The 228,945-nt window shown below is 38.6% G+C and overlaps 12 protein-coding genes and 2 pseudogenes across 12 annotated transcripts; 9 read left to right on the top strand and 5 right to left on the bottom strand.

Moving 5' to 3' along the window:
• The first annotated feature begins 2,990 nt into the window (after positions 1-2,990).
• LOC140926769 (collagen triple helix repeat-containing protein 1-like) lies at positions 2,991-4,626 on the top strand. Its single transcript, XM_073376468.1, has 4 exons — positions 2,991-3,013; positions 3,212-3,343; positions 3,762-3,980; positions 4,147-4,626. The coding sequence occupies exons 2-4, from the start codon at positions 3,269-3,271 to the stop codon at positions 4,501-4,503; spliced, it is 651 nt and encodes a 216-aa protein (XP_073232569.1). The 5' UTR covers positions 2,991-3,013; positions 3,212-3,268; the 3' UTR covers positions 4,504-4,626.
• Positions 4,627-20,596: 15,970 nt separating this feature from the next.
• On the bottom strand, positions 20,597-40,129 carry LOC140928073 (uncharacterized). Its single transcript, XM_073377794.1, has 12 exons — positions 39,990-40,129; positions 38,056-38,188; positions 36,727-36,848; positions 35,446-36,279; positions 33,483-33,531; positions 32,247-32,365; positions 31,166-31,460; positions 27,369-27,616; positions 25,950-26,057; positions 24,167-24,257; positions 23,327-23,463; positions 20,597-22,364 (listed from the first exon to the last, which is right to left on the bottom strand). The coding sequence occupies exons 1-12, from the start codon at positions 40,122-40,124 to the stop codon at positions 22,131-22,133; spliced, it is 2,505 nt and encodes an 834-aa protein (XP_073233895.1). The 5' UTR covers positions 40,125-40,129; the 3' UTR covers positions 20,597-22,130.
• A 157-nt stretch (positions 40,130-40,286) lies between these two features.
• On the top strand, positions 40,287-60,552 carry LOC140928072 (VPS9 domain-containing protein 1-like). Its single transcript, XM_073377793.1, has 16 exons — positions 40,287-40,435; positions 42,143-42,215; positions 42,500-42,592; positions 46,215-46,482; positions 47,178-47,298; positions 47,756-47,818; positions 49,435-49,487; positions 51,425-51,512; positions 51,895-51,980; positions 53,065-54,503; positions 56,068-56,197; positions 57,037-57,145; positions 57,362-57,467; positions 57,872-57,956; positions 58,255-58,359; positions 59,417-60,552. The coding sequence occupies exons 1-16, from the start codon at positions 40,349-40,351 to the stop codon at positions 59,496-59,498; spliced, it is 2,988 nt and encodes a 995-aa protein (XP_073233894.1). The 5' UTR covers positions 40,287-40,348; the 3' UTR covers positions 59,499-60,552.
• An 11,572-nt stretch (positions 60,553-72,124) lies between these two features.
• On the top strand, positions 72,125-77,298 carry LOC140926768 (uncharacterized). Its single transcript, XM_073376467.1, has 3 exons — positions 72,125-72,800; positions 74,950-74,983; positions 75,605-77,298. The coding sequence occupies exons 1-3, from the start codon at positions 72,462-72,464 to the stop codon at positions 76,450-76,452; spliced, it is 1,221 nt and encodes a 406-aa protein (XP_073232568.1). The 5' UTR covers positions 72,125-72,461; the 3' UTR covers positions 76,453-77,298.
• A 329-nt stretch (positions 77,299-77,627) lies between these two features.
• LOC140925876 (uncharacterized) lies at positions 77,628-82,491 on the bottom strand. Its single transcript, XM_073375719.1, has 5 exons — positions 82,437-82,491; positions 79,935-80,629; positions 79,312-79,616; positions 78,352-78,545; positions 77,628-78,192 (listed from the first exon to the last, which is right to left on the bottom strand). The coding sequence occupies exons 1-5, from the start codon at positions 82,489-82,491 to the stop codon at positions 77,684-77,686; spliced, it is 1,758 nt and encodes a 585-aa protein (XP_073231820.1). The 3' UTR covers positions 77,628-77,683.
• A 4,710-nt stretch (positions 82,492-87,201) lies between these two features.
• Positions 87,202-91,787, top strand: LOC140925875 (transmembrane protein 145-like). The gene is made up of 7 exons (XM_073375718.1): positions 87,202-87,375; positions 87,523-87,597; positions 88,540-88,611; positions 89,401-89,527; positions 90,810-90,910; positions 91,014-91,047; positions 91,699-91,787. The coding sequence occupies exons 1-7, from the start codon at positions 87,277-87,279 to the stop codon at positions 91,785-91,787; spliced, it is 597 nt and encodes a 198-aa protein (XP_073231819.1). The 5' UTR covers positions 87,202-87,276.
• A 637-nt stretch (positions 91,788-92,424) lies between these two features.
• On the top strand, positions 92,425-102,364 carry LOC140925874 (uncharacterized). The gene is made up of 6 exons (XM_073375717.1): positions 92,425-92,549; positions 94,545-95,360; positions 96,297-96,411; positions 98,505-98,865; positions 100,363-100,462; positions 101,105-102,364. Exons 2-6 carry the CDS (start codon positions 94,636-94,638, stop codon positions 102,195-102,197), a joined length of 2,394 nt encoding a protein of 797 aa, XP_073231818.1. The 5' UTR covers positions 92,425-92,549; positions 94,545-94,635; the 3' UTR covers positions 102,198-102,364.
• A 1,372-nt stretch (positions 102,365-103,736) lies between these two features.
• LOC140925873 (uncharacterized) lies at positions 103,737-105,951 on the top strand. Its single transcript, XM_073375716.1, has 3 exons — positions 103,737-104,302; positions 104,934-105,078; positions 105,523-105,951. The coding sequence occupies exons 1-3, from the start codon at positions 103,737-103,739 to the stop codon at positions 105,949-105,951; spliced, it is 1,140 nt and encodes a 379-aa protein (XP_073231817.1).
• A 1,000-nt stretch (positions 105,952-106,951) lies between these two features.
• LOC140928070 (uncharacterized) lies at positions 106,952-108,115 on the top strand. Its single transcript, XM_073377791.1, has 2 exons — positions 106,952-107,491; positions 107,865-108,115. Exons 1-2 carry the CDS (start codon positions 107,047-107,049, stop codon positions 108,113-108,115), a joined length of 696 nt encoding a protein of 231 aa, XP_073233892.1. The 5' UTR covers positions 106,952-107,046.
• Positions 108,116-108,772: 657 nt separating this feature from the next.
• On the bottom strand, positions 108,773-111,302 carry LOC140928069 (uncharacterized). The gene is made up of 2 exons (XM_073377790.1): positions 110,485-111,302; positions 108,773-109,587 (listed from the first exon to the last, which is right to left on the bottom strand). Exons 1-2 carry the CDS (start codon positions 111,225-111,227, stop codon positions 108,783-108,785), a joined length of 1,548 nt encoding a protein of 515 aa, XP_073233891.1. The 5' UTR covers positions 111,228-111,302; the 3' UTR covers positions 108,773-108,782.
• Positions 111,303-118,379: 7,077 nt separating this feature from the next.
• LOC140926767 (beta-2 adrenergic receptor-like) lies at positions 118,380-130,687 on the top strand. Its single transcript, XM_073376466.1, has 2 exons — positions 118,380-118,438; positions 129,672-130,687. Exons 1-2 carry the CDS (start codon positions 118,426-118,428, stop codon positions 130,622-130,624), a joined length of 966 nt encoding a protein of 321 aa, XP_073232567.1. The 5' UTR covers positions 118,380-118,425; the 3' UTR covers positions 130,625-130,687.
• A 2,607-nt stretch (positions 130,688-133,294) lies between these two features.
• LOC140926766 (short transient receptor potential channel 4-like) lies at positions 133,295-172,960 on the bottom strand. The gene is made up of 15 exons (XM_073376465.1): positions 172,891-172,960; positions 162,318-162,442; positions 161,258-161,458; positions 155,759-155,918; positions 154,342-154,648; positions 152,911-153,267; positions 150,423-150,449; positions 147,690-147,882; positions 146,805-146,981; positions 141,044-141,110; positions 140,179-140,303; positions 137,077-137,205; positions 136,649-136,817; positions 135,887-136,104; positions 133,295-134,972 (listed from the first exon to the last, which is right to left on the bottom strand). The coding sequence occupies exons 2-15, from the start codon at positions 162,354-162,356 to the stop codon at positions 134,787-134,789; spliced, it is 2,355 nt and encodes a 784-aa protein (XP_073232566.1). The 5' UTR covers positions 162,357-162,442; positions 172,891-172,960; the 3' UTR covers positions 133,295-134,786.
• On the top strand, positions 165,749-166,777 carry LOC140927753 (uncharacterized; annotated as a pseudogene).
• A 9,875-nt stretch (positions 172,961-182,835) lies between the features above and the next one.
• On the bottom strand, positions 182,836-184,130 carry LOC140926765 (uncharacterized; annotated as a pseudogene).
• Positions 184,131-228,945: the final 44,815 nt, after the last annotated feature.

Genomic DNA, 228,945 nt, shown 5'->3' with positions numbered 1-228,945 from the left:
TAACATTTGTGGAGGTGAAGCTAAATTGGGACTAAATTGATATATTTTCCATCTTTTGAGCCTAAACTTGTTAGTGGTACATATTTCACTTTCAAAAACGTATTTTAAAAAATATCGTTGTGTGGAGAAGCAAATATTGCTTAGAATTTCCTATTACTAATTTTCTATTTCTAGATGACCGTTCCAGCATTCATGTACAATTTTCGACGCTTATCTCGTAAATTCCCTACCATTTTCTGAAGTTTCATTTTTCACATTTCAATCTCCAGATTGAGTCTATTTTTCGTAGAAAAAAAGGAAACCTAAAATTATCGGATTCCCACTTTCGTAAGACGCTAAATCGCATCTAAAATTTTCTGGAAAATAACACGGAAGACCTTGTGTGATTTCGAAGAGACTCAAGTTTCCCTTGGTTGACCGAACAGATACAATCTTTATAGCACCGCTTAGAATTCATTTCTAGAGACGTAAAAGTACGCTGGATTGCCTGGATAGTTTTTAATGTATTTAGTTGGAAACCTTCGTTGGGTGCCCCTGTGAAAAGCAAATTATATTTACGCACATCTTTTCCCAAAAATCTATGTCATGAAAATGCCCGCCATCACGGACTACATGTTTAAAGCTTTAATCGATCAGTCCTACCTTATTGAAGCTTGTAGCTGGGTAAATTCTTAGTATTAGAATTAAAACTGTGATCATTTTTTAATACAAAATTTCTCGAGGGAACACCGCGTTGATGAGTAGCTATAGCTCATGCATCAAAAGCTCAGTCCTTCGAAGTTTACGACGGCTTGTTCTTTCGGTTCATCCCTTTCTCTTTTATCTTCTTGTATCAAGCAATCTTTCTAAGATATTTTCTTGCAATCCTTGAAATCTTTTTCAAAACAAACACAACAACATATAATTATTTCGTGTAGAGGCAAACTTTAAGATTTGTATCGCTTAAAGTCTAAAGCTTATTTGTGTTTTTTAAACAGTCTGGACCCTAACTTTTTGTACATAATCCAACCAAAACATCAGCAGTTATTTTTATATTTATTATGACAAATTCAGATCATGCATGCTATCTTAACTAAATGAACATTAAAATTGCCTTGTAATCTTGATATCCAGAACGATAAATTAAGGGCTGGCAAAAGGGACCGCAAAAATAATAGGGGCTCTTGATCATTAAAATGTTTAATTCGTATATAATTCAGTTGCCCATCCTTAGTAGCTTTCTTTTAAAAGATTCGAAATGTTAACGATTTGAAGAATTCGTTTAAAAAATGTCAGGTAAAATGTTTTTCTCTGTTAGAAGAAACAAACAGTATAAATCAGTAAAAATCAGATGTCATTTGACTTTTGAAGCAATTTGCGGCTAATCATTGGTAGAAAGTCAAATAATTGATGTGTGGGTCGATGTTGTTTCAAAGACGTGTTTTTTAGTGTTTCAAAGACGTGTTTTTGTTAGTGAGCCAAAATGATCTTCCTTGCACGTTAGGTTCAAGCAGGTGAGTTTTGTGATTTTATCCTTATTGCTTTTGTACATTATTTTGATGTCAGCTTTATATAGCCTTTTATATGGTCCCCATCGTTAACAGAAGTCAATCTGTGAATCTAATTTAAGTTTGCTGCAAAAAACCCAAATCGATTTGCTTAATATACTAAGGTTCTATTGCATAGTAAACCCGGCCGTTATTAATACATATTTCGAAATAAAGATAGTCCTATGTTCTTCCATTAAAAATTTATTAAAAGAATTAGTTGGATGGCTAAATAACTTATTTCATTTTCATTTTTTATTTAACTCTGCTGGGACTTTGAAACTGAGTATTCACTTTTCTTGAAATTGCTTTTTCAACGAAAACAAGATAGAATATATATAGAAAAACAGGGCCAGGTACAAAACAAAATATTATTGTCTGTTGTTGGGTTTATTTTGACGAGAATAGAGGTTAGCGAATCACCGAATATGTAGAACGTTGACTTCCTGTATATTTTGCGTGTTTTAGTACATACCTCCTTTGAGTATCATGATCAAAAACAATATTTATTACGATACTAATAAGCAGAGAAATATTGCGAAATCAACAACATAATATTCTCAATCTCAAGAATTTTGTGTTTAGTTAAACAGAAGAGAAAAAAAATGGAATGTGACTTTTCTGCATGTTACATAAGACGGTGGTCAGCAAATTATTATTATTATTATTATTATTATTATTATTATTATTATTATTACGCACATTATTATTATGATTATTATTATTATTATTATCGTGCATATTTTGTGAGAGTGAAATAAAAAATTGAGTTGGGTTGAGTTTGGAAAACTCGATTCTATTTTTGTAAGAAATAGAACTGCAAATTTGCACAATTGGTTCAAGATACGATAGTATTTGTCTCATCATCGGTTTTACTCTAGCGTTTTTGTTGAATTTGGTTCTGGGCAGACTCAGTGCTTTAAAAGTGAAGAAGAGTTGTGTACTTCTCAGCTTAAAAAAAAAAACGAAGAAGGCAGGCACTGTAATTGTGACCTGATCTGGAATTCTTTCCTTGCGAATGCATTAAACGGGAATTCTTGTCTTGCCTCTCACAGTCTACCTACGTTTTTAATGCTGATGTTGTGGACACAGCATTTTTAACTTTATCCATTCTCACAAAATGTTAAGATTTTATTGGCGGATTTTCCCTATTCTTTTATCATTATACACAAGTCTTTCATAAAATAAGTGAAAAATACTATTAGAAAAAGCGTCATTACATCTCTTGGACCTTGCAAAAACTACGTGCAATTAAAAAACATAGTTGCTGAAATCACAGAGCAAGCTAATTTTCGAGTCTTTTTACTGTCAAAAGTATCAATCGAAATGCTTGACGTATTTTACGAGTGACACGTGATCAGAGCTTGCTCTGAAACTCGTTCAAACGCGAAAAGGGAAGTGGCATTGTGGGAGAGAGATTAATGACTGTGACAATAACGAAAGTTATCATTTGGCTTTCACATTCACCGAGGGAAGGTAGGCTAAAGGTAAGTTACTTTTTTCCTTAGAATATAACCAGCCAAGAGATCAATTTCTTTCTACGGTATTCCATAGCGTTCACGCTAACCATTCTACACCAGACGAATCTTAACTTACAGATTTAAAGTACAATATTCTGAAATTATCTTAAATAATGTTTTCACTTTGAACTAATCAAATTATTTCATTTTTGCTCAACCATTTAGTGAACAAGTTTAAAAACGTTGTTGGTGCGATCAGGAATCAACTTTCAACTGTCCACCATGTTGTTGGTACTGATTTTAACGCTTACTGCCGTTTTATGCTCTACTGCGAAGAAAACAATACCAGACAGCAAGGTAAAGTAAAAAGAGTGCATTTATTTGATAAACTATCACTGCCGCGACACAGGCTTTTACACACTACTCTACTCTTCATTTTATCTTAATGAAGAAAATTTATAGAGAGCTCACTTAATGCCACCGGTTGTTGGTAAGAAAAATCACTCAAAACTTAAAGGTAAATGATCGTATGTACAACAACAGAAAAAAAAAGAAGAAGAAGAGGAAGGAAAGAAGAACGAGAAAACGTCCATTATCAAAACCATCAACATTCACAAATTTTGCTGGAAAAATGAATTCTAATCGAAGTTTAAGGAAGCAAAAAGAATTAAAAATGTAAAATTCAGTAAAATCTTGAAGTTCTTTCCCTTCTGAAACACTAAATCAAAAGAAATAAAAAAGGAAGCTTTTCATTGCCTATTCCTCTCCTTTGCAGCCTGTTTCATCTTGTCCATCTTGTAATAATGGCGGACAAACCGGGATGTGGACATACATGACGTGCGTCCCAGGAGCCCCCGGGGCACCTGGTCGTGATGGACAAAAAGGAGAGCGGGGGGACAAAGGCGACAGTGGAAATCCTCTGATGTCTTCGCACAAAAACTGGAAGGAATGCACCTGGAAAGGAGGAATCGGCAAAGATTCAGGATTGTTATATGTGAGTGAAAACACTCTCTATAATCGAAAAAAAAAATCATTGATATTAATTAAAAGTAAACTCAATAAATACTGAATAAATCATCAAACTAGTTGTGTAAATCAACATTAAAATGAATTGAATATCTTGCCCAGTTTGTAAATAATTATTGCTATTTCCTTTTAAGGATTGTAACTTCGTCAAACACTATGCGAACACTTCGCTCCATGTCTACTTTGCTGGTAACCTCAGGATTCACAGATGTAATCACTGCTGTAGTCGCTGGTATTTCACTTTTAATGGAAACGAGTGCAGTTCGCCTGCAACCATTGAAGGTGCGCTGTACATGCAGACTGGAAAAAACCACAATATTCTTCGTCACCGACACATTGAAGGTCACTGCAATGACATTCCAAAAGGAAAGGTACGAGTGGGATTCTGGGTTGGAAGGTGTAAATCCTACAACAGCGCTGACGCCTACACCAGTGGGCTATTTACAGTGAGTCGCGTCTTCATTGAAGAAGTACCAAAAGGTCAGCAGTAGGATCGTGTCAACAGATCCACTGAACCAGTGTTAAAAATAAGGCCTTAAACTGTTCGTAGGAAGCTAATGAGTAATGTAAATCTATTCTGTAAAAGCTAAATAAAGAAGGTTCAGGAACACTGAATATAATCAGTTGCCTTTCGCTCTGCTGTAAATTTTGTCTCTTGCTTACATTTTCCAAGGCTTACTTTTACCAACCAAACTATGTTGTGAAATTTTAAGCTGCTTTTTTTAGATTCCCTAGCACGTGAAATAACTTAAACAGGGGGCAGGCGGGCACAAAGGCCAGAAAAAAAAATCTTGATCGAACAAATTACAGGCCTTGTATTCATGTAGGAGCCGGTACAGACTCTTCTGATTGGTGCTTATTTTTCAAACTTGCGTTTTGAAACTATGCGTTTTGGCGTTGTTGCTACAGAACTATAATACTGGCATGATTACCTTGTCCCTAAGTGGCTCTTCTGAGGTTTCAAGGTAAAGTTAGGAAATTAATTTAGCTCTATATTTTATCGGAGTGTGGACTTTCAATATCAGAAAAGGACAAATGCAAAACATAGCAGCTTTGAAAGATACCTTTCACTTTTCCCTTTTGGTAAATTAAGCATGCTCTGTGTTTGATCAAAACTATTAGGGAGATACTATGGCACTTTCACTTTAGAGTCGTTTCTGTCAAACTGAAAATCCATTTTTTTTTAGTGGGAGGGAATTTTTCTTCCAATTTTCACATCCGCTTCTATTTGACTATTGAAGGATAGTCTGCGAGCAAGCTATATATAGGGGGCTCTGAGACCCCTGAGGCTCTGAGGGCGGGGAACGAGAGAAACCCCTTCTTTCTTCCCCGTCCCCAGGGTCCCCCAGAGAGCTATTGAGGAATGGAATGGGCCATTACCAATGTCGTCACCCTACTACAACTATCATAATTTATTTCTTCGTTAAATAAATACTAAAATCTAAAAAAAAAATGAAACTAAAACCCAGTCACTTTATGAATGATTGGGGACTAGTCAAGGTGGCCGGCATTGTTGAGGACGGCACAAAGCTTAAGGCAAACGAAAAAATCAAAACAAAAACAGAAATCAACCAGAAACATGTCACATTTCCTCGGTGGGCCCGGGGGATCCGGATGGGGGGAGGGTGCGATAATGTACACCAGCTAATGCTGATTCGTCGGCAGTCGGCACTTAAGAAAGCAGTCAAAATAGGGTACAATACCATGGGGAACGTTGTAATAGAGAGCAATTCATAGCACTGTGGAATACCACGTTTTAAAATCGTATATAATCGACTCTCTAGGACCCACAAACTATTTTATCACGCATTACACGAAAAAACCTAAAATTTTTAGAGATATGAGCTGTTCTTTTAGTTTCTGAATGGTGATCTTGCAGTATTTCGTATCCGTGGTGTAGTTAATGTGCAAATCTGTCACCGAACCACCATGGTGCAGCAATGGCTAAAATCATTCTCCCGTTACCAATCTGGATTTATCCCTTAGAATTGCCTCTTGGTCCCATTGTTTTTATCAGAAAGTGGTTTTGTGACGGGTTTATGGATGATTGAGACCATTGGCCGTAAACTTTACTTGATCCATCTTACTTGGAGTGGTCTCAAAAGTTAATGACCTAACGCAGGCTTGACCTTCGTTCATGTAATCTACTTTTTATTGCATCAAGGCTTAATGCCAAGTCTGATAGTTTAGTTTCATGGCATCGAGAACCTGGTGCCACAGCTGTTGATGCTTTCAGTATTACCTGGGCTAATTTTGATTGTTACGCTTTTCCTCAGTTTTAGTCAGCTGTCTCGACTTTCGGCCAAAGAAAAAGGTAACCAAAACGTGTCCTAAGCCGTCTTCGCCATCTCTGTACGGTTTTATTTGCAGTCACTCGTAAGAAAGCCACTGATGTTATAAAGACTCCTTCTACTCACTGCGCCGCCTTATTAACGCCTGTTGGCTCGGATCTCAATGACCGAATAAAAATAAAACAGCGCTGTCACTTACTTAGGCAGCAGAGTGAAGTGAAATGCCCATAGTAACTTAGTAGATGTCATGGATGGAGTCTTTCCTTCAAAAGAACCTTTTTCAAATAATGAATATCTGATTTTGGGTGCAAACTTGAGTCGATGTAGATCTTCTTGCCGTTGGCAAACTGACCAAAACAACTTTTCCAATGGCTTATGAAGCCAAAAAAGGACGTCTTACCTTCTCGTTTTATGTGGTAAAAAGGTTCACGCAAATATGAGGGTCTTAATGGGGTTAACCGATAGCCGTAAAACGGCCAAAAATTTAGTCGATAGCCGTAAAAATTGAAAAATCTTAACCGTTAGCCGTAAATAGAGTAAAAAAGAGTTAACCGTAAAAGAAACTGTTCCCTAGATTTGCCACTTTTAAGGGAGGTACAAAACTCACTTATGGTTGCGTTTTTTATTTCCCGGCTAGTGTGACTGCGTACGTACGTTAGGTGAAGAGCCTTTTAGGTGTTGACCAAGACCTAGGCTCCATTTCCTCTACTCTCTCGGGGAACTAATTTTTTCCATAGCGAAAGTGTGGCTTAGTCTTGGCTTCTTGCTGGGGATTAATATTTGCGATTTTCAGGAGGTCGTGCCCTCAAAACACCAGTGAAACAACACGCAGAGATGTCACTGTTTGTAAAACACGTTGCCGATAAACCACATCTCCCTGTTTTTCTCTGACGCTACGGTAGACATTGCCGTCCCTGTACGGCGTCTTCACACGCAATCTCGGTCAAGGCATTTCGGTGGCGAACTCGCTACGACCACGTGAGCCGAAACGCATTAGCCACGCGGAATGATGAGGCCTACGAACAAGGCAACGGCAGACAGTCGTTCCGTACAGTCCTTCGCTATCATTAAAAACACTGGACACGGGAATTTTGTTATTGGCCGTTTCACGCTAGAGCTAGAGATGGATTATCCGTCTGAGACTAGCCTGTGTACAGTAGCGCCCTCCCCACAGACACCCCTTCTCCGATTTTTTCTGAGAGGAGGGGGCGGCTGTCCACAGGCTATCTGGAACGGATAATCCCGTCTTGAAAGTGTCCGTCGAAATTGACGGATAAAGTCAGGCGGATTGTTCATTCAAAATTAAAACTATTCCATTTTCAAATTACGAAGTATTACCTATCTCACGGACGCGAATCATCAAACGGATAACCCGTCTCACACGAGTAATCCGTCTATAGTGTGAAAACGGCCATTTCTGTTATAATGAATGTCGCTTCCTGGCCTTGAGTTGGGCGTTTGCGTGTCTGCTTTTGCTTTTTCACAAAGATTATTTTTGAATTGACTATTGACATTTCTACGTATAAAATAATATTAGAAGTAAAATACTTCATAAAAAGTATGATCTATCAAATGTTAAAATTTTTCAAAAGAATAGTTTGTTTCATCCCGAGATGATCTGAAGACCTTATTTCGATTTAAAGATACAAAAAATACAGGTTAATTAATATTTAACTTTTTGAAACAAAGGAAGTTAATTTTTAACTTTTTTGTTAACCGTAACTAAAAAAAATTAACCGATAGCCGTAAAATAGCCAAAATTTTAGCCGATAACCGTAAAAGCTACCACCCCATTGAGACCCTCAAATATTTGTAAAAGTTAATCGAAAAAATGAAAAATAAAAGGGTGTTGGAATCTTATTATAATCTTTTTTACTACCACTTATCATCTTCGGCCGGACTTACTCTTCTCCGAAGCCACCCCTCTTCTATGAAGGGTGTTTTGAATTTTGTTATCACCGATGCAATCGATAGTCAGTTCTGTTAAAGCTCTTTAGAAAGCCAAACTCCGGTGGTGAACAGGTTTCCAAAACGTTAGTTGTGCTTAATTATTGACTTAAACCTACTCTATCATGTCAAAAAATAGATTTTCTTTCAAAACACTTTTTTTAAAGACATGAACTTTTAATACTAACAAAATGAGACATGCTATAATTCTTCAAAAAGAAAATGGGTCCTGCTTAAGTCGAATCGGCATACAATATTACTTGTAATCAAACTGATAAAATACAATTTAATTTCCTTTTAGTGATGTTGGAAAGATTGTCGACCCTTTATTTTTTTACGGCACGATTTTAAGTTGGTACCAAGGTCACACATGTACAAGATGATTCTCAAGTTAAAAAAGCTGACAAACATTGTTTTAAAGAATAATACAAAGAATGGTAAAAGAAGGTCAAAAAGGAGATTCACCCTGTGCAGATTCACCTGATCGGGATTGGGGATCGGCACCTGATCACAGTAGTATCCGTAATAAAGAGGTTAAGCCTATATGAAATTACTCTCTGGGGCCGAGATTTAGTGTCCGTTGTCCGTATTAGAGAGAGTCGGTATTATGGAGGTTTTTTAAAGAAAATATATGAGAATTTCTCGGGACATTGGAAACTGTCCGTAATATAGAGGAGTCGGTATTAGAGAGGTGTCCGTACCGAGAGGTTCGACTGTATTCTTTTCTACCACTAATTATCATGTGAAAGGTTTAAATCCAGGAGTCATTTCAAAAAGTAGGTTGAGTTTCATCGTCCGGGCAACCGTAGTCCTGAATAGAACTGTTGTTGTTGACATTGACATTTACTGATGTTTCGACAACCTGTGCGATCATCTCCAGAGTCAAGGTAAGTTGTATCACGTCAGTTGATGGTATTATACTCTAGTTATAGAGCAAAACTCTGATGGTAAAAAGGTTTCTTTCTAAAATGTTGGTTTTCTTAATGATTGACTTCAAAATACTCGGTCGTTTCAAAAAAAAAATTCTTTCAAGAGAAAATCGTTTTTAAAGGCATCATTTTTTGACACTTTCAAACTGCGACATGCTATGATTCGTCTCTAGTACTCTCTAGGTTGGATCCCGCTTTAGTCAAAGCGGCGTACAATGTTGCTTGTCCTCAACCTAACGGAAACACTTTAATAACTTTATGCTGTGCTAATGATGTTAGACAGAGTGAGGACCCGTTTACCACGGCTTTCAGCGGATACCTAGGTCACGCATGTAAAAGATAACTGTTAAGTTATAGAAACAAATACGAGCTAAAAAATAAAGTTCTAAAGAATAATACAATGAATGTTAACCTGAGAATAGTATGATGAATGGTAAAAGAGGGTCAAAAATGTGACTCTACGTACCGCGCCACGAAAAGCCTTTCCCCTTAATAAAAAAGGAGTTTTAAAGGAAATAGATCTTTCACAGGTTAGCCTAAAAAATTGCTGCATTTGAATGTAAATAAGGTCAATTCTCGACGAAATATGTTTTTTTATGAAAATCGAGAAGAAAGCTTTGTAAGCAGCTCGAATGTTTAAATCGTTGTTGTCGAAGGAAGCACAACGTTCAACAGACAGTCACTATTCTTTTCTACCACCGAGTATCATCTTCGGGCCTTATTCTCTCCCGAAGCCACCCTTCTTGGTGTATAAAGTTTTCATTTAAATTTACTTCAAGCTTACAGAAAGGTAAACATCGGAGGTGATTAGGTGTCGAAATCGTTAGTTTTTCTTTTTATCAGTAGATTTCTTTTCACAGTTTTTTATCCTGGAAAGAATGTCCACACACCCACGTCACCGTTATATATGCGGATAAAAAGTACACGCATCAAAGCAAGTTCAACTTCTTTTACCTTGTAATGACAAATATACTAAGATATGGATTGATTTACACAGAATAATTCAATGAATGGTGAAGGAGGATCATAAACGAGGTTCTACTAACCACGTCCATTAAGAAGCCTTTTCCGTTATTAGTAACAAATTTAAATGGGTTATTTTCAAAGATTTCGCTAAGAATTCACCAAACGTATACAAGAGAGAAATACTTCTCCCAACACGGTTTTTCAGAAAATGGAGGAGTTCAGATGTTTGACTTGTTGAAACGGTTTGAGTAGAATAGAAAAACAGCATTCAGCCGACTGTTCTATTTTACCACTAGTTATCATCTTTGACCGTTCGTATTCTTCTCTGAAGAAAACCGTCTTTGTGTATCAAGAATTTTTGTTTATTCTCAACCATGCAATCAACAGTCTTTCTGTTAAAGATAACAGAAAACTAAAAACTGATGGTGAATAGGTTACTTTCCAAACTGTTAATTTTCTTAATCATTGACTTCAAAATACTCGGTCACTGTCGAGAGAACACCATTTTCAAAGGCATCATTTTTTGATACTTTCAAACTGCGACATGCTATTATTCATCATCGCTAGTACTCTCTTGGTTGGATCCCGCTTTAGTCAAAGCGGCGTACAATATTGCTGTCCTTAACTTAACGGAGACACTTCGATTTCCCTTTATGCTGCGCTATTGATGTTGAAAAGAGTATGGACCCGTTAACCACGGTTTTCAGCTGATGCCAAGGTCACGCATGCCCGAGATATCTCTTCCGTTATAGCAACAAATAAGCTCAAAACTAAAGTTCTAAAGAATACACAATGAATGGTAAAAACGTGAGAATAATTTGATGAATGGTAAAATAGGGTAAAAAAGGTGACTCTACGTACCGCGCTCCACGAAAAGCCTTTCCCATTAATTGAAAAGGAGTTTTAAAAGAAATTGATCTTTTACAGTTTAGCCTAAAAAATTGCTACATTTGAATGCCTGAACAAGGTCAATTCTCGTCGAAATATGTTTTTTTATGAAAATCGAGAAGATAGGTTTGTAAGCAGTTCGAACGTTTAAATCGTTGTTGTCAAAGGAAGCACAACGTTCAACAGACAGTCACTATTCTTTTCTACCACCGAGTATCATCTTCGGGCCTTATTCTTTCCCGAAGCCACCCTTCTTGGTGTATAAAGCTTTCATTTAAATTTACTTCAAGCTTACAGAAAGGTAAACATCGGAGGTGATTAGGTGTCGAAATCGTTAGTTTTTCTTTTTATCAGTAGATTTCTTTTCACAGTTTTTTATCCTGGAAAGAATGTCCACACACCCACGTCACCGTTATATATGCGGATAAAAAGTACACGCATCAAAGCAAGTTCAACTTCTTTTACCTTGTAATGACAAATAAACTAAAATATGGATTGATTTACACAGAATAATTCAATGAATGGTGAAGGAGGATCATAAACGAGGTTCTACTAACCACGTCCATTAAGAAGCCTTTTCCGTTATTAGCAACAAATTTAAATGGGTTATTTTCAAAGATTTCGCTAAGAATTCACCAAACGTAAACAAAATGGAAATGCTTTTTGCAACACGGTTTTTCAGAAAATGGAGGAGTTCAGACGTTTGACTCGTTGAAACATGTTTGAGTAGAATAGAAAAACAGCATTCAGCCGACTGTTCTATTTTACCACTAGTTATCATTTTGACCGTTCGTATTCTTCTCCGAAGGAAACCGTCTTTATGTATTAAGAATTTTTAATGTTTATTCTCAACCATGCAATCAACAGTCTTTCTGCTAAAGATAACAGAAAGCTAAAAACTGGTGGTAAAAAGGTCACTTTCCAAAACGTTAATTTTCTCAATCATTGACTTCAAAATACTCGGTCATGTCGAAAAAAGAAATTCTTTCCAGAGAACACCATTTGTAAAGGCATCATTTTTTGATAAGCTTTCAAACTGCGACATGCTATAATTCGTCGCTAGTACTCTCTAGGTTGGATCCCGCTTTAGTCAAAGCGGCGTACAATATTGCTTGTCCTCAACTTAACGGAGACACTTTGATTTTCCTTTAAGCTGTGCTATGGATGTTGGAAAGAGTGTGGACCCGTTTACCACGGTTTTCAGCTCATGCCAAGGCCACGCAGCACAAGATATCTCTTTTCCGTTAAAGCAACAAATAAGCTGAAAAGTAAAGTTCTAAAGAATAATACAATCAACGGTAAAAATTTAAGAATAATTTGATGAATGGTAAAAGAGGGTAAAAAAGGTGACTCTACGTACCGCGCGCAACGAAAAGCCTTTCCCATTAATAAAAAAGGAGTTTAGGAAATTGATCTTTCACAGCCTGTCCTGTTCTGATTGGTGCCAGAAAACTTGTGTTTTTCTGGCACCAATCAGAAGCCAGAACGGCGGCGACCGTTTGTAACTGGTCTGGTAAGACATTGTCCCAGGGGCTCTTCTCGCCGTTCTTTACTTTTCTTCGTTCCATATATATTTTTCCGCCCGTTTAGACTTTCCCTCGTCCCCACTATCTGCCCCTGGGTCTCCGAGGATGGCGCGGCGTGTGATCTGACCCCTGAGAGACTGACGTGCTAGACTAGACTCACTTTATATCAAAACTCGCACTAGACGTGCGTGGAAAGGGTTTTGGTTGGTTTGTTTTTCGCGCTTTCAAGAGTTATTTTTATTGGAGTTAATTAGTTGTTGGGTCGAAATACCAAAAGGCTGAACGAATGTAGTTTATTTTTCAGTGAAAATTTGCGGAAAATTGCGAACTACCAAAATATTAAAAAAAAACATGGACATCTGGATCTGGTTGTTCAAACGTCGGATAGCGCTATCCAACGTTTGAGCAACCGGGGCCAGGTGCATAAATGCCTGAGATAATTAAACGCGCTAGATGGAAGCAACCATAAGTATGCGCAACCGATTATAAATGTGATTAAAATATGCGGTATCGGCATTTAGACGATTTTCGACGCGGTATTTCGGTATTTGCCATTTTTTCTCACGGTAATGCGGTATTGGGTACCCCCCAATGTCCCCCTCAAGATAACTCTTACGTTATAGCAACAAATAAGCTAAAAAATAAAGTTCTAAAAAATAAAACATAGAATGGTAAAAGCTTAAGAATACAGAAAGAAAAACACAGGTGGTGATTAGGCATCGAAATCGTCCGTTTTGCTTTTCATCGGTAGATGTCTTTTTGTAGTTTCTTATTCTGGAAAGAATGTCGACACTCCCACGTCACCGTTATATACGGCTAAAAAATTACACGCACCAAAGCAAGTTCGAGAATAGTTGACCTTGTAACAACGAATAAACTGAAACATGGATTGCCTTACGCAGAATAATTCAACGAATGGTAAACGAGGATCATAAACGATGTTCTACTAACTATGTCCATGGAAAAGCCTTTCCCGTTACTAGTAACAAATTTAAATGGGTTATTTTGATTCAAAGATTTGCTAAGAATTCATTAAACGTAAAAAAAGAGAAAAGCTACTCGAAATTCGGTTTTATTTAAAAATGGAGAAATGTCTTTGTAAGGAGCTCAGACGTTTGACTCGTTTAAACAGTTTGACTAGAAAAACTGCATTCAAGTGACTGGTCTTTTTTTCTTGTTATCATCTTCGGCTGATCGTCCGAAGCGACCCATTTTGTTGTCATGAAGGTTTTTTTAATCTTTTCTTATCCATGCAATCGTTAGTCTTTTAGTTAAATCTTACTGGAAGCTACAATCCGGTGGTTATGGGCTTCCAAAACGTTAGTTTTCGTAATCATCGACTTTAAAATACTCGGTCATTGCGAAGAAAGAAAATTCCTTTCAAGAGAACACCGTCTATAAAATTCGTGAACTTTTCTGATACTTTCAAACTGCCACATTCTTTTCGATGTGACTGCAGTGGCGGACCCAGTCTAAAACAACATTTTCTGCTCTTCGAGCCTCATTCTGGTCTAAAAATAATGGCCCAGGCCCCTCCCCTCGATCCCCCACTGTACTGTCTAGGTTGGGTCCTGAGGTATACAATATCACTTGTCGTAAAACTTAACGAAGACTTAAATTTCCTTTTATGCTGTGCTATTGATGTTGGAGAGAGGCTGAGTGTGAACCTTTTTACGTCACGGTTTTGAGTACAAGGTCACGAATGTACAAGATGATTCTTAAGTTATAACAACAAATTAACTACTAATAAAGAATAACAATGAATGATAAAAGAGGGTCAATAACGAGATTCTAGTCAACACGCGCAATGAAAAGCATTTCCAATAACAAAAAGGAGTTTAGGAAATGTGTGTTACAAGGTTTACTGAGCCTAAGAACTCGCAACATTTCAATGTGAATAAAATCAATAGTGATTGAAAAATGGTTTTTATAAAAATAGAGGAGAAAGCTTTGTAACGAGCTCTAATGTTTGAGTAGTTGTTGTCGAAGAGGAAGCACAACGTTCAACAGACTATTCATTTCTATAACCAATTATCATCCTCGGGCCTTATTCTTTTCTGAAGCCACCCTTCTTGGTGGATGAAGGTTTTACTTAAATTTATTTTTAGCTTACAGAAAATTCACCGGTGGTGAATAGGATCCCACGTCACCGTTATATGGGGATAAAAAGAACATACATGCACCAAAGCAACAAATAAACTGAAATATGAACTTTTAAAGAATAATAATTACAACGAATAGTAAAAGAGAGTCAAAAACGAGATTCTACAAACCACGCACAACGAAAAGCCTTTCCCAATATTATGAGAGAGGTTAATGATAATGATTGTCAATGAAGTTTTATCTAAAAATCCCCTGCTCTTAAAAAACAGAATCTAGTCGAAACATAGTTGTTTAGAAAATAGAGAAGACGCCTCTGTAAGGAGCTTGGACGTGCGAGTAGTTGTTGTCTGAGGAGAAACGACGTTCAAAAGTTGTTTTTTTTTTTATTACAAATGAATACACCATTTTTTTAAAAAAAACGATTGATATTTATTTTTCTTAATGATCTTCTTTCATCAATCACTTTCCGTCTTCCTGCAACAAGAACAACAACAAATCCGTTATCAACTTCTCTGCTGTATGATATAGTTTAAAAGGAGTTTTAGTGATCAAAGTATTTAAGTACATTGTGGAACCTCGATTTAACATGCAAAGGGACTGGGGAAATGTGTTAGTTAAGTGGAGGGTTTGCTATATCGAACACCTCCATATAACGAATGCTTGGGAAATGTTACATCGTTAAGCGGAGATGAGGTTATAAGGTGTGTATGACTGTGTATATAAACACTTGGATAGTTTGCCAGACACAAGTTCGCAGATCTTTGATCTCTTTCTCTATCTCTTTGGCATGTTCTAGCCATTTCTAATACTTAATCCCGTGAAGGACATCTGTGAGCAATTATTATTGATCAAACCTTTTAATTTCTAAGGCTTAATTTCAGGAAAATAAAATGAACTGTTTGTAAAACTTTAACTTCTAATAATTAAATCTTTTGTAATGGTCTAAAATAAACTATTCTCAAAACAGAGAATGCTTTTAGATCATAGCTGTGTAAATCAAACTGAAACAGTGCATGGAACCTTTCGTTTCCTGTTTTTACTCTCACCTTCTGTATAGAATATGTGTCAAAATCTTTGATCATGAATTGGAATATTTCAAAGAGCTACACAATGACCAAGAATACTATTGACTGACAATATACAGAGGGGGTGGAGCTGTATTGTCAACTATTACTAGAAAATATTTCTTATTTGAGGGAGGTGGTTAATACAGGGATGGCTTTTATTTTAGGAAATAAAATATTTTGTATCATCTTACAATAGAACTTTGATTTCCACTTTAAGGTCAAATCCACAGAGCTAAACCTCCAAGGTTTCCATATTTGTTATAAATGTATGGTTCAGCTACATGTAAGAAAGACTTGCCAAAAAACTTATGAATTACTCAACTTGTTCAGATCTTAAGTGACATTTATATAACGACAAGTATTTGTTATTTTTGCATCCCCTAACACACCTTGTCTGTCTGCCCCCTTCTAATATTGTTGCATAAACTTTGCTTTCAGTATCTCTTGCGGAATGCAAAGTGGTGAATACTGCTCTTCAACAGATATCTTTCCATCATAATGAAACAATTCTCTTCATCGAATTCTCATTAACATAGTCTTAAAAGTTAAATGACTAGAACGCCCAAGAGCAATGTGATCAAACATTGTAAATTAAAAGTAAAAGAGAAATAGTGAAGAATTACAACTTCTAATCAAATCTTTGCTTATATTTTAGAATAAAGTATTCTTGAAACTGAGAATGGTTTGATCTGAGCTGGCTTAAAATCAAACTGAATCACTGCATGAAACTTTTTGTTTTGTGTTCTTATCTATGTATGCAATATGTGTGAAAATATCCAATTATGAATCTATGTTTTTTAAAGAGCCACACAAACAAGAAGACTATTGACCGACCACGATACATACAGAGCGGGGGCAGCTGTAGTGCCAACTATTGATAGATAAAGTATGAAGGAGTGCTGCCATATATTTATTTGTTATGGTCTACAGTTCAAGGTTGCTTTTTGATTTCCATAAATGGAAATCGGCTCATCCTCGGTGTAAGAACCTGTTAAACGCACAAGTGATGTAAAACGGAGGAAACAAAGAAGTCAACGCAGTAGAACGCAGAAAAACAAAAGGTGCGAAACAAAGAAAAAGTTCACAGGTTGTTACACCGAGGTAAACCCTGGAAATCGACAGATTAGACGCCTTACACTACTACATGAAAAATTACTGCAATTTGATTGGCTTAGAGCAGTGGTATTTCAGCTTAATTTGAAATACCTACATGTGAAAATTACAAACCTTTTGCAGGTAGTAGTATAAACAAATAACAGCATGATTTGTACGTGATATTTGGCATAAATACCACTCGTGATATTTCAAAATTGTCTCAAATTTAAAATTACGTATAACAATTTCGAAATATCACTCGTGGTATTTATGCCAAATATCACTACAAATCTTGCTAGTACAAAAACAAAGCTCTTCATGTCATATGTCGTAGTAGCTTGCCCTCGATCATGGAAAAAAGAACACGTTCCCTTTTTAACGATGATCAACTCAGTAGTATAACAAATATGTTAGCTTCCTTGTGAATTAAACGCTTTTTTCATTCCAGAAAATCTGAGGAAGTATTAAAAAGTTGAACTAGAAATCATATGAGCTTACCCCTGATACGCGAAAAGGTGAAAAGGGGTGCCATAACAGAAAACAAACAGAAAGATCTTACCAAATCTTCATCCACTTTGCTGGTTGATGAAGAAGCACCTTCTTTGCTCTTTTTTATTTTTCTCTCCCCGTTATCTCTAAAATCTCTCTTTGCGGGAGAACGTTTTGGCATGGTACAACAGCACCTACAACGCGACGGTTGACAACTGACAAGCGATCGACCAAGAAACAACCCAGCAAGTACGTCATGTAAGGTCACCTATTGACCAATAAAAACTCGGGCTCGAGTATTGGAGGGTCATTTTTTGGCCCTCTATTACAATCTTCCCCATGGTAAAGTACCCCCTTTTTGAACGCTTTTATAGCTGCCAGAAGCTGCCAGTCGTCTCTATATATCGCACGCGTGACCGAAGGGAGAGGGAGCGCGAGAGGTGATGGGAAGGAGGAAAACCTCCTCTTTCCTCCTTCCCATCACCCCTCGCTCTCCCCTTGACCGCGTAATTAATAGTACACTGAGAGACGACAAGGGACGAGTCAGCAGCTAATATACTTCTCCTTTCTTGTGAAGGAAAGTGACGCCTCTATTTATAGAGGGTAACACTTGACAGTTATGATCTAAACTGATAAACTTGTGGCCCTCTCTTGATATAAATCAATAATGTATTTAAAAAATACAACGTCATTATAAAAAGATAAAAATTTACATATATGAAAGCTGTCGTAGACACAATTTAAAAACAAGCAAAAATAGTATTTTGGAACTATCCAGAGTCTTATAAAATTTAACTTATTTTACTACCTACTTAACTATTTAAAAGGCATTCTATATTTCCTGTCTCTCTTTGCTTAGTAATTACAATTATTTAAAAGGAAAAACTAAATTTCTTTTTAAAGTTTTAACTTTCTTTAGATCAGCAGACTGTTCGTTCCAATTTCTAATCGTCCTCACGGTAAAAGTTCAGCCTTCTTTCGTTTTTTCTTCAAAATTGGACAATTAAAATTTAAATCTGAAAAACGAATGGTGTTACGAATCTCAGATTTGGATTTATGTACTGGAGTTGTTCCCTGTAGTCTATTATAACTTAAAAAACATCTACTTACCGTAAATGCTCGAATTAGCGCCCAGCTTCAAATAAGCACCCCGCTTCGAATTAGCACCCCTCCTAAGGCTTAAAATTTGGAATAAGCGCCCTCTTCAAGTAAGCGCCCCCCGCCCCTCCCCCGAAAAAAAAACGAGGTTCAGTACACGGTGCGATATACGAGATGTATACGGTACTTTGCCTTCATCAAGTTCAAAATACCAAATAAAATGTCTACGATTCCCTTTCAGTAAAGGTCAGATCGTAGGGATGTAATTTGCAAAGATGCTACGAGCCTCGGTTCTTAATATGACAATAAAAAAAATCAGCGCCAAATAGCAGAAATAAAGTGGATTTCTTACACATGTCCATGGAGACTGGGCCCTGTTTGGGCAATGGTCCAACCCTTTTATGCTGTGCCCAGTAGAGGGCTATAGTTTTGTGCTAGAGAGACTGATCTCTTGTTTATAAAATCATCGGAACAAGGCCAATGTCTCAAGGCCCCTGTTTTGCATGTGGCCAACTAGTCTGAGTCAGTTGGGTTTTCTAAACATTTATGTCTGCAATCGTCTTGTGCAGTTACAGATGTGTGGTGTATAAATCTCCCAAAAAACTGATTTCGAAATACCGAGAACAATAATCCACACCGCAACTGAACTAAACAAAAAACCTTCCGCTAAATCAAGAAACGCCAATTCAATTTCGACCCTAATTGACACTCTTCTGAGCGTAATTCACTATACCTAATGAATGTGGATTGTTTTTGTTCTATAGATTGTGCCGTGAAAATCATCAATGCCAGTTGGAGGAGGAGCGTGAAAGATTACGTCAAGACGAACTTGCACGCAAAAGAGCAGCTCAACCGGAACCATGGCGACCAAAAACAACCTAGAAACAGGAAAGCCAATTATTGTGGCAGATTACAAAAGTGGTAGCAATCACCAGACTAATTGGACAAGCTTTTTGTAACATGACTTCTTTGCATTGCTAAGTGGTATTTGTAAAATAATGAGAAATGTGTTTATCTAAATAAAGGTATGCTTGATGATTTCACATCTTTCAAAATATGTGGTTAGCCGATATTGTTTCAGTTACAGATCCCCTTACCCTTATGAAAAATTTAAAAAGCACTCCTGGTTCGATTCCAGTGACACATAATCGCTATATTTCTCCCGCCAACTACCAACAGATACTTCAGTTGATTCTGCTAAAAGAAATCAAATCCACTAGAGCTGATACTTGTGAAACATGGGAGAGGAGAGTGAGGATCCAAAAATCATAGTTGACGACCTGTATTATCTCTCTTTATGGTGGAAAAACATTGGTTTCCCTAATCCATATCCGCTGGGTAGTGATTTATCCAGTGCATAGCGTTATCCAACATTATTTGAACACCTAGCACCAGGACTGTTAGAAGGTTTGGTTACCGTTTGACAGGTAGAGGCTCCATATCTATATATAAACAAAAGGAACAAATCTATAAAGTGCACCAAAAACAAATAACCAACTGACTGTCGTCTCCGGGTCTTATGATGAACCCTTCCACGGATTTTTCAACTTTTGACATGGACAAGTTAGGGGAAACTCGTCAACTCCTCTAGAAAAAGTGCCTTTACATTAATAAAATTATCAAGTCTGAAAGTGATCAGTTGAAAACTAACGAAGGTAAAGCTCCTCAAAGTCGGTAAGTTTTACCGAGACGTTTGTTTGATGCGGGCACAAACTTGAAAACACCATACAAACTTCTGCAAATTTTCGCAACTTTGTTGAGCTACATCTTTGGCAACTTTACTAATTTCAACCTTTTTGACAGACCGGGGGGCGTTTGAGGCCCCCTTCGTACTGTGATAGGAGATACAGGGGTAACGCAATAGAGCCAAAAAATAATTGCCAAAAAAAAAAAAAATGAAAGAAAAGAAATAATTGGGGCCAGCCAGTATGGAGTATGCATACTCCATTCTACAACCATTAATGACGGCAAAAGGACAAACAAAAAATCAAACAAAAACAACATAGCAACAAACAAAAACGTGTCGCATTCTTCAGGGTATGGATGTATGCTTGTATATCAGCTGATGTACTTGCCCTTTCCTGTGTAAAAGGCAGAGAAAGAATTCCCTCTTTTTAAACACAACTAAAACCTTTGTTGCAAAAGGCAAGTGACTGGTATTCGTAAATTCATGTTACACAGTTGCTTCATTAAGAGTTCTTTATTGACGGTAAATTCGGTTAAATCTTAGGCAATACTTCAGTTAAACGGTAAAACATAATTATAATTTCAAGACATATTTTCAGTTTTCCAAAATCGTGGGCGAATTACCGGTAGGGTGAGACACCCAGGCATCGTTGCGTGACAATTATACATTCGGTACACGGTGTAACAGAGCGTTTAGAAGAGTGTTCACCCCGAAATATTTGTCAAACGCGGTTCCCACAGAGACGGACAGCGCGCACAGCGCCTAGAAACCAGGAGCAATTTAAAGGAATTTAACAGAAACCTTCACTGGAAAGGTGGAACTAAAACTATTTACAAAATCCCTGTTAGGAAAGAAGAGTGCTCCTGGTTATGGCCACTTTCGCAAAGAAAGAGCTTAAACCACGTTGCCAGAAAAAAAAAAAAAAAAAACACGAATGTGAAAGCATGTTTGGACACAAAAACCCTTCCGTAAAACAAGCGAGGTGTTCTCCGTTTCAGAAAGATCCCTGCACTCTTGGGACATCTGCTCCTTAAAGAGGTCGCCTAGATAGAGAAAAAAGTTCCTTACTAGTGGTTACTTTACACCAGAAGTTAAGATCAGTGGCTTTCCTTTGGATGGTTTATTTTTGATAATGTACAAAATTTCTGCCCGAAGAATTACCTTGCTGAGTGAAGGCCAAACAAAACAAAAAACCAAACAAGACAAAAAACAAAAAACGAAACAAAACAAAAAATCACTGCTTACAATGGGTAAAACTAAATATTTAAGTTTTACAGTGCAACTATAAAGAGCACAGCATCTTTTTTTAGATGTACAAAATTTACCTGAGTGAAGGCTAAACAAAACAAACAAACCACTGCTTCGATTGGGTAAACTTAATATTAAAAGCTTTTCCATGTATTTATAAAAAAACACGGTGTAAATAATCTGTTAGAGTGGTTTTCGTTTGAGTGTCGTAAAACCAAAACCAAAGTAATTACTTTGGCCAATCACATAGGACACAGACAATACATTGAACCAATCAAAACTCGAAGTAATTACATGTGGCTGACGCAAAGCGCGGGAAAATGCATGCGAGCGCGTCACAATTGGCTTTGGTTTTACTTCTGATTGGATGAAAAGGTGGCGCGAATCTTTTAAGCCAATCGCATCGTGTAGAAAGTGCAAAACCAATTACTTTTCGACACTCAAATGAAAACCGCTCTATAACCAGGATTGATGATCATTTCGCGGCGTATGGTAAAACTAGATAACGGTCATGTTTGTTGGAGGTTAAAATCTTACAGCGCAAAATCCAAGTGAAAGTCACTGAGCAGTACATCTCTCTGCATGAAAGTCAGGCTGTTTGTTTTTGTACAAATAGTACGACTAAAACTAGGTGAGACATTTCGGCTATCCTAGGCTATATATCGGATTAAAAGTCAAACCAAACAAATAATCAATATCCGCTGCGGAAAAGCTCTCGGACAGTTCAAAGAAGTGAACAGAATATCTAAAACAATAAAAAGTTTAGTTGGCTCTTTGATATATTTCATCGCCTTCTCGGCCCACGTGGGCTTCTGCTTCTACTTTTGCTTCGACTTCGCTCTCTTCTTGTGTTTCTCGGTGAGCGTGACCGCTGTTTCTGCTGTTCGCGCTCTCGTTTTTCTTTTTCACGTTCTTTCTCACGTTGCTCTTGTCGTTCTTTTCGCTCTTTGTTTTCCTTTTCTATTTCCTCCTGTCGCGCTTTGCGTCTTTCTTCTCTTTCGCGTTCCCGTGTTGCAATCTGAAAACAAGACAGAAGCATTGACTGTAAGTAGGGACCATACACAAGTGGGGCTCTGAGGGGCTAAGGAAAATAGGTCCAAAAACTCACTTTCAAAACGAGGCTGTAAGTGCAAGACCTTTCTTGTGAAAGTGACTTTTATTTTACCCTGTGAGCAGTGGATTCTCCAGGCCGGACGCTACGGGAGAGAAACCTCTCCCGTAGCGTCCGGCCTGGAGAAACCACTGCTCGCAAGGTACTTTTATTTGCAAGTTCATCAAAAATCATTTTTATAACAATAGCTTCGCACTTAGCCTCGCTTAGAAACAGAGGCTTGGGCAACTCGGAAATAGTTTATTTTGGGGGATTTTGACACCCAATAACTGGTCGCCGGGAATTGAATGAGGCATCAAAAATAACCAATTGAATTTTAATGCGCGCGAGCTTTATTTACTTATTTAATTGACGTATGTATTTAGTTTTTTATTTAACGCATTACGTTTCCTTTAGACTGTTTTCGTACTCATTGGCCTTGCCAGTAACTGTTCTCACATTGTGGGTGGCTCCTCCTGAAATGTTCTACATTTGTTATAGAAGTTAATGGCGCCGAAAAACCAATTGTGGAATTGCACACATTTAAGGCATCCTACTGATGAGCAGTTAGGACTTTTAGATATTTTGAACAAAAACAATTTACCGTCCTCTTTAAACTTAACTGAGACAGAGGATGGAAGAGATACAGAAAGGCCAACAGGAGGCATGGACGGGCAAAACTGTCAGATTCAAAAATTAAACGAATACAATAACAGATTGCTTTCAAGTAACTTAAGTGAAGAGTGTTCATAATGCTTTGATACATGTATGCAGCCATGATTCAGTCAATAAAGATCTTGCTTTTAAAAGCAGAATCGACGAAAATACCACAACCTCATCCTGATCAACCGGGCACACTTTGAAAGGGCACACTTTATACTAAAACGTACCTGTTCGTCGCTGAGCGGTAACCAGTATAAACAGGGCGTGGTTTTCGTTTTTCTGAACAGATTATCCAGCAAATTACCAGCGTTCTTTTGATCTTCTTCTTCTTCCTCAACTTCTGCCGCCGGCTTCTCTTCGACAACTTTGGAAAAAAGACACAAGAACACGACTTTATTCAAAAGAATAGTCGCATCATTTGACCACCTACCACATGATCCGATTTGGCTCCATAACCAGTTAGTCCGCTACACAGCCGTTTTTGCGTCTTCTTTGTGTCGTCTTCGTTGGGAGGAGCGTTGCGTGACGACACAAAGAACGGCTGTACAGCAGACTACAGAACCTGCCGCTGTTCAAAAAATGAGCGGCCGCCTGCGATTCCCCCCAGAAAAAGACAGGAACCGAGGAAGCCGCGGAAAGCGAGCCTATAAACTGATTATAAGCGAGCCTATAAACCGCACACATACAAGGACGTAACACTGAAGGGCAGTTCTTTAGTGAGGAGCAAACAAAAAATACATGGATAAATTGGACAAATTCAAATTTAAGCTCTATGAAACAGTGGCAAAATAATATTCAAGGTAAAGTAGCTGTTAGCGCGGGGGATAAAAATACGTTATATCACAGATTTAGCAGGAGACCCTCTTAAAGCTTGTCACGCAGTTGTCTCCAAGACTCGTTAGGAAGGAGTGCGTGACACAACACAATAGGTCTTTAAGCTCACCGTCTCCCTCCACTGTATCAACCAATCAAAACAGATGCTGCAAGTTAGTTTGTCGTACGCACGTTAAGAATCATTTCTAGGTCACAAACAATCCCTGTGTTAGTGTTTGTTTCTCATATCATACCTGGTCGATCCTTCTTCACAACTTTCTCAAGTTTCGACTCTCGTTCCTTTCCCTTGGTTTTGCCCAGGGCTCCCTCAGTATCTCTCGCCATCTGTAGATATACAGAGTTGGAGAACGAAAACTAAGTTCGTAACAAAACATCAGGCACCTATCTTTGAGGATTTTACTTTGCAGACGGGCTTGTTTTGTCTTTAACCGTGGAAGCTAATCTACTATGTAACACGCTCCCCCCCCCCCCCCCGCCCCCATCCAAAATCCGTTTTTCTTTGCTGGAATGAGTTGATGCGTATCTTGAACACTTCTGAAGTTCGCCTCGATGTTTGGGCCAACCCTTGCTTTATCACATGGTTTCAGTGTCGGTCGAAGCCGTTTGAACATTTTTGAAACAAATACAATACAGAATCTAATAGCACTCCCAAAAAATGGCTTTTCAGTGACAATAACCAATTACCTAAACCAATAAATACGTCAAAATGATGACATGTTACAATGATATATGTAAATAGAAAAAAAATTAAGCCAAAAATAGTCGCTTAAATAACAAAATAAAAAATTTATATACAGAAAATGAACGACACAGCGACTCAAATATAGTTCGCTAGCCTACTCCAGGCGTTCCGATAGTGGGGACGGCGTAAAGAGATGCCAGAGGAGAAGACATAGTTAATAGAGGTTAAGAGAGGAAGGCATAGAAAGAACTCTCTCCTCTTTCACTAGCTTCCAATTTTGGACCCTCCCTTCTCAGTTTCGTGCCATTTCTCACAATCTTGCTGAACGGGTGAACCAGGTTAATAGGGAGTTTAAAGGTGATGTTACAAGGGGCAATTCGCAACGACGATTTTTAGCAACATTGTTGCGATATTGCGTAGTGTATTATATAGTGACTCGCATTCATTTTGCATGCAAGTTCCTTTGAAAGGGCAGCGGGCAGCGTTTTCCCATAGTTAGGAGTTTGAGGTCCAGTTCAAACGTCAAACTTTTTATGCACCGAACTTAATACCTATTTGGATCCACCCAAATGATAATATATTTCCACGGTCAATTCAAACGTTGAGCTTAGTTAGTCGGACTCAATTCATTTTCACGATGTACAATGATCTAAAATACTTAACCAGACAAAATAATTTATAGTAATTTATGCATTAGACTTGGCACATGAAAAGTTCAACGACTGAAACGAAGAAGCCCCGTAGTCGAAATTCCCTAGCCTGCGTGGTAGGCGAAAAAAAGGGAGGGGGAGGGGGAGGGGAGAGGGAGAAAAGCGCGAAAGAGGGGAAAAGGGAAGGGGTCCCTTCCCCTCTCTCCCCAATTCCCCTCCCTTTTTTCCTTCCTCCCCATCTCTCTTTCGACGCCTACCACGCAGCCTAAAAATTTCCATGTGGGTCACTCGAACTTTATTAATGGGTCGAGCCAAATCAGACATGTCGGACATAACTGATTCAAACGTCGATCTTTTCATGTACTTAATTGAAGAGCTGGAAAATTCGAAGATTGAACTAGGCCTAATTTCCCGTTTTCCCCACAGTTGGTTAACAAGGGTACGTTTGATTGACCGTGTTACGAAATAAGAACACAGGGAAAGTTGGTTACAGATCAGGGTTTTCGGTGGTGTTTAGAACTACTATATGCAGAGGTTCAGCGGGCGGACTTGCACAGTTCGTACCACAGGAACGAACAAGTGATTTCTAGAAATTATTCCATGATTCATTCTTATTCCGGAATATACGGTCAACCAAACGCGCCTCAAGAAGAACACAAGAGTTATGCGTGAACATGTACTAACCTCGTCATTATCAGCAAAATCAACTGCGAGAATCTTTGGACTTGTTGTTGGCCACTTGATACCATGTAGAGCTTGTCTGCTAGCGGCAGCCTCTTCAACACTGTTGTACTGTGAGAAAGACAAAATGATTAAGGTGCCTATTAATCAACAACAACCGGCACAATTTTAAGTGCCCATAACGTAATTTTTTTTAATTGAAGTAACATAAAGGCGTGTGTAGCCGAGCGGTTAACGTCCGGAGTTCGAGCCTCGCCCGTCGCGTTGTTTCCTTAGACAAGGAACTTTACTTAACTTTGTCTTTCTTCACCCAGGTGTATAAATGGCTACCGGCGACATACTGCTGGGGGATAACCCTGCAATGGACTAGCATCCCGTCCAGGGGGGAGTAGCAATACTCCTAGGCATGCTTCATGCTAAGGAAACCGGGATAAGTTCTGGTCGTTTGGGCCTTTGCTTCGTGTGCGACTTTAGCTTTTACCTTACACATTTAATACTACAAGAGCCCCTGCGAAAAATGTTTGCCATTCGAACACAATGGCATCGTCGAACACAATGGCATCGTTTTAGATATTTTGGCACATCCCATCAGGACAGGCTCATATGTGTCTACATGAGACATAAATCCAGGAACTGAAAAATGGGATTTGTAACATAGCGCGCGTGCTTGCCCTATAAAAGTCCAATTAAACCGCTATAAAAAAAAGAAATCTTTTAAAACTAAATCATTGGATAATGCAATTCTAGTGCCCTGATTGGCATAGCCAGCATGGTATATGAGCCGTTATACCATGCTCTCCAAATATGGTAACTGTACGCGTCTAAGCAAAATTAAAAACAAGATGAAAATCGTTTGTTTTTACAAATAATGTCGAAGAGAGTTCCCGATATTTTGTGGCCCTTTTTTAAATAAAACAATTATTCCACTGGCGCTTGTTGGATATGAGATGATTATAGCCAACTCATACCCAACGCGCACTCGTGGAAAAAATGTTAAATATTTATGCAAGCCCGTGCGTATATATATATAAATAAATAAGATGACGTGTACAGTTTTGTCCATGAAACTCGCATTTCCGTCTGTTTTTCTCAATTAGTCTCCTGTAGCCGAAGAAAATGATGAAGAATTTTCCAGCATTTTTGGAATTGAGCTTCTAGCCACCAACAGCAAAACTGGTGACGATGTTACGTACATTAGTGCCCGAGTCGCTAAAAGGTCTGGCGTGAAGACTGAAATTCAGCTGGAACAAAATCAAGATTCTGGCTTCTTTCAACCTTTCGACGGATTTTCGCTATCACTGGTTCCATTCAAAACTTGAAAAAACCGTGGACGGGTCTATTATTGTGGAGAGGTGAGAACAAACAATATGTAGAAATGAAAATATCAGCCCATGTAAGGCTTTTTTTTCGCACACTTCTTACCACGACGTAGCAATGTGACTTAATCTTGTCAATCCAAAATCCATCCTCGGCCAGTGTTCCATATTTTCCCAAGAGCTCTTTAAGCTGGTTCAGGGTGAACGGTCGCACAAGGTTCTTCACGTGTAGTACCTCGCTCTCCGGGTGTCTTGAGGGTGATGGTGATCGTTCAGCTCGTATGGGTGAAGTTTCTCGAAGAGGTTCTGATGTTCGTCGTGGATGAGGATTATCACTTATTGGAGTTTCAGCTTCTAAACATAGCAAACATACACGTAAAAGGCAGTCAAAAACTGAGGACGGTATAGAAGAAAAAGAAGGACACACAACAGTTTAGTCGCGTTAGAATTAACCTGTAAAGGTTTTACGGCAAACAGAAGGAGAAACACAAAACTCTACCCCACAGTTGTTCTAGTACAGTGCTGAGGACTCCAATACTTTCACTTGACAATTTTTTTCATTCAGCAATTTTGGAAGATACTGTAACTGTCTTAGTGTTGAAATGAAAACAATTACACAGTTAGCTTAACATTGACAAAAAGTTTAAAGCTCGTTTAGCCAGTAATTCAAATTTAACGAGTGGTTATCAAAACCTCCGAGAATTTTAGATATCACATTTTTTTCTCCTTAATCGTCACCGAGCACAGACAATGTACATGTAACTGCCAACTGTTGTGCCTATTTTGTTGACAGTTAACTTGGTTTTACAAAGTAAACTTAATTATGGGGCGAAAGAAAACCGGACGTTAGATCACATTGGTAATGGTTGCAATATCAACAAATGAGGAAATAGAGACTACAACACTTGATATAAATATGTTGAATTCAACGTAGTGATAATGCCAATTGCTTGTAAAAGATTAGACCAGTCGTCAACACATCCTTATATTAGAACAACTCTGGTTGAGACATAGTAGAGTTATAAAAACACATTCGAAAAAAAAAAAATCAAATCAAATAACATAAATACGACTTTAATTTTCAGTCACGCTTCCTTGTTGGCTGAATGATTTGCAAAAGGCCTTCCTTGTGTATTTGACAGTGAAATTAACTTTTTGCACCAAAATTTGACCAACAAGGAAACTTTGCTGAAATTGCGATGTTTACTGGCAATAAAAATCACTGCATGTAAAATACTCCTCTGCATACAGCGCTAGCTAGTACAACACTGTCAAATGGTTTGCGGCTCAAACACAGGAAAAGATGTGGTACGCACAGCCACAGATGACCCCGATGGCTTCTGAACATCATCAAGTAAATTTCAATATCATCACCAACAGCAAATCGCAGGCTAACATTCAGCCACTGAGTCAATAGCATACAAGCGTCTCTTGGTCACCTCTAATGATTATCATATTTCAGGAATAATCAACTTTGAACTCTATGCAGCCCTCGAGTCATTTATATGACACAATGATATTGTTCTCACAGTGTCCTGATCTTAACAGTGCAGTATTTGGATGGACTTCAATTTGCTTGTGACAAGGTTGACACTAGCAAGTCTCTTTCAAAGTAGTTTTGTGTGGTTGCTTGTCAATTCTTACTCCACTCATGTTCTTGCACGTGACCGAAAGTACAGGTGTAAAAGTTGCTCTGTAATTAAATCCCTCAGACAATAATCACAACCTTTTCTTGTCCAGTAGATTTATCAATACTTTTCATTCCACATCATCCGAATATTTTCTGGTTCAGCAGTGTCAGTTTTTTCTGAAGACGTCTTAAAGGGTTCACATTTTCCTTGATTTAAAGACTCTTTCAATGTTGGAAACGTACATGTAAGAACTCGAATCTTCATGAATGCTGCAAATGTAGATCAAAATCAGAGCTGTTCCTTTCCACTTCAAGTTTTCACTGTGTTTTCCCAAGATGGTACGATACCAGTGATATCAAAGGTGTGCTATAAATCATTCCTGTCTCTTGGCTAATCATTTACCAGCAAATTTCTGGAATAAAGAATACAAGTATATTCATCTTCCCATTCCAAGGCAGCAAAACAATCGTCTTTTTTTGGTATTTCCATCAGCAAACACAGCAACAGTGTAGCTGTGGTTGCACTTCAGGCAGGGTAGACAGACATTGCAGTTCTGTAAGATATAACTTTGTTCAGTATTGTTGCATTCACAAAGCTTTCTTTTAATAAGTCCGCACAGTGAGTTGCTGCAGCACTGTCACAGTCCGGAGGTGTAAAACACATTGTATAACAAGCAAATACAATGTATGTGGTATTTTCAATGTTTGGCCTCATAAAACAGTGGCCAGGCAATAAAACAGTCTCGCCACTTCTTGGTTGGTTACTACATCACGATCCTTCACTCTTTTCCTGTGCTCACTCTCAATACAAGAATGCCATTGAATTAGGAACAACATGCTGTTCTGGAAGAACTTTTCTTCTTTCTTTTCTTGGTTATGTCTTCCTTCTCTTTGCTTTGTTGCAGTTCAAATTCAAGTCAGTGTATTACTCTCAGGATACTCTCACTCTGTTTTCTGTTGTGTGTCAGTGAGTCCTAGGTCAGTTCATTGATGTTTTCAGTGGCGTTCATTTATACCCCAGTTAAGTGAGTCATCTGAGACAAGACAGTGTCCTGGGTTTAAAGACCCTTTGCTTTGTTTTTGGTCACAAAACCCAGTTTCAAGAGTTGACAGATGTTCTTTGCTAAAAGAAATCTTCTAGTTTGGCAAACCCACCACGCATGAACAGGTTGTCATAAACATATCTCATTACTCTTTGGTCTTTCAAAACTCATTTGCCATCTGATCATAGCATTGTCCACATTGCATCTTTCCATATTTTCAAATCAGACCACCCAGCTGGGTGTAACCCATAGAAAACCTCCCATACCGCATGCCGTCAGCACAGAAAAGGGATCATCATGTACAGGGAGAGAGAGCTCATAAGGAACTTTACACTTGTAGCTGCTACGGCTGCTGCTGTGTGCACAAGGTTAGATATAAAACAAGGATGCTCAGAGAAAAGACAACTGTTGTTAGATAACTATCAAATGACCTTGCACAATAAGTTTATACTTTAGCTGCAGTGCACGTTGCAGGAGGAGACTTTAAGATCAAGCTATCACCTTCATAAATTTTAGAGTTATGGTGTACACATTTGATATCATTTTAACTTTTGAGTCCATGAACAGAATCTTGCAGTGTGGCCTTTCAAACGAAACCTCTTGGATAGACCTTTTGTGTGGTAATTATTATTATTGATTTTAGTCTGCTCAAAATTCAAATCAGGATTCTTCTTATTTTTCACCCTTGAAATTGACAGTGGTGATCTAACAAAAGAGATGCAAATCTGCTACTGCACATATTTATTATTTCAAAATACATGAAAGATTAATAAGAAACATGCCAGCAATGAACTTAATAAGAAGTCTCCTCTACATTATTCTGATGGTAATTAGGCCATTGCCAACTGCAACGTAAACTGCGGCTACAGTTAAGGTGCTCTGAATGAATGGCAATGATCTGAAGGCCTTCCCTACATTTCATCTCTTGTGAGCTGCGCTAAAAAAAACAAGCTCCAGGTTTACATAAGTCATTGTATCTTGCCAACCCTTTTCCAAACCGCAAGTTAATGACTTTGTTTACAGAAATGCAAGGAAGGCACATTTCACAGCCACGTGAACTTGTCGATTTGGTAGGATGTACAGCTGTAGAAGGTCATTTGAAAGTCAAAATTATGATTAATAATGTCATTAATTCACACACACACATCAACAAGCAGTAACGGCAAAAAAGAAGTAGTTGAGTAAAATAATACAAACACAACAAATTATTCCAGCTGTGTACAACAGTACCTTCTTCAACCTCCATTTTGATAGTTTCCTGTTCCTTTTCAATTACAATAGGTTTTCTCTGTAGCTTTATGGTCTTCTTTTCCTCCACTTTCACAATCCTTTCCTTGCGCTTTTTGTTCTCAGGCTCTGTGGTTTCAGGTGTCTTTACAGGCACCGGATCTTTCTCCTCCTCTGCTTTCTCTTCCATCTTTTTCTCTTCATCCTCTATCTCCTTCTCATCATCATCATCTCCTCCAAGATCCATGACTGCTTCCAGTGCTGGAGTGCTGTGCACCTGTACTCCTGGAATGAGGTCCTAGAGAATTAACAAACACAACTGAACAAAGGCTACCTTGACAGGTTACAAGACAAAGTTTTGACTAGTTGAAAATTCATGTGTTTAGGTCCTCCAATCATATGAAACCATGCTTAGCATGCTTAGCCTTTGAAAGATTTGAACCCTAAAATCAAGGTCAAATTTTCACCAAGCATGGTTGAAAATTTAACCAATGAAGTATGAACACCTTGACTGTCTAAATTCTTTTGTGGCAACGACATGGTTACGTAGATAGATGGTAACTCAGCTGGGAGATGCCAATGTGGATTTCAAGTGGTTTGCACATGGGTAGCCAGTAAAAGGCAAAATTCAACCTTGTTAACCTGTTCTGTGGGGCTTTTTTTGCAGAAAGGAAACATACTGTTGAAAATTCTCTTAATGATTTCCTCTTTAGTTGGCAGAAATCCATTATGTGAAAAACATCCACTTTCCTGGCAGATTCTTTTGTGACTTAAAAAATGTCTGCCATAACAAAACAATTTCTTTCTTTCACCACGACAAAGCCATCTTTAAACAACATCTGGTCTATCTGTGGCTACTATGTGGCTAAGAGCAAGACATTTCCAAATTCCAGTCCCTGAAGAACCACTTTTTCAAATATTACAATGTATCTTTTTGTCCCCGGTAGGCTACTTGTCTTGGATGGAAAAAAAAACCAACAACAAAAGAAACAAACAAACAAACAAACAAACAAAAACAAAACAAAACAAAAAAAAAAAACTTGCCAACCCAACAAAGAAACGTATTGTTGTAGAATGTTTTTACCTTTAAAGAATCTGTACTTATAGAAAGGGATGTTTTCTTCTTGCTTGAAGATGAACCCCATCTTCTTTTCCTTGATCCTGGTGGTCCATCAGAAGTTGGTGTGCTTGGTAAGGATGTTCCTTGATACACAACAACACAGTGCAGCAGTAAGTCATCGTTAAGTCCACTTTAGATGAAAGGCACTGAGATATCTATCTACTTTTAATTACCAACTTTGAGAGAGACAAGTGTATTGGCTACATGATTCCCTGAGTTATAACACAACATGAGAAATTTCTGCAATTGGACTGGCTTAGAGCAATGGTATTTCTGCTTAATTTGAAATACCTACATGTGAAAATATTATTACAAACCTTTTGTGGGTGGTAGTATAAACAAATAATAGCATGATTGGTATGTGATATTTGGCATAAATACCACTTGTGATAATATTTCAAAATTGTCTCAAATTACACTTGCCTAACGGCTCGTGAAATTACATATAACAATTCTGAAATATCACTTGTGGTATTCATACCAAATACCACTACAAATCATGCTATTACCCATACAAATTTTAAAACAAAGCAAACATACATGTACACTGTACAGTACTGACTGAATGATTCATGTATATTAATTAATTGTTTGTCAGTGTCTCACAGATAAATAATTCACAGTCAACTCTCTCTAAACCCTTAAAACCTAAACATCATCCACATACACTATTTACAAATTCTATACAAGGCTGCTGCTTAGTAAATTTTTTTTAGGGCCCTTAAAACAAAAAGTTAGGAGCCTGAGCCATGTCTAGGAGCCCACTGATAGATAACCTTAAATAAGGAGGCAGACGCTCGAAACTAAATTCACGCGTCTCGAAACTTGATTCGTTCGAGTTTCGAATTTCTAGAAAAGTGCTTGTTTGTTTACCTTTATCAGCGGGAATTTTTTGCCTACAGTCAACAAACGCACGTTTTACGTTTTCATTTCAAAAGCGCAAAATGAGCATGGAACTCTGTCGGTCCTTCATTGGAAGTAAGCATACAGGCTATTGCCATAACAATCATAAGTTTTAGGTGTCTGTGCTGGCTCCTTGTTTAAAATTTTAGTTGCCCGAGAGCATATCATAGGAGTCTCTGGTGACCGGGCACCCATTAGGGAGCAGCCTTGCTCCAGACTGAAATTCAAGGACTGACTTTAAAGGGACTTACTTAGGATGCCATTGAGCTACTCCTTAGAATGAATGTAATGACTTACGTGGAATAGATATTTTCCTTTTCTTGGTAACAATAGGAGAAGTTGATTTCTATAAAAAAGTGAATGGCTTTTGTTACAATGAATCAATATGTATAGATTAAGTAAAAAATGCACTTGAAACACACCTTACATGTGTGACTCTCCACGGGAAAACCGGGCTTATGAGTTTTCACGGTGAGGCTTAATTCACGCTAACAACCGTGAAATGCAGCACATTGTGACTGTTTACAAAGAAACCTGTCTTTGCCAAGCAAGGCACCAGACTTACACTGCACATCTCATGTTTTAGACATTACTAACTTAACCACTTGAAACAGTCATGAGAAACCACATCTCTGTCCACGCATGGTATTATAAAATTATGAATGTATGCATTATGGTTAATTCATTTCTTTAGCTCATTATTAACATTGCTTGCCTAGCTGCTGCTGAAGTTCACTAGTGTGGAGCAGTCATATCATGAAGCAGGCCTGTCAATACCCCTTTTCACTTAAACAAGTCATTTACTCTTTCTTGGCAAATGTTGCTTGCCTGTTGGGCAACTTCTGACACTACAGTAAAGGGTTACTCCACTACAATGTAGTTCCAGGCTATTGGACAGCACTTTTGTTAAAGGCCCATGTTCACCCAAACGGCTTTGCGCGCTTGTGTTTTTGTTTTGAAACAATTCTTTTGTCAAATGCAGTGTTTTGATTGGCTTCCACTTTGAGGAGCGTTGTGTGACGATACTAAAAAACGACTGCGAGGGAGACTACAATTGCAGCTTTTTTCACGCTTGACCGAAGCTTAGAGAGACAGTATCAAAGAGGCCAGTAAGACTTTTAATTCTTTTCCAAATGGAGGAAGATATATCGCCGACTTCGTTAAATGTCACCGCAGAAAGCACCCCAAAATTTAAACTGGTAGTGAATGCATATGGATGCCTTGTTGAGTCCGATGAACACAATGAAGGTCATAAATTACGAAACGTCTAAGCGCCAGGTGAGGTTTTCCTGAAGCCCGATTCGACTGTGAAATGTTTTGATTCCTCAATCTATTATTTTGTGTTAATTCTGAAGCTTTTAGGTATGTGTTCTCGAAAGAATAAGCGAGAAGTTGTGTTTGCAAAGCGCCGAATCAGCACTGCATACAGTCTGTAATCGCTGTAATCGCTGTATTACACTTTCTTTAGGTTTTGCTAAGGATTGGTTTGCTAATAAGAGTTCTTGCTACTTTAGAGCCGGCTTTAATCGTGATACGCCAGACGATAAGTTTACGTTAAGGATATCACTCGCTTCATAGGTTAAATTAAATAAAGCATTGTTCATGTTAGATTGACTCGCTTGTTTTGCTTTCAACTGATTTCAACGGGACCTTTGTTTACAATTAAACATTCGATGTAGAGGAACTCGGCAAACACGCTGTCTGTAGAATTTACAGCCAAGAGTTTCTTTCCCATCTCTCCAGGGATTAAAAAAACGGATTCACGGAGACGAATGTACTTCGGCGACCCCCGTTGACGCGGTCTTCCAACCATGCTTCCAACCGTTTGTTTCGATGGAGCCACCATCGAAAGTGCTGCAGTGAAACAAACACTCCCAGAAACAAAAAGGCTCGATACCATTCCAAAATATCCAAAAAGATGTAAAGAAAAATACCAAAAGAACTTGTTGAGACTTTCTTTTAAACCAGATTTAGCAAACTGTAGAAGATTAACAAAGATTGACTTTACACACTAAAGGCAGCGATTTTCAACTACGCGAAATGTTTTTTCTGGAGTACAGGGCGCGCAATGCATCTAGGGTGAACATGGGCCTTTAAGACTCGACACTATAAGTAAACATTTTGCAAAATTTACTGTAAAATCATCCACATGTAATCCTCATGCTCAGAAGTGATTCCTTAACTTTTTGTTCACGAATTATAAGATAAAAGAGACAAGTTTAGACACTACTTGTAAGTATTTTGACAAAAATTAACTCACTGGTGGCGAGGGGACTTTAGGTTCCTCTACAACTGCTTTGTCCTCCTCACTCGGCTCCACTTCAAATGTATTTTCCTCATCTGGTGATGGTTGTTGTTGCATTGCCTCTTCAGGTGGTTCATTCTCCTTCTCATCCTCAGCCTCCTTTCCTTTTTCCTCTGGTAAGGTGTTTTCTTCTTCATCCTCTTCTTTTACTTCCCCTTCTTCCTCTTTGCTTTCAACCAGTGGTCTTATGTCCTCCTCTACCGATGTCTTTTCTACAGCTGAGTTCTCCTCAGCTTCATTTTCTAGTGTTGTCTTTTCTGTACTATCTTCTTGTCTCTCCACATTCTGTGGAGATTCTTCTGTATTCTTTTTCTTAATTGCAGGTTTTTGTTCTACCGGAAATTCATCATTTAACAATGATTTTCGTTGTTCCTGTTCATGATCATCTGTGTCCGCACTTGACGAACTTGACGACTGTTGTGCCGAGTCTGAGGCTGATGAGCTTGGTGACTCTGCCTCGGGTTCAACATGTGATTGAGTTTCTTCACTGGGTGGATGTGTCAGAGGTGCAGGTTCAGGAATTGAAGTCATTTGATTTATAAGTCTTTGGTGTTCTTGTGGCTGGTGATACAGCATTTGAGGCTGTGGTATCTGGCTTGGCGGCATTTGGGCTTGCTGCACTTGGGATTGCAACATTTGAACTGGCGGCATTTGGGGCTGTGGCACCTGGGAATGTAGTACTTGGGCTTGAGGAATCTGGGATTGTGTTCCATGCAATTGGGTTTGTGGCATTTGGGCTTGGGGCCACTGCTCTCTGAATTCCTTAACTTGCACTGGAGAGGTAATTTGCTGCAAGGTAAGAAGAACACAACCGTAAAGATACAAACAAAAACCAAGGTGGACCTTTTTATTGATGACATGCAAAATTGTAGCAGGACTAGCTCAGTTGGTAGATAGCTTGACTTAGCTTGTGAATTTGGTGCTCTGTGCCAAGACAATACACAGGGTAAAGAATTAACTAAGAAATGCAGGGATTGTCTTTGCCTATGTAACTTGACTTCACTTACAAGTTTGGTCTTCTTCACTGAACTAATACTCAGGGTAGAGAACTACACAAGCTGCAAGTGGCTTGGATAGCTCGACCATGTAGCTCCATGGCCCGAATGACTAAATACATGTAGCTCCATGGATTGAATGAAGATGTTTGAAAGAAAAATTCTTAGTAGGAGAAAACATAGTTTTTTTTAAAGTCCAATATTTTTGTCCATGCTAACACCGTAAGCAGCAGCATCATACCTGTTGCTGGTTGATCATCAATTGATGTTGATTCATCATAACATGTGGCTGATTATGCATTCCTTGTGGTTGGTTTAATAAACTTTGCTGCTGAATTCCCATTGATTGCACTTGGAAGCCATCTTAAAAAGTTGCAGGCCACAAATTAATATTATACATGTAAGTTTAAATAAATTATTAACTTTTTAATTTAATCAATTAATGAGGAGGATAGAAAATTATTTGAAACACCCTCACTTTGAAGTTTACATCGTGGTTTTTCGTTTCGTTCCCTGGTTTCCTTAACAGATTAAACTTAATTTTACTTTATTTCATAATGAGATTTCACATGTACAGCTGCATGGTTGAAGAGTCTGAGACCATGGGTACCAATAACATGATATTTTGGGACTGTTTAAGTTATTCCAGAAACATGTTGTACCATTGTATTGTCCATCATCATCATCATCATCATCATCATCATCATCATCATCATCATCATCATCGTAATAATAATAATAATAATAATAATAATAATAATAATAATAATAATAATAATAATAATAATACTGGAGCATGCCAGGACCTGACAAAATCACTATCTTTCGGTGGATACCTGCTGGCACCTTGCACAAGAGTGTGGTTGAAAAAAAAAAATTCTTGGGCGATTTCAAGAATCAGTGGTAAAGCTTTACCGTGAAAAACAAGCGAACAAATTATTACCTCGGTGACCTGTAGACTGTTGCGAATTAAAATTCGCTTTCTGAAGGATCGATATTTCCATATTTATGTAAAACATGCTTTTAATAAAGTCACTTCATCCACTGCACCACATTGAAAACTACCTGTTTTTAAAAAACTTTGAGATGATAGCTTTGCTTGTAACTGCCTGCAGGTTTTGTTAAACGTTTCAAGCTGAAATGAATCATAGACTGATCGGCAATGCTTCCAAAAGTGCTGTCATACCTTTTGGCTTCTTTTGGACAAACAGATGTGCCAGCGAACTCTACTGGAAAAAATCTACGTTGGATATAGAAACCTGTCATTCCATGGAGCTACTTTTAAGTTTAAGCCAGTGAGTTCATTGACGCGCCGAAAAGAGTACAGTGACAAGCTCATTATACATTGTATTTCTTGGGTTGACTCACAATTTCTGCAACTCAAGTATCGAGTCTTAATCAAAACACGAGTGACTGTCAACTTACTTTTGAGTTGTACTGTAAATAACCAGTGGATAGTGGTTTAGGATATATAGGGCTATCCAGCTTTTGAACAACTACATTATTTTGTTAATAGTAGGTTATGCAAAAGCAATAGCTTTTCCAAAATAATGCAACGTAAATAACATACCTGGGCGTTGTTGTTTTTGCTGCTGCTGCATCAGAGCATGTGGCCAAGCATTTGCCACTGGCTGCTGGTGTGTTTGCTGTGGAACAGAAAAACTCTCATAATCTTCTTTCTGCTCCAGCTCCTTGTCAATGGCCTGAAAATAAAAGCGAAAAATACAAGTGCTGCAATGTACATCACAAGTGTTTTTCATCAGTTTTGAAAGAAGCAAGCTACCACCATAAGTGTATAGACACCCAATTTTGCCTTGATTAGATAATAACTTATAATTACATCATGTACACTATACCATTATTATTAAACATGAAATATTGATCATTATCAACTCTAGAGGCTGTATTGGTGTGTTCCTTTGGAATGATCCGGATCAGGATCAGCTCATCTCAGTGATTTTGTTACCTCTGCAACGTGAGTCTCTGACACATAAAAATCTCCCAAAATAATTTGTGACATGTGTCCCGTAGGATGCAAAGATCAAGTGATCAATCTGAAGATGATTTTGTAGAATATCGTGTTCTGTGGCTGTTGTTAAATGGCACATATTTCTTTTAGTCTTTGTTGTGCTTGACAACAGAAGGAGTATATTTTTATTTCAGTAAACTGTATTCAGTAATACAGAGTTTTTGGAGTCGGCGTCTTTGGATTAACTGAGTAGTTACATAAAGACCCAGGGACTCATGTTTTTTAACTGGGACTCATGATTTTTCACAAGATGAGTCCCAGGACTCACCATAACTATTTGTTAGATCACTTGGATCACAGAATATGGCAGGAATCTACAAATCCACCGTAAAAAAGGATTCACTGGTTTAGTTCATGTACCATGATCCGAATGATCTAGGATCTCTGATCCTGATCTGGATCATACCAAAGAAACTCACTCTATGATCTACACCCAGGTCCTTAAAGACTGATTAGTCCTGACCCAGGATTAAAAACTATAATCATCAATATAGATTGGTAAAATGTTGGACTCAAGAGATTGCTGATTGTCAGTCTTTCATCTGAGATTACCCAGGGTACTCAAATATCTTTGCAAGGGCTTTTAGGAATTTACAGGATCTCTCTTGAGGTTTGGCCATAAGATTTGCATTGATTTTTAATGCTTGTGTTCATGATTAGTTCTGCTCACTATTGCACCCTCCCTTACGTAAGTAGATAGTACCTGGGCAGATGCCACTCAAACAGTTGTCATAGTTACATGCTGCACTCAGCTGCAGTTCTTAATTACACGAGCCTCTCCAGCACCTTCCCCAAGCTTATCTGGATCATTATACATTTCAGGGAAACAGCCCACCTACCCCCTCCCCCCTCCTAAGCCAACAATAACAATTACTTCTCACTTAGGGAAAAATGTTGTTTTAGGGGAGGGGTACTTAGGTGGGTAGTTTTCTAGAAACGTATAATGATCTGTTTGCTTTGTTGATGAGTTTAAAATATCATTTGTGCTAACAGATCTGGATCTCGGGATAAAGGATCAACTCTATTCTAAACTTTTAAACTCTAATTGCACAAAATAATGCTATACAAAAAAGGTAAAATTTCCGTACAGCCCCATACATCTATTATGCATGAATCAATCTAATATTTCACACAAATAGATTAGAGTGAGAAGTGTCGAAACATTTAATGGGCTGAGCGGAGACCTTACCCAAAGCACTTCTGCCAGCATGGCAGTGAAGACATTAATAAAGCTTTCAAATCAAACCGGTTTACTTCAATTAAGACAGCCGATCAAACTAGCTAGTTACAACGTTAAAATATGAATGTTAGAAGAGATAGCTGGTTTCTAGCCATACAAACAGTTGTTTAACTGGAATCTGATAAACACACAAACAATGAACAAACACAAAATGCAAAATTATACAACAAAGAAAACCGTTCAGTCAACAGTACCAGTTACTTAGCGATCTAGTACATAACACAAATAAAACTACCTCTTGTAGTCTTTCAATAAGGATTCCTTTGTTACCACTTTTTCTGAGGCCTCGCCTTTCCAGCTCCACTTTGAGTTCATCGACCTTGAGCTGGGAAAGCCTTCGACCACCGATCATTATTTCACGCTCCGCCATCTTGAATTTTGAACCGCGTGAAGCAACATCCGGGAACGTTAGGAGTTATAAGAACTTCTCTGATTGGCTCTAAAACATTGACCAATCACTGTAGCGATTATAAATGCATAGCAACAAATCCCAGACATCTTTGCGGGCCGATTCAATATGGCCGACGTAGGAGGAGGGGTATAAGAGTTTTCGAGAGACCAAACGAGGTTCTCGCGGATAACCTTCCCAAGAAAATGGCTGAAGGGATTGCTGATTGCATGCCTTTAGCACTGCGATCTGTTGGAGATGCCATAAGGCATGATTCGGAAAACAGGACAAAGGTTTGACATTAATTAATTCTTGCACTGATAAAGAGCACGCTTTATTAGGCTTAAGCTTGATCTCTTTATATGACAAGGTTAATAAAAATAAACTAATTTACATTGTTTAAAGGTATAGTAAAAGTTTAGTTTAAAGATCTATTCCTTTGAACTCAGATCATTCTAATCAGCTACATGTGCGTATAAGCAACTATAATTGTAAAATGTCGCATCGTTCTATCGCGATCTTAGCTAATGGACAGTAAAGTTTTATAAGTTGCTGAATGAATGACGTCACATGTGTATTTTTTGACCCAGGTGTTTTGAAATAAACTTCCTTTAATAAAATGGAATCTATCGTTGTGAGTGCAAGTTCAAAAATCACATGCATTCATCATTTTTCACCCGCGACGTAAACAAATTAACTCCTCAGATATAAACATATTTATAAATAATTCTCTCATCACACGTGTGCAGGAAGACAAATTTCTTGGGATTATCATTCATGAAAATTTATCTTGGAAACCGCATATCTCTGCTGTCTGTGATAAAGTCTCTAAAGTAATAGGAGTCTTATGCAAGTCGAGGCGATACTTACCCTTGAATACTTTGAAAACTTTATATAATTCTCTTTTCTTACCTTACATCAATTATTGCAGTTTTTACTTATGCTTCTTACCTTAAACCCCTTTATGTACTTCAAAAGAAAGCTGTTCGTGTAATTACTTTTTCTCCTCCGAGCACATCCTCTAAGCCCCTTTTTTCTAAGCATAATATTCTTTCACTCTACTCTATCTATAAATTCCATGTTGCTTGTTTTGTATTCTCACATTTTAATAGCCTTTTACCTACTCCGGTTTCCTCGATCCTTCATTTTAATTCTGAATATCATGATAATATGACTCGTTCACGTTTTAATCTGCATAAAACCTGTCATAAGTACCAATTTGCTATCACTTGGCAAGCTCCTATTATCTGGAATGATATTCCGTTAACTGTGCGTAATAATCTCACAGTAAGTAACTTTAAAAAATACTTAAGACTGTATTTTTCTGAGTAGTTAATTAGCCTACGCATAATCTGTACACCTTATGGGACTATACTAGGTGTATTTGTTTGTAGTTGTTTGTGTGGTTTATAGGAATTATTAGTTGTTTGTGTGGTTTATAGGAATTATTAGGAATAATAATAGGTTTATAGGAATTTTTAGTTGTTTAAATATTTGAAATTAGTTGCCAAGTATTGTATTTTAGTTGTAAGTTTTTCTAACTGACCTTTTCTTTCTTGATCTAATTGTATTGTAATTGTTTTTGTTAAAGCCTTCTTCTATTCCTGTAAATTCTTCACATCTTTTTTTTGCTGACCTCAGGCCATTTAAGCCCCCGGCTTTGACTGTTCTTGTGTATTTTTTTTTTCTTCCAGGAATTGATTAATTAATTAAACTTAACAATTGTCAATTAAATGTATCATAGTGGGCACACTAATACAGGCGATTACATATCGTTGTTGTAGTTAACATTCATTCTCAGATTAAACTAGAATTTCCTTTGTCTCCTATGAACAATAGGAGACAAACAATAATATTTATTAGGGCTAGGAAACAGAGGAAGTTCTTAATCAAACTATATTGAATACATGTACCGATACTTGCTTAACCTGAGAACATAGAAACTCTCTAGGTTAAATGGAGAAAAAATCAATTAAACTTTTGCTCATTTCCTGAACCAGGAAGCATACTGCCAGTACCTGAGTTCTATGATGTACATTTCACAAGTCCTAAAAGATGATGCTTGGGATAAAGGTATGATCTTTAATCCTTTGTCACTAAACAAGAAGTCATATTTTTATGTTACCTTCCATGCTGAGATTTTGAAGGTTATAAGTAGTTTATAATTTTTTTTTTTCTACGATACAATTCTTTGCCTTAAAATAAATCAGAAAAATGATTATATATTAGTGAAATGCTGGTACAAAGGCGCAACAAATTTTTCTCATACACTGGTACACTTACAGTGTAATGTCTTGGGCAATGTGCATTTCAAGAATATAATATTTACTTGATGTTTAAATTGTTATTCTTCTTAGATTTGAGGCAGGTGTATAACAGTGATACGGCCAAGTTATTTCGATTACTTCAACAGTGCCAGGAAAGAGCTCTGACGATTGTTTCTACACTTGGTATGTAACTTTCAGTGAGCTTGGTCGGCAGCACATAAGAATTTGGTCAGACCAGGAATGCTGCACACTTACATTACAAAAAAAATAAAAATCCCAAGGTTGTAGGGCTGATGTTTTGAAACAAAGTTACATGTAGATGCATGAGAAATAAAAATTAACTACGGTCTATTTCAGGGTGAATAATAAAAAAATTAATACTTAGATTTTACCTGTGTTAGAATGTCTGTAAAACTGTAAGGGTTCGACGTGGAAAAAATTGCTGCAGGGCTGTTGCTAAGATTTCAAGTTGCTGGGTTTATGCAATAGACCTTCTTACCGCTACGGTGGCCATATTGAATTTGTTAGATAATTTAAGGATTATTATGGGATGCCAAGGGGGCATGAACATGATCTGATATATTCGCTCAGTATTTATGCGCACTTTTCAGGCCGATTTTTATTTAAGTTTTCCTAGAAAAAGATTGTAATATTGTTCCAGAAAATATCCACACTACCCCAAGGATGGTATTTTGGTTTGGAAATTCCAGTTTAGTTTCATACCTTCCTTTAAAAAATTTTGTCCTTTAAGACCTCTTCCCCTTTGGAATTTCCTAGGACCATCCTTGTGGTGGGTATGGATATTTTCTGGAAGTACACAATGGGAAAAAAAGATTATTGTGCCATGACTGTTTGGATGTAGCAATAATCGCCTTTTTCCCAAGAAATATACAATGAAGTTCTCTTTTTGTGTGAAAAGTGGGTGTAAATACTGAGGGAGTGTCCCCTGGGCACCCCATAATACTCCTTAAATCTAATAAAATAATTCAATACATAAAACGGTCTATTGGTGAGTAGGGAATTGCAGAGCTGTGGAATTTGGATTTATTTTCCTTTAACCCTTTAAGTCCCAATAGTGACCAACATCAATTTTCTCCTAACAATATCCATAATATATAGATTTAGCCAGGGCTAAAAGCGTAGCTCCCATTAATAAATCTATATTTTAAATCAAACAATAAACTTGTAATCCACAAATCAGTTAGCTTAAGGGAACATTCATGTGACTTTTGAGGGAAAGGATAAGTTATTTTAGAGTGAAACATCTTACATCGAGTTGATAGCCTAAATATACGTACACCCAAAAAATAGCAAACATCTTCTATCACATTCAAGAGCCATATTGGCTCTTGATCACAGTAGATTAGGCCTCGAAAACAAATTCTTGGAAAACAAATCAGGCCGCATTTTTTTGCGTTCGACAGGTTTACTTTACAAATTCTTGCCAACAAATCTTAGGGTGTGTGAACCAACTTTTTATACATCACATCTGAGGTGAAACAGTACTTTTTATCGTACACACCTCGGACAGAATACGGCATTTCACAATTTTTCAATGTTCAGGACGATCAATCGTGGGCTTTTAGCGAAACCGTTCAAAAAATTTCCAAAATCACTCATACGGCCAGCCGGTTCTCATTTTTAGTGCGAGCTGTCAGTGTGGTCGAGTGTTTGAATGAACTTTAATGGAGATACGCTTCAACATAATAACGAATTTATCGTCATTATTTTTTGTTATTTAATGATTCCAGTTATAACGATGTGTAATCTTATAAAGCGTTTGATAAGCGCGACATTTCTAAGTACTCCTGCAAGCGATGTTCAGTGAACGATGAAAACAAACACCACAGACAAGCGATTAAAATTGCAAGAGAGACTACTAACAATCAACAAGAGAAATATAATTCGATAAAACATTTACAGAGACAACAATTTTCATTCACGAAGATAAGTATTAAAGTGTCTCTAAAAATCCTGAGTGTTTAAGCTTAAAGCTTAAGCTTAAGTTTATTTTGTTTTACTTTCAGCCGGCCTCCCGGTGCTTGTTTTTTTTTTCAAAGATGAACTCCTCGAAACAAGAAAATCACTCAAAGTTTTCTTTCTACAGCCAAATTTATAACTAAATATTCTTCGGAACGTTTTTTTTTTCTATTTGCCGTGAGAAAATATATCTGAAGGCCATTTAAAGTTCTGTAAGCTTATATCAAACCTGATACTAGATCAGATCATTGACTCAAATCTCAACAAACGTGCAAAAACTCGCCGCATAAACTGTGTTCGACTTCATGAAATAACATATAACAAAAACAAACATCAAATACAATAATTACTCAAGCTTACCATTCGAGATTCAGTTCCTGAAAGATATCAAGGAAGGCCATAGTTACTTGAGACTTTTAAACCCTCTTACGCATTGAGCAAGGTGAAAGACGAAAACGATGCCATCCGAAATCGGATTACCCAATTTTGACAAGCGACGCATTTCTCAACCAAAAACCCAATAAACAAACCAGCCATGGATAACAGAAGACTCTTGATAGCAGCTGTATTTCATTTTGTACATCCAGTGGAAAAAGATTTAGTCTAGACAGTTAAAAACATCACAAGTTGACACAAAACTCTGTCAGCTTTTGCTGTCAAAGTAAACAACTTTCAAGATGCTGCATAAATTTTCCGCATGAACTCACCTGTCACATTTTGACCAATCAGAGTACAAAAATTGGACGTAGAGCGTGACCAACGCGTGACCATGGTAAGAAAAGGTCTTCCCCGCCTTTATTTTTAAAAAAGTGGCTGAATTTTCGCGTCCGAGGTCAGTTTGAAATCAAAATCTTGACAGTGCGGGGCCATAGTGACATAAACACAACATATTTCATATGAATCATTGACTTGAGAAAATAGACTTGAGCCTGCGAAACTGGTAATTTGTCAGCGGATAACTTCAAACAAGTAATGGACCTCGATGGTCGACACTTGAGCCCGCGGTACGGTCAGGTGATACTGGTCAGCGGATGTCCTGTTTTGACAGCTGTCAATTGATCACAATATTGATGTGCAATAAGTTTTCTATTGGGCTCCCAAACTAGCTAGAAAGTGTGAGAGTAAACATTGGTTCCCCTGTGGTGTGGACGGACGGTCGGGCGTACGGTCACGTGATTACCAAATTTTCTCGGATGGGTAGATTACCACATTTCCTTAGCTATGGGGCTCCGTCCACGCGCGCGCTTCGCGCGCGGGTGGAGCTCCGCTACAATGTCATGAGATGAGGTTATGAGAATTAATAAAATGATCACCGAAGAGAAAATACTTTGATCTTTTATCAAATTCTCTTAACTAATTCTTAAAGGAAATGTATAGAGATTAGTTTGGAGAATTTGTATGTGGATATTGGGGCTTAAAGGGTTAAAAGTAGCTAGGGGTCATGCCCATAGTAGGGGTGGGTTAATTTAGTTGGGGAGGAGAGGGAACCTAAGCCACATGCCCTCGTGACAGATCTAATGGCTGGTTTTCGAGGTGTGTGACATGGTCCAACTACTTTTTCTATTGAGCAATAAAAAAATAATTATCATGATATTATTTTTTGCACAAATCAGTCACACCACGATAAAACCTCACTGTTAAGAGTTGGATACCTACAAATTTAACAGAAGAGCCACTATGTTAAAATACAATTTTCAACTCAGGTATTTTGCAAGTTATATCTTATAATTCTGGTATAAGAAAGCTTGACTACAGCTGCTAAGGGTCTGTTAGCTGCTACAGTGTTTATTGGGGTGTACTTAGCTTTATTCTGTTTTTACTTCAGCAAGTGAATCATCATCTGTGTTGAAACCTGAGGCTGATAAGTCCACGCAGCATCTCCAGCCTCCATCGGATGGCATACAAAAGAGATATTCTGACAGTTCCGAAGCTGATGGCAGGCATTCAGATCAGTCACGCTTGCCACCTCAGAGCCAATCATCTCATAAGCTGTCTGATACAACTGCACCAGGGTCAAGACTGTCAACACCTTCCAATGATGATTATCTTCACCTGCCGTCACCGCCTGGTTCCCCAATGCCACATCATCGAAGGTACCAGAAAATTATGTCTCGAAATTCATGCTTGGGTATCTTTGATAATTTTCATGTGTGTTTGTGTGTGTGTGTTCTTTGCTTCCTTCGTCTCATCTCATGCCATGTGGCTCAAAAATTTCTATGGAGCTTACAGTATTATTATACAATGTAAGATAAAAAAACAACAATAACTAATCCTGGTGTCACATTAAAATTAATTTTTCCATTATTAGTATCTAATAGGTACAAACAAATGTGATAATATTTCATCTGTAAACTTTTATCCACTGTGAGTGTATCCCCTGTAGCATTTCTAAACATGGTTATAGTATTGGGAAAGGTCAAGTCAGGGCAAAAGAATCTTCTATTGACAGAAACAAAATAGTCAAGAAAATCTACATTGAAATACATTTGAGTGATATTGCACTTCCTCTGAGCCCTCAAGCCAAAAAAAATTCACTAATTTTCCTGTTTGTGATGCATAAGCCATTGTCATAATAAATTCTTCATTACAATTTTTTCAAAGAGGCCAGAAAAACCTGCCGAGTTTGTGACATTGCCAAAATAAGAGATAAGGCAAATTACAACAGTTGAATAATACAACCTTTCTTTGCACAGTAACTTATTAAATAAAAGTAAAATACATTAAATGTTGTATTATTGTATTAATTCCTGAAACTTTCCCTTCTTTGTGAATCATCTGCTTACCTTAGAACTGGTAGTTACGATCCTTTAGAGAAAGCATATCACGAAAACAAGAATTTATTAGTAGCATACAGGACAAGAATGCAAAGTTCAACGAAAGGAAGGCGCAATCAGGATGTAATATCAAAGGTGACGACGTTATTCATGATATATATAGATTTTTTTTATGTTTTATGACTGATTATCGTCTTTTCCTCTACATGTAGGAAACTAGTTTAAATTTGTTATCCTAATTTGTAAATACGTTTTGTTTGTTTGTAAGGAGTATGCGTATTGTAGGGAGTAAGAGTTATTTGCTTGATGCTGAAGGCAACTTAACTGAATAGCCCCCTTGCAGGCCATCTGTTCTGTTGAAAGCAGCAGCAGCATCCTCTAATGTTAAATAAAATTGCATGTTCATATTGAGTGTTTTTTGGGTCCAGAGTAAGCAAGACCCTGAAGAGAGAATTAAGCCCTATCCACAAAAAAAGCAAGATTGTTATTTCAATTTTATATTAGCAATGTAGCTTCTTTTGTCAAAACATGATGATAATATTAAAATATTATTATTGATTTTATAACACCAAATTTCTCTAAACTTTAACAGAATCTCAGTTTAATGAGAAGAATGTCTGAGAATCTTGTCATTGCTAAAGCCAGGGAGGATGCTGTATCCTTTTTTTTATTTATAGTAAATCTGTTGATAGTTGTCAATAGAATTCTTTCACATATAATTTATGTCTTTAATGCAAGCAACTATAGAGTAGCTGGCAAGGAAATACTGAGTCCTTATCCAGTTCAATATATGATTTTAGTATATACACACTCAGTGATCTTGGTAATTCAAGCAATCTGATTGGTTAGCTATCTCGGACTATGACGTTATATTCACCGCGCTAGGCGGTGAATATAAAGCCGAACAAAATCGCTGTCGTGAACTGGGTGTTTTGCCAAAGTTTCAAAGTCAAACCTTTTTGAAAATACACGAATATCCAAGTGCTGATGACTTTGAAGGCAAGAAAGGACTTCATGGTGTTTAAACAGCGTGATTTATTGTGAAGTGGTTTACTTTAGCTGACTTTTTGTACGCTCGAAGCTATGTTTACCACTTCAGAGGAAAACGAGGTCGCTTTGTCACTGTTTTGTGATTTCGGGATTTTCTCGCAAGACCAATTTTGCCTATAAATAGAAGTTAATTTATGGAGAAGAGAGGAAGGCAAATATTTTCGAAAATTGTACGTGCCAGCAAGTTAACAAGGCAAAGAACTTTGGAGATAAACAACGCTCACCTTGATCGCAGCCGCTGTTGACAGCATTTGCAAGAAGCGACGAAGAAAACTTTCTCATTCACGGTGAGTTGACAGAAACAAATAAAGCTCTAGATACTTTTCTTCTCAGAATTAGGTAGTAATTTAAATTTTCGGCGTTTTCTTTTAAACCGTTGATGCTACAGCTTACAAAACTCGATACAAAAGGATTAAAACTATCATTTGCCATGTTTGAAGATACTGTAAAGATCTAACTTTTGCGCATCCACTGTTTACGGCTTCGTGTTCACGCATGAATTTTCACCCGTCAATCAAACTAATCGTTTTTTAATGGTAAATAGAAGAAAAATAGAACCAAAAGAAATCTGTAGCCATTTGATTCCCCACCTACTTGTTGTATTTACCTGGCAACTTGAAATCTTGGTGACAACCCTGCTAGACTATTCCATTGTCCTCCACAAACACTTTCCCTGTGAATCAACAGGAAAAATAGGGGGAAATTATGCAAGAATGCCATTATTTTGCAATCAAAATAGGGGCTTAAGGGAGAAAGCCACGAAAAACATGGTGGGTGCTGGGAATGCAAGATGTGTGAGGTAGTTGGTTTAGAGACCCCTGTTTCCATCCCCTTTTTCTCTATTCAGTAAAACCTTTAATATACACTTTAGCAATTAATACCATTTTCTGTTTGCACAATAACAACATGTAAATGTTCTTTTTTTTTTGTTTTGCTTGTTTCTTGGGGGCTTCCTTTTTACTTCACTGTGCACAGTGTAATTAGCATATTTCTATTATTGTTCACATGTATTGTACAAAGTATCTAAGATTATTTTTTTCCCTAAGTCACTAATAAAGTTGGTTTACACGAAAAAATCCCCTTTTTTGAACAATAATCAATGTTCCTGAAAAGTCCCTTTGGGGAGGTAACAATAAAGTATGTATCTATGTATATACGTATTAATTAATTTTTGACTCAGTATACACAATTTGATTAAACATTTCTTAACTCAACACAAAGATAAAGAAAAAACTTCTTGAACGACAACAAAGGCTTCAAGAAGAGACTAATAGGTAAATTTCTTACAATAATTATTTCCAGCAATTTAAATAACATTTTTAGTCTCAAAGGTCTTCTTTCAAGCGTATCTCACTTACTTTCATTTTGTAAATGGGGTTGGCCAAATGAGACTCATCACATAGTAACTGAAATGAGGTTATGCAACAAAAAATGGTGACAAAAAGTGTTAAAAAATGAGGTTATGCAACAAAAATTGTTGACATCTTGTTGAAGGGTTGACATTACTTGAAAGAATACTGCACCTTTGAGAAAAAATTTGTTATGATTTAAATTATTGTTCATTTTCCAAAATCAAGAGTGAACGTTGATAGTCTTTAATTATTTCCTTGTACATCGTACCTTCTTTAAGAAAGGTCTTGTATAGCAGCTCATGCAGACGTTCTTAGCATACCTTCCTTCCCCATTTTCAGGCTAGGTCTAAGAATGAAAAACAGCTTCTACCAATGATTTTAACCGATTTTTAGTACTGCGTGTAGCTCGTATTGTAGTACAGTGGCCAATTGTTTAGGCGCTTTTTCTGGGCAGGAAACTCAGTAAGGAATGCAGGAGTAAATTAACACCGATGACATCATAGATGGGTGTCTTTTGCATAAGTTCACCATTGACTCTGGGAGTGAATGGGTTATATAGGGTGATGTCATCTTCTGTTTTTTATGCTGAACCTTGGTGCAGTGACCTTGTTACCTCTGTGTCCTGCTTCCCTGATGCATAGAAGTGCCCAAAGACGCAAAATAATTCATGGCATGCATCCCGTAGGATGCAAAGATTGATTAATCGATCTGAACATTTGTATAATTTGTAGATATATCCTGTATGTGTAATTTGTGAGAGAAGGTCTTTTAAGGCATAAGAAATACTCCCAAAAAATGATGTTTATTTGGCAATATAATTGTTGCTCTGCAGTTTTTCAATTTTGTAGTTGATTAATAAATTGAAAAAAAAGAAGAAACGATTTTCACACTTGAAAAAATAATTATTTCGCGTTTGAGCTACCGGGCGCTAAATGTAGAACAACCAGAGTTGCGTCCAGCGTCCGTCTTGAAACGAAACTCCTAGAACAAGTTTATTTATTTAAATATTTATTTATTATTTATTACAGAATCACTCCACTACATTACAAGCAAATAATGAAATAAGCTAACACTACGATAAGAAAAAAAGAAAAAAAAGTTGTGGAGAAGGAGACAACCAAAAGCACCAATGCGCCATACTAGGGATGTCCCCACTAATTAACATAATTATAAGAAAAATATATACAAATAGAAATATAAGTGGTCTAGTTAAGTTGAGAGAATTTGATAGCAGATTAAAGCATATCCCTCATAAAGTGATCATTTCACTAATATTGCATTGATATTTTAAGGAGAAAATTGATTTTAATCACTTTTGGGACTTAAAGGGTAAATTATACTATTAGTATAGGTAATAGCATGATTAATTTTTTTTTAGTGATTGTAGTGATGTTTGGCATAAATACCACGAGTGATATATCGAAATTGTTAACGTAATTTCACGAGCCGTTAGGCGAGTGAAATTTGAGACAATTTTGAAATATCACGAGTGGTATTTATGCCAAATATCACGTACAAATCATGCTATTATTTGTTTATACTACTACCCGCAAACGCTTTGTAATTTTCACATGTAGGTATTTCAAATTAAGCTGAAATACCACTGTTCTAAGCCAATCAAATTGCAGTAATTTTTCATGTAGTAGTATAAACCCAAGAAAACTGAAAAAAAAAACGATCTTCCAGTTTTGTTTTTCGGGGCGTATTGCAAAGGCATGAAACTACTTTGCTTTTTACAGTTATGGGAATTCACACGGCAATGAAAATGGTCAGAACAAATTTTGCAGATTGACATTGATAACCATTTTTCGTCATTAAGGAAGGATCTGGGGTTATTAACAAAATTATGTGTTATTTAGGCGCTTTGGACCTGCAGTGTTGTACACAAGAGAAGAACAAGAACAACGTTCATTGTACACCAAGATTCTGGAATTTGAACAGGAGACAGTAAGTCCATAAAATAAAAATGCTCTGCACTGTTAACTCTCTCTAAGGGTGCCCACCATTTGTCAGAAATTGTAGGCCAGACCTACTCATTGGTGAAGAGAATGCCACTAATATCTGTCTAGCCAATTAAGTCTATTCGTAAATACTGTGCGCAGCAGTGTTGAGCTGTTAGCGAAAACTCTCCTAAAAAGCCCATTTCACTTTGAAGATGACCAGTCTTGCCGCTGACTCTTTTGGAAATGGCACTTGAGCAATAACAAACAGAAAGTATAAATGAACACTGAAATGAATAATGTAGAATTACCACTTGTCCATCAAAAGCCTTGACCAGTACTGCAAGTATTGATCTCACGTTTATAATTTTTTTTCGTTTTATTTCAAGGTGTGGCCAAAGCATTTACGTGAAAAGTTGAAACTAATGCCAACGGACACCAAGTTGATCAAAGATATTATAACCAAGATTTTTTGGTAAGGTTAATCACTCTCAGTATTGAATAGTATTTACTGTCATTTTAGGCTTTATCTTACACATGCTCAGTTCTGTTTGGATTGTAAACCTGAGCTTGGCTTTCGGAACAGAGATATACACGTAATTATGTTAAGTGAAGATGGCTGTCAGCAGTCCCCTTGACAACGTATTTTCGCTGTCTTTTGTCTGTTAGGAGTTTCTTGTCCTCTTGATAAACTACCGAGACCTGTGTGGGTTGTTCTTTAGTGTAGTAGTTTTAGAGGTATACTTTGTTCAATAGAGCTCCTCCTTTAGCGGATTAAAGTTCATTCTTAAGTTTAGACTAGACAATACAATGTATGCCCACCATTTCCATGATTCAAGGGCACTCAACGACGATTTCCTCCTAAATGCATTGAAAACACTTTTTAGGCTATCCAGAGTACTTTTAGATCTCTAGAAATGCTTTGTAAGGGGCACTACAAAATTTGTATCTTGTTCAGTCATCTTAGGGGAAGTTGAGTCTTATCGAAATTACAAGGGCTTCAGCAGTATTTTCCCGAAAATTTAGATGCATATTGAAGTCTTACGAAAATAAGATTTTTTTTGATTTCTCTCTCCATCACACTTTTGAATCCGAAAATATTAGGTTTCCTTTTTCTTCGAGAAATAGCTTAATGTGGGTTAAAAGAAAATCGTAGGGAATATATTAGATAAGCTTCGAATTTTGTATGTCAGTGGAACGGTTATCTAGAACTTTTTAGCCCTCCTCGAAATAGGGATAATTCTAGGAGTATTCCCTTGTTAAAAATTAAGTATTCGTAATCGTTTCCACAGAATCGCTTGCGTATCGTAATATTCTTGTTTCTTACCTGAGTGCGTTATATCTCTAGAAGTTTGTTAAATGTTGCTTACATATTTTCACCGTTCATCCTATTTAATCTGTCTTTTTTTTTTCTAACTGCGTTTAAAATAACCTTTAAAATCTACTGAGTCATAAATAAGTTAGAAATGTTTAATCAGTGTCTTATTTAGATGTGATAAACACGACAGTGGTTTTTGCTGTACAATACAATATGTGTCTTTTTATCTCCCATCATGCAGTTCGAATGATCATCCACTGACCCAGTTCCTTTTCCAGTACCAATATCACGTGTACCGGAAACTGGCCCCGTTGGTAAAAGATGTGGGCTTCAAGGACGTGAAAAGCGGACACAAAGCTACCTGCGAGGGAACTGATATTACTTCAAGTGACAGTCAACCGGAACAGATACCTGCTGAAACAATTGAAACTGGCCATGTGGAGGCGGATGAGATGGAAAATACGGAAGTCAATACGGGTTCTTTAAGGGCTACAGATGGTGGGGAAAATTTGGCGACCGAGTTAGACACTGATGAAAACTCAAAAGCTACCCTTCAGCAGGATGAAAGTGAGATAGGTAAATACTTGGCAGACGAAAACGTTGGAGAAGAATATAAAGGTGACAAAAACGATGCTATCCACGTTTGTAACGAAGGAAAAAGTTTGAATACTGATTTAAAGAAACTTAAGAGCTTTCTTGAAGATGGAGCTCCGCTTGAGGGTCCCTCGGAGGATGGACAGCTTGGTGATTCACAAGGTTCTTTAACTGTTGAGGGAACTGATGAATCTGAGAATTTGAAGAGTTATTTTGAAGAGCTTGAGGATGATATGTTTGACTGGGAAAGCAACGAAGATGACGATGTTGAGGAAACTACTGATGTCATAAAGGAATCGCATGAAATAACTAGTGAGGAAAATATTTGTGAAAATAAAGAAGCTAGTGATACACAGATCCAAGTGGATAAAAGTGACGATCGTGTAGAACCAACTGCCTTAAACGACGAAAAATCTTCTAGTGAGTTAGATTCTTTGGTGAAAGAAGAAAAGGACAATTTATCTGACAAAGTCGACGAGGAAGAGACACATGGATCTGATGAGGCTCTGAGAAAGAACGAAATAGAACCTGAAAACGTCGACTCCGATCATAGCGATCAAGCGAAGAGTAATGACTCTGCATTAGACGCAAATCAGGTTGTTTCTAGCATGGACAACGAGAATGATACACGCGGATCTGGTCAAAACGTCTCTCGAAATGGGAACGAAATTGAAACCCCAAACGGTGGTGTAGATCAAAGCAATCAACTGACACATAATTCCAACAAATCGGACTCGAATCAGTGCATTTCTAAGCAGGGGGAACAACGCAGGCAAGGTCAGACAATTTGTAGCGATGTTAGAGATGAAGAAGAAACCATACAAACGGAGCCCCTGACAGATGACACTATAGGTAGCAACGAAGCAGCCCCAGAAGCACTCAGTACAGCAGAATCACCACATGAGGAGACGGAGGATTCAAAGGAGATTGATAGTGAAGGAGACGCACACATGCCCAAATTATCTTTGGTTGAGGAAAGTGATGGTGAAATTAAAAGTGGCCCTGTACTAAGGGATACTTTTCCGCAAGCCGATGAAGTGAGGGAACAGTTGAAGGACATTTTGTTGGATGTGAGATTTTTCCTCGGTAGGTGCACTTTCCAGTTATTAATAATATATATCGCAACTGCTTTTAATTTAGTTATTATCTCTGGCTTAAAGTAGAGCGTCGGAAGCTGGGCGTGATCCTGTCAACTTGTTATTTCTTGCAAAGATATTTACTTTGTATTGCCGGGTTTTCTTTTCTCTTTGTAGAATTTGAGACAAACGATCAGAAAAAAACTATGCTTGTTGGGCTAGGTCGTTTAAGTTACGATCGGGAAATGTTTTAGCATTTTGACCTGTCAGATGAGAGACGTGTCTGAGCTACAATTTCTTTGGCGGTCAACACGACCGGCAACAGTCCCAAATTCATTTTGAGCCCTGACATGTAGTTTCGCTTAGACGCTTGCACCAAGCTCTTGCCTCAGTAAGGTGTGTTGCTGATTCAGTACGACGATGAAATTGCGTGCGCACACGTCCTCCATTTCCTTTACTTCGCGCAGGAAAACGAAGACGCCTATTTATAAACGAATATAAGAATAAAACAAGGTCAACAAAAAGTGTGTTTAAGGCATCGTTCTCACTTTTTGGCCAAGAACGGAACTAATGTGAACACAACCGTTTTTCAAGTACCCACACCAGAATTCGCGCGTGGTGCTGGTGTCCGGGTGCAAGGTCTCTGTCTCGAAACGGGGTACCGGGACCCAGTAGGCATACCTTTTCTTTCACTTCCAAGGCAGTTTCACTGCTTTGTATACTTACAACTCCCTGCTAGTGATACCTTTTCCCTTTTCATTATGCCTTGACGCTACCAAGTTTGTATTACTAAGTATCTTGACACTAGCAGAGACAAAATTGCTACCCAAAAATGCAAAACGTTCCCTCTGGCTGGCTTGCGTCGCTCAAAACCGTTGTTAATTGAGCCCCCCAATCTGTACACCGTAACGACAACACCATTCTGGGCCAGCACCTAAGTACTAATACTCGCGCACCAAATGTGAACATAATCTAAGGCTAAACTGTGTTTTTTTTTACTACGTATGTTTGTATCATTTTTATTTCCATCGCCTTTACCAATGCGCGGGTTCGATTCCTGCTGGGGGCTCGGATTTTTTTTGGGCATTTCTTAGTTGTACTTTATATCTATTTCTAATTTCATCACACTTGGGTGGTTGGTTGCCTTTTCCAGTACGGTTGATTTAGCAGCTATTTTTTGTATATTCTAATATGTCCACACTCTGAGCTTGCTTTGAAACTTCGCCATCAAATAGTTTCCATGGATACCATTTACAATGGAAAACCGGAAATTCCGGCTGGAAAATGAAATGGTTCGCGGCATTTCGTTTGGGAAGCTTCAGAAAATATGGCTGTTATTTGAGGTGAAGCAATATTTCCACTTTTTAAAGTCTATTTAGCTGACTTTTAAAAGGTCGTTTCCCCACCACGTCAAATTCTATAGTTTTATGTTTATGTACAAGATTTCCATCTGGGTGGTTCGTGTAGATGTTAATCATCCCAAGGCTGCTAATTAACCATAGCCTGGAAAGCTATTGTCATCTTCTTTGTTTGTTGTTAAATGGTCTAAGAATATATTTAATGCCTCATTTCAGAAAAACTTCAGAAGTTGTTGGTCCTTGCTTACCAGCCGCTTGACACACCAGCTGGTCGAGACGCGTGTTATTCCTGCGTGGAGTTTCCATTCTTTAAGCCTTTGTGGCCTATGCTGTTAGCGGTCCTCAGGTATTGAAATAAAACTCATTTACAAGAGAGTTGCAAGTCGCACCCTATCGTGTAGTGATTACAATAGGAACAGAATAGTAGTGGTAGTGGCCATGTCAATACAGTAGTGATGACAGTGGAGTAGTAACGGGATCATCTTCAGTAGCAGCAGCAGCAGGAACAGTAGTAGTAGTAGTGGTAGTGGTAGCCGTAGCGGCAGCGGCAGCAGTAGTAGCACTAGTAGTACTAGCAGTAGTACTACCGGTAGCAGTAACAGTAGCAGTAGCTGCAGTAGTAGTTGTACTAAGAGCGGTAGTAGCAGCAGCAGAAGTAGTAGTTGTGGTAAGAGCAGCAGCAGCAGCAGCAGCAGCAGTAGTAGTAGTAGAAGAAGCAGTTCCATAGCAATCGCTGTAGTGATAACGAAAGCGCCAATTTTTCTTAAATAACGGCTCCATTGTTTTTGTATAGACTGTCTAGATAGGACACAAGCACGGGAGCCCTGCCATCCGTTTGGATTATAATAAATGAATAGATAACGTACCTTCATCGATGGGTGGAGTGTCTTTTCTTTGTCGGCCATTTCAAAATTTACCGTAAGCAACAGTCAGTTCGGCGAGCTCTGAAACGGAGAATTCTTCAGGAGCTGCTCGGATCTTCGAAAAATGTTCGAAATGTCCGACTGTCCCAGATGCCCGAGAGAAAGCCCCGAGAAAGCATGTTCACCAGAGAAAAAACACTTCACGCGTCGATAAGTACAAAGAAGCAATCTATTAATTTATTGTTATCTAATCGAATGTGAGAGCACCCTATGCACAAGCTTACAAAATGATGACATGCTTTCATGGTCCTTTTCCCAACAGACAAGTAAATTTTCAGAAGGAAGTTTGTTTAGCTGATGTTATGGCTGCTAACATCAGTAAAGGTCCTTTTGATATGGGCGTGCCTCAACGACTCTGTATGGAGGATCAGGTGTGTGCATTATTAATAACAAAGGAGAAGGTACTTTAAAGGCTTCACCCGGACGATCATGTCCCACCTCCAAATGACTCCTGGATTCAAACCTTTCCCCGTTTTAGTGTAATAACTGAAACACAAACATAAAACTTAACCACTCTTAATATTATTACATTCTCTTAATTGACGAGTTCACTGTGTCACTGATCACCCATTGTATTTTTTTACCAGGAGGTTCTAAACTCCACTGAAAACAAGTATCCATATCAGATGGCTGTTGAAGAACTTCATAAATTAGTGACAATGTTTTGTCCACTGGAAAAACTGGAATGCTTAGGTACCTTGTTATGACGAGTTATGATTTTGCTGCAATGTTCCCATGCTTTTGAAGTAAATAACTAGCTTTTGTTGGGAATTAGAACGGAGGATACGTCGGTTATGCCACTTGATCGATCTAGTATTTCAGCTGGAATTTTTGCTTCGCGATTCACTGTTGTGAGGCTGTGTGTAGTAATGAAGAAGAGAGAAAAAAACAAAGTGGTTTTGTTTGCTTCGAGCTGGACTTCAAAATGTTCCCTATTTTCTTTCCTGACTAATCAAGTGTGAAACAGATTGTGAAAATCAGCCTGTACGCGCGCCTTTTGTGTCGTATTTTTCTTTCTAGTTCAATCCTGCCTGTCCTTTTTAAAAAGCAAATCTGCCTAAGACTATGGTTCACTGTCCTTTCCATTCATTCTACAGTGCGCACGTCACGCTGTATCTGTCAGTGTGTGGAAGATTATTGGGAGAGTAAAGGAAAGCCCCGCCATAGCCCAGAGACTGCCATGTAAGTCCACATTAGTGTTTACAAATTGGCCAATAATATTTTTTGCTGATTGTCACTATATTTTAGCTCTGGCAAGAGGTAGCAAATCAAAGAGTACTACAAGAATACTACATTCTGAAGAGAAGTTCTTGAACTTGAAATCTTAGGAATGTTAAATTTAGGTCTTTTAGTACAATCGGCGCTACAATAGCATATGTAACCTTGACTTGCATGCACTCATTGCGTTCGACGCAGTATTACATCGGAGGGAAAAGAAAAACATTTAAACAAGTATTTTTTTAAAATTATCTTTTGATAGTGGCTGCGATGATTTATTGCCGATACTGAGTTTTGTTATTATCCGGAGTGGGATGGCACAGTTAGTTTCCGAGTGTGATGCTATGGAGGAGTTTATACCCGAGGGGTAAGTATGAATCTTTATATTCAGTAAAAACAGTCTAACCTTTCCACACCTATTTATAAGAACACCTACAGTAGTTATAACGCAGTCGTCCTTATTGAGCGTTGCGTGACGAGTGTTGTACCGAGGGGTATTATTGATTCTTCATTTTCGGTTTATCCTCTCCACACCTCTCCATATGGACACGTATGTGTTACGCGGACGCCCTATTTGAACGTTGCGTGACGAGATAAATAACGGCTGCTTTCGCAAACGGAATGAGCTGTAAGCAGGCTGGCAAAAATCATAACTCAAAATTCAAGTAAAAAAAAGCAAATAGATAGTACCATGTGAAAAAGTACTGCCATGTAGTTTCATTCAAATGGTCATTTCACGGGCGCTTGAGACACAAAAGTTTTCTCTCGATAACACCGCATCATAACGCACACTAGAAATAAAATATTGTCCTAGATATCATACGTCTTAGTATTAGTGTGTACATTTCGTACTAACAACTTCCCGAAAGTGCTAGAATTGCCTGTGTGCTCACGTAGGCCACCGGTAGTAAGCAAAAGAAAAGTAAAAGCTGTTTACGTTTAAAGTTTCCGCCTCCACTTACAAAAGTGGGCACCTATGAGATTGTAAAATTGCAGAGTTTATTTTGTATCTATGGGAGTTCAAACGGTCTGTTTTTGTCAGGGCAACCGTTCAAGTAGAGCTGTCTGCTTGTTAAGATTGGAGGTCAACTGTATAGTTATCTACAACATCCTGATATCGTAGATACTTGCGTTGAAATTATTAGGACTTTTAAACTTTTAAGTCTCACCAGATTGTATTAGATTCAGTTCCTGTTTTTAAGCCCTGCGCTCAGTAGATTTGCTAAGAATAAGTCTTAAATCAAAGTGTGCGAGCAACGAACTTGCAAGAGGTCAAATGGCTCAATAAATCAGGAAAAAAAAAAAGAAAATCTATCGGTGGTTGGTTAAAAAGCAAATGCAGTCCTCACGATTCGAATTTATTAGTAATGATACTACACTCATGTTATTTTTTGGCGTAATTCTTTTTGTTTTTTGATTTCCAGGTATCTTATGGGGGAAGAAGGGTACTGTCTCACGACTCTTGTAACAGCCCTTGCATATCTTGCAACCCTGAAGCCCACGTGATATTTAGTCATCGTGCTTTTTGTGCCTTGAGCAGAATAGTGAGTTTTTGAGCGATTATGTTATGACAATTAGCTGGTGACAAGTGAACGAAACAAACAAACCAAAAAACTTCTAAGGAACTGAGTGGAGGCAAATAAATGGCGTAAAGGACACAAATCTTCGGTCAGTGAGAAAACTATCCTTCCATGCGCAGGATCTTTTATGCGAAGCCGGGAAAACTAATGTCCAAGGTCGTAAAAATATTTTAATTGACTCGTTAACGGAGTTAGTAAATGATATGCCTATAAATCGTAAAATATTTATTCTCAGTCTCTGCCACTCCGGAAAAATACAGAAATACAATTATTGGAACACTTGTTGCTTTAAGTTTGGATCTTCGGTACAGTAAACCAAATGTCTGGTCAGCCACCATGATTTTCATTTTAAAACCAGAGGTACCATAAAATACCATCAGTGCGAAATAAAACTGAATGTGTTCAATGATATTTATAGTAAATCGTAATAGATCAGTGGCAGAAGAAAAGTTACGTTATAAGGTAACAATAAATTGAAAATATAGAACTTTTTTTTGTTAATTTGTGGTGGTTGTGAACCAAAACAGAAGTACTCTTTTGAATAAATAACATTTATTTTTCTACGATGTATAGAAGGAACATTAAAATGATGGTAAATAATTAAGGCAATCAAGTGCGAAGAAGGATTGGGCGTGTGATTGAATTACACGGTAGACCGTGATAGGCCAGCGTAGGGCCATTTTGTGAATAGGTTAATTATAAATTGAATTTAGAGGACGTTTCACGGTTTTGATCGTACAGATTTACTGGAGAGCTAACATAGGAGTCGTGGGTTCTTTTATTAAAAAGTGACATTTACGCTATGTTCAAACTGCACCGGATAGGTTTTTGTGGCTCCACCAAAACTTCAGCCGGTAAAGTGTAAGTAACAACGGCCCATTGCGGCACAAGTTATTCACACACATCAAACGGTTGGCCGAGAGGGTTTGGGGCCGTAAATCCCAGTCCTCACTCTCAAATATTTACTTCCGTCTCAGTGGGTTCCAATGTACTATCCCATTTGTGTGCTTATGTTCAATTAGAGATACAGAATACGTCAAGATGTTTAAAGAACACCGGTCGCCACGAAGTTTTCTTACCGCGTTTCGCGCGTATAGATAAATTCCATTCTTATTGTATTCCGTTGTTCGATGTAAGTAACCCGGCAGCTTAGTGACAGAATTAATACTAGAGACGAATTATCCCCCTGATAGGTGTAATTCGTCTTGGTATAAATCCAGTGTTCAGTCGAATTTTGGGCCAAAATTCGTCTTCGGTTTATTCGTCTGTCAGCCCGTCTTATAGGTGTGCTGACAGGCGGATGATTCATCTGAGACGGTTAGTTCCACCGGACCCATTTATCTATTCCTTATAATATCTGTACTTCAGGCCAATTTCTACTGGATAGAAGATTTTGAAGAAATGATATGTCCTTGGTTGGAACGTGTTGCTGGGAAAAAGATAATAGTGGATTTTATGTCTAGAGTAGCTGCCCCCACCCCCACTTAGGAACTGAATCTTGCTCTATGACCCCACCCAAACTAGGCTGGCTAGCAATGTCTGGACATACGTCTGCTGGGAAACTTCCCAGTAAGTCAGATTGCTGGTTCTAGGTACACCTTGCAGGCAGGGAACCCTTCCATCAGTCTTGCTGAGAGTGAGGGACAGATAAATTTTTCCCAGCAATCTCCCAAAATGCTTAAAATGGCTTCAGAAATCTCAATTCATGCTTTGTTGTTGTTTGTAGGTCTTTTTCTCAAAATTTCCCGTTGGGTTCTCTTGTAGTTAGTTTGTAAATATATATGTAGACGGAACTGACAAAGACAGCTTTTTGCTCAGTTTTGTCTTTAGGACACTGGTACCTTTTTTTCTCCAATTCTTGGGATAGCGTACACTCGGTATGACAAATATTGGGCCAGAGAAGTCCAATACACGCTATTTACATGAGTCTTTCACATCAAACGTAACAAGGTTAAGAATCCCAGCTAGCCATGGTCAGAGACAATCTGCAAGCGTGGTCAAGGATTTGATCTCGAAGGACCGTCAACAAACCCAGCTGGCGGCCAGAGCGGGACTTTGACTCGGGGCCTCCCACCGCTCTAAGCGCTCACCCATGGCTCCGTCACTGGCCGAATTTAAACCAAAGGCGGATTATCTACCCTTGGCAGACTAATAATCCGTCAGATGACTAATTCATCTAAGTCGTGGGACGAATTCACCAGGATTTTTGGTTTTAAGAAAGAGGAAAAACAGGTAGAGAAACGCTTGAGGATCATTAAGGAGGGAGGCGTTAGATTAACTGCTGAAGTATTCCAAAATGAGGTTACATGTATGGTGGCCGAGGATTCTCATCAAAAAGCAATGGAAACGACCGGCCGATTGTCGTTCTCATAAAAAGAAAAAATGAAATCGAAAATGAAAAGCCTGTGAGAACGACCGGCCGTCTAATCGTCTTTTTTTTACTTAACATAAAAATAAAGATCGCAGAGGGCTCTGAGAACGCCAGGCCGTTAGCAAACATCTTATTTTCATTTCGAAATGAAAAAGTTAGAAAAAAGCCGGGCGTTCTCATAGTACTCATGTCTACGCGGTGAGGACAAACGCAGACCGCAGACTTGCATACTGACAGGTAAACATTGTTGTGGCTTTTTATGTCACTTTCATTAATTTTTCGCTTGCGCGTGTTGTGTCCTGTTAAACGTTTTAAGGGGTGGCGAATGGTACCTCGAAAAACGTGGGTCTCGGAAAATTTTGGTAGGATCTCGAAATCTCGGAAGCGTTTTTGATAAGTCTCGAAGTCTCGTTTTTTCATGGTTTGCTTTTACTTTTTTTGAGTCTCGAAACTTTTCACCAAAGAGTCTCGAGCTCGGATTTCTAACTAGGATCTCGGCGTCTCGGCGAGTCTCGGATTTTACCATTCGCCACCCCTGTTTTAAGCAAAGCAGCAAAACATCGTATGAGATGTGACCTATCTCGACGCATTTCTAAATGACGCTCATCATATTAAGTAAATGCATAAATTGGGAATGACGGGAAGATACATAAAGGCGTAAAAACGTTTTAACTTCCTTACTGGGAAGTTATAAAGCGCAGCTGGTATTTGAGAGGATGCCTGTCAAATAATACTCAAATCTTAATAGTGAAACAGAAATATTGCGTTGTAAGTTAATGGCCCCATGCCTATCATCTGGTGAATTCTGGTATAAGTTTTTCAGGGCACAAAGCCTTATGAAACCTTTCTAATTTCTAATTACACCTTCTTTTTAAGGCGTTATTGCGGTATTTTTTGTCATCCTTGTGACAGTTTGTCGATCCCTCACCGCTAATGGTTGCTTTCCTCCTTTTATGAACATGTTAAGTTTATGCACACTCACTGTGACAGCACAGTACAGCTGGAAGAAGATTTAACCATGACTTGTTCGTTCATCTCTTTATCATTGTTACAAGGGTTTTTCTTTTGTGTAATGGCCTTAACCGGCACTGAAAAAAGCCGTCGATCAGCATTCGTCATAACCCGGGAAAACAAGAAACTGGTGGGCCATGCTGTCAAGAAATTTAACCCTTCCAGCATTCTTACGTGCAGCCATTCTTGCTTACAAAACTCGTGGTGTGCGTCTACAAACTTCAAGAAGTATTCTAAAGGAGAAGAAAATGGAATTTGTGAACTCAACCAGCACAAAAACATTTCTTTTGAAGATATCAAGCTTGTTGATCAACTGGAATCGACTTTTTCCATGCTTTTTAAGGTGATCATGAATACATCACATCATTGTTACTAACATAATAACTGTTGTTGCCATTCCTTCGCAGATTTAGGGGTTAAACGAGGGGACCGCGGCCCCCTTTGCTGTGAATTTTTATCATTATTATTGTTGTTGTTGTTAAAGAATTCTTAGTAAAAGAAATAGTATGTATGGCTGGAAAGTGTCCCGACTGCCCCTTTGAATCGTGATAACGTTCAACTGCCCAGAAGCCCGCGCTCTCAGGTTAAATTGAAGGCGCTTTCCGTGGAAGGCGAACTGCTAAAATCATCTCGGAGTGTGAGTCATGAATACACGAACATGATGAACTAATTTTTTGCTTTTACCACATCAATCCTAATAGTCCATTAGCTTGCAAGGTCGGAAAATTGTTGTTTCGTTCAACCCACGGGTCAGAAAAGGTTTGATACCGGATTTTGGTAGAATAAAGCCTTCTGATTATTGTCTAATGATATGTAAGGTCGATTTGTGGTAACGGTTTCGAGTAAACGACGTTTTTCTATCACACAAATTACAGTCCAGCATGAAAAAGAGGCTGGAACCTGAATCACCTTTTACTTTCCAATTCTTTGTTTTTTTGTTTTTTTTTTTTTTTAAAAAAGTAGCTAAAAAAGGATAACTTTTACCCAGTGTTCCATATAAGAAAAAAAGATCCGCATTATTATATTCTCGAGTAATTGATCGCGTAACTCGCACAAGGACAAATCGTGGGAAAATCGACAATTTTCCGACCTCGGCTACTGGATTATAAAGCGCAGTACCGTGAACAAGCTCTATTGTACTGTTTTTCTGCAATTGATCTCTGTATTATTTTGTCCAGTTATAATGACTCGAATCAGAAGAGTACATAAATTTTCACAAAGCTTCTAACTTTTCCCTCGGCCAACAAGAGCTGAAAGTAAATTATACACTTTAGTGTATCTGCTTTTTGTTAGCTTCAGGGAGTCTTTGGAGTAAAATAGATAACTATACTCTATCGAAAAAACTGTTTGAATGCAGAGGTCCACGCAACGCGTAAATTTAACTGACTGGATCCTCTTGCCGGATCTCTACTTAAAGAGATGCTATAGCCAGACGTCACTTTATGTGGAAAATGAAACAAACTGAATTCAGGACTGGCACTACCGAGCTCTGGCCCTGAGAAAGGCTAATTTTGTTAGCCTAAATATTGGCTTATAATAAATCAGCCGTTTGCCGTAGTGCCAGCCCTGCATTCAGTTTATTTCATTTTATACTCAATCAGTTGTACACTTTTACAGAAATATACATTCAGCTTCTTGCTTGATTACAAGGCTTTGTGTATTTCGTCTTATTGTTCAATGTCGAGTTCAAAGTAAGGATAGTCTAACGATGGCAACACAAAAACCCTGAGCGAGGATTCTGACATCGGTGTTGGGATTTGAAAGAGCGATATGGATCTCTTGACGGCCTAGACGTAACAATTGATGGAGTGGATATTCCGCTATTTTAAAGCTAAGCTCTCTTGATATTTTTTCCGAAAGCATATTACCTCTGCTGTGCTTTTTACAGTTTTGGGAATAAACCCCTCCATCTTTTAAACGCTTCCTATCTAATTAAACGCACTTTTCAGTGTATCTCCAAATTTTATCTTAGGATGACTCATGTCGATGGATTGGATGCCACAACAATGGTGCTTGTGTAAAAATAAACGAAGAATATACCTGCGAGTGTGGTGTCCAGTGGATTGGAAAATTTTGCGAAACAAAAAACAGTGAGTATAATTAGCGTTATTTATCCTTAGCCTGCGTGCAAGCTCTTCATTTCAAAATCGTTTACGAGCTAGCGAAGGTTCTTTCACAGCTTGACGGCGCGGGATCTTACATTAGAGAGATTTAGAGTTACGTTTACGGCAAACGACAAACGTCAGATTCAAGTGGTAAATTTCTTAAAATAGAAAACGTGCAGCTAAAAACAGTCCAAAACAATTGCTCTAAATAAAACTAACGTGAAGCTACGAATTTTGGGGTGAAACTAATTAACACAAAAAGTACAAGTTAAGGTAAAACTTGGTCTCTTGGTACAAATTCACGTTTACCGTAAACGTGAGTCTAAATCTCTTTGATCTCCGGCATTATTTTCAAATGAAGTCCCGTCTGGCAAGCATTTCATTCCTGTTTCGTTGCAGTTTTTATTTACAACTTTACTCGGGAAAGGTGCATGAAAATGAAACGGGTTATCATTGAAAGAACAAGAAACGTTACTCGCCTTAGACTCACATTTTCCATTAATTTTGAATGCTGGGGTTTATGTCTTAAAAGGCAGGGCGGTTACCTTTGAAGAATATTCCTTGTTTTTCCGAAAAAAACACAAACAAACAAAAAAACAAAGACATCGTTTTACCGAAGAATTAAGTAAATTGATGGTGTTGTATTAGGTTGCCCTTATAGAGGTGACATTCTTACACGAATTTCGTGTTGCATTTACCATTCAAAAAGCTACTATTGAAATGATTTTCTTTGGCTTCAAAGGAGAAAAAAAACAAACAAAAATTCATGGAAAATGTAAGGCACTGAATTTCGAACGAATGGACTACTTAACGATCACTTTACTATTCTCAAGGAATGGGAAAGCGTAACATAACACACAACTAGGCAAGAGGGATCCTGGGTTCAAAGTAGCTGCGACACGAAATAGGCTCCTGTTTTGAAACATGTTTTGCGTTGTTTTGTAGCTTCATTTGTTTTTATTTCATAACGGGAAGAGAAATTCGATTGATTGAACATTAAACTGTTTCTTTTTCTTTGCCCTCAAAAACACCTCGAATAAAATCATAAATCAGAGACTGCTGATTGGGTAAAGGCTCTCAATTACCAATATCTTGTATTCGGTTATCCCTTTTAACTTTATAATGGTAACGGCTTAATCCTCTAAAAAATTGTAACTTGAAAAAGTGTTGAAACCAATACACCCTTAATTCATGTCGCCTTTTATTAAAAATAATTAGCTGGTTACATCTTGATGTAGCCTTTCGCGTTGCATACTTCAATGCATTACAAATCACAAATGTGAATTCTTCCACCTCATCCCCCGAAATCATCCTACTTCGCTTTTCATTAACTCGCACGCGCATTCTGAAGTTCAAAAGCCAACTGACGTTTGCGTTTTTCACTTTCGCTGCCGTCAATCATCTTAAACTGACCTCTTAGAAAACAGAATTTTACTTCAAAGGGTTCAAAAGGTCATGGTTTGTGATTTGTTTTTGGTGGATTTCGATCCGTTTTGTGTGTTTCAGTGTTTCAAGGTTCGTTGTTTGTGGTGAAAACTATGATTGACGGCAGCGAAAAACGCAGTTGTGAAGGCGGCTTTTAAATTTCAGAGTTCGCGTTTTTTTGAAAAGCACAGTAATCCAAGTTTTGACAGTTTTGGTTCATAACTAGGGTGGTACAACTTCACGACGCTGGGGGCCACAGGAAAAAATGGTCCAGTTAGTGCTGAAGGATATAAAGGCACTCCACTCCAGGAGGTACAAGTCACGAACGGTGTCCAGGAGTGGCAGGTGCCAATCACAGGAAAGTACGATGTAGAAGCTTGCGGAGCATCAGGAGGGGACGGAATTTTGGTCAAGAAAGGAGGCAAAGGAGCAAAAGTCAGAGGCGTAATAACACTGTCAGAGGGAGAGAAGTTAGCCATACTGGTGGGACAAAAGGGATCAACTCAGGATAGAAGTCACCTCGGAAGTGGAGGTGGTGGAACGTTTCTTTATCGTTCGCCGAGTAAATTTAATATAATTATTGCGGCTGGTGGAGGAGGTGGTGGAGGAAAAAAGGATGGTCTACCTGGGAATGATTCACCGGATGGCAGTGGTTCAGATGACACGAGAGGCACTAACGGGGATGGTGGTAAGGTTTGCCGAGATGCAACCTATATACCAGACTCTGGGGCTGGGGCTGGTTATCTTGATAACGGGGGCTGCATTGAAAGAGGAAAGCTTTGCGGGGCATTGCATTGCAGTAAAGGGGGAATTTCTTTGGGTCAAGGTGGAGAAGGTGCTACGAATTGTGATGGTGGGTTTGGTGGAGGAGGAGCTTGTGGTACCTTCCCTGGGGGAGGAGGTGGATATTCAGGGGGTGGAGTAGCACCTGACAAGGTGGCAGGGGGAGGTGGGTCATATAAGGCCGACAGCGTATGGGAAGTGATAAAAGGAGGCTGTGAAGGTGGTGATGGTTACGTTTCCTTTACCGAAAAAGAGTGACTTTTTCTTTAGTTAAGCTTGTCTTACTTTAATCTAAACTAAAAAGGAGGCTGCGAAGATGGTGATTGTTACGTTTCTTTTCTCTTTGAAGATTGAACTGTTTAAAAGTTTCAATCAATTCAATTCAATTCAAATTTTATTGACACTCTTATAAAATATTTACATTATATATCTAGCCGGATTTATGAAAACCGTACCATCGGACTCCTGGAGCCCACACACCTTAAACTGACTCAACTAAAGAAAATATCGCCAAGAAACTCAGCTCTTACCCATGGTTCTCTTAAGGTGACTGTCTTCTTGGTTCCTGATTAGCAAAAGAAACATTCAAGTCCATCAAAAAAACACTCTGGACTTGGCCATACACTATAGCTGCTTAAAGGCGCTAAATGACGGAGGATGCTTGAGACTTAACCAAGTTCTAAGCAGAGAATTCAAGGTTAAATCACCCCCCCCCCCTCCTCTGACTTCCTCCACCCCCCAGCCTATCATGTGCTTGAGGGGAATACCTTCATTGGCCAATGGGCCTCAAACATTACAAGAATTTGACATGACAAACTAAAGGCAGACATGGCCAGTGCACTGACTCTCCCAGAGCAAGACTAACGCAAGGTACCACGCTTTTGCAGCACCCTCCCCCCCTAGGGATTGACATGGAGGCCCCTTTCCAACCCATGGCGAGTTAGCTCAGGGACTGAGTTTGACAATGAGACCAACCAGGACAGCGAGCCCCCTATGTTTTTTCTCACCGCAGTGACCAGAAACCTGGCTATCGCCAGATTCCTGTACGAATATTCTGGCCCGTTTTGAGGTATGTTTTCAAAAATTCGGCTAGATATAGTAAGGTAGGAATACACTAATAAAGGGAAAGAAGAAGGAAAAAAGAAAATTAATGGCTTGGGTAGAAGTGTACGGTGGTTAGAGGAGCTTAGCTTTCGAGCTAACCACCGCTATATTATGAGTGGAAATACATAATTAATGTGCGCTTGGTGCCATGGTAACTATGGACGATTATGTCAGTAGTCATTTTATGTGAAACAGTCATATTACATTGTTACCTTTGAGAGTTAACTAGAATTCGCTTGTATTCTTTTTTGAACTTATGGTAGCTAAGTGTTTTTATCTTAGTAGGAATCTCTTCCCAAGTTTTGGTTATGGGTGCCTTAAATGTGTGTTCGCCGTAATTTGACCTTACACGTGGTACATGAAAGTTAAGATTTGAGGCACAGCTGGTATTGTGTGAGCGTGGATATCAGACACCTTTACGAGGTAGTTTTGAAACACTTTAAGTTTTTCGACAAAGCTGCTGGCGTTAGTGTAGATGTCAGTTGGGTCATTCAGGATGCTACTCCAGTCAGCTGATTTTATGTCATTCAGATAGGTCTCAGAGTCAAAATTTGAATAGTCCCTGAAAGATCTCTTTGGTTTTAGCCCTGCTATCTGTCTTCTAATGAAACAGAAGGTGGGCAGGTGGTCTGATATGTCCGTGGTTACAATACCAGGTATGATTTGCTCAGTAGAAGCGTTTGTGTAAAATTATCAATAACAGTGTCGGTATGGCTTGTGATCCTAGTAGGTTTTGTTATGACTGGGAGGAGGTTACTACTGTATAGCATATCAAGGTTGTCTTCAGTTTTGGAATGTGTACCTACTTATTCATTCATGTCCCCTAGGATAAAGACTTGATGCTTGGATTAGTTTAAGGGACTGACGAGGTTTTCTAGCTGAGAAAAAAAAATTATCAATATTAGACGAGGAGTGAGTACATCTCACAATTATACTAGGTTTGTGTTCCTGTAAGATTTCAATCCAGCAGGATTCTGCCTCAACAGAATTAAAGCTTAAATCTGACCTATGAATTGCATTTATGGAGGATGAGATGTAGATACCAACACCACCAGCCAATGGTTTAGAATCGGTACTGTAAAATTTGCAGTTAGGAAAATCTATGTTTGCTGATAACTTACAATTCGGTACAATTAATTCTAGTTTCAATTACAGCAATTACATGAGGTATATTATCAAAGCAATATAAAAGGTCATGTAAGAGTTCGACGTTTTTTGGTAGACTTCTAATACCACAACGAAAGAGAAAGATGGAATCGTTATCTGTATCAGCTTAAAGGCTACTAGCATTAGTTATGGAATAGTACTCAGAGCTAGGAGTTGAAAACATTAAATCAGGGTCAGATTCATCAAAAGTAAAAATTCCATTTTTGGAGTGCTACACGGGCTACAACTATTTGTAAAGACCGAATCATAGAACGAACTTATTTTAGTACCGAAAATAAATTAACATAAGATTACAGTGCAGGTCGCTCTTACGGCTGCCGCTCGACAAAGTTGGTTTTTCACAAGTTTTTTAATGAATTGACACCTTGATGGGCTCTATATGATGCAGAACCATTCAAGAATGAATACGTTTCTGAGGCGAAGTCGCGCAGTCGGAAAGCTTTCTTCTCTACTCCATCAAAACTGCTCGCTCCTCTGTTAAACATTGTGGGGTGCAATTGATTCTGTATAATTATATAAAATCCATCAAATTGTAAAGTTTGGCAGGGAAAGATCTCAAAGACATGTCAACAGAAGTTGCCGAGTGGCAACAGCAGCGCGATCTTTGACTGTTAATAACAGGGGCGGATCCAGGATTTTTTTCAGGAGGGGGTGCACTCGTCTCTTGCTCTACTTCAACACCAATAAACCACATAGTTTTTTTTTTGCAGAATACCAGTTGTATTAGAAAACCGCAGGGGGGGGTGCGCACCCCCTGCACTCCCCCCCTAGATCCGCCCCACTGCGCGGGAGGCTACGTTTTTCCCGGATGCAATGCCCCCCCTTAATTTTGGACGAAACTGAGGAGACCGGGCCCCTCCCTTATCAAAGGGTCTAAATGACCGCCCCCCAATCCCCCCCCCCTCCCCCTTCCTTATCTCAAAGTCTGGATCCGCCGGCACTGTTGTCAGATTTCACGAACAGTGTAAAAGAGGCTGGTTTGAGGCGGCAGCGTATGATAAACTTTCCAAATCATAATGATAAAACCGTTCCTCTCGGAGAAAATAACCTTGTAACATTATTTAGGCCTGAAAAGAATAGCTGCATTTCCGTACACGGCATTTTGCTAACCTCTTAGGACCATAAGAAAAATTTGTTAGATCGATCGCTAATGCTAAGAGATTGCTTGCCCAACGCAAAAGAATGAAGCCGGAAAGGTTCGACGCTACACTGATGATTTGGCCCAAACACAAAAAAATGAAGAAAGGCTTGACACTACAATTTAAGCCCAGCAGCTTCTCCGTTGTTGTAAAAACATTTACTGATAAAAACAGTTTTTTTGGAAGTGATGAAATATCTCTGACCCACTGCGGTTTGACCGTTGACGAAACAAGAAAAGGTGCTTAGCTAGGAAATCATGCACACTAGGCTATGATCAAACTATACCGATCTATACCGGATAACATTCAGTGCGCCAGCAGGAAAACCATACCAGCCAGGCTTTTGTTCACACATAACTAATCCGGAGGGGTGATTTCGGCGCAATTTCTTTGACGGACGAAGCTGCATGCGCTACGCTGATCTGGAGAGTCGCATATCAGATAGGTACATCTATGCAATGAGTACATCATTTTGACTTCGTCTGCTTTCGTATTTAGCGTTATTGTGAAGAGGTTTCTAGGCGGATTGTTATTATTATTATTATTATTATTATTATTATTATTATTATTCCACTAGAGCGACCACTTTATTTTATCCCGTTCATATTCATAACGGCATCAGCCACAGAGTTGTCTCCTAACCGCTAAATATTATTATGCAATAATAATAATAATAATAATAATAATAATAATAATAATAATAATTATAATAATTATAATAATGATAATAATAATAGAATATCTATCCAGGATTACCCTTCAGTAGAAAGTATTGTTTTCAACGGTTTCCTGCTGACTAAGAATAAAAACTAATAAATAAGAATTACTAAAATATTATGAAATAAAATACATATTCAAAAAAACAAACACGCACTAAGCTAAAAGCCTTATAAAACTACGGTAGAAATTACAAGTAATCTGAATCGTCCAAGGCTTGCCTAAATAAAACTCTAGAATTAATGTTTCTTAATTAAACTTTAAGGCAATTAATTAAAAATCCAGGCTCATAAAAATAAAAACTGCACGGCGCACAAAATACAGTTTGGTGTTTGGCAGTTTCGCTGTTTTCCCAATGTTTCCATTATTTAAAACGTTATGATGCAATCGTTGAAAACTATTTCTTATATATAATAGAAAAGGCAGTCAAATACAAAACAGCACGCTTTCTTTTGTAAAAAGTTGTCAGTTGTTAAATTTCGAAGATCACAGTTCTGCTGCGGATTGGTAGTTGTTTTGTTTTCTCTGCACATGCAATAACTATAACATAATTTCCGTTCGCGCAGGTTGTCTCGAGTCGGTGGAAGGAACACATTATAGCCAGATAAAGGTTTGATGTGTTTACAAATTGACCTCTATCTACGCAATTCAAAATGACACTCGTCAGTTAAAGTAAATTCATAAAGTGGGAATGACAGGTAAATTGGAAGATATTCGAAGGCATAATGAAGTAAATTGTTAAAAAGGAAATGTCCCGTAAACTGCAAGGTATACCAATAAGTAATAATTCGTTTGCTCTCTTAAACTGGAAGTAATTATGCAGGTGATTCAGTAGAAGAACATCTTTCGTATACAACACACAAATCTTAATGGTGAATAGGAAATCGTTTTAAATTTTCTTGTGCAAACGGTGAGTTTGCTTTGTAATTAACAGCCTCAACTCTCATCCAGTTATGAAGATATAACAATTTCCAAGTTTTGGCTTCCGGCAATTTTGTAACGGCTTGTCTTGTTTTCAGCTCTGAAGAATTACTAAGTGTATAAACAGTTACGGAAAGGGAGTTAATATGATTTGGTTCTTCAGCTCAGTCACACTTTTACAAGGGATTTTAGCTGATGTAACTGTCTTGAAAGCTGTTGCGGAAAACCCTCGATCAGCATACTTCATAACCCGAGAAAACAAGGAGCTGGTTGGCTATGCTGTCGAGAAATTTGACTCTTTCAGCTTTTTTTCATGTAGCTATTCTTGCCTACAAAATTCGTGGTGTACGTCTACAAACTTCAATAAGTATTCTGAAGGGAACGAGGAAAAGGGATTTTGCGAACTTAACAAGCACAATGACACCCCTATCGAAGACGTCGATCTTATTGATCAGCCCGGAGCGACTTTTTCGATGATTTTGAAGGTGAATATCTCTTTACAGGTGATAGTAACTTAAGTAAAAGAGAAGAGAGTTTGATAATTACGATTACAAACTTATACTCTGCTAGAATCCATTTACATCCTGCAGGTACCTGACGGTGTAATTTACTTCCTGTTTTGGTAGAATGGGGGATTAAGGGCGTTCATTTGGCCTGTTTCCACTGTTTTAAGTCTGGTTTTACTCACAGTAAAGTCGGAGACAGAGTGCCGTAATCAGAAGCCCAGAGACAGTTATGATTTGTGAAATTTAAACAAACGACGCCGCTTATGACTTCGACGTTGACGATCATCGGAGTCGCAAAGAGAAGCGAAAGAATTAACTATGTACGCGGAAAATAAACCCTGGTTGTTAATTGTGAATAGTCCATTCCGCTGAAGCTTGCGACACCGACAAACTAGTTTAAAATTTAAAGTATCGTAAACGAAGGAATCATAAACGGAGTAGAACAAACAGGGAAAGATTCTTGCGAGTTCTTTTCCTTAGTGCTTATGCCGGACTCCGCTTAGGAATCCGATTCTTTTTTACGAGGTCATATTCAGTCTAGGGTTTCAACAAAGAATTGTGGCACTTGCAAAATTTAAAATGTGGAGAATTTCTGGTGGTACACAGCCAGGGTTCCTGCGTTGTTGGAAGGTGATCACGTTTTTGTTTCTGAATGACCCATTCACAACTAATAAACATTTATTGTATGAGGTTTTTTCTTCATATTCGGAATAATAAAGTCGAGGTAAGTGTTATCAACCTTGGCCTTCGCTTCGGCTGATAACACTTACCGGGACCTTGATTATTTACGATATCACAAAAACCGAATCTAATATTTATTTTATTATACATTGTTTTGAAGAAAGTAACGACAAACACACCGTCGCAATGAACCTGAATTGATATTGTTATTGGAAATCATGCATTGCACGCGCAACCTACAGATTAGTGAGTTATCTGCTAGCAGATAACTAACTAATCTGTCCGTTGCGTTGATTTCCATAATTACCTGTAGGGTCTTAGTCAATGAGAAGACAGATAGTGAGTACAATGTATAATAATATGAATGATCAGAAAGCGCCTCATAAAATATTTAGGGACTGTACGATCCGGCGACGCGACGGTAGCGAAAACGTTGCTTAAAAGTGTATTTGCGTTCTTCCAGTCTTTACTGCGATCATTCCTGCCCACTTAATTTATTAAAAATAGGCAAATCCCCCCGGGAGTTCAATAGACCTTGTCGCGGTTTTCGACGCCATCTTGACGAGTGGGCAAACGCGTGAGAAATTACAGTGTTTGTTTGAGAATCTAATGTCGAATTATTTCCGTAGAATAGCTGTTCTGAAAAAAATATTAATTGTAAACTAAAGCTTCACTCCTAAGGAATCTACTGAAAAAAATAGAGGGCGTTACATGCGCTAGAAGACCTAAAACCACTTTTAAAAATTTTCTTTACATTTGTCTGTATGAAAGTCCGACGGAAAATTACAAACAAATATATCAGTAAAATCTAAAGCAAGCCTCTGGAGAAGATTAAGCACCGGTAACCCACCGCTCCCCCCCCCCCCCCCCAAATTTTTTTGGTACAATCCTTTGTTTTGTAGCTTTAGTTTACAAGTCATATTTTTTTTCAGAACAGCCGTTTTACTGAAATTATTCTGCCTTAGCTTCCCATACAAACACTGTAATTTCTCACAGTTTGCCTACTCTTTCAGACGGCGTCAAAAACCGTGTCGAGGTCTATTTCTAGGATGCCTATCCATGTTTAAAAAGAGAAATAAAATTTCGTCGTCGCTTGTTTGAGTCCTCCATAACATGTAAAATTAGGCAATTTCACGTAGTAGTCCTGCAAAAACGGCAAAGAAAGGTACAAATAGTGCGATGCACGTGCAAAGTTGTTTTACCTTCAAAACCTAGTGATTTTTTGACGTTCTCTTTGCCATCGCGTCGACGTATCGGAAAGTCTCTATAATTATTTTAGTGGCCTAAATAAACAATATTAGTGGGCTAAATAAACAATTATATGAAGCGCCAGAACTGAGTCCTGAGATTCAAACTGAGACATATATAATTTTGTGGTGGCCCCGTCTTAATTATTTGCAAACTGAATCTTTTGATCGAGAACAAGTCTACCCTGTTGTTCTTGCAGGGAAAAGAATCGGCTTCAACTGTTGAAGAACAAGGTGAGACACTTATTGCGTGCGTGGTTATTAATTATGAACAGTCAATAAACTTTATTTTAAAAAAATAAATACGCGTCAGTTTTCGGAAAGCTGATCAAACATACCCGTTGTAAATCTTTTTTTATTAATAATCGTAACAGGACTGAGTGGAGTCCAAATCGGCCTGTAATCCTTTGATTGTTAAACTAAATTGCACCACGTGACGAAAGTCTGACTTAATTAATCACCACCGAGTATGATTATAAAGTTATAATTATGAAAGAGTATGATTAGTATTATTAAGATAACAATTATAATAATTATAAATTTTGCTTAATTTAAACACGACATCACCAGGCGAGATTTTTTGCTGGAAGCAAACTACAAGAACCCATTGAAATGCCTTTGGTTCTATTACAACGCGTGCAATGGTGTCTACTGTTCTATTACACTGCTATATTCTGCTCAGTTCCTATTAATGTTCAAACTTAAGCTGCTGATAGCCAATCAGATTAAAGAATCCTGTCATAGTTTTGACTGGTTCAAAAACTACGTCACAATAAAAACGTATTTAATATTACGCACAGGTTCAAACTTAAAGCCGTGTTAACATGGGATTAGCTTTCTGTCTTTTGTTTCCAGGCCCTAGTTATGTATTCACCACCCTCGATGCAAGGGAAGAAACTGGACCAAGAAGTGTTTCCGGTTATGTCGGAACATCACTGGAAGGTAATGTCATTTTATACAGAGGAATCCAAATTTGGTCCGTTCCCACAACCGGAAGTTACGTCATTGAAGCTCTGGGTGCCTCTGGGGGAGACAGCCCCCGTCAAATTCAGTCCGATCGGCAGAGACTTGGTGGCTTGGGAGCGAAGATCAGAGGAACATTCCAACTTAAGGAAAGAACGATACTTAAAATCCTGGTAGGACAAGAGGGTGGAAATTCTTCAAGTGCAGGCGATTCGCCAGGGGGAGGTGGTGGTGGAAGTTTTGTCACGCTGTTACATAGCACTCCCTTAATAATTGCCGGTGGGGGAGGGGGAGGAGGAACTGCACGTGATCAGTTTACGAATGGAGATCCGGGTCAGGCAACAGGGGATGGGACCCAGTGTGGGGGAAGGGAGGGCGCTGGAGGACAAGTTTGTAATGCTGACACAGGGAGCATTGATTTAAGTCTAAAGTCTGGAGGAGGAGCAGGGTTAAATGGAGACGGGGCAAAGGGTGGTACAGGAATTTTAATAGCCGCCCAGAGTTTTATAAACGGGGGAACCGGTGGGATAGGTCCGTCAGCCAGGGGAGGATTCGGTGGAGGCGGTTATGCCACGGTACTTGGAGGCGGTGGGGGTGGATATTCTGGTGGGGGAGTTCTCGGAAATCTAACAAAAGGCACTGCAGGGGGAGGGGGATCATATAACAACGGTACAGAACAGCTGAACATATCGGCTGTTAACAAAGGTGATGGGAAAGTTATAATCAAGTTCATGAATTAACGTTCTCTTTCACAGTCAGTGCTTGACATATGGGCGGTATATAGTTTATAATAATTATGATGAGTTCTGTAAAAAAAAAAGCTTAAAATTATTTTGTGATAGTAGTAAAAAAGTACAACATGCCAAGCGATCTGATTAACATTGTGATAGAAGTGTGTGAACAAGGGAATTTCGGTCGGGCCTGATGGACAGGTTGGACGTATGTTTTAAATAGAATATATGATAATTAAAAGCCACAGTTCGATAGAGATTTAGGAGGTAATAAAAGGAAGTTACACTCTTAACCACCTCAGACTTTCCGTCTTTTTTTGATTTTTTGGAAATTGTTGATGAGTTTGATAAGGTACTTTGAGCCACCCACTCTATGTTAACGTTATCTGACAATTGGAGTTTGTAGATGGTTTAGTATTGTACTTGTTTTTTTTTTGCAGCTTTTTAAACCTAATTAACGTAACAAGATATCCGGAGAATGACTGACGTTTAGATCCGTCCTGATCTTGCACTTTTTGGGAGAGATAGCTTCTACGCCTTTCCAATTTCCTTCTATGATATAAAGCTTATAGAGGGTTCAAATATTTAAATTACGTATAAAGGAAATAGATAAACATGAGACATTGTGTATCAACGCAAAAATAAAACAGAAGACAACGACAACATAAATATATTTGCACTTATCTGTGAAAACGTTTGGACAAGATTTTAGAAAGGAATTATAAGTGCAGAAAAAGTTCATACAGGCAAAAGAGGTTACAGTGATAATGGTGAAGATGGAGGAAAATAATAATTCACGTATATGTCTTGATAATCAAGGTATTCAGTGTTTTCCAAACTTGAGGTGTCATCACTAAACCTAAGTAAACAAAAACTAATGTTAGAGAAAAAAAATCAGGTCGGAATTGGTGACGGGTCCTATTCTTAAGACGGAAGCATGCGCTGTATTTGGTTGGCTTATGATTATCCGGGAATATATCCCTAAGATGTTGACGTCACCTTAAATTGCACGTGGAAAGAACGTTTTGCGCGCTAGGTAGCGGCAATCTATTTGCGGAGAACTGGACCCGCGCTAAGTGACAGCCTCGTTCCCAGGATTCTATCCTAATAGTAGGAGAGAACCCTGGTTCAGTCGCACCTGTTTTGGGCTCTTCAAAAACTTTCGACCTCCAATATGGTAAATGCACCCTTGACATTGAAATTACCTCTTTAACAGATAGACACACATGAAAGAACAAAGCTAATGCTCCTTCTCGTCACCAACAATCACGTCCTTCGCGACTTGAATTTCATCCAAAAGAGACGACCTTCGTGATTTATCCATTCTATTCTTGATCCTGCGGCGATTATCCTTCGATTGTTCCATCTTTTCATTTTCATCCCAGTTTGGTGTTATTGCCGAACAGGCGGATTGCACCTCTTCCACAAAAGATTTTCGTCTTTTACGCTGACCGCTCGTTGTCGCAGGCAACGAGCTTGACTCCTTAATCTTGCGACGTCGCTCCGAAGCCTTCTTCTCAAACTCCTTGTTTTTTGCGCAGTCATCGATGACTGATTTTGCAACCAACAGGTTAGCAACAAGAGATTCCCTCTTTTCAGAAGTTTGTCTTTGAATGATCTTTCTTCTTTCGGCATTACGACTGTCTCTCATCTTATCTTCAGCAATAATACTTTCCCGCAACCTCCTCTGGCTCGGATCAAGGTATTTCTTTGCTTGGGTATCCATTGGAATTCCACTGGACTGATCACCTATGGGTAGAAAAATAACATTTAAAATCAGGCCATTGTACATGCTACGTTAATAAACCTACCGCGAGGGCACCTCAAAAGAACCATTTAAACGTGAAATAAATTCGTGATAATCTGCACTGAAAGTACGTTAGAATGTAAGGGTTGCAAAAATGCAACCTGGAGTTTGATAAAACTGCTCTGCGGGTTGTCCATATTTGGGCCACTGAGGGATTGAAGCACTGTCGGAAGCCCTTTCAGAAGGATAGCTTCTATCAATCCTGATACTTGTCAATTCATTTCCGCACCCTCCAGTCTCCACGTCCTGCTTCTCCGTACGACTTAATAAATATTGGAAATATTTTCGTACTGGCCTGCAAGACGAAAATCTCATGTGGATACCTAAAATAGTCTCATAAGGAGTGTCCCCGAGATTCTTACACCTATCTTAAATCATAATCCTCAAGATGAGACAATATTTCATCGTTTAAAGGTAACAATTTTACCTTTATGAAAAAGTAACAATGACCAAAAACGAAAATGAAAATTTTCTTTAGAAAAATAACCAAAGTTACCGCTTATAATTAGAATAAGTTAGCAGTTGGTTACAAAGCTGTCATAAGTCTGTTCGGGGAAAACGTTATCCTCTTCAACGACGATGATCATGAATGTGCCAGCCTGATCGTGAGCATACGAAATAACAGCCTTTGTTAATTAATTAGTCAGAGTAGTCACTTACAGAAGGCGCTAACACTGCACAACTCTGAAATGTTACAGTGTCACGCCTAAACGTGAAAGTTGAGCGAGGTCCAAATTAAATTTCATACTTTGCCTTAAGCTTTTATTTATGGGCCTAAAATTAAATTAAGCGAAATTACGCGACAATGGAAATCCACACTTAAGGAGACATACTACAATAGCCATCAAATAATTCCTAATAAAATTGATTTCAATTGCATTATAGATGATGCCGTCACCATTTTTATATATTGGAGGTTGATGAAGCTTTTTTTGCTCATCATCAAATTGTTATAGATACTGAACAGAGGCAACAGTTACCATCGAGTTCAATACATTTACCCTAGCGGCCTTTTTTCTTGGTATACAGTAAAAATTCAGTATTTTTTTCTAGAAACTTACCAAATTGCGAATAACAGAATGATACCCAGCAAAAGAACAAACATTGTTCCTCCAAGGATGAAAACAACGGTTAGAGTTCTCGCCACACCATCACCATCCTCTTTTCCTTGTTCGCGTGTAGCCCGCCTTTCCCTTACATCCACACCATCACGACTTCGGACATGAGCCATGGATAAACCTTTCCAGCGGAGGCCACCAGAAATTGGCAGTGTGAAGGATTTATTCCTGTTTTTCTTGGTTTTCGCTTGATGAGCGCTTTCGTATTCTGGTGCAGCTCTTTTTCGTCTTGGATAATCATTCTCTTTCTGTAAATCGATGGATAAAGACTGCTTATTGGAAAAAAATGAAATAAGACTAAGAATAGCTTTGTTAATCAAATTTAACATGACTATCATGTGAATGACTGAATATAAGGGGGCTATCATCAACTGACGTGGTACAATTCACTTTGACTCTAAAATAAGATGACCACACAGTTTGTGAAAACGTCAATCATAGTCAAAAAAAGATCTATTCGTTCAGGCGTACACTCACCCAGAGGACCATATTCCACCTACTTAAGAAATCGGTATTAATCACCTTTCTGTTGCTCCGACAGGATCTTAGCGTTTAAATCTACTTACGTGTGCAGATGCAAATTGTTCTTCCCCCGAAAAGACCCTTTCCACGGAATCGCTGTTTGTCTCGTCCTCGAGTCCAATTACACCCGTGGAGGTGTCACCTACAGACAGCTGTCCATCATCTTCATCGTATTCCTGAGACTCTCCAGAGCCAAAATTGTTAAGGTCCAATTTATGTTTACCCATTGGAACTCCTTTGACATTTAGTTTCCGATTTGAAGAAACATCCGATTCTGGGGAAAGTAATTTTGTCTCGCCATAAGCAAACCCGGGTTCCTTTTCAAGCAAATGTACACTCTTCCCTTCAAGGGGTGTGAGAAAGACATCTGCCAGTGGCTCTTGTTGAAAATCCTCATCATCTGGCCTGTCCACCTTCTCAGCCTTTTTTTCTCGAGTGCTCATTTTGGTCCTAGTGTGTCCAGGATTACCTGAAGCAACTGGCAGAGAATTCAATAACTGAACCATTTTAGCGAAAGGAGACTTTCCCGCACCGATGATCTTGGAGATAATCTTCATTTTATTTGAGATATCTCCATCTTTGGTGTTTGGTTGAGACTTTTCTCGGCCCCTCCGGGGGAAATAAGGGGATTTTCCCTGGACTAGTCCGCTAATAACATTGCCATCGGTCCCTCCCGACTCTAAAGGCAACGCACCAAAGTCGTCTTCATCCTTTTTAAAACCATATGTCTTGGAATCACCTAGAAATAAAAAAAGTAAGCATAGAGCTAGTTATTTCGAAATAAAACTACCGTAAAGCTCCCCTCTCCCCTCTCAAATAAGCCTCCTTTCCCCCCTAGACTGCACTAATCATTCATGACTGTAAAACTTCGAATTCGTGTGGACTGATCCGGGTTGAATTATTTACCAGCTGGAAGTTTGGATTTGATTCTGATCCTCGGCTGCATGACCTCCAACCTCCTTGTACTTAAGCTTTTCCACTTTGTTTTCTAGTTCTTTTTGGAGACTGATACCTAGGTCTTTCTAAATTAAATATGCCCTCATCTCAAACTCCCACCCCCGGCTCTATTAAGCCTTCCCTCAAATGGGCTTGAAATACTCCTCCACCCCGGGGTTTAATAGAGGATTTACGGTAAGCCGAAATTACGGGATATGATTTATATTGTATCTCTACAAACGTTATATAGTACAGAAGGCGATTTAAATAGCAGATACAAAATTATGGGTCCTTTTAAGAATTAAACCAAAGGAAAACTTGCCTACATTTGATTAATTGGGCGAGGCTACCTAAGCGCAATAAAGTTAAAAAAAAAACATTAAAAAACTGTAATAATAATCTTTTTAGCGACGTTATCGCTCCTGTCGTCGTTGAAGTTGCTTAACTCCATTGTTCCTTAGCCGCGGTTAGGAGGGAAAGGAAGTGGCGGTATTCCCTGGTTAACAATTCGTTGTTTACTTTTTCTTCGTCATTTTTCGTTATTTTTCTTCCCGCAAAACAAGGTCGAATTAGGACGCTTCACGTCTGTGTCGTGTGGAAATGTTCTTAAACGTTTGGCGAGGAAAAATTCACGTTGTCGTTGAAAGGAGAATTCGGCAAAGAAATGTATCAAAAAGGTTGAAGTGCAAGTAGTCATCTTGACATAACAACCTCAAGCGTCAAGCGGCCCTGATAATACGAGAGAATTTTTTTCACACAGAGACGGTTTGAGCTGTTGTTAGTTTATTACAACGGAACGCCCTAGAAGTACAGCAACCTTTCTTCGAAAAAACCATCAGAAGCTGTTAATCTGCCCAAAACAGGTGTTCTGTGAGGAAAACGCATTGTTTAAAAAGTTTTAGCAGAATCAGTGGAGACAAAAACCCTATTTACGTTTTCTAACCCAACCTTTTGCAAACGCACAAACGCGAATGATGAAGACTTTATTTCCACTAAGAAGATTTCAGTTTCCACCTAAACGTTTCCAGCGCAGCAATTCTTCATTGGACTCAAAACAAACTTACGGATTGAACTTGTCTATGGGACTCGGAAATGTAAAGGAAAAAGCTTCAGACGGGAAAGGGAGGCAATTTAATCATACTCATCACTTTTCGAATATGCACGTTTTCTGCGTTCAAATTGCCAATTCAGTCAAACCCCGTTAATAAAAAAAAACGACACTGAGGGCCATAGATAGTGTCCGTATTAAAGGGGTGTCAGTACTAAGCGGTTTAAATTAAGAGAAAATGTAAGGGCTTTCTTCGCCCTGGTACAAGGCAAACTGTCCGTAATGATGAGATGTCTGTATGAGGCGCGTGTCTGCAAAGCGGTGTTTTACTGTATTTGCGATGGGAAAAGTCCTTTAAGGAAAAGGGCAAGAACATTTTTTTCACTGTTGGCAGTGCCGCAAAAGATAATACGAAAGAAGGAGGCCTAAAAATTATATTCGACTGGTGACGTTATTTGAAATTATGAAATCGAGATCAGGCTAGGTTCCGAAACCGACTTATGGTTTTGTTACCCTGTCGCTTTTCAGCTTCAGCTAACAATTCATCAGAGAAGAAACTCACCTTGCGCAAGGAATGCAAACGTAAACGCGATAAGAAATATGCAATGAGACTTCATATCTTATCCTCTTTTTCCACCATTTTCCTCGAAGAAAATTATTCTGAATTGCTTTTCCATTAATTGTTACGTAATATAGTTATAATTAAGACGCGCTTGCTCGACTTACCATAATCCACCGGTGGTGCGATGGAACGTCTCGCGCGACACTTAATTTTGCGTGTGGTCGTTATTAGAGACCTTTATATTCGAGGACTAAAACGACTACGAGTACGAGAATTCATTTAAAGTTTTTTCACATATTGTCAAAAAATAGACACCCCGGAATTCATCATTACACTTTTTTTTCCCAGAAAAGTTGGACAAGGTTCTCTCATTTTGGCAGCTCTGTCGTTCCATGAGCCCTACCAGTTATCAGCTGTGGAGCATTTTGATCACGAACACAATCGATGAAATCTTATCACGAGGAGACAAATAGCGGCTTCCAAGCGCCCCAAACAATCAAGAACGCAACAGAATCGTTTTTGGCAGATAACCTTCCTGTTGTAGTTCACTACTTTTTCTAAAGAGGTGAACGAAGCAACTAGGCGAACAAACTGAATTACAATCGAGGTCATAATTTGCCCCGACAAAGAGCCCAATGAAAAAAGCGATTTGCTTACCGAGGTGGGCAGACTGAATTAAGGTTTTCCTGTTCATGTAAAATAGTTATTTGCATTGATCTCATGAAGTAAAAAAGTGATTACACCAGGAACGAATATATGTACCATTCCGTGACAATTCACTAAACCAAAGATGCTTTCTGAAACCTTTCTTTTAAATCTGTCTTTATTGTGTATTTGTAAATAATATATTGTATCTAAGTTTAGGATATCACATGATCTTCAAAGTTGTAAGATTAAAAAAAGGAGAGAGTAAATTGTTGTCACCCTCCCAGCCGTTTTTTGTCTCTAGCATTGCGTGACGGGACAAAGGGAGACTATGATGTATAAAATACATAGTTGAGTTATTTTGTATTTTTTTTAAGCTTGTTTTTTTTTTCTTCAGCTTTGTATCTGTGACTATAATTCGGAACGTGCTTAATCTTAGAATTAGTTTCAAATAAAAACAAATACTGAGCATAATGCAAGCAATGAATTCCCAAAGATTTCAATCAATAACAACAAGCCTTAATATATCTCACTAATATATTATCCGTATGTTTTTAAAGTAAACGTTGTATAATGAAAGGTTGCATATAAAATGCATACTCAAAAATCAGTTTGGATTATTGATACCGTTCCAGCCCCTTGATATTTCTATACTAAAAATGAATTAATAAACAGGCGGAAGAGAATCGTGCTTTCGCTACCTTCTTTTTAAATATTTGTAACCAGAGGCTCAAGAGGTTCACATAGGGACTTAATGAGGCATGCTAATCTAGCTTTTCAAGGTAAGACCTGTAAGAGTTCGAGTGCGATTGTTGTTATGTGGACAAAGGAAATGTTCAGTCATTAGCATGAAAATTTCCTTAACCTTTCTCTGAAGTATGTTTTCCGCGAGTGTTTGTCTTCTATTTAGAGTTACTCTTGACATCTCCCGAATAGAATTGAACTTTAGGAAGAACGTTATTCACGTTTTTTTTTTCTTTGCCAAACATCGAGCAAAAGTTACACGAGAAGAAAGCTGGTTATCTTATTCTACAAAATTTTAAAGTCTTAGTTTATCTGTCTATCTGGCTAGGAGAAAGCTATAAAAATTGTTGACGGCATTGGTAATTTAAACAATAACAGATTACGAGCTAATCGATTAACAGAAAAGTTGCCTGAGCGTTTCTTTCACAGCTTGCCTCATCTCGCTGATCTTCCAGCAGTACAGCGGGGGATTTAATGATGAATTTAGGAGTACTAAAATGGTTGTAAATTGCCAAGCAATGTAAAGTGATAAAGTCATCCCTGCATGACATGTTAAAGCTTCGGCAATATAATGAGGTAGATAACAAATAATCAATGCAACAAGTACCCATAATGCACTGTACACTCCTTTTCTGTATCGAACCATATTCAGTGGCATTGCTTGTCTCGGTTGCCCTTCAGAAACGTGACTCTGAACATGAATTTGATAACAACGCAGAGCGAGGAAAATTTTTGTGCAAGAAAAAAATAACGTAAATAGACAGATAGATACTGATATGGCAAGATAAGCGTAGCTGAATAGCCCAACAATGGATAAGACCCATATAGCGACTACTATTATATTTGCTCTCTTTCGAGTAACAGCTTCTTTATATTTGAACCCCAACAACAACACGAGAAGTCTGTCCACGCTTATTGCAGTCACTGTTATCAAAGATGCTAAGCACAGTATAACACCTGAAATAAAAGCTGTCAGGCCTGTGTAATAGCAAATAATCCATGTTTCGTTCACCTCGGAAAGCGAATAAGCCGCAATCAAGGGCTGCACAATAACACCAACACAGAGATCAGTTATCGTTAGGTTACGATACAGGATTTTGGACGCTGGTTGAAGTGAGGTTTCCTTGCGTAGAGCGGCTAGGATAAGAGTGTTCCCCAGAAATGCAGTAATGGAAAGAAAAATATTAAGTACTGCAATGAAGATGAGCAGGTTGTTAACTTCAGCAGCGAATTCCGCCTCCGGAAAACAATGCAATTTTGTGTTTGTCAGGTTCCTCTTTTCATTTTCCGTAAAATTCTTGGTTAGTTCTTCCATCTGCCCGCAATGCAAGTACGTGCAAATAAACTGCCGTTCGTTTACGTTTTTTGTCTCCTAATTTTACTTTACAACCAAGACTCCAATATTCTATCTTGTAACGGCAGTCAAACTGCTGGTAGGCCTAGTACGAGAGCTGGTGTTGCGATCGTTATGATAAGCAGAAGGGAGTTCTACTCAATATCTTGGGAAAGGAGGCTTCGTTTCCTTGTAATATAGGTAGTAATGTGTAGTATAGCTGGTGTTGCAATTGTTGTACGTAATTAGCAAGAGGAAGTAATATCCAAAAAAACCATTTGGTAATAAGAAACTGGCTTCTCTGTAAATAGCAACACACGTTTTATTTTAAAAACTGGTTTCGTAGCATTTTTCATATTAATTAGCTGGGATGTCATATATACGTTAGGTATACTGACACCATTCTTCCCCTTGTTCATGATCACTCAAGAAAACTTTTTTGGGTCATATAAATCCTCTACTGACCCTGTTTTTTCGTTCAGAACGGCCTTTTTTACTCTTAATGGACCTCGTGTTTATCTTGGCGAAAGGGAACTTGGCCAATATCATACAGACATCTTGACTTCGCGTTTGGTCAATAAACGTGTCTTGTTCCCTAACTTGTTTTAGAAACAAACAGTGAAAAATTCAGATTCAAATATTAATTTTATTCTTTTAGGCTATAACCTTAAGTTGCGAACTAGAATTCGAATGCTATTGTTTTCTAAGATTTCACGTCACAAATTGGAGAAATGTTTTGTATTTTTATTACGGCACTAAAATGACCGACAAGGAGTACCAAATTTAAAAAAATCCACAAATTCATTCAATCGCCATTTTTTGGCTAAAATTAACTTACAATGGAGAAGCCTACAGGACAGCAATGCTCGTAGTAAGGACACTTTTTGGTACACTTTTTTGGGCACCACTGCACGGCGACGGCTTGAAATTTCCTGATGCGACGTTTCATAGAAGAGGTAAACTCAAGACTTTCGAGGTACAAAGACCTCGCTTTCAAAAAGAGAAAAAGTGCAAAACTTTTCTTATGTTAATGCATGTTATTTGCATGCAAATAAAAATTTGTTCCGATGCGGTCTCCAGTTGAACTTCGTTTATAGCATTTTGCCTAAGTTACCTTATCAAAGCGTAAGAGAATATATTTTTTGTATGTTTTCATAGCGTAACATTATAAACACTGTACTCGAAGTGTTGAGAGAATTCTCGAAAGTTAAACTCCACACGAACCAAATTCTCCCAACATTGGCCCCATGTGAGGTAGAATCCGGGAAATTTTTGCTTGTGGAATCCGCAATCTTAAACCAACACATTATCAGAATGTAAATCACGATAAATATTCAAAAGCATATTATACTTACTTACGAACTAAGCATAAAATATTTATTATTAAGAGATTTTTTGAGGTTCTGAGATTAGCTGACAAATAAATAAAATTAGAAGCTTCACATGGTTCCATCATATATCATAAAAATGATGCAAATAAACTCGAACATATCAGTACTTAACTGGGGTTTTTAGACGTACCTTTTAAATCCTGTCTTTTGAATCAGTTTTTTGCTTTTAATGGTTGAATAAATATTTATCAGCTAAAAAAGGCTCAAATGAAAACACTGTATCTCAGTGCTTCTTATTTTGGAAAGTTTGCAAAGACCTTTAAAAGTCATGTTTGATTAAATCTAGAAATTCTTGAGGCTGATGATAAAATCTTATGGTCACCATTTAACGGAAGTTTAAAGTAAAGTCAATGCAAGTTTACATCTTAACTATCTTAGACCTCCAGATCTCTACCTAAGCGGGTTATTTTAAATAGAATGTGATAAATGTTTTTTTGGTCTATCCCATTTATGATAAAATGAAACTGTTCACGATAAACAAGCCTTTAAGGGCTTACAAAAATGGCTTAGAACCAGGGAGGAACTGAAAAACAGACGAAAGCTATTTGTAAAAACCTTGGCCTTAAGCTAGAAGCACCACAGGAAGGCATGCAAGTAATGCAGTCTAAATAATTTGCATATAGTCAAGCTAAGTTCAACAAATTAGCAAAGAAGCATTCAAGTGCATAATTGAGAAGCAACATGATTCGACTGCTTTCCCTGTAGCTATCCTGGAGTAATCAAAACCATGATTCTTGCATGGAAACATGTTGTTTTCTTGTCCCTGATAGCACTAAAAGCTTCAAGTAGTTTTGTAAGTGAGGGGCATCTCAAGCTATATGGCTATGTAAGTGTCCTTTATAACTCATTCGCTTAATTTGAAAACATCTTAAATCTGTTGTCTTACGACTTCAGAATCTGTTGCTTGCTTTGCTTTTCAAACGCCGGGGAAACCGTCGTGTAACCAAACATCCCTATTTTTTTTTGTTGAAAGAATTTTGCTTTCTTAACAAGCTTCTGTGGAAACGCAAGCGGACCTGTTGTGCAGTACAAACTCTCTTATCCGCAGGTAGTGAAGCAAGTGATCTATTTAATTATCGATTAACTGTCATATACAACTGTTTTATCGCTAAAGATTTTAAGTTGTTACACGCACCCCCTCGGTCCATCTGTCAATTGTTTCTTTAGTTAGAGTCTGTATCTAAAGCTATATAACATAGTTTTATAGGGAATCCACAACAGATCTTTGAACCATTTAAAACAGAGTTTGTAGCCAACCAAAGGCCCATAACAGCTATGTTGTTATTTCTATATCGCGGTATGATTGACAAAATAATTGACATTACGTACAGTTTCGGGACAATATTCTGCACAAATAGAGTAAAGATCTAGTTTAAATCAATTGCAACTTTAATTATTTCCTTGTCTTTCTTTCTTCCTTTTATTTTTAACAGCTGTTACCGAACCTTCATTAATCTGTCAAACAGTACCTTTTGGCGAAGAATAGACTTTAAGATTTGTCAGCCTTATTTATTCGTTTTCCTGTGACAAAAAGTATCGCGTACTGTCTGTCGGAAAGCTTAATTAAGAGACGAACTCGCATAGCAATGTGGGTTGCTACACAGTAGCTACTGTCATAGCAAATTTAATCAGCTAGAAAACAACGTTTCTCGGTCATAATCGCACAGGTAAACGTTTGTGGCCTTTTATACCATTCTATGGCATTGAGACTGCATAATTATGCCCCAAATTACGTAAGCCCTACAAACTCGTCACACACACACACACAAACACACAAGAAAACTGCGATAAATCTCCCCTCCAAGTACAAGCCCCCGGGGGCTTGTACTCGGAAATTGCAATTTGCCCTCAAATTCAAAATAAAACAAAGCAAAACTGTACAGTAACACATAAATTTTTACATTTGACAAAGAACTATTACGTGTGCCAAATGATTGCAGGCAAAATGCAACTCGTGACCTAATTACACATTTGCAATTTATTCTGTTAGGAGAACTGTTGTTACAAGTTGCTCAGTTATTTTCAAGACCAATGGTGGAGAATCTGGCCGCGACCTGAAGTGGTTTGTTCTACACTTTTCTAAAATATTCACTTGACAATTATTATTAATAATTATATTTGATGGTCTAAAGGATATAAATGTCCTATTATATTAAAAGACCGTACATTATGCATGTTTAAAATTTTATTGATGTTTCCTTAAGTGGAAAGAAGTAATCTTAATGATCTTTAATATAGCCACTTTATGAGACCACACGATGAGTCTAACTGAATTCATTTTTGGGGCATGTTTATCACTATGAAGTAAAGAGCAGAGTTGTTTCCATTATCGGGAATTAGTCCATGTCAATTCCTACCCGTAAAGAATTTACCAAGACTTAAATCAGTTGAATTGGATTTAATTCAATTGCATTAAAAAGAGAAATCCCCTCCCCCCCACCACTAAGAAAGGGTTTACAGTCATAAACGATGAAAAAATGTCGACGAGATGCTGATCACGATGGTCAGAAATGGGTGTTTTTCCTCCCACATGGCTCATTAGAGACACATAGATGATTATGAAATATTCCGAATAAGACGAAACTTGGCAGGAACATAGCAAAAGAAAGTCCACATGTATTGATGGTAGTTTTTGGCTCTTTTTGACTCAAGTGGTTGCAATATGATTTCCTTAGGTTTGTTTTCAAAGAATCGGCCAGAATAACAACAATGTTATTAATCACTGAAAAGTTCAGGTGCTGCCAAAAATCAGGGGTTCTTTAGCACAAAAAAATCAGTTTATTTATGTTAAGCTATTTCTTGTCGCACAGAAGGAAGGATTGGATGTTCTACGCTTTATATTTACGTACAGGAATGTCAAGACAAGGTCAGAATCCTGGAAGATCACCACAGTCAAGTTCTTAATTTGACCACAAACAGCTCTCGAGGCGACTGTCGCGTGGTGGTGTCTGAAAATGGTTCAAATATTTTATGCCACGGTAATGTAGGCCTACCGGTTTACTTTCTATAGGATGGTTGGCTTGTAAGAAAGTTATTATAAAAGAAAAGGCAACCAAAGGGAAAGGAAAAGCAAACAAAAGAAAAAATAGTTAAATGTAATTGGGATACATTGGAAATCCGCCATTAAATCAGCTCGTTTTCTAAAAAAACAGTATTAATTATTATTCCACAATATCGACCACTCCCGCATGGTCCTTTGTTGAAAACAACCCTATATATTCTGGAATCGTTAAATTCTTCATGTTATTTTCGTACTTTTAAATACGACGCGCCAGATGCCTTCTGATGCTAGCCTGAATTCAGGAGGAAGAGTAATCGATCTAGCAAACAAAAACGCAATTTATTTCATTTTTTATTGATTCAGTCAGAAATAGGCTTAATCAATGTCAGTAGCCATCAAATAGTTTGGAAATGCTGTAAGAATGATAACGTACTGGGTACCCTAGTCTCTTTATAAAATCGCGCGTTTAATACCACCCAATGTCACGGCCTAACAGTAATTTGCAAGGTTACGCGGGTGTCACTGACAATCAGGTTGAAGTGGAAAGGACTGTTATTGCAGCCATTGTCGGGCAATCGTATTTGTTCTCGTTTCCGTTTTCTACTTAACAAATCGATCACAATTTTCTATGGTCTACATTCTTATAGACCATAGAAATGACGTCATAAAATGTTCAAAACTCAAGTGGAACCACGAGCCGCGGGCGAGAGGTCTAACTGCAAAGTTTGGAACATTTTATGGCGTCATTTCTATAGTCTATAAGAGTGTGGGCCATGGAAAATTGTGGTCGATTTGTTTTTTACAATAACATTTATTTTTTTTTACGATAAACTAGATACAAAAAACAAACAAACAAACAAACAAACAAAAACGGACACTGCGTGACATGTTACGTCTTTTTCATGGTCTATACTCTCACAGACCATAGCTCTCGACAAACCAACGCGCGAGGATTCACTCAGTTATTGTAAAATTCAGAGTGCATTGCAATCGTCCCAAGTACCTGTCGATTCCAGGTACTGGTTTCAAGTTAGTGTAACTTGGATTCTGGATTCTAATTGTTAGTGGAATTCCAGACTCTTTGACTTTTATTCCGTATCCCAAAGCTCAGGATTCTAGATTCCGGATTCCACAAACAAAAATTCTCGATTCCGGAATCCGGAATCCCCTACACAGTGCATTTCAAGCTCTACGATTCTTATGGCACGAGTGTTCTTGACCGTCAGTTATTGTTCGATTTATTATTGTTTGATTCACAGGAACTCAAATGTATCAAGTACAGACTAGTGACTACCTGACAAAAAAATGTTGGTTTTTAGCCATCAGTAACTGCAATTCTACTGGGAGCTCTCTTTTCGAGGTACATTATTTCTGATTACCCCTTTAATGTTTAATGCATTTTACGGCTACATCAGATAATGAAATTGTTCTAAACAGTTTACTCATGTAAACCTTTTTTTCAGGGTATTCAAATGGATTATTTTCTCAATATAACTGGTGAGACTTAATCTGGTGTTTTTTGTTGTTGTTCTTTTACTGCCTGAGTTTTAGCAGTCAAACTCTACGTGGGACGTTTTTCTCTCTTTGTGCTGTCCGCTAGCAGCTATGCAAATGTTTTGGAACTAAAAAGAGAATGTTAAATGAACAAAGGAGAAAAGTTCAACTTGCACACCAAAAGGTTCATTAATAGTCACACTAGGTAGCTTTAGCGACGACTACGGTGAAGGCGAAGAAACCGGCAAAAAGTGATAAGTTTAGACTATGTTCATACTATGCTGGATAGCTTTTGCGCCAGCTCCAAAACCACACTGTAGGACTTATGCTCACACATAAGGAAGGTAGTTTCGGCGCTAGTTTCTGTAACGGAGCGGAAGCTGAGGCAGGCCGAACTCTATAAAGTAGAGAGTCACATATCGGATAGGTTAGGCTACGTAGCAGGCGCTTGGAAGTATTTGGGCGAAAGAAAAAACCGGCGCGCGAAATTCTTGCGCCCACTATTTCCTAGCGCCTGCTCCTAACCTCTACTCTTGCGTGACTCCCTTTCGCGCCCAGTATTTTCTGTCAAATGGTGAGCACCCCAGGTGTGACTGTATGTTCACAATTACTTATCTAATGTGTTTCTTTTCTTTTTTCCTTTTTTTTTTATAGAAGCATCACCGAATGAAGCGCCAAAACGGCATGAGAGAAACCTATTAAGTGTGGCATTGGCTTTTATGGTTATTGTCTTCGTCCACTAAAGGCCAAGAGAGTCGCCAATGGGAAAGAAGAACTTTTTGGCCGAGCAGCAGAACTGACGATTGTTCCAGTTTGCTTTTGGGATAAGAAATATAAAAAAATATATAATAAAAAAACCCTCCACATTTTAACTTGTATGTGGAGATTGGACATTCACGCCCCACCAAGTGATTTCAATATCCACTGTTTTTATTAGGGAGTCTACGAATAGTAATAAAAAAACAAATGTTGCTACTCCATTCTTAAGTAAACGTCAATTTCCAATAATCCCTCCCCAAATGGAAAAAAAACACACACGCACAAAAAAAAAACACAAAAAGAACACAAACAGATAAAGAATAAATAAATAGATAAATCAGTAGTGAATATAATTAAAATAAAATAGTAAGCTCCCCTACACCCGCCAGAGTTCACGCTATAAACACGAGCTTTGTAGGTTCTCTTGCAACAGAAAACGTTCACTGTTTAACCCTTCACTAAACCCTATGACATACTGCCAGATTATGACTTGTGTGATGTCAATGTGAGGTCACGTCACACACTTTTTATGACGTAACTAAATATTTTAATTATGACTTTCGTGACGGCAATGTATTTCGTCACGTCACACTTGATTGATTAGTGTGTTGTATTTCATACACAAAAGACAGATATTGTTTACTATACATTTCTCATTATCTTATATTATACCCGTACAAGAACAATTATAGCGTAAACTGATTAGCACGGAATCTTCAGTTCGTCTGGGGCTTTTTGAGAGAAAGGTAAGTCTTACAAGTAGAGGACCTTTCTTTAAGTATTCCAAAAGAGTATCTTGATCAGCAAGTTTTATGTTACACTGGTATCCAATTCCAGAGTCTTTCTGCTACTAATGGCTACTAGTAAATTCCGCGAATGATTTACTATAATGTGAAACAAAAGCACCACGTTTTCAATGCGGAGTACTTTAATAGAAAAGGGATTTCAGTGAAGACAGTATTGAAAGGGTGCATGCTTCCAGCTTTCAACTTTTTGAGAAACAACTCAAATGCAAAGAATTATTCAAAATTATCGAGAAACCCCCTTTCGGAAATCAGACATTCATCTAACGAGCCAGCTTGGGCTAAATGTTTGGCCCAACAGCATTTTAAACAGTTAGATTTGTAGTTGAAAACGTACTGACAGAAATACCCGTTGATCCCTTTGTGCTGGTATGAAACATGACGATATAAATCTCACGAAAGCGTGGCATAGGTCACTTCGCTTTTACTGTAAGATACCAGTCGGTACCCCGCCGTTGTGTCAGTGAGCTTCCAAACAAATGAGTGTGGTATGGATCATGCTTTGGATTAAAACTAGACTTAAAACGATCGATTGAACCAGCCTCATCTTTTTTTACTCAATTATGTTTGCAAGATTTTATGAAAACCGGATTGTTTTTATAGCATGTAATGAACAAAGTATTTTTTAGATTTTTGTTATCGTAGTGACGATGGAATTTGCTTGCACAGATGTCTGTCTGCAAGAAGCGCTTGCGACAATAGATCACGTCTAACAGTTTTGTTTTGGCCCATTTAACAGATTCTTTAGATAAATCAATGAAAACTGTCATTCAACCAAAAAATGCACAGTTGTCTTTAGCCTGCGTAGCAAGCGTTTCCTCGCGAGGTTCGTCTAGAAAGCTGGGACAAGAGCGAAAAAAAAAAAAAAAATGAATGACGGGGGATGGGGAGGGGAAAGAACGAACCCCCTTCAACCTTTTTTTTTGCTAATACTGGTACAGCTGTTAAGTACTTTTTGATTTTCTAAGAAAATAAAAAACCTTATATAGTAACTCGCTGATTTCTCGTGTATTTACGCCTTTCATAATTTTGTCCCATTAAACAATAATTGACAGAGGGAGAGTTGTGTTTCTGTGATGACGAATGAAAAAGGTCAGTCTCGGACTAGGTTTTAAGTTGACCACGCCGTATTGAAATGACTTAAGCTGGCTCTAAAGTAAATCCACGAGTTTTAATGATTTTTATCTTGGTGAAACAGGAGCGTTACGTTTACAAACCTTGAGTCGACTGCATTACTTTAGAGTCATTATTTTTTTCAACCGAATGGTGGGTAAAAAGTTCAAGATACTGATTAGAAATTAATGATAGTACCTTTTTTGGTTGTAAAAAGACTGATTTATATACCTTAAGTGTTACAATCACTAGATGTTTCTCAAGAGTACTTTTGATTGGCATAGCTTATCAGTTTAGTATCTGTGAATAAATTTCCGATTTTTAAAGCCTGGTGTGAAATAAAAATATCCGCTATCCTCTTCACAGTATATCTATTCAAAACTTGCGGGGAATATGAAGGGAACAGGACATAGATCTGCTTTCCAATATTAGCCCTAGTGTTAATGGCCCTTTTGTTTCAGTTGTACTGTGAATTGGCAATATGAATGGTACAATACATAACTAATCCCGTTTCTTGACAAAGGCTCATTACCATATCTAAACACAACTTCACTTTTTCTGATTCGAAAATTGAACGAGTCATGTAACAAAAGACGTGTCAATAATATGCCCAAAAAATTCATAAAGTATCCTTTTGATTTCATATTAAAGATTAAGCTTTTTTGCTGCTCAAAAACCGTATGAGACATCAGATGAATACTTTAGTTGAAAAGGAAAAGGTACGGAGAGTCAGTGAATTACATTTTTCGCTTTTGTGAATAGCGAGGACAGAAATGATCAGTTGAAGATGTTTAAATATATTTCTCTCGAAACTGTTTATTGCAGGTGTTGGTGTTTTTGACGGGTCAATTACGAAATCAAAGGAAGAGAAAATTGCTCTAGCGACAGTCGAAACTTCTTTTTTTAGGAAAGCAGCATGTCAGTTGTACAAGATAATTTCCAGATTTTTGTCGCTCTGCCGACTGATGATGTTTTTACCGTCAAAGGATTATCGCGCGAAATGTTCGTGTGTGAGCTTAAGTCAAGGATAGAACTTAAAGCGGGTGTTCCAGGGGACATTTTTAGTTTATTCTTCATGAATGTTGAACTGTTAGACAAGGAGGCTCTGAAAACGTATAACCTCAAGCATGGCTGCATTGTCAGAGTAAAAATAGAACAGAACTGGATCGGTCTGTCTGAAGCCTGCTGGCGCGGGGATATCTACGATGTTTTTGAAAATGGAGTTCAGTTCTTGGACGAGAAGAAATTTGAGGGATATAACATTTCTCTTTGGAATAAGTTGGTGATCCGGCGCGCAACGCTCGCTTTATTTATTGCTTGCCATCGTGGTTACCTCGGACTGATACTTGAACTTATTAACCGAGGAGCCACTGATATCAACGGTAAAACCATATTTGGACGGAACGCACTACATGTGGCGGCCTATCAAGGTTTTGTGGGCTGTGTATCGTTGTTGCTTAGTGAAGGCGCTGTTTGTAATCAAATTGACATTCAAGGTAAAACACCTCTTGCACTAGCCAGCGAAAACGGTCATGTTTACTGTGAGAGAAGACTTTGGCTTTATCAGTGGAGTGTACAAACATTTAGACAACCGTCAAGGTGGAGTAAGGAATCAAGCGAATCAAGCGAAAGTGGAGAAAGGTAAGCTGGGTACACGTGACTTCATTTATATGATACTCGTAGGATGTGGTAAGCAAACGACCTCCTGAATCATAGTTTCTTCAAACCATTTTACTTTGCCTAAAATTGACTATATAAACTACAGAATACTTAACATTTAGCGACAGCAACTACCCAAATTATTATACTACAGCATTCGGCACCCTGTAATAATTCGTCAAAGAAAATTTGCTGGGAAGCCGAGAACACAGTTTCAGTGTCAGGTAATTGATTTTCTTTGGAGCAATTGCTCGGTGATTCCCTTGGGTAGTGTTAACTAATCAAGGTATTCAAAAAACAAAACACACTTCAATCTGTGTACACACCCTTTTTGCAAGTTTATGAAATCAGAGAAAAAAAGTCATTTGACCTGCTCGTTTTGCTTCAGGCTTACGCAGGATTATGAGACCTCAACTCTAAGCTTTATATTAAAAGGTCAAAGTGACAGCAAGTGGTAAAATTAATTTGGTGGATTATCTTGTCAGTCTCGTCTTCCAAAATAATTTTGTCTCATGTAATGAAAGCCGGATTCCAGAATCCAAGAAATTTGTGCTTGTGTAATCCAGAATCTGGGAAAATTTGCTCGTGGAATCCGGGATCTTGGGCTTTGGAATCCAAAATAGAGCTCAAGGAATCCGTAATCCTTCTAAAGATTTGAATCCAGAATCCAAGTGTCACTGACTAAAGACTGGAATCCAGTACCTTGAAATCTGGAATCCACGGTGTGGAATCCAGAATTCATGACTGTCTTGGATTCCTTTAAATGGGGCGCCGAATAATTGATTAGCAAAATTGCCAATGCTAAGCAACGATTTTCATTCATCATCTACGAATTTATTCTCAGCAAGGATGCTCATCGCGCCAACGGTTGCCCGTTTCTGTGGAGTTGTGTAACTAATCGGCTTTTTGTTTCACCAGAAATGGGCGATATTCCCAGAACTTCAAGAAGTTACCATTTACACGAAGAAGACCGGACGAGCCTGATAACAACAATAACGGCATCATACACAACAATAATGAACAAGAAACAAAGGTAAGGTTTTTTGAAATTCAAGAAATGTTCACGCCATACCGGATAACTCTTGCGCCGCCATGAAAATCTTATGGGATAGGGCTTCTGTTCACACATAAGAACGGTGATTTCAGCGCGATTTCTGTTACTGAGCGCCGCGCTGGTTTCATAAGTGGAGCGCCACAGATCCAATACGTTTTGGTGTAGTGTGAAAACCTTTTCGGACTGCCGCTGAAGTAAATGGGTGGGGACTGGAATCCCCTAAGACAGAAGTAAATATTCAGGAGTCGGGACTGGGATTTAGCTCACCAAGTTAACCCTCTCGGCCTGAACCGCTCCAGCACGATTAATGTGTGTGAACCACTTGAGCTAGCCCCTGGCCCTTGCTGTTTATACTATTAATACCGGATAACTTTTCGAGGCGGCACGCATAGTGTCAGTAATGCCTCGTTCTTAGGCGTGTCAAGAATGTTTGAAAAAAAGGAAAACGCGACTGCGAGTGATAGTATCGCGTAATGAACGATGGGAACGTTTAGCGTTGACGCAGAGGACGCTGATACCTAGCGCGGAATTGAACCGAAATCGCTCCAGTCGTTCTCGCATCCGCTAGAACGCACCAGGGTACGAGGCAGGTGTCAATATAGCCTTAGTGAAATATGGCATTAACAAAGCCAGAGAAATAATAAGCGTGCAATAAACACTTAGTGGTGACTAGATTCGCTCCGAAATCAACTTGTTTTTTTCGCCGCTATCATCATATTATTTGTCATCCCTTGTTAAAAAAGGAGTACCGAGTGTGTGGGACATATCATGTGGGCGGGGGAGTTCACCACTCACTTTGGCCGAGGGGCCAAATTCAGTTGCTTTCCTTTGCATAAAAAGTGAATTCCCCGGTCAACCCCGAGGGGGTGTCCGGGGACTTCAAATGACAAACGAAATTCAGATATGTTTTTCAAATACCAAGCCATACAAAAACGAAGTTCAAATGCGCTTTTCAAAGTGATGTGAAAACGAAAAACGAAATTCATATCTGTTTTTCAATGTCATGCGAAAACGAAAAACGAAAAATGGAAATGGAATTTGAATTCCATTTTCCCCTGCCATCGAAAAACGGTTGGCACTAAGGTACACGCATTCAACCGATCCATTTTCAACTGCAACGAAAACCCCTGTATTGGGTAATTTATTTAAGTTTAAAAGATTTGCCATCACATTCGCACGGGCATTTTGCCATTGGGGATAATGAAAAAAATAAGACGATTGTCATATTTTCTTCATCTTTATCCCCAAGTGGCAAACTTCTCGTGCAAATGTGATGCCAAGACTAAAAACCTTGAATAAATTACCAAGTACAAGGACTTTCAATGCAGCTGAAAAATGAACAGAAGTACTGGAGTTGATGGCTTTATTTCTCCTCAAAACGGAAACCTACGACGACTCTTGAGAGTTTTTCGTAGATAATAGAATTTGCCTTGTTAAGAGGTTTCGAAAAAAGAGGGACAAATAGGAAGTAAGTTTGATACATAGAAATTCTTTTACCTTGCCCCGCATTCAGCATAAAGTTGTTCTTCTTTTATTGCGAACTGTATTCGCCGTGTGTTTCTGATTACTCAGTTTGTTTCACTGAAGCTTTAGGCAAGAATACCCTTGCAGATAGGAGATAGTCTGCCAGCTGGCTTCCTCTATTCGTGCGTCAACTTTCACAAATGTGTTAGCATTGCATTGACCAGCTATTTGTGCAGCGAGTCCTACGGTCACAATTGACTTCAAACTTGTAGATATAAAACTAGAGAGCTCTGACACTTATTTGCCGAAGTCAGAGAAAAATCTGTCTTAGGGTTTCGAAATTATTGACATTTTTGTAGAAATGCGGTTTTAAACATATGCCAATATCTCAAACATTTCTGCTACACAGCCGTTTTCAGTGTCGTCACGCAACGTTCCTCCGGGGGGAAGCGTTGCGCGACGACACTAAAAACGGCTGTGTAGCAGATTAAGGAGGGCTAGGGTAACTGAAAAAATAAATGATTGTTAATATATCCTCTAAAAAGGCCTGTAAGAATAAGATTGATTTGCTGCCTTTTTATGACCCTTCTACTGACTTCATTCTCCAGGCATCTCGTCTTCAACTTCCTCGCGTTATAAACGACGATGGCAAACGACAGAGCCGTCGACTAAACAGTTATGAACCACCTCAGGTTCCCTTTCCTACTGTGCAAGTAGCTGAGAAGTACAGGAAAGAGTTTCAGGAGTATAACGACGAGACACCTCATTTACCAACCCAGACTCAAAATGGATCAAAGAAGGAAGAATTTGTGGAAGACCAAGACATCAAAGTGCCAGACATAACGACACCCTTAGCGAATGAGATAGAGCTTGTGGGAGAAGTCAACAACAATGCCAATGAGAGCTGTGTGGCAGATTTAAAAAGACAAGTCGAGAGTAACACTCCAAGCTGCGAGGAAAAAAGTGACGGTAAGCTGTAGCCACAAGGCTAGGAAGTTAGGTATCGAAAGAATTACTGTAATTGCATGTCAGTCTTCAGATAACTGGTCCTTTTTAGACCAATTTCATGTTTTGTTTTTCTCTGTAACTTCTTTTATATTTCGAACCCCCCACTTTCCTTCTGCAATGCTATTGACGGCCTTTTTTGTGTCGTGGGCTTGGTGTTTGCATAGTATGCCTTCAGCCGAGTTATTCGTGACTTTGTGCAAGAAACTCCTCCAGAACAAAAAGAATAGCTACAGGAAGTCGGATTCTGAAAGCCGTTCTCAGTAGAAATTTATCTTGGTAATTTTACTATAGCTTAGAGCGTAATTAAGGAGGTGTCATGTATATTTAGAATCACGAAACGTCAGGTTATTTTTACCGATACGGCGGCCATATTGAATTAATTCGATTTAAGGAGTATTATAGGATGCCCAGGGGGCATGAGCACATTTCGTTTGTATTTTCGAGCTCTTTTCGGGACATTTTTTCTTAAAGTTTTCTTAGAATAAGATTGTAATGAGAAAAAAGATCCTTGTGCCGTGTTTGGGTGTAATAATGATCGCCTTTTTCTAGTTTAGTATTAGAAATATGTTCTTTCACTATATATTTCTCGGGAAAAGGGCCATCATTATTACATCAAAACACGGCACAAGGATCTTTTTTCCCATTACAATCTTATTCTAAGAAAACTTTAAGAAAAAATGTCCCATAAGCGCTCGAAAATACAAACGAAATGTGCTCATGCCCCCTGGGCATCCTATAATACTCCTTAAATCGACGCGAATTCTGAAGTTTAAGCCAACTGACGATTCCGTTATTCGCTGCCGTCAATCATCTAAACGGACCTCTTCGCAAACTGAAGTTTACTTCAATGGGTTCAAAAGGTCTATGTTTTGGGATTTGCGATTGTTGGATTTCGATCCGTTCTGCGTGTTTCTTTGTCTCAAGGTTCGCTACTTGTAATCGTAATTATGATTGACGGGAGCGAAAATCGAAATTGAGAAGGCGCCTTTTGAACTTCAGAGTTCGCGTGTTTTTGAAAAGCGTCGTAAACAGAACAAATAAATCTGGCACGAAACTACTTCTCTGCTGCCTTCCCCCTCGAGCTCAGACGCTTTTTTTTCGCACAGAGGCGACCTCAAAACCCAAGTATATAACTGTTCACAAAGCGCTAGGGACCGCGGGAAGGAGAAGCGAAGCACGTCTCTCCCGTTTTCTACTTCCCGCCTTCGTTTGCCCGCATCGAGAGAGAAAGAAACGTCTGGGTAAGAGGCAGACTTTTCTATGAAGAAAATTGAAGGGAAACAAGGTCACGTGCTACAAACTAACGTTCACGTAAACGTGATTTTATATGTTATTTTTTCACGGAGGAAATATATGTTTGTCACTGTTTGTCTGTATGGCTGGATGGTTTAGGCCACTAAATTAAAGAAAAGTCAGCGATCTATTTTTTGGTTTGACTGTTTGTTTTTTGCCGTAAAGACCAAACAAACAAAGAAATTCTCACAGGCAAGCGACAAGCTGAACATCAAGGACAAGATAATCGAGTCACAGAGGAATCTAAGCCCCAAGAGCAAGATAGGTAGCTATGATTTTCGGACCTTTTATTTATGTTTATATTAATTTTGTTGATAATAGTGACCGGATTAATCACTTAAGAATATTGAGGTTTATCTTGATAATATCTTATAGTTTTATTACCACGCAAAAATAATTTTTAAACGCCAATAGAAAGACTGTTTAAGGACGGACTACTAAGGAATTCATCATTCCAAATCAATCAACACTGAATATCGATCCAAACAACACCCTCATAGTTTCTTCTGCCAATGTACCTGGCTTTAAAAGTCCTCTCTGAGAGATGAATATGTTGAGAGAGTGGAATGGTCGAAAGGCAGGGTTTAAAATTACCTTGGCAGAAAGCAATCAGACTGTGACAAATGATAGCCATAATAGTTAACATCTTCTCTTGTAAGATCCAAATTATGTTCAGGCTGACTGTACCTCCATTTACGTAACCTACAAATTCTAGAAAGACTGAGCTACTCAGCCCCTGCGCTTTTCGCTAAAGATTGGTTCGCATCGCTACTTTTACCAGCTGTATTACAAACTAAAGTAGTGTTTTTTTCCTTTTGAAGACATGCTTATGCGATCATTGCATAAGGCTTTCGCAACGTATGTAACCTGTGACGCATCGTAATTTCTATATTTGATCTTATTTTAGCAGGCCTGTTTCAGGTAGATCCAATGGAATCCGTAAATTGGACATCCTGATGACCGAGTCAAGAGTTGAAAAGATGAAAACTGTATCGTCGTTACACGAGCAAGACAAGTTACATGCATGGGATAAAAATGAATCTGAGAGCGAACTAGAACCGCAGCAGGAAAGTACGTTAATCAATCTTCGGAAAGAATACTCTTGTAAGAAACCTTCTCAATCCTATGAAGACTGGCTTCAAATGAAGCGATCTCAAGAGAAAAACAGACCATCAACTGCGCCAACACAGAAAAGCAGGCTTGGAAAGAGTATTGATCCAGAGTCGTTCAAGAAATGGCTGAATAGTAAGCGACACCAACGGACACTGTCGAATTCTGAATCTTCTTATTCTAATAAAAAGACTTTTATTAGTTCTGGAGGATTGACGTTTGAACGCTGGCTTGAAACAAAGTTATCAAACCGTCCCTTTAGTGCTGTAAATTACGTCACCGAGTCACCTGATTCAACGTCAAGGGTGACTAACAAAGTTAGAAAACAAAATATTTCTGGAAAACCATTTGAGGTTTGGCTAGCAGAAAAGAAAATATTGGAGCAGTCTGTTCATGGCGGAGAAAATTACAACGAACAAGACAAAAACACTTCGAGAAGTGGCAAACCGTTTGAAGTGTGGTTAAGAGAAAAACACAGTCAAAAGCAGATTGAGCTGGTGCAAAAGATAACCACAGAGAAAGAGGAACAAAGACTGGCGGAAATAGATAGGTTACAGAAGTGGCTGAATCCACGTTACAAGACTTACGAGGATTGGCTGGCACTTAAGAACCATCAAGCTAGGTTTGAACGCTTGCGAACCCAGAGCGAGCCACAAAAACAACAAGAAGACATTTCCGAGGAGGAAAAACAAAAGGACGCCAAAGTTGTTTATGTCATCTGGCAGACAATGAAGGCACTTCAAGAGCTAAGCGATGAAGACAGGAAATATAAGGAAATGAAAGCAAAGTGGGCTACGAAGCAACGCGCAAAAGAACAACTGAGAAGGCGTAATGTTATAAATAAGGCCAAGCAGTTTCATTTGCGATCTACATCAGCGCCGAAGAGCTGACGTTTGTCTCGAACTTGGTGCGCAGGGGCTAGGGGAGACTCCATCTTGTTTTGTCGATCCCACCCTGCCAGCAGTTCGGCAACCTGGTTCCCAGGGCGGTGGGGCGGGAAAAGGCCGTGCATTGACCGGCCAATACGTCATTTTGATTGGTTGATTGATTTAGGTAATTCATGTAAGAAAATGGCCAAATGATTATACCGAAGTCGAAATGGCGGAAAGTATGTCCACTCCAGGACGACTCCAACGAAGATTTCTGCAAGAAATCCAGTTTGCAGGCTGTGATGCAGGGCGGATAAAGGTTGGGCGGTGAAACGAGCGCTCCGCTCTTCATTTAATGTGTGATGCGGAGTAGGACTGGCACGAGCGCTCTTTCCGCGCTTCCGGTGCGCTTCAAGGCCGGCGAAATTTTCCTTTTTGCAAACCGGAAATCCTATTTTCTTTCTGTAATTTCAGGCTACAATGTCACATAGATAAATTCGTTTCATAACAATATCAATAAACAGTTTCATGTGTTTGTGTCTGTACGTCTATAAGGCAAACTTGTTGGTCGTATAATGCCAAAATGTGAGTTTAATTTGAAAGTGTTGAATACCTCCTCTTTCCACTAAATATCACCTAATCGTCTTTCGCCGTTTCGTTTGCAAAAGCTTAACACTTCTTAACCTCAATTTTTACATATGTTAAAGGTATATATTGATATAGTGGCGTTATATTTCTTGAAACTTTGCTTCTCGGGTGCAACGCGCCATGGCGATTCGCGCAATGCGTTGCAAATCCGGCAACCGCATGTAAACAAAATTTATTGAGGTCAGTTTTAAGGTTTTTTTCTCCGTTTTCTCTCTAAAACAAAACAAGGTAAACAGTAAAAACTCGGGGAAAACTAATTTTGAAGTTTCGAAGAAACAGAAAGACGTATGAGATGTTTTTTTTTTTTAATTAAAAAGAAGGATGATGGTGATTGAAATTAGCATAATTTCACCTTGCACGAGCTGCACGCGTTCATAAAATACACGTCATCTAGTTATGAAACACGATCTGCTGTCTTTTAGTTTTGCCATGGATGACATGGATGAGATTTTCCTTCGTGTTTTAGGCAGTACTTAGATGTTTTTGTTTTGGAATAACATCGATATTGGCGAGTAGCAGAACGAAAATATAATTCAGTGGTAGAGTCATGGAAGTAATAAAAGAAACCCTTTGAAAGCTATGGGGCTTTTTTGCGGACAAAATTTCGAACGTGAATACATCAATGTTTTGTTAAATTCATTATTGTTATGCGTAATAATACAAATTGGAAAATAACATAAATCAATTTCGACCGGGGTACATCAAGTTCGAATGCTATACATCGATGTTGTTTAGCATAAATCGCTTTTCCGAATCATTCGAGCGTGACCGTATACAACTAAAAGATGTTCAATAAAACTAAAAGATGAGGAAGCGGAAATAGAAATGACCGGAAACAGGAAGTGATAAAGTCCGGTCCAAATGACGTTAGTTTTCCCGCGCTTTCGCCAATGTTTGTTCTCTCTAACCAACATGGCGGACCGGGAGAGTAGCTCAGAAAACAACACGAGATCTAGATCTGTCCAAGATTTTGTTCGCACCGTCTTACATGCCGTAACTAATTTACAGACGCAATCGGGAAACCCAAATAGGGCGGAGAACAGTAGCAGTGCGGAATTTTCCTCCGCTGAGGAAGAAATTAATGCAAGGTTTCAGATACCGAGGCATCGCCGGGGAATTCCTAATCGTAGTGCTACTTCAACGAGGGTTGTAGCCTCGACGGCCTACAATCCGAGACAAAACTACAGCCGAGTACAAAGGAACGTCAGCAGGTGCCCAACGAGAGGAAGAAGAAATAATTATACCGCAAATGCAAGAGGCGAAAACCCAACCGAGTACGTTTATAAAGATATCTGTTTACTACCTGACCCTGAATGGATTCAAGTGCCGCGAGGCGCCACTAAGGGAAATTTAGTCCAGCGAGGACTGTACATTGACGCCTTTCGACTAGATAAAAACTGGAGTGAGGCACGTCTTTACTCTGAACTGGCCTCGTTATTTAAAGAAGCTCTTGAACGCCCGGATCAAAATGACATTGGGTAAGTGATGCACCTTCATATTCATGAGGTTAAGTTTGAAGACTTATTTATGGGTTACTTCATAACTATCTAGGCCAGGCCCTCCATCTATTGTTGATATCACAGGAGGGGTGTTTGAAACTACAGTACAAAACAAACTTTAAAAAATAGCGAGTAATTGTAAAAAAAGCCCAGTTCTTGCTAATTGTGCAGAAGAAATATGGGTTATTGACTGAGCTTGTTTGGTCAAGATGCCTGGATATTGGCCAGGTTCTTTTTTTGCGTGTTTATGGAGCTCGAGCCAAAAAAAGAACTTGGCCAATATCCAGCCACCTTGACCGAACAAGCTTGGTCAATAAAGGATTTATTATATGACTTTCAGGGAAATTTTTCTTGCGGGACACAGCGGGTAGTCCCAAGCGGGCAACCTAGCTCCATCTTGCCCCCTCAAGTAGCCAATCACAGTGCAGGATTCGATCATCTTGCCCACTCATGGAGCTAGCCATATAATAACGCAGATTATTTAACAGGACAACTAAATAATAAACCATATATTCTGCTTCTTAGCTATCCGGTATTACGAGAGAAAATATGAGAGTGATCAAACTGTTTCACTCTGGTTGAGTAGTTTCTTTTATAATTTTTTGATTAGGTTTGAATTTGTAAAGAGCTCTGGCTCCCATATTGTGCCTGTGCAAGTACCAAGAGGCCAAGAGAGGAATGCCCGTGTAATAAGACACATATCAGGGCAGGGACCCTTGTATATACGAGCATTGGAAGTTCTGAGTTCTAAAGAGGTGATTGCTTAATAATTTTTAGCAACTGAAATGTTTACTTTTTGTCGTATCATGCAGAAATACAGTATACAGTACACAGCAGCTTTCTTTACCGTATTTGGCATGATATAAAATTAATATTGTGGCACTTCTCCTGGGAATGGAAATATTTTATGAGCATCTCTTTCTTTTTGTCTGATCTTCCTTGCTATCTGGTAAACAATTAATTATACTCTCTCTATAATACATGGCAAGGGATAACATGCTACTCTCTCTAACAAAGGTTCCTTGACTTTTCATTCCTATGAATACTGTATGAAAGATGAATGAACGCAATGCTCCCTCTTGGCCAGCTTAAAGTTCTAACATCCATTTAATGTGTTATGAAGTCTTTTAAAGATCAAACTACTATTTTTCTAGCATCTAAATAATTGTTTTTAATATAAGTATATAATATTATTTCAGAGTGAAGATGATGACAGTCAGGTTTCTAGTGACAAGGACATCAGGGATTACTTGGAAGGAAGTACATTGCTCCCTGTCTTAAATCCTATTGTTGAACCAGGTCCCAGTTGTACAGATGAAGACGTTGCTCCACCATCAAGCTTACAGCAAACTGATGTAGATTTGCTTGTGGTAGAAAAGATGCCATCCTCTGATGTTTACCAACCTTCTAGTAATGTAGATACCACAAATATCATGAGTCAGTCTGAAGCATCAAATGAATTGACCAAAAGGAGGGAATTGGATGTCCTGGTAGAAATGTTTCCTAACTTAAAGCAGGAGCGAATTGAACAGGCTCTGGAAAGTGCTGGTTCAGATTTGGGGAGAGCCATCAACATACTTCTTGAGGAAAATCATACAGGTGTGTTTGTATGTATTTCACTAGGGTAAATAATGTTGGGATACATCAGATGAATAATATTTAGTAATATTTCTGATAATTTGGTTTGCTTCTTTTGTCTTTCTCCATCTTAATTGCCAATTTTATGAAAACTGTAATGTGTCACTATCAGTTGACCATCCTAGCTCATCACCCAGTGTCAAGGCATAAAACAGTGTATGTGGTGTCATTTGCCTAGTTAACTTTCAGTATTTTTCTTTCAGTTTAATATAAATGATGTAGAAGGTCATAAATTATTTATTTTTTGCCCGAGCCAGAGGCTCATGTTTAAAACATAAGACTATAAAACTATCTATAAGTAAAACTATATAAAATATATTAAAAATATATCAAGAACAGAGCAATAAGTGTGCAAAAAATGTAAATAGAATCCAATTGTAGATACTAAAATTACTTAAGGTACTAGAGAAAGGTAGGAAATACATGTACTATTAGGAAACAAATGGAAAATAAATACTAATTAAAAAAATCTATATACAAGAGTTACAATGACAGCTGGACCCTAATTTGCTGAAGTCAAAAGCCTTTAGGTAACTACTGAAGTCACTAAATTTACTTGATGTTTTAATATATGCAGGTAGTTTATTCCATAGGCGACTAACTTTATAGGTAAACGAATTATGAAAGAATTTATTATTATAGCCAGGTTGTTCCAGATTAATGCCCCTACTTCTTAAATTATATTTTGTATGACGAGTGTGAAAAAAGTTCTTGATGTATTGTGGACCATAAGAGTGCATGCATTTGTATAATAAAACAAGAGAACTATGTTTATATGCAGTCTCTTGAACATAGATTTTATAATAGATAGCAAGGTCATGTTGGGTGTTTAGGTTCATATTGTCTTTGGTGACTTCATTAGTCAAAACAAGGTGTACATTAATAAGGTGCAATGTGTCATAGTTAGTGTCGGAAGAAGCAAGATGCCCATTAAGAGAATCCTATTACCGGTACTTGTATTCAAAGAACAGTCTTGCACACAGTAAACGAATGCCAGGATTTGTCTGTAATGTATCATTTTGCAACAAAGTCCAATTTTTACAATATTTGTAATACTTTTCATGCACTAAACTTTTAGTGCAGTTATGGTAATGTTTGTTTATTTAATGTTTCTCTGTGAACAGCTTCTTCAATGCAAAAAAGAATCTTTGGCAGATTTCACCAATCCATCAAGCTCCATGAATATCTCAGAGCTGCTGACATCTGCTGGCTACCCTCATATAAGTGTAACAGAGGAGAGAAGACACCTAGCATATGAGTGCATTTTGTTGTATGAAGTCATCACAAAGCGCATCCCTGCCTTAGATGACTTGAGGAAGGGACTGGCTTCTGTTAAAGTGTCACAAACAACACTCCTCGATTTACTTGGGAAACTTCCTGACGTTCAGCAACGTGTGTTTCCTCCACACACTGGCAAAATTGATATTATGATGCTCAAGTTACATTTGGAGTGGAGAGAAACTGCTGATCCTGTAAACCAAGCAGCTCAACAGTTTTTTCTCCAATATATAGATGAATTACATGAGAAAGGTGATCCTAACAGTATGACTATCTTTATACAATAACCTAATAACCCTGACACTTAGCTAAAATTGATGATGGTGATGATGATGGTTGTCATACTCAGTGATAACTGTATTGGGATTCTCTGTTGGTGTAAATGTTGATGGTTTTCTACAATGATACAGACTGTAGTTTAGTGATTTAGTGAAGAGGCTCATAACAAAGAAAAGTATGATTTACATGGGATCAAGGACTTGTAAAGAAAATTGATAATGTATTTACATGACAAACAAATTCCCCCAAAATTGGAAGGCAGTTAAATTATGAATACAGTGCACTTCCCTGGTTAGCTGGGTCACAAACAAGAAAATCTTACTGAAATTATTTGTTTCAACAACAGATGGTGCTGATAACAATGAAACATTAGAAGACATGGTACTATTTTGGACTGGATGTCCATCACTACCCCCAGATGTAACCACCAAGTTACTCGTGAAGTACCTTGAAAATCATCCCAGCAAAGTTTTGGCAGAGTCCAGCACTTGCACTCTGGAACTTTCTATCCCAGTAGTGCACAACGATTACAGTGTATTCAAGGATTACCTTAATAAGAGTATTTCATATGGCAAACTTGGTTTTGGCAAGATATAGGCATGAAAGGATGCTCCTTACTTACTGGTATATTAAGTTCAGTTAACAGTTGTGTTATTCTTGGACCCACAAACCATTTTTTCTGCATATTGCATAGGACATGAAGAACAGAACACATGAATCATAATCACTAAGGAATTAAATAAGAGAGTTTGATTGAATGAAAGGGCATAACTTGAGGTTTTAAGGAAAAAAATCTATGTAATTGTTACAATTACCCATGATTTTATGTTTACGGGAATGTCTTTGCTCCTTTGGTGCTAGAAATTTCTACTGCTCAAATTAATGCAAAATATCAATTTATTAATTTCCTAAGCTATGGTCAAGGAAAATGTGCCAGTGGACCCTTCATATAAAACAAGAAAATTTTCCATTCTATGTAGGTTACTTATAGTAGAAAATGTTCCATGTTCAAAGTTCAAGTTTCAAGTTACTCAGGAAATTGACTGTTTCGTTAACAGCATGACAAACTCAACAGTAACAATAAGAGCTTACAAGAGCTCATTGATAAGAGTATAAACTTCTCTGCAATAGCCATTACGCATGCAATGTTGCCACAGCTTTGAGTGACTGCAAATCAAGGCTAGATCTCAAGTTTAATAGTAAACAACTTATAGTAACTGTATTTAGAGTTCATATTCCATGTACATGAAGTCAATACTATAAATCATGAACAGCAGTTTAAATAAAAAGAAGCAATCTGCAATACCACTTGGTAGGCTATGATTCCATCATGATCACCAGTTTGGAAGACTGCATCTCTAGCTTCTTGCAGTGACAATTCCTGGTTATGTGTCAGAGTAGTAATTGTGTCAGGTACCGAAACTGCATAGTCACTCTGCACATCAGGTACAGGCCCTTCTTCATCGATCCCATAATGGTCAAAATTAACAGCCTCTCTGGCAGTCACATCTGTAACAACCTGATATCCAGAATTTCTGGAATTTAACATTCCTTGTATCCAGAGCTGATTGGGAGAGAAATTGCATTGTGTGCTTACAGGATGATTATTCCACTGACCGATAAATTGGTTGATTGCATTATTAATCAGTGGAATGTAGACAAGATGAAGACAAAACAGATGCACCTCGTCTGTTGGATCTAAAATTCCACTCTGCTCAAGGAAGAGGAAAATGTTCAAAAAGCGGCTCACAATAACCCTGTTGACATCACACCAGAGTCGCTCTATTCTTTGGTTATGAACGGATTTTCCAGTGATGTGGCTGCCTCTATTTAAACCTCTTTCTTGCAGCATGAAGCGAGCAACTTCTATGTTTTCCATCCCAAGATCACTGCGAACTCTTGATGGTAAATTGTAGTGCTCAACAGCTGACTGGAAATACTGCAGTACAGTTGAAGCCCTGTTATTGGTTGATGCATGTAGGAATACTATCATTCTTGAAAAACCATCTAAACCACCATGAATGACAATTCGGTATGGCTGGATTAGTTTGTGATTGCCATCAATGTGCCTGTTGGACACAACAGAGATTGTTACACTGCACTATCACATGTAGGTTTGGTTAAAATAGGTAAAAAAAGTTTAAAAATCTGCCTACATGAGTAATATTGGTAATGATAAATAATAATAATAATAATAATAATAATAACAACAACAACAACAACAACAAATAAAATAGTAATAATCATGACAACAACAAGAGGCATTTGTTGACCATGAATAACAGGTATGATAGTCAGGAATTTTCAGCATAATATCGGGGGAAGATGGGGGCTGGGAAGCTGGGTTAGGGTGACTAGTGAGGAGTCCAAATAGAATTGGGGGAGGTATTTCAAAGCATGAGATATATCAGAATTTGAATTGACATTAATGTTCATGCATCAAAATTACAGCCTCGCCTCTCTTGTATCACGGATTTAACACCAGTGTTGCTGCTGAGAGAGGAGGGAGGACTCTCATATAAAAAGAACAGGAGTGCTCGTCGGAAATTTTTAAAAGAACCCCTTAGAGGTACCAGGATCCTGATTTGTGTGCGTAGCTTGAAATGTTTTTCACCCCTAAGAGGTAACAATTCTGAAACAACACATTATCTCCTAACTGTCATTTTTTTTTCGGCTCAATACCCTAAAAGATACTGCAAAAGCTCTCCCAATGGACCGTTTGAGGCTGAACACCCTGAGAGGTACCAAACCCGCATTTTTAAACCCTAAAAAGTATGAAGAGAACCCCCCTCCTTTTTTAAATGGGAGTCCTCCTCTCCGGCGGGTGTTGCCCTTAGAGAAATAATAAAGTGCCTGACTGTTTTGAAAAGAGGGGTGGGTATATTGTTAAAGGGGGCCTGTTAAACAAGGAGACCCCGTGAAACAGAGACTCGTTATAAAAGAGGTAATGTATTCTTTTACTTTACCATAACGAATTGGGGCATGGCACACTGTACACTCTACGAATTATCTGCTGTGCTGCTCTTAAAGTGCTAACAACCGGATCCACTCTTCGAATAGACTCCTGAATACGATGGCGCTGGATTCGTAAGCCTCTCTGCCTCAAGCCCCCTTCAACCAGGCGTTGACCAGCGCTTGGTGTCACTTCAAGAATTTCCCTTACGTGCTCGTCAAGGTCATCGTTGGAAACATCACTGAAATCCTCCCCCACACCAACTGGCAACCCAAATTCATGTCTTCGACGGCGCAAAGTTCTCTCGGAGATTCCAAGAATTCTTCCGATATCAGCCCAACGAAAACTGGCGTCATCGTGCAGAGTTTGCAGCTGTTCCTGTAAGATCTGTAGCCTTGGTCTGCCAACTAAACCGTTCCTCGCCACAGCTGAAAGACGGTCGTCTAGGGACGCTGGTGTACTAAACGTAGAACGTTCCGAGTCCTCGACAATTCTGTCAAAGTCCCTTGAAAGTTCGTTCATAATAAAAACAAGTTCGTTTAGATCAGAGATCACCTCAACTTCATTTGGGAAGGCTTCTTCTATTCTTAGAGCCAAAGTGACAAGAGTTCTTTCGTTTTCTCGCAAACGGCGACTAAAAAATTCAGCAGAGTCGTACGACGCAGTGTTCCTTTGCCCTTCTGCACTTTCCAGTAGCCTACCCAAAGACGTAAAAAATCCTTCGATGTTGGGCAACCAAATACGTGTACCCTGCATAATGCTTTTCAAACGTGTGTGGTTCACCTAATCATCTGTCTTTATTTCCGCCATATTGGAAGTGTTAGTTCCCAGGGCCTCTTCTTTTATGTGACTTCCGGTCATTTCTATTTCCGGTTCCTCATCTTTTAGTTTTATGGAACATCTTTTAGTTACGTAATGTCACCCACGTATGAGCTTCGTCTAACGGACGTCCGGTCATTTCTATTTCAGCTTCCTCATCTTTTAGTTTTATTGAACATCTTTTAGTTGTATACGGTCACGCTCGAATGATTCGGAAAAGGGATTTATGCTAAACAACATCGATGCATAGCATTCGAATTTGATGTACCCCGGTCGAAATTGATTTATGTCATTTTCCAATTTGTTTTATTACGCATAACAATAATGAATTTAACAAAACATTGATGTATTCACGTTCGAAATTTTGTCCGCAAAAAAGCCCCATAGAGCGATGTTTGTCTACTCCAACTAAACCTCCCGCAAAAATAGCAACATTTGCCTCTCGGACACAGCGTACCAGCACAAAGGAACAAGGAAGAAGTGCAAGAAAACAAATCAAGCCGCTAAATTCAGTGACAGCGGCAGTGTCTTATGTACAAACCACATCGCAAGCCCTGACCGAAGCCGAAAACAAGCGACATTTCTAAGCAGAGTCCCAGTCCACTGCATCAAACCTTTTTGCTCGGACGCGCTCGTTTCACCGCCCAACCTTTATCCGCCCTGCTGTGATGTGTTCTCAGGAAGTTCTCAGGAGAGTCGCTATATGCTTCGCTATATGCTTCGAATATTCAGCAAGGCCGGCTTATCTAGAGATCAGTATTCAAAAGTTTATAAAACCTGTGGTATAAAAATTTTTTGAGGACGATACGAGGTCATCAGTGTTATGTAGGAGTGGCGTTACATTCGTAGACAAAATGGATCAGTTTATTCGCAGAGCTCAATTTGTAAACAATACGCCGTCTGATCTAAATTCAGAATATTCTGTAAAGCGATGCTTTCAACTTTCACCGTCTTCGCGTCAGCCGTGGAAGCGTCTATCAAGGATATTCCACCCGAAAGCGTCGATGTGGATGAGCCATAAATAAAAGGGGGCGGAAGGCCTACACGACTTTTAACTTACGCCAAAATGCTGCTTGTGCCAATATTTTGTTTTTCATCTGCTGGGTAGAATATTCTCTGGAAGGTTCTACATTTTCACTGAGCAAGTGTGATTTTCTTTCTTGCGCCCACTATAGGTGGTTTTCACGTTACGTCATCGCCGCCATGCTGGTGGACGGTAAACAAAAGATCGCTCATTAGCTCGCTTGGTTTGTCCAGCAGCATTTGTTCATGTCACCATTGTTATTTGTGTCTCCCGAGATTGCATGAAAACCACCTATTTCCAAGCGCCCGCTACGCAGGCTAGCCCCACCTCCAAAGCTAGGGAAAAGCGCCCTGGAGACGAGGTTGCTTTCTCGGCCTACTCGAGAAAGACTCCGCTCTGAGTAAATCGCTTCAAGCGCAGGTTGAACTACTGGGCTGAACTACTTTTCTCGTCAAACCGTATTTTCGAGTGCGAGCATCCGTATCAAGCGTACAGCTATTAGGCCTGGGTTCGAAACTTTAGCCTACCAACACGCGCGCATGCTCATTAGAGATCTTATTCGATTCGTGCATCGATCAAGAAGAAAACAAAAGGAAGCTTCTGCTTGCAGGGTGTTTCGACCCCTTCTTTGCTTAATGCAACGTATCTGTAATGCTGGTATAAGTTTTATTATATTTGAAATGTACTCTAATTCTTTAATCCGAAATTTTTTGCATTGTCACTTTGTATATCGTCCAGACCTTCTTTCGTAAGTTTTGTACAGCTCAGAAACAAGAGTCAGTTTTTACAAAGAAAGCTTATGACGTTGAGTTTGTTTTAAAATGTCACTCCTTCTCATAATCGTTGGTAGTAAAACTGTACCGACAAAAGCAAAATCTAAGTAAATTGAGAAATGATTAAGTGACGCGTACTAACCAAACTTTATTCATCTTGTGACTGCATTCGATTTAGTTATCATGTTTTCAAGCTGACAATTATTTTGAATGAATAAACAACTATTGGATTTGCCTTTCGTATAATATGAAGAATTCTGCTGATCTCGTCCAGTACCTACTACTTATCCGAGCAAGTTTTCTTCTTTTTTTAGCGAGTGCAATTAGTCTAATTCTCTTTTTTCCTGGATATTAGATAAAGCCCTCAGCAGCGATGTAAACCACGATATCATAGTAGATCTTTCATAGAGAACCCAGCAGAGGCTCTCTATTGACGATAAAACAGATGATAATTTTTCGATTTTAATCTTTAAGTGAAATAATTAACTCGTTGGAAGACTTTTATCGTCACAGCCTCCAGGTGCAGTTCTCATTGCCTTTTCCCCGCTACTCAGTATTCTAATCGATCCCTTACAGTCTCAGTGATCTACTGACATAGGAAGGGTTCGATCCCGTTCGTTGTTTTACACGTTTAAGGCTGTGATCAAGGATGCTTGTTTTTCTTATAGAAATTGTGGGGGTGGAGGGGGTGGGGGCGGGGGGGAGTGAGGCACGGATCGGAGAAAGGAAATACTCAATGGACGGGAGGTGGAAGAAATTGGGAGGGAGGGGGTTACGCAAAAATGTTCCCCTCCCCCCGACCAAAGAGTCCGGCCTGCCTGAATATTTTAATTTTCACTGAGCTGTGTTTATAAATGATTTTCACATTCACGTTTAAAGCAAAAGCTACAGCGTTGGTAAAACGGGCAACAAAAACGTTGCAACATTGCTGCAGAACAAGTTGAAAATCGATGAGTAAAACGCACAACATCGCTATTCAACTCGTTTTGCAGCAACTTGACAAGTTGACAAGTTGCATATTTTCTGTTGCTCTTGTTTTTTCGTAGCTTTTAAAAGAAAAGAAAAAAGCCTAATATACCTGAGTAAATAATCATGAAAGAATAAAGAAATAATCAGAAATAAAAATAAGTCTACAACACTGACTAACTCACTAAAATCGTTTGGCTTTCTTTTGAACTGCACTAAAGATTCGAAAAATATACAGTTTTCCTTCTTTGAATGTGAACTTTTATCAATGATAACTGCAAGATGAGTTAATGAATGGATCAACAGCAACAACGAGATTAAGCATGATGCTAAACCAAGCCTACTTATAACTTAATCGGTCAAACAAATAGAGGAAGTTGACCTAGAAACGTTTGTTTAGAACGCGTAGAAACTGCCTTTGGTAATGTGAATTGTCCGTAATATCGCAAACAGCCTTTTTCCTGAGTTTGTGACCCATGATAGAAACGTTTGTTACTTCACCCAAGCCAAGTTTTCGTCGACTTGCTCCCATTCCGTAAACTCTTTTCCTTGTTTCTTCCACAGAGGCCTGTTCATGATCATCGGTTTCTTTTCCCTGCACGTATTCTTGAACTGCGCCTCCATAAAAAATAAACTGGCTCCGTTTTTTGGGTTCTGTCAGGCTTTTATTGTCAGTCAAGTATAGAATACTTCTATTCGCGTGGACGTCCTTCTCGGGGTTATTTCCATCTTTTTGATTAAATGTACGTAACATTCGCTGGCGCCGGAAAATGGAGCTATTTTTCGCCAAAAGCATTGCATCTTCTCCAACCTTATGAGGGTAATTATTTTCTTCCGCTTCGAGAGCTAGATTGTAGCTAAAGTGAAAAATCCGCGTACCATCTTGTTTCGACATCGCCCTTGAATTGTAGGCGATGCTGATCAATCGTTTCATCAGCTATCGATACTCTGATCTGAAGAAATGTTCGCTGTATCTTGATAATAGACCGGCAATATTCAGGTAAAGAGGTCCTTTAAAAATGATAAATTTAGTATCGAGGACGTAAAGACTATGGCCTTTGTGGTAGACGTACGTCATAATTAACAAACACACACGGGTAACGTATTTCCCACGCACGACTCCGCTTATCACCTGGCATGGAAATTAATGTTTTCTTTTTTTAAATTATTCTTTTCGCGTATTCGCTCGAATAACTGACTAAATGCATTTATTACTGCTCGAATAAAATGTGTCAGATATTGATTTATTATATTTCGTTATTAATTCAAAGTTTTTGGTTTTGTTAGTATTTTTTTCTATGTGAACGGGGAAGAGAGGAAATTAATTCATAGGAAGCATACAGCTGAAGCATGAACGACACGCTATAATCAAACTAATCTTAAAAAGGCTTACCGCCCATGACCAATGATTCTAGATTTGCATGCATACGATATCAGAACTGTGTAATCGATTTCAAACCGGCATACATATTGTGTATGTGGTTCTCTATTTTATTTAGTTTTATTCTTTTCTTTTAAATGATATGTTTATCAGAATTTGTGAAGAGCTCTCACCATGTGTAAAAAAATCTATCAAGTATATAGGAATCAACAACCCAACTTCATAAAGCAAAGTCTTTTTTCTTAATTAACTGGTCACCTATATCAGTCACGTATGAAAATATCTCACATAAGTACTTTAATTAGTTATTTTTTTGGAAAGCATACAGTTCAATTTTACCAACGAATTTGTAATCGTCAATAAATTACTATCATGCTCATAGCGCTCCATAACATTGCCATCAAAAAAATATTTACATAAATATAAAAATATTTCCTTCCTTTACACAGGGCCTCCATACAAACTCTGGGACTGTTCATCCATTTAAAATGGCGAGCAAATAATAAGGTCACCAATGGATCCCCACCCACCCCCCCCCCACCAAAAAAAAAACAACAGGGGTGGGCAGAGCTTCGCGACAGGGCTCCAGTGCGCCAGCTGTCTCGTCGCCACACCATAACAAGAGCCATTATAGCATTATTGCTCTTGGCCAAAAGGGAACCTGTTCGCGCGCCATGAGCTACTTGTACACCAGCTGTTGAAAGTATGAGACGTAAGCAGTGCCTGCAAAGGATACTAAGGTCCGGATTTTCTAAATAATACGATGAGCTGCAATAAACTGATTGCCGGTAGATAAAAAGAAAAATAATTGTGTAAAAAAAAAATATTGTGTTTTGAGGTAAAAGTACAAATATAACATGCCCGCGGGTGGCTAAGCTAGCGTGTCATGTTTACAGTAAATAATACAACTAAATACAACTAAAACTAACAAGAGAACTCAAGAAACTAAAATTGACAATAGTGACTAGAGACTACTAATAAACTAATGGTATTACTAATAATAAATGACAACAGTTATGACAAGAGACTACTGATACACTAAACGACATTAATGATTACACTAACTAAAAGGAAAATAAATTCAACTTAAGGGCGACGGTCGGGAAAAATCGACCAAAATCTAAAATTCGTGGCAAGAGTTGAGAAATCAATTTCTTTCATTTTTTGTTCATAGATAGCTGTTAGGTAGATAAGAAACCTAATGAATATTGTTCCTGCCAAAAGCCTTTTATCTGTGAGAAAAATTAGAAGATCGGTTTTCGATGTCGGAGTCTCAGACTGCCCTAATTTTTAACCTGAAATTCGCTAACATCAACTTTCTTCGCGTTCGCAAACGAACCCGCATAGAGAAATTTGGACACTGTCAATGAACAGAAAAATTCTTCTTCTTCCACTAAAAGATACTTTCAGGACAATAGCGAAGTTCGTCGTACTGAAATAATTAAAAAAATGAGGGATAGGTTTTCAGGATGACAAAAACTTAAGTTCGTTACTCATTTTCGACAGCAATATTTACTCCAAATTCTCTTCATGCTATCTAATTCAGGCGCGGATCTAGGATAAATACTGACCGATTTCCTAAACGAGCGCCGAAGGCGCAAGCTTCTTGCCGGTTCCGGGGGCGGGTTCCCTCAGGACGTTTCAGTGGATTTTGACTTCTTAAAATCCCCTTTCCAGGGTTTCCGAGTCATTCAGACAGGATTTCAACTTGGCCGAGTGTTTTATATTATTAAAAATATATTTAGTATGAAAAATGTGACCGATTTCTGTAAAACGGTGGAAACCGGTGTGGATCCGCGCCTGTAAATCACACATTTAGACATTCATTTAAAATGTACCTGGGAATTGGCTTGTGTTATTAAAGGAAATCTGTGTAAGACACCATCGAAGTTCAGGAATTTTCATTGTAGGCCGGCGGTAATTGTGTAAACACTTCCAATTTCGAAACGCACAAAAGTAGATATTTACAGCCTAAAGGCTCGTTTTTCGTCCTTCTTGTGGATTTTCCCATTGCAAAGTTCATGCTTTTTTCATCCAAAGAGTGGGGTAAAAAGGTGAAACTGGGTCAATTTTAGCTACTTTGGAACACTGAACTCTGCCAGCCGGCGACTCTGCGTGACAATCTGTTCCGTGACTGCACGTGACACAACATACATTTGAAGAGGGTCGTGACTAGAATGGATACTCCAAAATCAGGTATCCGCTCGGAGACTGGAACCGAATAAAATTATTTTTCGGCAAATCGCTCCGACTCTTTACGACCTTGTTGTGTTGAAAGACTAAGTATACAAAGAAGGCTAAGATGAGAATGGTTACTCCAAAATATGGATCAAAGCCTACATAGAGGTTAGTTGTTTTTCACGTTCTTTTTGTAAGAATTTAGTGCAAGGAGCAAACAATGTCTGTTTAATTACAGTACCACTACCGCGACTGCCGTGTAAAGCTTATTCATAGCAAAGTATCTGTTTGGATAGCTCAGAATAAGGTGGATACTTCAGAATAAGAATGGCCAAAATATGGAAGTTTTGGCCATCTGGATTATTATTACTGAACTTCACAATATACATCCAATCGATTTTGAAACGAAAATATCCCTCCGTAGATAAGCCTGGCCAAAAATAAGCCCCTAAAAAATACAAAAAATATAAGCCCTGGGATTTTCGGCTAAATTTTACGGTATCTTGAGAAAGATCTTGAATCTGAATAAGCAAATAACAAAAAAAAGGCATTTCCTATTGAAGAATATAAGTCATTTGCATTTCTTAGGATGAAAACCACATTATTAGTTTTAGAGTATTAATTTTAGCAGTGTCACTAAACATTTCCTACGAGTTTCCGGATATAACTTGACCTCGCGTGACAATTCCCTGAAAAAGCGGAAGTGGCATTTCTGATGTATAGCTACTGCAACAGTTAAACATACCAAATACATAGTGTGAGTTACACCAACGAGAGGGCACTACATTACTTAGACTGCTCGCTTTTAAAGACATGGGTCTCAAAGGTAAGTTTCTATACAGTTTCAAGTTTCGTGCGTTCTACAATCAGTCTGTAATACTAGGAAACGAGCAGTGTTCTGCAATTTTCAGAGTTGAAAACTAATCTTCAGGTGAGACAGACACACAATCAGGGTGTATTCTCTTTTGACAAACGTTTAAAATGTTCTCAAAACAGAGAAAGGAAGCGTAAAATCACCAGTGGTAAATAAATATTAATCATTGATGTAACATGATGCACCTCTATCAAGTCTTGGATAAAACATGTCTGAACGACTTGTTGAACAGAAGTGGAAAAATCAGGACATTTTTTAAATACGATCGTCAAAATGAATGCCAGGAGTATACAATAATAATTTATGTCATCTAGGAATTCCATTCCTATGTAACCCCATGGTGTGACGGTAGTCACTTGAAGGGATAGACGAGAGGGCCCTTCCTCGATCCTGAGACTGGGACCGAGTTATACGATCGCCGAGTATAGTCGCCGAGTAAATCTTCGTTTCTGCATCGATCACCGCATCGCAATGGCCAAAAAATGGCGTGTAAAGGAGTCAGAATGAATACTCGCGGGCGTATTCAAAAAGATGCGATGTGATTTATTTTGTTTCTTGTTTTTTTTCATCTAAAATATACTTAACATTGACCTATTCGTACTTCGAAAAATATTACTGGCTCCCGCCACTGATATTAGACATATTAAACGGAAAAAGGCGAAAAACTACTTGGGGTGACAAATTATTTTTCTTCACAAATATTAAAACAGGTGGATTTGAGACTTATGACAAGGTGCTGCTGAAATAAACGAATATACCCCCTCAAAGCCAAAAATGGAAATTATTTTTGTCTTCCTTATCTCTAAGCAGACTAGGGTTCCCTGACCTATCCCTACAAGGGATAGACGACAAGTACCTCTTCGGGATTGGACGGCCGGTCCTATACTCTGTGAAACATTAACCAAACGTGTCCGAAAGAGCGGGAAAAATAAAATCCAAACAAGAGTAGGCATACTGCAGTAGCTGTTTAGGGACTTGTCAGAAATTAGCAGGGGGGGGGGGGGGAGGGTGGGTGGAAATTTTAAATTTAGGTTCGGAAATGAGGTGACCTATCCCTGCAATGGGAGTGAAATTTGCTAACCCTCCCCTTGACCTTGGCCTAAAATATCATGACCCTCCCCCTCTTGTATAAATTATAAAATCTAGGGCTTGCAATACATTAGGGTGAGTCAGTAGGTATTATGAAAGCTCAAAATATATTTCTAATCTGTTCTTTGTAGTGCCATATACATAGACTTTAGATGACAGCATTAAGGGTCCCACTCTGATTCTGACAGCTGATCACTCGACTCTCCTATTTCTCCCAAGTTTTTTTACAAAATAAAGAACTTCTTTTTTCTTCTGTGGGTGAACCTCTACATGATCAGGGACACATATTTGCATGACCCTCCCCCTTTTAACGGCCCATTTTTCATGACTCCTCCCTTTTCTGCAGTCTCAAAAAGTTGTGACCCTCCCTCTGTTTCCACCCCCCATCCCCCCTGCTAATTCAGGGGCGGATCTAGGGGGAGGGTGCAGGGGGTTTTCCTTCCCCCCCGCCCCCCGAGATGACCTGCGGTTTTCTAATACAACTGGTATTCTGCAAAAAAAAAAAAAAAAACTATGTGGTTTATTGGTGTTGAAGTAGAGCAAGAGATGGGTGCACTCCTTCCTAAAAAAAAATCCTGGATCTGCTCCTGTAATTTCTGACTAGTCCCTGCCTTAGACATGTCTTCGGAAAACAGACCTGGAAGTTTTTTGTTCGTACCAGATGTAAAATCAGCTGAAAAGGTGCCCCACGAGCATGAGTTGGATACGACAACAAGTTTTGTTATGTACTACAACATCGGTTTGGGCAAAGGTAAGCTTAAATGTACAGTCAGTGTATTCTGTGACTTTACTAATTATTGGTTTGTGTACACCAAAATGGAATATCCGGATGCAGAATATTGCATGTGGCACAGAAGAACCCTTTTTTTTGGGGGGGGGGGGGGGGGGGGAGGGGGGAACAAACAAAAAAAATTCCTGACAATACCATAATAGGTTTTTAAATACAAAACAAACTAACAGAATAATAATGATGATAATAACAACAATGTTAATTGAATAATGCATTAAATGAACAATAAACTTAATATCCAAATAACAGACAAAAAAATGGAAGAAAGGTTCGAATAAGAAACAGAAATATCTTGACAAAAGAGGTTGTGATTGTAGGTGCCCTGGGCCAAAAAAATGTCGTGCAGCCATATAAAATTCAAAGGGATGAGGAAAGTTGCCTTCACTCTTCATGCCTCCTGCCTGCTGAAAATGGCTACAGGACACTGATAAAATCTATACCAGGGTCAGTTCAGAGCAGAAACATAAACTTACAGAAAAAAATGAACTGTAAAGTTTATATATATGTACTATGTTATATTAAGATTAGGCCTTGCTTTGTTCCACAAAATGAGCAAATGAAGGGGAAGAAGGTGTTTTTTGAAGATCCTCAGTCTATAACCTCCCAATCAAGGATCAAATATGATGGAATTCCATTCATCATAACAGGAAAACGAGTATATGATTACCATTAGGGCATTGACAGACATGCAGCAGATAAAGAAAGAAGGAATACTTCCAAGGTTATTTTCACTTTTTTTCAGTTAAGGGACTGGTCATTATTTATGTAGGGGGGGGGGGAGGGAAAAAAGAAGGGGGGGGGGGGTCAAGGCTGTTTTAGATTGGCTAGAGGGGGGCTAATTTTTTTCAACAATTAATAGGGGGGTCATGATTTTTTAGGTTTTGCAAGGGGTCTTGTCTGTGCTTTTGCAAATGGGATTACTTTTACAAAATAAATTAACTTCAAAGATGCAGGTGGTGACGATGGACAACCCAGTTAGAAGAATATTGTCAAAAACTTCATTGCTTTAATATTTCACACTTTAATAAACAACAAATCCAGATCAGCCTGTTTACAAAGGCAACCATAGTTAAAATTAGGAATCAGAAAGTGCAAAAGCAGAAGGGCTACACTGACTGTGCACTCTTTGCTATAGCCTTTGCCACCACTCTATGCCATGGTGGTGACCGCACCACCAAGAGATATATGACCAGAGAGCCATGCGCCCGCACCTTGTTGATTGCCTGGAGTCTTCAAGGATGACCGAGTTCCCACCAACTGATGATACAGTTGAGCTTGTTCATCCTGTGGTAGGCAAAAATGTACCTATTTACTGCACATGCCGATTGCCAAACAACAACGCTGCTTATGTCAAGTGTTGTGGATGCCGCGAGTGGTACCATCCAGATTTTGCTAATATCCCTGAATCTGCATTCCATCCAACAACAAAATGGTTGTGCTTTGAATGCAACCAGAAAAACACAAACACTTAAACTCATGTGATATCAAAACAAGTCTTCCTGTTGTGACCAAAAACCTTTACCCTTTTTACGGTAGATGAAGCAATTTTTTCAGGAAACCGTATTACATTAATATAAAATAATAATTACACCTGTAACAAAGTATTGATTAGGTTATTGTGGCTGTACTAGAAATATTGTGTAAATCTAAAACTTGACATACATTGAAAGCTTCTTTCTCTGGTTTGATCAGTTCAATAAACAGCAGAGACAGAACTTTTTTTCTCAGCTGTTACGAAAAAAAAACTTAGAGATGGAAAATTGCCAATTTTTATAACTTCCAAGGATCTAAGGAAGAAATTGGACTTTAATTTTAAGCCTTAGGAGAATCTCCTCTCTTTGATGAATCCTTTCAGAGGAAAAAAATTGTTTATTTATCACAAACAATGAGTGACATGCCTGTGGCTAATGAACAGTCAAGCCAGAAAAAACAAAATTAATACAAGGTAGTGCAAAAAGAAACCAGCACAACTTGGCATACTAACAGATTGTTGTATCCCTCCTTTTGTTAGTGGCACTGGTGATTCATGATTCTTAGTTATTTTGAATAACTTTTGTATGTGAATTCTATCAATCATGTGTTGGATGGTTTCATCATGTATAGGCGAGCAATGAGCAAAACACCCATGTCCATTATACTTTTACAATGTAAACCATTGAATAAAAGGTTTACTATCCAACTAAATAAAATCACATCATGTTTGCTTTGTCCAGTCCTTGCATCTGTTGTGTGCGGTCATTGTGTGTGCTTTATCCTCCTTCAATGGCAGAAAAAAATTGGGCTATCACATTTAATATCCCCACCCTCTTCCTGGTTGACAACATATAATAAACTTCCTTCTTACTCCTGAGCCCGGGGGGGGGGGGGACTCCCATATGAAACAGACGGGGATGCTCGTCGTCTCGCTTAGAGGTGTAAATTTTGGATCTTGGTCTCGCTTAGGGTGTTCCGTGCAAAGCGCCAATATTTTAAGCCGCCAAGGTCTGGTTTAGGGTTCTGCGAAGAAACATAGAATTACGTGAAGAGAAATAGAAGTCAATTTTCTTTTTAACTTTGTTTTGTTATGTCTTGATATCATTAAAACTCATTGCATGTCGTATTTGTGTCTTTTTAAGCGGTCCCCTTTAGGGGTCAAAATTTGCTTATGCCATGCCCAGATTGGTCTCCTTTAGGGGTCACAAAAAGCTTGAGCCATGCCCAGATGGTCTCCTTTAGTGTTTAAATTCAAAATTTCTGACGAGCATCCCCGTCTGTTTCATATGGGAGTCCCCCCCCCCCCCCCCGGCTGCTGAGGAATTCTATTAAACTGCATTCACCCGGGAGACTTCCTTAAGATATGAATTTGCCCCTGAGGAACTTATCAAACAGTACTTTTTTTCCTAATAAAATTCCATGAATTCTTTGTTTACCCTGAATAACTCCAATGTTTAAGACTATTCCTCAAGGATTTCCAAAACTATTACAACATACCCCCTAGAGAATTTCATTGATCTTTGCTCACTTCCTTAACCAAAGGCGTGCTGATATCAATTATGCAATAGTCCATTTCAAACTGGAATTGTACATTGCAATACAGAATTTGCACATTCTCTTGGTAGTCACTTAGTATAGTGAAATGGCATAAGATTGGAATAACAGGTAATGTTGTCAAAGAAGAGGGGTCCCGGTCAACACTGGCAAAAATAAATAACAATAAGCTTAAAAATAATAATAATTAAGTATTATAATCCATTGTATGGGCCTTGTGACCTCTGAATAGGAATTCTCTTAACAATCTCTTATCCTGCAACAACAGCTTCATGTCTTTTTAAACAAAAGAAAAAACGTTGAAACTGAAGGTACCTTTCATCTATGTGACCTGAACATAGATCACAGGGCCCATTGTCAATTAATTTGCAAAGCTTGATCAGCAATTACTATGAATCGAATTTTCTACGAATTCAGTAGAACTGCAAACGACCAAGCAACGTTTTAAAACTCACCTTAATTCAACTCGAGGGAGGAGATAATTGTAGCCTCTGCACACATACTGTGTATCAAAAGAGCTCATGATTTAATTGTTCACGTACCCCTCACATACGAAGAGCCATTCGGAAAAATCTTCGGCGATCGTATAACTCGGTCCCAGTCTCAGGATCGAGGAAGGGCCCCCTCGTCTAGGGCCCTTCAAGTGACTACCTGGTGTGACACTTCCTCTGCTCCCCGTAGGATTCTGGGATCGGAAAACCCATTTGCTGTAACACAATTCGTTGGCACTTCCGTAAAATGTTTCGCGCGTTTGCTGATTGCAGAAAACTGTAAATGATGGCTGAGTTACTTTCTCATCTACTTTATTAATACTGTGACCAATCTGTCAGGAAAACTTTAATCCTGTGGCCTGTAGTACAGGGCATTTCTTGGAAAGATCGAATTTCTATTTCACTCGATATCGTTGAGGTTAACTCCAAGGTCTAGAGTTGCGTCGCCGAGTAGCATTGATTATAAAGGCCTCAGTAATGGACTATCCAGGTAATGAAGTTTTCTTGTTTATTTTTTTTTTGTTCTAATACCGCCATTGTTGATTAGTATTGGACTCGGTTCTGCAATGCAAATAAAGACCTGGGAGGCAACACTGGATGACGCGAGAAAAATACGATCATTATCATACCGGTAAATGATCCACTAATCATATCTTGGAGAGGCAATGAGATTGGACAGACGGCTGATGGCGTAAATTCGTTAAATTATTTTAAATGCAGGAGTTGGATGGAGTTTTGGTGAGAACTTCAGCACCCCGCAATCGAAATTCATCAGGGCCTGGCATATTTTGTTTCCATGTGCGCTCTAAAAGGTCGCCATGCTGGTAACAGACACGATCGTTGTAACTTATTCAGGTGCCCTAGTTAAGAAAAAATTACACACTTTCGAAATATTTCATGAACAGACGCTGGCATTTAATAAATGGAGGCTGAAAGGAATAAGACAATACCAAAAAAAGACACCGCTTAAGAAGCTCCAGCCGGTCAATTTGCACGTTCACGCCAACGAAATAAAATTTGAACCGGATCGAAAAATCAAGTCAATCTAAAGTCAATGCAGATGATTTTTGTCAAAACTCACGTCAATTTTCAGTTCTGTGTGATTTCTGGTATTCAAGTTTTTACTGTTACTTTGAAAGCTCAATTTGATGTGACCCTCGAAGGAAGCTTTCCGTTCGCCGAAGAATTACTCTCGTGACCTCAGATGACTCAGATGTCTCAGCCATGTTGACACTGCACCGGATAGCTTTCCGTGCCGACACAAAACGCTATCCGCATATAGAGTTCTAAAGTCATGACGTCCTAAAAATTAAATTTGTGAAATTATGGGATTTGTCAAAATATTCTGATAGAACAGCACGACGCCTACTTGCCAAAAATTAGCATTGTAGGGCAAATTGTCTCTGAGATATTAGCCCAGTTATGCTTTGATGACTCCATACAAATCCTTCTAAATTTGGCTTGGGTCTAAACGTTTAGAAATCGGCGTGGAAATCGCTCCGTTACAGAATTCGCGCTGAAATCCCCGTTCTTACAGTCTTCTACGTGAGAATAGCACCACTATCAGGTATAGGGTGAACATAGACAGGGAATTTGGGAAGGATTTTGGCCGTTGTATATATGTAACATTTTTAGTCTACATGCTGGTACATGTTTTAGCTTTGTTAGGCGCCATGTTAAATGCCGTATTTATATTACTATTTCGTCCCATGTAAGGGAGTCCGGATTCCTGAATCGGGAAATTTTTGGTTGTGGAATCTGGAATCCAGAAAATTTGATTTGTGGAATCCGGAATCCTGGATTTTCGAATCTGGAATACAGCTTAAGGAATGCAGAACCTAACTAACGATTGGAATCCGGAATCCAAGAATCTTGAATCCACGGTGAGGAATCCAGAACCCAAGACTGTCTTGGATTCCCTTACGTGGGACGAGAGTATTTATAAACAGCGGAGGTTTAAATCAGTAGGAGATGCCTCTAGAGGTTAATAAAACTGCTAGTGAATGGACGCGCCTTAGTCGGGTGAATTGAACAATATAAATGTCATAAAAAAAGATAGCAGCTTATCTGCAACCTTGGCTCAAAGCTTGACTATGACTATTTTCAGCAAGAAAATCGTTTCACAGCTTTTGTCAGTTTACCAATGGGGAATTTAACCCGTTTTAAATAAATTATGCGTTCATATGCACGTGAATAAGAGGAAATTTGAGTGAAACACTTCTCTAGTGTATTATCACATGACCTATATTGTAAAAGAATCCGCGCAAGCTAAAGCGTTCTGGTGAATTTTAAAGAACGAAGAAATTAACTGTTTCACTTCACCACATATTTCCAACCCATTTCTTAAATTCATTCGCCAAGTGTAAGATTTTATTTGATCTTGATATATTTACATACATACATACATACTTTATTGTTACCTCCCCAAAGGGGCTTTTCAGGAACAATAATTATATTACATTATTTATAAAAACTAATTACAACACTTAATCTAATACTAACTACAATGTTAGCTAATTACTAAGAGAGGATAGAGGGGACAGAGAAGGCATCCCCCATACACACCCAATTCCATAGGTAATTTGTCTCGAGTTATTTTTAAGACCACAGATCCCGAGGGGGATTAGACAACAGTCAATCACATAGCGCGAATGTGTTCCGCGTGGATGACCCACGCTCAGAGCCACGCGTCTTTCACGAATTGACGCTGAAAAAATGGCGGGAGACGCGGAGAGCGATATTGTTATTCGTTTTGTCGACCAAAACGACTAAAGAGAGATTTCCGCTAAAGCTGTGTCAGCGAAACGGAAATTAAAAAAGAATCGCCCTTCCTCTCTTATATAAAGCTAACAGTCCAGCAGGGAAATCCTTAACACACTGAATATTCTTTTAGGATCATTTATAATTTACAGTTCGAAGAGAGCAGTTTCTGGTTTGATATTTATCCTTTTATTCGTCTTTTATTATTCAACAGGAATAACACTTGGCGTCCTACTTGCTTTATTGTACAAACGACCGGTTTCAGTAGACTGGCGAAATTTCTCATTTTATTAAAGCACTGAGGTTACGACAACTTCGAGTTAAACTGATTTCACGGGTTGTCAAAGAGTCCAGCGATTTCCTTTCCCAGGTGAGCGCCGACTCATTTCGCTTCAATATTCACAAATGTTCTCGATCTCTTTACGCTTTCATTGCCTTTCGCCCGACATGTTTTGCACGGCGTTTAGTCATGCCAAACCTCCACGAAACATCCACGCAGCGCGCGAGGTAACTGTATCCCGATTCTAAAAATAACTCGAGACGAATTACCTATGGAATAGGGTGTGTATGGGTGATGCCTTCTCTGTCCCCTTTATCCTTCCCTGCTAATTACTTATTACAATGTTTTAAACTTAACTAAGAGGTATTTACAAAATTATCTAAAAGCTGGCCCCTTAAGGAGCGTTTAAAAATTTCAGCAGATGGGCTTAACTTAAGAAAAGATTCCAAATTGTTCCAAAGTTTAACAGTCCTGTAATAAAAGGTTCTCTGTCCGGAGGCAGTTCTGAAAAGAGGGATGTTTAGCTTTTGGCCACTCCGAGTTGTTCGTTCGCTAACTTGCTCACGGGTAATAAATTGGGATGTAAGATATTCAGGGGCTTGACCGGTCATGCATTTGAAGGCCATAATAGCTAAGCGATAGTACAGTTGGTCCTTAACAAGCAGCCAAATTAAGACAGGCTTTTTAAAAGGGGTATTACATGATCATATTTTTTCGCACCGCTGACGATTCGGCAAGCAAAGTTTTGAACGGCCTGCAATATTCTAACATTCTTATTTTTGGTATTTGCCCAAACATTCGAACAGTAGTACATTTTGCTGAAGACTAAGGCGTGTATTACGGTTAAAAACGTATTTTTCTCTAAGCAATGTTTGACCCGGTTCATTTGCGCTAGACGTGCGATACATTCCCAACGCTGAGTTCATTATATGGTTATCAAATGTTAAGTTCGGATCCAAAATCACGCCAAGATCGCCAAGGAATTTTGGTACTTCTGGAAAAGCGGGCTGGTTTTCATTTGATCACTACGATCCTTGCAATCGCTAAAAAAAAAAAAAAACAATTTAGCGATCCTGGCACTTTGATTTCTATTTTGATAGCTGCGATTGCTGCGACTGGCGAGAAAGTGACTTAAGTCTGAAAGATCACTGTTTCTGAGAAAATTGCAATTGTTTTTTAAATTAAGGAAAGTTAAGATAACCTTTGCACAGCTTCGTCAGTAAACATTTCTGGAAATAACTTTGATTTTGCAATGCTAATAAAGTTCTACCCATAAATCCAGTAGGTGCCACCTTTCACTGTTTATACTTTTCAAGCGACAATTTTTTTTCAATCAGATACTATCGCTGCGATCGCTGAGGTAGAACTTTTTCTTTCTCGATAGTTACCAAAAAAGGGTGCCGTTCATAATCATTTACGGTCCCTTATTGTAGAAGAAATTTTGTTTAGCTTATAGATAACACGCCTTGCGTGCTTTTGCGCACACTGAAAGCGTGTTGTGCTCTTTCGCACAGAGCTTTTGTTTGAAAACTTTAACACACTCTTTTGTTCGACTTGCTCTCGCTTAATTGTCACAGGCTTGACCTCTGAAACAAAAGAAATTGCTAATGAGGCAAGATTGCAAGCGTGCTAAAGCGTGTTAAAATAAATTCTTTTTTTAAAGTGAAAGCGTGTCGTGCGCGTGCTTTCACCTTAACCATTAAAATCCTGTGGAGGGTCACATATCTTAAATACTAGGGGGCCTAGAATACTACCTTGTGGAACGCCATATTCAACTGGAATAGGATCAGAAACGGAACTATGAATTCGTACAACTTGATATCTATTTGTAAGGTAGCTGTTAAACCATTTTAGCGCGCTGGTTGAGGTGCAGACGCTTTGTATTTTACGTAACAATATTTGGTGGTCAACGATGTCGAGGGCTTTACCCATATCTAAAAGCACGTAGACAGTCAATTTCTTATCATCAATTCCTTTGAAAAATGCATCAGTTGTATGAATTAAGGATGTCTCAGTAGAGAACCATTTTTTGTTGCCGCTTTGTTTTGTGGTAAGCCTTTCCTTGGTTGTCAAATAGGTGACAAACTGTTTATAAGCCACTCTCTCGCAAACCTTTGACAATGCAGGTAGCGGGGAAATCGGTCTGTTATTGTTAGGAAGTTCGTGGTTGCCTTGTTTGGGAATAGGTGTAATTTCGGCAGTTTTCCAGACCTCTGGGAATGTTGAAGCTAAAAGAGAAGCATTGATGATTAACTGATTAAAGGGAGTGTGATCAACAGGCTGTCCTTAAGGACTCGAGTCGGCACCTTGTCAATCCCAGGAGCCGTATTAGAAGGCATTGCGTTTATGACGTCCGCGAGTTGTTTACAATTAGCATAATTAAATGTAAATTGCTAACTAGTAGGAAAACCTCTAGGGGTAAAAGCGTTTTCATGAAGAACGAAGCTGTGCTCTTCAGCCAAAGATTCAATTTTAGAATTTGTAGATTTTCCGACTGATGCAGAAAAGTTGTTAAAATCATCCGCCACGGTCTTGCCATCTTTGCTATCTACTTTTGGGGTAACAGATATTTTAGGGAGACAAAGGCGAATTGCCTTCCAAATACAATTTGTATTTCGTGGATTATTTTGAATCTGATCCTCGACAAATTCGCTCTCCGCTGCTCTTATTAACTTTCTCACTTGGTGTTTAAGGTTTTTGTAAGTAGACCAGTCAGCGGAATTATTTACCTGACACATTTCTACGCAGGTTACATGGAAAACCAAGAAGCATCTACAGAGAACTCGACCGGTATTCCATGGGACTGTGTTCTTGTTAAAGAGGTTCCTGTCGGCGTAGCAGCCATAGCCTTTTTGTTGTCTTTCCTCACCGTCTTTGGAAACTCTTTGGTTGTGATCGCAATCGTAAAGGACCCGTTCAGTGAGCTGAGGACTATTCCAAACTACCTCATCTTGAATCTGGCGGTATGTGACCTAATCGTAGGTATTCCAAGCGAGCTGTTGCTGGGTTTATCTCACTTTTATGAATCATATGATTTGTACTATGTGGCCTACACTTCGCTGTATACGTCCATGGTAGCATCAGCCTTGACTATACTAACACTTGCATTTGAGCGATACATCATGGTCGAAGCGCCACTTAAAAGCCACGAATACCTGATTCACTCACACTTAAGACTGGTCATTGTCTACATATGGCTGATTTCCCTGTGCGTGGCACTGCTTTCTTTTCTGAATAAATGCAACCAGGTAGAATACAGGCTCATAATCACCGACGCAATCGGATTTCCAGTCATGGCCCTCATGTTTCTTATATACTCACGGATATTTTTCTTGGTGCGGAGATGGATTCGGCAAGATCTCGATTTTTCTATTTCAGAGAGTCAAAGATTGTTAGGCAGTGAGAATCTTTCCGAAAACATTCGTGCGCGTGAAAGGCACATCGCTTTTTCAGTGTTCCTGTTTGTTGGTGTTTTTGCCCTCTGTTGGACACCATGTTTTGTTATGGAAAATGTATTTTACAAATATAAGAGATCTTCGTCTCTGGCAACTGCCGCAGACTGGGTTAGGGTTTCGGGACTGTTGAGTTCATTATTGAATCCCTTAATTTACGCATTAAGATACGAAAAGTTTAGAAAGGCGATTCGCCACATTTTTGTATCATATTGGTTTTATCGGACTTACCACTTTCGTTTTCCTTAATTTGCTAAAATATTTTCAAAGTAAGGATAAAACATCTGACGACTACTTTTTTGGGATTAGAGGAGCGACAAAACATTATTAAAGGGGCAGGATCTCAATTTTGTCAGTAACTTTGCTTATTTTGTCATCTACGAGCTTTAAACTACAAATGATGAAAGAAACGTCTTTAAATGGCAAATGATAGGGTACATTGTAACAAATATTGATAATCTCGTAAAATGGCATGACCTTTCCGTTTAATCCGCTTATCCACATACAAATTCTCCAGACTGATCTTCATATCTTTCCTTAAAGAATTAGTTGAGAGAATTTGATAAAAGATCATTCGTATTGGTGATCAATAATTACTTCTTATATTAAACCATTTTATCCTAGTAAAAATGTAATGAGGTTGCTCTCGAGGAAAGAATTAATGTTCAGCTTGGTAACAGTAGTAGGCTAGACTTGTACTGAGCTTAAGTAAGTACTCGCATATTTCTCCCGCGCTTTATCAACTTCACTGGTTACCAGTACAACATCGTGTCCATTTTAAGATCTTAATTTTAACGTTTAAAGCTATTCATGGATTGGCGCCTAAGTATATCACAGAACTAATTAACATTAAGCTAAGGTCTATATATAATCTTAGATCAAATCAAAGTTTGTTGCTAGACCCTCCTAAAGGGAAAATGCTTGACACGTTAGGTGACAGATCTTTCTCTGCTGCTGCCCCATATTTATGGAATAGTTTGCCGGCTGAATTACGTGATATTCAATCATTAGCTATTTTTAAATGTAAGCTAAATAAAACTTATTTATTTCGTGCAGCTTTAACAACGTAACCTGTTTGACATTCACTTCATTAGTATTACTAATTAAGTTTATAATCATTATTGTAAATATTCTATATTATTATTATTAATATACATTGCTAATATTCATGCACATGTAATTAGTTTTACAAATTTGAATTTGATCAGTGAATGTAAATAGCGCTCTAGAAATTATTAAATTATTATTATTAGTAGTAGTAGTAGTAGTGGTAGTGCTAGTGGTAGTGGTAGTGGTAGTGGTAGTGGTAGTGGTAGTGGTAGTGGTAGTGGTAGTGGTAGTGGTAGTGGTAGTGGTAGTGGTAGTGGTAGTGGTAGTGGTAGTGGTAGTAGTAGTAGTAGTAGTAGTAGTAGTAGTATGGGAGGGATGAAATTAGCCTTTTTGCGGTGGAATCTCTTTAATTTGCGGTATGTGGAATACATTAACGCCGATGACGTCATAGCCTTTTGTCTTTATCTCATGAATAAACTGGCAGGAATCTCGTTAAAATAAAGTCGTATGCTACTATCAGGTGGTTAAGGTTTTCTAGTCACGTTAAGGTCGATAAATGTCTTCGTTTTCGATTGGTTAATTAGAAAATGAGAAGCGTTGTCATTGGTTAACTCTCGGACATGCAAGCAATTTCATACCCCCATCGTGGTACAGGGGGATGGGGGAGGTTGGATGGAACCCCTCCTCGGAGTTTGTGATATGTTGCAGTTTTTCTTGGCGCGCAAATCTTACATATTAATGAGGGCGAAGGCAAACTAGCTCTTTTTAGAACGGAAAACAATGTTTTACTTACCTATCCCTCCTGCTCCTCCTTCTCCTCATTTTTATTGCTTTCCTCCCTTCTCCACATTTCTATTGTTTTCCCTCCCCCTCCCTCTCCACCACCACCACCACATTTCTATTGCTTTCCCTCCTCCCCTACCACCACCACCACCGCCACCACATTTCCATTGTTTAATTTCCTCCTCTACCACCACCACCACATTCTATTGTTTTTCTTCCTCCACCTCCACCACCACCACCACCACCACCACCACATTTCTATTGCTTTCCCTTCTCCTCCACCACAACCACCACTACCACATTCTCATTATTTATCTCCTCTACCACCACCACCTTCACTACCAGATTTCTATTGTTTTCCCTCCTCCTCCACCACCACCACCACCACCCTCACCACATGCCTTTTGCTTCTGTTTGGCCAAAAAGGCCAAACTCAAATAACCTATCTGGTAGGAAAATAGTAAGAGGAGTGAAAACAAAAGAAATGTGAAGAGGGTGGTGGTGGTGGTGGTGGAGAAGGAAAAACAATAGAAATGTGGTGGTGGTGGTGGTGGAGGAGAAACAATAGGAATGTGGTGGTGGTGTTTGGGGAGGAGAGAAAAAACAATAGAAATGTGAAGGTGGTGGAGGAGAGAAATCGCGACTGTTTTGTTAGCAATTGAATGCGATATGCTGCAATAGTTATTAATTGTAGTTACAGTTTAAGTTTCCACGAGAACCACGAGCCTCGACAAAAAAAGTTTGCCTTCGTTGTGCTAAACTTTGCCTGTATAACGACCGTCGCATCCGGGAAACTGAAAAGAGGAGTGAATGGTTGGCCCTTGCTCACATAGATTAAAAGTTAAAAATCGAGCGACTGACACTTTAATGACGCTACTAAGTCTGTTCAGTCTTTCTTATTCTTTGGATATTCGTCAGTGTTAGTGACAGTAAAAGGGGAAATCAAGCTGAAGGACTACATTATAGAAATGATATGTACGTAATTAATAATGAAGTTTTTGATTTATTGTAATTTCTGCTGAAAGTACATCTCCTTTGTTAAACTAAAGTCAAGAAAGTTTTCTGTTACAAGCCTTTATTTAAACAGAGCACTTATGTCAGTGCACAAATCCAGAACTGAATCGGTTATGATCCTTTTGTGCTGCATGTAAAAGAACATTTTTGTGTAAAATTTACGAGGCAAATGCTCTATCCAATCTACATTTTCTTCCGCTGAATTAGTGCTTAAATCATGCTAGATAATTCTGGGGTACCTCTGGTAATTTTTATTTTAACAATAAGAATTGGGCTGCGAAAGGAAAGGCTTTGTGGCCGACTTGTTGCAAATGCTTTGCAAGAACAATTATTCTTATCCTAACAGTCCTTGCTTGCCTTCCAGTCTTGTGGCATTTAGACAAAGATAAACAGTGAGCTGTGGGGTTGTTAATTATGAACAGTCAACAAAGAAGCAGCTATTACAAAATTTTCTTGATAAATTATTATGTTATTTTAATCTGATCACTATACCTAAGGCATAGTGAATTGCCTTTGAAATTATTAGGGGGAAAAAAAAAGAAACGTTTGTCTTTATGAATGTATTCGTTACTTTAAGTTATTCGGTTAAGTGCAAGCAGAAGCCGTTTTAAATATCTTCCTTGAAAAAAGTTTGTTTTTCTTCCCCACCTATACAGCAAAATCTACGTTCTAGGTGTTGCAGGGCATCTGCGATAATATAATAAACTTGGCACTACTGAGTTTCCCTATAACCATAATTGCTCTAAATGCAACCTACTTTAAAGGAATTAATTATTAAATGCCCGTACCTCAAGCTGGCACGTATGCTATCTCCTAATTATATCCAGATATACCAATCCCTCAAGACAATTGTCGTTTTAATTTTGTGCGCAGCACCGTACTGTACTGCAACTGTACTATAATGCAACCTACTACACTGCAATTTACTGTGTTAAAAATTAGCCATGCTCTATTTTACTGCACTTGAACGTAAAAAGTAACCAAATGATTCAACCCTCTGAAGTTCATGGCGGGCGGACGATGGAACTTCGATCCAAAACGGTTTCCCTATTTTTTGTTCTTTTAAGAAGACTTCCGTTAACTCTAAATATGCCTTTAAAGGTAAAAGAAGGTCAAGCCATTTTAAGCCAAGTAAAAAAAGACTATCAAGTGTATTAACTTACATGTATTCGTCTACGATATATTCTGAAACTCAAGCATTCGAAACGTTTAGTCTACACTTGTTGGAAAAAGGGAATTTTTGCTGGAATACAAGGTAATATCAATTTACAGTGATATCGCAATTCCACACCAGCGTTCTTTCCCTTGTAGAGATCTTCAAAAACCTACCTAAGAGCGATAAAAAATTTGCATAACCCTACTTATAACATAAGGAAGGTTTCCCCTTCTACTACGAAGGTGGGAGTTTTATGTTATTTATACACACAGTATGCTTCTAAAGAGCACATTACCAGTCCTTTTGTTATTGAACTGAGCTTCCATCAAACACGCAAAAACCGTCGTTTTTTCCCCATACTTTTGCTCACGACGCTTTCTTCACTGCGACTCCTTTTGAAAATGAACGTCATTTATTCCTTTCCCCTTCACCTAACTTCTCCAGCAGAGCATCAATTTTACTCTGCACGCATTCTAACTTTGTTTCAAGGTTTCTCTCTACGCATTCTAACTTCGTTTGAAGTTTGGATTCCACTTCGGCGATGTTCGATGTTAACTCCTGGCCTTGAAAATCAATGTCCTCTCTTGCACACATCTGAGGCAAATATAAAGAAAAACAACCTTAACCAAAATACAGTCAAACGTTCGCAGCAAAGAAACTATCAACCTGTGATCACAGCCGCCTTCCGTCTTCTTGAGTGCACCGTAATTTTTAGGGAGTTATTATAACTCTGAAAGTGGAGTAAAAATTTTAGGTACAGGATGACCTTTAACTCCTAAAAAAATAATTCAACTCCGAATTTGGGGTCATTTTTACTCCTGAAAAAGAGTTCTTTTTTCTCCCAGTCAGGAGTTGAAAAAACTCCGAAATGGGGTTATTTTTACTCCTTACATGGGTTGTTTTTTACTCTTTTTGGAGTTTATTTTAACTCTGAAAGTGGAGTAAAAATTTTTGGTACAGGATAACTCCTTTTTTGGGGTTATTTTAACTCCTCAATATCTGGGGTCACTTTTACTCTTGAAAAATAGTTCTTTAAACTTCTTTTTGGAGTCAAAGTAACTCCCCCCAAAAAAACTCCACTGTAAGGAGTTAAATTAACTCCACTAGAGAAGTTATCATAACTCCTTTACTGTGTTCCTACCACGATACGTTTAACCGTCATTGTTTTGCACGCAGTCTGCGAGTGTAGAGCCCGAGAGTACAGAGCGGTGTTAAGCTTGATCAAAGCTTGATCACGACTTAGCCATGACTTAGCGTGCTCCTGCCTACTCCTCCCCTTACCTTCCCCTTCCCCCCACTAGAGAGCTCGTACACTGGGTACACGATCTTGTAAAGTAGACATTATCGAAAGAGATCTCTTTTGTTTTGTTTCGTTTTCTTCTTTTTTTTCACCCAGAAATCTTTATTTGTGGGAGTAGTACACACCTGAGTAAACTGGTTTGATAACGACAATTAAGCTATAGATTCCTTTCCTGTGAAAAATAACCTGCCTGCCATGGTTATTTTACCTTAGCCAAAACGCTGTTTTCGTAGTGAAAGGCCAGGTAAGGGTACAGTGGTCTGTCCATGCTGTATTCAATATAAGATGGCTTCCCATCCTTGGGTACTATCCTGCTTCCGTTTACACTAAAAATAACAGGAACTCGAGTTTCTCCATCTACCTGTAGCTTTTGTTCAAACATGACAGTGCAACGAATGACGTCACCTCGGCGAGCTGCGGTCGAGCCTTATAAAGGAAAAAAAAAAACGTCCTTACCATCTACGACCTATCCTTATACATCGGAGGGTTAAAAATGGGGCTAATGTAATAGGTAATCGTAGCAGTACTTCTGATAACAACTTTTCTTCAGTAAAAACCTGTCGCGTGGGTTATGTAATGAAACTATACGCTTACTTTTTTCTTTCTGGCGTCAGGTTCCTAGAATGAAGATTATGACTAGATATAACAAAAGTAAACACATTTTAGGTTTAGAATAATGTTTAAGTAAACAAATAAGCACTGAAATACTACGACGCGAATAACCTCGACTGCAAGTTAATTCGCAAACACCAGACCTCAAACCTCCTTCCCAGGCTCAAGGCTAGGTCTAAGGGAAATAAAACGCCCGTCATAAAATTTCTTCGGATTCGTCTATAAAACAGCAACAGCAACTTTCTTATTGTTTTCAGTCGGCCTTCCAAGTCACACCCTTACGGACTAAGTCATGCAGCCAAAGACATTTTCCAGTGTAATACTAAGCGTTCGTTAATCAGAAGTCCAGATTACAAACCTGTAGTCTTTTTCCCTATAGGATTATTTTGTGAATCAAAAATTTTCCTATCATCTGTGTGATATCCAACTGTTCCTTCTTCCCATCCAGGCATCAAGTCCGTGCCGTAATCGTCGAACACCACTCCTATTCCCAGCCATCGTGTCTCCCCGCTTTCCAGAATCATCACCTTGGAAATAAATTATCATTTTGCTTCTGAGCAACATTTCAACGTTGATAGGTCTCTCAGACCTGGCAACCCGCGTCGGCGGATCACCCAATCCATCACGTAAACGTGATAAAATTGAAATGAGAGATTTTATTTATATGGACAGGCGTGTTACCTCACCTACTTAGAGTCCCCGGGCCTCCATATAAAGAGGCCCTTAAAGCATTTTGTTAGCTGTATCAAGAAAATGGTTTCATGATGGAAATGGTTAATTTCATACCTCGAAGTGTGGAAAATCGCTGGAAAAGGGTTCCTTGTACCTAGCGCCACACCGATAGAATTTGCGTACATATGGCTGACGTGTTATAAGATAACCGTCTACCAGTATGGCTTCATGGGTTTCCCACGCCTGTGAAGGCAACAGAAACGCCATCCTCTTAAACTCCTGTGTTTTATTTCATTATGACAATAACTAGATAATAAAAAATTAGGTTACTTTTAAGTCAAGAAAGTTATTAAATATTGTAAATTTACGTAAAGTTTCCTGAGTAAGGGCTTCGGCACCAATCAAATAACCTGACTTCTGGCTGTATGTGTGTTATAGTCCTATTCTCTTAGAAGCCCTAGAAGCTAATTCAGCCAGGCCGACCAAATGCTAGGAAAGATAGACTACCATACTGGATACTACGCTCCAAGCTCCTTACAACACTGCGTGGGCTGACGTTCCACAACGTTAGGGCTTGCATTTTCACGTCTTTAACCGAAAGACTAGAAAGTCTGAACATTTAAAAAATGTCATTACAAAGGCTCGTCTGATTGCACTTTTACCTCAGTTATTTAGGCCTTTTGGCGACGGTTTTTAACGTTAAGCGAAAAAAAGGCTCTTTGACCAGTTTTCAGCCAATTAGCAAGGGAATAGGGGAAAATTAGATTTGCTGAATTCGCTGCATAAAGCATGAATTAAAGGGTCCAGAAATGCACAGTGTGCATCGTTCCATACGTAACAAAATTGATCCAATCCACCGCCAAAGACCGAACCGTACAAATTTGTACGATACTTTGATTCTCGTTTTGCCGGTTTACTATTGAAAAGTCGTCTATACTGCAGTGTAGAAGACTACTCCCCGTCGCAATCACCAACGAAAACATTATATTTTTGTCGGTTACGGAGCTGAAGAATAACGTTTTCCTGGACTTGGTTCTCTTAAGTTGTACTCCAGTTGCTACCAACTCTTTCTGGTCAAGCTACACAGCTACACTGTCAAGTAAATGTTTCTGAATTTTTCTACCCAGTGGAATTCAATCGGGCGAAGAAACCGACGTTGGAAGGCAGCGCTTGAACCGGCAGAGGTTGCCCAAGCTCGAAATATGAGCATCGGCGAGCATTGTTTATTGTTTATTGTTTTGTTTGCCATTTAACAATTATTCTTTGAAATCGAGGTAAATAGTGGCAAAATATTCACCGAGCCGCGAAAGCGGCGAGGTAAATATTCCCAACGCCACTATTCACCGAGATTGAAAAGAATAATTGTTTTAGTATATAAACACGAAGTGATCTCAACAAAATCAGAGAGGAAACCATTTTAAAAGAAGTATGATTTGATTGACAGATGAAATCACGCGTAACTTTAAAAATAGATCTTTGCAGAATTTTTCAAACATGGCAATTCACAAGTTTATCATTCGCAAACAACAGCGTAATGGCTTAAATGGAACCGCTAAAAGTTTGAACTGTTTCCTTACCTGAGAAGAAAAGTAGAGCTTTGTTGTTTTCTGTTGACTCGCCAAGTTTATAGCCAAAAGGGTTTGTTGTGTCGTTCTTCGCATGAAGTGCTGACAAAAATGGCGGCTCAGTTGCTCGAGGTAAGACGTCGTCTTCCTGTATCATTCTTTTTCCTGTTTACTTGAAACGTAGAGTTTCTGCAAACATTTCCTTTTAAATTTGTTTGTCATAAATAAACTTCGATTTTGTAGCCAAAATTTTCTTGTTAGAAAACGCGGAGTTTTTCACGAAACGGCTTCTTCTACGCGAATACACGGGAGTTGTAAACAATCCATCGAGCACAAAACTCAGCTACAGTAAATTGAAAAACGCCCTATTGAATCCTTCCAAGTCTTTTCTTGTCTTAAAAAAGTCAGCCCTAGGATTTTGTCGACTTGGAGGCGATTGGAGCGGTTGGAGCGAATTTACGGCCGTTTTCCTTCGGTGAATCCGTCGGGCCGCTTCGCTGGAATCCCCAATATATAGAGAGAAAACCGTTTACAGTACAACCCATAAAACGGCCATGAATCGGCGCGTGGACCACACAGGAGAGACGTAACACGCATTTTATGTAAGGTAAGCTGTTTTTTATTGAAATACTTTCATTTTCGCAGAAACGATAGGTTTTTTCCCCATACAAATCCTTTTATTTCGAATGTTACACCACAATGCCGATGTTCGCCGATGCTCATATTTCGAGCTTGGGCTACGTGTGAACCCGGGCGCTTGAATCCGTCTTCACTTTCACTCTTCTCGTTTTCAGAATTAAACAAGACGCTTGACACAAACGAATACAACTGAAGAAGGGTTTTCATTTTCCTTCCACAAGAACTATAAACTCGGTTCGACTTATCCTCGGCTCGCAATATTCTCTTTGCGAGAACTAAATCAAACGAGCCCCCTCGTCTGCTTTGAGGGCTGAAACAAGTTCTCGGTACCAATCTGATCCCCCTGAGAATCAAACTTGACACACAGACGAAGGGGGAGCCAACCTGGCCTGTTATCAATCAAATTTGTTTTCTGGAACGTCGATTTTCAGCCAATTGTATTTCCCTTCGTCTGGCCGAAGTACAAATGAAATTTTATAAGAGATCGTTGCAAGCTCTCCTTTCCTCTGCCCCTCGCGGCTTTTTCGCTCGCTCGCGCGTTCTCGCGAGACTGGCTTTGCTCGCTCAAATAGGAGAGCTTGCTCGCTGGCTATCAGTCTTCGGGACATACACATTGATGATTTCAACAGTGATAAAGATTTTCTTCATCCTGGAAGGCCACAAAACATGTGTTTGGATGTTTATGTTTAGCTGTTGGAAGAAAGCGATCGAGAAGTTCTCACTTTCAGTTAATATGGTTGGGCCTACAAAGGTGTAACATCCAACCATGCTGTATTATGTGAACAGGATATAACCTTGATAGTACCAAATGTAGGCAAATGGGGTATGAAAATAATCCTCAGTAAATTTGCTCTAAAGTCGGACTCGTGCAGTGATTTTCATGACCAAGTTAAAAGTTCAGAACACTTATTTAATGCAGTTTCATCTATCTAACTGTAGGCCATACAAGGCTACCTCTACTGATTAAATGATGTACCCATACTTCCCCTCTACATATCATTGTTTTAAGTACCTCTTGGCCCACGGGAAGAAGGACTTTATTAGAAACTTGTTTCTTTGTAAAGGATTTGTAAAGAACTTGATTGACCATGCCTTCGGTATTCTCGACGTCGTCCAGTACCTGTTCGAGTATATTTGCGGGAGTGTACCAGTATCAGTTATCAAAAACTATGTAATTAGATAGTGCTACTAGAGATTTTATAGGCTTAACTATCATAAAAAAAGAACAAGGAGCTATACCATTGCCGACGAATATTCATCGGGAAAGCCCAAAAAAGCCAACATAGCAGTCCATTCGTGTTGGCACAAATGTGACGATTTTGATAGTAGTGCGATATGCACAAAGCTAGGCAAAAGTCACTCGTCTCTTTAGATTTTTTTTTTGTGCAAACGTCTTTTTGACAATAAACAACGATCCCACTTTTTCTTTGTCCCTGATAGGCTCAAATCCAAATGATGATTAACGCTGATCAAATTTGAACAATTTTGGTTATTTTTCCAGTAATAAAACAATATTAGACGAATGACGTCAAACAAGATGGCAACGCGGAGTTCTGTTGAGCAGTGCTCTACAACAGAGTACACTTGGTGAAACGAAATAGTCGAGTAATTAACTGTTAGGAAGAAGGGTGACAGCAAAGTCTACCTGCATGATTTGCGACCTGTTGTAGAATATTTCTGACGGCCGGAGTCACGAAGCCATGTTAAGCCAAGAGACATCTCAAAAATTGATTCAACTGAGCAACAAGCCATTGTTAAAAGAAACGAAACTGCCTGGCTCGTAGCGTTTGATTTTCTCCCCAAACGTTACTACCAATGACGCTTGTTGTCTGCGTAGTCAATTTATTGGGACAATTTTTATAACGTATACTCACTTGTGGGAGGAAAGGAATCTCCGTATTTGAGCCTGTATCTGTCCAGAAGATACGTAACATCTAGCTTGGGCTGAAAGCGAAAAATATCGTTGTTTACCAAGAGAAAACAATGAGACTGAGAAGGAAACGCCCAGTCTAGCCCTTGAGATGTATGAATTTCATTATACTTATTTTTAGAGCAATTAAACGCTTGAAAGTAATCGGAAGTTGGTCTCCGGAAAGGTCCTAAAACTTGTTTTCGGTGTTGTCAAGAGAGAATTCAATAGCCACTATTATAACATTTTGCACTGTTTGCCCTGAGACAGTTGCGTATGGACTTGATATGACGTTTCAAACAATCGATTAAAATGTGTGGACGTCTCAGGAATTACATTTCCTTTAATTACAACCTGTATAACTTGAGAGGAATTTACACATCTTGGCCAACGGCCTAAGATTCCCTCTCCGTACCATTGATAGTGAACTTAAGGTGGCTCTGTAATGAATACAAGAGCATTTAGCTGTGACAAATTTTCCGTCATAACTTTTTCGATTTTAACGCTATGGCTGCGAAACTTTGCAAAGAACAACAGATATCATTCGGCAATAATACGAAATATTCCGATTTCATTGATGGTAAATATGTCTTGAGAAATTTGCGCTTAAAAGGACCCTAATGTTCAAAGAAAATCGCGTCTAGTAAAAAATTTTGCTGATATTTTTTACTGAAATTTCTGGTATCGGCTTTAATTGATACAATAAATATGCCAGAGGAATTTTAGAAAAATCGTTGGAGCAGAAGTCCGTAACTAAAAGTCGCTCAAAATTCAGCTGTAAAATTGTTTTGGAATTTCAGAAATAAATTACTATCAGGAAGAAGGAGACACCAGTTTCAATTTTCGGGACAAGTAAATTCAGTGTTTGCTAATTCTGAAAACAGAAGCCGATTGCCTATCGTGTTATTCTTTAGAAGGTACTTTTCAGTTTTAGAAGCACTATAAATTGCTCCAAACTTTGCTCTGACGTCGAATAAATTGTTCCTCGACATTTTTAAAATATCCCTTAGCAGGTTTGGTTCAAACTCCTGCTACATACATTTTAATGTATTGCAATGCATCCTCAACGCTTTTCCTGTTGCACGTTGTTTCCAGTTCAGGAAAAAGGTATTGGGATTATAAGCTACCTTGTATCGAAGCTCAGATAGAACTGTCGAGCACCTTTGTTTATGACCAGAAAATGAGCACGAGCGGCAGCTCTGCGAGGAATTCGCACCTCAGCCAGGGGGGACGAATGACAATGATGCCCATGTCTGTGAACCGATCTGTAAAAACATGTATTGCAGAGCAAAACATAATAATCAAGAAAAAAATACCCATTCATTGAAGGAAGGAGTGACAAAAATTTCAGAGCTGTAAATTTATTCACGGGCAGTATTTTTGCGATAATTTTATATTGCACTGTGATGTTATTCGGTTCACAGACATGGTCATCATTGTCGTTCGTCCCCCCTGGGTGAGGTGCGAATTCCTCGCAGAACTGCCGCTCGTGCTCATTTTGTAGTTATAAACAAAGGTGCTGGACAGTTCTATCTGAGCTCTGATAAGAGGTAGCGTCCAATCTCAATACTTTTTTTCTAAGTTGGAAGCAACAAACAGCAGTAGACGTCGCATTGCAATACATCAAAATGTATGTAGCAGGAGTTTGAGCCAAAACTGCCAAGGGATATTTTAAACTGTCGAAGAACAAGTAATTCTACTTCCGAGCAAGGTTTGGAGCAATTTATAGGGCTTCTAAAACTAAAAAGTACCTTTTAAAGAATAGCACGATAGGAAATCGGCTTTTGTTTTAAGAATTAGTAAACGTTGAATTTACTTGTCCCGAAAATTCAAACTGGTGTCTCCTTCTTCCTGATAGTAATTTATTTTTGAAATTCCAAAACAATTTCGCAGCTGAATTTTGAGCGACTTTTAGTTACGGACTTCTGCTTCAACGATTTTTCTGAAATTCCTCTGGCATATTTATTATATCAATTGAAGCCGATACCAGAAATTTCAGCAAAAAATATCAGCAAAATTTTTTACTAGACGCGATTTTCTTTGAACAGTAGGGTCCTTTTAAGCGCTAATTTCTCAAGAAATATTTACCATCAATGAAATCGGAATATTTCGTATCATTGCCGAAGGACATCTCTTGTTCTTTGCAAAGTTTCGCAGCCATAGCGTTAAAATCGAAAAAGTTATGACGGAAAATTTGTCACAGCAAAATGCTTTGATATTAATTACGGAGCCACCTTAAGCAACACGACAGAAGAGAAAAGAGGAGGGCAAACCTTGTGTGACAAGCGTCGCAATAATTTTGTTTGAAAAATAAAACTTTCCGCCAAACTTCGCCTTCCTTTAAAGAAATCTTTTTGTAAAAAACCAGAAAACATTAATGTTAAGTGAAGATCAAGAGGAAACTTGCCAGTAGAGACCTGTCACATTTGTCACACACAAGCGTTTTGCCGTCCTCTTCTTCCTTCCGTCCTGTTGCGTAAACTCACTATTTCCCTCGTGTTTACGTAATATTTGTTACGTACTAAATGTACATGCCGAGATATACTCCCTAAAAAGCTCTGTCGTACACTTTTGCTACGAACATGAGTTCTAACTAATCAGAGGAGCGAATGATGTTTTTTACTAATAAGAAAAACAATTTGTGTACTACGTATCAAGAAATGGTCTACTGTACCGATCTAAATTTGCCCATCAGGCTTAAAACTAGGGGTACCTTCGGGCAAGTGCCAACCAGGCGAATTCGTTTATCTTTCGTGGAATGTGCGTATTCAGGTCTTTGCGATATTTTTTTTTCATAGTTTTAGAGGTTTAAAATGGATTCCGCTATAGAAAAGGATGGCACCCAACTTCAAAACAACCACTTTGGCACATTCCGGGCTTTCACTTTTATTAAATAATAACAACATGGTTTGAAGCTTTGTTGGTAAATATGAGCAAGTTAGCACTTATGTTTCATGGAAAATTCCATTGTATCAAAGCTATAAACGTTAGAAAGAAAAATATAGTTCAAATGAGGCCTTTGACTGCTGAAATTAAAAATAATAATTAAATCCCGAGCAACAGCGTCATCAGGGATAAGAAAAAATATTTCGCGTGGTAATATACATAAGAAATAATATGGTGTAAAGTAAAATGTGTGAAAAGCGCGAAAGAATGGGGCGGAATGTATTAGAGGTATAAAAATGTAAACTTGAATAAAATACAAAGATCTAATGAGCGAGTGTCACAGGACAAAGAGTCTCTTGAAAGGCATAATGATAGTCTGAAAAACAAAAGGTCCGCAAATTCATTGCATTCCTCACGGGAGGTTTGGGCTGTCTCAATATAAATCGAGCAGCAAAAAAACATGCTGGTTGACAAAATCTCTCGAAAGACATAAATAAGTTCTAAAAAAAAGGTCCGGAAATACGTTGCATTCCTCACAGGAGGTGAGGACTGGCTCAATGTAAATCGACCTGCGAAGAACACGCTGATTCTGATATAAGTTTTGAGAATATAACCTTATGCCTTGATTAACTACCGCTTAAAATTCAATTCACAAAGGAAAAGAGAACACTGGAAACTCTGGTTCTGAGTCGAGAAGCGAACACGCTACCTCAATGTAAATCGAACTGCAAAGAACAAGCTAGTTCTGACAAAACCTTGAGCGTAAAACCCTATTCCTTGATCAGCTGCTGCTTTAAACACAATTTATAAAGCAAACCAGAGCACTAATTGCCCTTTCAAACTAGAAATCATATTAAAGCTTGCTCACCAGTTAGGTCCTCTTGAACAGACAACGAACAGCTGCACACTGAATCACCCAATCTTGAACCACGAGTTGTAAATACAAGACCATGACGTCACTACCCAAATATGGGGTCTTACTTACACCCAAATATGGTCAAAAATGCAAATTTTAGAGGGTTACGCAGAATTTGAGAGTTTTTGCCTACATTGCGCGGCGTTATAATTCTGCCGCCGAGTCAACCTCGCTTCTTAGCTCGGTTGCCTCGTTGGCAACAATAGCTGTTTTGTTCTAGGTGACAAAATCCCAGACCGACCCGAAGCTTCTTTGAATAATCGGAAACGTTAGTTGCAACGTTTACACCAATTGACGAGACGTCTAGTAATCCGACAGTTGTCGGTCAGAAAGATTTAGTTGACTGACCGGTGTGAAAGAAGTATTTTTGTACAACTGTTGCCATAGGAGGCAATTTCTGGAATAAGATGAATCGGGCGAATATTAACGTTAAAAGCCGACGTTTCGGTATCATCATGACACCATTCTCAAGGCAAAATGAATAAGTAACGCGAAGATTTGATTTCTATAGTCTCTACAAATTAGCGTAATAACAAAGGATCACAAGTTCTTCAAGTGAACACCTTTGCTCGAATCGAGTCGAATATTGGTCTTGATTTTTAAGCTGAGGTCTGTGAGACGTTTTTCACTATATTAGCAGAGACCTGATCTTTAAATGGTATCACAACTCGGATGGGGGCTGGAGTCGTGTCGGTTGATGGAATTTGCTGCTGGTCTGCTACCTTGGAATTTACGAATTGTTTGACAGCCAGACTGAATAGGTGCCTCGGGTACTTAAGCTTTAAGAATACAGTCTCAAGTCGATTGCATTCTTGTGAGAAGTACGACCAGTCGGAAGATATGCGGTAAGCTCGATCTAACATGGTGGTAATTAGACTGCGCTTGTACCGATTATCCACGCGGCTCTGGTAGTGGAGTAAAAGGCCCGTATTAGTTGGTTTTACGTAGAACGTGGCCTTGATTCTGGGAGTTAAGTTTAACAGTTCAACACCGATGAAAAGCGAGGCATTCCGTTCAACCTCCATAGTTAAACTTTGCTGATGGGTGGCAGTGGTTTAGGGTATCAAGAAAAATTTCGGTTGATGCTATATCAGGCATGATGGTAAATGTGTCATTCACATATCGTCGTTAATAGGAGGCAATTTGCCATCTTGATCGAGTTTATCTTCAATGGAGCACATAAAGCATTGGCGAGCAGAGGACCAAGAGGAGATCCCATTGCGACGCCATCTGTTTGCTCATAGAGATTTCCATTAAACTGAAAGAGTTGGTTCTTATTGGCTGCGTTGAGTAGTTCAATTTGCCTAATTAAGGAAATGCTCTTTACAAGAAAACTCAAACCATCCCTAAATGTGCAGGCGGACTCGATTGGCGCAAAGGTATTCACTTGAAGAACTTGTGATCCTTTGTTATTATGCTAATTTGTAGAGACTATAGAAATGAAATCTTTGCATTACTTATTCATTTTGCCTTGAGAATGGTGTCATGATGATACCGAAACGTCGGCTTTTAACGTTAATATTCGCTTGCTTATGTTTTAAGAAATCGTTATTGATGAAGATGAATCGAAGAGTAGAAAAAAAAAAAAGCTAAAAGAATTGCTTGTTTTTGTGAGTTGATGACGGGGCAAGAAGATCTTCAACAAACAATAACATAAATGTATATCTAGCCGAATAGAGCTCTTTCGTCGAACATTTTCTTTCTTTCTTTTTTTTTTTTCGGCCAAAGTGCTTATCCCCTTCTTCCTCCTAGCTTTATCCTTTTCTCCTTTTCTCATCGATCCTTCACTAGTGTGATTTTCGAGCTTTTTGGGCGCGAAAAAACCTGCCACAGCTTTCACAGCTTTTTCACTCAAGTGGCTGCAAATTTCGTTAGTTTCGTTTGCAAAGAATGGCTAGATGTATTTTTATAATAACTACCGACTTACTTGAGGTTTTCGACGTTTGAACGACTGAGCTCCCTCCCCCGCTTTCCTTTCACAATGGCCGTATATCCACTCGCCAAGAGCAGGCACGATATTCAGTGGAACAGGAATGGGGCAATAGTTGCGATACGTTTGAACGGTAATTGCTTTTTGAAACACCCACTCGTTTCGTGAGTTATCCTACGGAGCAAAATGAGCATAAAATGTTTAAGCTAGAATAGTAGCCAAAAATTAAAAAAAGCGTGACATTATCTTGAGTGCGTGAATAGTTTGAACCCAGGAGTCATTCGCACTACATGTAAGTAGGACATGATCGTCTAGTTAGGTGCAGTCCTGTGCGACCACAAACAACCGTAACCTCTTGTCTTTTTCGCTTACCCGATCTTCAAGGCGTTGTCATTTTTGCCTCGTATGTACGAGTATTAGAAAGACTATCTACTAAAGATTTGACCCTTTTATAATGCCTTGAAACGATACAGATCTCAGGGGAAGGTTGCTATTATCCAAGCCTTTACTACAACTTGTGTGTCTCTGAGAGAAAATTTGCAAAATGAACCCTGACACGACATCGGAGACTGTCTAGATTGAGAGATAAATACAATCTTGAGTAAATTTTATTCTTAAAAAGAATAAAAAAATGTTTTCATTTTCCTTAAGATTCTCTAAGTATTTAAATTCTTGAAACAGTGAAAGAGAGAAAACAAAAACATTGTTAACCAGAAAGGAAATTAACCGCTAGCCGGACAAACGTCAAAGTAACAATTAACCAAAAACAACAACTACGTAAAATAGACAATCCAATTGGGAGGACTCTCTGGGATCTCTAGGAGACGAGAATAATTAGATTGATTAAGCGGGAAAATATCCCTTCAAAAGCTGTATACGTACCTGCACCCGCTGGTAAGTGTTGGAGAGCAACGCGATAAGCATGTTAATCAGCAAGATTAGGGCCAAAACAAGATAACCAGCGTATAAAAGATGAGCAAGTGTTTCTGACAAATAATCAGCTGATTTAAGGGGAGTCAGTTCTTCTGATAAATCAAGCAAAGACCAGGTAAGATGTGTAGCCATCTTCCACCAGCTAGAGGAAAACAAATTGTGAAAATAAATATTTAAAATTACAGAACAAATTAATGAAGCAATATATTTCGTCCTTTTCTCATAACGTGTAGCTCCAGAAAATTTCCTCTCCCCCCCGACACGGAGGGTAACGGAAATTCCGAGGTGAGGGGGGTTCAAAAGGAGGCAATTTCCGAGAAGGTGGGGGGTTGCTTAAAGGTTTTTTTCAAATTTTTTTTTCCGAGGTGGTCTGAGTAAGATTGGCACATGAGTTATTAATAGATAAAAGCTTAGCCTGAGTATCATGCCTTCCTAAGGTGCTAGGGGAGAGGAGATTTTAGATAACAGCTTTTCTGTTGAGCAAGCTATCAGTTATTTAATGTTACCTGTGTTTCAAAACAAGTATTATTATTCATTCAAAATATTTCCTCGATTCTGATTGGCTAAAAGCACACGCATAATTCACCATAACCAGCTACTGATGGCCAAATTAAAATTTGGAAGAATTTTGCGTTTATGAACCGATGACGTCAAAAGTGCAGCCTTCTTGCAGGTTAATGCACCGTTCACCGAGAGGACCTGGGGACGAGGTTGAGTTGTTTTGGTTCTGAAAAGAAAATTGGCGGACATTTCACTCGTTTCAAGTGTAAGAACTAGGCGAAATATTAGCTAAATGCATGACAAAAACAGCAAGAAGACAACTCAAATGGATGTTTTCTGGAACTACACAATATAAACGGTGCCAGTTAATTATGACCAGGATTATTATAACCGGAAAGTACACGAAGGCAAGAAATTTTGTTTTATATGAACTATAGATCATTTTAACTGTTACGCGGGAAAAGCCAAGAAAATGAAATGTTATAAAAGACTCATTCTTAAACAATTTTTCCAAGTCTTAGGTCTTTGTGGCCCACAGTTCCTGAGTTATTTGCCGAAACGTTTCACGCACCTTTGTAGAGCTTTGTATGGAGACGCCATATTGGTGCACAGTTTTGGTGCACCAATTTGGCCGCCGAAAATCAACAAAAACATCTGGAGTACACTTTCTCTATAAAAGCTCTTTCTTTTCACTCGAGAACTAGCATACGTGCGCATAAAAATACCTTCTAATACTTGGAATGGTTATACTGCTGAAAATCAAGAGGAGATACTTTTTTCAAGGAGACAGCATTCCTATTTTGGTGTCACGCACTGTGAAAACTCGGAAGTTCAAATAGCTGTATTTCCGAACTGAAACATGCTACGGGAATGAAATCTCGTACAAAGATTTACTTTTTGTTTACCTTTAACCTGGTGTAAATAAGAATTCGTAAAATCTCGCTATTTTGACTTTACAATTTGATGACATCACTGTGAAAGCCATCTATTGCCCGTTTTTATTGTCACGTCATCAACAAGAGACAACTAGATCAAAACCATTCAATAACATAGGGATGAAGAGAAGTTTTTTGATACGCAAACAATCTCGCCAAGGAGAAACAGGAGACGTTCATAAAAATGTTTTACCTAAATTTGCAGGGATCAGTAAAAACTATAAGCTAATTTACAATGTTGACTCCAGTCTGATGGAGCATTTTGATTGGCTTTGATTGGCTTTGATAGCGGAGCGCCATGGGTAAGAAAATTTGGTTATCTACGCATCCAAGAAATTTTGGTTCGGACAGAATTGTCCGTCAACATCCGCCTCTTCATGTTGGCGGATGTGAATGTTTTACTAGTTTAACCCTCGGACGTACACGCAAATTCATACCCCCACCGTGGTACAAGGGAGGCGGGGGTGGATGGGACCCCTCCACGGAGTTTTTGATATGTTGCAGTATTTTGAAACATATCACCTTTAGTGGAAAGTCTTTGATCTTCTTAACAAGAGGAAGTATATTTTAGGGGTGGTGGCGCTGCTGGAGGCCTGTGATGTCACCAACAATGGTCGCCATCTTGGATTTTTCCAAGAATTAGAAATCAGGTTAAAACCTCAAGAAAGGGTAATTTTTTTGTGCTTTACATAAAAAATAACACAAAAATAAGCACTCTGCATGATTTAGCCACAAGTTTTACTTTTATTGTTGAAAGAAGTTGAAAAAACATGTATTTTCACCCAAAATTAGTTTAACCACCTGATGTTTATGATGTCATATCTCGTAATCATAGCAACTGACCATCACTAAACTTATCTCAAAATGTGCGCGAGGGATAAATGAACAGCTACTGAAAACGTCAGGTACTGATGTTTTATTCTGTAGGAAAAAAAAATCAGAAAAACCATGTGGAGATGGCATCCACCCCCTCCCCCCCCCCCCCCTTGTACGTCCGTGGGTTAAAACTTCAAAGCATAGACAAATTGTGTCAACTTGATACTGGACATCCATGTTATGATCAATTGACATGCGTGTTATGGGTATCCACGGACCAGTGTCACATGACTGTTTCGCTGGCTCAGATGTAGAACTTATTAAGGTGACGTGTTTTTTTTTTAAGTTCTCTGTTGACCAGTTATGGTATTCAAGCGATCCAGGCTCAGATTTGGCCTTGGCTAAATGTTTATATTAATATTTTACTCACCATTGTATTCCAGTTTCGTTGCAAGCACTGAAACGTAAAAGAAAGTTTTAGATGATGGAAGCTTACGACCAACCTAAATTTTTAGTTACCGGAATATAGTCAGGAGTGGTAATATATAAATTATTATTATATGATATAAAATCAGAAACTCATAAGGGGTTGAAACGTGTAACTCCCATATGTTTGCTTTGTCCGATGCTCGTGATTATTCAATTTCAAAGTACCATATTTGGAACGAGAAGAAGAAATAACTGACCAATCAAAAGTCGTAAACAACGTTACGTAATTTTTCTTCACGTTCCCGCGCCCGCTTAAAAAAAATGCCCGACAACCGGGGGGAAAAACTCCCGAAAGCCGAGAAAGCTATCAAAGGTTGAAACCAGGAATCTTACTAACAAAACACTGAGCAGGATATTATTGCCTTACCACCCGGGCCAAACATAACATTATGAAACACATTGACGTCCTCGCAACTTCACGAAGTTGTCACTTCAAAGAACGATGCCTCGTTGATCATGACCCTCTGCACAGTAAACTTATACTGCAAATAGGCTTTTAAAATTCTTATATTAAAAGTCTAGAATAAACAGTGAAAAATATTTTCCAATAAAATTCATTAGCTGCGTATCGAAAAGTGTCCAAAACCTGAACCTGACATCTTCGCAAAAAGACAAAGTGATGCGTGTAATGAATGTGAGAAGCATTAAACGCTTAAATTCAGCTTGGATGTTGTAGTCACGATCGTGTTTTGAGCTAATTTTATGAATGAACAAACTCACAACAATAGAAAGAGAAGCCGTTTCTTGAACATTTTTATTCAAAATCCAAAAAGTTAATCCTTTAAAGCAATTTGGAAAACACTATCTGGATCGTAGACCCGTTCTCGCAAGTGAAATCGGCTGAGCACACGGCAAAATTCAACAAAAAATCCATCTCAAATCGGGGCACATTTTGTAATTTTTCTCTAGCGCCGAAGAGAAAAATTTATAAAACGTAATTCCCTTTCAAAAACGTAATTGTCTTGGCCATAGAGTGCAAAATGTACCTGAAAATTCAGCAAAAACTACACTGCCTTGGTTGCATTTCGTGAAGAAAACAAGGTTGAATTCCTCAACCGACGATTTCTTGATGAAAAGCTTCCCTTCGTCCACAAAAAGAAAGCTGAGCATTCTTTTGAACTTTCTCTTTCCGTTTTTTGTCTTTTAACGGTGTAATTTTAACCCTGAAATGCAGAACTCTTGTCTTAAAACACCTGCATGGTAATCGCGCGGCAGCCAGTTTGTTGAAAATGGATATCTGTCACTAAGGTTTCCAAATATGGTAAAAGAGAATATTCACGAGCATTGAACGCGAGCTACACGTTTCAACCCCTTATGAGTTTCTGATAAAATTCAATTCCTTGTACTCGTAAGCGGAATGCTTTATTTCCTTTTTTTCCAAGGCGGTTTCTAACATGATAATCATTAGCCTAAATGTCAACTGATTGCTTCGATACGTTTTCTCCTCTCAGCAACGTCTGAATCGACCTGCCGTTAATGCTGTCCAGTGACGTCACTACCCGAATTCCGGGAAGTGATTTTAATTGGTTGATAGTCGAAACATTTGCATAATTATGCATAATTAACAGAAATTTTAACGGGATTGTTGCTTGAAATTTATCGGATCATATCCCTGGCATGCTTGCGTGGAGTTGAAACATTTCGATAATCTTTATCGTAAACAGCAAAATTGCCCTCGATCGTTTTCGAAACCGAAATGCTTAATAGAACTGCGAATGAAGAATCATTGCGGAGAGTCAGTAGGTTTTTCAATTAGAGCCGCTTTGTGGTTTCGGTAGTGATTTTTTTTCTGCGAAGTTTCTGAGACCAATGTTGTAATTCGACCCTCTAGTTATTTTCACTGTCAAGTGTAATGATTCTGTTAGCTTTTTTTGGTTGTTTCCTTGTTTTTATTTTCTTCGTTAAGGACCAAATAGCTTCTTTTCAATTAAAGCAAATCGTTGTATTCTCAACCAAGTGTTCCGTGTGTTATATATGTCATTGCGTGATTGCGACCGAGTTTGATTATTGAATAACAAACGGTTCAGAGTACTGCATGCAGTTGATAGTTTGGACGTGAAACATGAATCACGATCGAAAAAAGTAAAGCAATTCTGTATCATGCTTGATGCAGACATTTCCAAACGATATTTCTTGGTTTTCCACTTGAAAATCGTGTTTAACTTTCTGCCTGAATTAAAGCAAAGGAGTAGTGACGTCACTGGACGGCATTAGCGGCCGGTCGATTCAGACGTTACTGAGGGAGTAATAACGACTCGAAGTAATCGGATGAAATTTAGGCTAGATAATCATCAATTAACAAGTTTGACTGCCAAATACGTACCCCAGACAACTGAATTGGTAAACCAAACAACCAATCAATCAATAAAAATCGATAAATGAATAGATAGAAAAAGAAGTAAAAACAAAATAAAACATTCTCCACTTACGGCTGCGTTCCGATGCTGCCTTGCTTGACCATTGATTTTTCGGCCACAAACACCTTAGTAATGGTACTCGCAAAGGCCACCGTTATCAGCAGAACATGTAACACAACTACAACTCCGTCCCTAACAATGTAAGTCAAGGCAATCTGAATTGTTCCAACACCTTGATACGTCTCTAAAACTGATCCAAAAGCTCTGAAAGTAAGCAGCATTGTATTGAAGCCGTATAGATAACCAGCCATCACCAAAGCCCTATTGTTGGTTATCGAATCTGATTCCACCCAGGTGAGAATTCTCAACGGCAATATCGCACACATAAATACAATAATGATGAAGAGGTCGAATATGTTCCATCGGTCCCTATCAAAGACAAAAAGGTGTCATGATTGCATGATTTTAACAGTCTCTGTCCAAATATATATGTTTATTTGATTATTTTAAAGGGCCAACGCCATTTAACACGAAGCTAGAGAAAACGACATAAACAGAAAGAGATGTAAAGAGAGGAACAAAAATGATGTGTTTTTCTTCAAATTAATATTCGGACGTACAGGGGGGGGGGGGGGATGCGCCCCCCCATAAGGTTTTTCTGAGTTTTTCCTTGAGGATGAAACATCATCACCTGACGTTTTCAGTAGCTGTTCGTTCATCCCTCCCGCAGATTTTGAGACAAGTTTAGTGATGGTCAGTTGCTATGTTTACGAGATATGACGGCATAAGAAGCAGGTGGTCAAGCCAAGTTTGGGTGAAATTACATGTTTTTTCAATTGTTTTCAGCAATAAAAGTAAATCTTGTGGCTAAAATCGTGCAAAGTGTTTATTTATGTGTTATTTTTCATGTAAAGCACAAAAAAATTACAATTTCTGGCGGTTTTCAACCTGATTTCCAATTCTTGGTAAAATCCAAGATGGCGGCCAAGATGGCAACCATCGTTGATGACGACACAGGCCTCTTGCAGCGCCACCACCCATAAAATAGACCTCATCTTGTTAAGAAGATCAAAGAATTTCCACTGAAGGTAAAATCGTTTCAAAATACTGCAACATATCGAAAACTCCGGGGAGGGGTTCCATCTACCTTTGTAACTTTGTGCTACGGTGGGGGTATGAAATTGCTTGTACGTCCGAGGGTTAAGATGAAGAAAAAAAACCTACAATACAACGAAGAAGGCAAATATTACAGCTGACGATATGTGGACGATATCAATATTATTCAGTGGAAAATACACGGACGCTCCATTCGCTGCCATAAATAATTTGGCAGCGGATAAAAATACATGAATAATTGAACAACAATTACGTAATTCAGGCTTGGAGAACTTGCACTATACAAAAACAATCTTCAATTTACAAATAATGTCTACTAAGTAACTTAGTTCATAACCATATGTTCGATCCTTACACCCTGAGTTAACCGGGTAATATACACTACACCTGATATATTTTTTTATAACCCCAATGCCTGCTGCTTTGAAAAGAAATCGAGTATTTTCCCTCTGCTTTTCTGCAAGGTCTCTCTTTTGCTTCAAAATATCCTTGATTTGCCTGATTTCATTAAGTAAACGACCGACGATAAAGCACAAAATGGTCCACTCTAGGCCGCTGAAAGACAGTTGTGAAGGTTCTAAACATATTGCCAAATGCAGAGCCAGAAGGGCCAAGTAGCTGATGGTATCACGCACGAAGATGAAATAAGGAATCTTGAAATATGTCCTGTATTTCTCGTGTATCCCTGTGTGGGCTGTATTTAGAGAGACGACGATCAATGAGAACAAAACAACAACAACAACAACAACAACAAACTTCCTACACCAACATTAAGATTTTCTGTGTGATTACAAGGTTACAATCACCACTTTCATACTGCCCATATATTGCCCATAATACACCTTGTTTTTATCAACCCCCCCCCCAAAAAAAAAAAAAAAATTGATAATAATAATAAATGCATGAGCATTGTTTCCACTTTCTGGGGACGCCAAGAGAACTTAAAAAGAACTGTATCATCCATTTTCACATTTGCCATAATAATACAGGAAAATGGTGCAGATAACATGCGGGATTGTTCGAATTAGTGTTAAAATTAAAGCACAAAATTTTGGCAGAGGTATAGAGGTCAATACCCTGAGTAAATCTGGATAGGACGTCACGCCCTTAACTGAATACTTCCAGTTTTATAGTCATGGAATTTATCATCTTTAAAACAGCAAAAACACCGTCTTTAAGTTAAAGCACAGGTCCAGAATTTCTAAGAGCGACAAAGTACAGTATAATGCACATACTACTCATAGAATCACGCCCTCCAAGGGATATTTTAAGAATTGATCTGAAGCCATTGTTTACAAATCTCGGTTTTTTTCGCGTAAAAATTTGAACATACTAAGCCTCGCTTTGGTGTGCTTTTTGTTACGTCATAATACAAATGTAATTGTTTAAAATTTTTGAACAGGAAAAATTGTGAAGTAAAACTGGTGAAATTAGAATTCGTACTGGAGTTGAAACAACTCAGTCTTTCGGAAGTTTTCGTCATTAAAAGAACCAACCAAAATATAAAAAACACAGATGATCTCGGAGTTCAAACAAAAACTAAAGGTATTAATGAGAACTGAAGTTCAAAACAGGAAAGCTAAATATTACGCGTTCAGTTGCCTCGAGAGGTTACGGAAACTGTAAACAAAGACAAAAACCAAACAAGAATGAAATGAAAACAAAACAAGACAACTATTCACAAGGACAAGTACATCTACTAAAAAGGCTTTATAAATCCAAGGTCCACAGTCATATATGTCAAATATTTGACTGTCCACATTTAAAGAGATGTCATCAAATTCATGTAAATAAAGTACTTTACCGATCACACGTGTAAGAAGAAATATTAATGGAAAAAGGACGATGTCGAAAAGGCACCAAAGGGTGAGTAAGAGCCACCACAGTCTTGATAGTTTCCTGTTTTCACAACCACCATACCAATGTTCAGTCAAAAAGTCTATAATCACAGGATGATCGAAAAACTGCCAAAAAAATAAACAAATAATCAAATATATTTTAATATATTATATATAAAAATATTATATTTTATACTTGGCAAATCGATGTTTCGTCAGTAAATAAAAGCTATATTTATAAGATGATTTCGACAAAATTCCGACATTTTATAGTTCAGTCCAATTTTAGCCAACTGGCCTTTTTCTTCTTTCTTGCTTGCTTCATCTTTGCTAAACTCTAGTTTTTACTTTAACCACTCTGGTTCCTCATCGAAAAAAAACTGAACCTGATGGCACTGCGACAAGAAATAGAGTTTGGCCTTTGCAAAAAATTGGAAAATTTTGTAATTACTAACACTTTAAAGATGCCTGCAGCTGTTTGTCAGGGGACAATATCCCATGTTCCCTTATTTCGACAGCTATCATTTCTAGTGTCATCTTATTTCACGAACGTTACCAATTAACGTTATAGTAATTGGTTACATGAACAATTTCGCTCTGTCTCATTTCCGAACACGGTTTCAAAAATGAAAAAAAGCAAGAAACATTGATGCAGGCGCCAATCAAAAGGGATATGCTACTAGTTGCGAACTGTTGTACACGAATTTTTGTGAGCGTAATTAGTTCTTGTTTGTATAAAGAGGTTATCATAGTTTTCTGTACAGAAGCGTCGAGACATGTGCTTTTTATTCATTAAAACAGCGGTTGTTATAATCAAGAGTACCGTAGTCCCATTATACACTTTACACAATTGTATAGTGATTGCGTGAATAGTGCGCGCACTGCAAAAGGTCATGCAAACCCGACCTTTGCATGGGCTGATTTAGCAACAGCACAGGAACGTCAGTTGACGACGGGATAGCGCGCGGAAAGGACTAATATAAAATACGACCTTCGTTGCCGATTTGCCGCTCTGCTATTACTCAAGCCAGTTGTTTGATTTGCCCTCGCTCTCCTCAACTCTGACGTTCCCGTTTTGTTGTTAAATCAGCCTAATTTACTCAGATAATACGCGTGCTCTAATTTAACCAAGAGTTGTGTTTGCAAGAGGGTTTGTAGTAATGACGTCACGATCTTTCGCGGTGCGCGCGTTACATTTACGCGCAACCACTTCGCTCTTTATCTTCAAAATTATTCTCGTCATTTAATAAGAAGATCGTCCCATTCCTCTTGCATCCCTACTATTTAAGAAAGTTATCAGGAGGACAGAGGGCGCTTATTCGATAGGGGCGCTTGTTTGGTATCATTACGGAGTGAGCGCTTATTCGGGGACGGGCGCCTGTAGGAGCGTAGGCCCTTATCGAGGAAATACGGTACACAGATAATGTAACAGGTTAAATTAAAAAAAAGTTAAAAATGAACTTACAGGACAGACCAGCAAACGCGTTAAGATGCATTTAGCCAAAATAAAAATACCGTTTGTTGAAATAAAAAGTTAATAAGCGTCTCCCTTATTAAGCGTCCTCCTTGCTATAAGCACCTCTCCTTTTAGCCGAAATTTTAAATAAGCGCTGGGGTGCTTGTTCGAGGAAATACGGTATTTATATAACTTGCAAAATGTAACGAAGTTTCAACAAGCTGCCTGGTAACACCACCACTAATATTATTCTTAGTGAAGGGTTGGGAAATGACCTTAATGCCTAGGCATGTGATTGCATGCTTACATTAGAGTTTGTTCTACAGAATTGCAGCTGCAGCCTTGTACTAAATTCTTCACCAACTCCAAGTACGGCTTCTTTCAACAGATTATGGCACTGATAACGGTCCTAGTACCGTTTAATAAAATCAACACCCAGTCCGGGAGCTGACAACCAAAGTTGTGAATAAACAAAATGACCAGTATTTGGATTTTAAAAGGGAAAGACCGTGTCTAAGGGTATCACTATCTTAAGATATAGATTGTCTTCATTCCTTCTTTACCGGAGAGCTTTTGTGCAGACACAAAAAGAAAGCATACCGGGTAGGGCTTCTGTTTACGCAAAGAAGATTGATTTCTGCCCGAAAAAGAAAAGCTGCGACGCGCCGATCTCTAAACAGGAAAGTGACATACCAGATAGGTGTTCATACTTTACCGGATAGCTTTTTGTGTCTTCACGAAAAGCTATCCAATGTAGTGTGAACTTAGCCTTAATTATTGCTGGTCTCGTTGTGGCCGTTTGCTACTTCACCCTTCTCCACCCCTCTATATTGGATTACGTGACTTACAAACGGCTGCCTGCAATTCAACATCGTGTGAGCACCCCGGGGGGGGCGGGGTACTCGATATATCCTTGGGTGGGGAGGTGCGGCTGGGCCCCTCATACCCTGACCCTGTTTGAGACAAAAATCGCTGATTTTCCTACCCTGTTTAAGACAGAATTCCGATTTTTGATACCCAGTTTAAGACATTCGTAGAACATAAGCGCAGTCTGTTTATCGTCTAAGAACAGGGTTATGGGCTCCTGTCTAAGAAAAGATACCCTGTTTAAGACAAAAATTGATAAAATCGATACCCTGTTTAAGACAAAAATCCTGAAAAACATACCCTGGCTGGCCGCACGTCCCCATTAAGCCCTTATAAGGGAGTACCCCCCCCCCCCCCCCTGAGTGAGCACCGACATTTTTGTGTCATTCTGTTGTAGCAATGAGATGTAATATCTGGTAACATTTTCAGATACTACATTCTAAGCAATCTTTATCAAATGACTGAGCCGTCGAAAAAGATGCAGTCTTAATGAAAAGCCCCGAAAGTTGATCAAAGAATTGTATTCGTCTAGTGAAAACGTTGACAGTTTGCGTGGTAATACACGTTGCAAGGCAAAGGTCAAACGACTCGATAATCGGGCTAAAATGGCCTTGTTGGACTTGTCTTTTGCAGCAGATTTTACGGCAAGAACAATTCAAAAAGGTTTTCCATCTCCTTATTTTAATCTACTGTGGGTTTACACAAGCAAAGGGACTAAATTTTGTCCGACTCGCAACTTCAAAGTTGACAGCGGGAAGTCAATGAATACACATGCAAATATCTTCATTTTTAACAAGTTTTGTAAAGCTCTCGAGTTGCTAGAAGACATTTGCCCAAAGAAATTTTTTTAGTAATCTGTAGACCATCCTTCTAACATTCAACCACCAGCAGCTCGATCGATTTGAAGGTAAAATGTATGTTTTTCCACCCATTATATTTACTGAAGTAAATTGTGTGCCTTCGAAATTAAATTATTTTGTATACGAAGAACAGAGCACTATCTCCTCGTATCATTTTAACAGATATTTAGAAGTTGTAAAAGAAGGCTGTGGTGTTTTAAAGACGGTAGAGTCATCGGTTTTTGCACGCGAGCCTTTCAAGCCCATGTAGTAATTGAGCGCCTCAAATGACGATTTTAACGGATTTTGGTTATTTGCATTTATCTCTGAAATAAAAGGATATTTCACGGAAAGAACTATACAGTGATTTTAGTTACACCCTATCCTATCTAACATTCAAATATGAAAGAAACCGAATTTTCCACGCTTGCCGCGAAATTTGAATTTGTCATTGATCATATGTAATGTCTTGGAGTACCCTTTTTTTGTAACAGGTTGTGGCTTAGTTTTGAATTTAATGTGTTATTGTTGTTCCATAATATCACCGCTTAACCATGCAGCAGACGTTTTTTGAACTTCCCCAGGAACCATACTATTCTCCAATGTAATGATCAGCTTCAGACTATTCCCATGCCCCTCACCAATCAACATCAAAGACAAGACAGGAAAGCACTCATCATACAGTCAGAGATCAAGATTTAACGAAGTAGCCTTGTTTTCTATGAAGTATGGCTATATGTCACGATATTTTCATTTGAGGCAGTGGATCAAAGACTTAACTCTAACTGCAGTTGTTGTATAATAACCTTAGTGCTAATAAAGGGTCCTGTCTTTCTCATGTTCAGTAGGATTTCAAAGGAAATCGCTATACTATTTACGTCGTAGTGAATCCTCTGTTTCATCATTTGTGTTCATATTGCTACATGTCCACCATACCTTGGATGATCTTTTTGTATAACATAGAGAGGTTTCAGACGAATCTGGAACAATATTTACCGTTAATAGGCATTTTCAAGTCCCCATAATTTCGGTAGGGATTCACTCTGCCTAATTTATTTTACTACACTTGATGGAATTTGGATTTTTATTTTCCTTCCCAGACACTTATATGAACTTGTAAATGTAACTGGTGTGTTGTCCAGCATAGGAAACATACCGTAGGTCTTAACCAGGAAAGGAATCATCACCAAGCAACAGGAAAACAAATAATTAACATGAAATCCATTAGGAAAACTGGACAAAAACCTTGTACCAGAATAATTTCAAGCATATTGCATTCTTTTTCACAGTTTTCAAGGGCTATAAAATAATGCAATAAGTTGTAAGGAATAACTGCGAAGAAAAGGTTCTTTTTAGAGCCTGAGAAAACAAACTTCACAAAATGAAATCTTATGCATGGCAATTTTACCTGTGTGTAATTTGAAATGTATTTTCTCAGGGGCTCCCATAAGAAATTGTCTTTGATGGTGTTATTATAATAACACCAAAGATAACTAATTACATCTATAGGTCTCGAAAAGTGTAAAAACAGAAACGTATGGCTTGAATATCCTGGTACAAGCTTTTTGTCCACTGAAAATTAAAATTACTCAATTTCCTAATGTATTCCTTACACACACTATACTTTATTTTCAGGCACATCCGTTTGCCATCTCCACCCGCAAATAGCAAAAGCTAGACCAGGCGGGCGGAGAGGAAAGGTTACAGCAGTCAAAACAGATGATATTGTAAAGTGACTAAATAAACTACGTGGATAAATAAGAATTACAGAAAAACAAGCTAAAGTTACAAAATATATAGTCTTAATGTATGGTCTTCCGTCTTAATGCGTTTATGATTAATAACAACAACAATAACAACAACAACATAAGCTTTATTTGCATGACTATAATTATGTAGTAACAGTATTGCAAAAGTTTTAACAAAATAAATAACACAAGAGCAGGAACTAGACTATTGCAGTGTTTTTCGGGAGTTTTTAAAGTAGCGGACATATATCTGAAGGCGCCGGATAGGAATTTTTTTTTTTTGAGCTGCAAGGCGCGTTACGGGCGCGGAAGGTGCGAGCTACCTAGGGAGGCCTGAAAATAGTAAACAAATAGAACATTTAAAAACGCTATTTCCAGTGGAATCAGTTTCCCAGGCAAGACTGGAGTTCACTCCAATTCTAATAAATAATGAATGAATAAATAAATAATGATGCATTAGTATTAATATTTTTGCTAGTTAGTTTTCAAGGAATTAACTTACAGTAACAAAGCTGTGATATGTGGCTTACTTGATGATAGCCTCTTAACTATTACCTTTTTCTGTTTAAGTCGTAATGCTGTTCCAACGATAAAATCCGTTTCAGGATTGCTAAAGAAATCTTGGCGCTCTTTTTCTTCGTATTTCAAAGGATCCAGGAAGCGCAGAGTAAATTCTTCCACGCGACTGGCCAGTTTTATGAAGTCGTCTTTATCTAGTTTGTTCTTGTCTGCCCGACTATGGAGCTCTTCAGCGACCTGATGACAAACATAATGACAAAGAATAATTATTACAAGTTCCTAGCCTAATAAGTGAGAAGGTTCGAGGTTACAGCGTCTAACAATTTCTTGGTCTTTAATTGTAAACTCGTAGAAAGTGAGAGTAAAGAAGACCTCATACAAGAGATGACCTACTATAAAGCCCAAACATGCCTTTAAAACATACACATTTCAATTTACAAATAGGCCCATGCCAGTCCTCATCAAAACAATGGAATTTCGAAAAACCAGGAATCATGGAACTTTTTGCGCACATTTAATATCATCAAAATGGCACCCGTAAAATCGTGGTTTTCATGACTATTTGCGCGCTCACAAAGGATGCCGACGCATGTCGCGTCCTTTGACTCTAGACTGAAGTGTTAGCGAATTTTTTCCAAGCCTAAGAAAACAGCCGACATTTGGCGACGCGACCACTGGTTTCCCCGTCATCAATATGGAATTTCTGTGCTCGTTTCTCAGACGTCTTTTGGCGGGGAAACCAGTGGTAGCGTCGCCAGATGTCGGCTGTTTTCTCAGGCTAATTGTTTTCCCCGTACATCTTAAACTTCATATCAAAGGTTAAAAGTTTAGGGAAGCTCTCAAATCATGACGATCTTGGTAGTACAATTTGACAAACTGTTCTTAAGAAAACAGCCCATATTTGCACCACCTTTTGAAACTGGCTTGCTGATGTTCAATTGAACGTTGCGTCGGAAAAAATATACGGTTTGGGTTATGTTTGGAACTAGATCTTTGCTGCTGGGAAAGCCCTGAATATCCAGTCAAAAACCTTCGGCTGGAGTGGGATTACTGGTGAGCTTCACGGTTCAGGCAAGCAATGGTAATCTTTCCTTACCTTTATTGCCAGTAGCAAAGGATTGTCACCGTAATCCATCAGAGCCTTTGCTGTAACTCTTCCATGGACTTTGTGATACCTTTTTTCTTGTACTGTCTGCAGTAATAACTCCTCGCGCTTTCTCTCTTGAATGGCAAATAAATAAGAGAAAAATTAAGAATTTGTTCATGCTTAGCGTGCGTATATCGAGTTATGGATGCACGCGGGAAGTTTGGAGAGCACGAAAGATGCGTAAGAGTTGCACGAGGCGATAGCCGAGTGCAACTCTAGCTTCTTGAGTGCTCTCAAAACTTCCCAAGTGCATCCATAACTCGATATACGCACAGCTAAAAGCATGAAAAAATTCTTTTATAACATAGCTGACAAAAATGCTTGCTTTTTGATTAACTACAAAACTCTCGTAACGCGCTACACAATAACAAACGCTTCTATTGGCTGATTACGAACACACCACAATCATCTAGTTTGAATGAAAATATTCTTTCTGTACCTTTTCTGTAAAACTGAGAAAGAAAATTTGCTTCTTTATTCGTTAACGATCAATGGAAACTAAGCAGAAACAAAGGTAAAAGAGTCTTAAAGTTCACCTAAAGTTAAAATACTAACATGGTCGTAAGAAGTCGTGGAGCCGGTATGGTCTGCATTTGCTGAAAAGATGTTTACGTTTTGCTTGGCGAAATCCAGAAAACATGTTTTTAGCGAAGACGACTGTCATCCTTCTTTAAACTCATATTCATTTACAAACATTGGCTGGTCATTACGGCTTCTTCAGAAGACCTGGCAGCAGTTGTTTTTGTGAGTAATAAATTTATGTCTTCTTGTGTAATTTGTGTTGTTATTGCGAGAGAAATCTTCCTGCTTCAGTCGGATTGTCCGGAGATAACAAAAGTGCATAACAGATTTAAAAAGAACAATAAAAACGGAAATTTAACCTCTTAATGTTGTTGATGACCAGTTGGTGTCTGTTCTCTTCCCAGTGAATGTCTTTCGGCCAAAATTTGATGCAGCTGATCTTCCGACAAATTTGCGAAACGCGCAACATGCGAGTTTTTTTTTAAATTCGGCTCTATTTTTGCTGCTTGTTGGATCAGGACCTAAAAGGTCAATGCCGATAGAAAAATTGGGCAGTTTTTCGCTGGTTTCTTCCATATTTTAAAGAGAAGGAAAACTGCACTACAGCTTTAAAGACGACAACTCTGCAGCCAGGTAAAACAAAATGCTTACCTCGTCTTATTTACGCACGGGCGTGCGTAAATTAAGATTTTGTTCATAGCGGCTCAATAGGACTTATATAGGGCAAGCACGCGCGCTATGTTATAAAATCATTTTCGAAATTAAATCAATAAATAAATCAATTAATTGGAAGATCTAAATACGTAAGCTTGCTATTAGATGAACTCAAACTGCCTCAATTTTCAGAGTTTGCTTCACGGGAGACCTTAATGAACACGCCAACACGTTGTATAAATATACACATATACAAAAGAAATTAATTTGGTGGGAGCGTCTGGTTGATCAGGCCGTATAGAAAGTATGACTGATTTTTGATAAGAGGGCCATGAAGTGGCAGAATGGGAACTGAGTTTTGGATTTTTTTTTTTTTTTTTTTCATTTGGAATACTTTGCACTACGAATCTCTTTTTCATGAAAATCCCATGAAAATGTGTTGAAAAACCCATGAACACTTTTTCATGGCCTTGAAAACAGCAATTTAGGATTTCATGGCGCTAAATTAAGTCATGAAATTTCCATGAAATTCTTTACCAGTCATGAACCATGAAAAGTTTACAAAGCCGTGAATATAATTGGTTTTCATGGGTCATGAAACTCTCATATATTTTAGACCGATACATTTCATGACCCCTGAAAAGGCAGTTACAGCCTAGCATGTATTTCATGGGTGATGACAGTTCTAATGGCCCGTGAAATTCCCGTGAAGGCACAATTAAAAACCCCTGAAAGTGTCCAACTCACACTAGCACAAAAGTAGACATTAATGCCTTAGAGAAATGTTGCACACATTTATTAATTAGTAATAGCTCTTGCCAGATCTGTTTAAACTTAGGTCAATAAAGTTCATGATGACACATACTGATGCAAAAGAAATTTGCGTGATTAAAAACAGTAACTTGTTAGTCCAAAGAAATAGCTTCATTATAGACTCCTGTGAGTAAAAAGTTATTATACTGTTTGTTTCAATCTCTTGTAACTTAAAGTTGCACTTTATGATTCAACACCATTTTGACTCCTTAGAGTTAGGAGGGTAATGTTTTTGTTCTCTGAAGACTGAAGGTATTGTTGTTCATATTCTCCGTCATGACGTGAAATTTTAAAAAAAATGTGGGAACTGTCCACGTTGCCTCACTGTCTTTCCATACTAGTCTTATTCTTTTTTCAGGCTTAACGAACGACAAATAAAAAGAGGGAAACTGACTCCGGTCCAGACAAATTGCCTTTGGGCCTGTTCACTTCTAATTCAGCTATCCCCGTGTTTCAGTGGTGTTTTAATACTAGTAGTAGACTGCAGCTATTCAGTGCATGCAAACCACATGCGTAGTAATTTATTAATTCATTGAAGTCATTTTGCCTAAATGTTCATTCTCCAATTGATTTGCCTGATCACATAAAACGCTCTTTAGTACACAACTCGCCTTGGATTCCATAGCGCGATTTACCTAGGAAGGTGGAAGGGCCTCTGCTCGAGTTACCTATTCACTGTCCATAATACTGAAGTCAACATGTACCTCAGCGATTGCAAAGTTAGCTTGGCAAATTCTGAGATATTTTGCGTGGAATTTTTTTTTTTCTTATCGGAAAAAAAGCTTTTGATCCACAAGTGCAGTAAGCAACTGGGATATTCAAAGTGTCTTCTTGTACCTGCATGAGCTATTCCAAACAATGTCTATAACATGTCTTCCGTTGAAGCTTTGTAAGTAAGGCTATCCTTTTTTTGCGAAAAAACAATGCGAATTTTTTCCCTTGCTGCTGACACCTCAAAAGCTTTGGATTATTTCATTCAGTTCCTAAAAGCACCGCTTTTTAGACTCATGAAACTCGATCACCGAACGGATTACCCGCCATGTTTGATGTTTGAGCTGACTAGTTACCAGTTTTTCACAAAGGTTGTGTTTTCACTATAGGACAACTTTAGATAATAAAGTCAGAAAAGTCCGGAAATACAGTGAAACACTTTGTCTAGTGTTTAGCGAGTTAACAATGCCAACTGTTTTCACAAGGAAAAACAACGGGTTTTCTTGCCTTTACGACAGGAAACTCACGCAGAGTTATACTACCTCGCAAGATGGTTTTACTTGTCCCGACAAATACCGTAGCCAGTCGCATCGCGTGTAATGACAGATGCCTGCCAAAACAATCTGGCAAAATTATTTTCCAGACGCTCGCCTCGTGGTTCTTTCGAAACAAAACCTTGTATGCTTGTAAACATGGCTGACGAATTGCAAAACACTTCCCAATTCTTTCGCCGTTTTACAATTTCTCCGGACCCGTTGGATACTCAGATCCCTCGTCCAGGGCCTTACCTGTTTCACAGCATTGGCATGCAGAATCAATTCCCGCATTACGGGCAAGCAGCAGTTCTTCCATACCAAGTACCTATGCCAACCTCGACAAGCTCAGTCGCAAGCAGCGAAAGCAAAAACACAACAAACGAAGAAAATCCACAGCCAGGAGCTACGAACAGGAACCGTGGCTCTAGGTGGACAGACGCAGAGACAAGCTATTGACTTGAATTGTGGAGGGACAATTTCCCAATCAGCAAGAAAAGAAACAGCACTGTGTGGGACGCCCTTGCAAAGAAGCTCAAGTCCATTTTTAAAGACAACAAGGGAATACCAAGCTACCGCACTGGTATGCAGTGTAAGGCGCGCATCAAATACCTTCAGGACAAGTAAAAACGAGTAAAGGACCACAATTCTCGAAGTGGCAACAACCGGGAATCGTTCGAATACTACGACGAGATGGATGAAGTTTTGGAATCCAAACCGAACAGCACGCCGGAAGAAGTTGTCGACTGTGGTTTGGTTGAAGATGCCAACGCAACTGGAGTCAGTGACTCTGAAGCTTCACCTGAATCAAATATTCCAGCAGATCACGAAAGCGATACAGACCTGGAGCAGGAGTTCGAAAAGAACTTAAAAGGAAACCCAAAACGTTCCAAAAAAAGGAGCAAAGGAAAAGCGCCTGCTGTAAAGAAAGCGAAGGCTGTCTCGGCTGAGTCCAACAGCGATCTTGTGGAATTTTTACAAGAGAGTCAAAGTAAAGACCATGACCTTTTCCAGCGCCCCGCCGACAGGGAGGCAGAGAGAGATCTTAAAAGTCAAAAACTTATGTTTGATGCTATAAAAGGAAAAAAAATTAAAGAAGACAGTTTAAGAGAGAACTGCGGACTTTCAGACACAAATTTTTGTACATCAACTACAAAGATCTTAGATTTTTATTAATGTTACTGTTTTTACAGGGTGCCATACTCAGCCTCGCTGTTCTCAGTCACTTGACGTCACGTCACCGACCTCTTTCATGCTCGCGTAAATTTGATGGTGTTATTCTTATGTTGTTCTTTATCAGCCATTATTTCATGAATCACACATTTTCTTTTGTTATTCAACATCCTTTATCTAACTTACATACTTCATGAATATTTAACTAACTGAAAGTCCGGGGAGGGCTTTGATAATGTAGCAGGGAAGAGCGGGGCTGATGAATTGTATAAATTGCTAATTATAAATGCAAGGGCAATATCTATATAAATACTCGGTATTTATCTGTATATTGCCCTGCTGCCCTGGGCAATATACAAATAAATCCCTTCCATTTATAATGAGCAATTAAAGCAAATCATACATGTCCTTTGACCCCGCCAAACATTCTGAGAAAATTTCTCCCTTAAACACAAATATAGAAATTTATTCTGCAACTATAGAAAATACAGTAGTATCCCATATATCATGCAGGCTATGTGTTCACTCTAAGAAAATTTAAGTCTTTGGAAAATTTTGTCGTCACTTACACGCTTCCAGGTTCTTTCTTCTTCCGAATTTCCAAAACAAACTTCCCAAGCCAGTAGTCAAGCTGCTCACTAGCGACTTTCTTAATGTCAGGATTGACTTCGTAGTATTTCTCTTTGCTGCTATTCTTTTTAACTTTTACATTGCGTTCGACGGCCCATTCCTCCCAGCAACGTAACGCCCATGAAGTATTAACTTTCGTGTTTGCCGGTATTCTGGGTTCTCTTCTCTTCTCGACTTCGTTATCCCAAACAACAACGATATTACGCCCAGGATTTTCTTTCTTTTGGACTTCAACACTATCTCGTTCGCTTACTTCTCTAAAGTCTCCCACTAACTCTTCCAAATTCAACTCAGGGGAAAAAGGCTCCTGAGAGAAAGTATTTTGCGTTAGGAAAATTTCGTCGTCACTATTCATTTCCGCTCTCACAAGTGTACTGGCCCCCCAAAAAATACCAAGACAAAAATAAAAAAACACAAAAGGTTTGAAATTTGATTGTTGTCGGCTTAGCAAACAAACAATGCGCTATTGTTCTCCGTTTCTCACCTAAGTGAGAACAAGTGGTTTGAACAAATTGAATGACCCGTGAAACGCCCTTTCTCGATGCTGTGTGAAAACCTTTACAATACTTACAATGAAATACGTCATTGTCCGCGGTCGGATCAAAAAATGACAAACAAACAGATGTCAAAAACAAGTGGCCAATTATTGCCCTGTGAAAGACGACCTTTATGTAACCTATACCTCATGAATAATATCATGAAATAAGTTAGATAAACCATAGTTAATGGAGGTGACTGGTTATGAAGCCCGGCAAACATCAAAGGAGCAAACAAAGATGCTAAGATTTATGTTAGAAGGTCCACGACCCTGCACAATCTTTTGTTTTGCGTTCATACGTTATGCATGAATTACGTAACCAGCACGTTTCTATTGGTTAGTTCCTCAGTTTGGAGTAAACAACTATTGTGTTTTGTGCAGGGTCAAGGCCAAAAAAGAGAACAAAAACATACAACAAAGAACTTTGTCGGGTTTCATAACCATTCCCTCTATTAACTATGGATAAACCCCTCGAACGTCGGTATTAATCCATATACATCCCTCGGGCCTACGGCCCTCGGGATGTATATGGCTTGATACCTCCGTTCTCGGGCTTTATCTCTTACATAATTAAATGTTCAGGCGTAGCCTGCAAGCTTCTGATAATATTTGAGTAAAGCCGTGAATATAATAAACAATGTAAGTTACATGTATGTAGATTATTATTTACCGGTAACGTCAGTAACGCAATACCCTTTTGAAGCGGAAGATTGATAGCCTGTGTACAGACCCCCTTCCCCTCCGATTTTTATTGAGGGGAGGGGGTCTGTACACAGGCTAAAGATTGATGTCAGCACTTCTGAAAAATTCCATAAGAATTTCCCAAGAATTCGTAGGGAAATCAACGTAAAGTAATCGGCTAAGAGATAATTCTCGTGAAATCCTAGGGTAGGACTGTGTGGAGAAATTTCGCAGAGGTAAATCTTTCTTTTTCAGGGTAATTTTCGACGGTTTTGTATTCATTTTATTTCATGAATTTAAATGGTGTTTCCATCTTGTTTTTGTACTGTTTTTAGGCTCTTTCGACCGATTTTTGTACTGTTTTCAGACAACTCTAAGGCTATTTTCTTACAATTTTATACTGTTTATGCATTTTGCAACTTATTTTTGATGTATTTTCACAATATATGCGTGCTATTGCTTTTCTTCTTCAGTGGTATTTTAATACTATTTTCAAAGTATTTTTATTGTATTTGCAAATACGAGTATTTTACTAAATTTCGAAACCCATTAAACAGCTTTTAAAATATATTTTGAAGAATAACATTTTAATAGCGTTTTAAACAGGTTAAAACACCTTTAAAATCAGTCGAAAAATATATTTAAAAAATATTTTTGGACCTATTTTAAACCTGTTTTTTTTCAAAATACGTTTAAAATTGCCATTAAAAATAAAAATATGTTTCTGAAACTGTTTTTATCCTGTTTTTGTTCCGATTTATAAGGTATTTAAAAACTGTTTTAGACCTGTTTTGAGCCTTACAAAAGCCCTGTAAATTTTTATATATTTTAAACGAATTTAAAAATACTTTAAAAATTCTTTTTAATAGCGTTTTTAACAGGTTAAGACACCTTTAAAAGCAGTCGAAAAATACATTGAAAACACACTTTTCACCCTATTTAAAACCTATTTCACAAGACAGGTTAAAAACAGTTTTCAAAAATAGCTTAAAAATACATTCAAAACAGTGTTGGGTTTGGTAAGCTAAGGGCGTACAACACAAAAACTGGAAAGGAAAAGAACTAAAGAGATGGATTACAATAATTCGTCACGGCGGTTTAGGCCACGAGGTTCAAGGGTCATGGCCTTATCTATCAAATGCGACTCTCTGGCCTTACGAACTGAAATGAGTTGAGTTGAGTTTATTATTCCCATAATATTATACAGTACATACGGTGTGTTACAATGTAATAAATTTGGGAGGAAGACTAAGACTAAAGAAACCCTTACGGGCTTTTACAAGTAGTCTCCCTGAAGGTAACGAAAGATCTATTGAAATTCATTGAAATGGTATCAGTGAAATAGATAATTAACGGACAGAGATACAATAATTGATCTTACACATATATTACAAATACTTCACTCTGTACTGAGTACTTATTTACAGTACTATCACTACATGGGATAGGAGAAAGGGTTGAAAGATCTACTTGAATTACTGAAATCGAGTCGGTGAAATAGGTAATTAATAGAGAGATCAATAATTACAATAATAATATAATACATTTATTAAAAATATTTTACTATGAATATATTTGAGTACTTATTTACTCTACTATAACCACATGGGATAAGAGAAAAAGTTTTAATTTCCTTTTGAATATTTTTATAGATGCCGAGCATTTTATGTTCAGAGGTATTCTATTCCAGATATCAATTATTTTGTTTTTAGTAGAATATTTTCCATAATTTGTTCTGCTAAAAATCTTATGTAGATGCCCTTTTGCTCTAGTATTATGGCCATGGACTTGTGCATTTCCTATACAGAAGTCGTTGAAATAAGACGGAAGTATTTTACTATTAAGGCTGAAACTGAAAGAGCCAGAGTCACGTGAAGAATGAATTTTCTCTAATGGATTAACTGCATGTCAGTATGAGAATGGTTAGAGTGAGAGAGAAAGTGTTCAGAAACAGTAGTGGGTTTAGATTTAATGTTAGTTTTGTCGACTGCACGTCTAAGGGTCCGAAATTAACTTTTTAATACGGGCGCCAACTGGCGATCAAGTATAAATGTTTGGTCGCCAGAGGGCCAATTATGGTCGCCAAAAATTTCCCCTCCGTTTTTTTCAAATAAAAGTTTAAACATGAAAAAAAAAAATGCATGGTATGGACGTTTTTATGCTCAAAAATTGCACTACTTTCGCTCCAGATAACAGAAAGCAACCATACGTGTACGAGTGAAGTCTTATTTTTTTTTTTTCACAAATTACTTCTTGGAGATATAAAGCTATCTAACCTAGAACATAGGAACAGAAAGCTGTCTGTCCATGACTGCACTGATCATATCAAAACTCTACTTTCTTCCTATAAGTACCACGAAACACGAAACATAAACACGAGTCAAGCCGCCATGTTGCTAGTACCAGGCCACAACTGTGCCACATTACTCGTACCAGTTCACAAAGTACATAACGTACTTACTGTATTTCAGCTGAAAACAACATGGCGGCTTGGAAACGTTCAATTCGTATGGATCGTAGCTGTTGTGAAGGTATTATTACAAGAAGATTCGTTTCTCTTTTTATTTAAAAAATATCAGCAGGTCAAAAAGGAAGACACCTGTTGGCAAATAGCTTCGATGTTTTTACCTATTGCGGACATAATAAATGATCATGGACTATCATACCATCTATATGCTGACGACACCCAATTATATATTACCTTTAAATCTACTAGCTTGAATGACATCCAACAAGTGAAGTTGAGGGTGGAATGCTGTGTGAGGGACATTGATGAATGGATGATAAGAAACTATCTTAAACTGAACCACGACAAAACGGACCTTGTAGTCATCAGTTCCAGATTCCATCCTATGCCTGACATCGGTCACATTACTGTTGGTTCTGAGTGCATTGCACCTCGTGACTCTGTTCGTAATTTAGGGGTTCAGTTTGATAGCATATTTAGTTTTGAGGAGCATATTAAGAACATTTGTAAATCATCATTCTATCATTTGAGAAATATTGCTAAAATCCGCAAGTACTTAAGCCAAGATACATGTGAAATCTTAGTCCATGCATTTATTAGTTCGAAACTTGATCTCTGTAATTCCTTATTACATGGCCTTCCTAAGTATCTGTTAGCTAGACTACAGGCAGTTCAGAATGCTGCAGCTCGTGTTGTCACACTGACACCGAAGCATGTTCATATAACTCCTATTTTAATTAATCTTCATTGGTTACAAGTTGAGTTTAGAATAACTTTTAAAGTCCTTTTATTGGTATACAAGGCTCTTCATGGCCTTGCACCTTCTTATATTTCTGACCTTTTGAATTTTAAAACATACTCCAGGTCATTGCGTTCTTCATGTAAAGAATATTTAGTGGTTCCAAGAAGCAGATTGAAAACATATGGAGACAGAGCTTTGTCTATTGCAGGATCCAAATTGTGGAACGATTTACCTCTAGAGATTAGGAAATGTGCTTCAGTGGCAACTTTTAAGCAATCCCTTAAAACTTTTTTATTTAAGTTAGCATATAGGTTATGAGATTCCTTTTGTTTTAAGATGTTTTTGATTTATATAGTAGATAACTTAGGCTATATTTGAATTATATTGTATATTGTAGATATTTTATAATTTAGATTTTTTTTTATATTCTTTTTGTAATTAGGTAGCGCTTTGGACAATTATTGGATTTTAGCGCTTTATAAATAAAATTATTATTATTTATTATTTAATTATTATTAATTCTTAATCAGCTTCTCCGAACGTTAAAGTCCACAACAACAACCAGCTTTACAAGTCGCTAGCTGGCGACCAGCTATGAAATTCTGGTCGCCAGGGCTAAATTTTTAGTTGCATTGGCGACCAGGAAGGCGCAATTTCGGACCCTGACTGAGTCTGTGTTCGTTAAATCTATCCTTGAGACGTCGCTTAGTTTCACCTACAAATTGTAAATTACAACGGTTACATTGAACCATGTAGATCACGTTTTTAATGTTACAAGTAATGTGTGAAGTGATTGAGCGTGTTCCACCTGTAACGTGAAAGGTATAACCTGTGAGGCCGTTAGTAAGATATGGACAAGTGGCACAATTTTGTCCACAGCGGAAGGAGCCTGGCGGAAAATGATTGTTGGAGATAACGGGTACAGCTGCACTAACACCAGTACATGCAGTGACCCTCAAATTCTAAAATTTCATATTTGCGATTTTTGTGTTATTATTAATCATAAAGCCCTAGATGCTAGATTTACTCTGTTGCCTCAGTTATCATACTGAACATACCCCTCTTTGCATCACTTCCTGCTCCCCATGACCACTGAGGATTTGACTCGTCGTCCTCCCATTCTGATTCAGTATCCTCAGTATCCAGTATTCAGTATCCAGTATCCAGTATTCAGTATCCTTCCTCCCTACCATCGCACCTAACATAAAATGGCGATTAAAAAAAGAAGAATAGTAGTTTTTTCTTAAGTTTAACCTATAGTAAGATCATACCATGGCTGCTTTTGCATGGTGTTGTCGGTCCTTAATCTTTACTTACTTACCTGTCACTGTGCTTGCTCCTGATATCTCCTGCGTTACCGAACTTTTCTGCTGATAGCAAGATAGAAATTGCGTTCAGGTAATAAATAGTACTAATAGCAGTTCAGTAGAGACTACCGCAATGGTCGTTTATCGAGTCGAGCCACAGAGTGTCTCTTACGGGAACAGATCTGACACATACCTAATTATCAATAATTAGCTTCATACAATACGCAAACCTAATCAATAGCGGTGTTAAGAGAAAAATAGCAGGTTGTCATCCGTCGAGTGTTATATTCTTGTTAAGTTTTTAGGCAGTAGCTCGGTTACTTATTTACCGCATAACGCAAGAAAAAAGACGTTATTTTCTCTAGCTGCACAAAAACAGCAGTGCTTACCACGCCACGCTGTCCTTTTATCTTCCAATACCAGTACATTTGACGTCATTCATACATTATTCATGATGCCCGTCATCTTTGCACGCGCTTTGGGATTGATGGAATTTCAGGGGGGAAACAAAAGATAAAATTTGCCAATGCGAGAAATCATGGTCGAATTTGTTTAGTCTTTCAAAACGAAACGACGATTTAATAGCCATGTAAAATGTACGGTTTGAGTTTCGATAAAATTATAATAATAAAAATAATAACTGTTTATTCACAAATCCAAAAGGAAAAAGTGAAAAGGAGATAAAAGAGGTTATCCCTTTCTAGTTTATCTCCTGATAATAAAATACATTAAGAAATAAATTATTTACAACTGTTTAAAATAGTAACTATATATGTATATAAAACATCACACAGTAAAAGAACTTAGTGTTCGCTAGAAAAATCTATAAGATAACGTCTCAGTCTGTTCTTGAAAATATTCAAATTCTCCGCCTCAGCAACTTCCTTTGGGAGATTGTTCCAGTTATCTATTATGGGTATAAAAAAAGAATGTTTAAAACTATTTAAAGTTGCTGATAGGATGTAAGCTTAAGTTTAAAACGATGGTTGGCTCTTAAGGGCCGAAAATCATGTGCAAATGTAAAAAATTCCGAGGGATCAAGTCCATTAAGTCTATTTATTGTCTTATAACACTCGACAAGCGACGAAAATAATCTTCTTTGTTCAAGTGATGGCCATTTAAGGAGCTTTAGGCGTTCTTCGTAAGGCATGTCTTGCCCAACATTTCCAAGGACGTTGTACTTTCTCCAAGGTGTTTAAGTCTTTTTTAAGGTGCGGACACCAAACTGGAGAGCAGTACTCGAGTATCGGACGTACTAGACTCTTATAAAGTTTTGAGAACAACTGAAGATTTTTAGGACCCACCGTTCGCCTAACGAATCCAAGCACACTATTTGCCTTATTTGCGCATTTGTTAGCTTGCATACTCCATGACAGGTTCGAAGTAATATAGATTCCGAGATCCTTAACTTCAGATACAGCTTTTAATTGGTTACCACATAGATAGTATTGAGGACTTGAGTAATCATTTTTTTTAGAAATGCGCATCGCTTCGCATTTATCTGTGTTAAATTTCAGCTGCCAGACATAGCTCCAAGATTCCAGGCGAATAAGATCTTTCTGTAGCTTTTCAACATCTTCCTTAGTATCCCTGAGTATCCTATACAATTTCATATCATCTGCAAAAAGTTTTGTGTTTGACATAATGTTTCTTGAAATATCATTAATATAAATTAGAAATAAAATGGGTCCTAGCACAGTTCCTTGGGGCACACCAGACAAAACGGAAGTCCAAGATGAGTGATGTCCCCGCAGAACAACGCGCTGGTATCGATTGGTGAGAAAACTTCTAAGCCAAGACAGGAGTGGACCTTGGATACCATATGCGTGTATCTTTGTCAAAAGGCGTTCATGTGGCACCGAGTCAAATGCTTTTGAAAGGTCTAAGAATATAACATCAGTTGTCAAGCCTTTGTTTCTCCCGCTGGCCCAATCGTGAAAAGATGATAATAATTGAGAAAGACAAGATTTCCCTCATTATTAACCTCATTATTGCTTATTGTGAGGACACCTACGGTTGCTACTGAACTAAATACACATGATCACTTCCACCCATGCATAATTTGTCATTATCGTCTTAAATATAAAAAAAAAGTTGTTCACTTCCTGTTTTCAAGAATAAACAAACTCGACTGCGATTTCTTGTATTGGAAAAAAAAGATATCACTTGTTTCTCCCCTGATGAACCATGTGACATCTCTTTTATCCCATCAGTCCTTAAAGCGCGTGCAAAGATGGCGGGCATCGTGAATAATGTGTATTGTCTTAATCAGCAAACATTTCCAAAAATTTTGTCAGCGGTAGCTGGTTATGAATAGAAAGGCGGATCTACATGTAAGCCAGTTAGAAAAGGGGACATATTTTGAATGAACGAATGAATGAATAAATGAATGAAAAATAATAATAGTAACAAATATAAAAGTAAATTATAATAATCATAAAAAAATCTCCCAGAATCCCTCGAGGGAATTTTTTAAAAGGCTTTATAACTTTGACAATTTTATACGTAGAAGACTGTCAGACCACAACAAGATAACATTTCCCATAAAATATATTCCCATGTCACATCTAAGGTAGTGACGTCATCAGTCACGTGACCATTTCTAAATTAGGTTTATTGTTCCTGTGACAAGATTTCATTAACGAGTTTTAAACAAATAACATATTTGAGGTTTTACTTCTGTGGGGCATTTAAAAATAACCTGTTGACGTCCGGCATTTAAAATTTAAGGGAATGATAAACATGAGTGAAAAAGTCTGGAGACTAGGCCGAGGGCTGTAGAGAGTCAACCTTTTATCACACGGCAGGGCAAATTGGCGGGAACAAAAGAGGGACATGACGTACGTTATCAGTCATCAGTCACGTGATCAAAGCCTTTTGAACGTTTTAGTTCGTTTTTAAAGTACCTTTTTTGTCATAAAGTGGCACGATTTTGCTGTTTTTCTCAATAATTCTTCCACCGTATTGTCTCTGAGTAATAATTATTCCATTTTTCAAAGCAGAACCAGTCGAAAACTGACCCAGAAGTTTAAAAGTTGCGTATATTGACCGATACTGCAAGTTGAAAGCGAAAAGAAGGCATACTCGTGAGACTAAAGTCCTTTTTCAACTTAACTGTTTGTTTGCCGAAATAAATGTTCAACGACCTTTGTTAAAGGGACTGTGACACGCTTCTGCGCATGTGAGGCAACTTGATTTCTCTCCGGTGAACAGTTTTTCAAGATTGGCGTTTGGAGAAGAAATCCTATTCCATCGACCCTGAGACGCCCGAGAGAGCCATAATATCAGTATTCAAGAGCTATTTTGTCCATTTGGGAAGTTTTAAACGCTATATTTTGTACTTTTGTGCAAGTATTGTCAAGAAAATTCGAAATCATTGAGGAGAACCGTACGAAGCCAAGTTCGTTGTTGTTAGTGTTTCTACAAACGGATCAAACGTGGCCTTTAACGTGGTCATCTGGCTTTCATTTCTGTCTATCAAGATTCTCCAGTCAACTATCTACCTTTGACGGATATTTTTCAAACGATAAATATGTAAAGAGGAGTTAAAAAGGGTTTCCTCGATACAGCCGTGGACTACTAATGGGACGCAACGGCGAGTGAAGCTGATCTGCGACATGACTTCCGATTGTCTGCAGCAATTTAATTTATCGAGTGCCTGGAATAAGAAGGAGAAATCTCAACAATCTTTTGTTGTACACGAAGTCGAGTGAGGTTTGAGGAGACAAACCATCGAACATGAATCGTTTTAACAGGCATTCGATTTATGACTCCGATCCGTAGTTGTACGGTAGAAAGTACTAACAACAGGCCGCGTGATCTTTACTGATGTAGTTCACTGGGAATGTTCCTTGTATCTTTTCTGTATGAGCGTAGATGTTTAAGAATTGATCTTTTAAAAATAAATTGCATGTTCCCTGAATGTTCCGTTTAACATCTGGTTTCTTTGTGTGTTGAATCGATAACGTTTGTTTTGCGGAACACGCAACGCAACGACTCGGAAGGAATCTTTTAATTTGCTGATAAGCAGTTGAAATTTATACCATAGTTATGGGCTCCTGTTTGTTCCTTTTTTTGCGTTGTTCTTTTAGAATAATCTTTATACTTATACGTTATGTGGCTACTATTGCAAAGAAAGCGTCTTATGGTGAAGCGCTAAGAATTGCTTTCAAACAATGCTTCGATTTTCAGCCGGTATCAATCGACTGAGCTAGCCGACCGCATGGCATGGCTTATTTTATTATAGCGCGCATTTAGCTGGCATTTTAAGAAAAACGTTTGCCTCATCCTATACTGTGTGTTTTGATCACCGGTCAGGAACTATTTGCAGGTATTTATAAGTTTATATAGGGTGAACAGAGAGATCAGTAAGGTTTGTTTACAAATTATTTTTGTTTGCGGATCGGAGACTGGTTTTCTAGCGTGGGTACTTAAAAATACAGGTAGGTAAATGTTTGTTTCAAAGCAGGACAGGGTTGTTAATCTTATTCTTATCATCTGCAACATTTATCTGAGGAATACCAGAGAATAAATATGAATTATGGGGATATATATAAAATCGAACATAAACGTCCGGAAGACTCCCACTTCGCGAACAATGAATCTTAATTATGTAAATTTCCTCGCGTGCAGCTTAATCGCTTCCGATTGGTTCAAAGACAATCAGCTACTGTCACAGCTCACACATGCGCACAATCGTGACACAGTCCCTTTAATAAAGGAGAACTTTTCTCCATTCCGGGAAGAGAGGTCATGTAGCCGCTCTTTTAACCCTTTTAAGGTGAAATGGTTTGCTACCCTAACCTAAAACAATGGAAATAACGATGAACAATGTTCTGTTAATGTTTTCCTAGACCGATGAAAAGATACCTTACAAGCGAGAGATTCATAAATTTCCGGCATGGACCACGCCTGAGAAGAGGATTAATGGGTTTATTGTGAGCTCTACGTCTAGTTTCGATCAGTTAAATATTTAATTCTACACGGAAATTAAAGGAAAAAAAAGTCATCCTTGAAAACAGTTAATCACCATAGAGAAGACATATATGCCTCCTTTAAACCGAGGTGGTCCAGTGGATAGAGGCGTTAACTTTTAGTTCTAACTGATTCTGAGTGTCCGGGTACGAATCTCCTTGAAGCAAATTTTTCGTAACCTTTCGTTTTTTTTTTTTTTTTATTTCTTTTTTATTCTCCTATTTATCTGTGTGCTGCATATGGCTAGTAACATAATGTGGTAAATTGAAAGCAAAGTTAACAGGAAAATAAGAAATGCGGTATGTATCGTAGCGTATCTATCGGTATTAGTCTGGTATTTTTAGCGATACTATAATAATATTTTTACTAATCACATATGCGTAATTTAATCCGAGATGTAACTGCTTTGAGATAGAACGTCTGAATCAAATTAATTCGAAAGCTTCAAATTAAATACGACTTAGTCGAATCTGCGGCTGAAACAGTCGAAAATTCGACTTAGGTTCAACAATTGAGTTAGAGGTCGCATTCACATGTACCGAATATAATGCATTAATTATAGAAACCCTTATCCATTTTGGATAAAAAAATATTTTTTTCGAGAAACTGGGAATATTTACAACAAACGGAGTTAAATTGTGCACCATCATTTCCGACGTCTTAATCAACAGCCGTATCTGATTTCTTTCATCGACTTAAATAGGTGCTCGGCACTCATAAGAAATTCCACGTTTGAAGGGGGCCTAACATAAGATATGTTTCAGCTTAGTGGTTTGCAGGCTGTTATCAAGTTGTTGTTTTCTTGTCAGTAAGAGCAATTCGTATCTCTCTTTGTAAATTCATTTTGTTAATCGGCTTGTGCCGCGACTTAAGAATCAACTGTATTTGTATGTCACTGGACATGATTTTCCAATTTTCATCCATCCATTTCAATAAAAACAAATGGAATCACTTCTTACTATAGAGGACAACCTCGAACCGTGACTTCGTCGTATTAACCTGAGAACAGGCCCAATTTCAGCAATTCTCATACATTTTCTCTTACGCGCTTACGCTAAAATTGGGCCTGATACAAACTCTCTCACGTTTGTGCTCACTGCAGCTAGATTTCGGCCTCAAAGCTGATTGGCTGTTTATTGCCACAGGATCCGATTGGCTGTTAAAATCAACGGAAGTTGAAAGTGCTTCTTCCTCGCTTGGCTGATAGCACTGAAAAATCTTCGTGAATGATCCGCCGTCAGCGGAGAGAAGGATTTTGCTGTCTTATTTTATTGTTTTGCGGTCTTGTGGTAGGAAAATATACCTTAATATGTGCCATGGAAATTCAGAAAATTCAAATAGTTGTCCATATCTTCTAAGGATTTGCCTCATTTACAGAACAAATGTGAGTGAATCGCGGAGTTGAATCCCTCTGCAGTTTGTTGACCGCGAACAAGATGCTTTTTGCATCGCTGTTCAAGGAATTCTTGTAGGCATTATTTTAAAAGCTAATACTGCTAGTCTTAAGGTAAAAGACTTGTTGTTTACTTTCGCTTTTTGCAAACAATAAACCAGAAAAACTGATGTTCTCGCTCGATGGCTGTGTAGCCACGAGAGACTACGAGGTTTTTCCTGTTCTTTATTTTTTTATGCTTGGCGTTGCGTAAAGTTAGTTTAATAATTAGTACCTTTGTTATCGCGCTTGGAGTAGTTTTTTGTTAGCCTTTTATCATATGCGTATTCTTTCTGTAATTCTAGTCTCGAAGTCGCGTTACGTAATCGTTGTTGTCAATTTTTGTAAGTTCATTAGGTTTATTGTTTTCAGTCCAGTTTATTATAAAGGTTTACTTTTTGGTCCATGTAAATCAGTCGCCTCGTTGTATCCGGAGTTGCCGTACAGATCTTGTAAGTATAGTTTTTCCTGTAATTTTCCTCGTTTTCTTAGTCATTTGTTGTATTTTAAGTTATCGTCTTTGGAAAGTTTTCGGTCCGCGTTTGTTAATTCTTTATTTTCGTTTTTTGCTGTAATTGTTCTAGTGAATCGAGAAGTAAAAGTCAAATTCAAACTGTACGAGAGTGTTTTCCACAAGCTGTTTGCTGTTTGTTAATTTCGATTAATAAATTAAGTGAGCTTTTCAGACCTGCAGTAAAACAGCAACACATCAAAGGAGAACTACAAACTGTGTTTGTAATATCGTTTTTCATTTTGTTTATAGGTCAGTTGACAATGCAGTTTTAGTGGTGTGGTTACTTCTTTCTAAAGTGGCAGATAATATATTTAATACCTAGATTTATAAAAAAAAAAAAAAAAAATTAAAGGTTGTTTCTATCATCTATCTTGATCCAGAGCTTAGGGACAAGCACACCAGGTTTAAACAAGTATGACTAGCCGACGACTCTGCGGGGGGTGGACAAATTGTGCCTTCGTATAACTGGTACAATTACCTGAGTCAGGAATGGAAGAAGTGTGGTTATCTCGTAAATGGATCAAAGAGCAGGCTACTGTCAAGTCGGACGAAATTGCAGATAAGGCAAAGAGGGTGTTTGGAGATGAGGTCAATGTTACAACTGAAGGTCAGCGCCACTTGGGGGCCGTCATCGGATCTCAAGAGTTCAAAGATCAATATTGTCGGGAAAAAATCCTTAGATGGAAAGGAGAACTCGAAGCACTATCTGAGATAGCAAGGAGCTAGCCTCATGCAGCCTACACTGTTTTCTCGAAGGGTTACAAATCCGAGTTAACCTGTTTCAGGCGCACAATAGAGTCGTTTGAAGAGGCGATCGACGACTTACTTCTCCCAACACTATTCGGTCAAACGGAGCCCCTCCCTAGTGATCTGCGTCGGCTCGTTACTTTGACACCCGCTCAAGGAGGGCTAGGCGTACCCGACCTACGGTTTGAAGCTCCACAGCAGTTTGCTGCTTCTAAGTTAATAATAGCACCGCACGTAGATTCTATTACCACACAGAGCATGTCCATGGTGGCAGGCGAGAATTTCACGGAGGAGTTAAAAAGACAACATCAAGTCTTGAAAACTGCGTCGGTGAGATCGAGAATGGAAAGTATTGATTCCACTCCACCCTGGGATCTGCTGCGGTCAGTCGAGAGACAAGGGTGCGAGCTCATGGCTTACCGAAGTGCCTCTTGTCGATCAAGGCTTAGTGCTGAACAGAAAAGAATCACAGACTCTCTGCGTTTAAGGTATAATATGCGCCTGTCCGACTTACCAAGCGAGTGTGTTTGTGGAGAGAAGTATACCGTTTGCCATTCCCTATCATGCAAAAAGGGAGGTTTCGTGGCGCAGAGACACGATGGTGTTCGCAACCTACTTACCTTACTTATTGGTAAGGTTTGCACCAACGTTGAAGTTGAACCACAACTACAACCAATCGAAATTAAGTGTCTCTTTTTTAAATCGAAAGGAATTGTAAATAGTGCTTTTACTGAATAGTTTTTTAAGTGAAATTAATTGTAAATGGGATTTTATAGTTAGCTTTGTTATCATTAAAAGACTTGGATTAACAATAATAATAATAATAATAATAATAATAATAATAATAGTACTAATAATAATAATAGTAATAATAATAAAATAACGCTAAAGGACCGGACATTGTAGTTGTAAACGAAGAGGAGAGAAAGTGCGCCATTATCGTTATTGCTGTACCAGGGATAAGAGAATGAGTGAAAAGGAGAAACTTAAAAAAAGGATTGCTAGGATGTGGAACAAGAGAACTACGCAGGTGATACCGGTTGTTGTAGGATCATTGGGAAGTGCAAGTGTGACAAAGAACTTGGATAAGTGGCTGGAAAGTTAGACATTAGAACTAGTACGTAGTATTTTATTACTTCAAAAATCTAGGCTACTAGGAACAGCAACGATTTTAATTAATTAAAGTTTTAAAGTTATAAATTGAGGAGATCATGGAATAGGACTCGCGCCCTTAGCAAGTGAATCAGTATGCGATCAGCCAGTGCAAAAGGCCAGAAATAATAATAATAATAATAATAATAATAATAATAATAGTAATAAATATAAGAAAAGAATCTTTATTACAAAACCTCAATTAAAATCCTATTTACAATCAACCTGCTGTTACAAAAAATCTAATTAATTCATCAAAACACTATCTACAATTCCATCCGTTACAAAAGAAACCCCTCGTCCTTCATTAGAGAACAAAAACAATCCTCTATATTATAAGTGAAGATAGAAAAAACTATTCATTTACAAATTCTAAAAAATAGAAGTAACTTAACCTTACATAAAAGAAGAGATAATAGATATAATTAATAATGAAAGTTCAAAATTCTATAAAATTAAGAATTCCATTATGCAGAGATATTAAGATCCTGCAATCGAATTATACTAATGACTGCTAAACCAGTGCCCATAAAAAGCCCTAAGTATGAAAGCATATAGACACGTATTTCAGATATCCGCACTAGCGACATTTATTTTACAGTCTAATGATTGCTCTATCTTGCTACGAAACGGCGTTCGCGAACCTCTGACGCATGCATGTACCGATGTTAAGAGTTCAAACGAGATCTGTGTCCTGAGCCAAGTGATTACAACACGATAAGGCTCGGTGTCTTTCTAAGCTATCTTGTCTGCGAGATGCTTTAAGAACAACTGACACTCGTTTCCCATTCCGCCATTGATTCCAAACACTAAAGGCGTAAACGAACCCATTTCTACATCTAACACCCGCTGCTGGTACTTGCGTTTCTTCTCTTCTTCTTGCTCTTTGAACACTTCCGATGTTGGCTTGCTCTGGTAACACTTGGAGTTGACGTGCATAACTCTAACATCAAAAAATGCCGTAACTCCTCTTGCCCAGAAACCTCCCGCTTTGATGTCCAACCTTGCCTCAGAACTTGTAACAGCGCTCCTCAAATGAAATCGCTCGTTGTCCAGGGGTTGAAGGCGTGGTTCGATTTCGACATTATTGCAGATCTTGTCGATGAATGTCGTTAACAAGTTCCGTACACCGTCATGTCTCTGCGCTACAAACCCCCCCTTTTTACAAGAGAGGGCGTGACCAAACGGTGAATTTATCCCCACATATGCAATGACTTGGTAAATCGACTAAGGGTAAGTCATAACGCAAGCGTAGCGAGTCTCTGAACTCTTGCTTGTTGAGGGCTAAACCTTTGTCTGCGAGAGGCATCGCATTCAGCCAAGAACTTGCGCCTTTGTCCCTCGATTGATTAACCAGACGCAGCAGGCCTGGGGAGAGGCTTGAATCAATGCTATCCATTTTCTCTTTGGCACTTGCTCTCTTAAGTGATTGTTGATGCCTCTTTAACTCCTCCGTAGATCTTTCTCCTGGCACCATGATGGAACTCTGTGATGTAATAGAATCTACGTGGGCGGTGGTTATTAGTCTCGAGGCAGCAAACTGCCGCGGTGCCTCGGATTTCAGATCAGGAATGCCTAGACCCCCTTGACCCGTTGCTAAGGTAGCAAGTCTGCGCACCTCGTTAGGGAGAGGCTCTGATTGACCGAACAAAGGAGGGAGTAGTAAATCTTCAATCACTTCCTTGATTGGATGGACATAATCTTCAAACGATTCAATCGTGCGCATGAAGTAGGTGAACTTCGACTTGTAGCCTTTTGTGAAAGCAATATACGCCGCATGGGGCTGGCTCTTCGCTATTTCAGAGAGACGTTCGATTTCCTCTTTCCATGCACGAACCTTCTCCTCACAATACTGATCTTTGTATTCTTGCGACGCAATAACTGCTCCCAGATGGCGCTGACCTTCAGTCGTTATGTTGACTTCCTCTCCAAACACCCTCTTTGCTTCCTCCGCTAGTTCCCTAGACTTCACAATAAGCCAGCTCTTTGTCCCATTCACAAAAGGTAACCAAACTGTTGTCGTTCCTTACTCAATTGCCTGTACCAGTTGTATAACTGCACTATACTCCCTCCTCCAGCTGAGTCGTCTGCAAGCCACACCTGTTTAACCAATGGGCAATGATCCCTCAAATTCTGTATCATTATGGATGTATTAAGTGCATACCATGGCATCGCTAGCAGATTTCCTTGTGTGGTGCCTTCTCGAGAAAGTATTTCACCTCCCCCACAAATAAACAGTCTAGATGGGTTTCTATATGTGTTAATCACATAGAGCTCCATTTCTTTGCACATGATCTGGATATTGTGTAAGGCCGCTGACCTATTCATTTGGTTAAAAGCGTTACTAGCATCAATTAGCAATATTCTATCTGTTCCTTCTTCAACAAACACTTGACTCATTGCATGGATCGCAGCCTCCGCTCCTGCGTTATGACCAGCGCAAACTTGTAGGGGACCCGCCGCTTCTTTTATTTCCTCCTTTAAGAAACCGCTGACAGTTTTCCCCACTATTGTCCTCAGTACCTCTCCAACACCAATTGGTCTGATTCCCGGGTTCGTATCAAGCGGGATAAGCCTGCAGGACGTGAAAGCTTCAAGTAAGGATGGGTGGTACGATTTCCTTAGCAGATTTCTTGTGAACACGGCTAGCTCTTCTCTCAATATTTTGCCCTCTGTCTTGAAATTCTTAGAGCACAGGATTCTCTTATACAGCTCTGCGTCCATTCCAGATGGTCCGGCTGAGCCCTTGGTTTTACTTGCCGAGTTGTAGATCGATTCTTCGTCTATGAGGTCATAAACATTTGGCGGAATATAATCAATTGGGCCATGTAACAAACTCTCCTCTGCGATATCAGCTGCCTGTAGGTGTTTGTCCTGTAGCCATTGCAGGACATCTGGCGATAGGTCGAGCAGACCGGACGAGCTCTCGTTATCTAGGAGTTTCATAGCAGCTTTCAATTTTCCTTGCAGAACCAGCTTTGAGAAGGCTTTGGATATGTCTTCAACCTTTCTAGGTTTCTTGGAATTCACAAATTTCCCTTGAAAGAACCTCACTTCTTTAAGCAACAAATCAATGTCCCCTTGTTTCCAGAGTGCTAATCGACGCTCTATTGCTTTACTATGCTCCTTGCTTTTGGAAGTAGCAGATGGTTTTTGCAGAAACAAAGTTGGGAGCACCATGAATGCTTTAAGAGCGACCGAGTTCAAGTCAGAGTCTGAATTAAATTGCTTAATCCAGAAGGTTAATTCTTCAATGAAACTCTTCCCTGCGCGACCCGATGGAACATTGAATATATTCCTCCTGTAGTGGACGATTTCATCGTAAACATCGTTGACAGTATTACAGAAACATGCGTAACTAATACTGCCCTAAGTTTTGTTCTTTGTTTCGGAGGGAAGCACATCATAATCTGACAGATTTGGCTTGATTAGATTTTTGGTGTTTTGATCCTTGCAAGTAGCGGTCCGTCCCTGGGGAGCTCTTTGATCAGCAATGTCGGAAGAAATATGCAAATTCGAACCTTCGACCATATTCACGTTTGATAAATTTTCACCTTCGCATTTGGCGGGTTCGAGACCCTCGGTTTGTGATAACATAGAGGCACCAACCTCTTCTGTTTCGTCTAGAACAGTTGAAGAGTCGCCTCTAACATTTATTTGTGAGTTTTCATCCGTTATCGCTGCTGCGTGGTCGCGAAGATTCTGAGCTGATAACCCCAAGTTCACGTATCCCCGGCACGTCATCCCATATCTTTTAAAATGCGCATATATCCTTTCTTGCGTCCGTTCTGGTAACATGGCGGGTTGCTTGAGCTTTTTAAGCTTAAGGCTTTTTCCCTGCATTCTAGTAAATCTTGATTCATGTTGTCAGTCCATTTTAGCCTTCCTGGTTTTCCAGCGAGCGACCGACCTGCAGCCGCCGCCTCCGCCATGTTTTTGAATAATTGTTCCAGAACAAAAGTTAAGAGCCCTTTTATCTTGAGAAGGTTTTATGCAACCTGGCCCTGGCCACTAAATAGGTCATTTTCGATTCCCAAAAACTCTCAGTTTCAAAACGATACTTAGTGCTTAACCTTTCTTGTGAAAATGAGTGTTATCTGTATCTGTTATAATAGTAATAATGATGATGATAATAATAATAATGATAATGATAATGATAATAATAATACAATAATAATATTAATAATAATAATAATAATAATAATAATAATAATAATAATAATAGACTAAAAAAGCCTATGACATGGTCCCACATTTTTGGATTTTCGATTTCGATTGTTCGTGTAAGATCAATAAAGAGCTAGAGCACTGAATTAACAGCTTGTGGACAAACACTGGGTGAGGTAAAAATCACTTATTACAGGGAGATATTCTATCACCGTTGCTGTTTGTGCTAGGTATGATACCATTGACAAAAATCTTAAGAAAAGCCAGAGCAGAGTACGTGGTAGATGACATCAAAGTAAACCACCTGTTGTCTATGGATGACCTTAAACTTTTTGCCAAGAATGAAAAGAACCTAGCATAGTCTCCGCTTAGTCTCCCGACTTTTTCGCTTATGTTCATTACCGCCTTGAATTTTAAATGCCGGACGTCAACGGGTTATTTTTAAGTGCCCCACATAAATAAAACCTCAAATATGCTATTTGTTTTTAACTCGTTAATGAAATCTTGTCACCGCAACAAAATACTAATTCGGAAATAGTCACGTGACTGATGACGTCATTACCTTAGATATGACATGGGAAGATATTTTATGACAAATGTTATGTTGTTGTGGTCTGACAAGTCTTAACGTATAAAATTGTCAAAGTTAAAAAAAAAAAATTGGAAAAATTTGATAATTAAAATTTACTTTTATAATTATTTTAGGATTAGATCCGAAGGGTGTTACACTCTTTTAAAATGATCAGTTGTTCATACTCAGCCACTTCCAGTAATTGCTAAATTGGTAAAGGTTCGACTGTTCTTTAATTGACGCTGAGAACCTCGTCTTAACACACACAAATAATTGCTTCCTGGTCGGTAAAGAGTACTTCCTCAAGCTCATTTGCTCATTTGCCCATTCTCTCATTCGCTTTATCATTTTGAATTAATTTTGTTTCAGCAGCTAATGTCCTTTACTAGATTGCTTATTGTTTCGATGCTGTTTACAGCTCCTTTTAATAGATGGATAACTCTGTCAGCTTAATGCGCTTACCAGGATCTTCTTCTTCTTCTTCTTCTTCTTCTTCAGCCGGTACAAACACCTTTAATTCATGTTCTGCCATTCTGCCTACCTAGCGTTGCAAACAAACGAATTACTTACATCTCTAGTTTTTCCAGGACAAAGTAAAATAAGTAACTGATGAACTATTAAAATTCGTAACAGTCTGTGCTCAAACGGCAACATACAAACAGATGTACTATAATAATTTCTAATAATAATTGGTACGTTACTTATTATTGATAATTCTACTTCATCTCAAACTATAAACGAGCTTTAGCATATGCCTGTCATGTTGTAACAACTTCGTCAAAAACTAAGAGCTCTTCAACACTTTCGTCACACAGCCATTATGCAAATTCACGATAACAGAAATTTCTGTAACTCGCAGGACTGTTAAGATTAATAGGTTTTCAGAACTCTCAAAGTCATTTTTCTGAAAAACACTCTTTCATTTAGCGTAAAATGTAGCAAAGACGTCAGCGACAAAGAGGTAATTCTCCATCTAGTCCCCATTCCATAGGTAATCCCACTTCATCCACCTTAATATGCTCAAAATCAAATAACAATTTGCGCTTAGCTATCTTTTAAAAATTTAGTATATATACGAATTTAGTACATACACACGCAGTGATCTGTGCCATTCAAGCAATCTGATTGGTTTGCTATCTCGGACTACAGTGACGTTATATTCACCACGCTAGGCGGTGAATATAAAGCAGAACAAAATCGCTGTCGTGAACTGGGTGTTTTGCCAAAGTTTTATAGTAAGAACTTTTTAAAAATACAAGAATATCTAAGTGTTACACTGATGACTTTTTAAGGTAAGAAAAGACTTCTTGGTGTTTAAACAGAGTGATTTATTATGAAGCAGTTTACTGTAGCTGACTTTTTGTACGCTCGAAGCTATGTTTGCCAATACAGAGCAAAACGAGGCCATGCACTTTGCCACTGTTTTGTGATTTCGGGATTTTCTCGCCAGACCAATTGTGCCTATAAATAGGAGTTAATTTATGGTGAAAAAAATTAAGGAAGGCAAATATTTTCGAAAATTGTACGTGCCATCAGGTTAACAAGGCAAAGAACACTGCAGACAAACAATGCTCACCTTGATCGAAGCCGCTGTTGACAGTATTGGAAAAAGCGTTAAAAAAAAAAAAAGTTTCTCATTCACGGTGAGTTGACAGAAACAAATAAAGCTCTACTTTTCTTCTCAGAATTGGATAAGAATTTAAATTTTCGGCGTTTTCTAACTATCATTTGCCATGTTTGCCATATCATTTGCGCGTCCAGTGCTTACGGCTTCGTGTTCACGCATGAATTCACCCGTCAATCAAACTAATCGTTTTTAAAATGGTTTCCTTTCTGAATCTGTTGAGATCACCTCGTGTGAATATACTAAAACAATTATTTACCTCAGGCTCAGTTAATATTGTTGAATAATTATTTACCTCAGGCTCAGTTAATGTTGTTGAATAATCCCCGAGAGGTAGTCGAGGGTATTATTCAACGACATTAACTTCGCCTTCGGCAAATAATTGTTAAATATTTCTTGTTTCAGACACAAGCAATCGTCGTCAGCTATTGAACTAACAATCTTAAAACAGTGTATTAGTCTGAAAAAGTATATAGTGCGCATTTTTGCGAGCATATACCCAAGAATGTCAATCAACAAAATTCGAAATGTTTTTAATCGCAGCCTCGCCTGTTTTTTGTCAAATGGTTTAAACTCTAAAATAGGTTGAGTTTGATCGTCTGGGTGAACGTAGTCCTGAATAGGACTGTTGTTGTTGACAGTGACTGACGTTTCGACATCCTGTGCTTACCAAATCCAACACTGTTTTGAATGTATTTTTAAGCTATTTTTGAAAACTATTTTTAACCTGTTTTGTGAAATAGGTCTTAAATAGGTTTTAAACCGGAGGACAGACAGAGAGCAGCATACAAGATCAGATGATGCGACTGCCACTCTTCTTACATTAGTAAAACCGGCAGAAACCTACGCACGTGACTGACCGAACACAAACGAGCGACGACGAAGAATGGTGATGTCAACAATCACATTGCTGGGCACCATTTTAAGACGAAACATCAAATTGACTAGGACTCTGCGACATGTATAACGTATTCTACAGACCACTATCAACGTCTTACTTTAGAAAGCTGGTTTACTAACTTAGAACAAACGCCACTGAATCGTAGCCAACAGTTACCAGCGCCGTACAAACGACTTAATGACGAGATCAAACTAACTACGAGAGAATGACAATTTGACTAACAATAGACGACAGTTTAACCGTGACAATAGACGGATCGAAACGCACCAATTACTGATTACGAGTCTTCATAGCCAATAACATCACGGCTTAACTGACAGACGACCAATAACAACAATAATTGACCAGTCAGATCAGTAACCAGAGTATAATACCATCAACTGACGTGATACAACTCACTTTGACTCTGAAGATGACTACCGCGCAAGTTGTCGAAACGTCAGTCACTGTCAACAACAACAGTCCTATTCAGGACTACGTTCACCCAGACGATCAAACTCAACCTACTTTTGAAATGACTCCTAGGTTCAAATCTTTCAGAGGTTTAAACTCTGCTAGTACCATCCTAAGACTAATCCAAAGCCTTTGACATTATTATTCACTGATTAGTTTGCGCATGATGAAAGATAAGAGCCTGCGGTAATATCAGCTGGCATGCGATGCAATGATACTGACCTTCTATAATAACTACAAAATCTAGTCGCATGGGTTGCTGGTACCAATAAGACTTAGTGTTACGTTTTTTGGTGATAAAAAGGCAGATACAAAAAAAATTATGACAAAAATACACTGGGCAAAATGCACACATCCACTTTAATTCAACAACCAAATAGTCTAGGAGCAAATGTCGTAATTTTAAGTCCCATATAGGAATTTTAGGCTGCAAGCGATCCACTCATCTGAATGTGCTAAGGGGACGCTAAAGGACATAAAAATTTTGTTTGCACTCTGGAAACTCGTATCGAGTCGTTTTATGGGAATTTACAAATATGACCTAAATTTACAGGCTCTGAAACAAAAATGATAATTATAACTTTCCACTATTTGAGTGAATTTGCTCCGGAATTAAAGAGATTGTGTTCCTTAATTCCTTTGATGACATTATACAGTACTCGTTCCTCAACATGGTCACGTGAAAAAATTAGCATGGAAACGAGGTCATGGGAATAAAGTCGCGATAAGTTCCTTCCGTTTGAATAAAAGTGCCAGAATTTGCGAGCAATATGCACCTAGATGTATTAATGTATTATCATCATAACGTTTCGGTCATTAACATGGTCACATATGGCAATGCTAGCACGGAAATGAGGCTCTTGAGGTAAACCTGCTAGAGTTTAGAAGCTTTTACTCTCGACGATACAAAAAGATCAATAGCCTTGTACTTTTTTTTTTCAATTACCTTAATAAAACGCCTGAAAGAAATGAGACCTAGACCCTTAAGTGCCAGTAGCAAAAATTTTAGCTTAAGAACCTTCGAAAGACATAGCCGTTCTAAATTGGCCGAAGTACCCCTGCCCACCCAGTGTCTAATTAATTGCAACTTTATAAAAGAATCACTTTAAACCTTAAATTGATTCAAGAATTGACTAATAAAGCCCTTTAATCAATATTTATTTTTTGGACAACAATGAGGTTTCAACCATAAACGGGTATTTGAGGAATCCTCTCGCCTCGGAGGGACTGGGCACCATTCCTGATCATCAATAGTTTTCATCGAAAAAGAGACCGTCCATTTTTTCCCTATAGAGCTGTGAATATGCACGTGTTACGATGAATACCGGAAACCCATCTGTGTTTAGATTGCCAATTACAAAAGGGAGAGGACAACAGAAGAAGTCGCAGATGGCGTGTGATGATCTCAGCAACATCATATAAGGCCTTGTCCAGGAAAGCTACACGTCGTGACATGGCTCTAGGGGGCTATAGGGTAAAGTTTGATCCTTATGGTCTGTCTACTGTGAAATAGATCCTGGAGGGAAACCGTGTTAAACGACCAAGGCAGCCCGTGTTGTAACCTTGTAGTCTCTCTTAAATGTTTAACAAGAAGCCGTTTCTGAACCAGGAAGCAGGTCAATGTTAGCAACGCTTGATGTGGTTAGCACAGCAGTTAGAAAAAGCCTGCTCAAGCGGAGAAAAAAGCGAGATAACAGTTATACACAAGTGAATGATGGATGCTGTCAAGTCCATGGACATCATGAAAAGGATTGCCGAATTTGATAGACTACGCACCAACGATCCAATTTTTAAGTTTTTCCGGCAGGATATGTGCATTTTAGATGTGATGAGATTTATCCGGGCACTCTACAAGGCTACCTGGAGCCTTTACCTACAAGCCCTTGAGATATCAACAAAGTAAGATCGTCTCAACCATGCATGGATGATTCCTTTGTATCACGTGCAAATGAAGTCTCTGGAAAAAAAACAATGACCCTAACATTCAGGCCAAATTGAAGAATGGAAACTGGTTGGTAAACAAAAATTCCCAGATATCCTTCTGTGGTTTGGTGCCGACAACGCCCTGGAGCACATCAACCGCTCCATAAAAGTAAGCGGAGGCCTAGTTGGTATAACTAAGAATCCCAGTGATCTCGCAAAGTTTTTCTTGATTGCCCCAGAACCTACCCGATTAGCCGAGTAAGCCAAAGATATGGCAGGAGTTTCAATCAATATTCAAAACCAACACCACAACCTTTGTCACGGAACATAGTTAAAAAGGAAAGGAAACCTGTGGTCGCCGATGAAAAAGCGCAGTCTCCTAGCCTGGAAATCTACCTGTAAGAAGACAAATATCACTGTTAACAAAAATATTGTGGAGTTACAGAAAGACCGATGTTTAATTGTTTGCTCGTACGGTGGTGGTGCTCTAGCCTCGATCAGAATTTACCATACAAGAAGTCACATGCGCGTATGAGCCTTCCACGTGCTAAGGTCACGTTTTGCAGCAGATGGTACAATGTTGCATTGCTCAACCGAAAGTGCACTAATAAGCTAAATCGGAAGAGAAGGACCAACAGTCCCTTCAAGCGATGTGCCACCAGAAGCACCAGTGGTGAGAAAAAATGTAGTCACTGTGGATGAAATGGTAGAGCTACAGTCACTTGATAAACCTACAATCATAACAACCTGTGTTCATCTTGCAAAAGATTTTACTGAACAGGTTCACAAGAAATACAGTGAAAGCGATGAGTTCACTTGTTATTCGACAGATATGACATTCCTATTTCTCTTAAGTCTTCTACCAGAGTACAAAGGCTACTACCGGATAACGGACTCAACTCACATTGCTAAGGTGACCATTAAGAGTCCGGTTTCTCACGAAAACCCAAGATGGAATTGACCAAGTATCTATCAGCCATGTTGATCCAACTGAACGCAGGGCAACGAGTGTCGTTGTGGCCTGGGGAGACAACTGTCAGGCAACACACCAGGGTGTAACACAGCTAATTAAGAAGCAAGCAGGAAGAGGCGGACACCAAGATGACCCTCCACGCTGTTGATGCTATTTCCCATGGAGCATCACAAATCAATATCTATTCGCCAGAAACCGATGTCTTTATACTTTTTTAAGGAAGATGTCAACAGCTCCGCAATGATGTGCATTTTGTTACTGGTAATGGTCGTCGCCAACGAGGTATCAATTTGGAACATACTGTGCAGGGCCCTCAGCAGCACAAAAGTCGAAGCATTACCTGGCCTTCATTCTTTGAGTGGCGCTGACGTCCATGTTATCTCTACTGTTAAAAAAAAAGCTACTTGGTGGAAGGCCTTAAAGCAAGCAAATGAAGAGACCATCACTTCCCTAGCAAACCTTGGTAAGAGAGCCCAGCCAACGGCTGATATCTTATCTTGCATCGAGAAACTTGTTTGTCAAGTGTACGTGCCCAACACTACTGCCAATAATGTTAAAGAGCTGAGATGGTGGCTTTTCAAGAAAAAAGCAGGCTCAGTCTGAGATATCCTTACCACCGACACAAGAGGCACTTCAGCTTCTGTCACCAGCCAGGAACCTGGGGCTGGAAGTTGGAAGAAGGCAAATGGGTACTGCCCAGTTATTACATCTCTGCTCCTGCAGTAGAAGCTATCATCCAGTTTTGTGTGTGGCTGTGTAAAGAGCCCATGTACATCAGATAGGCTGGTACAAGTTCTAGAAAGCTGCTGTACTGTGCTGATTATGACGATCTGTGTAATAACTGATTTTAGAACATTTATTCAGTAATCTGACTCCATGAAGTTTCAAACGTGTCTCATTTCAGTCTAGAAATTTTTAAGTTGAGTGAACTGCAGCCAAAAAGTGCCTGGTTAAGGCTTACATGTACATAACAACTTAATAGTTAGCAAGACACTACTTTTTTCGCCGTCCGATAAACGACAAAATTTTGCATAAAATAGACAAGAAACTGATTGAAACAGTTCACAAAATCATCACCTTTTTATCTGCAAAAACCGGTCTATGCTTCAAAGCCAAGAGCCCGCTAAAACTCGATCTACATGCAATTTTCCAGTGTCGAGAATTAGCTAAGCTAAACACCGACGAAACGTTTTTATGACTGGCACTTAATATATTGGTCCCGGTGGGTGGGGGGGAGGGGGGGGCAGCTGTTACGCCTGGGAATTCTTCGTGGGGGTGTTCCGGCTGGTTCTCCAAATCCGGACTATATTCAGACCAAAGAATGTAATTTCCCACAACCGTTTTAAGGCTAGACCTCTAAAATCCATACCCGTTTTCTGACCTGGCCTAAAGGCAGATGTATATGTTATCATAACATCGGATAAAAACTACCAATACATTATTCAACATTATTAACTTTTATTTTCTCTGGAGCAAGAGGATGATCATTATGAAATTCATACAACTCTTTTGGATATTTCAAATCAACTTCAAATAGATAACCATGATTGGTTATTCTCTGATCCAATAGTTTTATTACTTTTCTAAGTTGTGAGTCTTTTATCCATTTAAAACCATTAGTTTGAAGTCTTTCACTCATTGCCCAACTATAAAGATTATTTGCGTTCAAATATGTAATAAATTTCAATTCTTTTTCAGGATTTTTAAGTCTCTCATATATTTATTGTTTGCTTTTGAATATCTTTTTGAGATATGAGTTATTCCTCCTCTTATTCCTTGTTCAAACATATCATCATCAGGTAAAAGTTGAAGTTTCTGTTTAGTCTCTTTTAAACAAGCATCCTAAGCCAGCCCTGGCGATGTACAATAATGAGCTGGATCAAGTTTATGTGTCCAACCAGTTTTTCTGAAGTTTTCAAATACATCAGCAGTAAGCAATACAGCAGAGTTGAGTTAAATATCATGATAATCTTTGATTATTTTATGTTTCCCAAACATTTTGAGCACGTATATAATCATCATCTGAAATATCTTCATTATTGAGCCTTGTGTACAACTCTGATTTTGGTGGTAATTTTTAATTTGTTTCATTAAACTTTTCTATTGATGAAACATAGTTGTAAAGATATACTCCTTTCTCTGTTAATAAATCAACATTTGTCTTAATTATCTTTTTTTGTTGTTTTTAAAATCTTTCTGTTGAAGATTTTTTGCAAGATCAGCCAGTGAAGATTAAAAAAATTTAAAACTATCACTAAATCATATTTCAAAGTTTATTGAAACTTGCTCACCTGTCAATCTTGACTTATGCTCGTTAACTCTTATTTTCTTTGAAAAGCTAATGTGTTTCTCCTCAGTTGATGGAATTAAGGTTTAACCCTCCTTTTGTCTTTGAAAGTTGTTTAATAAAAAGATGAGAATCGTAACCTTGGAGATTGTAAAATACTACAGGAAGAATTAAAGGTTTGCGACATTGAAGATTACATTTGTTATGTGCTGCACTTCGGTATTTTCCAGTAAGGTGACAATGATCTCTTACCCTCTTTTCATTTTCTTTACAATGACTTTCACATATATGACAAAATTTTGCTCGATTAAAATCTTGAATATCTTTTCCTGACAATTCCATTGATAATAGCAGATTAAATTTGAAATATTACCTTTTCACATTTTTCCAGTCTTTTTTATACTTTTAAGTTTTGGTGAATTTAGTACTATACTTTTCGGGAATAATTATAAGTAATTTTTTTTCTTTAATTAAAAGACAGAAATTGTGTGACAGAAATAATCAGGATAATTTAGTACTGAGGGAAAAAATGGATGAAGGAAAAAAAACAGGAAAATCATGGAAAAAGAGTAATTAGGGATTGAGAATAAAGAAGAAAGCTTATTATTATAACTACTACCCTAAATTTCTCGTAATGCGATGGGAAACCCCTGACATTTACCTTGACCTGGTGCTGTTTAATTCATAGGATTTTCATCATCATCATCATCATAAAAAAAAAGAAAAAAAACTTAAAAATCAACATTAAACGTGGTTTTTGCACGGTTATTTCATGTTGTAAGGGGGTTTTCATGGCCTTGTTAATGAATTTTTCATGGTATCAAACCCATGAGAAACCAGAGAAATATAACCATGAAAATGACATAAAGAAAAACTGAATATCCTGTGAATATGCCACGAATATATTCACAGGATTTCGTGGGTTTTCAATTCATAATGCTCCCCGTTCAGTTTCAAATGGAGTGATAGCAAGGCTTGCAATGCACGAAATAAAAAAAAAAAATGAACATGAATATGAAAATTACGTCAATTATCGATAATGGAGGGTTCTAAACGATTACAGGATTTTTTAGAAATATATATTTATATTACGACTAATTCGAATGACGTAGAGGTCTTAACGTGTTTTCCGATCTTTTTCACACATTTCGGAGCGATTATTGTCAAACATATGATGAAATTTGCCTTTAACTTGTGCTGTTTAATTCATAGGGTTTTCATCATCATTAAAAGAAAAATTAAAAATCAACACTGGACCGTTGGACAATCGACACAATACGGATGTTAACACCGGGAAACCATCAGTCGTATAGTCAACAACACAAATTTATTTGGAGGAATTATTCGATCTGAAACATACAATTATGTAATATAATTGCAAAACATTCGAATATTTGCAACACTGATCATAAAAAAGAAAGAGGGTAATGACCAGACAGTACAAACTAAAACTGATTAAGACTTACTTCTGTCGCCGGTTTGCCGTTAGCGACTCTGATCTTAGTATAACTCTTTAAAACTGGTTAGCAAACTGAGGACTGCGTGTACTTCTAGTCAAACACGTGTAAGAACTCAACTGAAACCTAGTAAACCTAATATATAAAACGATTAAAGTGTCAATCAAATTATTTGCCATCATTGTCAGTCCTTAATAATGTTTTGTGACAGTAACAAACACCAAACTTTAATGGTTTTTTGCACGGTTATTTCATGGTATAAGGGGGTTTTCATGCGGGCTCCCTACGAAAATCTCTGCGTAGATTTTAACTGTGATTCAATTGATGCGCTTGCGGGACATTTTAAAAGAAACTTCTGAAAATCGCATTTTAATTTTATGTAGAAATTTTTCACAAACAGCCGCAGATAGCCGCCGCTTTGAACCGGATGCATGCGGTCAACACAGGTTTATCGAAAATAAGCCCTAAAATACATAATAAATAAGCTTTCCACGCTAAAAACTCTCACCTCGTTTATATTGCTCCAAGAAACAATAACGCTCAGATCTGAATACACTCCGACATATGGTTATCTTTCTCTCACAGATTATTCCGGATATGAATGGCATATTTTTTTCTGAGATGTCACTCGCGACTGAAATCACGACTTCGCGCTCTGCGGTGATGTGACAAAAGTACGTTATAAGAAACAAACCGTCCTTTTGCCCTTTGTTCATTTCAAATTATTGAACCGGCGGTTGCTGTGAGATTGTAATTGTAATTGTAATTGTAATTGTAATTGATATATAAAGGCGCTTGATTTTACTGTTTGTTACGATCTTAGCTTACAAAAGTACACTTCAACTCTGCAGATTGCCTGAACACGTAGATAATGCTTTTATCACGAATCAAAAATGGGTATGACTCCTCAGCGACTAGTAGGTACTTTGAAAGGTTCTGTTTCAGGTTGTCGGCGGTGCACACGCTTCCAAGAGTCTTCTCTTATGTGAGTATGACATACATTGTTCCCTCTTTTTGCATAACATGTTACTGAAACGTTTAAGTATACGCCATATGAGCAACAAATGAAGCGTAGTAAACATTTATATACTCCCGACTCTACGGCAATTTCAGTTTTTACAGCAGTGTTCCTGGCTAGCTGTTTCGTTGATCTCACACTTATGTCACGTACGTCACCTCTTTCATTCTCGGGTGAATTTTACGGTGTTATTCTCGGTATAGTTCTATATTAGCCGGTACATGTAATTAATGTTCAGGCCTACCATGCAAGCTTCTAACGATATTTGAGTAAAGCCGTGAATTTATTTAACAATGTAAGTTACATGCATGTACCGTATTTATTCGATTAACCGCCCTGGGCGCTTATTAAATTTTTGGACATTGAGAGTGGGCGCTTATTCGAGGCTGGGCGCTTATTAAATTTTCTCCATTTTCAGCAAGTCTAGCATGTTTTTTTTTGCAACAATACAATAAATGGTAATAATAAAACGCGAAGATGTAACATAGCAAGGTTTCTGTAAAATACTCTGACGAAAACTCGGTCTTCGGGCGAGTCTGTTATTAGTACTTATTTAATGTTTTTTTGGGTGGGAGGGACCAGAAAGGGGGTGGGGGTAGGGTGGGCGCTTATTTGAGTTTGAGTTTGAGTTTGAGGCGGAGGGAGGCGGGGTGGGGGTGGGCGCTAATTCGAGGCTGGGCGCTTATTAAATTTTTCAGCCTTCAGGATGGGCGCTTATTCGAGGAGGGCGCTAATTCGAGGTTGGGCGCTTATTCGAATGAATACGGTAGATTACTATTTACCAGTAACGAATACCCTTCGAAGCCGAAGATTGATTTCAGCATTTCTTAAAAATTCCTTAAGAATTTCCCGAGCATTCTTAGGAAAATCAACGTAAAGGAATCGGTTAAGAGATCATTCGCGTAAAATCCTAGCCTAGGGCTGTGTGGAGTTATTTCGCTGAGGTAAATCTTGCCTTTTTAGGGTAATTTTCGACGGTTTTGTATTCATTTAATGTCATGAATTCTTGTGGTATTTCAAACCTGTTTTTGTACTGTTTTAATACTCTTTCGACCGATTTTTGTACTGTTTTCAGACAACTCTAAGGCTATTTTCTTGCAATGTTTACACCTTTTAAATTTTGCCTTTTTGCATCCTATTTTTGATGTATTTTCATAATATATGCGTGCTTTTATGCTTTTCTACTTGTGTAGTATTTTAATAATATTTTCAAAGTATTTTTTTGTATTTGCAAATGCGAGTATTTTACTAGATTTCAAAACCGATTAAACTACTATTAAAATATATTTTGAAACATAACATTTAAATAGCGTTTTAAACAAGTTAAAACACGTTTAAAATCAGTCGAAAAATGTATTAAAAATAGATTTTAAATCTTTTTTTTTTAATGCGTTTAAAATTGTCATTGCAAACAGTTTTAAAATAGTATTGCAAGTTAAAATATGCTTTTAAAACTGTTTTTATCCTGTTTTCATTCCGATTTGGAAGGTATTTAAAAACTGTTTTAAAACAGTTTGAGCTTTGCAAAAGCGCTGGAATTTTTATATATTTGAAATGAATTTTAAAATACGTTAAAAATCATTTTTAATGGCTTTTTAAACAGGTTAAAACACCTTTAAAAGCATTCGAAAAATACATTAAAATTTACTTTTCACCCTATTTTTAACAAAACCTATTTCACAAAACAGGTTAAAAACAGATTTCAAAAATAGCTTAAGTGTTGGATTTGGTAAGGGTGTTCTTGTTAATGAATTTTTCGTGGTATCAAACCCCTTGCGAAACCAGAAAAATAAGACCATGAAAATGACATGAAAAACATTTCAATATCCTGTGAATATGCCATGAATATATTCAAAAGATTTTCATGGGTTTCCAATTCATAGTGCTCCCCGTTCAGTTTCAAATGGAGGGATAGCAAGACGTGCAATGCACAATAACAGGATATTTTAGAAATCTATTTTAAAATGTTATTTCGGATCAGTCATTACGACGATTTCGAGTAACGTAGAGGTCTGAACTTGTTTCCAATCTATTTCACCCATTTTGGAGCGATTAATTATTATTGTCAAACATATCATGATCTGCCAGAATCGAAAGGCAGCGTTTTGTATCGACTAATACATAACCTAACTATTTACGTTCCCAATATCGTTTATACTCTGTTATATCCTAGCGATTTATTCTGTAAATTGCAAGGCTGGATTTTAAAGTTTTAAAACCAGCGAATTCACCTTTCAGCTCTTTCAGGCTTTCATTAGCATGTCACGTCCAAACTTTAGCAATCCTCGACCAATCGTTTATTACGCACGTCACTTCTTTAATTAAGGCTCAAACACGAACTTTTATGTAAGTCTTTGTTAAATATTCAGTTTGCGAATGCTAGCTCAATGTATTTTTTTTGTTATTCTTCGTTGTTCTCCTTTACACTACTCTAAATTTGTTTTGCTTGCGATTCAATGCTTATTTTTGATGTTATTTGATCTTACTTAATTGCGACCGAAGGAAAAAAATCAGCGAAACCACATTGAAATTATAATTGCCTATTCGTAGACCGAATAACCCCTAAATTTTCTTGAAGGAAGGTTAAATTGCCTAATGTTATTACAGGTTAATCGATTCTACGTCTCCTGATATAAGAGACTGACAACATCCAGTTTTCATTTTATTTCAGAGATAATTATAACTAAACTACATGTATGTGTTTCCTACCTCCTACTGCTTATTTTCTTCCGGTCTTGATCAAACTTGATTTGAATTAGTTTTATTCTTCTTAAATTAATATTTTACCCAGCTCCTTCAAAAACCCCTCTTTAAAACAACAAGAAAACAAACCAGGCAACCAACAAAAAGAGGTTGGGGGAGCAAAACTTTAAATATCCATGTAATGCAAGCGTCCGTACCTTCTTAAGTTTGATCCCGGCCTAAGACAAGAGACGATTCAGCCTGTGCTTATATTGCCGAACGAAGCGAGTCCGTGTCGCAAGACCTCCCTGTTTAGTTTCAAATGGAGAGATGGCAAGACGTGCAAGCAGCCAACGCACCCAAAAAGAAAATGCAAATTTCGTACATCAATCGATGCTATTGGAGGGCTGTAAACGGTTGCAGGATATTTTAGATATTTCAGAGATCCCTTTGGTGGCCTTAGAAACGTAGTGGAATTTTTTTTTTCTTTTTTGAAATATTTTTTTGGACGCCACAAAAAAATAAAAAAGGTAAGGGCCTCGCGTGGCGTAAAAGACACCAAAAATTGACGTGACACATGCCTTCAAGTAAACTTCGGTCTAATTAAATCTCATCAGTTAAAGCCCTGTTTTGAGAGAAAAATGGGGTGCTTAAGTGTTTACGATGTATTTGAGCCCAGTAAGACTTATGTGAGTTAATTTTAAAGGTCACGGAGAGCCGCAAAAACCTCCGAAATTTCACTTGCTTAGAATTCTTATTTAAGCGTACTTTTTCAAGAGACATTTTTCCTACCCGGTAAAAAGCCAGATTTTCTGAAAATAACAACTTTGATAAGAGGAAATGACGTTCGTTCTAAAACCAGGTTTAACCATTCCTTAACTAAATAACCAAAAACTTGGATATTTCTTCTTAGTTTTCACCAGTATGCACTTGTAAACCACAGTAGAAAGGTGATGTTCAGCTTGCTTTAACGGTAACGTTCTAAATACCGCGATCTGAGTGTATCGTTTTGTTGAATACCCGCCGACTTTGATATGGAGTCGATTGAAGTGCATCTGTCAACTGTCGCCCACGCAGATGTTCTATTTTTGTCCCACATCCTGTTTTTAGAGCGTCCTACAAAGCAAATAACCTTAATTTTCACAGAAATTTTCCTCGAAGTCGATGCTAAACGATAATTTTTTGGCCGAAAGCGTTCACAGAGTCGTGCCCATTTTAAATTCATGTCTCGCAATAGAAAGGTCACACCTTATGCTATGTGACATTAGGTTCAACCCGAATATGGCAGCGTGGTACTCGTTCTGAAAACTAAACTGATGTACCCAAACATGGCAAAGCAGACAGACAAACAAAATTAAAACATAACATAACAAAACATAACATAACACTTGAAAAAACAAACAAACAAACCAAAACAATAAACAAAGTAAGAAAGCGAAATCCTGGATTGAGTTTACCACTTATCAACAGTTAAAAAAGACCCTCAAGGCTTTTCATAGATAATTTAAAACACTGGTTGCGGGACTTTGGCTAGTCTGCTTGTGGCGCATTTACAAGTTACGCTCATGAAGACTAAAACTTTGGTCATTGCCCTTCGCAGTTGTCGGAGAACAGCAAAGAAACTTTCAGAAAAGCGTAACCGTTACTAAGGCCTCTCGTAAACGCCTTGGTAGTTTCGAAAGCTTCGTAATGACAGGCCAGCAGTCATGCCAAAGTTTACACCATGCAGCGATGGACAAATCACCTGAGCGGGACAGTAAAAGTACCCTCTAATCTGGTTTATAAGGTTAAGATCCGCCTGGAAAAGATACCTTTTCCCCAGGCTTCAGGTGTATAAAAGAGTATCAATGTGAACCGTCTTTTCTGTTAATGCATAATGGTATAAGAAAGGTTAAGGGGTTGGACCACAGGGCAGAGCCTGCAGAAAAGGAGTACAAAATGTACCCTATAAAGTATTATAATGACTGGTTGACTTATAGGAGGGAGTTTGTTTCATCACTGTTTTATTGCAGTATTTTTATTGATTCTAAAAATATCTTTACTGCGAATTTGTTATACGAAATAAACCTGCAAAGCACTTCCTTACCAAACCAAATGTGTTTTGAAACTGTTTGAAACGTAGTTGACATGTATTTGAATGATTTAAAAACTATCTCTACCTCAATTTGGGGTATTTCTATTATATCCTACGAATAAAACCAAAATAGTCATAGGAGCTAGCTCAACATGTATTTGGGATCTATTTGAATACTATTTATATAATTTTGGCAGGTTTTCCCTTTATTTGAAACGTATTTTGTATTAAAACTACATTTTAAACAGATACTTAAACCATTATTTTAGAACAAGGGTGCTGACGAGTACCCACTACCTTTTTTATACCATATTTTAACTGTGATTCGAAAAGAATAACGTTTAACCAGGGAATTAAAATGTAGTTTGTCAAGTAAAATACAAAAAATAGGTTTAAAGTAGAGTGCAATTTTTAACACTATTATTTTGAAAGGAACTCCACGACCAAGACTTTAAACAGTTCAAAAATAGTATGCTTAAAATATGTTTAACACACTTTTAAGAGGCCAGTTCAATTTGAATGGTGATTTAAAATAAAGAACACAATGAAGTTCTTTGAAACAGGATTTAAACATGCTATTTTCATAGTATTTTAAAGGAAAAAATACCAACTATCCCGATTTAAAAGGTATTTGAAATGAAAACCTGTTTCCAGACATGGTTTAAACTGGCCGTTTTTAGGGCAACCGGCCGGACTCGATGGTAAAACAAGGATTATCAGAACCGTGCAAATTTCAAATATGAGTTTTATTATGAGTAGAATAATACACTCAGTGCACCTTTCCCTTGTTTTGAAACAGAGGCCCGCGGGAACTCGGAAATGGCCTATTGCAACCCTCGTTTACTCACGCAATGCTAAAATCCGGATACTATTTGTTGTCCCTCCGAAATTTCGTGGCAATTTTAACTGCCATTAGAAATTAAAAACAATGCTTATCAAAATTTTAGAGAGACAAAAAAGAGTATGATGGTATTTTTTAAAAAAGGCGTATATAAATCAGGTCACACTTGTATCTGAATGTGTTCATTTTCACGCAAAGCAGCACGATGTGTGTTAAAATAGCGAATGACTAATTACTGCTGCTCTAATCGATTCGTTGTTTTTTAATAAGCTATAAACAGCTACATGTTTACTGTCCCTATTTAAGACTCTTCTCCATCATGTTTATTTTTATCCTTATTTTTAACTGTAATAAACAAGTTCTTGCAAATGAATGATAAGAATGATACTGAGCGCAAAACGAATTTTTACAATAATTTCCTGATCGAAAATAAATTATAATGAACCAGGCGGAAGCATTAATGTGAACCATTTCCAGAATTACGTGAATGTTGCAGCTCTTACTTGCCACCGAAAAAAAAAATCAACGAAACCACATTTTGGACATCTTTATCCCTAGACCAAATAACCCCTATTTTTTCTTAGAAGAAAGGATAAAATTGCTGAATGATTACAAGTTTTCGAGTTTATGTCTCCTGATATGGCGAGACTCGTTAAAGAACGTCAACTGAAAATCCAGTTTTCATTTCATACCAGAGATAACTAAACTTTGTGGTGCCTACCTACAGCTGCGCATTTTTTTTCTGATCAAATTGGAATTAGTTTTATTCCTCTTCAATTGATATTTTACCCTGCTTCTTCATAAACCCCTCTTCAAAACAACAACAAAACAAACTAACAAAACAAAAAGAGGTTAGGGCGGTGACGGGGGGGGGGGGGGGGTGGTTGTCAAAACTTTAAATCTGCAAGCAATTTAAGCATCCCTACCTTCTTAAGTTTGATCCCGGTATAAGACGAGAGACGATTCACCCCACTATTTCTCAACTTTTAGAACCCAAACCCCTGCTGACAACAGAGTGAGTCAGTGTAGCAGAGCACTTGATATTTATAACATGCCCGCTTAGTTTCAAATGGAGAGATGGCAGGATGTGCAAGCTGGCCAATGCACGCAAAAAAAAATGCAAATTTAATACATTAATCAAGGCTATTGGAAGGCTGTAGAAGATTGCAGGATATTTTTGAAAGAGGATTAATGCGGATTAGTCATTACAATGAATTTTGGAGCCATTATTGTCAAACATATCATATGCTCTGCCAGAATCGAAAGGCAGCGTTTTCTATTGACTAATACATAACCTAACTATCTACGTTCCCGATATCGTTTATGTTCTTTCTGTATATCATAGCAGGTTTAAGTTTTAGAAGAAACAAACTCACCTTCCAGCTGTTTCAGGTCTTGATTAGCATGTCAAGTCCAAGCTTTTACAATCCTTGGTCTTTTATTTTACGCACGTAAGGTCTTTAATTCAACCTTAAACGCGAACTTTTATGTAAGTCTGTGTTAAATATTCAATTGCGAATGAATAATTTTAATGCTCACAATGTATCAGTTATTCTTTGTGGGTTTACGTTACATTACTCTAAACTCTTGTGCTTGCGATTCAATGCTTTTGATGATATTCGATCTTAAAACAGAGTTTCTGTTGACTTAAGAAAAAGTAAACCTTTTGTTTTATCAATCGGATGCAAAAAATGCCATCCAACTGGGGTCATCAAAATGACGAATGTGATCATTTAAAACTGTTTTCCATCATCTTTATTTTTATTTAGACACACTTCTTACCTGTAATAAACAGGTTCTTGTTACTGAATGATGAGGATGATATTGAGCGCAAAACGAATTTTGACAACACTTTCCTGATCGAAAATATATTAATGCTGAACCAGCATTTATATGAACCATTTCCGGAATTACCTGAACGTCGCAGCTCTTACTTGCCACCGAAGGAAAAAAATAAACGAAAACACATTGAAATTAAAATTGTCTATCCGTAGACCGAATAACCCCTAAATTTTCTTAGAAGGAAGGTTAAATTGCTTAATGTTATTACAGGTTAATCGAGTTTACTTCTCCTGATATGGCGAGACCCTTACTGAAGAACGTCAACTGACAATATCCAGTTTTCATTTCATTTCATAGATAATTAAACTACATTTTTGTGTTACCTACATACTGCTGCTTATTTTCTTCCGATCTTGATCAAATTTGATTTGAATTAGTTTTATTCATCTTCAATTAATATTTTACCCAGCTCCTTCAAAAACCGCGCTTTAAAACAACAAGAAAACAAACCAACCATAACCATGTAATGCAGGCATCCGTACCTTCTTAAGATTGATCCCGGCCTGAGACGACAGACGATTCAGCCTGTGCTTATATTGCCGAACGAAGCGAGTCAGTGTCGCAAAACTTCCCTGTTTAGTTTCAAATGGAGAGATGGCAGGACGTGCAAGCAGCCAACGCACCCTAAAAGAAAATGCAAATTTAATACATCAATCCATGCTATTGGAGGGCTGTAAACGATTGCAGGATATTTTAGATATTTCAGAGATACCCCATGGTGGCCTAAGAAATGGATGGAATTGTTTGTTTGCTTGTTTTTTGAAACATTTGTTTTGAACGCCACAGAAAATAAAAAAGGTAAGGGCCTCGCGCGGCGTGGAAAACACCAAAAATTGAGACGTGACACTTGCCTTGAAGTGAACTTCGGTCTGTTTAATTCGCATCAGTGAAAGTCCTATTTCAAGAGCAAAATGGGCAGCTTAAGTGTTTGCGATGTACTTGAGCCCAGTAAGACTTATGTGAGTTAATTTTAAAAAATTTCACTTGCTTAGAATTCTTAATTAAGCGTACTTTTTTCAAGAGTCATTTTTCCTACCCGGTAAAAAGCCAAATTTTCTGAAAATAATAATTTTGATAAGAGGAAATGACGCTCTAAAACCAGGACTAAAAACAGTTTCGGGCTTTTTATTGGAACCGAGTAATAACGCTCTGAAATCCTGATTAAATAAAAAATAAGCCTGTTAAGATCCGCCTGCAAAAGGTACCTTTTCCCCATGCAGGCTTCTGGTGTGTAAAAGAGTATCAATGTGAACCGTCTTTTCTGTTAATGCATAATGGTATAAGAGAGGTTAAGGGGTTGGACCACAAGGCAGAGCCTGCAGAAATGGAGTACAAAATGTACCCTATAAACCGTAATGACTGGTTGACTTATAGGAGGGAGTTTGTTTCATCACTGTTTTATTGCAGTATTTTTATTGTTTCGAAAATTATCTTTACCGCAAATTTGTTATACGAAATAAGCCTGCAAAGCACTTTCTTACCAAACCAACTGTATGTTGAAACTGTTTGAAAAGTAGTTAAAATGTATTTGAATGATTTAAAAACTATCTCTACCTCAATTTGGGGTATTTCTATTATATCTTACTAATAAAACCAAAATAGTCATAGGAGCTAGCTCAACATGTATTTGGGATCTATTTGAATACTATTTATATAATTTTGGCAGGTTTTCCCTTTATTTGAAACGTATTTTGTATAATAACTACATTTCAAACGGATACTTAAACCATTATTTTAGAACAAGGGTACTGACGAGTACCCACTACCTTTCCATACCATATTTTAACTGTGATTCGAAAAGAATAACGTTTAACCGGGGAATTAAAACGTAGTTTGTCACGTAAAATACAAAAAATAGGTTTAAAGTAGAGTGTTTAAACACTATTATTTTGAAAGGAACTCCACGATCAAGACTTTAAACAGTTCAAAAATAGTATACTTAAAGTATGTTTAACGCGCTTTTAAGAAGCGAGTTCAATTTGAAAGGTGATTTAGAATAAACGACACAAGAAGTTCTTTGAAACAGGATTTAAACATGCTATTTTCATAGTATTTTAAAGGAAAAATACCAACTATCCCGATTTAAAAGGTATTTGAAATGGAAACCTGTTTCCAGACATAGTTTAAACTGGCAGTTTTTACAGTAACCGGCCGGACTCGATGGTAAAACATGTCAGAACCGTGCAAATTTGAAACATCAGTTTTATTACGAGCAGAATATTGCACTCAGTGCAACCTATTTTAGTGAAGTTAAGAATAATCGTTCTTTCACAGCTTACTCATCAGTTGATAAATACGTTATTTGCTTGCAAATAAAATTTTATTGGACAATCGAACCATACACTTACAGAATCATTTTGCCCATTGCGCGAGGAGAGGTTGGAGGCTTGGTACCCAAGATCTAATGTTAAAATTTTGAATCCGCCATGATTTATAATGTACACAACTAATGTCGTATTCATGGATCTTCGTATAATGGATGTCGTGTTTGTGATTTCGTTGACACCAAGACGTTTTTAAAAATGATAAGATGATAAGGCTTAATTACCTGATACTTTTGCTACTTGATATCCCCTCTAGAAAAATGTCCATTTTTTGAGCAGGACAATAAATTTAGGCGGTATTTAAGCAAAAATAAAAAATTACAAAAGTATCAAATGTAGCAAGTTGCTCATTTACGATATATTCTAGAACTTAAGTATTCGAAACGTTTAGCTTTTATACCATTTGGATAAAACGGAATTTTAGGTGGAATGTAAGACAGCGATCATTTAGAATGACATCGCAATTCTCCACTAGCGTTCTTTCCCATAATAATTTTACTTAAACACATTGTATAGAGCTCGCCAAAAACCTATTTATAAGCGATTGAATATTTCCATAATCTTGCTTACAACATAAGGGAGGTTTCCCCTTGCACTACGGTGGGAATATGAAGTCACTTATCCACCCAATGTACTTCTACCGTTTTCATTTTAAAACATCTCTCTCTATAGATGGAGAAAGCTTCCATTAAACGTGGTGCTTTTTTTTCACGCCTTTTCTTATTATCCTTAGCTTCACTGCAACTCCGTTTGAAAGCGTTTAAGTCATTCGTTCAATTCCTTGTTGCCTAATTTTTCCAGCAGAGCATCAAGTTTTCGCTGGACGCATTCTAACTTCGCTTCAAGTTTGGATTCCACTTCGTCGAGATTTGATTTTATCTCCTGGCCTTGAAAACCAATGTCCTCCCTTGCACACATCTGAAGGAAACATAAAAAAAACAACAACAACCAAGACGAAGTCAAACCTCTGTAATACGGACGCTAAAGAAACAATTAGCCAGGTTTCAGCATCACACAGGTGTCCATAATAGGAAATTAAAAAGTGGAGGTTGTTGATTAGACGGAGCATCAGTTCTAACTTCTCAGTCTGTAGACAAAATCCTATGGTGTTAGCATTCAAATGAATCCTCTTTGGTGATTATTTGTTTTCTACCATTTCACAAAATGAGGTTTGGAATACTTGTCTAATTCTTACTTTGACCACTTCTGGGATTGAAAAGGTTAAAACTTACAGAAATGTCATTATTATAAAATTCAAGGAGCTGTGTCACGAAATTCAGCCAAATTAGGAAACTACAAAATACCCGTTAAATTTAGAGAAATATAAAAGTAACCGCTTAAAACTTTAAAGGAAGGTTAAAATAACATAACAGAAACAACAGATGCCACAGATAGGCAAAACTGTTCAGCCTAACAGTTTTTCAAAGTTGATCCCTGCTGCTTGCAACTTCTAAAACAATGCTCAGGAGACATATTTGTTTGTCGGATCTCTGATTTTGTCATTTATGTGTAATTTCTTTGCTGACTTTAAGTTCCATAGCGATTGAGGGCGACTAATTGGCAAAATTAAACAAAATGAACTAGACTGCCTTGACACAGCCCCTTTAAGGTATCTGCATTGTGGAGGTGTCTCTAAAGAGGCCGAAAAACAAATACAACCCTCATGTATTTTTTATCATATGGTCACCTTATTTAATAGTAATTATCCGTCTAGATCCTTTACCTGAAATGTGCCTCCCTCATAAAATAAAGTTTTGATTACTTTCCTCAATTCATTCCTTCCTTCATTCCTTCCTCCCTTCCTTCCTTCCACGAAATGTTCGCCGTCATTTTTTGGCAAGCAATCTGTGATTACAGAGGCTGAGAGTACAGAGCGGTGTTAAGCCTGATCAAAGGCTTCACCTTCTACACCTCGAGAGACACCCGAACGCCATCACTTCGCCCGCTCCTGGCTCCTGCCTACTCCTCCCCTTACCCCCCCCCCTCCACCCCACTAGAACGCTCGTTCACTAGGTCAACGACCGCATAATTTGGACATTATCGATAGAGATTTATTTTGTTTTGTTTCGTTTTGTTCTTTTTTCATCCAGGACTCTTTATTTGTGGGAGTAGTACACACCTAAGTACACTGGTCTGATAGCGACAATATAGCCATAGATTCCTTTTCTTCCCACTGAAAAATAAACTGTCTACCATGGTTACATCACCTTAGCAAAAACGCCGTTTTCGTAGTTAAAGGCCAGGTAAGGGTACAGTGGTCTGTCCATGTTGTATTCAATATAAGATGGGTTCATATCCTCGGGTACTATCCTACTTCCGTTTACACTAAAAACAACAGGAAATCGAGTTTCTCCATCTACTTGTAGCTTGTCCTCAAACATAACAGTGCAACGAATGACCTCACCTCGGCGAGCTGCGGTAGAACCTAAGTAAAGAAAAAAAAAACGTGCTAACCATCTATCTCCTGTCCTTATACATCGGAGGGTTAAGAATGAGGCTAATATAATAGGCAATCGTTGTAGCAATACTTCTGATAACAGCTCCTTTCAGTAAAAGCCTGTCGCGTGGGTTATGTCATGAAAATATACGCTTGCTCTTAGACGCTTTCTGGCGTCAGGTTTCCAAAATGAAGATTATGGCTGAATATAACAAAAGTAAACATACTTTAGATTTAAAAACTGCCAATGCGACTAATGTTTAAGCGAAAGTTAAGCAGGAATAGCAAAATGATAATGTGGTTGGAATCGTGTTAAGTGTTAATCTACATAAAACCCACAACCGTGTGAAAGGCGGAAAATTACGCACTGAAATATTACGACGCGAAATTGGGCGAATAACCTCGACTGCTCCTTAAGGTGATTCCTTAGTAAAAGAACCTAATATAGATTGTAGATGAAACTTGGTGCACTGATGTAAGTCAAGAAGTTGATGAAAAAGGAATAAAAAGTGGGGGTCACCGTGCTTGTTTTGACGTCACAATGCTGACAAAACCGGCTATTTAGGACCCTTTGAAAAAAACCGCGCGCAGCCCAAAACTAGACGAAAAGGAGAAAAATTTTCGATGATGTATGTGTTATCGCAAAGAATTTGACTTTAATATAATATTATCCATTTACGTACCAGAAAAGTGTCTTTTAATGCCCTTGTTTTTACCTTACGCTCCAAAGTAGAATTAAATTGGACACGCGCTATTCGACCCGTTATAGCTAAATCCTTACGATTTAGTGAAGTTGCCAAAAAACTGAACATAGATTTGTGCCATTTTTTCTCATCGAAAGGAAGCATTGTTCTTATTAAAATCAAGAAATAAAAAAATGGGGGTCAGCGTACTCGTTTTTGCGCTAGTGCGCACCAAATGCATTTTCTCCGATTTTTGAGAGAGGACTGGGGCTAGCGAATCACCTTAACTTGCAAACACCAGGCCTCAAACCTCCTTCCCAGGCCCAAGGGAAAACACCCGTAATTTCATCGGATTCGTCAATAAAACAGCGACTGCAACTTTCTCATAGTTTTCAGTCGGCCTTCCGAGTTAAACCCTTACGGACTAAGTCATGCAACCAAAGGCATTTTCCAGTGTAACACTAAGCCTTCGTTAATCAGAACTCCAGTTTGCAAACCTATAGTCTTTCTTCCGTTATTTCTTTCTTGTGTATCATAAATTTTCCTGTCACCTGTGTGATAGCCAACTGTTCCTTTCCTCCATCCAGGCATCAACTCGGTGCCGTAATCACCAAACACCACTTCCATTCCCAGCCATCGTGTCTCCCCGCTTTCTAGAATCATCACCTTGAAAAGAAATTATTTTGCTTCTGAGCAACATTTCATCTTTGATGTAGGTCAATCAGACCGGGCAACCCGCATCGGCGGATCACCCCATCCATCATGTAAACGTGATAAAATTAAAGTGTGAGATTTTTTTTTATAAAGAGGCCCTTAGAGCACTTTCTGGGCTGTATAAAAATGACGTCATTATGGAAACGGTTAATTTCTTACCTCAAAATGTGGAAATCTGCAGGAAAAGGGTTTCCTGTATCTAACACCACACCGATTGACATTGCTTACATATGGCTGACGTGTTATAAGGTAACCGTCTACCAGTATGGCTTCATGGGCTTCCCACGCCTGCAAAGGCAACGAGAACGCCGTTCTCTTAAACTCCTGTGTTTTATTTCATTATGACAGTAAGTAAATAACAAAGTATTAGGTTACATTACAGTCTAGAAAGTTGTAGCAGTCATGATAAATGTACATCAAGTTTCCTGAGTGAGGGCTCCGGCACCAGTCAAATAAGTTGATTTCTGACTGTATGTGTGTTATGGTGCTATTCTCTAAGAAGCCCTAGAAGCTAATCAAGCCAGGCCAACAAAATGCTGGCAACGAAAGCCTACAACACCAGATACTACGCTCCCAGCTCCTTACAACACTACGTGGGCTGACGTTCCACAATGTTAGGGCCTGCACTTAAACGTCTTTACCCGAAAAGACTAGAGAGCCCGACTATTTAACCCTTTCACTGCCAGAGTGTTTGATAGAATTTTGTAAGGTGACTCTAACTCTTGAGTCTGTGGATGAAATCCTGTGATGTGACCATTCAAATGAAAGCTCTCTACCTGTACTTTCACGTGATGCTATTTGTTTGTCGAGATTTTAGAAAATGAAATTTGGAAATTTGCTCGAAATTTGCCTTTGGCCACATTTGGCAGTGGAAGGGTTAAATTATGTCATTGCAAAGGCTAGTTTGGCTGCACTTTCACCTCAGTTATTTAGGCCTTTTGGCGACGGCTTTTTTTTTTAATTAAGCGAAAAAAAGCCCTTTTTGGACCAGTTTTCGCCAGTTAGCAAGGGAATGGGTAAAACTTAGATTTGCTGAATTCGCTGCATAAAGCATGAATTAAAGAGTCCATAAATGCACAGTGTACAGTGTGTGTGGGTTTTAGCCTTCGGCATGATACTGGGCATATCAGCGCTCATCCAATTGCGCTCTTCAAATTGAGAAAAATATCGACATTTTTCTCCCTGGGAACACTCATTTATGGAGTTTCATCTAGATATAACTGTAGAGCATAAAAGGCTCCCTCTACTAAAACGATGTAGCTATACCTCCCCTCTACATATCATTGTTTTAAGTACCTCTTGACCCACGAGAAGAAGAGCTTTATCAGAACCTTGTGCTTTGTAAAGGATTTGTAAAGAACTTGATTGACCATGCATTCGGTATTCTCGACGTCGTCCAGTACCTGTTCGAGTATATCTGCGGTAGTATACAATGATGTCAATTATTAAAAGCTATGTACTAAGATGATGCTACTAGAGGTTTCATTGGCTTAATTATCATGAAAACACAAGGATTTAAAACCATTGCCCACAAATATTCATCGTGAAATCACAAAAAGAGCCACCAAGCCAGTAAACATAGCAGTCAATTCGCGTTGACTTTGATAGTCGTGCGACATGTACAAATCTAGGCTAAAGTCAAGTCATTTGTGCCTTCCGATTTTTCTTTTTTTGTACAGATGTCTTTTGGAGAGCTCATTAATTTAAATAAGACAACAATTCCACTTTTTTTTCGTCTCTGACCGGCTCAAATCTAAATGATGATCGACGCTGATCAAATTTGAACAATTTGAGTGGATAGATTAATAATAAAACAATATTGGATGAATGTCGAACAAGATGGCAACGCGGAGCTCCGCTTGGCAGAGCTGTACAGCACAGTACACTTGGTCAAACGAAATATTTGAGTTATTGACTGTTAAGAAAAAGGGTGACAGCAAAGTCTGCCTGCTTTGTGATCTGTTGTAGAATATTTCTAACGGCCGGAGTCACGAAAAACACCAAGCCATTGTTAAGAAACGTAACTTCCTGGCTGGTAGCGTTTTTTTTTTTGTCGCCAAGCGTTACTGCTACGTCTATCGACTTAGTCAATTTATTTGGACAATTTTTATAACCTTTACTTACTTGTGGGGGGAAAGGAATCTCCGTATTTGAGCCTGTATCTGTCCAGAAGATACTTAACACCTAGCTTGGGTAGAAAGCGAGAAATATCGTTGTTTACCAAGAGAGAATTATGGGACAGAGAAGGAAACGCCCAGCCTAGCCCTTGGAAATATGTAACTTTCATTAAACCCATTTTTAGACCAATTAAACGCTTAAAAGTAATCGGATGTTGGTCTCCTGAAAGGTCCTCAAACATTTATTCAGTGTTGTCAAGAGAGAATTCAACAGCAACTAATATATAGATTTAGCCAGGGCTAAAAGCGAAGTTCCCATTAATAAATTTATATTTTAAATCAAACAATAAACTTGTAATCCACAAATCAGTTAACTTAAGGGCACATTCATGTGGCTTTTGAGGGAAAGGATAAGTTATTTTAGAGTGAAACATCTTACATCTAGTTGATAGCCTAAATATACATGTATGTACACCCAAAAAATAGCAAACATCTTCTATCACATTCAAGAGCCATAATGGCCTGAGGGTGTGTAAACCAACCTTTTATACTTTTTATACATCACATCTGAGGTGAAACAGTACTTTTTATCATACAGACCTCGGACAGAATACGGCATTTCACAATTTTTCAATGTTCAGGACGATCAATCGTGGGCTTTTAGCGAAACCGTTCAAAAAATTTCCAAAGTCACCCATACGGCCAGCCGGTTCTCATTTTTAGTGCGAACTGCCAGTGTGGTCGAGTGTTTGAATGAACTTTAATGGAGATACGCTTCAACATAATAACGATTTTATTATCATTATTTTTTGTTATGTAATGATTCCAGTTATAACGATGTGTAATCTTATAAAGCGTTTGATACCGTCGACATTTCTAAGTACTCCTGCAAGCGATGTTCATGAACGATGAAAACAAACACCACGGACAAGCGATTAAAATTGCAAGAGAGACTAATAACAATCAATAAAAGAAATATAATTCGGTAAAACATTTACAGAGACAACAATTTTCATTCACGAAGACAAGTATTAAAGTGTCTCTAAAAATCCTGAGCCGTTTAAACTTAAAGCTTAACCTTAAGTTTATTTTGTTTTACTTTCAGCCGGCCTCCGGTGTTTGTATTTTTTTTTCAAAGATGAACTCCTCGAAGCAAGAAAGTCACTCGGAGTTTTCTTTCTGCAGCCAAATTTATAACTAAATATTCTTCGGAACGTTTTTTTTCTATTAATTTTGCCGTGACAAAATATATCTGAAGGCCTTTTAAAGTTATATCAAACCTGACACTAGATTAGATCATTGACTCAAATCTTGCAAAAACTTGCCGCATAAACTGTGCTCGACTTCATGAAATTAGATATAACAAAAACAAACATCAAATACAATAATTACTCAGGCTTACCGTTCGAGATTCAGTTCTTGGAAGATATCAAGGAAGGCCATAGTTGCTTGAGACTTTTAAACACTCTTACGCATTGAGCAAGGTGAAAGACGAAAACGATGCCATCCGAAATCGGATTACCCAATTTTGACAAGCGACGCATTTCTCAACCAAAAACCCAATAAACAAACAAACAAACCATGGATAACAGAAGACTCTTGATAGCAGCTGTATTTCATTTTGTACATCCAGTGGAAAAAGACAGTTAAAAACATCACAAGTTGACACAAAACTCTGTCAGCTTTAGCTAACAAAGTAAACAACTTTCAAGATGCTGCATAAATTTTCCGCATGAACTCACCTGTCAAATCTTGACCAATCAGAGTACAAAAATTGGACGTAGAGCGTGACCAACGCGTGACCATGGTAAGAAAAGGTCTTCCCCGCCTATATTTTTAAAAAAGTGGCTGAATTTTCGCGTCCGAGTTCAGTTTGAAATCGAAATCTTGACAGTGAGGGGCCATAGTGACATAAACACAACATATTTCATATGAATCATCGGAAAAAAATAGACTTGAGCCTGCGATCATTTGAAACTGGTAATTTGTCAGCGGATAACTTCAAAAAAGTACTCGACCTCGATGGGTCGACACTTGAGCCCGCGCTACGGTCAGGTTATACTGGTCAGCGGATATCCTGTTTTGACAGCTGTCAATTGATCACAACATTGATGTGCAATTAGTTTTCTATTGGGCTCCCAAACTAGCAAGAAAGTGTGAGAGTAAACATTGGTTACCCTGTGGTGCGGACGGACGGTCGTACGATCACGTGATTACCAAATTTTCTCGGATGGGTAGATTACCACATTTCCTTAGCTATGGGGCTCCGTCCACGCGCGCGTGGAGCTCCGCTATTATAACATTCTGCACTGTTTCCTTTGAGACAGTTGCGCGTGGACTTGGTGACGTTTCAAACAATCGATTAAAATGTGCGGCGTTGCAGGAAATACACTTCCGTTTAATTACAACCTCTAAGAAAAAAAAACTTTAGAGGAATTCACACATCCCGGCCAACGCCCTAAGATCCCCTCTCGGTCCCATTATTCTCTCTTGTAATTACGTAATATTTGTGATGTACTAAATGCAGTCGTAAACTTTGCTACGAAAAGGAGTTCTAACTAACCAGAGGAGCAAATGTTTTTTACTACTACTACTACTACTACTACTACTACTACTACCACCACCACCACCACCACCACCACCACCACCACCACTACTACTACTACTACTACTACTACTACTACTACTACTACTACTACTACTGCTACTGCTGCTACTACTACTACTGCTACTGCTACTGCTACTGCTACTGCTACTACTACTACTACTACTTCTACTACTACTACTACTACTACTACTACTACTACTACTATTACTACTACTATTACTACTACTTCTACTACTACTACTACTACTACTACTACTACTACTACTACTAATAATAATAATAATAAACAGATCGTCCACTTCATATCAAGAAATGGCCTATCGTACGGACCTAAATTTGTCCATCAGCTTAAAACAATGGCTCTTTTGTTCAAGGTGACACCTTCCCAGACCGACCCGAAGCTTGTTTGAATAATCGGTAACACTAGTTGCAACTACAAACGCACTCGTTTTGCAACGTTCATAGAGCCGTAGAAACCACTTGACGAGACGTCTAGTGATCAGTTTAGTTGACCGACCGGTGTAAAAGCGATATTTTGGTACAACTGTTGCCATGCAATTTCCGAAATAAGATGATTCGATGAGTGGAATAAAGAAGTGCGTGTTTGTGTGTGGTGGTGACGAGGCAAGAAGATCTTCAGCAAACAATTACATAATATGTTTATCTAGCCGGCTTTTTGAAAAAGTAAAGCTCTTCCGTCGAAAAGGTTTTTTCGCCAAAGAAGCTAACATAGAAACCAAACTTGCTTTTTGCTCTTCTCTTCCTTTCTTCCCCCTAGCTCTTTCTTTTCCTCTTTTCTTTTTCATTTGCTGGTGTCAATGACTTTCGAATTTATCGGGCGCAAAAATACTGCCTTTTTGCCCCTTTTCACCCGAATGGCTGCAAATTTCGTTAGAATGGCTATATGTATATTTATAATAACTACCGACTTACTTGAGGTTCCCGAGGTCTGAATGACTGAGCTCCCTCCCCCGCTTTCCTTTTGCAATAGCTGTATATCCAGAAGCCAAGAACAGACACGATATTTAGTGGAACAGGTATGGGGCTATAGTTGCGATACGTTTGAACTGTAATTGCTTTTTGAAACACCCACTCGTTTCGTGAGTTATCCTACGGAGAAAAATTAGCGCAAAGTGTTTAAGCTAGCGTAAAAAAGCGTGGGATTATCTTGAGTTTGTGAATGGTTTGAATCCAGGAGTCATGCAAAGTACATGTAAGTGGAACATGACAGTCCCGTTAGGTCCAGTCCTCTGCAACCACAAACAATCGTAACCTCTTCTCTAAAAAAATATTTTATCGCCTACCTGATCTGCAGGGCGTTGTCAGTCTTTTTTTTCATGCACCAGTATTAAAACGACTATCTACTAAAGATTCGACCCTACTATAATTCCTTGAAACGATACAGATCTCAAAGGAAAGGGAAGGTTGCTATTACCCAAGCCTTACTACAACTTGTGCGCCTCTGAGAGAAAATTTGTAAAATGAACCCTGCCTCTGAAAATAAGGCGCCCATATGACATTTTTTGTGTCGACACCGCATCAGAGAATGTTTAGATTGAGAGATAAATACAATCTTGATTAAATTGTATTCTTAAAAGAATAAAAAATGTTGATATTTTCCTTAAGGTTCTCTAAGTATTTAAATTCTTGAAACAATTAAAGAGAGAAAAAAATGTAAAAATGTTAACCAGAAGGGAAATTAACCGCTAGCGGGATAAACGTCAAAATAATAATCAAGCAACAACGACAACAGCAAAACCGTAAAATAGACAATTCAGTTGGGACCCTCTAGGATTTCAAGGAGACAAGACTAATTAGATTGATTAAGTAAGCAGGAAAAATATCCCTTCAAAAGCTGTATACGTACCTGCACCCGCTGGTAAGTGTTGGAGAGCAACGCTATAAGCATGTTAATCAGCAAGATTAGGGCCAAAACAAGATAACCAGCATATAAAAGAAGAGCAATTGTTTCTGAAAAAGAATCAGCTGATTTAAGTGGAGCCAGGCCTTCTGATAAATCTAGCAAAGACCAGGCAAGATGTGTAACTATCTTCCGCCAGCTACAAGAAAAAAAAATGTGAAGATAAATAAATTTAATTATAGAACAAATTAATGAAGTAATGTATTTCGTGTTTCGTGTTTCGTCCATGCATCAGCGGAACTTACCTTGAAAATAGTGCAAACTTGGAGCAATTGGCACACACACACCAACCCACGGCCTGGCCAGTACCTCACGCATGCGCATAGCCACATCACGCGGGCAGCGGCAGCCATGGACAGCTGTCTCGCCCTAACTGGGGCTCATCAGCATGACATAGCCGTCGGTCAGTGAACGGGGAAAACCCGTGTTTTTTTTTTTGGTTTCGAGGCTGACATACATGGCAGACTGCAATGCCAAGTCACCCATTTAACAGCACAGACACAAGACCACAACACTGAACGACACAAGACTGTACATTACAAGCTAACATGCCTCAGGATTGGTGCACAATCACGCCAAAAGTCGCCGGGGTGATCAGCCCTGCCACTCCTTACAAAAGTACACAACAGGACGAACATCTACAGCACTTCAGGACAAGTTAAAAGACGCGAGAGGCACAACTAGCTACTACAGGATAGAAAATGAAAATGAAGAAATGATCGTTGCAGTGAACGCAGTAAACGCAAATATGATTTATTTCATATATCATTAACAAGATAGAAAATGACGGGAAACCCCCACGAGACTGATAGCGCGCTATCTGATGGAACAAAAGGGCCAGGCAGCAACGCAGGGGCCAGCATTCAGGGAAAACAGAAACAATCGAACAACGCCAAAGTAAACCAAAAGACAGACGAGACAAGCACAAACCAAAAGGTAAGAAAGCCAACACTCTAGGAGAAACCCCACGAATCTGATGGCGCGCTATATGGTGAAATGAAAGGGCCAGGCAGAGACGCGGGGAACCAGCATTCAGAAGACAATGACCTCACAAATGCACCAATAAATTACCATCGACGATAGAAGCAACGACACCACGAGCGCCCCACTGACGAACAAAATAGCGACGACGACGACATGAACGGAAACGCTTGAAGCCCAGCGGAAGGTGAAAACGAACCTGAGCACACACAGTACCGGAACTGGGAGCAATGTGCCGGAAACGATAATCATTACCGGCCGACCTCAGGAAATACTTGCACACATTTAGCATGCACTCAAACCCACGAGGGGCTACGCGCAGTTCGTCACGATTAAAACCAAACAGCACATGCCGACACGCCAGAGGCGGATTAAGCGCAGAACAGCGGGGCATAAGAGACTGGAGCCATTATAACACAGCCTGAGCAAGAGGGCATGAAAATAAAACAAATGATCAAGGGTCTCAAACGACAAGGGATTTCAGAAACAGGCGATGGGAATATGAAACATCCCAAAAGTCGAGACTAGGCGGTGCCCCGTCCGGAAGACCCCATGAGCAATTTGCCACGAGACATCAATCATTGGGAGGTCAAGACCAAACCAAAACAACTGAGACCAAGTGGAGGACCAAAAGAGTGGGCCGAACACCCGGCTAAGGCTTCTAACACAAGCTGGCTTACGACGGTGAAACTCCAAAAGGAGAGAATACGTCGACTTGGTCGAGACTGACGAGACAGGAGTACGAACAGTAGAGGAAGCCACGACCAACGTATCAGCAAGAGCAGAGAAACCCCCATCCACGGCCACCCAGGCAGACAAGACCGCCTGATAGAAGGGAGGCAGGGGATCAAAACCAACGCGTCCCGGGTAAGACAAGATTTCACCTGGTGTCGAGCCATTCACCACAAGAGAATAATACAAAGGAACTGCATCCAAGCTGAGAAGCGCCTAACAAAACGACCACCCCATTGAAAGTGAAGGGCCCAAACTTTCAACTGGACGGACTCTAGGGAAAAACCGCCAAAGTCTGGGGGCTGGATAACAACATCCCTGGCGACGAGATCAACTTTACCACCCTAGAAGAAGAGCCATCACCCAATCGGGCATTGGCATCAACGACGCCACATAACAAATACGAGAGAGAGCTAAGGCGTTAATAACAATAGCCGGCTCCCGAAAAGACAACCTCCGCAAACGCCAGGCCTTCAAACAGTTCTCAACCGCGGCAATCCTCGACCTCCAGTTCTCCTCCTCTAAACTAAAGGAGCCAATAGAAACACCTAAAACTTTGACCCACGCACACGACCACTGCAGATCCAAAGGAGGGTCGTCACGACCACTCCAGCCACCCAACCACCCAACCACAGACCCTTACATTTGCCCAAATTTAGCTTTAAACAAGAACCTCTCTCGAAGGTTTTGTAGGTCGCAAAGGCAACAACAATAACAGCGTTAGAAGTAACGATGACTGACGTGTCATCCGCGTACTGAGAAAGGACAGGCAAGGGAGTCGGAGAACCCGGAAGGCAGAGACCGGTAATAGCTGGGTTCGATCGAACGTTGCAAGCCAGGACCTCCGCATAAGGAACGTACAGCAGAGGCGAAAGGGGGCAGTCCTGCCGAACACCGCGGGACAGACGGAAACAGGGGGTGACGAAATCGTTAACCTGAACGGGACTCTGGATACCGGCGAAAAATTGATCGACCCAGCTAATGAAAGAGGGACCGAAGCCCATGCAGACCAACGTGTAGCTAAAGAAACCCCAATCGGCGCGATCGAACGCTTTGTCCTGGTCCAAGGACAGGATGGCAACGGGGGACCCACTAGTAGAAGCGAAGTGCGCTACGTCCCTTAACCAGGAAACACCATCGCCAATGAACCTGCCCGGTACACCACAAGTCTAGTCCTCCGCCACCACTAAGTGAATCACCTTGACGAGAAGGCCAACTATCGCACGGGTGGCGATCTTATAACCAACGTTGAGTAGCGTGATAGGCCTCCAATCGAGGGGATCAAGGCGATCTCCCTTCTTGAAAGTAAGCGTGATGAGGCCACCCCTCTGGGACTTGGCAAGGAAACCAGCACATCCCAGAATTTCAGGTAAAATTCCATCGGTAATCCGTCAATACCCGGGGCCTTTCCCTTCGCCATACCCGAAAAAGCAGCAAAACACTCCGCTACGGAAAGCGGGCCAACCCGGTCAACAGGGACTCTATCAGATGCTTGAAAGGAAGGTCAGTTTCCTCCTTCGAAAAACGGTCGGGCATAGAAGGAAGACAGAACAGATTGAATGCCGTCGCCACCAGCATGCACAACATTGTCCGAATTCCGGAGAGCAGTGATACCACTCTCACTACGGCGCATCTTCTCCAGCTTGCAAAAATACGACGACGAACATTCACCCTCCTCCACCCATCTAACCCTGGCACGCACCCGAGCCCCTTCTACTTCTACGAGATCGAGTTGTCTAAGCTCTGGGAGAGCCACCTGATAAGGGTCAACACGGTGAGAGCGACCACCGTACACCCGCCCTTAACATGAGGAACAAGTCACGGCGACTTCGGAGACGTGCGGCTCTGCTCTTACAATAAGTCACCGACAGACCTTTGATCTTTGACTTAGCGACTTCCCACCAATCCATGACCGTCACAAAATCAGATTTCCTCTCACGCCAAGAAGTCCAGAAAGAGGATATTAGAGAAAAATAGTCCCCCTCCACCAAAACAAACATTCAGCTTCCAGACCCCAGGACCGCGAGTGAGGACCTGTGGGACAGCAAACGACAACGCCACCACGCAGTGATCAGAAAAGGGGCAAGGAAGATGATTAAAGGAGCTCACAAAAGGGACCCAAAAAGTAGGAAGGGCGACTAAATTCATCCGGGAGACGGCAGCGCCGTTCGGCCGAAGCCAAGTAAACGACCTGTCTGACGGATGCAAAGCACGCCAAATATCCATATCCGCACAGGAACCAAAAAGACGAATCAAAGACGGGGTACTTTCACGCGACGAGTCGTCCATATCAGACCCAGACCGATCCAAACCACGATCAAAGACCGTGTTAAGGTCCCCACAACTCACGACATTCAAGACATGGGACTAGTCCCTCGCCAGGTTCCGGTGGGAGGAAAAAGAGACAAGGGATATTGAAGGTCGCATCAGCAAATGAGAAAGAACAGTGCAGGAAACGGCCACTAGCGTCACAAAAACAGGCCACCAAGGTGAGCTTTAGATTTATAAAAGATGGCACAGCCGCAAGAACGAGAAGAACCAGGCGAAGCCAAAACTGAAAAGCCCGATGAACGGGACCAGTCACGGACCTCAGCCTCGGAGACGTAATGCAACTCCTGTAAACAAACTACGTCGGGGGTTGGGGGGGGGGTTAGGCAGACACCTCAAAAACTGTAACAGACCAGTACGCTTGTTACCATCACGCAACCGGTTAACGTTGATTGACATTAACTGCAGGGCGATGAGAACAAGAAAAAGGGCCCTCATGAAAGTTTAGCAAGGCGACCCTACTCTTGCGCGGCAAGCTTGAGGCCCTTAGGCAAACCGGGAATGAAATTGGAGGACCGCGTGACTCGGGGATTTGCTGCCCATGGAGCGGGAGCCGGTGTTTTGCGGACAACCTTTTATTTGCACACCGGAGGCTTGGACTTGCAAGATGCAATGTCCACGCTATGTCCGTCAGAGGAAACCTCACTGTTATCACGTAAGTCCGACTCGGCCTGAGGGGCCACCAAGGCAGACAGGGTGGGGTCAGGCTCCCCAACATCATCCCCTGCACGATATCCCGACCTTTGAGGGCAATTTCGGGAGAGGTGTCCGTCAACCCCGCACAGAAAACATTTGCCCCTCAAGGGGCACACCCGAAAAATTTAGCCAAGGGCCGCACACAAAACGCAAACCTGCTGCTGGCCAGCATAGGAGATTTGCACCTGAAATTCCCCAATCGAAAGGTGACACGGGATGGCGTCACGGCCGACCATGCGGGCCACCCGCACGCCGTCACTAACAACACGAAGATGCAGCCAATGACGAAACGCAAAACTCTCAACCGTCCCATATAATCCTAACTTCCTGTGGACAGACTACTCATCACCTTTTCCTGGGTAATTGTATACAAGGACATTTTGTGCACGTGGACCACCCTCTCGCACCGCACGCTGAACACCATTATAGTTGATCGACTGATGAATAACGACCTGTTGCTTACTCGCCCCTACGGCAAAAGTCACCTCCTCAAAGTTGCCGATTAATTGGACCGCATGAATGTTGTGGTGTGTAAAATGCTCCACAATAAATTGGCAAACTTCCTTGCTTTCATTAGACGCGGCCAACCCAGAAACATCTAAACTTTTAGTGTGGCGGGAAACCCTCTGCGCCATGACTGAACAAGAGAGAACACGACAGAACGAGAAAGGAAAGAAAAAACCCACCAACGGGGTCAAGCCCTGACGGGCAGGGCCTAAAAAGGGACTCGTGACTACCCGAACGCACCAGGTGCGAAACCCGGGGGCAAACCAACTATAAATTGACCAAACTTACGCAAACTCGTGGCAGTTCAACCAGCCAATGAGATAGTAGGAAAAGCAATCAACAGCGCCTGAAAAGCGCGAGGAGGCAATACTTAGCACGAAATGAAAACCGAAAATGTGTTACCAAAATGGTAGGGCCTCCGGCCAAGCACTACGAAAACCCGTGTTTTTAAGATTCGTTCCTTTCGAGGCGAGTCCTTTAAATGCCAACACCACACAATACGTGTGGGATCAATTGACTCAATTGTTTTGATCAATTAACAGCTGCGAAAATAGGGCATACACTGACCAGTTTCACATGACTGTATCGCTCGCTCAGGTGCACAAGTCATGAGGTGACGTGTTTTTTTAAAGTTCTCCTTTGACCGGTTATGGTATTCAAGTGATCGCAGGCTCACAAAACTCAGAAAGACATTTCTAAAACGTTCCCATGAGAGTTCCGCTTTTGGCCTTGGCTAAAACTGTGTATTAATGTTTTACTCACCACTGCATTCCAGTTTCAATGCAAGCACTGAAACGTAAAAGAAAGCTTTAGTTGATGGAAGCTAATGAAAAACACATTTTTAGTTACCCGAATATTTTGAGTTAAGAGTGGTAATATATATTATATGATGTAAAATTCAATCGTACTCGTACGCGGAATGTTTTATTTCTTTTTTCAAGTTTCTTACACGATAATCATCAGTTAACCTGTTTCACCAAATACGTACCCTAGACAACTGAATTGGTAAATCAATCAATCAATGAATCAAAATAGATAAATGAATAAATAGAAGAGGAGTTAAAACAAAATCCAAAATACTACACTTACGGCTGCGTTCCGATGGTGTCTTGCTTGACCAATGATTTCTCGGCTACATACACCTTAGTAATGGTACTCGCAAAGGCCAACGTTATAGCCAGAAAATGTAATACAACCACAACTGCGTTCCTAACAATGTGAAAAAAGGCAATCTGAATTGTTCCAACACCTTGATACTTCTCTAAAATTGATCCAAAGGCTCTGAAAGTAAGCAGCATCGTGTTGAAGCCGTACAGATAACCAGCTATCACCAAAGCTCTATTATTGGTTATTAAATCTGATTCCAACCGCGTAACAATTCTCAGCGGCAATATCGCACACATAAATACAATAATGATGAAGAGGTCGAAAACGTTCCAACGGTCCCTGTCAAGGAGAAAAAAGGTGTTATGATCGCATGATTTTACCACCCTCTGTCCAAATGCATATGTTTATTTGATTATTTTCTAAAGCTTAAAGTTAAGGCCCAATGTCCATTAAAACGAAGTTAGAGATAAGGACATAAACCGAAAGAGATGTAAAAAGAAGAACAAAATAAATACAATGTAGAAGGCAAATTTTACTGTTGACGACACGTGGAGGATATTAAATAAGTAACAATCACAATTTCGTTGGTGGAAAATACAAAAAGGCTCTATGCTAAAAATAATTTGGCAGCGAATAAAAATACATGAATAAGTAAACAACAATTACGGAAATCACGCCTGGAGAACTTGCACTACCGGGTGTCCCAAAAGTTCGTTCCTCTAATTTCATGCGCTTTAACTTTTAATCAAAACTTTATTCTTACGTGAAATTTTCAGAAGATGTTTATTGCTCTCTCGAGTACACGTATTCATAATTTCAGTAACCAGCTTTCCCTTCCCCCTTTGTATTTTTTCTATTTTGTTTTTTTGTTTTGTGTTTTTTTTTTTGTTGTTGTTGTTTTTTAATCACATTCTGTAGCCGTTGCCCAATGGAGTGGGTTACAGCATGTAGAGCCACAGATGATCTATTTTGAGCATTCTTATCACCTGGACTGGTACACAGGAGCCACTTCGACCTCCCAAACAATTTTTATTTTAGATTAGGCAGCTGAAAAAATATACTTTGGGCATTCATCCAAAAAAGGTAATCATCCCGGCCCTATCCACAGTAACGCTTTTGTACCTCCTTACAAATTTGAGACGAGCTGATGGTTGTTTGGCAGACTAAGCCGAGGTTTTATTTTAACAAGGTATCTCAGGGGCCTTAACTTTCGCTTTTCATGAACTTGCTGCAGACTTGGCTTGCTAACTGTTGTGAGACCTACCTCGTCGAGTCTCCTCTTTTGTATCTAGCCTTCTTAAAAACTATTTTAGCTGCTTCTGAATTAAGGACTATCAGTCTTCCCCTTCTTTTTTTTGTCTTTAAAATCTTCATTTCTCGATGGCCATTTTACCACCCAACATTCGGATTTTCGCAGTTTTTTAGCAGTTTTTTGTACTGCTAAGCCGGTAAAGGAAAATAAAGATGTTTATTCTCTCACGTAGCTTAATGTTTTTTTTTTTGTTTGTTTGTTTAAAGGGTCTACCTTGCACGATATTTACAAAACCAAGAAAGGAGTTTGAGCAATTCGGCTACAAAATACAAAAAAATGTGACAGGAAAAAAGTACTCGCGCACGGGCACCTTTGGCGCGGAAGTACACAAATGAAATATTAGTCACAAGATGGCACAACAAGTATAAAATATTAAATTATATTGAAAGACACAACTTTTAAGCTTTTTAAACGATTTGCTTACTAAGTCCAATCGTACTACATTACAGCCTTATAAAGTAGAGGAACAAGCTTTTGGGACACCCTGTATACAAAAACTGTCCTAAATTTACAAATAATTTAGATAACTTAGTTCATAACCATATGTTCGATTCGTACACCCTGAGTTAAAGGGGTAATATACACTATACCTGATATAACTTTCTATAAGCTCAACTCCTGATGCTTTGTAAATAAAGTGAGTATCCACTCTTTCCCTCCGCTCTCCTGTAATGTCTCTCTTTTGCTTCAATATATCCTTGATTTGCCTGATTTCAGTAAGTAAACGACCGACGAGAAAGCACAAAATGGTCCATTCTAGACCGCTGAAAGACAGTTGTGAGGGTTCTAAACATATTGCCAAATGTAGAGCCAGAAGGGCCAAGTAGCTGATGGTATCACGCACGAAGATGAAATAAGGAATCATGAAATATGTCCTGTATTTCTTGTGTATCCCTGTGTGGGGTAGATTTTGAGAGAAGACGATTAACAAAAAGAAAACAACAACAACAAACAGCCTACAGCAACTATAAGATTGTTTTTCGGATTATAAGGTCACAATCGCCAAGTTCATATTTCACATAATACACCTTGTTTACCCCCCCCCCCCCCCCCCATTTTTGCATAAGTATTGTTTTCGCTTTCTCTTGGGAATCCCTGAGGAGAAATCGAAAACAACTGTTATCATAGCCTGAAAAAACAGCCGACATTTCCTGACGCCACCACTGGTTTCCCTGCGAAATGACTTCTGAGAAACGACCACAGAAATTTCATACTGATGACGCGTCATTAACCAGATCTGGGTAGTGCTTCTGATTGGTTGAAAATGTGCCTCATCCAATCAGAGGCACTAACCAGATCTGGTTAGTGACGCGTCATCAGTATGGAATTTCTGCGCTCGTTTCTCAGACGTCATTTCGCGGGGAAACCAGAGGCGTCGCGAAATGTCGGTTGTGTTCTCAGGCTACTGTTATCAACCACTTTTACGTCGCCATAATACACCTTATTTATTCCAAATTGTTTGTCGACAGTAAACAAGAAGAAGAAGAAGAAGAAGAAGAGGAGGAATGATTTGCAGGTAGCACATCCTCAAAGTGGTTCTTCGCCTACCCGATTCCTGATCGAATTGGAATTTGGAAAAGCTGTTTTTTGAGGAGAAGGGAAAACCGGAGTTCCCGGAGAAAAACCTCTCAAAGCAAAGGAGAGAACCAACAACAAACTCGACCCACATATGGCGTCGACGCCAGGATTTGAAGCCGGGCCACATTGGTGGGAGGCGAGCGCTCTCACCACTGCGCCATCCCTTACTTCCCGACAATGGAAACAATACTTACGCAAAATTAGTTGGGGGTAAACAACGTGTATTCTACTAATGGCCAATTTGAAACTGGTGAACTAGATAATTTTGGCTGTTAAAAAAGTGTACTATAGACAGTGTGAAAGTGGTGAATACCCATGGTCCAAAACGTCATCCAATGGACTAGAATAACCACTGAAATAGCAGCTATATTTCTATCAATAAATTGAAAACTGTACAATTGATTTTTAAGGTTTTAACATTTAAAACTTGTAGACACACATTTTTGAACATTTTATTTTCTATTTGAATCTTTATTTATTTTGTGTTCACTATTTTACCGTGTGCTTCGGACAAAGGTCTCTTGAGCAAACAAACATGACGTCGGGTTGTTGGGTAGAGCTATAGTCGCATTGAGAACAACTTCAAACATAGGATGACAAAAATTTCAGAGCGAGATGCGACAGAAGTGCCGGTTCAACCTCAAGTCATAAAATTAAAGGAGTTGAGATTCAAGTGTCTACACATATTGTCCCTTCCTTTTAACCTACATCCAAAAGTTTAATCATTTTAAGTTTCAAATATTTAATCATTTTACTTTTGAAGTATTTATACTGGGGAATGTTTTCACTAAGGGGATCAGATTTATTCAGTTTATAATAAGAGATAAAATTTGGGGAAAATATTCAAAAAAAAATAAAAGTATAAAACACAAAAAAACACGTAAACTTAGTATCGTAATGATAGGAATAATAATAATAATAATAATAATAATAATAATAATAATAATAATAATAATAATATAAATAGGTTTTGGGTTGTGACGAAACAGGATCAGTCAAAAGGAGCCGCCTCTTATTGAACAGGGGTTGAACGAAAACAACTAATATGTGTTGAGGTTAGGCAACAACTTGGACTTCTGTATGATCAATGTTTTCGATTTATCTTGTTTTAGGAATAGGATGTTCACATGCTAAGTTCAAGCAGAGTAAAGGACTGGAAAGAGAAATAGGCGCTGGGTCACAGATTAAGGAACTGAAGCAAACGCTATTGTTCCAAACGTTTTGCCAGCAATTAACACAAGTTGAGTCTCTCAATGTTGCTTCCGGTCCTCAACTCGCTAATATGGATTCTATTCATTTTGGTGTTGGACATTTTAACTTTATTCAAGGGGTATATATTATATAAATAAATTTGTTTTTAGGTCGGTTCTGAAATCAAAAGTTCCACAATATCTCAAATATCTTTTGTTAAGGGACAAAGGATGCTTTTTTTCAAGCTGTCAAAGTAGCTGGACACACTTTACATTTTACTGGCAAACCTTTGCTGGTCAGTTAAGTTCGTTGCTAAAAGATTTTTGCACCGACCTCTTTGGTGTTGGGATCAATAAAAAATAGAAGTTGGACGCACGGTAATTGCAGGAAACATCATAAGTGTAGTTTCAGTTTTTCACAACTTAAGGTTTAACTGAGGTTAAGCAACACCTCTCCAAGCTTCTTTAAGAAACACAGAAAAAAGTTCAAAAGATAGTAATAGGTAGATCTATTCAGCTGTGGAATAGGAAAACAAGCGTTTCCTTTTAACGAAGTTCGTTTGCTTAAACCTGGAGTTCGTTCTCACTTTCGCTTCCAAGTTTGAATGATAATCAGATTTCCTTATCCCATTAAAATCTAACCTAAGGCCACGCGTCCTAACACCTTTCGAGTTCTTTGTTCTGTGTTGAACCAGTTTTAGTCAAATTTCCCTTACTTTTCTGACCTCAAACTCGAATTTCTTTCGACACAACCTTAGGAAAATTTAGTTTCTTTCAAACTATCGTTCTGGTTCCCTGTAAAGGAATTTGGGTATAGAGATATTTCTAGTTTTGCAAATTTCTTCCACGCGTAGCGGGAATCAACTCAAGTTCAGTTCCTTTTGTTTTCTAAACTCTGACACTTACTAACACCTTTTCCTTGCATATGAATGCCATGTA

Source organism: Porites lutea, chromosome 2 (genome assembly GCF_958299795.1).
Source record: "Porites lutea chromosome 2, jaPorLute2.1, whole genome shotgun sequence".
Taxonomy (NCBI): Eukaryota; Metazoa; Cnidaria; class Anthozoa; order Scleractinia; family Poritidae; genus Porites; species Porites lutea.
This window is presented reverse-complemented; position numbering and strand designations above follow the sequence as displayed.

What these genes read in the sequence shown, in the direction of transcription:
- LOC140926769 (XM_073376468.1), top strand. Translation starts at nt 3,269, where the DNA reads ATGTTGTTGGTACTGATTTTAACGCTTACTGCCGTTTTATGCTCTACT. An exon ending in AAACAATACCAGACAGCAAG is followed by an intron (nt 3,344 to 3,761) that starts GTAAAGTAAAAA and finishes TCTCCTTTGCAG; the next exon opens with CCTGTTTCATCTTGTCCATC. An exon ending in AAGATTCAGGATTGTTATAT is followed by an intron (nt 3,981 to 4,146) that starts GTGAGTGAAAAC and finishes TTTCCTTTTAAG; the next exon opens with GATTGTAACTTCGTCAAACA.
- LOC140928073 (XM_073377794.1), bottom strand. Translation starts at nt 40,124, where the DNA reads ATGGCGGAGCGTGAAATAATGATCGGTGGTCGAAGGCTTTCCCAGCTC. An exon ending in CAAAATGGAGGTTGAAGAAG is followed by an intron (nt 27,617 to 31,165) that starts GTACTGTTGTAC and finishes TGCTATGTTTAG; the next exon opens with AAGCTGAAACTCCAATAAGT. An exon ending in AGTCACATTGCTACGTCGTG is followed by an intron (nt 26,058 to 27,368) that starts GTAAGAAGTGTG and finishes TCTTTCTCACAG; the next exon opens with TACAACAGTGTTGAAGAGGC.
- LOC140928072 (XM_073377793.1), top strand. Translation starts at nt 40,349, where the DNA reads ATGGCTGAAGGGATTGCTGATTGCATGCCTTTAGCACTGCGATCTGTT. An exon ending in CCAATGCCACATCATCGAAG is followed by an intron (nt 46,483 to 47,177) that starts GTACCAGAAAAT and finishes TGCTTACCTTAG; the next exon opens with AACTGGTAGTTACGATCCTT. An exon ending in GAGGAGTTTATACCCGAGGG is followed by an intron (nt 58,360 to 59,416) that starts GTAAGTATGAAT and finishes TTTGATTTCCAG; the next exon opens with GTATCTTATGGGGGAAGAAG.
- LOC140926768 (XM_073376467.1), top strand. Translation starts at nt 72,462, where the DNA reads ATGATTTGGTTCTTCAGCTCAGTCACACTTTTACAAGGGATTTTAGCT. An exon ending in CTTTTTCGATGATTTTGAAG is followed by an intron (nt 72,801 to 74,949) that starts GTGAATATCTCT and finishes TTGTTCTTGCAG; the next exon opens with GGAAAAGAATCGGCTTCAAC. An exon ending in TTCAACTGTTGAAGAACAAG is followed by an intron (nt 74,984 to 75,604) that starts GTGAGACACTTA and finishes TTTTGTTTCCAG; the next exon opens with GCCCTAGTTATGTATTCACC.
- LOC140925876 (XM_073375719.1), bottom strand. Translation starts at nt 82,491, where the DNA reads ATGAAGTCTCATTGCATATTTCTTATCGCGTTTACGTTTGCATTCCTT. An exon ending in GTTTGCATTCCTTGCGCAAG is followed by an intron (nt 80,630 to 82,436) that starts GTGAGTTTCTTC and finishes TTTTATTTCTAG; the next exon opens with GTGATTCCAAGACATATGGT. An exon ending in ATTCTGTTATTCGCAATTTG is followed by an intron (nt 78,546 to 79,311) that starts GTAAGTTTCTAG and finishes TTCGTCTTGCAG; the next exon opens with GCCAGTACGAAAATATTTCC.
- LOC140925875 (XM_073375718.1), top strand. Translation starts at nt 87,277, where the DNA reads ATGATTCTTGCATGGAAACATGTTGTTTTCTTGTCCCTGATAGCACTA. An exon ending in ACAAACTCTCTTATCCGCAG is followed by an intron (nt 87,598 to 88,539) that starts GTAGTGAAGCAA and finishes TTATTCTGTTAG; the next exon opens with GAGAACTGTTGTTACAAGTT. An exon ending in TCTGGCCGCGACCTGAAGTG is followed by an intron (nt 88,612 to 89,400) that starts GTTTGTTCTACA and finishes ATTTACGTACAG; the next exon opens with GAATGTCAAGACAAGGTCAG.
- LOC140925874 (XM_073375717.1), top strand. Translation starts at nt 94,636, where the DNA reads ATGTCAGTTGTACAAGATAATTTCCAGATTTTTGTCGCTCTGCCGACT. An exon ending in TCAAGCGAAAGTGGAGAAAG is followed by an intron (nt 95,361 to 96,296) that starts GTAAGCTGGGTA and finishes TTGTTTCACCAG; the next exon opens with AAATGGGCGATATTCCCAGA. An exon ending in ATAATGAACAAGAAACAAAG is followed by an intron (nt 96,412 to 98,504) that starts GTAAGGTTTTTT and finishes TTCATTCTCCAG; the next exon opens with GCATCTCGTCTTCAACTTCC.
- LOC140925873 (XM_073375716.1), top strand. Translation starts at nt 103,737, where the DNA reads ATGGCGGACCGGGAGAGTAGCTCAGAAAACAACACGAGATCTAGATCT. An exon ending in CCGGATCAAAATGACATTGG is followed by an intron (nt 104,303 to 104,933) that starts GTAAGTGATGCA and finishes TTTTTTGATTAG; the next exon opens with GTTTGAATTTGTAAAGAGCT. An exon ending in AAGTTCTGAGTTCTAAAGAG is followed by an intron (nt 105,079 to 105,522) that starts GTGATTGCTTAA and finishes ATATTATTTCAG; the next exon opens with AGTGAAGATGATGACAGTCA.
- LOC140928070 (XM_073377791.1), top strand. Translation starts at nt 107,047, where the DNA reads ATGGTAATGTTTGTTTATTTAATGTTTCTCTGTGAACAGCTTCTTCAA. An exon ending in AGATGAATTACATGAGAAAG is followed by an intron (nt 107,492 to 107,864) that starts GTGATCCTAACA and finishes TTTCAACAACAG; the next exon opens with ATGGTGCTGATAACAATGAA.
- LOC140928069 (XM_073377790.1), bottom strand. Translation starts at nt 111,227, where the DNA reads ATGCAGGGTACACGTATTTGGTTGCCCAACATCGAAGGATTTTTTACG. An exon ending in CCATGCCCCAATTCGTTATG is followed by an intron (nt 109,588 to 110,484) that starts GTAAAGTAAAAG and finishes TGTGTCCAACAG; the next exon opens with GCACATTGATGGCAATCACA.
- LOC140926766 (XM_073376465.1), bottom strand. Translation starts at nt 162,356, where the DNA reads ATGGATTACGGTGACAATCCTTTGCTACTGGCAATAAAG. An exon ending in GCGATTTTCCACACTTCGAG is followed by an intron (nt 136,818 to 137,076) that starts GTATGAAATTAA and finishes TTTATTTCCAAG; the next exon opens with GTGATGATTCTGGAAAGCGG. An exon ending in TATAGGGAAAAAGACTACAG is followed by an intron (nt 136,105 to 136,648) that starts GTTTGTAATCTG and finishes TTCCTTTATAAG; the next exon opens with GCTCGACCGCAGCTCGCCGA.